This window comes from Cucumis sativus, chromosome 5, assembly GCF_000004075.3.
Source record: "Cucumis sativus cultivar 9930 chromosome 5, Cucumber_9930_V3, whole genome shotgun sequence".
Lineage (NCBI taxonomy): Eukaryota > Viridiplantae > Streptophyta > Magnoliopsida > Cucurbitales > Cucurbitaceae > Cucumis > Cucumis sativus.
In genome coordinates, this window is record NC_026659.2 from 25,838,231 (window position 1) to 26,114,451 (window position 276,221).

Below are 276,221 nucleotides of genomic sequence, written 5' to 3' on the forward strand. Positions count from 1 at the left end.
AGAAGTCGCAATAAGAAAACCGAAATTGTTGAATTTAATCACTTGAACTGGGCTTCTAACTTTGCCATTTCAGTAAGTTCCATAATACGAGGGCCTAAAATGCTACAAACCTACAACTATCCCAAATTTACATTACAATAAGAGTTGGACATAATTGAAAAAAAAATAAAAAGCAAGTCAATTGGATATATACGAGAAAATGACACCTACATTTTCTTAAGCTCAAATGAGACATGACCCAACCTTTTCCCTTCGTTCTGCACACAAGCTGCCACCTTCTTCATTTCTTTCTTCTTCTTTTGTCAGTTTCTTGTTTCGCAAAGCCAACCACGAGAGAAAAATTGATCATGATGGTTAACAACAAATGAGTAAGCAGAAGATCATTGGGTCAAATTTCCCCTTGTAAATGTTATATAAATACGTCGTCGTTTAATTACGGTAGAACTAGAAGTTGGTCGTTGTACGGGCAAGACTTGCGCCAGATTCGTCCACTCAGGATCGGCTGTGATCCAGTTAACCCACAACACCGGTAACGTTAACGAAAACTCCTCAAGCCAAAAAAAAAAAAAAAAAAAAAAGAAGAAAAAGGAAAAAAGGAAAAAGAAAAAGAAAATTATAAATTTCTTCAGTTAATTCCAATTTTTTTTTTGATATATATTTTCTTAATTTTGATGTTGTAAGTTTTGATCAGAACATCGAAGAGCAAGGCGCGTTCATCAGAAGTGGGGAAGGAGGAAGTTCGACACAAAGCTACAACAACATACCTTCAGATCCAAACTCTCTTTACTTCCCATCCCAGATCTCTCCATATACTCCTTCGGATCTCCTATTTCTTCTTCCACAACATTCAAATCGCTGCATATTCTTCCACACCTTTCTTGCTTCCTTGCTTAATTCCGATCTTCTTCACCTCTTTTCAAGCTTCCACCCTCACTCAATCATGAATCCCTTCTCCTCAGGCACGCGTCTCAGGTCTGCTTTCTACTTTTTCTATTTCTTCTTCTATTTGCACCATTTCCCGCTTTCTTCTTGTTTTCTTTCAGAATTGAATTCTCCTGTAATTACGCATTTCCTGAACATGGAGTTTGAGTTTGTAACCGATTTCTGTGTTTTGACTTGGAATTCTGCTGCTCAAGTTTCATTTTCTCTTGTTAGGAATTGGTAATGAGTGTTTAGGTTGTGTTTTCCAACAGCAGTGTTATGGTTCTTGGGTTCAATTTGTGGCCTCAGTTAATGGATTTAGGCGTGTGTACTGAGTCAGTTATTTGAATACGGAGGTAGTAATGCATAAGCAGTGAAGCGTGTTCTTTGAATCATCACTCTCACTGTGGTTATGTATCTAGCAGAATTTCGGTCTATTTGTTCTCGTCCTCCATCTATTAATGAATATATGTTACCCTCATAATGAAATGCCACGCTTTTGTAGCCTTTTTAAAGCTCTTTCTCCCAGTTTGCAATATCAGAGTATAAAATACATTCACAATTAGCAATGTCAGTTCTTTCATATAAAAGAGCAACGAGGTTTCCTTCTGATCAATGTCTCGGAAAGGGATGAAAAATTTTAAGTATTTGATCTGGCCTGATGTGCAGATTTCATGAGAAATTTTCTGGATTAGCAGTCCTTTAAGCTTTTTTGGGTCTTCATGTTGCACTCCAATGTTTTAACTGTGCACTTGCTATACACTATGCGAATACCACTACTTTGAGTTCTTAATTATAAACATGTTTTCTTTTATACTTTTAGTTTCTTTATGTTCTTATCATGCGCCACCTATTGGTCTGTAATTAGTTAATGATGTAAAGTTTGGTTTCTTATAAACACGAGAAAAAAGATAGTAAATTAAGTAAATGGTTGACATATCTGTTTCATTGTTATCTTTTATAAGCATCTTTAGCCAAAGGCTGACTTTATCGTATGATCATAACTCGATGTTTTAATACAGGGATATGATTCGGGCCATTCGCGCCTGTAAAACGGCAGCTGAGGAACGTGCGGTAATTCGAAAAGAGTGTGCTGCTATTCGAGCTGCCATTGATGAGAATGATCATGACTATAGGCATCGAAACCTTGCGAAGCTCATGTTCATTCATATGCTTGGTTATCCCACACATTTTGGTCAAATGGAATGCTTGAAGTTGATTGCATCTTCTGGCTTCCCAGAAAAGAGAATTGGGTATCTTGGTCTCATGTTACTTCTAGATGAAAGACAAGAAGTTCTGATGTTGGTCACAAACTCATTAAAACAGTATCCATTCTTCATCATTTTCACACTATTAACCCTAAATCTTGATCACTTTTCTAGGAAGTTCATTTTTCTGAGAACTTTTTGAGGTATATTATCTGCATACACATTTAAGAAGGAAGATTTTAAGCTTTTGCATTTACCTTAATTGCTCTTAGAGATCTCAACCACTCAAATCAGTATATCGTAGGACTTGCTCTTTGTGCTTTAGGAAATATTTGTTCAGCTGAAATGGCTCGTGATCTTGCGCCAGAAGTTGAAAGACTGTTGCAGTTTCGAGATCCGAACATTAGGAAGAAAGTGAGTGTTGCAAGTAGTCTGCGATGTTTTAACTAGAAACTCTCTGGTTATAAAATAGGATGAACGGCAATGTGTTCAGTCTTCACTTTCACTCTTTGAGGATAAAAGTGATTTTGTTTTAGCAATTCATGTTTGATGACCTTTTGCTTATTTATTGGAATACTTATTTTGGAAAAATGTGCCTTCCATATCGATGAAGTACAGTTGATTTGGTTGTAATTTTTTGAGCTTGTTTTCTTTTAGAGGTGCTTGCAAAAATAGCAAAAAAATTTATGATAATAAGGCTCATGTCACTACATTTTCTAAATTGCAAAAGTAACAAATTTAAAAGCCAATAACCCTCTAATAGCCGTCTGATACAACTAATTACTTGTCATATTTTTCATATCCACAATATGCAAAAAAGAGGTGCCATGAGCTGTTTTTTTAAAATGTTTTTGTCATCTGATGCAATTTCCCTTTCTTTTATTACTGCTACAGTCTGCGTTGTCATTAATGAAATAAAATAAGATTTTCTTTTTTTGGAATTTTCTCAAATACTAGAAATATTCTATTCTCGCTCTTTATTTATTCTGTTCTTGTAACTTGAGAGCTCCTGATTGTGAGTGCAGGCAGCATTGTGTTCAATTAGGATTATAAGGAAAGTACCAGATCTTGCAGAAAATTTTGTTAATCCTGCTGCCTCCTTACTGAAAGAAAAGCACCATGGGGTTATGATAACAGGAGTTCAACTGTGTACAGAGCTTTGCAAACACAGTCCAGAAGCCCTTGAATATTTTCGGAAGGTATTTTATTGTCCCTTTATTGGTTCACGTGTTTGTTGATGCATGAATTGTTTATCACGTCCTGATCATGGTGATTGACAATGCCAAGACTGCTGATATATTTTGTTCTTGCTGGATGACATGTACTATTATGTGTATTTCTCTGCAATTTTGGATGTGGTGTTGAATTGACATTGTTTTTTTATCATTTTCTTTTTCAATTGTAAGCAGTAGCTTATATAAAAGGTTTACTAATTTAGCATTTTGCCATTTCTTTAAGATGAGCTTTTTTTTTGTTATACTACAATGTTTCACATTACATTGAAATGATGGAGCTATATGGTCTTGGTTTTTGTTTCTAACGGAAGAATTGTATTTTACCTCCATACAGAAGTCAACAGAGGCCATAGTCAAGACACTAAAGGATTTGGTTAATAGTCCGTATGCCCCTGAGTATGATATTGCTGGAATAACGGACCCATTTCTTCACATCCGGATGCTTAAATTTTTGCGTGTCTTGGGCCAGGGAGATGCAGATGCTAGCGACTGCATGAATGATATACTTGCACAGGTAAATTTTCGCCAGCTGCAAATGCAACCTATATAATAGTATCATATTGTTTTCAAGCATTTTGTAGGCCATTTTACTGTAGTAAATAGCCATCTCAGATGTCTTCTTACTGACCTACACGTCTATTTTTATTTCTAATTCCAAGTGTCCCTTGTCTTGTGGGAGGAAACATCAGGTGAATTTTTTAGATTAATGCTCTTATTAGAGTTAGCCAGCATCTTATCCAATTTTGGTCCTACACAGATTGATTTTATTGCATTTCTTTTTCGTATCATGTGAGACAAACTCTGCTCTCTTACTTTATAGCTTAAGAATTTGATTTTGGCATAAATTTCAATGGCAAGTCAAATGCTGTTTCTTTGCTAAACCTTCACCCGGTTTTTGTTTATTTTATCCATATCATTGCTGGTTACTTTATCTTGATTCATACTGATATCTGCCAACCACTGGTTTGTTGTTACTTTTACTTGATAACCTTTCTCCTCTCCGTTTCCCGTTTTAATTTGATTTTTTTTTTCTTAGGTGGCAACAAAAACTGAATCAAACAAAAATGCAGGGAATGCTATTCTATATGAATGTGTTGAAACTATTATGAGTATAGAAGATAGTGGCGGCTTACGTGTTCTTGCTATCAATATCTTGGGAAGATTCTTGTCTAATCGCGATAACAATATCAGGTTCTTTTGATAAAACTTGAGTATTTTAATTTATTGCTTATTAAGTTATTTCACGAGAATTCTATTGCATATAGTGCATGGAATCAGAAAAATAATCATTTGGTTTCTTCTGCATACAATATGGTGTAAGAATCTTCTTTTGATTCAGTGAAAAGCTTATAAAAGTATGATATTTGGGAAGCTTATGAAAAAGCAATTTGAGTTAATAACAAACGAGTGAGGTATCAAAAAGAAATTGCAACGGAGCACTCAAGAGAAGCACTGAATCTAGATTTGTCCTTTATTTCCTCTCAATTTGATTTTTTTTTTGGATAAAAAACAATTTCAGTGATTGAATAAAACATTCAAAGACATCCACGAGGAGCCCAATCAATGGGTATACAAAAGGAGCCCAATCAGAGGGTGTACAAAAGGTGTTTCCAATTTGTAACAAGGATAGAAAAATTCTTATATACAGTCCACTAAAAAAGGCACTATGAATGAGTGTTGATTATGTCCTTTGTCGTCTTGTTCTTGTCCCGGAAGATTCCATCACTCCTTTCATCTCATATCTTCTACAGAACACACAAATAGTGCTAAGCCACAAATGTTCTTTGTCAGCTTTCAAGGGTGGCCAACTAAACAATAAGTGAAGCCAGCTCTGTGTATCATTATGGCAAGCAACAGTCGAGTTGAAGGTAGTAAAAGATACTGTCCAAATCTCTCTAGTTGTTGTGGGTCAATCAAAGAAGACTTGTTGGTATGACAAAGGCTGCACCAAGAGGGAGATATGTTGATCCACGGGCAACGTCTCTGTAACCTGTCCATTTTGTTGAGACAGAAATTTGAAATTTCGGAAATGAGAAATTTCACTCTTTTTGGACAGGGTCAACTCCAAAGTTTGTTGTACAAAACAGTCGGTGAAGTGTGCATGAGGAGAGGAAAGTATATAAAGACTTTGTATTGAAGCAATAGAATCAAGCTTCCATGTCCATTTGTTTCTTCAGTCAGTGATATTAAAATTAGAAATGAGATGGGTGAATTCAGTTCATTCCAATGTCTCATCATCTTTTAGGTTTCTTCTTAAAATGAAGGGACCAATTGCAATGTTCAGTGTTCCACACCTCCTCAATATGCATCTTTTGATCCTGCCAGCCAATAGAGTTCGGGAAGTTTCTGCTTAAAAGTGTAGTCTGCAAATCAAGAGTGATGCCCAAATGCTGTAGTTGATCCATTCTCGATGACACAATGAATATTCCCATTGTGTGTTTGGTATGATGCGGGTAAGGCATAGAGACCTTAGGGCTATGATTGAGGAGTTTTTTCTCTATCCGCTGTGGCTTGCTAGTGTTTGTGCGATTGTTCGGGTTTTATGGGGCGAAACAGAATAGTAGGGTGTTTGGGGGGGTTGACAGGGAACTCAGGGAGTTATGGTCCCTTGTTAAATTTCACGTTTTCTAGTGGGCTTTATTCTATTGGCACGATCTTTTATAGTTGGAGTCCCTTTGTGTAAAGGGAGCCTGCTTTTCAGTGGGTTTTGTTTTTTTGTATGCCTGTCTATTCTTTCATTTTTTTCTCAATGGAAATTGTTTTCATTAAAGTAAAAAATCCAAGACCTTTGTGTAGCACAACGTATTTCCATGGACTTTATAGGGTATTTTTGTTTCTTGTTACTGAAGTGTCTGTAATTTCTCTACTTCCAATCCTACACAACAGTGATTAAGCATGTTATCTCAAGGCATATATTTTTATATGCTTCCGTTTTTTGGGTTCCACGTCTAGAAGTTCCATAACCAGTTAGTTATCGTTTCATTTTCAAGGAAATAAAGGTTCCACAACCAGTATATGAAAAATCCACTGCGAGTTTACAAGCTCAAAATGCAATCTTTGGGCTAACAACTTAATCAAAGTGTCATTGTCTTTAACAGGAGGTTTTGGTATGTCACTATCGATATAACTGATTGAAATGAAGGTTATGAAATTAGGGCAGTCTACCTTCTAAGAAAGTTGCTAGTTCCGCTGCTCCGGGAGAGAATTCCACGATTCGATTGATTCTTGGGCGTCCGGGGAGAATGCCGCTGCTCAGGCTCAGAGATGAGATCCTGCCTAGATAAAGAAAGAGAAGAGAAATCTCTCAAAAAGAAGGAATGAAAAAGATAATATAATCAAGCGGCCATAATCCGCTCCTCCTTATGGATGTTCTTGTGCTTGTTGGACACAAAGGATGAAATCCAGCCACAAGTTTCCCTACGGCTACCTTGTTGGGACTTCTCCCCTCCCTTCTTCGGTCTCACTATTTCCTTTTAGTGGAATTCATGTGTTAAGCAAATGTCACTTTTCTGGCTAAAATCAAGGCTTTTTTCTTGCATTTTGATATGATATGATAGTCCCAGCAGAGGGAGTTTAATCCCTTGCCACGGAAGGATCAGTTCCGGCAGACAGACTCAGTCCAGACCTATGGAATCTAACTCTTCTTCCTCTTCCTCTTTCTATGGCTTTGCATTCTTTTTGCTTTGGGTTTTCCTTTCTTCTCGGCTTCATATTGCGGAAAAAGTCGATTTGAGAGCGTGTAAAAAATAATAGATGAAAATGTAGTCCTTTTATTTCATCCTATAATAAGGCTGATTTTATGAAAAAAATTTCAGCTAACATAGCCCAAAACAGTGGAGGAGAGTGATTCTGACTAGAAAAAGATAGTAGGAAAAAGAAGATTTGCATTTCTAATGTTTGGCTGGTAGCCTAACTGTTCATTGAAAAAGCTTTTCTAGAACTTAATTTGCAATTGTTTAACCACAAAATATTCACCTATATCAGCTTAGTATAAAGGTTCTCAAGTTCCTTAGGTACACTAATCAACATATTGCTCTTTGAATGTTTCTTAGATATGTAGCATTGAACATGCTTATGAAGGCAATCACAGTAGATGGTCAAGCAGTGCAGAGACATCGGACGACTATCTTGGAATGTGTAAAGGTACTTTGTATATCTTGTTAATTCATTGACTATCTTTATTTTTTAACTTTCCATGTTTGAAATGTTCCTTCTTTGTTGAATCAAATGAATAATGACCTCTAACTCTTCCTATCATTCTCTGATTGCACAGGCAATTTCTCGTTAATAATTACTTAACTAGCTACGATTGAAGTGATGGGAGTTTGGGATAAAGTCACAAATTCATACGTGTTTTATCCCCTATTTTTAAAATTTTATTTTTTCCGTTTTGAGTATTTACTTGAAAACCTTTTGAGAACTACAAATTATAGCAGCTCTTTGAATGAACTGTGCTGGTACTGGAAATAGACCAACGGTGAAGTTTCATACAGGTTATGGTTGGGGTAACATAGAAAATCTTGGATCAACGTGTAACTGATTATAGCCTTCTTGATTGATTCCTGTGCAAATTTGTGGAGAAACTGGTCGATTGGGCATGCTTCAAAACATTATTGTTTTGTGTTGTCTCAGGATTCAGATGCTTCAATCCGGAAAAGGGCTCTTGAACTTGTATATCTTCTTGTGAATGAGAGCAATGTGAAGCCTCTAACCAAAGAACTTATTGAATACCTGGAAGTTGCTGATCAAGAATTTAAGGGAGATCTTACTGCAAAAATTTGCTCAATTGTTGCAAAGTGAGCTATTCAGTTCATGTTCTTTTTGATTCTACGCTTTTTTCTCATCATGTTTGAGTAAAAATGAAAGGAACAAGTTTACATTCCTTTGTTTATTGCAACACACTCTCCTCTCTCCCTCACTCATTTTCTCAGTGTTGCTATTCTGGGAATTGTGTTTGGAAAGAAATAGGTGATCCTTTGCAATGTGGGAAATTAGATGTTGAAATTTGGGATACTTAAGTATTTCAAGCTTCTTTCAGTATTCTTGCCTATGTTATTTTTGTGATTACTCTCCTATATTTCATCAGATCCAAGATCTTGATTGTAACTTCATTGAGATTGGTGGGAGCTTTCATCTTCCGTTTCAATATTTCTTTCTTCATAAAATTGGAAGTCAGTGGTTTCTTATAATGTCTAAAACGAGTCAATATTTTCTGATATCACGTGGGAAGATTTGCATTTGCATTCTTAGAGGTCGAGGTGATAGCAAGTTAAGCCAAAAGGAAGTAACTTGGTTCTTAGTGGATTATGATTTCTAAGTTTTAAAACAAATTTGATGTTCAATCATAATTTATATCTCAAAATTTTATTTTTTTTAAGTTTTCAGTTTCTCACTGATAGAACCATAAAGTTCTGTCTTCTTTTTCCATTTGTCTTTTGACTTGGGATAACCGAGTGTGCGAGTATTTAGGACTAGTTGAAAGTTACTTTAACTTTTTCTCTTATATAGAAAAGAATAGAAAGCTCTCGAGGATGATGTTCTAATTAACACTTATCCTGATGTTGCAGGTACTCCCCAGAGAAAATATGGTACATTGATCAGATGCTAAAGGTTCTCTCTGAGGTATAGTTTGAATTCTCATCTGATTTTCTTTATAATCTCCTATCTTTTGGATTCTTTAAATCGTTTCTCTTAGCTATTCAAGGTCCTTAATTTTCTTTTCTAGTTTTCTGAATGAACACATCACAATTATTTCTACAAGCACAATTTCGCCCCCATAAAGAATGTGGTGTTCTATTTGCATATCACAAATTTAAAGTTACCATCGATTTGAGATGTTCTCGAATCTCGATGATGTTATATTTGTTGAGTGCCTTGTTTCTTATCATTCCATTTCAACTCCTATTTTGAGTGTTCTCTTCAGTCTTTCGTTTGTCATTACCTTTGTTTTCTTTTTCTGCGTGAATTCAATAATTTTTTATTGATCCAAAGAGCTAATCCTACAAACCTGCCATCAAGATTCATATTCCCTTTGGTAAAATCTCTGATGCTTATGCATTGCATAGTAGGCTGGAAATTTTGTAAAAGATGAAGTATGGCATGCTCTCATTGTCGTGATAAGCAATGCATCGGACCTCCATGGGTATACTGTAAGGGCCTTGTACAGAGCATTTCAGATATCCAGTGAGCAGGTATTATTGGTTCTTTTTTATTAGTAAACAGCAATTATCCGTTCCCCCACCCCACCACACACACCCATCCCTCACACAAAGTTTATAAGTGGGTGCCTTTATGCCAATGCTGACATGTTAAGCAGGAAAGCCTTGTTCGAGTGGCAGTTTGGTGCATTGGTGAATATGGTGACATGTTGGTTAATAATATTGGAATGCTTGATATAGAGGATCCCATAGTTGTAAGTACTCTTCCCATGCTCTTCTTTTATATTTTCTTTTTTATTTTTTTAAAACTTTATTACTATTATTATTCTTTTCTTTGATGGACATTTTACACAATTCTCTTAGTGATCCGCGTATTAAAAAAGTTTTCATTAAAGATGAAGGAATACAGAAGAGAGGACAAAAAATCATCAGAACTTGCCTAGGAGCTTCCTCAAAGCACGCCCATGTGCCTAATACCTAGAAGAGGATAGGAAAATTTGATACATCCTAGCATCGAGGGGACTTTTTTTCTAGGTTCTAACAAACTCCTAACCAAAAGGGTTTTTATTATTATTTAGATGATTTTAACCTAATAGTTAAGGAACTAAAGAAAAGGTACTGTTCCTTCAGTGACATCTGATAGGTTTTGTTGAATGTTTGTTTATAACCGTGCTGAGTTTTAACTATTTATTACAGGTAATATAAACTAGTACTCTTATCTAAAAAAATGTAATATAAACCAGTACATAATTTCTGATTTTACAATATTGCTAGAAAAATCTCAGGAAAAGTAATCAGTATGAAGTAGCCTGTTTATCTTAAAAAACTCTTAACTTTGAAGCTTTCACACATGCATTTGTAAAAAATAAATAAATAAAGTGTTGATTTTATGGAATAAATCTATATTTCATTTATTATTTAGTAGAGATACAAGCCTATATATAACCATAGAGAAATACACTTAAGGAAATAATATCAAATAATATCTCTAGAATTATATCTCCTAATAATAATCTAATTATATTAATACCCTCCCTCAAACTCAAGGTTGAAATCACAAACTTGAGTTTGCTAAGAACTAAGAAAAGAAACAATATATCTAGAATAGAATAAAAAACCCGAAGAACAAACACACAAAGAACTTCTAGGTTAGAACAAACCCACGAAAAACTTCTGGGATAGAAACATAGATCCTCGTATAGAGATCTATAACAGAACCTAGGAAGAACGAAACAAGAACTTCGAGGGGCAAAATGAAAGAGCAAAACTGAAGCAAAGTAGAATCAAAGCTGGACGAAAACAAGGTCGGAATTGGACAGAAGTGTTTTGTCGGATCAGATGGAACTGAACGAACTAAACTAGAGCAAGTCAGAATCAGATTAAACGGGAAATCTGGGGCGAACAGAACGGAAACTGAACTGAATGGAGCAGAGAGGCTTAGCGGATCTGAACAAAAACAGAATGGAGGCGTCGTTGGATCTGGGCTTCGATCTAAACTTCAAAGGCAGACATGAAGAATGGGTCTGAATGAAATCATACAGGTCTGGAACAAATTGGAGGCGGACGCGAGGATCTGAGGACATGGGGTTTCATGGGTTTTGTCGAGACAACATAAAAAGATGGAGCAACGACAACGAAACACAGCGGCGAGCGGAGCTTCTTGGACGATGGACAAAACCGAAACTCTTCGGCTGGGCGTTCGGCTTCAACTGGCAGAGGCGTTCGGCTTCAACTGGCAGAGGTTCAATCGGCTGCTTGGCTAACAGAAAAACAAGAGGTCGGACGAAGAACTATGAAGGAGATGGCCGCCGCGGACGCTAGTGAAAAACTAATGGGGTTTCTGGGGTTTGGATAGTGGCAGATTTGAACAGCAATGAGTGGCAAAGGGAAGGTGCAACGACAACGGCAGATTTGCAGATCTAAGGGGTGGCTTCGGCTAATGGGAGATGATTTTGCCTCCGTTGATGGCTAATGAGAGATGATTCTGCCTCCGTTGATGAATGATCAACGGAGGCAGAGATCAAACGGGATGTGGAGGCTAGAATTCAATAAGGCGAAAACCCTAGAGCTCTGATACCATGTTGATTTTATGGAATAAATCTATATTTCATTTATTATTTAGTAGAGATACAAGCCTATATATAACCATAGAGAAATACACTTAAGGAAATAATATCAAATAATATCTCTAGAATTATATCTCCTAATAATAATCTAATTATATTAATATAAAGAATATACAAGGGATACAAAAAACAAGTCCCAACAAGTTCATCCATACTTTTATTGTCGTTGCTTGCTAAATCAACTACTAATTTGAAAGATTTCCAGCAAAGATATGCTAATCATTATAACTTAAAAGTACAACAAGCGTCATTAGATTTATTATTTATTTTGTTTGTCTATCTTCCCTTATTGATATATAGTGGACCGGTGGTCATGAATGGCCTAACCTTTTTTCTGGATCTAAGCCAATCCATTAATTTGTCTCATATCACTCTTTGGTTTGCTACTTCTATCCTTATGTGGCTTGTTTTATATTGTGTAATTTCTTTTATGGAACCGTTGAATCAGTATCAAAATCTCTTTACAGGTAACGGAAGCTGATGCTGTGGACATTGTGGATACTGCTATAAAACGTCATGACTCAGATCTTACCACCAAAGCAATGGCCATGATTGCTTTGCTGAAGCTCTCTTCTCGTTTCCCATCATGTTCTGAGTATGTGATTGCCAGTGCTATTATCTTTTTGCTGATATGAAATTTCCTCGTAATTTTTGTTAATTGGTTTATTTCTTCACTTCTCACTGCCTGCTAGTTAAAAAACATTTAATTTCTTTGGATGAAAGGGATCTTTTGTAACTTGTACCTCATCCTCCGCTCCTTTCCTTGGCTAAGCACAATAGCCACTCGGTTTGAAGAGTATCGCTTCAAAACCTATTAATATTTATTGAGCCAGTTTTACAAATATTTAGCCATTTATTTTGTGATTTTGATTTAAATCTTTTAACCATTATTTGCAGGAGGATCAACCATTTAATTGCTCAATATAAAGGAAGCCTTGTGCTTGAACTGCAGCAAAGATCCATTGAATTCAATTCCATCATTGCAAGTCATCAGAATATGAAGTATGTATTAGCGTGGTGTTTATTCTTTCCCCTTATGAAATTCCAAAATTTCATTAAGGGGAAGAGTTTAACTTTATGCACCGATATTAGAGCTTCATTAAATATTACAGAGCTGATGGACGCACATCTTCAGGTCTGTGTTGGTTGAAAGAATGCCAGTTTTGGATGAGGCAACGTTCATTGGAAAAAGGGCTGGTAATATTCCAGCATCACTATCGACTTCCAATGGGGCTGCAATTAGCCTGCCAAATGGAGTTTCCAAATCTGCCGCTCCTCTCGTCGATTTGCTTGACCTAAGTTCGGAAGATGTGCCTGTGCCTAGCTCTTCTGGTAGTGATTTTATTCAGGATCTTCTTGGGCTTGATTTGGCCGCAGCTCCAGAGCAACCTGGTTAGTCTTGAAAGCATTTACGTATATCTACTGTACTTTGCATTAAGTGGCTGTTTCCATTTTTTTCAATTTAACCCTTTAGGATTTATAAAATCTATACTTTGTTTTGTTAATATCTGTGTGCATAAATTTGAGAATAGCCAGTTGATCCTTCTTTGATCGATTATTTTCTAGCGCAAATTACTGTTATTTGGTTAGATTTTGGGTGGACATTAACTACTTAAACTATGTACATGTTTTTTTTTTCAACTAGTAACACAACTGTTCATTTATTTGTCAAAAGAAAGACGTTTTTAAAGAGACTGATTTGAGATTTGGGACCTCTCAAGAAGATAAATTCAGTGGTGAATAGCAAGCAACAACTACTAGTTCTCAAGAGTCAAGCCCGTTTGTTTTTTTTTTTCTCTGTATGATTTGGGATTGGTTGCTTGTAATAGTTGGTCTCCATGTTATGAAAAGACTGTCAAGTCAGTTGTGAGGCCTTAATTTGAAGGGAAAATTGCAAAAACCACCCTTGGAAGTATGATGGAGTTGCAATTACACCCTTAAACTTTCAATTGTAAAAATTGGATTCCTGAACTTTTAAACTGTTAAAATTAAACCCTTAAGCCTACACCAACTGGAGAAATAGGACTCACAAATGATAAAATTCGAACCTCAAACTCACAAAATTATTACAATTTATACAATTATGTAAGTATGAGTGCAATTTTAACACTTACATTTGTTTGACTGCCTATATTTTAGAGGTGGTTTTTGCCATTTGTTCTAATTTTAAATTATCAACTAACTTTTCTATCACTGAAATGGTGTTGTATTTTTTTATTTGAAATACTGAACATGTTTTACTTCTATTGTCATATCATAAAAGAACTTTTGTTTGAATGTTATAAAATTTGTCAATTTTTTCTTCATGGATGATCAAATATTAACCTCTATTTGTTGTTTGGAACCTTCCAATATTTTCAGGAAGCAATTTTGCTCCAAAAAGTGGAACTGATGTTCTATTGGATCTTTTGTCTATTGGAACAACACCGCCTGTACAAAATACTGCATCTGCAACTGACATATTGTCCAATCAAGAAAAATCACCTACTTCTCAATTGGATGGACTCTCCTCTCTTTCTCCTCTTTCAGCTAGCAAATTTCCTGCTGCTGTATCTGCTCCTACAATTGATTTGTTGGGTGGATTGGCTCCTAACGTGGCAAGCGCAGGTGGTAAAATTGTCATTGGTAGTTGGAATTTCTTTGTTTGACAGTAATCTTGTGAAGATTTTAATAGGTTTCCATTTTTGTCCAGATGAGAATGGTTCAGTTCATCCATCTATAGTTGCATACGAGAGTGGTTCACTGAGAATAACTTTTGACTTCTCTAAGACAGCTGGGAGCCCACAGACAACGTTGATCCACGCCACATTTAAAAATTTATCTCCTAATATCTATTCAAATTTTATTTTCCAGGCAGCAGTTCCAAAGGTAAAAAGTGATATCAATGAGTAATCCAATTCACTTGCGGCTAGTTTTTTAGTTCATAATTATGGTATTTCATAAGTATTTTGTTTTTTTAAAGACGAAGTGTTTTAAACAGCCACATACTGTCTTTCTCTAATTTTAATAAAACAAAAACACCTTTTAAATGTTGGGTAACTTTCAAAATTTCAAGCAGAATTTCGAAATCTATATTTTCTGAACTTTTGAATTTGGCAAATAATTCACAATGTCGAAGCACAAGCCAAAAAATTGCTAACATGCCTACTTTTCAAAACAGAAAACATAAAACAAAATGGTGGCATGGAATGGGTGCAAGCCTTATTTCGCCTTTTAGTTATATATATATATATATTAAAATTCAAGTGCTTCTTCCTATCCTATTCTTCCTGCCTTATGACTTGGTAGTTTTTGAGGTTATGATTGTGAAGTTGCCTTATTTTATAGAATCTCGATCCAGGTCTCTTGAATTATATTTTATAGGTTTGGATGTTTTTGCTCTGGCTATGATATTTTGGCCCTCTTTGCGTGACTTATCGTATGCACATATTGAAATCAAATATTCAAATTAGTGTGTGTAGTCTATCATACCATAATAGGCGCTTATCTTATATCTTCTTTAATATTTCAATAACAAACAATTCTGACATTTGTGTGTGACTTTCAAACAGTTTCTTCAACTGCATTTAGATCCGGCTAGCGGTAGTACTTTGCCTGGAAGTGGTAATGGGTCTATCACACAAAAGTTGAGGGTGACTAATAACCAACATGGAAAGGTATCGTTCTTTTGCAACCTCCGGAATTCAGTTTTTGATATTTTTAGAATTGTAGTGCGCTCCATGTAGTCGAATGATTACCTATGGATCTGTTTATTTTGTATAAATAATCTTCGCAATAGTTTTTCATTTTTCTCTCATTCGTGGGGAGGCCGATCATTGTCGAAAGTTTAATTGAGTACTTATATATTAAGAATATGAAACCATAATGGGTTGGGGTAGTGGTAGATATGGGAGGACACACCCTTCATTAAAAGGTTAATAAGTCATGAGTTCAATCTATGCTTATATGATGGTTGTCTTGTGAGATTAGTCGAGGTGTCTATAAGTTAGTTTGGATACTCATGGTTATAAAAAGAAAATATGTCAAGGATATAAAAGAACTCTCGGACAGTTATCTGCGTTTCATTAGAATATCACTGCAGGATTTTTGTAGACAACATCCAATTTCTTACCCAAAAATTCGATACCAGTTCTCCCTTTCTCTCCTTGTTATATCTCTACGGGATAACTTAGAATATTCTTATTTTCAGAAACATCTTGTGATGCGCCTAAGAATAGCGTACAAGGTGGATGACAAAGATATTTTGGAGGAGGGACAAGTCAGTAATTTCCCTCGTAACTTGTGATGTTGAACAGGCCGAGAAAGTGTAAAAATGGTAATAAACTGCCCCCCTCCTCCCACACTCATTCTTCATTTTGTTTGTTGCTTTAATTTTCTAATCTTATTTTTTTCTATCCAATCAATCTGAAGGGTTTTGATTTGCAGCAGCGCCATTGATGGCTGATCTTGCTTGCCTGGGGTTTCTATACAAAATCCAATTAACATCACTATGGAGACCCCCATCTCTCATGTTTCTGAATCTCTTTTCAGAGTGGGTTGGTTTGTACATTATTTTCAAGTTATTGTAAGAGGATTTTGCTTATAAAAATTTTGTCTTTGGATGAAGAAATGGGGAAAAAGCTCAAGTGTGTGTTCCATTAAAGAGATTGGGAGGTACTTCTTACTTCTTGCCATGCCACTTGTTTTGTAGTTTTTACTGTCTAGCATTATCTTTTTCAACCACAGTCACTAAGGTAAACGAACATCATTGCCAAAACCTTTAAAAAGAAAAGAAAAGAAAGGAATTCCATTCGATTTGTTTATTATTATTATTACTACTACTACTACTACTACTACTACTACTATTCCTTTTCTTATCTAAAGATAAGCTTTATAATATTTTCATTTTCCTTTCCATGCTTTTGCCTTCTGTAAGTTTATAGGAAATGTGGATGGGAGACTATGAATGTAATGTTATTCTGGAGTTGAATTAGCTCTCTTATTTTGGACCCTCTCTCCCTAATAATACCATTTTTATGTTTCGAATTCTTAGTTAATTATACATAAATATTGTAATTAAATTCCCCACAGACCTCAAGTTTCTCATCTATCTGTGGATATATATATATATATATATCTATTAAGTAGTAGGTTTAATGTTGATGTTGAAGCTACCAACTACGATGCGATTGAATATATTACATTTTCTTTTCCTTGTTTGCATGGATGGATTCTTGTCCTTTTTTAAAAGTGCTTTTTTTTTCTCTAAAGAATGATAGAATTATGAGGTGAGTGCTGAGATTTTAGACGATGGTGAATTGTGTTTTTATAACTTTTCAACTTTTCAATTTTTATAATTAGGTGACACTTATCTTTGCTTCAAATGCACAATTTGTAACAGAATGGTTGCTTGCGTGAGGTTCTTTATTATTTTATGTTGTTTCATTAGAGTACGTTATAGAACAACTTTTGACACTCAACATTAGAAGTTTGATTCTCACATTTTCATGCTTTAATTACAATACTTTTGCAAATCAAAAGTTTACAATACCTTTGCAAATGTCTGAAAAGTTTATTTATGCACCTAAGATTAGAATTATTGATGTTGATGTTAATATCAAAGTTTTAATTTTATAGTTTTATAAAAGTACAGATAAAATATAGTTTTATAAAAGTACAGATAAAATGGAAATGTTAATGAGTACTCTTTTAAAAAAATTTAAACCAAAAGTAAATAAATAAAATCTTTTATGATTTTCTAACGAATTAACATTAGTGACATTATTCATTTTATTATTATTATTATTTATGTTTCTCGGTTTTTTCTATTATAAAATAAAAATACCAAATATTTTTTAACGTTGGATTCATAAAAATGTAATAATATTGATGAAACTGTGAGCATGTTGACAAAAATTAAATATCATGCCTATAACATAGCATATAACTTAGGTTAAAATTCGTCAAAATTTAATAGTATGCTAAGTGAAAAGAGATGAATGGATATTGAGATGCAATAATTTTGTAAAAAGAGATGAATGGATATTCAGATGCAATAATTTTGTAAGAACATTAACTATTTACCTTTAAAATAGAAACATGAAAGGAGCCGATATCACCGTCATTAAATGAACAATACGTATAAAGGGGAGACTTTGTTGCATCGATCCCTTCATTCTCATTCATTAAATGAAGGGAAGTTCATTAATTATATCACGAGCAAAAAGCATGTATTTCTTTAACAATCACTTTCCATCACTTTGTCCTTCATTTTTCACCTACCCTATCACTTTGTCCTTCATTTTTCACCTACCCTATTCATTTGTTCCGTACTTTCTACCAATGCCATTTGATGAGTTTTATTTGTAAAATGTAGTATTGGATGAGTTTTATTTGTAAAATGTAGTATGTAATTTCTATTAATGTCACTGATACAGATAAAAGTCTGTTTCGTAGTTTCTACCAATGCCATTGGATGAGTTTTATTTGTAAAATGTAGTTTCTATCAATGTCACTAATACAGATAGAAGTCTCAGTTATCTTACCCTATAATAAATTATATAGTTTTGTTATATTTATAAATATTTTTATCAAATATTTATAACAATTACCTCATTATAATAAGTTACATTTTTATGATTAATATTAGATGTACAATAATATTTTTCTTTTTAAATTTAAAAAGTAACCATAAGTATATTAATGATATGTATCAGTAGACTTTGAGAATTAAATTTAAATTTTACTATATTTATAAATTTCTTCACTAGAAATAGAAAATAGAAATACTTGCATATGCAATTGTCTTAATAGTTATCAAACATCATAGAGGAGGCAAAATTTTGAATTCACTGTCACATTCAATAATTCTCTCCATTATGAATTCCCATAAAAGAGTAGTTGGTAGATCAAGGGAAAAAAAAAAATCAAATCATTTGACCTTTTGCCTATAATGAAAAAGAATCGTATCTCTCAAGAAGTAATGACATGACTTTTTAGGCTTTATTACATATGAAAACAATCTTTGCGTCCAATCCTGTCCATACTTGATCATAAGTTAAGATTTAATTTTAATGTGACCTTACAATAATAAAGAAAAAGCAATTCCCATCATCTTCCTCTTCTATCATTCATGAACCATCTGATTTTGTCTTAGAGAAGAGAGCATTATGAAATGAACTGCCAAAGAAAAGCTCACCATTGCATTTTAAGGCAATTTTGACAGATAATAGAAAACAAAGCAAATGTGCTTGTAATTCTATAACCAAATGATAATCCTGACGTTAAAGATTTGTTTCATTACCTTTTTTCTAATAAATGAGGTCGTAATTCATGAAGAAAGTACAAAAATACAGTAAGAAGATCTCAACTTGATGTATCTGAAGATTAACTAGCTCGAACATGGCTGTCGAGACTTCTTGGACCATAACCAGATTTTTGAAACGGAGAAGCTTTCGTTTTTACTTCCAATGTTAATCTTCTTCCTTTCAGCATCATCATCATCACGATCAATTGGACAATTCCCAGTTTGTGAATCTCTTATTACTTTCACAAATCTCATACTTCCCCCACTGATTCGATTACTTGTATGCAACGCAACTTGCAACTCTGATTCAGCCACAATATACTGATAGGACCCCATTGAATAGCATCTTCTTGCACTCAAACTACTACTGCTAGTTTCTCCCTCCCCTTTCTCTAACCCTCTCAATCCACCATTATTCAAGTTCCTAAATTTGCCAAGTCTAATTGAAAACACTCTCTTTTCACCAATAATGTCACTTTCTGGAGCTTTTTGAGCTGTAAGAATACCAAATCTTCCATTCTCAGTAGACTCTTCAGTTTCTTCTGAATCTTCAAAACCATATACAGGGTTTTCTATCGCAAGCACAGGTGATTGAATGTGAAGGGTCCCTCTACAAAGAGGGCAAGTTGAATTAGAAAGCAACCATGTGTCTATACAATCTATGTGAAAAGCATGACTGCAAGTAGGGAGCAACCTTAGCTTGTCTAGTTCTGAAAATTCACAAAGACATACAGCACAATCAAATGGTTCTTTTAAACCCACTATCTCTTTGTAAAGGAAAACAGGGAGAGCATCTATGAAGGCTTGATCTAAACCTGAATCATGAAGATGGAAGAGCTGTTGTAACTGTCTTTGAAAAGCAGATGATGATTCAGACAAATCTGGGAATCTATTGCTATTTGATTCAGATATTGATGATGATGAGGAACGTTGCTTTACAAGTAATCTCACTAGCAAGTGAAGAAGACCGGATATGAAAAGGAAAAGAGCCAGAATAACTATAACTAAAAGAACTGCAGGGCTTATTTTACTGCTAGAGGAAGTGGATGGAGGAGTCGGTTCTAGTTTTTGGTAGTCAATGTCATAAGCTAATGAAGAAGAATGCAAGGGGGAAATTGAGGGACTAACAGGAAAATCTCTGGTTTGAGGATGACTAAGAGACATTTTAAAATACAAACATAATTACTTCCCAACCGCAATTTTTCCTTCCATCAAACACTGAGCGAATAACTTGAAATCCTTCTAATAACAGTTATCTTCTGCCTTGTTTTCCTCTAAGCCAAAGAACTTCTTGCATTGAAGCAAACAAGCAATTGACAAGCTATATATATATATATAAACATATATATTGGACTGACAAGAAAGACAATTTATATATGGGTAATGAAAATCAACAGTAAGAATGAGAATGCTAGACTAAAACAGAGAATTTTCACTACCCAAAACGTCTAAACTTCAGTTCAAGGTCAAATTGGAAGCGGAAAACTTGGTATTTCAAAATAAATGAAGAGGCCTTGCAATTTACCTACCTGAGGCAACGGGAAATCGACTAGAAATGAAGCTGGAAGTGCATGAGCGATATGATTCATGGAGTTTGGAGAGAATCCCGATTGCGGTGGCTCAAAGACATAGCATTGGAAGGAGAAAAAGAAGAAGAAGAAGAAGAAGAGGGAAATGGGTCATTGGGGAAATGGAATCAGATGGGTGAATGAAGGTCTTACAAGAGTATGAACTTCAATGGAATGGCCCAAAATTGGCACTGAAATCAAGTGGTTTGGTTGAGTGAGGAAGCCCCAGGTGTGAAACTGTTAGGACCTTCCAGAAGGAAAAACGATGGCCGATGAGTCGGTGTTTAGTAATCTGTTTGGGACATCGTTTTGAGTATCCACCGACGTGGTTTAAATTTACATTCCGTTCGCGTCTGGAATAGGAATTAGCCAACAATCAGAATGCAATTACAACCATTTCCAAACAACTTTTGTTTAGAACGTATTAGCAAATTTCATATGGTTAGATATAGATATCAATTTAATAAGATATTGATTATTATTAATAAAATCTAAAATTTTAGTGTGAATACTTTTAAAATCAAGTTATTTAGATAATTTTTTTGAAAAAATTTATAAAAAAATAGGTGGTAACAACTTAAAATCCAAACTAATAATTATATCAATTTAAATTTGAGTATTTTATAAATGTATCACTCAATTTTCATAAGTATATCAACTAAAAGCATAATAGAAAGTTTAAATCGATAGAATTATAAAGATTAATACGCTTAATAAAATTTAAAATTAAATTTAAAATAATTATTAATTTAGAACTTAAATTTATATAACCTTAAATTTCACAGACGTCAATGTTTTCTCTAAATAATTTCAAAATAGCAATTTAAGAATTTAGAGATAAAGTTATAAATTAGTAAAAATATTATTAGATACTATTTTTTAACGTTTATAAAAATTATAGAACTAAAGTTAAACTTATAATTTAACCTATAACCTTTTTATGTTATTATTAACAACTACATATATATTTGATGGATATACGAAAGTTTCTAAATTCTTTCTCTTTTAAAAAATTTAATTTATTTAACAATGCAATATGTTAAATTTATCAACCATATTTAACAATTACTAATGATAAAAGGACTAAACAAAAAAATATTAACATATAAGGGACTACATTTGAAATGTACTCTTACATAAAGAAACTAAATTACTAAACTTTTTAAACAATAACAATTAAATTAACACATACTTAACATGAAAAGACATTTCCCCTACTTTCATATCTTTCGTATATATCTTAATGGTTTAGTATAAGAAACAAAGAGACAATTATTATATATTAAGAATTAAATTGTAAGAAAATTAAATGTATAATGAATAAAATTATTATAAAGTTCAAATTTAGAAACCACAACCAGGTGTATTTGACCCTTAACTCGATGTTTGAGATACTAATTATTACAATTCAACTATTATAACCTCCAACTAATTACAAATGAAAACCTATTATAACCTATAGATTATAATAACCATTTTAAAACTTTAAATAGTCCTATTTATTTTTGTCAATTCCAAATTAGTTAACTTAAAGTATTTATATATACATATAGTAAATAATATAATAATTGGTGTCATATGAATTATATACTAATTATAGAAGGAAGTCCCTAGTAGTCAATTTCTAGGTCGTCTAGTAGATAAATTTTTGTACTAAAGATCTTATACTATTTTTATTTATTGGCAACCCTCCAACAAACTAAAATGGTAAGTATAGTTCCATAAAAACAATGAATCTCAAAATTGGATTCAACTTGTATTCTAGTTCATCCACCATATACACTAATTATAAATGCTTACTTAAGTATGACTACCTAAGCTTAAGTATGACTACTTAAGCTTAAGTCAATTCAACCTTAAATTATTAAGTTACATCCATCCATATCCATCCATTATTGCCTTTCAAAAAACCTTGATGGAAAATTGCACTAAATTTATGGACTTGGGAAATTAAATTGTGTAGAAAATGAGTACATAGAAATATGATATAAATATGGAAAAGAAAGAAAGTGGGAAAAGTCATATGCATTCTATATCCACTTAGAAGAAGGAATTTTTAGATACTTCAATCAACACCCCATTTTGTCTCTTAATTTTGAAACACCAATACCTTTTGTCCTCTCTCAATATTTTCTTCCACTATTTCCATTTACTTTTTTCACTTTCAGATATTTTAATTTCTTCATAAATTCTTTTTCAAAATGAATATATATATGTGTGTGTGTTATTATAATATATATATTGTGGCTAGCTACAACTCAACCAACCCCACTTCTAAACCTCCCTTATCTTTACACACTCACATGTCTCAATTTCCAATGCCTTAAATGCACAAATTAGATTCAAAATGTTTCTTCAATGTCCAACCGTAATAAGTGAACCATTAACCATAGTATATGTTATAATACCAAAGTCTTATTACAACAAAATTCACCATATACAATACCAAATTATATATAGATAAGTTACCCACACTTAGAATCCATACTTCAACCCACCAACAACTTGAATATAAAATATCCTAAAACCACACTGCAGCTTGATCCAAAATGTACTTAAGGTAATAGGTAAAGATAAATCTTATAAAATATCTAAAACACAATATAAAATTTAAATGAATAATGGTATACAAAGCTGAGAGAACCTTGAATTAATCTTAGTTAGCCAACTGAGGAAGAAATTGGTAGGTAGATATCATGTAATCATGTGATATCTACACATAAACAAACATACATACATCATCCCATAGTACACACACATATATATAATGTGTATGTATGTCATATAGAGGTGGCCAAAAAGGCCAATTAATTTTTTTCTTCTTCTTTTTAATTTTTCTGGATACAAGCTAGATTTGAAAAAAAGATTAAGAGAAAAAGGGAAAAAAGATAGAGATGAATTTATATCAGTAATTAGAAAGTGTAGGGTCATAAATCTTGGAAAGTGCTTGTAAAACATGAACTTGAGACCTCAATTGCATTATATAATCCGCCGTTTTCAAGAACAACCGGTCCGGTTTCAGCCTCCGCCCTCCAGGGATGAGGCGCTGCAGTTTTCTCATCTTCATATGGACGGAACCACCACCACCACCTCCGTGCCGTCCACCGCGCCTCCCTCTCCTCTGCCACCTCACTTTCCCAATTCCTTTGCTCTCACAAGTATCATAATATTGATCCATTTTCTTCAACTAAAATAAGGAGTGAAAATGATATAACAAAATTAGTTTACAAAAGAATAAAGGTAATTTAAAAGAAGCGTTGGGGGAAAATAGAGAGAGAGAGAGAGAGAGAGAGATACAAAATGGGAAATTTTTGGAAGTAGGAAAGAGAGGGGGGTTTGTGTTCAAGTGTCCCTCTTCCTTTTGAGTTGTATTTATATAGTGTGTGTGTGAGAGAGAGATTATTACAAAACCATGTGAGGTAGCATATAGGCCTTTTAATGAATTCATACAAATAAATACATACATATATATGGTGTATTTTAGCACTACACCCACATATTTGTGGACATAAAATCTTTGGATGGATTATTAAGTTTGTAGACTTTGAAAAACTTGCATGCTGGAATCAATTATTTTCTTCCTCCTATATGAGTTATGACTAAAAAAAAGGAATTAAAACTTGATTGTTTGCAATAATAAGTATTATATACAGAAATGAATGAATAGAGATTAGACTGAAAGATAAGATATAGATAGAAAGTGTTTGTTAATTAGGGTAAGTTTTGGTAAATGGAATAAGAAAGAGAGAAAGAAATGGAAAGAAAAGAAGAGAATTTGTCGTTATTGTAGTTAAGAAAGGGTGGGACCAAATGGAACGACCCACACACGTGTCTGACAGCTAGGTTGGGGTGCCCACGCGAAGGCCAGCCATTCAGTTATCCATCTGTCCTCGTAGTCCCCGAATCCCCTTCCTTCCCCACACGTGTTCGGATACGATCTCTCCTTCATCCCAACGCTCCCACCTGGGTCCCTTCAGGACTTCGCTACTAACCCTACCTCTTAACCAACAACTTATCTTCCACACACCCACCTTTCTCCCATCAAATCCCTTCCCTTTCCTGAAGAGCTTGTTGTTATAAATCATTACAATTACATTTTATGCCTTCAATGCTCGTCTAATTCTAATGTCTTTCAATATATTTAAATAATTCTTATAAATGAAATTATTTCTTCATTTCTTAGTTTGATGGAGAAGAAAGCAACAGTTAATTGGTAATTTGTATTTGTGGTTTAAAGAGGAGTGTATTAAACAGTTTTCTTTTTCATACCATAGTGTGATTTGAGTTTTATTTAATTGGATATAGAAAAATGATAGTGTGGTAGTGGGAAAGAATGTTGTTTGAATCTTGGGCAATCACAACGTCGTCCTTTTGATATGAGATCATCTAGTCTAATATGATCTAATAATTGTTATTTTTAGTATAGAGGATGGTCAAAAGGTGATGAAATAATGGAGAGGGGAACACAATTAGATGCTTCTTCTCTTTATTATTTTTCGAAGATTATATATTACATATTAATTGGAATATCCAAATATATATATATTGTATACTTTTTAATTATTTGTATATTATTATGAAAAAAAGATAAGAAGAGAAAAGAAAAAGAAGAGAAAATGTGTTGCATCAACCCATGTTCCCATGTCCCGATTTGGCAATCAAACATTCTAATGATTTAAATGTAAATTATGAATAACTCTAAAAGCCATTATTATATATTACTCATTATCCTTATATATATTTCATGATGATTCTCCTACACGTTTGCCAGATGTTTATGTGTATGAACACTTTTTTTCTTAGAGTCACATCGCCAACTTATCTTAATTATTTTCACTTAATATTATATATATATTTCAAATCAGTTCATTTATGGCATCAATGTGTGAGATTCAATTCATATACATTCTTCATCCCTTCCTCCATTTCTTTTCCTCCTCTTCAATGATTCAACCCATCCATCCATATGTATATTAATTATTTTTAACAAAAAAATAAATTAGAAATTTTGAGTTTCCTCAGCATAAATTATCGTAAATGACCAATTATTGAAAAAATTTATAAACTATACAAACTTTTATACGGTCTCTATCAATAGTATATTTAAAATTTTGATATAATATTGTAATTAGTTTGGTTAATTTTACTTAATTTTTAAAATTTTAATCAATTATTAATAAATTTATATATATAAATGTAATTACATTTAATAGTATTTAGAAATAATGATTTACATGGATGAGTGTATAATAATATTTTGGAAGAATTAAAAGTGTAACAAAATGTATTGATAACGGATTTTATTAATGATAGATGTACTTCTACCAATGATATAGTCTATCAATATTAGAATATAAATATAAATTTTCTTCTATATAGTTAGAATCTTTTGTTATATTGTATTTATAAATATTTTACGTTTGATTTTTATATTGATAGAAAATTAATAATACAAATTGACGTTAGTTGAACTATATACTTGAAACGAGAATTGATTTTGAACCGAATTTTAACGTGTGAGTTGTAATAATAGAGATGTTTTCATTAACACATAAATAGGTTTTTGTTTTTCATATATGGCATGACATTGATTAATTAGGTGTACAATTTATTGAGGCCTTACATTTAGATTTCGTTTTATCTTTATATTTGTACTTTTTTAAAAAGCAAAAATGTACTAAAACAAATATATAGATTTATGTTATACATTTTATAAGACAACGCATCATGATCATGATCATCATATGCATAACAATGAATTTCATATAATTGATGATGTGGCATTTTTATAATGATTTCTCCATCCACACATTAGAAGAGATTTTTTGTTTTTTAATTCCCAAATATCAACGTGAAGATATTATATAACCTAAATTTTTGATATCTCTACCAATCATTTGGGATTTGTTTCTTGACAAAATGTATATATAACTGGAACACACATTTTTTAATTTTGGAAGCAAACTTTCAATCAATCCATAAATTCACAACATATACTAAGAAAACAGCTACAATCTTTCATCTATATATGTGTATTTATTTATTCATTTTATTGAATATAATAATTTGAGTCGGAGAATTCAAACCTCTCATCCGAAGGTCATACCAATTACTGCTAAGCTAAGTTTGCATTAACATCAAGTAATATATTATTTTTATGAACTTGCATTCAAATATGTGAGTTTCGTTCGTTTATCTCACATTACCTCGTAGCAACGACCATTAATCAACTTTTATGAAAAAATGATGCATATTTTTCCTAAAAAAGTCATTAATCAATTTGTTAATTAAATGATGAAAAATGAAAGTTTGTGATGCATGAAACATATCCAAAAACAAAAAGGGGAAGAAAAGTGGGTTATGTGAATTGAGTAAGGTATTATGATTTCTTAGGATCTTTTCATCATAGAATTCTCGACATACTTCTTTAAATTGCAATTTTTTAGGTAAAATACACATTTAGGTTTGATGACCTCTAGCCGAACCGATACTAAATATGTATAAATATAGATTATATCAAAATTGGTTGATGAAGAAGTATTTTTGTAATTTTGATTTGAAATATATATGAGATAATGAAGTAATTTAAGGATAGAGGATAGGAAAAAAGGGAAAAGAATATTGAGGGGATATGATGAGAAGGACAAGGGGAAAACCAAGGCATGTGAGGAAGGATGATAAAGACCATTCAAGACAGATCCATTAAACAAAAAATCAGAAATAAAAACAAGACATTTCCACGTACATCCACATTATTCACGTCGTGAAGTCATTTCCATGATTATAATTATGCATGCACACACTGTGGAGCTATTGAACTCTCGAAAATGACATCTTTTATATTAACGTTACACTGAGTTTTTTACATATATCATATCTTCACGACTAAGAGATTCTATACCTCGAAAATAACCATATCCTAAACTTAAATAAGTATATTGGAAATATATGGTACTCTTAATTAGTGATTAACATTTAATGATCTAATAGAGTAATTAGTGTTTGATGTCTTTTATTTTTAGAGGTAAAATGCTTTATCATCCATTCCATAATTGTTGTACTAAAGAAAATGATAATACATATTTGTTTAAAGTTTTAAGTGTATATAATCTTCTCTTAAACAAATAAACTAAATGAAAAAAAGACCTTTAGTAGATAAATCCGAACATTTCAATTAGGGTTGACCTTATCACACCATCATCATACTTATACCAAAAAGCAACTAATTGCAGCATATATAGATGTATAAAGATTTGGTATACTACTAAAAAGGAGCGAAATTGACACTCATTCTAAATTTTGGAGTAAAATTTCTCAATATTAATCAACCCAAACACTGTATAGTTGCATCGACCAAATTGCACCAAAGAATCTTTGTTTTTGAGTTTTTTTTCTTATAGATGCACTACTAGATTATTGAAGAGAATTATCTAGAGTTAAGAAAGGTAAAAAAAAAAAAAAAAAAAGGAGAAACACCTTTGAGATGGGACCAAAACTTTAATAATTTGTTTGTGTTTTCCACAAATAACACACGAATTTAGATTAAGAATGCAACTGAGAAGCATTTGGTATATAATTTAAGAAGATTAGAAGTGTCTGACGATGGAGAATTAAGGCATATTTGCACTTAAAAGCCACGATTTAAAAGTATTCGTATAGTAAATCTAGTTTGAAGCTAAGGTTGAATGTGGTTGAAGTGATGTGTGGTTGGTAGATTGGGGTTTGGGGTCCTTAATGTGGTGGGAACCTAATGCACATGGTTGCACATGAACCCTCAAATTTACCACACAAAAGTCTATATAAGATGGGGCTCATGCCCTAAACTTGAGGTAAATGCAATGGTTTTTTTTGGTTGGATTGAGCTGTACCCTCCCATTTGATCTTCACTTCTACCCTCTTACAAAGGGCCTAATTCCACGTATTCCATACATTTTTTCTCTCACACAGTATTTGTGGTCTCTTGAAGAAAGCAAGGCATTTCAATTACCCATGCATAAGGGAAGACAGAGAACAAAACTTAACATTTCCCTACGGATGAGCAAACCAAACCAAAATGGAAAAAATCGAGCCAAATCGATCCAATCGATTTTGATTGGTTGTTGGCTTTGATGTTTAGGCTTGCATATATATTTGATTGAAGATAACTTTTGCAGATTATCTATCTCAAGATTAATTTCTCTTCTTTATCGATAAGAGTGTTTAGCATAGGCTCACAATTAATTTTTGTTCTTGCTGAAGATATTTTCTTTCCTTGAAGGCTAGGTGATCTTTACAAGGATGCTTCGATGAGTTACATATTGTGCCTTCTGTTTTGAAATGAGAAGAGAGTTTGTGTGGTACAAGTTTCGAGTTTAAATTGCCTAATTAATCTCAACTATATGCACTGTTATTGAATTTATAATCATAAAATTACGACTTTGACATGTTTAAAAGTTATTCTAAAATTATTAAAATAAAAAAAGAAGAAGCATATTTTAAATTATTTTAATGACACAACAATTACACTTAAAAGTGCGAACCTAAATATAAAACTATTCTTTTTAGTGATTAAAGACGACAAAAGAAAATATTTTGTTAGGTATTGGGTTAGCCCAACAAGAGCCCATTTAAAAGCTGATCAAATTGGGCTATTTTGGTGACAAAAGAAAAGGCCTTCGGCAATTGGGATGCCAAACCCACAAGACTCAAATTGAAAGGAAACGAGAGTTGCAATGGTTATCTAATCATGTAGGAGATGTTTACGTAAATGAGTTGATAACTCATGTCCCAACCAGAACTTATAGAAATTTATAAAAATAACTTCGATGGTTTGAGAGCTTCAATCTCCTATCCTCACAATTATTAATTTAGTTTGTTTATATTTATATATTTTTAGCAATGTAAATTATGGTGCCACATGGATTGCTTACAAAAACACAAATATAGTTTTTGAAACCCTGTGTATGGATGCAGAGAAAAATATTATTCATTGATGCTGTCACGATGTGCAATACCTCATGTTAATGGTATGCTGTCACGATGTGCAATACCTCATGTTAATGGTAACGTGTGAGTTTGAAACTTTAACATTCTATTATTAGCTGTCACATTGCACGTATAAATTTAAAGTCATTTTAAAGTTGAATGAAGTATCTCCTAAGATCAAATTTAGAAACAAAGAGAAATATATATCTTTTTATGTATGTTATCATATACATCAATAAAGCATTTTTTTATTTATAAATAAAAATCAATCTTACTCGTAAACACTAATAGAAGTATGACAATATCTATGTTGATAGAATTTAAAAGTTATATTTTATAAGTATTTTTATTTATTTTTCTACATTTTGTAAAAAAAAAATCTTAAAAAACGGTTTCATATGAGTTTAACTCAACGTTAATATTGTACATATTTAAGAGCTACTCCCATAAAATTGAGAAAAGTGAACAGTACTTTAGATTTACAATATTAAGCTAAACATATTTAGAATGCATCATTCTAATTGAGATCATATATGTATTGATTATTGAAAAAGAGATTGTTAGAAAATAAAAGAAAGAAAGAAAGAAAACCAAATGAATAACAGGTTCACAGCTTCACAATTAGTTAGATTATTAACACAGGTTCAATGCAAAATGCAAAATTGTTTCATTTTTAATTGGAATCAGAACGCATGATATGTCACACTCACCAAGAAAACTTGAAGTATCAAACAAATTAAAATTGACAAACAAGTGGTCTGTAAATGTAGGCAACTGATCACTAAAAGAAATTTAGTTTAATTTGTAACAAACATGTGTATAGGTAATTCAAAAACATTGAATAACAAACTAATATATAGAAAAGGATTTGTAGATCCATCCAAATATATATATATATATCTCAATTAGCTATTTACTTCGAAAGGTGAATTATGAGATGAAAGTTAGAGAAAATTTGCAGAACGTAATATATATTGATCTATATTACAACACAAACTAAATGAAAACAAAAAAGAGAAATTACAGATGAGAGATAATAATATTGGCAACAATATAAAATAGAAAGAAGAAGTAAAAAGTAAAAATATATAAAATAATAGCTTAAAGGAACTATCTTAGTTTGATCCTATTTCAGATAAAAGAGGCAAATGAGAATATCTTAATAAAAAATTAAAGAGAGATTAACTTCTTTTACTGTGGATGTGGATGTCGATTGATTTTGAGATAGAAAGTTGTATATTAGAGTAGTAAAATCCAAATGAATATTTGGTTTTGATGACTCAAGACATTATGTGAACTATAAAGAAAAATATCAGTCATTCTAAAGAAACATGCTAGTTAGAATTAAACACATATCTTAATATAATATATGAGTAAAAGTAAAGAATGGAAAAAGAAATTTGTAGGATGAGTTAGCTTCCTAATTAATGGTGATATCATTAATATCCTGAAAATGATATAAAGCAAATAATGTCACAAAAAAAGAAGCAGCAAAAAAGAAAAAAAAGGATCACTAAAATCCATGATTATTATGGGAAGAGGTGGTAGTTATATCACAATCATGATAACGATGGAGAAGTTGAGTATAAGCCACCTGATCATCCTCATCATCATTCATCTCTACTTTTGCTACTTTTTCCATTGCTAAAAGCTCTAAAGTCTTTTGAGCTGAACTCTCGGACTCATGTTGATGTTGATATTGATAATGTGGACGTATTATTCCTGCCTCTGCTCCAGTACTCACCGGTACAACCGATGGTAGCTTTGCTAAAAGCGCTTCCAGACTGCTCATTGATGGCGTTATTCTTAGTTGTTGGTTCAAATTGTTGTATACTAAACTCTCTACAGAACCTCCCAGACCGCTCCCTTCAAACCGCCCCATCTCAGGGTTCTCGTACGCCATTGTCGTCACGCCTACCCCGCCGTCCATGAATGACGAAGGAATTGATGAGTATAGAGGGTGAGGCAATAGTACCCCTGGGATGCTTTCAATGTAGCAAAATTTCTTCCGCAACTGTACTACCAAGTTTAAGTCTTCTGTCATCTATAACATAAAGAATCCTATTGTAAGAAAAATTGACATACAAAGATTTGCATGGTTGAATGAAAGTATAGAAGTAGAGGTTGTTCTTAGAGAGAAAATTGTATAACTAGAGGCCACGGGTAGAACTAAAAAGTTTATACATAGCACACCTCCATAAACCCTAAAAAATAAATCATAAACAAACATAAATACATATATACAACCTAACAAGATTACGTGATTGATCATTTGAAGCGTCAGATAACAGATTTAAGATATTTCAACATCTTTATATTTTGTATATCGTTTAATCCTAAAATTTTATAACAGTAAAAATGAATAATATATTTTGTTTTAGATAAGAAATTATATATACAGTTGATTTTCTTTTAAGAAAAAGAAATTAATTGAACATGAAGTGATGGGCATAGAGAGACACCTTCTGAACAGCTCCCAATTGGACGACGCCTTCTTTGACTGCGATCAAAGCTATGGTCTGAAAATTTTACACATAATAACTTAGTACATAAATATACATATAATATAGTTCTTGAACATGTAACGCTCATGTTTGTTGGGAAGAAGAAACATTTTAACCTATGATATGATATATATCTTTGTGATTTCCAGGTATATATTTGGCCTATTTTTGCATTGAATAAGGAAAATGTGAATTAGTTTTAGTATAATAATAATGATTTGGAAGTTTGGAACCTTTATGCCTGACTGAAACTGGGCTTCCCAAGTCCTAGGATGCTGCAAAACAAAATTAAACACACAACCATAATATATAATAATAATAATGTTTAATGTGTGCATGAATTTATGTAATAAATTGCTTGCTTACAGAGTCGGTGGAATTATGCCATGTGGGTAAAAATTTAATGTCTTGATTATCATTGGCTTCTTTATAAATCCACTTATGACTTCGATCTGCAGCCACTTTCCCAATCAATCTGCTTATAGTTAATTAAAACAAAATTAAATTCATGATCAAAGTTAGGATTTTTATATAAAAAGTATATAGTAATTACCCTTCTCCATAATTATAGATCTCATGTGACATCTTGAAGAAAAGCTCCGGCTGTAAACCTCGACATGGTTGTAATCCATACCCCGGAAAGTCCCCGCCGGAACCCTCCATCTCGTCGGAAGATGCTGACGCAGCAAAATTACAAAAACCATCTTCCCACACCAAAATCCTTACCCCAAAAAAGGAAAAAAAACTTTGATTATGTGCAATTCATTTTTAAAAATTATACGAAATTAAATAAAAAAAACTATACCAATTCCTCCAATTTCCTCTGGACCTATCAAAAGCACCTTGATTTTCCCATCTGATGAAAAGGAAAAAAAGAAAAAGAAAATTAATCGAAGGGGAAAGAAAAATGAGAAGGAAAATTTAAAAAGAAAAAAGAAGATGTATACTTAGGTGGTGGGTAATTGCGAGGGAGGATACGCCAAAAAACAGCATAAACCCAATGAGAATTATGATGAATACATAAACTTCTAAGAGTATGTTGAAGAAGATGAGTTGTGGCTAGCAAACTAAGACGTTGTTCCATTGACGATGATGATCTTAAAACTAGAAAAGAAAAAGAAAAAAGAATAATAATAATTTTCAGTAGAAAAAACTGGGGAGTGTTGAAAGAATATATAAAGGGGAAGGGGAAATATTAATTAAATAAATAAAAAGGGTCCTACGGTTTCAGTACTTGTTCCCCACTTAAAAACCCTTCAATCAATATATATATTGTTCTATATTTTTCTTAAATTGTGGTTTTTACTATATATCATTGTCAGGTTAGGCTTATTGCATATATATACATTTATATATTTTTCTCATTCTTTATTTTCTACAATTACATTACTCCATTATTATGGAGGAAGAATAATACTCAGTCCCTTATTCGTCAATAGATATCTTCTCCAATTCATCATTATGTTTCTCGAACGTAAATAGAAGTGGATCTATTAAGGGGTCAAGATCACGTGATTTTAAAATAATGATGTTATATGTGTACGTATTATGATTTTTCATTCAGTACTATAAAAAAAAATGTATCATTAATGTATCTAGTCAAGATAAAGTATATTTTTAATGGTGGTTATGTGAAGGAGAAGTTTGAGTATTCATTTATCTATTTATTTTTTAGCATAGTGTAATATGAAAGATTTTCTAATTACAAATTTATGTTGGTACATGGTTAATTAAACATCATGTTTGAGATAACACACAATTAGTTATTAGGTAAGTGTTGTTTGTTTTTTTTATATATTTTGGAAATCTAATCTTCATGTTATGAGAAACAAGAGTCATTACGCTCAGTGATTTGACTTACCTATACCTTGCATTAATTTTGTCACATTCAATAAAAGCGTTCGTGATTTTCATGAATTTTTGTGATTGTGTAAAGGACTGTATAGATATATAACTTACACGCACTTATTAGTATGTTTCAATAATGGGAATGAGTTCGTATAAAGAAAAGACCCCAAGGATCTTTTCCCTAGAGGCATAATGTATTAGCTAGAAGTAAAACGTGTAATTTTATACTTTGTCATTTTTAAAAAAAGAAAATTATACTATATCATTGATCTACTTGCATCTCTTTTGATCATAAAGAGAAAAGATATTATTTTTCTTTAAATTTAGTAGTGTGACAACTTATGATTGAATACTGGAGTATGCTATGTAGAAATATGAACATTCTAAACAAACCGAAATATTTTTGTATAAATAATATTAGATAGGTATCATTTATATGTATACATAGAGCTAAAAATAAATAAATAAAATAACTTTCCATGATTGCACTCACAGTCTGACACTAAAGGTCCAAAGAAAGTTTAATGGCAGTCTCTGTTATTGCTCTCTTTGACCAACTTTTTTTGTGTTCATTTTAACTCAGCTCTTCCTTCAATTACTATTACCGTAATTTCTTTTTCTCAGTCTAAAGTGAGGAGTGTTAGTGTTTGGAAGAGCGATCAAACGAAACATCATAGTTGGAACAATATATATATATATATATATATATATATATATATATATGAGCAACGATGACCTTTTAGGTGAGACGTCAAAAGTGTAAAAGCCTAGTAAATTTTATGTATAAACTATAGATAATATCATATAGTAACTATGAAACTATGTATATATGAAGGTTCATTGTCCCTTAACTGTTAAGTAGATTGATATAATATATTATTTTTTTAATTCAACACTAAACCCATAAAAACCCCAAGATACCAAGAACAAGAACAAAATACAACACCACATGGAATAACACAAAGGGTTGAAAAGAATAATCTCTCTCAAAACAAAGCGTTATTATTATTTATTATCTCCATTGGGGTTGTGATAATATTAATGGTATGAACGTACAAAGAGTTGAATTTGGAGACATAAATGTCAGTGAAGGAAGCAAAATGCAGATTTGATGAGGATGATGATCTATATATATATATATATATATATATATTAATTATAAGAGCAATTGTCACCTTCAAAGAAATTATATATAAGCTCTATATATACACCATCAAAGTAGGCCATAACTTCGATTTTAAATAGTTCCAATTAGAAACACCTTAAGACTAATGTGTTAAGTTAAATTCCCTTTCGTATTTTCCTTGTTTGAGAGTGGAGAAAAAGGTATCAATGGTTACTTTAACAGAATGGTGAGTGATTTGTGCGTGGGCTGTAGATTTTCTGTAAATTCTTACATTCTTTTAGTTTTATTGGTTAGCTTTCTCAATTGCTTTTTTTTTTCTTTTCGTATTTAGAAATGGGCAGTTCTTCCCAAACAGATAATTTTTTAAAAAGAATTGATTTAGTGGGTGGACACAAAACATTAATTTTGTTGTTGGGGTACATAGTTGAAACAAAAAACAGAGACATAAACTGAGAGGGTGGAATGGGAAAAGGAAGAATTTTTAGGTATGGGGGAAGAAAAAAGGGCCAATGGGTCAAAGATTTTATGTATATATAATATACACATTATTATCAAACTGATCATCAAAACTTTGAATATATCATCTCATATCCATTCTTATCTCTTACATTAAAAGTACTGAAAAATAAAAAAATAGAAATACAAAACACTGTTCCTATCCCATACTTCTGTCCCCATCTTTTGTTTTCTGGGTATAATTGTGAGGGTAGTTTTGGTAATTTTTACAAGATTAGGGTAAAAAAAAAAGCTTGTTTTTTAGCAAGACACAAACTGGCAAAAGAAGCAGGCTTTTTTTACAGTTAGGGTTGCTTACAACTTTTAAGAGTCGGTAAAAATTTGTTACTGCAGGTTGGAATTAAAGGAATTGAGATGTTGATATATTTTTTTGTTGGGGCATTAGATATTGGGATGAGCTTCCTGTATATATACACACTCTCTCTGCAGATAACCTTTTGTTCTTCTCAGTAAAAAACAACGCCAAACTTCATGTTTTTATTTGTTTTATATAATTAGGTTTTTCTCTTGTTTTTACTTACACTCTCTCTTCTTTTATTAGTTATTATAATCAAATTAGATTGTAAACATTATAGCAAATAACTTAGTTAATTATAATTGTAACACATGAATGGTTATTAAAATTATGGAGAGTTTTATATTATATTGTAATCAAATATTACAAGTTATATAATTGTTGAGAAGAAGGTGGATTGAGTTTTGTTGAAAAGGGAGAGTTGCAAAAGGTGAGTGCAAAAAGTTGGTAAGCAGTAAGCTCCCATTATTTAATTATTCGTAGAACAACAAACCCTTACTTCAATTTGTATCATATTACTTGAAAGGTGTAGTATTATTATTATTACTACTACCTGGTCTCAAACAAAACTTCACTCTAAAAAATACAATTCTTCAAATGGGTTCTTTTCCTTCAAGAAAATTATCACAAATAAGAATGTTTTGATGGAGTTTTTAAAATTTAGAATGTAATTGAAATAGGTTTTCAAATGTTTAATTAAAAACTAAATATTTATACAAAAATTTGAGTGTTTTTGATAACTACGTAAAATTATTATGGATTAAAACTACATCAACACCAAAACTAAGTCTTAGTTCTTGAATCTTTTAGAATGAATGTATTTACCCTTTGAATATATCCCTTTGAATTTTTAAAATATATTTTAGTTATTGAGTTATTAGGATTAGGTTTAAAAGGTCTATTCAAGTGTTTTTTTGTCCTTTAGATATCTCTTAAATAATTAGATGACATTTTAAAGTGGAAAATAAGTTTAAAAATGATCAAAGAAATAAATTTTCTAATTTAAAAATAATTAAAAGAAACTATATATTACAAATATTTTTAAAAATTCAGCCAGTAAAACGGTTATATTATTCTTAAAAATTTAAATACTAAAAAAAGATATATTTTGAAAACTTAAAAGATGAAGACACCTTATCTTCAAGATTGGAGCAGGAGAAGGGAATTTCTCCTATTTTTTTCTCATATATAACACAAAAACCTTTTATGGATTATTGAAGACATGGTAGCAACCAGGTAGTAAATAATAAATTGAAGGATATAATAGAGAGGGTAAATAATTAATGGGTAAAAAGAGAAGACAAAATGGGAAAATGGCTTTGATATTTGTGTCAAATAATGCTATATCTATACATTTATTTAATTTAATTTATTCTACTTTTACGTATGTTATTGTAACTTTTAAAGTACTATATATATAATATATATATATAAATTTTTTGGAAGGTGGAAATAATAGTGATAGTATATATGCATGTGCAAAGTTAAGAGCTGGACACCAATGAACCAAAAACTTAGGTAGCCCTCACTATTACCATGCAAAATTATCAGCCTTTCAAAAGAGAGATATTAAAAGAAAAGAAACAAATTAAAGTTCATATTGAAAGAAAAAAGTTGATTGTGATGGATTGGAGTTTTTGAATGTGGTAAAGAAAAGAAAAAAGAAAAGAAAAACAGAAAAATCAAATGCCTAAAAAGGGCTCTGTCATCATATTTTGAGTTGAAAAAGACTTCTCAATTTCTCCATTCTATTGTCCCTCTCTTTCCCACCCTCTTTCTTAACATTGAAAAAATAACCCTAATCAACATAACAAACAAACAAAGTAACTATAAAGGAGTTTGGTGTGTAGAGAAGATTTGTGTGTATACATAAAATACCCTCTCTATAAATATACATATATTTTGATTGATATTATTATTATATGGTTCTTGGATTTATAAAACTTTCCCATGGTTTCTTCACGTGACCAAATTGTTGACTCATCTTATCATACCCACCCTAAAATAAGCATATTTGAATCATCTAGCAACTAGCTAGCTTGTTCAAAGTATCGTTAGTCATAATTATTTTGACATATTTTGTTTTTACTCGTCTCTAAGTTTCAACTTGTGAGATGTTGATTAGATATGAATGGTTTAAAACAACATCAAATTATTAGTTTTATTTTAATTTATTTAATATTTTTCAGGTAATTTTATTGTCTTTTCATGACATAGTAAAGTGGAGGTATAGCTAGGTTTGTCACATTTTAATATATGATATCTAATTAGATGTGTCATTAGGGTTTTCATTAATTAGAGACTATTTAAAGCCTTCTCGTTATGTTTGTTTGATTGATGAATTGAATTTTGGTTTTTGAGCTCTTTCTTTCAAGTTTAATTAAAAAAGCTTCTTGAATTTAACCATTCATGTGTTTAATAATTAATTCATCCAAAAAAAACATTCAAAAGTTGATCATCTCATTTTGTAGGAGTGTTTGAATCTTCGGCCAAAAAAAATGTTCTTTTCATCTCAAGGGCTCTAATCAATTTAAACTTGGAATAATTGGCATATATATACACATGTATGTTTTAGATTTGATGTATGTGAGTGTAGAGAAAGTAGTTGGGGGATGTGGGAAAGGGATTTGTTGATGATGTTGGAAGCTTTAGTGAACAGTGGTTTGATAGTGACACCATTATTATTATTATAAATATATATTATTGAAGTTGTTAATATATTATAAGGTTGTAAGAGGGCATAGGGAGATGGAATTGGCATCTTCAGCGCCAGCTCTCTGTATAGCTTCAGGACAACTTGACTGTGTTTCGTGGGACACCATCCCTCTGAGTGTGTGATACTGAGATTGCTCTATGTGTTATTTTATTTTAACACTTCTATTATAGTTTACTCTATGTTTTAAAACTAAAACTAACGATAAAGTTTGAGTTACGGTGCTAATAGCGCTGTCTACAAAGAGAGATGTGCTTTGGAGTGAGTCTTTTTTACACTCTACTCTAAAGCTACAGCAACCTTTTGAAGAGATTTTGTTTAGTAGCTAAAATCTGATCTCATGAAGCTCTATTACTTTCAAATGCTTTCTTACTCTCTTGTACTTACTTTAATATTTATGCCAAAACCCCACATATATATTTTCTTTTTTCCTTTTTCTTTTCAAGTTGTATGATCAAATCCCCCAATTATATACATACATTCACTATCAGAACACTGTTTCTTAATTCTTTCTTTTTCTTCCCTACAATTTAAAGTGGGAATCTTTAACTTTTTCGATCTCATACCAAAATTCAACCCCATCGAACCGTATACACCCCTCTTATGAAAGTGCACTTTAATTATTATTCTCTCAATAAAATGAAATGGATAATAAAAGTGAATGTGACGATTATTTTGTTGGCAAAAAAAGTTATGATTTAACAACAGAAAAAAAAAAACTAAATGTAAAAAATTATTACAAAGACAGATCAAATCTCTTTCACCAATGACAATAGCTCTCGTATTATTAAAATACTTGCTCACTTGATCCACCAATACACCAAGCATAAAGTGATTCTTCAACTTTTTCAAATGTTAGACAATTACATTTTTAGTATTTTGTAAAAAAACCAACAAAGTGATAGTCATTTTTTTTCTCTGAGGAGGTGTGTTCAAATCATCATATGCTTTTATTTGTTGCACTGAAAAACATGTTAGAATCAATCCATATAATCTTATATTTTCTAGATAATCGATATGTACCGTTTTAAATTAGCTAAACATTTCTCACTTCGTGTATATATATAATTTTTCAACTAGTTCAAGTGAGAATGGTAGATTTTTTGAAGTTTTGTGTATAGTAGTTTTTAAGAAAAAGATTCACAAGATAAAAGAGATGGAGATACACCAAAATCTCACTCCAAAACCAAAAGTGATGGGGGCATTGATTAGAGAAAATTTGTGTATTGTTTAATGCTGATGTTCTCCCAAAATCTTCTCTCTTGCAGTAGTTGGGTTGGACCTAATGAAAATTTCAAGGCCCATTTTTCTTATTCCTTCATCTTATTATTTTCTACATTTGAAAGAAAAAAAAGTAGAAGAAGAACTGGTAAAGGAGGATGTGAATTATACTGAATGGTTTTTTGCTGTCTTCTCCACACAGAAGAAACATTAGAAATTGGAATCCAGTGTTAGGGCACTATCAAATGGAGAGCCCACCACATCAAACAGTATAAATTAATCATTTAACCAAAAAAAAAAAAAAAACCATAAGGCTTTCTACCCAGACCCCCCCTTACCCCCACATTCAATTTTTTCATTCTACTTTCCTTTCCTTTTTTTTCTGTGTCCAGAAAATTATTAAAGCTAATTACTATTACACTATTGTTCATACAAAATTTTGGAAGAGAGTGTAACATACTTAATTAGGAAAGTTTAATATTTAAATGGATATAATTAACCACAAATTGGTATTATCATTATGGGGTTTAGCTTTAATATTTTCTGTTTTTTAAACCCATGTGAAAGTTATTCAATTAAATTTTTTCTGTTTAAAGAGGTTAATTTTTTGAAAATATAATTAAGATTTTGGAACTTTAATATTGTTTCAACAATTTTAATTTTTGTTATCTGATTAATATCATCTCAATGACTCACCCTTTAATGAACAAGTTCATCAAATTTAGTTTGAAGCATAAATTCTCAAGCCTTTTAGAGCTATGCATGAAATAAAAGAATGACAAAAGCTTATTGGATAAAGTGAAAATTGGCCCAGATATACACACACACACACACCATAATATATCTAGAGGATCTGGGCTACTCATGTCTCCTAAGATGCCCCAACAAAACCAATATTCTCTATACCTTAAAGAAAAAAACCTAAACAAAATTTTGAGTTAAATATATATATATAATTCAACAAGAAACAGATGATGTATGCGATTTCTATGTTAACAAATGAAAGCTTAAAAATTATTGAACCGACAAACATACAATAATGTTTGACATGGTGATGTCAAAATATCAATTATACAACTTAATTGTAAAGAAGTGATCTTTTTCATTTTTTTTTCTTCAAATGATGTGAGTGGAGAATGATTATAATTACCCACTTTAGCAAAATTAAAATGAACATCATTGCTAAGACATGGCCTGCATATCCTTATTTTTTTCCCTTTTCTTCAAATTTGAAATTTTGAAATTTTGAAAATGTCTATCGTTTGACCTCTCTCTCTATATATAAATATATTTCATTGTTTTCTTCAAATACTTTTTTTTTAAAAAAAAATAAGTAAATAGAACGGATAGAAGAAGTTGGCTGAGGCATTATATGTATTAAGTAAAATGCTAAAATAGTAATGAACATTGACATTATATTATAATTATAAAGTATAGTTTGAAATTAAAAGGGTTGGCTTTTGCTCGATATACATTATCTATATATATAATATAATATGATTTGGTTTACATTATGTAATAAATAAATAAGCATATATGTTTATATATAAAGAAAAATGTAGATAAGGGTCAGAAATTAGGATGGAAGGCACGATGAAAGAGTCGGAGTTTATGATGTGGGGATTAATTCATGACGCCAAAGTGCACGGCCAACTCCATGGCGGGGCCGACGGCCGGCCACTTAGGGTCAACTTGTTGCTACCTTTCAACTTATATTTTCCACCCCACTTACTAATAATAATCCATTTCATTTCTATATAACAATCACATAAACGTGACGAAGTATTTGAAATATTGAAAACATTTTCATTACTTTTTTTTCTTTTTCTTAAAAGAATGTTTACTATTTAAATCTTCTATATGTACACACACACAAATGTGTTCATGCATGTATGTAAATAGTGTGTGTGTTTATTCATATATAGTTGATGGTAGAGATGTTTCTCTCTTCTTGTGTGTCCTTCAAGGCTGTTATTATTAGGAGTGTTACTAAAGTATAGCAATTAGGTTTAGAGTATTAACAAAATTTAGTGCAATGCATTGGATTAAATAAAAGAATAATAATAGTGAATTTTTAAGAGAGGAAAACCATTTCTAATATGAATTAAGTCTAAAACAAAAAACAATATCACTACAATGATAAGAGTTTTTTTTTTTTTTTTTTTCTTTCACAAGAAACCAAAGGTAGAGGGTTAGTATAGTAGGTGCACCACAAACACAATTTTATAAAACATAAAATGTAGGTGCATGGAACTAGAAGAAGCTCAAAAAGTTGTATGCAAAAAAGAATAGGTTAGAGAGGAAATATTTAAATATTTTTAATAAAAGTATGTTACAAATAGATTTTGTTTATATTAGCAATATAAATAATCTTTAACACTATTGTTATAACCTTAATTATTGTAATTACATTTTAAAAAGGGATACTCATTGTAATTATATTTTTATTATTTATTTTAATTTTCAGGGACATTCTTAGTTTATTTTAATTAGTGGAATTAGGTAAAAGTCTTTATCAATTATTTATTTGAAATTATAATTAATACAATTTTCAAAATTTAAGGATAAGTTATTAGTTATAAATTGATTTTTAAATTAGTTATAGAAAATAAGTGTGTTGAGAAGAGATATTCAAATCTACGTATGTTTATTTATTTATTTGCTATAAAAGATTGTGGTTCAAATTTTTCCATCATATCACACAATTGGAAAAAGTTAGAACCTAGTGTGGATATATTTCATACTAAAAAAAGTAATTTAATTTTGAAAAACAATTCAAACTTTTAAATTCAACACTTCAAGATTAATTATTTGAAGAAATTAGATAGATAAAATTAAAAAGGATATGTGCTTATAAGTATGCTTAATTTAATTATCTTGTGGGAGATTGTACGTATCACACCTAGGTTTTCCAATATTTGGAAAGAACTAATAAAAGGTGCTTAATTATGAAAGTGATTTTGCTTATTATAGATAATGATGATGACAATAAAAAAAGAAATATATGATATATATTATTTATGAAAGTCTTAGAGGATAATAGATGAAATTAAAGTTGATGTTGTCACAAGAGAGACATAAAAGCCACTGACCTTTTACGAGTTCAAGTTCTTCCAAAACTATTTTAATAAACCCTCTCTCTCTCTGTTTTTTAAATTACAAAAAATAGTTGTATGATCATTTAGGTTATCCTAATTAAATTAAACTTTTAATACTATTCTTCATCTTTTTTTTAAAGAAAATAATCTCTCTACTCTTCTTCCCATTTTAATTTATTTTAGTTTTTATATTTTCAATTTTATTTCATGGATAACATCTCATTCATACATATATATATATATATGTAATGTTTATAAATACATATTTTATATGAACACTTATTAAATTTAATAATTGTATTCGCTACCTAGAATTTCTATTTAAAAAATGACTTAAATTTACATAGCGTTCAAAAAGGGCTATTTTATGATTTAGAATTAATTTAATTTAGATTTAGATTTAATTATATCATATTTATTTTTAAAGTAATACAATTTATATTGTTCTATATGTTATTTTTCTCAACAAAATTACATATTATAATACTCTAAGAGTAGTATGAAATTAAATACCAAGTAAAATGAAATTTTGAATAGAACTTAGTGATACATATGATTATTGACCACATTTATTTTAATTATATATATAAAAAAAGGACAAAAACTTAAACTATAGATATTTCAACCTAATTTTTTAAAAAACTCATGTTTCAAGAAAGTTTAGGCATCCAAAATTTTTGAAGCATCTAAAAATATTTGCCAATCATTTAATACCATGATACCATAAAACAAGTAATATAGTGTATGAAAATTAAAAAAAGGTCATAGTAAGTTAATAAACTGATTTACTATGTGGATAAGCATTTCCCTGCCATCTTGTTTGTCAAAAGGTTAATTATATGGCTAAATATATATATATATATATATGACAAGGACTTTTGAAATTTATGAATGAATAGGAACAAAATCTGCTTTTGGAATCACAAAGTAACAGTGACAAAAATCAGGCTCATATATATGTATACATATCTATAGAACAATCTAGCTACTGAATAATCCTAATTACTTTCTTTTGGGCATCTAAATCTTAAAGCTTTTCACCAACAAATGATGCTCCTACCTCACCTAATGCTTTTCACATAACTCTGCATTACTATATCCTATTAATTTCTTTGAAAACAAAAACATTTAGAATTTAAAACCACCCTCTTGGAAGTAAAAAAAAATAATAAAAAATCAAAATGAACTAAATTGTCTTTTTGACGAAACTCTAATTTTTTTTATAATTTTAATACATTAAAAAATATTTAAAAAATTGCTTCAAAAGTGATTATGAATCTAATAAAGAATAATTTTTGTAATTTGTAAAAATTGACTAAAGCTTTTTGAAGTAAATTGCTATCAAATGAGTTTAGTAGCTTAGGTATATTAACATAATTTTACTTGATTGTACTAAAACAAAAATAATTTAGTAACATAAACTTTAGAAGCCAAAAGTTTTTTTTAAAAAAAAAAACTTCTTAATCATATTTAAAATCAGGCAAGGAAATAGTATTTAAAGGTGAAAAGAAAAGAGTGGGAATAAATTAAATTGAAAGTAAGGAAGAAGCTTAATATCAGGGGATAGTGACTTAATTCCAAGGACCAATGAAAAGATATTTATAAGTTTGAAGTGGGGCCAAATTCAAGGTCGGCCACGCAAATATTAGGCCGAATAATTTCCATCCTCTATGCAAAGCTGATTTGTCATCTTCTCTTTATTCTTTACATTTATTTATTTCATTTTAAACCTAATCAAAGGAAAAAAGAAATACAAAAACTTTATAATTAAATTTAATTATAATGACCCCTTGACGTCTGGTCTAATGTTTTACACAAAAACCAAAGCCCAAAATTTTATATATATTTTTTTAAAAAAAGACATATATATCTAGTCAGCTTTTTTGCCTCACGTCAGCCTTTAAAATAATTACTCAAAAATTCGAGCCGCTGCTTCTCTTTCTCAAGTAGCTGCACGATGGCTTGAAGGGTTACCCTTTCTTATTTCCCTTTTGATTTTTGTGGTGCATAAATATGACACACTTATTTTCTAATTTTCCCCACAAATTTTTATTGAACTTTTCTTTTTCTTGCAATAGGTAGAGGGAGAGGGAAAGAGAAAGAGAAACTAAAAATAAAAATTGAAGAAAAATGATAATGGAAGTAAAGGGAGGAGGAATATTGGAAATGGTGGTTCCATTTTTAGCTATGGTCACCATGGAGGGTTGCACAATTGCATTAACAATATTGGCTAAAACAGCCATTACTTATGGAATGTCTACTTTTGTTTTTGTTGTTTATACAAATGCTGTTGCTTCCATCATTCTTCTTCCTTATTCCTTCATCTTTCATTACAATCAAAGGTGATAAATTATTCCCTCTTCTTTCTCTCTCTCTCTCTCTAGTTTATAAATTTCACTCAAAGTTTAAAACTTTACCTTCTTTTTTAATTTAAACTTTTTGCAGATTGGAATTTCAACAATCTTTGTTTTCCTTTCCTCTTCTCCTTCGAGTTTTCCTCTTGGGTTTAACTGGGTTCGTCTTCTTACTCTACTCTTTCTCTCTATATCTTTACTCCAAGTAGCTTAAGGAAAGATAAATTATTTAAGAGATAGGTAGAGTAATGTCGTAATTCACGATGTTCTGTGATATCGTTGGATGTATGAGAGATGTATTCAGGGTTATTGCACCCATTTGTTTTGCAACTCAGCGTGATGGTTAATTGTTGGAGTATTTTGATTTTGTTATCTGGGTACTTGACAAAGAATTAAATCTTGTTGTTTGGCTTTAAGTTTAGAAACCTCGTTATATGTAGACCTTCTAATAAGTTATTCTCTCTGTGTTCATTGGTGTAGCAAACATATTGGCAGTGAATTGTGTAATTTTGTTTTTTACCAATTTCCTTTCTGTTTATGTTTTTCTTGTTGATTTTATAACAACGGTTCAACATCACTATTCATTCTTCTTATTTTTAAAATTTTTCATTTTTTTTTTCTAACTTTTGTCGTGTGGTTGGAGTTAGACTGAAAAAAAAAAACAATAAAAATAATAATAAACAAGTGGAATTTATGATCAACGTAAGTATTACTCATCAAAAAATAATAATCTTAATTAGTTTAGTTGGGCTTGATCCTTTTCCTGTTTGACATAGACAATGGCCCGGATCATTAAATTGTATTTGACTTTTAAGCTCAATACAAAATTTTACCTATTTTAATAATTTGGAGAGGTGAAATTTTGGTATAAATCAGTTTATATTACACACCAATGCATTGTAATATTTACTGATATGACATGAAGAGGTTAAAAAAAATGTATATTGAAATTGATCTTTTGGACTTTGTAGGATATGTATATCTCAAAACCTAGCATTTTTGGGCCTAAGTTACAGCTCTCCCATTGTTGTATGTGCAATGGGTCTTATGCTTCCGGCCATTTCCTTCCTACTCTCAATCCTTCTCGGGTAATTATCTATACGATCTTGAGCAAAGTTTCACTGACATAACATGGTACGATTGAAAAGAGAAAAAATAACAATTATTTGATTTTTCAGGAAGACAAAAATGGAGTGGAAAAATCCCAACTTCATAACAAAAGTGGTTGGGACAGTTATTTCAGTTGTAGGAGCAACATGCGAAGAAGTTTACCTAGGCCCAACTGTACGGCAACATCCATCTTCTTCGACACATTTACAGTTTAAACAGAAGCTTTTGGTGTTTACTTCAACCACAGATCGTTGGATTTTTGGTGGCCTTTTATTAGCAGCTGCTACATTATGTGTCTCTATATGGAACATTATTCAGGTTAACAACAACAATAATAATAATATTCTTTTTTATTATTTTTATACACAATAACCCATGTGTGTGTGTGTTTTTAACATATATATACTTTTTTTCTTTTTTGTTTGATTAGTTGGGAGTTGTAAAACAGTACTCGCAAGTGATGAAAGTTGGCTCATTTTATAGTATAGTGGGCACATTTATGTCAGCAATTGTGGCTTACTTTGTTGTCAATGATTCAAGTGCATGGACAGTCAAATCTAGCTTCGACCTCTATCTCATCATTGCAACTGTAAGAACTAAAAATAAGGAATTAATTGATGTTGATGATATTGATATGATAAATTTGTTGTTACGTAAAGTAGAAATTAAACCAGACCGTTGATTTTAGGTGAAAATTTTTGCAGGGAACTTTTAGCGGTTTGATTCGAAATCGAGTGCAAATATGGTGCATGCAAAAGAAAGGGCCGTATTATGTGCCCATGTTTAAGCCTTTTGGTATTCTGTTTGCTACCTTCTTTGGTGCCACCTTCTTTGGCGACACTTTTCACTACGGAAGGTACAGTTTTTGTTACTTTTAGGTTGAAAAATACTTGATTGCATCCTCTGTTACATGATTCTTTTTTCTCAACAATGAAAGGTACAACTATCATAATTACTTAGGTCGAAAAATACTTGAATATATCAAGGCTGCATCATTTTTCCTTTTTTTTTTTTGTACCGCAGTCCAGTCGTCCAATTATAGTTTTTTACATGTAATGCCAAAAGATAAATGTAACTTAGGATTCAAAGTAACTTTTTCTTGTTGTTGTGCTGATGGAAGTGAGATTGTTTTTCTCTTTTGTTTGGTATGATTGGGCAGTGTGATGGCAGCATTTATAGCTGGAATGGGGTATTTAACAGTAATGTGGGGGCAAATTAACGAAGATCGTGGAGTAGGAAAAGACAAAGATATTAACAAGAACAATGATGATTCATTGTCTTCAGCCAAAGTTCCACTTCTTGATGATGAAGAATCAAATGTGTAAAAACTTGAAATATATCCAAAAAATTATGATCAGAAAACAACTATTTTTGAATGAAATTCTGATCAAGTTTAAGAATCTTTCAATCTTTGGAGTTGAGAGAGCAACTGTGTATATTGTCATTTTCCTGCATGTGTTTTAGTTAAATGGGATCCTTCCTTTTGTTTTATGAATATGTAACGCTATGATCGTTTCATATAAATTGTGTCGTCCTTCATCCGATCCCATGCATTATTCTCAATTTCATTTACTTTTTGATAATGATGGTGATATAATAGCTCTCGTCATTTTTAGCTGATATAAAATATATATATATTGCAAGTGCTTTTAAGACAACTTGGATCAACCCCTAAGCTTAAACTAAAACCACCGATGATCAGTAGAAATATTATAACAAATAAATTTACTTATAAAGGAAAAGAGAGTAATATAAAGAAAATCCAGTAAGTTTCCACTTTTGTTGGAAGCCATATCTTTGGCTGCTGCTTTTTTGTATTCTAAAACTTTACCTTAAAAATGAGAGAGTTTTTTTTATGAAAGAGGATTAAAGCTGATAAAGAGTTATATAGTCAAAAGTATATTGTTTGACAATAGTACTTTGAATTAAAATTGAACATATATCAGTTATTATATATATGTTTCTGTTATTAAAAAATAATAAAAATAAAACTACTTTTATGGTATTGTTAAACAGATTAAGAAAGAATGGTTGAATATAGGGTTATTCATAGAAGTTGAAAACATACCTCATGGTGTGAAATAATTTACGATAAGATAGATATGTTGAAGGAATCATTTAATTAGTGTTAATTTAATTAAATAATGTGATCAACATGTCTTTAATTAGGATGTCATTCAAAATCTGTTGTACATATGTATATTCTCCATAACTGCAACATTAATTTCTCATTAGCCTTTAATTTTAAATTATTGATTCTTTGCCTCTACAGAAACGAAAACTATTAGTTATTGTCCAAAAAGAAAAAGAAAAAAAAGTATTAGGGCTTACACAAGCTTTACCAACTCTCGAGGGAATTCAATCCATATATTGGTGTTTGTATTAGGAACATATATTTCTTTTTAAGTATCATCTCTTGTCTTCTACTGCCTATTTTGTTGTTTTGTTTGATTATATACATATCATAATCAATGTCCAATTTTATTTATTTCTAATTACTAAATAGTGGACAACAACCATATTTTCATAATAAATTTGTAAATTAACAATATCAAATTTTTATAAAGAAAAACTTTGTCACAGAAACCATTTCATTTTTTATAAGTAAAGAAGAGCATTCCTTAGTTAAAATGTATATAACAGAAATATATATTTTTTCCAAAAGTTTTTTATATTTAAAATAATTTTTATTAAAAATTAATTTTTTCCTATTTATTATATTATATTCAATATAATTTAGATTATTCTCTTTCTCACCCTAAATTTTTTGTATTTAAATTGAATCTTGGCATATAATTTCTCACAAGTAAACTCAAAGTTGTTGGAATTATTATGGCTATCAAACTCATTGATATTATTCAACAATGGCTTCTAATGGAACGCTTAGCGTAGAGGTGAACTTGAAGTCCGTTGCAAACGAGTTTTGGAATTGCATAAAGGATTCAACAACCATCATCTTCCCCAAGGTCCTCTCCAAGTACTATAAAATTAAAGCATCGAAGTCCTCGAAGGCGACGAAAAGCAGTCGGTTCGATTAGCCATTCCTTTCACCTTATGGATATTCATGGATTAAGTTCTCGGATTAAAGAGAGGATCGATACAACGGAGTGTTCTGAAATACTACAAGAGTTTCAAGGGGCACATTGTTGTGAATCCTAAAGCAGATGGAAATGGGAGTTTAGTGAAATGGAGTTCTGAGTTTGAGAAGCCTAGTGAAGAGATTATGAGGATAATAGTATATCAATCAATTGATCAACCAAATTCAGTAATATAACCTGCTAGCTTAAAAGAATAGATAAACAAACCTAAGCTTTGAAACAACAAGATTATACGAAATAATCAATTTGTAACCCACTAGCTTAAAAGAATAGATAATAAACAAATATAAGCTTTCAAGCAATAAGAACGATGGTGATAAAATAAGTTTGAGAGAATTTAATGACACTCTCGGTTTATACTGGTTTTCATCCTACGTCTTTTCTGCTACTTGATGTATGGTTCCACCAAAACAGTCTACAAGAGTTTTCTCTCTCACGAATCACTCTTAGGAAGCTAACAAAACTCTCAAGGGAAATGGAAAGAAAATTACAGAAGAACAAAAACTCACAAATTTTCTTCTTCTTCACCAAGAAAAGCTCTCGGCAATCTCAAACCCAACCACACATATCTTTTTCTAATTTTGCCAATTTAAAGAAGCCTTTCACCGCCCAAATCCATTTTCTATAATAGACCACCTCCAATTTAGCAAATCACATGCATGTTGGCTTATTGGTTAAGCAAACTTTAAAGTTAAAGAAAATGGGCTCCATATTTCTTAACAAGAGATGCCTGATCCTCACGTCATTAAGGACTATGTGGTGAACCATTTTTCTGAACTTAATGACTATGTTTTGCAACTGCAGAGCATAGATTTAAGAATAACAATTGTATGTTGGTTCCTTTGTATGGTGTTTAATAATGCTCCGATCCCCTTGATATGATCATATGTATTGTATATGCTTCTTCTCCATTATCATATATCGATATAGATCAGTTTAATTTTGTCTCGTATATGCATTTTCAATTTTATTTGATGCCAATTTTTTCATCTTTTTCGTGCTGTATTTTATTTTTGTTTGATTATTATTACTTTTCTTTATTACAAGAGATCTTTGTGTTTCGGTTATATTAACCAGTCGAGTTTAAAAGCACTATAAACGGTTGCATCATTATTAAGTTCATTCATTCACTAAATATTCATTCTTCATGTCTAATAATTGATTTGAAATAATTATAATTAATCACGGTAAGAACTAATTTTTAAATGGAAATCAAAATACTAAGATCAAAATCAAAAGAAATAGTCCATAATGCAAGCTTAGATAGAACAAGATGAGGATTATTTAATTTATATTGCCAAGAAGAAGCAGATGAAGAGAATATTAAACACCAAAAACGCATACAAAGGAACCATATTATTCTCCATAGCCTTAATATGATTGGGTCTATGCTTGCTGATGACAGTAGTCGTCGAGTTCCATGAAATTCTTCACCACAAAATCCTTTATGGCATGAGGATCAGGAATCTCCTCACTCGCCTTCTCGAACTCGCAGCTCCATTTCACTGAACTCCCATTTTCCTCTTCTTTAGGAATCACAGCAATGTGCCCCTTGAAACTCTTGTAGTACTTGAGAAGATCCCCTTCTATCACGCTGTAAGAAACTGTCTTCTTTTCCTCGTCCACAGCCTCGATCCTCTCTTTCGACTCTTTAACTATTGGAGAACCTGATCCACAAATTCACAAACAAAATGAGTGAAATCTTATGTATGAGAAGAAGAAAAAATTACTAAAGTTGTTTACCCTCAGAGTATGTAATGAGGCGAATGGAACCAACTGCTTTCCCGTCGCCTTCAAGGACTTCAATGCTTTTGTAGTCATGGGGGAAGGCCTTAGGGAAGATGATTGTTGAGTCCCTCATGTTCTTCCAGAACTTGTCTGCGACGGACTTCACGTCCAACTCTACACTAAGCGTTCCATCAGAAGCCATTGTTGAAGATCAGTGAGTTGGAAAGAGTGAGGCACCCGTGAATATGTAGCAATGGTGAAGCAGGGAGCTTTAAATTGGGTAGGAGAAGTTCAACTGCCGCTTTAATGGCCGGTACCAAAGACAGAGGCTAACCACAAACTTCCCCTCCATATTTTGCAGCAGACTTAATTATTGATTGACCCACGAACAAAAAAGAATAGAGGTGTTGATGATGGAGGCGACTTGGCATGCCTTATCTTTATTAAATCGAATCTCACGAAAGCCACCGACCCTAATAGTTCTCAAGGTCCAAGGTACATGTGTTGACCCAAACAATAGTCAATGTAAACGATTATGTTTTTCATCCTTGAAAATTTCTCACTTTTGAGTCATGATATTGAGATGTTCATCCTCTCCAACCTTACTATTAGCAGGGGTAGTTTTCAGCTAATCAACTATACACTCTCCTACTACTGAGGATCTTAAAATGGTATGCAGTTAGTTTAGAATACAAACCTTCTCATTGTCATATGATTCCGTCGGATTGTGAGTTACACATATAACAAGTTCTTGCAATGTACAAACCCCATTTGGTGGACTACAGAAACAGAACTGCTTTATATTATTAACATATATCTCCTGTTCAAATTTAAAAGCTTGAGGATGAATAAGCCTAGTAACATGACCATAAATCTTATTAGAGATTGACTATGAAGAGAGAAGCATCTTAATAGTTCAACAGACGTGAAAAAGCACAACGTTCTAATGAATCAAGTATTTAAAGAAATGCCCATAACAGTACAAGAGAAACAGTATTGCATAGTAGCCAATGAGGACTTCTGTTGGCAGCAACAAACACAACCAGACAAGCAACTTGGGATTGAGGATTGACAATGGCAAGGTTTTTCCAAGGGGTATTTTGCCTTGGTACTTGATAGTTGTGTGAGATAATCAGCTATAATTCCTGAGGCATTTACCTGAAAAGGCCCCTGTATATTATTGTCCAACAATAACATAGATAGCAATCCACATGCTAAATCATGTGACTTACTACACTTTTTGCTATTACTCTGTATCTATTGAAGGTGTATTCATGCTCAGTCTATGCTATCAAATCGGGCAACTCTTTGAGTTGCTCGTCTCAAACTTCAGCAAACTTCAGGGATGTGAAGCTTCAGACTAAGGGAGCGAGCTTGCACCTCAAAAATGCTGAGAAGAATAATTGTTTACTTCTAGAATCATTCATTCCAATGCTTCTTCACAGCTACTTACTTTACACTATCTCATTAAATAATTTTTAACTTTGATCAGCAACTTTCCAATAACATAAAGAGCTTACCGAACATAGTTATTGAAAGGATTGAATTCCAACTTTCACAAGTATACTTTCTTGACAAAAGATTATCAAGAAAGAAGTTGATTGAAAAGGATCTCGAAGTTATAGTCTGTAATCTACAAATATGTACAGAGTAATTTTACAAGCAAAATTCTTAGCTTCAAAGAGGAAAAAGGGGGGAAATTAGTAGAAGTGGCAGGGTAATAATAAGCCCATAATGTTATCTACCTCAGTAGAAAGTGCAGCAAGTTTTCTATACCATTCACAACTTCATCCTTCAAGAGAAATTGGTACATCTGATTCAGAAGGACTGCTCCTGGTCATGGCAGGAAGCTTCTTGCGCATCAAGTGCTTGCGCCTCTGCAGCATCAACAAGATTATTATGGTATCAGTCTGCACAACGCTATAGCCAGCTTTTGTATACATGTTGAAAGGAGCATTGTCAATCATTCTACAATGCAGGTACACCTCCCTCGAGGTACTCATTTGTGAAATCAATTCCTCACCAGCCTTCAAAAGATGCCACCCAATACCCCTCCTGAAAATTCCACAACTTTAAACTCTTAGACTTTATCATGGACCTAAGTTCCACATTGACTAGGTAACAGAAATATTTATGGTATATAAGTAAAGACAAGAATCTTCAACAGTATGAGACCTTTTGGATGAAACCTTCCACAAAACTGGAGTTATCCCTAAAGTTGACAATATCATACCGCTAACCAATATAATCCCCACATTCAAACTTCCAACTTTTTAACTGAGAATATAATGGCTAAACCAGTAGAACTATTATAAGATTGATCATGCTATTCAAATTCTAAATTCCTGATCATAAAGCTTCCTTTTCTGCATGATACAATCTAAGAGGCAAGCCTAGAGTTCAGAATGCTGAGGGTTGTAGCAAGTAATACATTAACAACTGTAGCTAGTTAAACCTGAACAAATATTACAGAACCTAATTGGTGAAGTAAACAAACCTCCGAAGCTCCTTTTGAACTGTCATGTTGCATATGTAAGGCGAATCCTTAGGAGGTGTGGGAGTGGGGGGCGATGCATTAGCACCTCTCTTATCAAAGCAAACCTCCACTGTGCCAGCCAACTGTTCAGCCTCTTCTTCATCTGCATCTTTGCGTTTATAAAATCCAATAAGTGTGGCTGTGTGTGGCATCAGAGCCCTTCTTTCAATCAAATACTGTTTAACCAAAAACCTCAGCAAAGAAATATAGCTAGAAGGCCAGAACATTGACTCTGCAAATGATTCAGCGAGTAACCCAACAGTGGCATCAAGTTCATCATCTCTCATAACCCGAACCCAAATAAACCCAGATTCCAATTCCTTAAAATACCCAAAATCCCCAAGCAACTTGAGCTTCTCAAACTCATCGTTGGTCAGAAATCGACCAGTCCGAAGTGGGTCATCGAGAAGCGAAGAGTCCAATGTCGTGGGTGAGGAATGAAGGGGAGCTGATGAAGTTTTGAAGGATTGATTCTTGAGGAAAAGGGGAAATGGGTATGAAGAAATGGGAAGAGTTGGAAAAGTTCGATGTTGTGGAAGAAGGCGATGGCGGTGTAGATCCAGAGGAGGCGAGAAGGAGAAGGCTATGGCCATAGAATGGAAAGCTCGGTAATTGCAGCTCCAGGGGAATCGATAAGATCCGATTCTAGCGTCATCGATGATTATTAAACTTGGATTTGTCGATTAATACAATGAAGTCAAAACATTTTTAAACCATCGACCATTAAAACAAAATTAATACATGGTTTGGTGAATTTTCGGAAATTTCTATTGGGTTTCTCAACGTTAATTTTAATATTACGCAAGTATTTCAATTCTAGATGATAAAGGAGGAGAAGATTTCGTTGGCAAATGATGAACATTGAGGAATGGCATCGTTGCAACTTTTTCATAAACTGAGATGGAGTACGAAATTTGAGAATTGTCATATTCTTAATATTTAACTGTGGTTACTGAAATAAGCTTTTATTTGCATTTCACGATGAGAATGGTGATATCATATTGCCATGGAGGACCACCTCCTGTATTGTTGAGCTTGTTCAAGTCTTTACCATATTTAATATTATTCCAACAACTCCCCTCAGGTCCATATCTCTTCCTTCTAAATCCAGATTGGTTCCAATATCATTTGCAATCTCCTCGTGAAAATTGTAATCATTTTCGTCGATGCTCTTCGGAATATTCACTTGAGTGAGTCTACTCTTGACTTTCTATGGACAAATCATCAATGTAACTCTGCTCCTCGTGCTTGCAAATTTAGATTTTCTACTGTATGAGTTGAAGATCGTCACCAGTAGGTGATTCTGCTCTTTTCCTTTATCCTTAAGCTTTTGTCTTTTATAAATTGTACAAAAGAAAATGATTAATCACATCAATCCTTCCAAAAATAGCAAAATATATATATATATATATATATATATAATAGAACTCAATATCGAAAATATTTATGTCATTTTATACAATTTTCTTATTTATATCTCAATATTTTGTTAATTTGTGATTTCTTAATATGATCAAATTTTTTATTGTTTTCAAAATAAGCACAATTTAATTGGCATAAATAATGTAATATTAAACTCAAGGTCAAAATATGAATATATATATATATATATATATATAATTTTATTGTTTTTCACTTCTCATCAATTGGCTGTAGAAACTTGACTCAGTAACATTCAATGCTCTAACAATCACAGCTATGATTTCCAAATGTGCCATACAACCTTTAATTCAATAAACTTAATTTATATGTATTATATTTTTTACTTCCTTATAAAATACATATATTTTCATTTTTAGTTACTATTCAATTTGAAAGAAGGAGTGGTTTATGGAAGGATTAATCTTATAATAGTATACGTTTAGAGAAAATGATTGTGATAGGTAATGTTATGGTAGTACGTGTTTGGAGAGGAATTGAAGAAAGAGTGAGAATGATTGGGAAGGAAAAAAAAAAAAAAAAAGATAGAAATGAATGATTATGAAAAACATAATCTAGCTCCTCGTAGTGTTCTATTTATCCTCACAGTACGAAGAGAAGAGTAAATTATATATAACCAATACTACATTAATTATTAAATGTCAACAACTAAAAGAAGCGTATAGTTTGTTATGCATATGGGAAAAATGAGGTGGGAGATATTTGAGTTTAAAAAGTGAATTACTTCCAAACAGTTATTTCTACTAAATATATATTATTGTTAGTACAAACAAAGAGATTAACTCTAATAATACAAGAGTAATATTTATACTAAATAAAAGAGGTATTATTTGAGATTTCCTTCCTGAGAGATAATTTTCATTTAAACAAACAAATTCAATAACATAAACGTTACATTATTAACACAAATTAAAACGGAAAGCAATTACAAAAAAAAAAATGCAACATTTTGAAGAAACAGCCAAGAATTATAGAAACAATTCAAGGATATGAAAATTCATTAAATGGAAAAAAAAATTATCCAAAAGAAATTAAAAAACCATAAATATTTTCCTAATTAGTTAACAATTGTACATCTCAAATAGTACAAGATGAAGCTGTCTTGCATTGCAAAAGACCTCCCTGCCCCCCACACATGAAGAAGAATCTCCTTCATTAAATTCCCCACCACAACCCAAAAGCAAAATTTTCAAAACTCCACAAACTTAAAAAGAAAATTCCTCCAATTTTGTATGAACAAAGAAAAAAAAATTATCTCATAAGAAAGTAAATAAAGACCATACTCTTGTGAGAGAAATGTCTTGACCAATTAAATGATAGTGAATTTGAATTTATTTGTATTCAACAGTTTCTATAAGTTTAGAATTTTCTAATAGACTTTTAAGTTTTCTTTTTTAAATTTGTAATGGTATTAAGATTCAACTAGTTCAATTTGGTTGGGCTAGAGATGTTAGACCCAACGACTTTATGTTAAATGAAAATTTTCATCTTCACTGTTTTTTCTCTCTTGAACGTATATGGAATAACTATAACTATAACTAAACAACTTTAAAATAAACTTTCTAACTCCAAGATATAACTTCAAACTTCATGATACCACCTCAAACACCATCAAGAGATTCATTAGACACAAAATTGTAGGTATTACAAATAAACAAAAATCTCAAACTTGGGTAACTAAACTTGTAATTTAGGGGTTTTGTTTTTGTGACAAGTAGGGAGATTCAATTCAAATATCAAACCTTCCACCAACATCAAACAGGCCTAATTTGTATAGATGGGAAGGCAACAAATATAAGAGTAAGTAAGTATGAACTATGAATTTAGGATGAATGTAATGAAGTTTAAGAATGAATGTACCCTCATAATCCTCTGTTTCTACTTGATTGTCTCTCCCAATTGTTCATAATTTCCAAAAGAATCTCATTCCAAGTATCGACAGGGCCAGGCAAACACCAATGAACACAATCATTCTGAATACGATCTCCAACCCCATTGGCAAATGGAAATGGGTTCATGTAAGGACCAGGATGCCCATCGGGCCTCAACATCGATATCTTCGTCACATCCAAAGCTTCAATCCTCAGCCCCCCATTTTGTTTCGCTCTAGATTTTGCTTCTTCCACTTCCTCCATTTCAATCCCTCTTATTTCTGCATCCATACCCTCCAATTTCTTCTCAGTTTCCTCATAAGGCTTCGTTTTCGGGCACGCCCCGGCCTTGTCCCAGTCCCCGTCGAAGTGCGAGGGGGAAAATGTTGCCAGAAATATGTTCAGTTCATCGCTGTTCGCCGGGTTTCTTCTGTCGATTACCGTCTGAAATGTCGTCCTCAATGCCTTTCTCAAAGCATCATAGAATCCAATCTCGGTGTGGTTTAAACCAGGGCAGTAATGACACCCCATAACTAATTCATCCCCTTCGTAATATACTGCTGGATGTAAATACCAATGGCCGATTGAGAATACAATCAAATGGAAATCATCTAAATCCACAGCCCATTTCTCATTCACACGATGTAAAAAAAGTTTGTTGTGATTAGGACCGGCGTTTGATTTTTCAATTCCGTCGACGAGAAACGGTGACCAGTAAACAGAAAGAGTGAGATTATAAGATGGGAATTTCCATCGCCGGAATTTGTTGTCCTTACCGTCTCTGTAAACGAGATGGGGTTTGGAAACAGAGGATAAAATACAGAGGAGGGATTCCACTTGGTTTCTAGCCATTGAATCCCCGATGAAGGCTATGTGTTTGTTAGTCATTAAGTGAAAAAATTTATTGGGGTCAAACCTTGAGAGAGAGCATTTGTGGGGCTTCCATCGCCAGTAAAGATAGCCCAAGTCTGTTCGACCATGAGCGATGCAATTTTGGGCAGCTTTGATTGTACCGCAGGTTGAACCATTGTATAAAGGTCCCAACTTGTCGGGGACCCATTTGCCGTCGGTGTAATCACATGGAGTTTCAGTAATGGCATTTACTTCTTCTGTAGAAAGAAAACAAATTTGCAGATTCTTTGTTAGTAAATGAACAACAAAAGACCTGAAATAATAGATTCATAAAAGAAGTAGTCCTCCTGCTGCTGTACCTTCAAGAACAGGAGAAGATGAAAAAGGAGGAGTCGACAAAGACGAAGAAACGACGATTTGGGGTGTCTGATGAATGGAATTTAGTGGAAGATGAATAGGATGAAAGTATAATCGGAAGAAAGCTAATGGAAGAAGGGCATAAATGAACCAAGGTAAAAGCTTTCTGATGAACAGAGTATGCCGCTGTTCCTTCAAGAGATTTGTAATAAACCCCATTTTTACAAAAACCTTCCTTTCTTTTGATGTCTCCAACTTCAATGGCGGACAAAGACGAAAAAGCTCTCAGCTTTTCCTTTTCTTTTTTTGCTTCTCAAGTGTGGAGGACGATGGGGGTGATAGCTGAATTTGCAGACAAGGACCTGATTTACCAGTGGGTTTTTGCCTTTGGCCCAAAACTCGCTAAGACGTCACACGTGGTTCCTTCCCATTGGTAGATGAAATGCTTTTTCCTTTTCTCTTAATTACAACAAGAGGCTTGAGGTTTCTATTACTTTATTTCAATATGATTTGTCCACTCTTGTTTCCACCAGTGGAGTTGAGTTGAGTTAATCATATTTCTCTCCACGTTTTGAACCCCAATAAGGATTTCACGTTCTATTAGGGGCTTTCCTGTCTTTTAGCTTTACTCTTTATCATTGAATTTAATGACCAAATTCAACTTAGCTCTCTCTCTCTTTCTCTTTCTCTTTCTCTTTCTCAACACATTTTAAATTAATCAATACATTTCATTTCATTCACAATTGATTGATGCCAAATAATAATAACAACAACAACAGTGAACTATCCCATTTGTCTACTTTTGTTTTAGGTTTATAATAATCCAACCATCTACAACAACTTGGACTTTGAAGATCCATCCATAAACTTTGATGATTAACCTAACCCTTTTTAAAAAGATTGGGAATTTGCAATTATAGTTTAATTCCACACCTGCCTTACCCAACCCATGATAAATTTTGTTAATTGGTCAAAAGTCTAACATGTGTTTTCGTTTTCCTATGAATAAATAAAAGAAAATATCATTTACAATTTAAGTCTAATGAATATTCACTCATTATATTTCAACAACAGTAATCGATTTATGGGCTTAAATACCATTAATTAGTTACAGTTTTCATTTAATTAATATTGTCTGTTTCTCAAATAGTGTGCAATAATCATTTATTAATTTGATGACGAGACAACATTTATAAACCATTTTTCTTTTTATGTGCACATCACAGCTTTATTACTGTAATAAAAAACTCTTAACTTTTTTCTTTTAAAGTTTCACTTGCTTTCAAAAATTGCAGTAGGATCCTTAACCAATCCTAGCCAAACATAAAATTTGCATACCTCTCTATCAGGAGGTTATATAATTATCAGTAAAGTGATTTCGAAACTCCAACCGAACAATCTAGATTAATCAACTCTATAAAATACATAATTTATAGTTTTATATGAGGCAACTTGGATTATTAGACATCCTTTTACTCTCTAACTTAAGCTTAACATAAAGTTTGTGCAAAAGGATCACACCAACATGTTCAAGTTTTCTCTTTTGTAGGTTATGATTTTCATCGTTTTAAAAGTTAGTGTAAGAAGGAAAACATAATATTTGAGAATTAGAGAATTTAATGAACTAAATTAGGATTGATTTGGTGATGATAAAAATAGTGTGTAATTAGACTGTCTTAATTAGTTTTGTGTTGATGGTCTCACATGATTGAGTGAGGGATTTTGTATTTTGTTGAAATGGAAGTGTCAGAATTCACATGTGGCTGAAGACAACAAAGTTTAATTTTATAATTTAAACTTTATATTTGATTGAATAAATTAGATATGGGCATATAATATAAGATTTTATTTGGTTTGTTGTCATGTGGTCACTTGTAATTGCTTCTTTGATTAAAAACTCAAATAACATGTATGAATAACTATTGGTATGTACTTGTGACTTCTTATTTATTTAATTAAATGGATTATTGCTTGATTTGGCCCAAATATCAACTAATATTAGATCCAATAATTAACCAAACCCAAGCTAACGAAAATTTGGAGTTCTCCACCGTTTCAAAGATTTAGAAAAATTTAAGATTTCATAGCTCTTAGAGAGAACTATCCCAAATCACATATGATCACATTTAAATAGGATCATTTTTCAAAATTTAAAAAACATTCATGAATTATGCTTTCTTAAATTAAGTGTATGCATTCAATAAATAGAAATGAATACTTTTAACAAAGAGAAGGTTAGGTTAATATGAGTGTCAGTTACACACACCCTATCCAATTGATTTGATTTGCGACATAAGAAGTCCAATCCTTTGAGCTTTCATATCTTTGGGCTTAGGAAAATAGTCCAAACAATATAAAATTACTCATATATATTTTGTAGAGGGAGTTTTTCAATTCGCGTAATAAATAAAAATTAATTTGTGAGGTTAAATTATTTAATTAATTATCCAATTATAAAAGTAAAAAAAAAAAAGAGAGAGAGAGAGAGATATGTTAAAGAACAAATTTAATTATGAAAATAACACGAGTTGGAAAGATTGAATTAGGTTAGATAAAGAAAAAGAAAAATGGATTTGAAGCAATGTTATAATTAATAACAAAAGAAACGAGAATAGAAGAGATAGATTAGTAATATAGGGTTATTAATGTAAAGTTAATAAATATATGTATATATAATTAAATTAGAAGGTATTGTTGTTTGAAGAAAAGGGCAAAGCCCTAATTTATATGGGGATTAGATAGTTGAGTGGTTACCCAACTCCTTGAGTAGGAGGAAACAAATTTTATAGCGAGGAAGAAGGAAGGGGGAGAAAATGGCACTGGACGGTAGCGGCAATGGAGATGACTTCTCTGTAGGATCTTTCTTCTCCATTAAGACCACCTTAGGAGATGAATTTCAAGGACAAGTCATTACCTTTGACCGCCCCTCCAACATCCTCGTCCTTCATATCCTTTCTTCATTTCTAGTTTTTTTTTTTTTTTCTTCACTTTTCGTTATCTTGAATTCCTTGACTGTTTCTTCCTTCTGTTGTTATTTTTCTGCTTTCGATACAGGAGGGTTCAAAGCCAGGACCTCGCAGGAACATAAGGCTGTTGAAGGCCAATTATATTAAGGAATTTTCGTTTTTGGGACATGGTGAAGATCCTCTTGATCTCAAAAACTGTTACCTCGATCTCAATACTCTCCGTGCCCGAGAAGAACTTGCCATTAGGTTTTGGTTTTGTTTTTCGATAACCTATTGTTTCCTCTACATTTGGTTGTTGGGTTTAATTGATTTTTTCTAGGCAAGCTGAGGCTGAGGCGGAGAGGATAGGAGTGGGTGTCACTAGCGAGGCTCAAAGTATTTTTGATGCTCTATCTAAAACGTAAGTAATTCTTTTATGGTTTTGAATCCTTTAATGCCATAATGCCATATCAACCTTTGGATATTTCAATCTAGAAATTCAAGCACTTTTATCATGTTAAAGTGAAAATTGGATCCTAAAAGGAATGGAGGATTAGGTAATTGGAACATAATAGACCGCTATTAGATATTTTGAACGGGCTAACCTGACCAGAAGGCTAATTCACCATGTTTGTCTTCCGAAGCTGTTTTTTAACATTTATCTATTTATTTTTATCATTCTCCGTTTTTTTTTAAAAAAATGAATACATTAGTTTATAATTAAATTCAGTAGGTAAAAGTATTGTATTTGCATCTGTACGGTATGAAAATGGGATGTATCTGCTTTTTGTTATTAGAAATTACTGGGTTGCAAACCCAAGTATGTTCATTGGATTATCTCATTTCATGAGGTATGCTACCTGAATGAGACCCAAAGTGATAGAATTCCATCTTGAAGTTTGTAATATAATTTTTCTACCATACATTTTTGTTTTTACATTTTTACTAACATCATTAGGCTTCCTGTTCGTTGGGACAAGACTGTGATAGTTGTAATGAATGAAGTACGTGTGAGCAGTCCTTACCTACCTGAATCTGTTTCCGGAGGCACCCCTGCTGCCAATGAGCGCGTGAAGAAAGTGGTATGAATGTTCAATAAATATTGAAAAGCTTGTGAATGGATATATGTTTTTCATTTCTTTCTTTGTGATGCCTTACACAAACTGACCTTAAACTTGTCAATGTATAAATATTGATGTATTTTTTTCTAAAAGCTTGAATGGGAGAGGAAGCGATTGCAAGTTCGTGGGGGTGGTCAGTGATGCTCATTCATCCCTATCCTTTCTTTTCTGGGTGCGGTTAGCTGTACGGAGCCAAGGTATTATCTGATTTAGAGGCATCAGTGTCAGCAATCTCGGAGGAATTTGGTGTTTGAGTGGTAACCTAGTCGAATTTAGTGTAACCTGTTAGCCAAAGTTTTTTGCTTAGTGGTTTCTGGTCGTTGATTTTTTACTGTTTATGGACTGCATTGGACACGACAAAGCACTTTCTGTGTCCATATTTAAAGTTTCCCAAGATTTGCTCTGCAAGTATACAAGCAAATTCAAATGTAATAACTGTACTTATTGCATTTGGTCATAACGTGGAAAAAGAAAAGGTTTTGAAATAGATGACCGGCCTGTCTCATGGTCTAACATTGATATTGTTTGGGCATAAGATTGCCTCTATAGTTTATTTGCCATGTCTTTCAATGCTGTTCGTTGGAGTTTAAAAAGTTGTGTGAAATTACATTTGTAGATGTTGTGGGCATCTTCCTTCAAAAAAAGTAGTAGGCAAATGAAAAGCTTGGACAGCCTATGGCGCCAAAAGAACATTGATTTATTGATTGATTTATTTTCCATGCTCTTTCTTTTCCTCTTTGTTATGCTGACCTTTACTTTTCCTAATGGCCCCATTATTGACTGTTTCTTTATTCCACTTTTGAAATTGATAAGCTAATTCTTAAACCTTACGCTCTGACCTTGAAAAGGAATGTAATTGGCTGTTAGGAATAAAATGATAACCTTTTATCTGCCCTTTCTCTAAGGATGGCCAAATTTGAAGACATTCAAAGAGAATTCTTTTTTTAAGTACAGATAATCATGATATTTTTTCCCTTTTAAAGTAAGTATTTTGGAGATGAAAATGGTAAAATGGTTAGCTTTCAAAATAGCTCCAACTGATATATTTGATAATTTGTTATTGTTAAAACAAGAAAGAACAGGAAAAAAGCTCTTCAATGAGATTTTTCTAACCTTTGTTTATTAATGATGGATGGATGGCATTATCTATTGGAATCGTATTCTTCTAAGTTGAACTAGAGCTGCAAAAGTTGACATCAATCACCAAAAATAAGGAATTTGATACCGATCCTTTTGAGTCATTAGCAGAATTTTATTTCAAAATACTGTCTTAGTTTTGTTGATTATTCTGTACCCAAATCGAACAAATTACTTTAAAAACAATAATAGCCCCTTTATTTCACTTCTACAATTTAAGATTAACAAGAACCATCTCAGAAGATGAACTTCTTGGTGGATTTTCTAATTTACTTCCAATTTTTCTTGTGGTTTTGAATTTTTGTTATAATAATGTGAGTTGTTTCGAATGCAAACCAGAATCCTCGTTGGTATGCTGCGATCTCGTCACTGAAACAAGCTTCGTGTCAAGTGGGTTGACAAGGAGGGGAAAAAATCATAAAGGCCTCTGTTTTCATAATGCTATAACTTATTTTCTTTGAGAGTTGAAGCATAAGAGAACGAGTCTTGAGTTTGCTTTTTAAAACCAAGCGACGACCTTACTTGAACAAGATTGGTTCTATAGGTTACAACTCAAGAACTGAAGGGTCTGAACTCTGAACTTATTGTTCTAACTGGAGCATAAACGATTTCAATAGGCAGAAGAATGGAATAAGTTGTTTTTCTTTAGCAAGTAGTGGTAATTGGTTAAACTAATGGCAGAGATTCGCAGAGAAGATGGTGGGGGAAAGCTTTTGATACAAAACTTTTTCTTTACGTGATTGAATAAAAGTAAGAAGACTGACAATAAAATAACGAACTAGGAGATGCTTTTTTGGCTTTAGGTTACAGAGGAGGTGGTGATGGTTTCTTTCTTGTTCCAAGAGAGGTATCACTCTTTTTGCTTCTTTTCACATATCTCTAACTCACCTTTATGTTTCTATTTCCTACAAACTTAAGTGGGTCTTGAGCTGTAAAAACTCATTTTTTTCCCATTTTCACTCTCAAGTTTCTTCCTAGTTCTTTCACTCCAATGCTCGCCTTCTGAAACTTTGGCCCTTGTTTGATTTTGTTGTTCCATTTCTTGGTTTTCGTGTGGGATAAAGGCATAACTTTTGTCCAGGACTTTGACTTGTTGGTTTTTGCCTTGTATTGGTTCTTCTTGGGCTTTGATAATTCAAGAAATTGGAGTTTCTTTATAGCATTAGAAGACAATACTTGGGATAAGAGTTGTGAATTGTTTAGAAGAAAAGAAGGAAAAGAAAAAGAAGCATGGCAGGAGGTGGAACGTCTGCACCACCGCCAAAACAGGAGGAGCTGCAGCCACATCCAGTGAAAGATCAACTACCAAATGTTTCTTATTGCATTACCAGTCCTCCTCCATGGCGTAAGTTCCTTGATTTTTTGTTTTCTTGTTTGTCATTGTTAAATATATAGCTGCTCTTTAGCAGAACATTTTGCTTCTAACTGAGGTCTTAATCTTCAAACATCGGTGTGAACGTAAACTAAAATAAATGAGAAATGAACTTCATTTTTCGGTTGCTAAATGTAATTGTTTAAAATTTGAAATGCAGCCGAAGCAATTCTACTTGGTTTCCAACATTACTTGGTCATGTTGGGAACAACAGTGCTAATTCCCAGCTCTTTAGTTCCCCAGATGGGAGGAGGAAATGTAAGCTTACAATTGTTATGGATGTTTGAAGGTTTTTCTTGTTTCTTGATGAATATTGTATGTGGATCTCAATTCTTCTACAAAATTTTGTTCCAGGCAGAGAAAGCAAAGATGATCCAAACACTGTTGTTCGTCGCTGGTTTGAACACGTTGCTGCAAACATTTTTTGGTACTCGTTTACCTGCAGTAATTGGAGGATCTTATTCATATGTGCCAACAACAATTTCAATTATTTTGGCGGGTCGATATAGTGACATTGTAAATCCCCAAGAGGTAACATTCGTTTGTTGACACCGTATGCTTAAAATCTCTCTCATGTCCCCATTTAACTTGATTTGACTGACTTATCCAATCTCAGAAATTCGAGAGAATTATGCGTGGAATTCAGGGTGCTCTCATTGTTGCCTCAACTCTCCAGATTGTAGTCGGTTTCAGTGGTCTTTGGCGAAATGTTGCAAGGTTTGTTGTTAGCTTGTTATACTTCTATCAAGCTTTTCAGGGGGTGCAATTTGCAAAGCCTCAATTAGTTAGTTTCTGTGAAGACTTGGCTTTGAAAATCTTATACAATCTTAACTCTCTTTGACCCTTCTTATCCAAAAGTATACTCTTCTGTACTTATCCAGGTTCTTGAGTCCACTCTCTACTGTTCCTTTGGTAGCTCTCTCAGGATTTGGGTTATATGAATTGGGTTTTCCAGTGGTAAGTATTTTGTGGCAGTTCCATGGAGATTGGAAATGTATAATTTTTCTTTTCTCAATTCTCTCTTTAGAGTCTCTTTCTTCTTACATCAGGTTCTTGTTTCTTCTGTAGCTATCAAAGTGTGTAGAGATTGGCCTTCCACAGCTCATCCTACTTGTGGTATTCTCACAGGTATCGTCAAAATTTTCAAGCACCAATTAGGACTGAGGGATCTTGGAGCAATTCATTTTCGTTCAAGATAAAATTTGGTTCTCTTATTAAACATACAATCTAAATTGTTTTGCAGTATATACCTCACATGATAAAAGGTGACAGACACGTATTCGACCGTTTTGCTGTTATATTTTCAGTTGTGATTGTTTGGATATATGCTCACCTACTCACTGTGGGTGGTGCATATAAGAATGTGAGTGTAAAGACTCAACTAAGCTGTCGTACTGATCGTGCGGGAATTATAGGTGGTTCTCCATGGTAAGTCTAAAATCAACTCTCCTATTTAATGTTGCTTTCTATTTTTCATTTGAAAGTTCCTTACAGTGGGTTGAAAATGCATATTAAATGTCGGTGTCGTATGAATACATTGCTCGACTGATTCTCACATTGCTTATAGGATTAGTATCCCATATCCCTTTCAATGGGGAGCACCCACATTTGACGCTGGAGAAGCTTTTGCAATGATGGCTGCTTCATTTGTCGCACTCGTTGAGGTTTTTTCCATTACTTTCAAGAGCTTATGAGCCTCTATTTGTTGTTAACTTTGACATCACTGTTGACGTTTGGAATAATGTTTTTGGGGTGTGACAGTCCACTGGTGCCTTCTTTGCGGTTTCTAGATACGCTAGTGCAACTCCACTCCCACCATCTGTTCTTAGCCGTGGTGTCGGTTGGCAGGTATTTGAAGTTATTATACTCGAGAGAAATGAGCAGAACTATCGTATATTATTCATGTCTTTGATAAAGTTGCTTATTGTTGTTCTTTTTCCTCATGATCTTAGGGAGTGGGCATCTTGTTTTCTGGTATATTTGGCACAGGAAACGGATCCTCGGTATCTATGTAAGACCTCTAAAAAGCCTAAAACTAAGAGACTTGATTCATCAATCCCTCAGTCTTTCTTTTCCAACTTGATAAAGTCATTTTGTAATTTCTCCGTACAGTGAAAATGCTGGATTGTTAGCATTAACACGTGTTGGTAGCCGGAGAGTGGTCCAAATTTCTGCTAGTTTTATGATATTCTTTTCTATACTGGGTAAGAGAAGTCCATGTCCCATTCATCACTAGCATCAAGCAAATTCTACTAACATGTATTAACAGTATGGATACTGGTGCACATCAGGAAAGTTTGGAGCCATCTTTGCTTCAATTCCGGCCCCGATAATCGCAGCTCTATACTGCTTTTTCTTTGCCTATGTTGGTATGTTTCTTGAAGTTGAAAATTCTCTACCATATGTTTGTATTCACATCAGAATCTTTAACTGGATCTTGTTTAAATCAATGTTGCAAGAACAGGTTCAGCAGGTCTCAGCTTCCTTCAGTTTTGCAATCTCAACAGTTTTAGGATCAAGTTCATATTAGGCTTCTCTATCTTCATGGGGTTATCAATTCCTCAGTACTTCAATGAGTACACTGCTGTTAACGGCTATGGTCCTGTCCACACTAGAGCAAGATGGGTATGATTTAGTTCTACAACTTTTATAACAACCTCAAAACCATTTGATAATCAGTCATTTAGCATAAGAAAAAAAAAGGTTTCACAGTCAGTTTGAACTTCTTGTTTCAGTTCAATGACATGATCAACGTGCCTTTTGCATCCGAGCCGTTTGTTGCTGGATTTTTGGCTCTGTTCCTCGACGTCACACTACATAGCAAGGACAATGCAACAAAAAAGGACAGAGGAATGCACTGGTGGGATAAATTTCGCTCATTCAAAACCGATACAAGAAGCGAAGAATTCTATTCTCTTCCTTTCAACCTCAACAAGTTTTTCCCATCTGTTTGACTTCACTTCAGATTAAATGGTTTTGTAGTCATGACATCAAGTTGAAGGCTATGTGATAGTGTAATAGTATGCCTTGTAGTACCTGATGTTTTATTCTTTTTTCTTTTCTTGAGAAAAAGTATATTATATATGAAAATCCCCATTTGTGAGTCTTGCCAATACTTTTTAGCTAAATCCAATGTGTGTTCGCTTCAGATAACAGTGAAGTTTTCATGGGGTTATCCTTTAATTCAGGTCATGTTTTAGTATATTATTTTTAGAATATTGAAAAACTTACGCCTCTTTTTTCTTTTCGAATATGTTTTGATTGTCTTTCTTAAGTTCTAAAACACTTTTTAAATACTTAGAAAGTCAATCATGATGGGTTATTGCTCCTTCCCAGCTGCCACAGTATTGAGGAAGTGTTATGAGGAAGTGTTATGAGCTCGCACAGTATTGAGGAAGTGTTATGAGGAAGTGTTATGAGCTCGTGGATTGAGTTTGAGAATGGGTTAAAAGCTTGTGGATTGAGTTTGAGAATGGGTTTAAGTTAAAGAAGGATAGATCTACTTTTCCATATACAAATTTACTTATTACAAATCATTAATACTGTAAGATTAGATTTCTAATTCTGCATACTAAAAATCTTTAGTAGATCGCAAACTTCCATAATTTATCGTTCAACCCGATCTACATAAACAATACAAATCTTACCAAACTTCACCAAACTCACATGGGCCATAGGTCAATACTATGGGCAAAGCCCACAAATATGCACTCACAAACCAAGTTGTGAAATTTATGATGCATGCCTGAGCCATTTATACTAAATCAGATGACTTTGAGACATGTATTATATAATATGAGACGAGTGATACAAATTATTTTACACGTAAAAGGAATCACTTTGGTTATACTAAGCCTAAACCCAAAGAGGAACACATTGAACCATATCATTTTGGAACTGATGTGCATTAATATAACAGATGCATCCTTCTTTGACAGAAGCAATTAACAAAGGCTGCCAACAGCAAAAACACTTCCCTAATTATTTTACCATCCACAGATTCCTTTTAACATTCATGACTTAGATGATAAACAAAAAGACCGCCTCCAAATGATTTAGGACCTATTTGAAATGACATTTTTTAGGACTGTTGGAGAAGTTTGAAGGTAATAAGGATTATTGAAAATATGAGAGGTGTCGGAATGAGCGAGAAATCAAGGACAAAACAGAAATGATGAGATCATGAAATGTGAGAACAATGGAAAAGAGGGTTAAGTTGAAAGTTGTGAGAATGAAATGAATTTGGTATTACAAATCTAGTAAAAAGTACTCGATCTAAATATAGACTTTGATTACATTACATCTATTAGGGGCTTCCAAACACCCAAACAACTAAGTACCTGAAAAATCATTCCAGACGGGCTAATTATTTTTTGGCCAATTTGCTCCAACCAATATGAAGATGAAGGAAAGACAATGTCCAATTACTTTCGAGGGCCTGTATACAAAGTTAAGAATGTGGACGTTACATAAAACATAACATAGACTAATTGAGAGACCCCTTTTCCAATGTGCAAAGAACTCAAAAACAGACTAAGACTTGATATGGACACCATTTCAAAGCTGAGTAATGCATAAAAGTAGATTGGAGCTTTGTATTCTTTTGAAGAGAATTACCATGCAGAAATGATTGAATTTCTTAAATCTTTTATATAACATCACAAATGATTAAACATGTAGTCTTGTGAAAACTTGTTTCTTTGTTATTCCAACGGTAGAATTTAAGAAGGGTGCTGCATAAACTCTCAAATTCTACTAGCGTCTATAATATGATATTATCTTATTTGTAACAACAAACTACCTTTCTTCTATTTGTGGACGTAACAAAGATACTGTTTACCGTTTATGTTTGGATGGATTGGATTAGAAAGTTAATTAGAAGGAAGGTAGTAGGAAACATGGGCACAAAAGTGGGTCCATTTTTGAAGTGTTTGGAAGTATTGAAACCTCAGAAACCGAAGCCCTTGTGGGAGTGGCAGAGCATTGTCTTAGGGAGTTGGGTCCCAGAAGGGAGCTTGTTTTTTTCTACTAGAAAAGGGTTATTATTATTTTAAGAGAAAGGAAGGGCTAAAAAACAAAGAGATTACCACTAAATTAACCTCTCTAATCTGAAACCAAAAAGTGTGAATATTAAGGACACGTGATTAGGCTAACATGTTCCTTCCAAATGTTCCCAAAATCAGAGGCAAAAGCTTATGTGATGTGATCAAATCCATGGCTTAGTTGGGTGACAAGGTGACCATTTTCTAATTGTAATGTCACTCTCTTATTGCTTCTAATAATTCAATCTCTCATTTCACTATACAAGAAAGAAAGAAAGAAGAAAAAAAACTAATGTTAAAGCTAAGATTTTTACAATCAATTGATCTAATGAGAGAAAACAAAAGTGCTCAAAAAGACCAAAATTAGATGCATGAACTTTGGTGACTTATAACACTCAACTTAACCTTTGTCTTGTAAAGACAAGATGAGTGAAAAGCAAAATGACCAATTATGCCTCATAAAAGGGTATCAAAAAAATCAAAGTTTTAATCTAAAAGTGTTCACTTTCAAAAGAAATTCCAATCAAATGTTTGATTTGGAAAAGCCCCCTTGAGCAATTTTTCTGAAACATACATCTTTTATATTCTCTTTTCCTGTTTATGGGTTTCTTCCATGGATAAGATTTATGTAATATGTGTAATGGAGATGTGTTGTTGAATTATTATCACAACTTATTGAATTTTGATGGAATTTCTTCTTCTTTCTTCTTCTTCTTCTTTTGTGTGTAAAAGTGATAGATAGTGTTATATGGTAAGAATAATAATATATGAGTGGGATAATATATTCTAATATGATTAATTGGAATTTGAAACTACTAATTGAAGTTGACAATCTCAAACGATGCTCTCTCCTATAGTCTCCAATTGCCTTCATTTTAAAGAAGGTTATTGAAATGGAATCATTGGTCCATTCCAAATACAATTACTTTTCTAATCAAAACATAACAACAAAGTCAATACTTTTACTAAAATTTGAAAGAATAAAAAATATTATTTATCTCATCCACTAAAAATATTTAAAGATTCTCTCACATTCCAAAAACTTTACTTAAACCATATTTAACTTAAAATCTTGAAAAAAAATATTGGATGTAGTTTAAATTCATAATTTCAACAATTTCTTTTATCATAAATTAATTCATCGCTCTTATATTAAATACAAGGCGGTGTATTATTCAACATGATATGAAAAACATTTTATTTAATAGTATCGTTAGTATGCTAGTAAATAATTAATCAAAAGGTCGGACATTCAAATCTTCTTACCGATTCTAAAATACGTTAAAAAATCTATTAGCCTATAGATAATATTAGAAAAGATTTTGAACTATTTGACCTCTAATATCTTTCAACATCGTACAATTAATATCATAGTAGCTAGAGCGTTAGGTAAGGTAAATATATAATAATTTGAATAGATTATTGAAGTAAAGATATAGTTTATTTAAATTTAAATTTAGCAGCAAAAGATTAATTTAATTTTGGTGGCTAAGGGAATGATTACAAATGGCACTTTCTCGAGCATATAACATAAGGTTTTTGAGGCAATCATTCACTAACAAAGATGGATTTGGGGAAATCATACATTACATTAAGATTATATTTAAGATTACATAAATTAAAAAAGAGTTTAATAATGATTAAAGAGGTAGAGAGAGTAGAGAGAGTGGGTAAGAGAAAGGATTCTCTTTTTAAGGTTATGGTATTTTCTAAAGCAACAAAGATGGTGCATTATCTATTATCTTACAACCCCCAACTCTTTTTATTAAATTTTCATATTTATATGATTCCTCCATTATTTAAGCAAGAGAATAATTATAGTGATTATGATTATTCTGAAGTGAATTATCTGTTTCAAGTTTTAAAATGAATTTGAGAATTTGATTAGTAATAATGAAGAAAAAGAAAAAGAGGAAAAGGAGGGAAGAAAGGTACAAAAGGGAATGGACCCTGGAAGGACACGGATTTGTTTGGTGGCCAATGCCTTTAATTTCCCATTAGAATGTTTAAAAAAAGCTTTCAAGAAAAGAAAGACACAAATATCATCAATTTTTTGGCCACATCTTGACCCCTACAACTTACCTTTTCTATTATTATTAATATTAGTTTTGGATTTTCATTTCAATTAAACAAAACCATGGGATCAATAATTATGTATTAATTTATGAGTCAACATTGGGACAACAAATGGTCTATTCTTTATTAATATGAAGAAGGGGAAGGGATTTCCAACATACCACATGCCTTCACATTAATCACACACATCTTTTAACTTTCTCACACAAACAAATCAATCCCTCTTTTTCGTCCATTTTCTCACTCTCTAATTATAAGATTTTGTGTCAACAACAGTCCTCAAACTTGATCTTCTTCTTCCTCTCACTTTTTATTTCACTTCTTTTCTCTCATTTTTCAATACTAAAACCATGAGTCTCCCTTCAAATCCAAAGTATTTTTATTACTAGTAAAACTCTATAAGGAATCAAACTTATAATTACTAATAAACTTTGCAATGTCAATTATTATAATTTCAAAGTCCATAGTTGATTGATTTGTACCTCAACTTTTTTTTCTTTTTTTTTTTGTCTTTTGAATATAATGTGTTATGTGATGTAGGGCTTTGGTAGTATAAAAGTCAGATTTTACTTTTTCTTTCCTTTTTCTGTTTCAGTAAAAAAAAATGACAAGATAACTTTATACTTGGAAGCTATATATAGACATGTGAGGCACCCCAAAAATATGAAACTTGGGGTTATTTAATCAAAATAATGTTCAAGTACTAGCTCTAACAAATTTAGATTCTAAACCTAAACTATACTCTATACTCTACATTTAAATTGAGGAAAACTATATGATGATTTGGTCAAAGATCTTGCTTGTTTTATAAATATCATATCAGTATTAAATCCTTCCTCTACTTGAATTGAAAAAAAAAAGTAAAAAGAGGAAATTATTATTATTTAGTATTAAGTATTAATTTAAAAACACTTCATTATTTGAACCAAAAAATTGCACTAGTACTAGACATCAACTATATATATATATATTATGTATGTATATTTAAGAGAAGATAATAAAAAAGATGTATTATGCAATAGTTAGATTCTTTAATGTATTTATAGGGCAACACCTACCAATTATTTTACGCGTCTATCTTTCTAATTTGTAATCTTCCAATTCTTTTTCATTGTCTTTATTAAGCATCCTAATTCATTCACCTTTTCCTTTTTACCCACATTTAAATCTTAATTAATAATGTCACTAAATATTAGATTAGCTAAACCATATTGAAATTGACAACTCATTTTACAAATTTGAAACTAAAAAGAAAAAAATAATTGACATGTTAATTAATTAATTAGCAGTGGCTTTAGCAAAATTGTTTGATCAAAATGTAAATTAATGTTATTGAATAGTTTTAAAAAATGAATGGAAAAGAGAGTTATAGTGATCTGTTCCACATCCCTTTCCTCAATAAATACCATAAAGAAATGGAAAGCTTCGTGCATTCAAAACAAAAGATTTGCATTAATTGTTCATAAAAACGACACCCACATTATTATGATTATTATTTATTTTTACCTTTCTCGTTGTCAACAAAACCAATCTGCTTTATTTCTTCCAAACATTAATGTGCTTATTATGTTCGTAACTTAAAATAATCCCAAGTGGATTAGCTTTAATAATAAACTAATCCTTAAATTTCAAGAGAATCAATCACCAAATGAGAAACACAAAGTTAAAATTTTGATGAATTCCATCCATGGGTGTCGTCGAATCTGCCATACACAAGCACCACCTTCTTTTTTTGTTTCTGTGTTCATTTGATTTTGTTCTTCACTGTTTCAACAGCATTTTTCTCGTCATCAAAACACAAAAGTTTCTGAAAACATTATAAAGAGAAACAGTATAAAGAAAAAATTTTCCAGAATTAGGCAGGCGGATAAGATGGTGCTATGTCTTTGTCTAAGTTTTTCCTAAATAAATATTGTTGAGAATATTATGGAAGCCGCACGCTTTGCCGTCTTAAATACTTTATAATCTTAGTTTATTAAGAAACTAATTAATATTTTAATTAGCCTAAAAACATTGACCTCCGTCGACACCGCTGAGCAAGTCCGTCCAAAGATAACGATTTCTGGCATCTCTCCACGTGGAACTTCCATCCAGCCGGTTACGGGTTTGCCGACTTGTCGTTTAACTACAAAATATAGAACCCATAAACACCAAGTTTTAATTTTTATCAAAGTAAAGTAAAAATTTCAAATAAAAAATATAAAAAGTAATGAATTTTTATAATCTCCGTACGTTACATTGTCAATTTTCGATATAAATTTGACCCACGTTGTATTAAGTTAGTTGGGAAGTGTGAGATATATGAATGGATGGCCTGCACTTCTAAAAACTAAGTAGACCCATTTGGCGAACAAGGAAGCTGTATAGAAAGAGACTTTTTTTTTCCTTTCATTCTTCTCTTATCTAAATCATCATCATCTTCTTCTTCTTCTTCTTCAACTTTTCATCATCTTCTTTCAATCTATCAAAAACAGAATTTCAGATGGGTAATTGTCAAGCGGTTGATGCAGCGGCTTTGGTTATACAGCACCCAAGTGGCCGGATTGAGAGGTTGTATTGGCCGGTGGTTGCTAGTGAAGTTATGAGGACTAATCCGGGTCATTATGTTTCTCTTATAATTCCATTGCCTCAATCTGAGGATGACAATCGCGAGCCAAAAACGGTGCGGTTTACTCGTGTCAAGCTTCTTCGGCCAAATGACACTCTTGCTCTTGGCCATGCCTATCGACTTGTTACCACTCAAGGTATCTGTGCTGCCTCTTTTCCATTTTTGTTTTCTTTTTAAAGGTTTTTACACTTGTTCAGCCCTTTTGATGTTTTGTTTGGAACTTGCAGAGGTTATGAAGGTGTTGCGGGCTAAAAAGTATGCAAAATCTAAGAAGCCTTTGCCGGAATCGGAGGAGAAGCCGCAGACGGTGATGGAGGAGCGGTCTGCTGGTGATGAAGAAGAAGATACTGAAAAGAATCAGCAGGTAACTACTCAATTTGTTTACTTTTTGAACTGATCACTGCATCAGAAAGTGAGAAAAGTCACATATGATTGTGATTGAGGGGTCATTTCCAACTATAGATGAAGAAACCATACCAATGATCTCTTTGGAAAAAAAAAACATTGCAGGCAGTCAAACATGAAAGACATCGAATTAGAGCACCTGTAGCAAACACAACCGCGGCGAGATCAAGGGCTTGGAGACCATCATTGCAAAGCATCTCTGAAGCTGCCAGCTGATTTATGTTTCTCATACTTTTTTCTACATCATAACAAAGCAAGAGTGGTTCATACGACAGAATAGAGGAGTTTGATTTAAGATAGCTCATTGATGGCAGAGAAACATCTCAATTTATTGAAAGTTAGAAGATTCAGAGAGAGCTTGAAAATGAGCATCCAAGTTTCCAATTTCAGTGTAAAACCACAGCCCCAGAATGATTCATGTATTGCAATTGCAACTAATAAGCCATTTGTATAGCAACAACAAAGATATCAATGAAATTGACACTGTGTTGGAGTATCTTTGTGATGATACACACATTTTTTCCTCCATCATCTTCAACACAAGAGCAAAGATAACAGAATCTAGATAAAAATATACAAGGATCTCCACAAATGAAACAACAAAAAGCAAATCATTTGAACCCTCCTTTTGAGTTCCAAATGTTCCAATCGTTATCCAGGTGGTTTTGAGCCCATAGTAGTGAAGTTCTTGCAGCCAAAGGCGCTCCGGATAATTTCCTCTCGTTGAGAGCAATAAACATATTAGTGAAAGGCTCTACTATTAATGTCCCAGGACCTCCGTACTCCACATGCAAATATTCACCAAATATCTGCTCAAAACTTGCAAGTACATTCATGTTAAGTTAAGCTCACATAAATCCGGACAATTGAATTCAAATTGGAATATTCATTCAAGTTTTGATTTGAAAAATCAAAATGCAAGAAGCATATCAATAATGGCAGCACAGGTCAAACATTCAGAAAAATTCTGCGCAATTAATGGAAGCTGTCTTGTAAATAGTGATCGTTCTGTAGCTCTCTATAGTCAGGTCCGATGTTTCCTAAGCCACAATTATTGAACTGTTGGGAAATAAATCTCACGCCTTGAAGGCAAAAGCACAACTAAAATAAAACTAACTCTTTAAGCAAACAATCGCCTCGTTTGATTCACGCATTTCCACAAACAGATAGCTACTCAGACATATGCTTCAACCCAATACAAACAAATTCAAATTTCCAATTAACAAATAAAGAAATTACAATCTTTTCAATCTATAAAATCGTTACCTTCGAGCAAACATCCACAACCGAATCGAAGTCGTTCCCGAATGTCTCGCGATCCTTCGCTAGTTTTTTCGACAACTGCTCCTTAAATTTCTGGGTTTCCTGCAAAAACCCACCAAATATAATAATCAACGCGACCACATGACACAAAACCAAATCAATTCGAGTTGGAAAAAGAAGCCACGTCGGCAAAACATACAACTTCTGCAAATTCCGGTATTGGTTCTGGGTAAACGTAGCTGGCCGTGATCGGAGTGGCTCTGTAAATTACGGAAGAAGTCAAAGTACAATTAACCAAAGGCTTTACGAAAGAAGGGAAAAGGAAAAACGTCGGATAGTGAAGACCGTTGAAGCCTGCTATCTTGGCGGGAGAAACCTCAACGGCCGAGACCAGAGCGCCACCGTACCGCGCCATTGGATAGGATTGTCCCGAATTCGTGTAGCATCAATTTGTAAAAGCCCAAAGAAAATTCGCTGTTCACGATTGGGCCGAAGCCCAGCCATTTTGACCTCTACCCTAAAATTCTACAGCCCAGGTCCAATTTTAAGTTAAATAGGCCAAATTCAGCCCGACTGAGAAAACTTTTGGGCTCTTTTTCCCAAATATTAATTTTGCTATATTTTAAATATTTTTTAATAGTTTAGATTTTTGGAATTATTAAATAATATCTACAAATATAGGAAAGCATCACTAGATAAAAATAGTGGTATATCGTTATTATAATATTTTTGAAAAAAATCAACAAAAAAAAGGAATAAAAACGAAGGGAAAAAGAAGAGGAAGTAGATGAAGAGATGATGAAAGTAAGGAAGATAAATAAATAAAAAAAAAAAAAAGAATGATTAAAAGGAAGAACTTTGATATGTCCACTCTATGCATTGGAGAATGGAGGGTGAGGTCCATACACATGCTGACATTCATACATTTTTATATTTCACAAAATTCAAAAATTGAAAAAAACAAAAAAGGTAGAAATAAAAAAGAACAACTAAATGATACCCACAGACGCTCCCTCGAAAATTAAATCCCCCACTAATTTTTCTTTTTTCACTCTTCCTTTTCTATTTCTTTTTTTCCCCTTTTGGTGTCACCTTCATTGGCATCCAAAGTTTGTAAATCCTTTCTTCTTTTAAGGTTATCTCCCATGAGAGTTTTACCACTTTTTTAAGACAAAACATTTTAACTTCTAAATATAAAGATAACTTTTTTATACAACAAAATAAAAGTTTTCTTATGAATAAAATTGAAATTACATGGATAAATGATCGTGAGATGAGGGTTAGATTTAGGATGTGAGATTTGAATTTAATTTTAGAATGTTTAAAGTAAATATGAATGTGTGTGTTTTGTGATTAAATATAATTGATGAGAAGATGAGAGAGGTTGTTATATTATATTATTATTTTGAAGGGAAGAAAAGTAAAGAATGTGACATTCTCTTTTTGTAAGTGAACATGAAACAAACTTTTTTGCAAGAGTTGCTTTTGCTTTTGTTTCTTTCTTCTTTTTGCAATAGGGGAGTTTTGTTGTTAAATAGTGGAAGAAATGACCAAAGAGGTGTCCCCATGCCCTTGACATTAGTGCTGTCTTGCATTCAATTCAGCACATATATAAAAATCATAATTAATACATACAAAAGAAAATCTCATGACATATCTGAAGAATTTTCAGAATTTAGAATCATTTTGGCTTTTCAACCATTTTAGGGCCCTATAACCTTTTTCTTTGCTGCAAAGCCCACAATTAAAGGTATTTTGCACAAGGAAGGACTAAAACATTAGGGCACCCCCACTAAGAGAATATACACAAAAGCAATACCTTTCAATTGGATCAGAGGCCAAAAGAAATTTTGGCTTTCTTTTTCCTTTTTTAAACTATTATTATTGTTGCTGTTATTATTTGAATTAATTTTCTACATGTAAAAGAACACTTAGGATTCCTTACTTTAAAGTCCATTTTGTATTGAGAGAAAACACACATGCTATTACAAAAAAAAAAAAATCCACTTGCCCTGCCCAAAGCCATTTTACCATTTAACAAAAAGGAGAGCATAATAATACATAAGAAAAGGGATTTTGTTGATACCTTATTTGAAAGTTTAAAGTTTTAGGACTCCTCTTCATCTGTTTTTCTTCTCTAATTACTTCTTTTGTCTTTCTTACCATTCAAGATTCAAGTCAACTACTTTCTTTCTTTCTATTTCTACTCTTCCATTTGTACCGCACTAACTCATAACAAATATCAACTCAATATTTACTAAAAAAGTTAATCTATTAAACTTTTTTCAATTAATTAATTTGGAAATTTTGTGGTTTGCACTTATTTTCATCAAATTGATACAGTAGGTTTTCACACAAACTTCTAAGTTTAATGACATAAAATATTTCTTTCCATCTTTTTATCTTAACAACTATATTAAAGAAAAAGAAGTTTGAACCAATCTTTCCTCATCTTAAGTTCATAGTTGTTTGGAACGCTTTTTGTGTCCAAGTTGGATACACATGGGACATTCCAATTGGTTAGAGTTTTCAAGAACTATACTCATAGATATAAATAAATATATAATGGGCCAATCATAGCTCCAGCTGCCAACAAAAAAATGATCATAATATATAAATTCTAATATATATATATTGATTTAGCAAACATTGATCCTATACCATAATAATATTACTAGTTGAGATTAATGATGAGATATGATAGTGTGGGAAGCAATAAGGTAAGGCAGTGACATAAAATAAAATCCAAACTTTTTTATTAATCTTTTACCTATCAAGTCTCTATCAAAACCCCCACGATTGGCGCTTTCAAAATAAGCTTAAAATCGGCATTTCTTTTGCTCCTGTTTCTCATGTGACTCATTCAAGCATTTGATCAAACGCCTTGTGGCCATCTCTCTCTTTTATGTACAACCCCCTCCTCCCCCTCCATCTTATTGGAAACACTCGCTGGAGTTTCCCCACTTGGCCCAATCAAAACCAATTACAAAACCCCATCTCATTATTTCTATTTCTATTTCTTTTAGCTTTTGCTCATCCTACACCAATTTTATGCTATGATTTTTGTATCGTTTGTATATATAAATACGCGTGTGTTTTACAAAGACTCTAGAGTTGGGTCGGAAAGGGTAGATGTATAATGGTAATGTAGTTTATAATATAATTGACCATAGGTCCACATTTTAATTTAATGGCTACCTTTTTTTGTGTTTGTGGAGAAAGATGGTGGCGTGGCATAGCCTCTCTTATAGGTGTAGGGGATAGTCCAAATTCTAGTGGAACCCATCCTCTAATATTTTCTCATTTAATTGATTTTGTGAAGTCCTTCTCAATTTAATTGTAATTCAATACCATCCATTGGATTATATAAAAAGATTTGTGTATGGGGATCCACAATATATATTCATTTACTAAATTAAATGTATGAAGATTTTTTCTTCTTCTTCTACTTACTTAATGTGTATTGGATAGTGATGTGTTCTAAAGTTATGATATTAAATATGATCATGATTTTGAATTACTAGTGTGTACGTGTTTCTTTTTTTTAGAGTTTTAAATGTAATTTGATTATAAAAGCTTGAAAATATTATTTATGTGACATAAGTTTTTAACTATTAGATAAGATAGGAAAAAGTGAAAAACCAAAAGTTTTGTCCTCTTTTAATAGGAAAAATCAAAATCAAAAGTGTTTTATGTAATTTTCTTATGCTCTCTTTGTGACTGCTTTTTGAAAGATGTCATCCATATTTGGTGGAATAGAGGAATAATTAAATAAATCAATAGTGTGTGTGATTGGAGATTTGGAGTTATTATTATCTATAAATATGTTCAAATAGATACTAGATTCAACAGCTGTGATAAACTCAATCATTTTATATTTTCAAACCCATGTGTTATATTTTAAACATACTCTATTTTTCTTGAACTTACAAATGAAGCAAATAGGTAGAAGTTAGGACTATGAAACCATGCAACAAAAGTCTTTGAAATCAATCAAAATATCAACACCCACTAATAAATATTTATTTTGACAAATTAGGCGGAAGTAGTTGTACAAAGGGCCTAGTTTCTTCTGTCTTTGTGCAATATACATATATGAAGAAAAAAAAAGTAAGTATTTTCCTATTTATTTAAGGTTGATCAAATGAACTATTCATATTCGTAGCTTACATGATGGTCCTAGAATATGACCAATCAATAGAATATCTTGGAATCTAAAAGTATCCGTCCAACATAAATTTGTCCACTAATAATTGTTACTATAGGGTGTTTGGTCCACTGACTTTTTAAATTAGTATTAAAATGACTCAATTTCAATAGTTTCAAGTGTACAAAACAATTAGCATAAAATAAAAGGTATTTATAATGAGTAGCACTTTTAGGGTTTGTAAGTGTATAATAATATTTTATGATTGATAAACTTTTATTAGGAATATATATAAATAGTTTTGCATTGTTGTTTTATGTACTAATAACTTAAGGCTTTTATATTTGCAACTGTGATGCTAAATAAAAGGAGAGAGAGAGAGAGAGGGGCTGAAATTGGGTGGTGGATTTTAGCAAAGGGAAATATGAAGGGGGCCATAGTTATGGAAAATAATATAAGTTATGTCGGGTATCTAAGGCTAAATGACAATTTTCTTTCGTGTTTTTTGGCCTCCCCCACTCTGTTTTTTTGTACTACTATAACATCCTCCCAAAAGTTCTTAATTAAGATGAAAACAGCCACGGCCGAGGAGGTCATCACCGGAGTTTAGCTCATCGGAGGGGCCAGCCAGCTGGTTAAAGGAGATCCTAATAAACACTATGATACAGAAAAGAAAACCCAATTCACAAAGCTACAAAGTATTGATTGTCAATCACATGTGAATAGACAGAGTCACATAGAGTGAAACAGAGAGAGAGAGAGAGAGAGAGAGAGAAGGAGAGAGAAATTGAATGAAAATTAATCACATTGATTGAACAAAACCAATACAACAAAGCATTCAAAGGCCCCAAAGACCTTTCTGTATAATTGGGATTTTTTTTTCCCCTTCAGCTATAAAAATAAAACTTACACAAACTCAAGAACAAAAAAAAAAAAACAGAGGCACTTCCTCCAGCCGAAGGGGCGGGCAGTTCCACTCATACAATACACACACACAAGCAAGAGCATGCCATCCCCCATGCCATGCCATGCCATGCCACGCACCAAAAGGTGTAAAATTGGAGTCACCTTTATCAATTTTATCACCAAAATATCGTTGTTGAAGATTGAGAAACTTTTGATCCAAAATTCAAAATCACTTCAAACTTGGAACTTGAAACCATAATGCCACTGCTCCATTCATCATTTTCTCAATAACTCTCTCCTTCATAAGGTCCCACTCTCATTCCACTCCCACTCCCACTCCCACTGTTGAATTCAGAATTCAAAACTTTCTCTATTTTCACACTCCATATGGACTCCACTTATTCAACGCTCTGCCATTTCCCTTAAAAATCAAACAAACTTCTCTCTTTCCCTTTAGTTTCCCTTCCCATTGGGAATCTGCAAAGCCATTAAATGAATGGCTATTGCCCACCAACATGATCCATAAATAAATAAAATTATTTGAAATCTCTTAGCCCACCTCAAACTTTGAGATCTCATTACACTATATTATTACTATAATTAACACGCACCACCATTCTAGTTAAATGTTAACTTAACCATCTAAAAAAAAACCCTCCCAAAAAATATCGAGGATTCTACTTTATGTTTTGAAATCACCACCCCATCATTCTTCAGTGTTGTTACCCTTATCATCATGTACCCAGAGATGGGTCTGGTTTAATTTTCTCCTTTTGTTTGGTGATGATGAAGATGAGGAAGAAGAAGAAGAGTAGGAAGAAGATAAGTCGCTGGATCTCATTCTAGTGCGGACTGTCACTCTATACTGAGGTAAGATTTTGGGAGACTTTCTTCGGGTATTATCAAGCACAATCTCTTGCATTAACCGGTAGCAGCCCATGATATTTTCCTGCAAATAATAAACATTCTTTCGAAATTGGCATCCTGTGGATTGGATCATTTTATTATAAACACACACATCCTCGAGGTAATCACAATCTGGTGCTTACTTTCCTTAGACCATTGCACCATGATTCAGCATGTTCTGGATTGACAACAGACAAACTCTGGACTTCATTTGCAGCACAAAGCAAAGCAGCCGCCGCAATACAAGATGGCCAGTACTCCAGAAATATTACCTCTGTGGACCAATCATAACTTTGATTTTTCATTTTTTCAAATCCTATGTTTTAAAAAAAAACCACAGCACAGTTTTGTGTATATATATTCTTATTTACCTCGGATATGTGACAGTATAATCTCTGTTGCTCTTGAGATAAGAAACTCAATGAAATCCCCAGATGGGTCAAGCTTGTAGGCAAAGAATGCTATGAAATTGAACGGTGTTACCGAACGTAGCCGCCAATCTAATACCCTCAGGACCAATAATTCCATCCTGCATATTGTTCTGGGTTCAAATATATATTTAGCCCCTTCAACCTGAAAAATGAAAAACAACCCATTATAATACATCAAAAAAATAAGAGAGATCAGGAGCAAAATTTATAAGGAATTCCATTGAAACCTGAAGATCTAGTAATGCAGGAACAAGTGGTTCCTCCATTTTAGCAGCGAGTGAGAGACAAGCAACAGAGAGAAGTTGCAATGGCCATCCATTTGATTGCTGAAGAGCAACAGTGTGGCAAAATTAACCAAAATTAACATTAGGGGCTAATCATTTTCTATATCCTAATAATGGAATCAACATCACTATCAAGGGAACAATAAATGCCCATCGGTATTTTAGGTGAGAGTTTATTGGTGATTTTTGGTCATATCAAATTAGTTCATCCTATCCGTTACTTTGCCGGCACTGTGCCTACACATTGCATGTGCCGCGACAGGAGAAACAAAAGTTTGTGAAAGGCATAATGAACATAAAATCGTACTTTCAAGACCTTTAGCCTATCCTATATGCACCATCAATATTTTTACTCATAATTTACTACTTATTAATTATTTGATTAACTATTTCCCCAATTCCCAAAAGGTTAAACAAACCTTTTTAATAATACCTTTAGTAACTTATACAATTGTCCGATCAATAAAATACATAAAGGCTAAGGTATCTTCAGCTTTTTTCTACCAAACAAAAAAATCAAAGACCAATATCATAACATACACCCATCTTTTTGCATTCTACAATAGAACCTAGAAATATAGGTAAATATTGAGATGCAATGACGTAATTAAATGTATATAGATATATAGTTTAAAATATACAATAAGTTCTAATTTGTCACGTGAATGACTAGTTGAATATTTTATTTTATTTTAGCATTGAGATAATTTGATATTTTATATTTGAAAACAAGTTAAATGCAGTCTTAATCTTGATACAGGAAGTATATATATGTATATTATATATATTAAATATTACGTTATATACTCAGTATTGATATGATATAGTCTAGTGTAGTCATTTTCATGGTTTGGAAAAGTCAAACATAATTACTCCAATTAAATGTAACAAAAAAAAAAAGCAATGATCACTCGAATCGCTCGACGATTATCTTGAATCTTCAAAATAATTCACGCAGATGATATAATTTTTTTTCTCTCACCGGCAAACGGCGTGAACAAAGGAAGCGATCCAAATAGTTGACGGAGAGATACGCTGTTAACGGCTGAAAACCGTAATATGCTTGAACCTGCATATATAAATAACCGCCGTGTGCGACGGAGACGAAGATAAATAATCATAATATATCAAACGGATTAGTTGTCGTGAACTGGTACGGAGACTCCGATTCGATTGACTCGGATCTGACTCAGTACCAGTAATCGCCGACGGATTCTGGTGTGATAATACATACAACCGCAATAATCGTCACGTGAAGAGTGGCATTTCGGTAATAAAATAAAAAGTTCAGACCGATTGTGAAGAAAATCGAAGAAATACAGACGAAAACCGTACCTTAAGAATCCATGCAATAGAGTCTAGTCTAGCGGCGGCATCAAGCGACGGAGATTGGAAGCGCGAGAAACAGTCGTAATCGGGAACGAAGTGACGCTCATTCTTGATGAAGACGGAAATAGATTCCTCGACGCAGGCTGGAGACTCGAGGTCGGAAGAACACCCCGGGGACTCGCCGGAGAAGACGCCGGAAGAATCTTCCTGGCAGAGTAAATTAGAGAAGCAGTTGGAAATGGATACGGACATGATCGCCGCTTCTGGCTCCTCATTCTATTGCCATATTTTTTATGAAAGAGATTGGAGAAGAGATGGGAGAAGTGGACGGAATATTTAACGCCGGTGTGTGTGTGATGGTAAAGAAAAAAGTGGTTTTAGTTGAAGTTGGGGGTTGGAGGCTTCAATCGCTTTGTCTGCATATATATGATGTTAATTTAATTAAATTAAATTGTGATATTATTTATTGGTTAATTTTATTATTTATATTATATTAATATTTGATAAATTAAAAAAAGTGCGGGAAACATTTTACCCCGGAAAACGGGTTCCGTTTATTGACAAGAATGTTTGTGCAATGGAGGACAGTTTCAAATTCCAATTAAGCCCCCAATTAAATATAGCCATCTCATTATTTCTTCTTTCTTTTATTTTCATTTGTCTCTCCAATTCTTGGACTATATTATACCTTAATTAACCTCTTACCAAATGTGATTTTAATTCATTTCATTATGCTAATTTTATTATACTCTGCCTTCCTCCCCCATGGAATATTTCATTTTCACCCTGTTTGTTAGTTTTTTTCTTAATTATTATTATTATGATTATGATATTTAGTTGTTGACATGTACCATGTTGTTTTATCCAACCTCCACAAACGAGAGTTACCGAAAAGGAAATGAAGAAGACCGAGTCATATAGAATTGAGTGTTCATTTAATTTCTTTCTTATAGGTTTCACTACAAATCAAGCATTTATATATATGTTAAGTCCATTCTCATAACAACAACCATATCTTCAAGCAAAGCCTAAAGGCTACAATTGGCCCTAAGTAGCCATACCTAACCAAAAAAACAAAGGCATGTATAGAGGTCCACCCATCATAAAGGAAAAGTCAAATTATTGAATTTTAGGTTTGACCAGCCAAATTCATCGAGTTTTAATGAAAAGAATATAATCGAGTCTAAATTCTGCAATTTTGAGAGTCATAATCAATCTAACACTACCGGTATTACATGTATGACATAACCTCAAACTGTCGTCTAAGGAAAGTTTGTATAATATAGTTAACCCGATATCGATAACTCCAAGAAACTCTAACTCTCATTGTGCTCAGTGAAGCTAAATACTTTATGTAATAACTTAGACACTTGTCATTGCATATGTCAACTTAATTAAACAACACATCTAAATCAGAGAAGAGTGTTGTTGGAGGAATACGTACGTGCACGAGTTTTCATGTCAACAAACGTAATGTTAAAAGAAACATGGAGCACATTACTTTAATTGATTGACGTGATTAATTAAACATCACTAAAACCAAATCTTTTGATATAACTGGTAATAAATCTACGCTAGTACCTAGATCTATGAATATGGAGGTAGTATGACAATGTTGTCATATTAATACACGTAAATATCACCGAACAACAAGGGCATTTTAGAGAATAGGTAAATTTTGAAAATGAAGAAGTGTAGAGTATAGTGAATGGGGAAATTATTAGAAGTTGAAAGGAAAGCAGTAGGAGAAGTAGTGTGTGTGTGTGTGTGGAAATGGGGGGGGGGGGGGGGGGGGGGGAAAGGAGAAGGGTTAAAGGCGTTTGGGGGAGTGGAGACAAGGGGAAAATACAGGGGAGGGAAGTTGAAGGCAGCGCGGGGTGCAGGTGTCCGGATGTGCTTTTGGTCGCTCTATTCGTCCTTTTATTTTTGAATGAATAAGGACATTACATTAGTAGTAGCTTTTGGGTTGATGAATCAAATGGGCTGGCAATTTTTTTCTTTCTTTTTTTTTTTGCATCTCAAAAATTTTAAATTACCGTAAAACCAAAACCAAAACCAATTTGAATTAGTATTATTATTATTATTGAATCGTACACTTGTCTCAATCACTAGTCCTTTTATCACATCAAATTTTCTCAATACATAACCTCACCTTACAAATTGGGTCAAGGTGTTATGTGATCTTGTTTTTCAAAATATGGTTTCTAGTCTCATTCATTTTTATTAAAAAAATATATTTTTTCTTCTCGTTTTTTTCTTCTATTTCTCTTTTAACGTTGGTATATTGAATGTATTATTTCGCCTTCAATGACAACAACTAAACATAGTTGTTTCTTTCTTCATCCCAAAAATCACGTGGCCATTAGAGTTATTCTTTCAAACATTGAACAAACCAAGTGCGTAAGGCAAGAATCACAAGTGTGAGTGAAAACTTAACCGAAAAAGACTAAAGTGAGCTAGAATCAAGGGTAAGAAATGAAAAGGTTGATGCTATAATAATGGTGACAACAACACTTGCAACAAAATGTTGGAAAGATTTGTTTTTTAAAAAATCGATAAATCTTAATACCATTTGGTTTTTAAATGTTCTACTCGAAGTGGTTTGCTCTTGCGAGTAGGATGTTCAAATTAGGTCTCTCGTTGAGACATTAAACATGACTAAATTCATCATCTTATTAGTGCATGCAGACAACCAATTAAGATAATTGTACCGTGTTTGGTTTATATTAATTGTGTGTTAGACTTCTAATTGTTGTTTTATTGAATTCTAATATTATTATTTGAAAGAAGAATTGGAATTGCATTTTATTTTCCAAAAGAAATTGAAGTTAATTAGGTGAGTACAAAAATCCCAAGCAAAGAAGAAAGATGCCCTCAGAAACATGTCTCCCTTTGCTTCATATTGGTAATTTCTATCCCGTGAATCTCTTATAGCCCCTTCTTTTTTCCTTTTTTAAATATTTCATCCCTATACAAACTTGTACTACCTACCTTCTAGTTTCTTTCCTTTTCTAAAAAATAAATGGTTGTGTATGTATGTAGTATATATTGAATACCGAATGTGTATTATGGATTAAAAGGCGAGGATAAATTTAATACAATATGAAGCTTCTCAAATTATTATTACCATTATTTAAATAATTATAGAGATTCCAAATTAGAATAACAATTTTTTAAAATTAATAACTCTAACCACTTGCTCTCAAAAATTAGAAGCATAAATTTTTAAAAATTCAAAGTCTAAAAATATTATAATTTTCGTTTGAGTGAGATAAACTCTCTTCTCTCATTAGAAATTTTATGTACTCTACCAATTTATTTTAAATTTTAACGTCCATAAACGAAACTCTTTTACTATTGAACATATTGCAATATTGTGCATTATACAAAAAAAAAAAAAATTGATAATGCGCAAACAAGTGTAAACAAGATGATATTAAATTTGTTTGTTTTTAGGGCAAAGAAGAGTCAAGTAGACCATTTTTTTACGTAAAGACTAAAATAGATTAAAAAAATTAAAAACCAAAAGTATATCCTATGAAATTAAATATTGAAACAAACAAAATATATATCATACTAGCTACCATTAAGTTCATTGTTAAATCAACTCCAAATCCAACTTTTAAAAAGTTTAGGAATATGTATTTGTATTGTGTGTGTGCGCAATGCAATTATTGATGAAAAATATCCCCTAGCCATAGGATATGAAAAGGGGTAAATATATATGTAGCAAAAGAAAAAGAAAGAGAAATGAGAAGGGTTTAGCTCCTATTGGGATAGCATAATACATGACAACTTAGATATATATATAATATGTGAATGGACTCATTGGCTTAAATTAAAATTCCTAAAGTGGGAACATCACTATCATTCTCACTGTTTTCTTCTTATATATATATATATACACTCCTTCAAAACTTGTATTATTTGCTACCCACTCACTTTCCCTTCAAGATAAGATTGTTCATGTTGTGTGGGCCTATTTCCCATCTCCTCACACTATTTATTTTTTTCTTCCCTTCCATATTCTCTTAATAAAATTTGAACCATGTAATGTTTGATGGATGATATATTTCCTATGCTAATTGAGCTTTGTTTCATTCTTTTCTTTAATTATTCTTTACCTTCATTAACTCCATTTTCAATCTAAAAATTTAAAAATATTAGTAGATATAATACATTAGATATAGTTATTCTAGTTCTCAAACCTCATTAACAATAGATTATATTATTATTATAGGAGTATATCGAAGGATCACATCGATAGAATTTGCTATATTCACAATTATTTTTAAAAAATGTTGAAATGAACTTAATTATTAATTCTAAAATGCTACATGTTGTAAGTACTAAATTGTATATCGTGTAAGTTTAACTACGAATTACTATCGAATTTAAATAGTAAATCATCCAAATGAATATAATTAAGATACTGCTTTTATTGATTATCAATTTTGAAATTATATGTTTAATTATCCTTCCTCCTACTCATTATCAAAAAAAAGTTTAAATAGCTAGACTCTTTTGTTTATTGATATGTATCAACATATATCCTTTTCAGTGATCTATGTATGCTAATAAATAGTTTATGAATGCAAAGGATTTTCAGTGATCTATGTATGCTAATAAATAGTTTATGAATGCAAAGGAAGAAGATCAATGAGAATAAGAATGTGTGAGATCTCTAGAGGTTTCTATATATATATATATTATATTGAAGATAAGATTGAGAAAAATCCAACAAGTTAATAATATAGTATGTAATCTTACTATATGGTTAATATATAGACTATAATAATCTGATTTAGATTCAATTTGTAATTTTAGTGAAAATATAATATTTAAAATTTGATTTTGTTGGCTTTGAGGAAAAATGTTATAAAAAGTTTTTAGGAAGTAAATGTAAAATCCACGAGAGGTTGACGAGAACTACTACATGTGTGGTTGGTACAAATAAAAAAAGACAATAACTGTTATTTATTCTACAAATTATATATTAGTATCAAATTTAATATATATACAAATCTTTTAGAAATGGATGTATTCGTTAGGTATCTTAGAAATATTATGGAAGGAATTAATTAAGTGAAAACTTCATTAAGACTAATAATATAATGGTTCTGGGAGTTAAAAAATAATTTGATCATGTAATTAAATTATTAAATTTGAATCTATATGGGTTGATTTTAACAATAACAATAATAATAAATTTAAACTTAAACTTTTTAATTTTCAAAACCTTATTTGCTTTGTGAAAAACATAGGAATCATAATTTATAAATAGTGTGTTTATAAACTTAATTTTAATGTAAGTGGATAGCTTTTAAAAAGATCAAACAATAGGTTTTGCATAGAATTCTACAAGTGTGTGGAGCGTGCATGTAAAATAATATACATATAGTTAAAATCAACTTTGATGAAAAGATTCAATAGTATTGGACCCGATTTATGTTACTTTTTATGAATGGTCGGTGGGCTTGGATTGAGATGTTAGAAATTTATAAATTAGAAAACACAGTGTGTGTTGTTGAAACTTAGGGTTTATGTTAAATAAATTGATGTAATTGTTTAGTGCAAATCATGATGATGACTCTATAAAGTTAGGTGAAAGTCCGTCTGAATTGGTATAAATAAAGCTTCTATATTATTATAGCTACCCATAGGATGCATTCAAAGGAAAATAGGTTAAATTAATATCAAATTCCATATATTTATTATAGTCTCACCAATATAACTCCAACACTAATTGATATGTATGCAATTTATTGGAATTAATAAAGAGCTTTAAATTCATGTGTCTTTATTTGTTTTTTTTTTTTTTAATTATATGTTTAACAATAATTATCATTTAGTTTAATTTCAATAAATTTTAGAAAGATTTTGTCATAAACGCCCGAAATAAACCTCCAAACTTTTAAAAATATTTCCAACATATTAATTAGTAAGTTGATTTGAATGAAATAAAAGTGAAAAAGCAAAAAATAATAATGAAATGGAGATTGAAAAAAAAAAAGTTGATAATGAAGGCAATTAGTCGATGGGACGTAGGATTGGGAGGGTAGCATTAGTCAACAAACTTCACAATTATTGATATCTCATATCACTATTATTCTAATTCTTACTTCTAATACTGATTTTTCTTCTCTATTTATTTATGAAGTATATAACTTTAATCTCCAACCTTATAAATATAACTAAATAGTAATTGGTTAAATTGATATAATTAGTAGAGAGTACTAATTATAAAATCTTATATAATATTATATTGCAAAACATTATATTAGAAAAGTGAGTAATGTTATGTATAATTTTAAAAATAATAATAACAAGAAGCGATGGGCATCATTTTGTTTGGTTAGGGTTTTATTTTCTTTTATATTAAATCTATAAACAACCATTCAACCTCTAGATTTAATTTCTTCATGTGCGTTATCTATCTTTTACCACTATTTTTAGATCAATTTCAAGTTTTAAAATTTTTTATTTTAATTTTTCTTCTTATTACAACTAAAACTTAAATAATTTACATACTAATCTATCATCGTTATAATTCATAACTAAGTCAAATTTTAAATACCCTAAATAGTTATTAAACATAACCTTTAATTATTCATGTGATTTCTTTGAGGAGAAAAACAACAAGAAAGTATTGATTGTCATCCACCTATATTATAAATTTAATTTGGTGCATATTTTATTAAGAACTACTAATTCCACCTATACATTCAAATTCCTTTCAAAATTGAACATCTTACCTACTCTATATTGTTTTCAATATTTCGTTAAAGTGAACATATATGGATAATTATTATAAAAAAAAACGAAATAAAATGTTATGTTTTGTTAACTAATCAATGAAAAACATATCAAAATAACTAAAATAATATAGTTCATAAATGAATGATAAAATATTGAGAAGTTGTATATACGAATAGAATAAAACTAAATTTGAACTTGAGAAAACCTTCATATATTAAAAAAAAAAAAAAACATGATGATTATTATTATGAAAACAAAATCGTCCATGAAAGTCTTCCCAAAAACTTTAGAATACACAAAAGCAAAGTATTGTAATATTATGAAAATAGAATGAAAAAAACAAATAAAAAAGAAAGGGGAGAAGGCGGCTTTTGTCTATACTTTGGAGCTGTTTCTCCACCATTACAAAAATCACTTTTCACTAAAATATATTTAAACATTCATATATATATATATGGTGATCCTATTTTTGTTGCTAATGACAGCAATATATAATTAACTTTGGTTCTTTATTATCTTATTTATTATAATATTATTCTCTTACACCAAACCTTAAAAAGTTTGGAAGATAATGAAATATACCAAAGCCCAAGTTGCCATCGCTGACCCATTCAAACCCATCAAAATGGGGAAACCTTGTGTAGTTATATTATTCTAAGTTTTGATTTTTGGGTTTAGCTTTAGAATGAATTTTCAGGATTATTGTTACCATGTTTGTCTTTGTTTTAAATATGATCGAGATGGTCTAAAAACTCTCCTATCCAACCAACAATTGGTATTGATTTTATATATATATATATATATATATATTTCAAATATAGTGAAAAGCCAAAATGTTAAATGATATGATGTTTATTTGGATGAATGGATGATTTAACATAGTCAGAAAGAAATGCTACCTACTACTAAATACAAGTCTAAGTAGAGGAGAAATTTGTGGGTTTTCAATCATAATTTAATTTGACAAAATGGGTTGTCAAAGTCTCGGCTACATTTTCAACACTCCTAAATGTTTTTCTTCTTTTTTCTTTCTTGTTTAGTTAAGAAGATCCATTTAGTTGAATGGCATTCTATTGATGGCGAAATAATTAAATAGAAAAGTATTGTGGGTTTTTGTTTAATTGTACTTAATAATAAGACGCTCTCTTTGAAAACCTCATCTTACCTAATAATAGTCCGATTTTTAGTATTTATTGCGTGTGGGATGCTCTAATTGAGCTTAGGATGTGGATATTTTTGGGCTTCATAATAATACTTTGGCCCAATTTTTAACTCAAAAATGTTTCTTCGGCCTGATAGAAAAAAAAACCAACTTAAATTGGCGTCGCCCGGACTTGAACCGGAGACCTTCAGTGTGTTAGACTGACGTGATAACCAACTACACCACGACACCTGTTGAGATTATGTAAAAAGATTAGTGATAATAATCATAAATATTTTATTAAATATCTTGTTTTGTATATTAAAAAATGGAAGTGGATGATGGTGTCTCTCTTGGGAGGCACCACCAAAATAAAAAAATAAATTTTGGTGGGTCAATAAACTCCAAGAAGGTAGGCTTTTTCTCTAGCTGTCTGTTCATAACTACCAAGGGAAGTTTATGGGGCCTTAGTTCTTTGGGATGGCTTTGGCTTTGATAATGACAATGAAAATTAGTCTCTTTTTTTTCTCCCACCTATGGTGAGACAGATTCCCAAGTTCTTTTGTTATATGATTTGGATAAATAATAATATTGATTTATCCAAAATGAATATTCTAGCTTGATAAAGGCTATTTATGGATTAATAAAGTATTGTGATGAGGTTCTTGTGTTTATGTTGAAGATGAAGGAGTAGTGGTTAAGAATAGTGATCGTCCATTATATTACCAAATGGTATAAGCATATTTAATGATTTTGCTCTTCTTACTATTAAATAGGGTTGTTTCCAACTACATATTATATTATAGATCTTCTTCTTACCTAGTTGTGAGATTTTGTTTGCACTATAATAGCAAACTCTATTAACTCAATTTGTATTACCTTTTAGTCATTGAACAGTTTCAGGATGCATATTATAGCCCATAATTGATATATATATCATGAAATTCATATTCTTTTGGGGTATGTAGATTTTTGCTTATATCCCAACAAGCAAATGATTCATACTATTACCCTTGACTCTTGCATACGAACAACTTTTAGTTTGTGTTGATGACGACATACTTGACATTTGAAAAAAAATCTGAAAGAATACCGAATCATTATATAAGTTAAAAAGGTTGAATGGGATGGAATTTCAGTAACAACCAATATTTATAATCATATTATTAATGGTCCATTTCATTAACATCAAGCTGGAATAGCTCAGTTGGTTAGAGCGTGTGGCTGTTAACCACAAGGTCGAAGGTTCAACCCCTTCTTCTAGCGGTTTTCCAATTTTTTTAACAATTACGTTCTCGTGGGTCCTATTCTTCATCTAGGCCCATTGGGTTTATGGGCCTGGGCCTCTAGGCTGCTTGCGAGTGAAGGAAGAGGCATGTTCGGAATCGAACCCCCAATCGATTCCATTTTCGAAATTTTTAGAAACAGAGAAAACCGCCGGTGGCGGTGATGATCGATCCAAAATGGCGAGCAAGCTTCTGTCGAATCGGTTTCGGCAACTAGTGCTCACATCAACGGCGACAATCAGACCAACCTCATTTACTACTTCATTTTCTTTTTCTTCATTTCGACGCGTATTCTCTTCTAAATTTTCGTCACCTTTATCGTCTTCTTTCGGCATCGATTGCTCTACTGCTGCACCTGCGGATATTGCCGATGTTCCTGAAGAAGTTGTTAAGGACTATGTGGACGTTGTTTCTCCTGCCGTTGCTGTGAATTCTTTGGCTGCCGAGCCCGTGTTTCCTACTCTCCTCCAGCCTCGAGTTGTTATCTATGACGGTGTCTGCCATCTCTGCCACCGCGGTCCGACCTCTTTCCTCTACCTCTTTAAATCGCTCTGTTTACTGTTTCATTCTGGTTCCTTTGTTTCATGAGAATGTGTCGTTGCTACCACTGTTACATTCAAAGAACTCAAGGTTGTGCACAATCAGATTGTCACTCTCTTATATGTTTTATATTTAAAACAACTCCTACTCTTAGGTTTTTGCCTTAATCTTGTAACATTTTTTCCTTCTTTTCTTTTTCCTTTTTTTTTTCTTGGGTGATGCTTTGAATTTCCTTCCCTCGTCTTTACACACTATGAACTGTTCGACATTGGTACCGCTCAACTTTTGGAGGAGTTTGGTGACTGTAAGAACCTGTGAATCTTAAAAGAAACCCCGTCTCTAATTTCAGAGCCTCATCCTTTTTGGTGTGGTATGTATTGGATATTTGTTTGAGAAAGAAGGAAACAAGTCTTCCCACAGTATTAAGCTCTATTGAGCTCCAAGGTGACGATTGAAAGTTTTGTCCAAGTTGGATTACGTGTTCCAATGACATTTAATTCTCCGTCGTGTTTTTATGGCATCTCACTTCCAATATGTAAAAATTTCTAGAGGCTGCAATGGGACATTCTTTTCCACCCCTCCCATAGTTGTGTTCATATCTTGTTCTCTTCTTTGCTAAAATTTGCAGGTGTTAAGTGGGTTATAAAAGTTGACAAATATAAGAAGATCAAGTTTTGCTGCCTTCAGTCCAAAACTGCTGAACCATACTTGAGACTGAGTGGCCTGGACAGAGAGGATGTTTCCCATCGCTTCGTGTTCATCGAGGGCCATGGTTCTTACCACCAAGCTTCCACAGGTACTTAACCCTCCTTGTCCAAGAACAGTTACAATGTTACATTTATGACTTTGATCTTTCCCCTTATTTTCTAACTGTTTGTGGATGTAACACCCAAGATTCATTGTCAAAGTTGATCAAGCATTTTAGAAAGGAGGTTTCCTTTTTCTTTTTTGAGTAGATGGAATTATAACCATTACTGTAACAGAACTTTTGTCAAAAAGTATATTGTTCCCTTCTCCACTTCCTGGTTTTGTGAATATAATCAATACATGGTAATTTTGCAGCTGCTCTGAGGGTATTGTCCTATTTGCCTCTTCCTTACTCAGCCTTGAGCGCCTTCTTGATAATCCCAACTCCTCTTAGAGACAGTATCTACGACACTGTTGCCAGACATCGTTATGATATGTTTGTAAAGGCTGAAGGTTGCTTGGTTTTACAAGATGAAGAGCTCCTTGAGCGTTTCATTGACAGGGAGGAACTACTCAATCAACGCCATCAAGAGTAAGGAACCGTGTCGTGTCGTGTCCATTGCATTTTCTCTTGTGGACATGGAATTGTAAATGTTAGTCTTACGCTTACCCTCCCCTCTTTTGGACAAAAGAACCTGATATGATGAATGTAATTCGAAACACTTAAGCTGGAAGTGTACTAGTAGCCAGTAGGAAGGTGACGTACTGTAATGATCAGTTTTAAACAAGAAACGACAACATCCATAATTCAAAATTAACATATTGAAAGTACAGCTAAAACAATATAGATTGCTAATGCAGACAATACACTAAAGTTTATGGTTACAATGAAAGAGTTTCTGTTTGCTTTTTATCTAAGTTCTATCCTTATATCCCTATCATCCCTACATCTCGGTTAGTTCATTCAAGAACAAACTCACCCTTATTTGGACAAACGTTATGGTAAATCAGATGAACAAAATGAATTTCTAGTGCAGGTAGGGACTGCGTTAGGTGGCATCATCACCAGTCCACTGATTCCAGTCTTTATCAACATGATCTTGAGCCCATTTAACAGCAGCACGAGCAGCTTGAGGGCCTCCAGGTAATCCTCGTTCGTTGATAGCATCAGACATATCAATAAAAGGTAAAACTAACAAAGTTCCAGGTCCGCCATACTCGGTATGCATAAAGGTATTGAATATCTGTTGTTGAGAAAAACAACATAAGTAATAAAGAGTCAAGAGTAATATTATTAATGTCAAATTAAGATAGAAGGTGAGAGCATTCATGATATTTCATACATACCTCAGTGCATATTCCGACGACCTGTTGAAGTGAATCCCCGTAAATATCTCTCTTAGAGAGCTTTTGTAGGAGATGAGCCCTGAACTTCTCGGTCTCCTGAAGAGAGAAGAATTTGTAAGTGAAACTGAAGAGAAATGGAAATGATGGGAAGAGAGAGGAAAGGGAAACTTACGGCGACGGCGAATTCGGGAATTGGGTCGGGGAATTTGTATTCAGCGGCGGTGCAAATGTGGGTTGGGAAGGAGGAGGAGGGTAGTGTGAGGGTGGGGGAGAGGCGAAGAGGGGTTGAAGGGTTATTAGAGAAGAAGGATGGTGGAAGAGAGGGTTTATGGAAAGGGAAGAAAAGAGAAGGGAGGAGATTGAAAGAAGGAGATGTTGTAGTCCACGCCATGTTTATCTGCTGCTGCTGCTGCTCGGGTTTAGGAAGAACGTAGAAGAAGGGTTTATCGATGAATTTTCACTTTGCACCCCCACCCACGATTGAGTCTACGTGGATGCAACCTCAGAAATTACCTCATTATTCTTCGCATTTGACGTTTACAATTGCTTTCCAAACTTATGCGCTTTTTATTAATTCAATCACTGTTTTTAAATTTTAATTGAACATAAAGGTGAAAAATTTTGTACTCTTCTGTTTCAATAAAAGAATAGCCTTACATAAAATAATCTTAATCTTAGCAAAATACAAATTTAGGAGTTTGTGAGCCTACACTATTGAAGAATGAACAATATCTCCACATATTAGACAGAGTTTTCAAAGTACCACGGACACCAATATGACAAACAAAATTATCAATAATATCATATCTAATCTAAACCACCGATATGACAAACAAAATTAATAATATCAAAATTAGTGATAGAGGTATCTAAAAGTAATTTGTGATATCAGATACTTTAGGTATTATACCTAGAAGTAATGTAATGTGTGATATCATGATATCATCTACTTTATGTATCTAGAAGTAATGATAGGACTATAATCGTTCAAAAATTTGCTATTTTTTTTTTTTTTTGATATTTTATATTTAAAGTTCAGAATTGAGTCAAAAGTTGACTCAGCAGTAATTGTTCTAAAAACAAAAGGTTTAGTTCAGAAGATTTCGTTAAGAATTGAGTCAAAAGTTCAGTAATCGTACTAAAAACAAAAGGTTTAGGATTGAAGTGGATACAAATAAAAAAGGTTTAGGATTGAAGTGGATACAAATAAAAATAAATTATCACCCTAAATTTTAAGTTAAAAAATTGGTAACATGTATAACGTGAAATTAATTATTATTAATATTCAAGATGTAACATTAAGAACTAATATTTTAAGAGTGCCAACCAAAAAAGTTAGTAAGAGGACACTGATTTTAATTATTTTCTTACGTACATTCGAAAGAAGAAAAAAGGAAGAAGAAGAAGAAGAAAAAGTTCTATTTACAATCATCAATCATAGATTCCTTTCATGAGGTTCCAGCCATGGAAATCCAAGGAACTCAAAAACATCTTTTTCAGTATCAAACTTCAAAGTTGCTGTTCCTCTGGCACCCTGCAGCATAACCACCAACAAAGGAGTTAAGGACAGCCCTGTATTTGAAGGTCAAATTCCCCATTAACTAAGTTAAGTTTCCATTACCCTTTTACCACCAGAACCCTGAGTAGATGGATAAAGCCCAGTATCATCCAGCCTGAATCCTTTTGATTCTGCTAGTAATCTCAGTCTGTACACATAATCTCAATTCACAACCAAATCAAAATTGAAAACTATTTCAAATACACACGTATAGAATTAGCTACAGATGAACAAACCTCCTGTTTAGTACGTCGTTTCCAGTCCACGCTATCAACCCAAATGCATATATGTCTCTTGGATACACCTACAAGAATTTAATCCGTAACTTGTATATCATTAGAGGATAAGAGAAACTGATGTCCAAGAAATCACAATATCACGAAATATCCAAATCATCGCCGGTACTGTTTAGATGAAGAAACAACGAACATAACTAATGGACATATTTATTAGCAGGCATGAGTTTCTTTACCATCCACATCGGTTCTTAACTGATATGAATCTATCCTATTCTAAAATAAGAAGTGGTCAAAGAAAGATCAGATTAGAAATAAGAGGACTTATGCCTTAAGATCTATACGGTGGCGCAATTCTCTTCCAGGATATGTGCAAAGGCCAAAATACGTGTCAACGCCAGAATCGGTTCCCTGTTCGTGGTTCAACAGTGAAAATAAACAAAGGGATTGAGAAAAGCATATCGTGGCATCTTGGAACTGTTTAAACAGAAGGGAATGGTAATTTGACCTCCTCACTGTGGGTGCTGAATATCAGATCCTCCCTTAAGAACTTCATGTCCTTTAAATGCTTTACATATTTTGGTAGGAAACCTCTATGACTGAAATCACAAGAGAAGAAAACACTCTCAAGGGACTATAAAGAAATGGATCGAATCAATCAAATTGCAGGACAGTGGTTCAATCCAACAGTAGCATTATATTGATACAGCTTCATAGAGCTTTCAAGTGGAATGAAATTGAATGCAAACGAGACCTTCACAGTGCCATGACAAATAAACTATGTTTATACCATTTAGTTTTTAAATCCAAAATTGCTCCAGGATATATACTCATTTGACCTGCTTTACCTTCCCATTCATAATCAGAGCCCGGGCAATCAACTAAAACCAGTTTTAAGAGTACTATTTCTATCCTTTCTTCCTTTATGAATTCTGTTCAACGAATTGGAGCTTTGATGGACTTTTTCAGTATTACAAGGGCAATTTTGATTGGTGTGATAAAGATTTCAGCTGATTTGGAGCTCCACATTGAAAGATTTTTCATTTTGCTTTGTGTTTAGTTCCTCTTGTTTTGCTCGGGATCCAGAGGGTCTTGTCCAGCTCACCATAATTTTATTATGTTCTCTCTTTTTTCGGTTTATGTTGTAATCTGTTCATTTAGTCCTTTTTGCTCTTGGTATATTTCTCTTATTCTTTGAGCATTAGATTATTTTATTAATATTAATAAAGAGGCTCGTTTCCATTTTAAAAAAATAGAGTACTATTACATAAGGAAAAAATCAAGGGGAGATCTCTCTGAAACCTTTTCCCATCAGGATGTGTGATTACAATGTCCATATCTCCACAGGAAGACTTTCCTCGCCGAAATGATCCTCCACATAGAATATCAACCTAAAGCAACGGAGAAAGAAAAAGACAATATGAGCACTTTAATGTGATGCACCATCGAAGTTATGGATTATAACAGCATTTACACGTGAAAGTACAAGCACCAAGATGATATCAGCTAATAACAATATTCTTTAGATACAGATTGTCAGATGTTTCAGTTCTCACCCCAGGTAAAACATCTTCCCCAGCCTTCTTTAGAAGACTCTCCATGTCCTGAACCTATGATCAAACCAGATGGATTTCAAAAATTTGAGAACACATTTACTGAAAAGATCAGTCGCTGTTGCAAAATCCACAAGAGTAAAGCAGCTGACCTCATTACGCGGTATTCTTTGTTTAATATCATCAAAATATTTCAACCCCAATTTCTGTGCATGGGTTAACGATTCCTCCTTTTGCAAGTCGTCAAGTGTCCTATATCCTTTCTCATACAATCGCAAAGCTGTGGCTGGGCCAATGCCCCATACTTCCCCAAAAAGGGAGATTGTGCGAACCTACAATGGTTAAAAATACAGTATAAAATGTAAATAAGGAGAAAGAGACAAACATGCACCAATCATTGCAACCTAGAAGAACAAGCATGTATATGATAATCAGAAACATTTGTTGGAGTGGAAGGTTTGGGGTTTTATTAAAAACCTGCAAACACCTTTTCATCTGTCTCAAAGTGCTCCAATTTTGAAAGCTTTCCAGTAGTCACTATCTCTTGAATCTGCAAGCACACTAATCTTCTGTAATCAATCATTTCAGATAGAAGTTTTTAGTGTAAATAGTTGTTTGTAGCCACATTAATTCATATACAAATTCCAAAGCATTAAGAACCATATTATTCACCCAATGACATGTCTTATCCCCCTATGTCGGGATGAATTTCCTATATGTCCTGCAGACGTTGAAGTATCTAAGTTTCACAATTAACCTAGCAAAAATAGGCCAGAACTAACTCCCGAAAAGTGGCTCAGTCAAAAGGATATTATGAACAAGCAAATTGATTGCAGGTGACTTATGAGGCAATATACTAAACAATACAAGGACAACTGCATTCCACCGCAAAAAAGAGTGGCCGGAGTGAATAAAAGCAATATTCAACATAATACAATACCCCAAGGGAGAATAAAGAGCAAATTACAGTTGTTTCACTCACATGATCCTGCAATGACTTTCCTATGGCTGGCAGGTGTTTAACTTGATCGATGCTCTCAATTCTAAAAGGTAGCTTCTCAATTACTGGAATCGCCTTGTAATAGCTAAATGACCGTCGTTCATCACCCAATGCTTGAGATATAAGAAAAACAAGTCATCAGAAATTTAAGTGCAACAAAACAATCAAGTAGCTTGAAGGATGTCATTTTCACCTCTGTATATGTTGATAAGTTTTCCAAAAATCTCAGTTATATTCTTATTCATATCTGGTGGACTGTATGACAAAGCTATCTGCAAAACATTCGCCTTATTAGAACACACTGAATAATTTAGAAGTGAGCAGTCTAAAGAAAATTGGAAGTTAATTTTAAGAAATTCCACGGTCAAGCCACAATTCTATAAACTGAAATCTTCCTAATTTATGGAAGAACATGTTCATAACCAAACCTTTGAATTGGCGATCAAAGAAACTTACATTGTTACCAACAAAATCAGAAGTCCTTGGACTAGTTACTGTCTGACCAATACTCAATTTGGAGTCCTCGAGACCTGTAGCAGTCTTTGTTACCAAAGTTGAAGCATCTGAATCTCCACCACTTTCAAAACTTACTGCTTCTGAATTGTTGGGAGACAAATTTAATTTTTTGGGAGTAGACTGTTGTGGCTTATCTCTTCCATCTTCATCTAAACCCACTTTTACAGTGTACAAATCCTCTGAGGCCTTCTCCCCTGAACTTAAGCTGTCTTCCAGCCACTGATACGAGAGAACCTTCTAAAAATGTGTAGAAATCAGCCTAATTCAAAATTTTTAAATACCTCAGAGAGATTCAAATTTAAACTTCAATAATCATTCACAAACAATCACCCCAAAGTTCATAACTATGAGAACCCACATGCAAAATATGAATTTGTAATCAGAATCAACGAATGCTTCAATGAAAAAAAACAGGACTAACCCCTTTAAAGCGCGCCAAACGAGCACCGTCCACCTTCTCCAGAAGAGCATCCAAGCTCGAAGCAAATATATGACTGACCATTTTCGACAAACGCTCTTCAATACTAGCACCCATTTGGACCAGCTTCTGTTTCCAAATCTTCAGCCACAAAAAAACTAACACCCAAATTACGAATTTTAAATTCATTGACATACAAAGTTGCAGGGAAAGATAATGAAATGTAAAACCTGTAATCGGCGGGTTTGCACCCCCTTTTCCACTAAGAAGACAACCATCCCTGCAAACATTCCATGTGGATCCTCAGAAAGACTTTGGCTTTTCCTTCGTTTTGGCGCCATGAAAGCTTCTTCTGCACGAGATGAAACTGTGGGGTGTGGTCTTGTGTATTACGTACATAATAAAATTGAAATATGTATTTTGACTATGATTGACCTTTCAATAAGACACGTGTCCAAGAGTTTGATGGTGATTCGTCAATCAATTTGACACGTGTTCAGGATAGGGTCCACTTAGAATTCGAGTGGACCGCTTGATCAGATTGAGTTGGACCCTTTTGCTTAATATCATCGTTGTAGAAGGATTGCTTAAACCCTAAAACCCTTCATAAAAAATTCTCTCTTTTAGCATTTCACAGAGTAAAGAAGAAGATAGGGATAACAGTGACTCAATACAGACAGCAGAAAGTTAGCATTTTTCAAGACTCGATTCGATTACAGAGCCAATGCTTCTGTATCGCTCCGTTTCTGCGCTCCATCTAGAGAGACTAACGTTATCGTCTAAGTTGCTTTTCTCATTAAAAAATTCTAACTTGTTGGTCCCCAATTCATGTTCTATCCGAATTGGGTTGGTTTGTTTGAGACAAGCCTGCTCTAGGCAATCAAGGGCTGTTGGGACTGTTGCTGCTTCTGCTGCATCAACTGCTGCTGATGGAATTGGAAAGGATACTTTTTATGCGGCAGAAGGTGTTTCTTGGACATCACTTGGTGTCTCTGATACTGTTTCTCGAGCTCTCGGTAGTGTCGGAATGCAGAGGCCATCTTTGATTCAGGTACCTGTCAAGAAAATTAGAGTTTTATCAGAACTCTTCGCCTAATGAATTAATGTTTGCTTGTATAAGAATTTAGCTTGTGTCTGTAGGATTGAATCCATTCTCCCTCAACTTGGGGTTTTTTGGTTTTCTTGAAAACATAGAAAGAAGCATAGGAAATCAAGGAAATGTAGAAGAAATGACTTGGTATCTCAAGTAAATGTAAGGTGTAATATTTTGGATACATGTTCTGCTTTAGGTGATCTTGATAGTGTGTCAATTGAAGCTTTTGCAATCCCTTTTTAATCTTTCTTGGTCGATGCCTTTGTTGTTCTCTACCTTCTTTTTATCACTTCTGATGCATTCTTGTTTGCATTTAAGGCTGCTTGCGTTCCCTCTATAATGTCAGGAAACGATGTGGTCATTGCAGCCGAAACTGGTAGCGGTAAAACGCATGGTTATCTTGTGCCCCTAATTAATAAGATATGCTGTGAACATGGTGAGGACAAGTTGACTGATGGAGACCATGACTTGCCTTCATTGAATAAGCTTTCTCTCGTTCTTTGTCCAAATGTAATGCTGTGTGAACAAGTGGTTCAAATGGCTAATGCCCTTTGCGATGAACATGGAAAATCGATTCTCAGAGTTGCAGCTATTTGTGGAAGACAGGTAGAAAACGTTGTCCAAGATAACATATGATTGTAATTCTTGCTGAATTTAATTTATTTACATAATGAGATGTGCAGCATACTACTTTGACAGTGTTGATATGATTCTATATTTGACTAAGTACTCTAATTGCAGGGTTGGCCAGTTCACAAGCCGGATATTGTTGTATCAACTCCAGCAGCTCTTCTTAACTATATTGAACCAAACAGGAGTCGGCGTTCGGCTTTTCTTCGTGCTGTGAAGCACGTGGTATGTTTCTCTCACTCTCTGTCAAAATAATCTTACTTACATGATGTAATGTTTTATTTTAGCTGTTCAACGTGAAACTACTGCAGGTTTTTGATGAAGCAGATATGCTTCTTGTTGGCAGTTTTCAGAATAAGGTCATTCGTCTTATAAACTTGCTCCGGTTTGAAGAAAAGCTATTGTCGCGTTCAAAAGAATTTCCAGAGAAGCTCATGGGATTAGAAGCTGACCCATTATCCCAGCTTATTGTACAGGATGAGGATGACCTACAAACTGAAACCTCCTCTGAAGGGGAAGGGGAAGGGGAAGGGGAAGGGGAAGAGGAAGGGGAAGGTGAAGAAAGTTATAACGAAGTTGAGTCTAACAGTATACAGGATGACACTGAATGTGTGTCTGGGAAAGTTAACGACTGGAGAAGAATACGAAAAAGTTACAAACGTAGTAAACAATACATTTTTGTTGCTGCAACTCTTCCTGTGAATGGGAAAAAGACTGCTGGTGCTGTGCTGCGGAAAATGTTCCCAGATGCTAGTTGGGTTAGTGGGAAATACCTACACTGCCACAATCCCAGGTACTGCCCAAGTTGGTCGTAATCAAATGTGAAGTTCTTAGAAGATTCTTTTGAAGGGATATAACTTGTAACATTTGAAATTTCTTGTGCTCCAGCACATCCTTTTCTCAGATAATCAAACCACTTTTCCCAAAAAAAAATTTAAAATAGTCTAATTGACTAATGGCCACTAAAATTATTTTGCACTGTGAAGTTCTACAAATTTCTGTTTTCTATCTATAGCAATTGGCATTTCATGATTCAAGATTCTCTTGCTTTCTATGTTGGTAGATTAGAATTTTCCGTGTGTGTAATTGGTCGAGGTTTTTAGGACATTTGTTAGAGCTGGATGTATAGAACCATGGAAGGAGGCAAGATGAGCTAGTGGATAGAGTGAGTTTGAGAGAATGATTAGGAATAGGATTGATAAAGACCAAGGGTAATTCTATTTGAAGATAGAAGTATAAGCTTAGACATCTATAAGCTAATTAACTAAGAGGATGAGTTTTTTTTAATATATGTGAGTGTCTGTGTCAGCTTACACGCACTTCGATTAGTCTCACGGGACAACTTTTATCCCATGACCCTACAACAGTTTGTTATAAAGGAAACTCGTAGGAAATTAATTCCTAGATAGCTGAGTGGATGAGTTAGGTAGCTAAGGAAGAAAATCTTTAGTAGGGAGAGATCAAAGCTCTTGAACATTAGGGTAGCTTGTAATGCTTTGATATAGTGGGAGTTTGTTTTAGCCCCATCAGAAGTCTTGTCCTAGCTATACTGTATAAGTTCTTTTTGATAGACCCCTGGCCCCAATTGATAGACACCTGATCGCAAGAAAGGGTAGAATATGTATGTTGCTTAGTTACATTTTTATCTGAGTTTTTATTTGGATTTATTTTTCTTTTATCTGTGAACCCATGTTAAGTTGGTATGTGGCTTTACTACATAGGGTAAGATATAGTCTGCGAGGGATTATGTTGACCTTCTTCCTCTATGCTTTCTCAATGTGGTTATCTTATGATAACCATCTAGTGTGGATATGAAAATCTTAAATTACTTGAACTTGATACAAATTCAAGACACTTTTATAGTTTGTCTCATACATCAAAGGGTGCAAACCTACTAGCTACATTGTGATGACCCCTTAAGAAAGATTTCCCTCTGAGTGAGGTAAGGAGAGGCAAGGAGTCCCCAATCTCTCCTGGATTATACCATTCTTTTACATAAATAAACTGAATACTATCACCTTCTTTCATGAAAACAGAGAAAGACACAGAAATTAGTTCTTAAGGTTTCTGCAAATTTACACCTGTACTAGAAAATTGGTTATTAGTTACTACTTTGGTTTCTACTAACACCATTCTCTTTCATTTATGTTCACAAACATTAGTTATAACTTTGTTTCCTTAAATTTCATAATTTGTCGTTAGTAAAAGGATAATTGTTGGTGTCTTTTTAGTTTTTGCAAACTTTATTGAGTTGCCATTAAGAGTTTAGCTTAGCTCAACTAACATCTGTATGTACCTAAGGACCAAGAGGTCTTGGGTTCAAATCTCCATTCCTGTTTGTACTTAAAAAAAACTTTATTGAGTTTTCTTTTTGCCATTTTTGCGATTGGCTGCATATTAGAGTAAATAATTGTACTCTGTATTCTACTTTAGATTGGAGCAGAGGTGGGTCGAAGTGACCACTGATAACCAGGTGGATGAACTCATCAAGGCGGTGAATCAATCTAAATCTCAACTTAGGGTTCCTGATGACGGTGTTATCCGAACCATGGTGTTTGCAAACACAGTTGAAACTGTTGAAGCAGTGGCCAATATATTGTTGGGAGCAGGTAAAGAATGTTTTCGTTACCACAAAGATCGCAGTTTGGAGGAGCGGTCGAAAATCTTGGCTGATTTCAGAGTGGAAGGTGGCGTTTTTGTATGCACTGATGCTGCTGCCAGGGGAGTAGATATTCCGAATGTATCCCATGTTATTCAGGTGCTTCTCATTTCATAAATGTTTTCAGCAGATGGCTCTAGCATATCCAATATTTAGGATTCAATAGTGAATCAAAGAGTTCAAAAAGTATCAAAATTAGTGGGTCGTTCTTCTATAAAAAAGAAAAAGAATCAAAATGACTTGGTAGATCAGACTTGTTTGCATCATTCTTTAAATTATTTTGGGAACCATTACATACAAGATTTATTCACCTTTTATAATTCTATTAGCATTTGATTGTTCATACCAATGGCCTTGCTTTTAATATGGAATTGATTGATGAATATCTGTTTTTTTTCTCCTTTTCAGGCAGACTTTGCTACTTCTGCTGTGGATTTTTTACATAGAATTGGTAGAACAGGTAGGGCTGGTCAACATGGACTTGTTACTAGCCTGTACACTAAAGCTAACCGTGATCTCGTTTCAGCAGTTCGACGTGCAGAAAACTTATCCCAACCTGTGGTAATTGTAAAACTGACTACTGCTCACTCTTTGATAATCCCTCTTTCCTTCTCCAACTCTGAACACCTCGAATCAAGATATAATTTGACTTAACTTTGTCAATATAGCCAGCGCACTTAATATCTATCATGTAGTTTACCCGTCAATTTAGAATCACCTTCACTTGCTAACCACTCTTAACTGCAGCCATCACTTCCTTTATTGGATCAATTCCTTCAGTTATTGAGTTTTGACTTCTTTTACGCTTTCTTGGTGCAGGAGGCAGCATTTAGCAGGAAACGAAGCTTCCGAAACAAGCTCAAGAAACAAGGTAAGTTTGATTTGTAACTCAACAAAAGCCAAAAATTGTGATAGTTGAAAGAACAAGTGTGAAATCATTAAGACTGATATATGCATCATATTTTTGCAGGTTCTGCAAACTCAAAAGAGAGCGTTATGGCATGAATAGAAGATAAATTTTTTTTATGTATAGATGAAGAATGATGAACACTATTAACATTCACTATTTCTTCACACTTGATCAAGATCTTGAAACGCTTATCAAATCTTTTGTTCACCCCATCCCATGTATAATTGAAGAAAAAGAAACAAAGAAAAGGCTTTAGAATGCGTTCAAAAGTTAGGAATATCGTTATGACATCAATTCCTATTAATTGTTGGATGCGCAATGATAGTTACTATGTAACGCCATGGTTAAGCCTTAGCTGCATCCTTTTGGAGGAAAAGAGAAGATCTAAAAATTTGTTTAAGACCCATAATTTATTTATTTAGTTTTTTTCTTGGAATTTTGTAGTGCTTTTTCATGTTATGTTCAGTCAATATTGATATAACTAGATAAGTTTGTGAGAATAATAATCTATTAGTATTGGTTTGTTCCTTCATTTTGTATTTTATTGAGAAGAATCCATTTCAACTGTAGCTCTATTCAAAACTTGTGGATACCATTTTCTAAGATAGCTGGAAATATCTCTGAAGTTACTGAATTAGAGAGCTTAGAGAAACTTTTGCATTGCTTTTTCTTGGAATTAATGGATGAATTAATGAATATGGAATGATCATTGTTGCACTTATTTAAGTCTACAGTATTACTAAAGGTAAAATTAAATGTTTAGAGTTGAAATTGATGTAATTTGGTAAGTTCGTGACTAGTTTTAAATTATATTCTTCTTTATTCATGTTGTTTTTAATTATGAACAATCCATGTCTCAGATATTGGGGCTTTGTATAGCCGACGAAAGTTGTGGGCACCATTTCTCAAGGTAGTAAAGAATCTCAAAATAGTAAAGAAAAAGAAAGCACAACAACCAAAATTTAAAGAAGTCAATATCACGGAAATGTCAAATATTCAATTCATAAATACCTCCAAACACCAAGACAAGACAAAGTCGCAGAAGATATGCTAAACGGCTAGAGGTCATGAGCAGTGATTGATAAGTAAAAGTAAAAGAGTGGACATAAGAATTGAACTCAAAACAAATCACATTATGAATCAGGAGCGTCGGCAACAACGATCAAACCATAAAAAAACAAAAAAGAAATGGCTAAGCGACTCCACTGGGGATCGAACCCAGAATCTCTGGTTCCGTAGACCAGCGCCTTATCCATTGGGCCATGGAGTCCTATTTTGTTAATGAATTACATAGACATGTTTAGATAAACACAAAGGTAAGTGAAATGGTGTATTAATCTAAACATCAAAGGTTTTGTTAATCTAAACTCATCCAATTTTTAACAATATTATAAAAAATAACACACTTGTACACATGGATAATAAGCTGATATTCACATTGCTTAGTCTCTGGTTTATCCTTCTAGTTCTTGTTATGTTCATGTCAAGAAAAGAATTGAGATGTTATGTATTCTATGGTTCAATTTCATTTTTGTTGTCTTAGTGGTGTTGTTTCATCAGGCTTTGTTTGTTGGTTTTTCTTTTGATATGTATAGAACAATATTTCACAATCCAAATGACTTATTGAACAGAAGCAATTGAAGGCAAAACTCTCTTGTAATAAGTAGAAGAAATTTCCCTATTCAAGTTTGTAGAATATAGGGAAACAAAAAAACTGAGTTATAGGATGTACTGACAAATATTCAGTGGTCAAAGAAAGAATGAGATGTTGATGATGAATTCAAGAGATATGAATATGCCACTGCTGCATGAATTGCTGCGCCAAGTGGAAGCACATTTTCATCAATTTTATAGCGAGGGCTGTGTGGAGGATGTATAGCTCCGATTCTCTCGTTATATGTGCCAAGAAATAAGAAAGATCCTGGCACTTTGTCTGCAAAGAAAGCAAAATCTTCACTTCCCATGAGGCGTGGAGATACTTTTGTTTTTTCTTTTCCTACAATTTCCATAGAGACACGTCGAACATGTTCATATATTTTCTCGTCGTTTACCATCGGAGGAATTGTTGGGTGTTCCTTGCCTAGGAAATCAATCTCCGCCGTGCACCGATGCACCACAGCCTGCCCGTTAATGACCTGTCACAATAAATGAACAATAAAAGTTCAGTCAGAAATTACAGTGACAAGTCATCTGTTCTGTACAAGACCCTGTAGTCGGTGTTACCTCTTCTATCCTGTCTCTTAGGGCATTGAAGCTCTTCTTGCTGAAAGCTCTGAAGGTACCAGCAATAGTCGCGGACTCCGGGATGACATTGAGTGCAGTTCCTGCTTGAACCATGGCCACAGAAACCACCTGCAGCTTTCAACACTTATATGATCAGATCAGGCCATAGAGTTGCAAAAGGCTAAATTGAATGCATTTAAAACCTTTTCATTTATGTTCATGTGAAACAAAGTACCTGAGAATCTAAAGGGTCTATCTCTCTTGAAACTATGCTTTGCAAACTTATAATTGCTGCCGAAGCTGCTAAAATAGGATCAATTGAATCCTGTGGAATTGCTGCATGACCCCCTTTCCCCTTTATCTTTGCTTTGAAGCTTCCACACCCTGCAAGAAACTCGCCGGGGCGTGAAGCGACAACGCCCACTGGATATTCATGCACGACGTGCAGTCCAAATATAGCTTCTACACCATCAAGCGCACCTTCATTTATCATGTCTTTTGCTCCTCCTCCTTTCTCCTCCGCTGGCTGAAATACAAGAACAACAGTGCCCTGCATTGAAGGGAAATCTACATATTAACAAGAAAAGGATACAAGATTGAGTCATAATCATCTTAAAAAGTTAAACATAAAGTTGTTGGAAGTCGGGAGTACTTGCAATGTATTTTGAGAACCTGTAATTTATGTCGCAGTTGATTCAGAATTTTAGTAGCACCAAGGAGCATAGCAACATGAGCATCATGACTACAAGCATGCATTTTCCCCTCAACTTTGCTCTTATGTTCCCATTCCACCAATTCCTGTATCAAAATCAATTTAGAGTTCAAAACGAAACTCTTGAGTTTAGATTTTCACTCATTGTATGTATGAAAACCTCACAATTACTTTCTCTTGCTGCATTACACTGTACATCATTATATGGCCCAGTTCCACATTAAAATGAGAAAGACAAGCTTTTTTTTTAAAAAAATAATAATAATAATCTATAATCTCAATGGTTGGTCCTCGCTGATTGTAGACTCCAGTAGATCTGACACCGTCTTTGCCTAATTTAAAAAATGTCAAATCGCAAATTTGCTCAAAATGGTCTTGTGAAAAGTTGGAATTTATTCTCATTCGCTCTATAGTTTGATAAAACCGTAACCAGTTATGAGAACTTTATCAAATCATAGAGGTAATTTATGAGTTTTTGTCAAATTAGCAATTCTGTCATGTTGTAGACTTCTTTAGCTAGTTCTTTTCTAGATTTCGTATTTATCAAGAATGAAAGTCTTCCATGGGTGCAGTCATAATCCAGTATTATTGTCGGTCATATAAAATAAAAATGCGATTAATAAACTGATGAGAACAACCTGAAGATTACACCAAATTCAAGAAAGTAGATGGAGAATTACAATTCAAGTTCAATGGGTCATTTCATCGAACAGAAGCTAGCATTTAATGGATGAAGAATTAGAATGAGAAAGATAAAAGTATCCAAAATCTAACCTCAATAGGCAAAGCATCCATATCAGCTCTTAGAGCGACAAAGGGAGGAGAACCAGAGCCAACGAAAGCCACAACACCGGTACCAGCGACCGGCCATCGATAAGAAACACGAAGATTGTCAAGTTCCTGTCTAATAAGCCTACTGGTTTCAAATTCTTCAAAAGCAAGTTCTGGGTTCTCGTGAATTTTTCTCCTTATGGTCTTCATCCAATTAACAGCGGTGGGATGATTGGCGAGGTCGATAATTTGGTGTGTGAGTGAAGAAGTATGATTGGTAGGAAGGGAAATGGAAGTGGTTCCATGAAGATCAGGAGATTCAAGGTTGAGAGAAAAGGTTAGAGGGAGAAAAATGGAGATGAAAAATAATATGTACAAAAACTCCATTATGGGTAAGGAAGAAGAAGACGTTGTAGTAAACTGAAAAACAAATCTTCTATTTGTACTCCATTCATGAACAGTTTGCCCATTTGATTCTGGATCAACCATTTCATTCATTTAAAATTGATAGTTTTTGCCAATATGAACTTAGTTCAACTTCATAATTTTAAGTTAATTGTTTATATTCGTTAGGAGCACGTATAAACATTTAATGTGTTAAATTAAACGGTCATGGACCTTAGTTAATATTTATTAAAGAATAGTCGATTTAATTGAAGCATAAATTCAGTAATAGAAACTTTAAATGTCAACTCTTAAGTCTCATTCTCATTTTTGTATAACACTTTTCTTTAGGTCCATGGTTGAAAACCTTTATACATTACACATTTATTGTACTAAAACACAAACTTTAATAATATTTCTACTTCTTTCAGCTCAAACATTTTTGCAACTTCAAAACAAAACAAAATACTCAAATTCATATATTTTTGGTTAAATCGATTATGAAATGAAACTGTAAACTACAGGAGAGAGTCTATAGAGTCTATACTGATATAAATATTGTTTATTGGTTATATACTTGAAATCTTTCTATTTATTTTATTATTTATAGTAAATTTGAGTCTCTTTTGTATTTGGGATATTTTTCTTTTCTAACCAACGTGAATTTGAAAAGTAAATTAAGATATGTCCAAATCGATTAAAGAAGATAGAATTTGAAAAGAAAAGCTAGGCATGTGGCATCAAAAAAATTGTAGCTTTTTATGAACCAACTTAGACCTCACCTCACAACCACTTTTTAAAGAAATGCATGTTTTTCTTATCGTTCTATTCATTTTTCGCTTACTTTGAACCTTTATATTCTTTGTTGGTTAGCTAGCAATTAGCATCTCTAGATATTTTCTTGGTACGTAAACTAAATCTATGATTAAGAGAATTCAACATAATCTTTAATCGCAATCCTAATAATGTTAGACGAGTCCACCTCAATAAAAAAAAAAAAAAAATGTCAAAACCATTTTAAAGATACCAAAACTAAGACAAGACGTATAGATAATAATGAAGGCTTCAAGATCCTTAGTCATTCATTGTAGATTGACATGCACGCATCTCACAACAGTGAGAGATACCCCAACACAATCATGTATGACTCAACCAATACCATCGACATATGTACGATTCCACTAAAGATGTCTTTATCTAGTAGTATTTCACGTTTTGGAATGGTAGGAAAAGAGATGGTATTTGTGGAAGTAAAGAAATGCAATTGTCATGATGGTTAGTACATATTAGGGTGTGTAATAATAAATGTGACATAGGGGAGATTGTTGTAAATAGTGAAAAGGAATATTATTTGGTTGGGCCTACATTAGATATTGAGAGTGATATTTTGATACGAAAAATAAGAGAGTTTTGATAGGACGAGAAAAGAGAGAAGGAGTAGGAAATTAGGAATTTTGGATGATGGCATTCGCACGTGTAACTTGTGAATTTTGTGATGGACTTTAAAGTCATGAGGCCCACACTTTGCAGGCCCTGGTCCACTTTTCTAAAGCCCAATAGGCCTCTTCGACGTATTCAAACCACATGTTTTTTTTTTTTGACGCCTAGTAAATTAGCTCGAGAATTATTAATTTTTAGTCACGCTCGATTTCAAGTGCATCATTAATTATTGATGAAAATTTCCATTACTGTTTATTTTTTAAAATTAAAACATTTGTTTGAATAATTTGATTTTTAGTGAGTTATACAAATCACAAGTAGTAGAATAATGGAAATTGATGTTTTCAAATTAACCAAATATGTGTGTGTGTGTGTGTATATTTAAATAGTTGTTCCCACCCTACCAACATTTGAAAGGTGGTGAAGCCCTTTCCTTTTTCTTTTGAAAAGTAATGAAAATAATCAATCATGTGTTTGAAATTTCTTTCTTTCTTTTTCTTTTTCAAATAAATTAAAGGAGTTGGCTTTTAGAATTAATTAATCCATATATGATATACTGATTTATTACACAATACAATTAAATAAAACTTCGAAGAAGAAAAAACTCGAATTTTATCTAATTGTTTTCAATGTAACGAATTATGTCCATAGATGTTTGTTTGTTTCTTCTTTTTTTTTTAGTAAAAGATGCTTTTAAATTTGGGTATATGTGGCAATTTTTTTTGTCACATGTGTTCAATGAATTATATATATATATAGGGCCCTAGATTAGATTAACTTTTTAAAGAAAAGAGACATGACCTAAAGTTTTTTTCTTCTTTTTTTTTTTCAGCAGTGATATGTATTAGTAAATTGATTTTGTTGTACGTTATCCAATTTTGTATACTTAGGTTCATAGCAGGATTGAACTCAAAGAATTGTAGAACAACGGTGTTTTCACCGTTGGATAAAAACGAAAACTGATTTTTAAGAAATGGGTGCGTTTTCAGAATTCTTAAACAATTTTTAAATTGAAATTTAAAATATAAATATAAACACTTAAAAGTCAATTAGATAATTAACAGTCATTTTAAAATAAATTAAAAAAACTAAGTAGTTGTCATAAAAAAAATCTATTATTTGTTTTTTTGTTTTTGTTTTATGTTCTTGTTTTCTATTTTTCTAAAAACAGAAAACATTTGTTTTGGTTACTGTTTTTTTGTTTTTCAAAACAAAAAATCAATAACGAATTTTTGTTTCTAAAAACTAAAAGAAAGAATTGATGATTGATGATTGTGTTTTTGTTTTTGTTTTTTATTTCTAAATAACTTAAAATTGAAAAAGATAAAAATAAAAAATATATTTCTAAAATTGAAAAGTAAACAAATGAAAAACCAATTAATTATCAAATCACTAGTTGGTTTTTAAAAGTTATTCCCATAAACACTTGTGTCTATTGATTTTTTTTTTTTTTTTTTTTTTTTTTTTTTTTTTTTTTTTGATGTTGTCATCTATATCTAAAGAGTGCTTTTAAATTTAAGCAAAAATTTAAAATAAAAGAAAAGTAGTCTTTGAAATTTTTGTTTTTTCGTTTTAGCAATTTGATTAAAAATTTAAATGTTTAGTAATGAAATTACAAAAGAAAGACATATATGTGACTATGTGAGTTGGTGGGGAATGTGGTTGGCCGAAAGGTTTGTGTTGTATATTATTTTAGCTTTAATTTCTAATTTATATTCTAAAAATATCTTTCAAACTTTGCTTCAAAACAAAATATTTGTTTGTTCTTAAGACTTATTCACATTTTTAAAACTAACTAGTAATGACCATGTTGACATTTAAATTTAATGTTTTAGAACAGTGTGTATATATAATTTAAAAGAAAGAAAAAACTCAAATACAAATACGTGATATAGTATATACAAATACTTTCTTTCTCTACCATGCACATGCACACTTCAATTCTTAAAATATTAATTATACACGCATCCACTTGTAAGTAAAACACAATGAAACAACTGAATATACAATCATCTCTATCAAAATAATCGCAATCCATTGATATATTAGTTATGTCTATTACCGGTTGAATGCAAACAAACAAATACATTTAAATAATTCATGTCTCATCTTAAAGATTTATATATTATTAGATTAATCGAGCACCTATACTTGAATAGTTGTGTCTCATCTACAAAAAAAGAGTAAAATAGGATTAAAAAAATCTTTTATATTACTCATATTTATATACACATAATAATTCTTCTCTAAAAACTTATTTTTTATTTAGTACAATTTGAAAATACTATTCAAGAGTAAGAGTGTATATATCTATATATATTCCAAAGATGCAAATATAAATTTAAAATTCATGATCCAATAGGTTTTAAATACTTATGTTATTTCTCTCAACCTCTAGCATTCCAAGCCAAAATTGAGTAATAAAACTTTGTCAATTACTCAAAATCCAAGAGGGAAAGTTAGATACATCTATATATTATATATGCACTCATTTATTATATTGTTTTGTGAATGAAATAAAATAAGATAAGATAAAATTATATATAAGAAAAATTATGTGAACATTAGAATTAGTATATATATAATGCTTTCAGTAATAAATTTATCATGTTTATATAAACATGTGGAAGAGTAGATGAAGAATATTATAATATGTATTACATATAATTATATACTTTCTTAGTGCTCTCTTTTCTCTTAGTAGTATAAACAAATATATTTAATGAGCAGTCAAATGCCTTTTGTATATTTTAAGTGATATTAGTTGATATGGATTGACTAATTGTAAACATCAATTATTTAATTGTCATTATGGGAAAATCAAGGATGATCTAGTAAGAGATCGTGACTATTCTAAAATTAATGATTCACCTCAAGAATTAAATTAACTTTAATTAATTAAGCTTTACAATATCTATATTCTATTAATAATCTCTTTGGACCGCCATCCTTTCTCCATTAAACCTTATTAATTAATATCAACACGTCATCATATCTATGCTTTAAAATACAAATCAACGCAACCATATTTATTAATTACATATATATTTGTACTCTTTCTTACTCTAACCATCAATAAATATAACTTTAAATTTATAAATCAAGTACACAAATCTTAGACTTTTTATAAATTTGTCTTTTCTTTCTGTTTGAATATTTCTAAAATTTATTAATTTTAAACTTTCAAAATTCTATCTATAATTGAATTAGCATTGTTATACAATGTATTATCTCCTAGAGATATCACATTGATGGTTAATTATTCTAGACATAAACCTTAAATAATAAAGTTCTAACATAACCAATATCATCATTATATTAAACAATAATCTAAAATGTACCATAATACTTACCTACTAGCTGGATTGAATTGATTCTTTGCAGCAGCAAGTGATCATCTTCTTTACTACTCGGCGAATTCTTCTTATTTTTATTAAATATATTTTATTGTATTGATAATGAGAGTGAAATAAATCATTTGACACGTAAATTAATTTATGTTGTTAAATAATATTACAAGCAAATGCATAGAGGGTAGTATTTACTTGTAATTAATAGTAAAAAAAACAAATTTGTAAAAGTGATTTGTTGCAAAGAGATGTATACATCTCAAGATTGGAATCAAATTAAAATCTCTCTTCTGTATCTGTGACGTAGTTGAGATCACCGGCCAAGTAACAAGCAAGTATTGCTCTAAATACAAAACTCTAAACAAAATTATACATGGACATATATTTGTAACGAAGAGTGCTTAATTAGAATAATGTTTGGATTGGTACAAGAGATTGGGAGGGAAAAATATTAATGAAGAAAGGCAAAAATTAATTAAGACCAAGTTGAAGATCCAAAGATTTACAAGAAGCAGGGGAAGAAGAAGAAGAAGAAGAATGAAAAACGACAGGGTTGGTGGAGGGTCGTCGGGACGACATGTCGGGCGGTGTGAAAGTGAAAAACGGCTGTCGTTGTTGTTGAGGTAAAAAGGGAAGAGAAGAATCAAAATGGATTAATCCGGCGTCGTTTTGGTTGAAACTAATCTGTGAAGAGTTATAATAATAATCATCGGAGATGAAAAAAGAAGAATTGGGAGAAGAAGAATTAGGATCATAATCATAAAGAAAATGATTATTATTGTTAGAATTAGATTGAAGATAATAAGTAAGTGTAGCTTTTCTTGCTTGAAGTTGCATCTTCTTCTTCTTCAATCTCTCTTTCTTGTGAGCATTTTGATGGCCTCCCAAAGCTTGAGAATTTGTAAACTCTTTCAAACAATATTGACACTCAAATTTTGTTGCTTTTTTATTATTGTTATTATTGCTAATAACAACAATATCGGCAGCTTCTTCTTGATCATCTTCTTCTTGTTCTTGTTGGTTTGTTGATGATCTTTGATCGAAACAAACTGTTGTTGCTGTTGTTGTTGAAGAATTTACACTTTCATGATCACCTTGATCATGAAAGTTATTACAAAAATTGTTTGATGGGTTGAGCTCAATTCCAAAAAGTTTCACTTTTTTCTCCATGCAACAACCTCCTCCGAATAACCCACCTTCTTTTTCTGGATCAAAATTACAACAAAACGAGTCCTTTCCCATCATGGCAGAGAGGAATAAGAGAAAAAACAAAAGGGATTTCTTTTTTTAAAAGGAGTTTGAATTTGAGGGGGATTTGGAGAGATTTAGGGTTTGTTTTATAATGAGATTTGGAAAATGGCTTACAACAAAATCCAATATTGAAAACAGTAGTGTGTGTGTGTGTGTGTGTGTGATATGTCAAAAAGGAATAATAGTTTGTGATTAATTTTAATTTTTAATAATCATCATGAAACGGCAACGGCAAGCCAATTAAGAGGTCAATAAAATAAGGTTTTAAATGAATTTGGAAAAAGAAAAGTCAGAGCATAGAAGAAGTCTCTCTTCTCTTTTTCTTTCTCTCTCTCATGCAATGTTTTTGTGTTCAAATAACTTTTCAATATTATACATAAACTTTCCTCATCCAATGGAGATTTAGTTTTCCCTTTTTCTTATTTGCAAAATATATTTTAATTTATCAACTTCATTCCTAATAATTTGTTTTAACAAGCTTATAAATACACCAAAAGTAAATTACATTTATGCATTCAACTTCTACACATGCATGCAAAGTAAAAGTTCTCAAATCAATTGAAAATAGTTTTGATATTTTTTTTAATGGAAAATTCATGTAAGGAAGGAATGTAAATAGTTAATAGTTAGGAAGCAGCACTTAGAGGTATTTTTGTTAAAATAAAACAAAACAAATATTCGAATGCTTGAAAGAGAAGATTAAGTATGATTAATTAAATTAATGTTAGAAAAAGCAAAGATATAGTATTAGAGAAGAAAAGTCAAAGAAAGTGGGGGATTGTGATCACCTTCAGAGAAATAGAGAGAGAGAGAGCTGCAAATGGATAACTAAAACCCACCAATATTAATAGTTTCATTGGATTCTTTTTTCCTTTTTTTCTAAAAAGTTGATTAAAGTGCTTATTTGGTAGATTGTTTTCAAACCATTATTCTACCTTTCTTTTTCTTGCTTTAATTCATTTTTAAGAATTATGATAATAATGGCGAAATTTTGTTCTAACTTATGATTAAAATATTTTACTATAATCCTAAACTATTTACTATACCAATTTTCTTAAACTTTAACAATTACGCCTATTCATTTAACCTATAAATGTGAAGTATTTTGATTCAACCTAATAATTAGTTCGAGTAATATAAAAAAATACACCATTTATATATTTAATATAACATTTTTGTTTTAATCGATACACCAAACAAAAAGGGTACGAAAAAATGAAAGAGAAGGCACAAATGGAAGCCTATAATTCAATTAGTAAATTGTATTATAACATAACCCTAAAAGTTGAAAGGTACATGTACCATCATTTTGAAATGAAAAAAAAATTCTAAACCGAATTTAAAAGCAAATTCTATTTGTACGATAAAATAATAAAGTAAAAAATTTAAGAAAAAGTGGGTGAGAAGTCTCATCTTGTACAGTATTTTATGAAACCAACGTGAAAAATTAGTCCAAAAAAAAGGATGAACGTTTGTGTGTGTGAGAAACATGGTAATTAAAATCAAAAGTTAAAATATTATTTAATATCGAAGACTAATATTTCCAACCAAATAGAAATACTAATAACTATAAATTAATCTAACTACATATTGGTAAAATTGAAATATTGATATGGATGAATTATAAAACAAAATAAAAAGGAAAGGAATTGAGAATAGTAAGAGAGAGTAGTTGAGCAAAAGGTAACAAAGGAATATTAAGAAGTGGGGAATGATGTAAGCATATATACTTATAAAAGAAGAAGAAGAGAGAGAAAAAAAAAAGAAAAGAGGGAAAAAGGTGTAAAATGAGATCTTGGGCATATCTTCATAGAGCAGGCAAAGCCCTATATTTTAATATCTATTATTCAATATTCACCTCCTTTTTCTTTTTTCTTTCTAATGGGTCTTTCAATAAATATTATCTTATAAGAAATGAGTCACAAAGATTTTTCTTTGGTTGGACACATCTAAATATAAGGAGCCCACATTGTAGGGCTTGTTGGAAACTCTTTAGATTTTAGCAATTTGCTATACAAACATATATATTTGTGTATTATTAAGATCCTTCCCACTAATTGGAATTTATTTATAAAAGTAATTCCTACTTTAGGAGAAAAATGTTTCCAAGTAGGCATGCTGTCATGAAGCATTTCACTGTCATAAACATATAACATGTGGAATATTAATAAATATGGTGTGCCTTTGGACTATGGGTATGGCAAGATAATTTATGGGTTGGTGGGTTGGTTTGATTGAATTGAATTAATTTTTCTTCTTCTTTTTGGCTCATTTTTCATTTTATTTTCTTACATTATGGGTTTTTTATTAAAGCTACCCAATGCTTTGGCCACCCCACCTTCACCTTCACCTTCACCTTCACACCCTTATCTTCTTTATATATATATATTCTTCAAACTCATCTTTAAAAAGTTAGGTTTAAACTAACATCGTAACTTTTTTATTTTAAAGTTTTGTTTAATTTTAGTTTTTAAATTTTCAATCATCTTAAATTTCATCTCTTTAAATTATTTTTTGTTCAAATTAGCTAAGAGTTATCATGTAAGAAAATATATATAATGTAAATATGTTTTCCAAGTGAAAAAAAATTAAGAAACAACTTTTTGTTAATTTTGAAAAAAAAAATCAATAAGATTAAAGAATTGATATCTAAAATGTGCTTGTTAAAAATTGAATCCAAATTTTAGTAATTTATTTTTAGAAACGGATTGAGAATTCACATGTTTAGTTTAAAAAAATGTGAAAACTATGGTAACTAAAAAGTTGTAAAAAAGCAATATATCAACGTTTAATGATTAACTTAGTCTATCTTTAATAAAGGAAGTGATACTTTCTATCTCTTTAGTGAAAGAAGGTATGATAGCTAAATAAAATGATATTTAGTAATAGTTTGAGCAAATATTTATTTTAAAATCCAAAATTAAATGGCAATAACACATAAAAACATAGAAATAAAAGAAGTTAGGGAGAAGAAATGAATTAGAATAGTGAAGAAATTTGTGGGTTGTTGATGTGATGTGAGAAAAAGAAAAGTAATTGGAGTGAGGTGGAAAGACAGAGACAAATGAAACTCATTCGAACCCTCCTCTTGACTCTCTCGTCTCTTTTGGTCTACTCATTTCTTTTCTCTTTTAAACTCATTTTTAATTGCTCTCATCAACTTTATATATATACCTATATTTTGTGTCCTCTGGGTTTAAATTTCATCCTTAAATTTTAAATTTTTTTAATACAACTTCAAATTTTAAAATGAAATCTTTCATTTTCGAAAACATACCTAAACATATATATTGACAACAGTAGAAATTTATCAATGATAGAATCAACTAACCCTACAATTTCATACCATATTTTTCATCCATGTCAAGTACAATAATTGTATTAAGAAAACAAGAACAATATTTTAAAACATACTTTTTATAGTTTTTAAAATTAAGCTTTTTTTTAATCCTGTAAAGAAAAGATAATAAACAAAGGAAATTTAGAAGTGAAATTGGATCTTTATATTTTTATTGGCTTTATTATAAAATAATTTTCAAGAGTTTAAAATTTGGAGTTCTAAATTAAAATAGAACTCAAAAGTTTAGAGTGAAAGTAGGATTAAAATGAGAACTATATTTCAAATTTAGTTGTTGGATTTTCAATTTTTTCTTTCCATAAAAAAAAAAAGAAGAAGAAGAAGAAGAAGAAATTAGTAACCAAATTGGTATTATTATTATTGTTGAAATGATGAATCAGAATCCCACTTAGCTCTATAAATCATTCTCTATTTCCATGTAATTTCATGTCCCTAAGATTCCATTTCCCAAAACCCAATGTTTCATACTCTTTCTGAGTTGAACAAATCAAACCTCTCTCTATGGAGTTTTAATAATAATAATAAAATGATAATACTTTTAAATAACATAAGTGTTTAAAATATGTATCAATACAATAAAATATGATTGTTTACAAATATAAATAAATACGGATGATAGACTATCGTAAAAAATATCTATTGATAAATATATTTTGAATGAACAATGAATATTGGAAATGGGGGAATTGAGTGAATGTGATTGATCTTATTTTACCTAAAAAAGAATGAAGTGTTCTTTATTAAGATGCCATTGCCCTTTGATTGAAGCATAAAACCAATGATCTCTATTATTTATTTGTGGATTCATCTTTTTTTTTTTCCTTTTTCCACTTTTCATCTTTCCTAGATGAAGTTATCTTTAAGAATAATTGTAAATATAACAATTAAATTTAAAATATTTAATTATATAACAACATTTATAAAAAATTTAACAAAATCTCCCAAGTCTATCTACGTAGAATCTATGTTACAAATGTTGGTCTATTATTCATAAATCATAAAAATCTCTCGACAATATAAGTTTACAATTTTTTAAACATATCGTTATATTCTTATTACTAGAATTATTACCCGTTATAATTACTTTATCTTTGATATTGAATGACAAGATTTATAAGGAATAAGGACCCTTTTTTGAAATAATACACATTTTATTTACTCTTGATTAATTAATTAATTAATTATTTACCTTGCTTCTAGAATGCTCACCCAATAAGTAAATAATAATAAATAAAAGAAACACATGTTTTAAAATTCTTTGCATAAAAAGTTAATATTAATTTAATTTTATCATGGTATATCTAATAATTATGTTAAATTAGAAGAGTATTAGTTTAGAATCTAAACTTTGAAAAGTAGGTGTTAAATAAATCCATAAACTTTCAATATTATGTTTAATAGACTTTCAAGGTTTAAAATTTTTGTAATGATTTTTTTTTTTAATTTTTAATTTTATATCTAGTAAGCTTTTTAAACATCTCCAATTTTTTTGGACCAAACATACACCAACATTGTGAACTAAACTTCAAAACGATTAAACTAATCAAATAGATCAATCTTGAAATTGAGAGATTTACTTTTTCAGGTATAAGATTGATAGATCAATTAGCAAAATCATCATAAGCTAAGGTACTAAAGGTGATAAGTATTTGTACGATAAAAATGTGACCATTCTTCCACACAAAATCACGTGGAAAACTCAAGATCGAGAACCATCCCTCATATATGGTTATAATATTCAATATTAGAAAAAGTAAATGTAAAAATTAATTTAATGGGAAGCATCCACAGATTGCTAAAACTGTACTACCAACTCCAAAAACAGACAAAATCATGTGCAGTTAGGGATAAAGGATGGCTTTTAATAAAAAAAAAGTGGAAATTTAGCAAAAAGATTTTGATTTGAATAAGAAACCAAAGTTGTTTAGTTGATACATTTGTTCAAACTTGTTGCCTATCTCAGGTTTGTGATCAAATCCCAATTAAACTATAAGTTAAAATGGTCACAATCTAAGAAAAATAAAGTTAAAAAATCAAAGTAATGCGTCTTAAAGATTGAAGGTTTCTTCAACGAAGGTATCAAAAGGAACCTTCCTTTGGATATTAAAAAATCATCAACAATGCTGCAGAGAAGTCAAACTAATTTTCAACCTTCCTCCACTTGTCTACAAATTTCAATGTTTGAAAGAGTAAAACAAGCTCATTTGAGTAGATGAATAGGAAATTAGGCATTAATTAATGAGGTTATGTAATGTAAATCATAAATGAATCAACACCAGTCTTTCAAATACCATAACATTGACATTTCTTCTAAAATTATGTACACATACAGAATATCTCCAGTGGAAAAGTAGCTTCAGATAAAAAAGATATTTTGTTGCATCTCGACATGCGATCTCGGACTTAGTGGTCATGGTTACATGGTTTATACAGTCATTGTAGAGATTTGAAAATATTTTCTTTGACAACATGTAGATTAAAGAAGGTTTAACATTGAGTGGGCCGATCGTAGGTTGGTGGTAGGGAGGGGCAGTTTTCATTCATATTGGCATAAGGTTCTAAGGTATTGAATTGAGGCAGCTCCATTTTGTACTCACCTAGAATCTGGCAGAAAGGAAGCTTATCACTTTCATTGTTGCACCAAGTTGGCAGGCGTGTATGGTTGTCCTCAAAAATCTTGAGCATATATGCATCCCGAATCTGTAAGACAATCAAATTCAATGTTGGAAAAGAAGCCTATGGAAAAGGAATGATTATTAGTTGACACATGTTCGAAATATTGAGACATACAGTGAACTCTGTTACTTGAATGGAGCTGGATACAGGACCAAATATTCCAGCCTCCTTGTACATTGCGAGGATAAAGGCAACACATGTTGTCGATTTCCCATCACTGTACACCCAGTCATCTTGTTCCGGAATTGTAAGCAGTTCATCAAAAGGAATTCCTCGCTTTTCAGTCTCAACTAGAATGTCGTGCAAGTCCAAATCCTAAAAGGAACCAAAGTCAATAATTTAACTTCTAAGTTTAGAAACTTCCATAAAGAGGTTTAGAAGACAACAAATGTTCTGTACAATTGAGAAGCGTAAAAATAAAAATGGGTCAATTTGGATGATTATTTTATAGAAATTCTACTGATAAATGATGAACTAGAATAGTGCTATTGAAATGTGAGCCTAACACAGGTTGTTGCTGATGAATTTTTCGATGAACCTTTGTGATATCCATCAACATGTGTATGTATTTCTAAAGAGAACCTAGGAAAACAATATTGCGCCAGTACTTGAGGAATTTTTGGAACATTTGTCTTTCAACTGTTAACTAAAGAAGCTTGTCAAGGTAACTCTACGATCCTATTATAATTTTCTAAAAATAACAATTTACAGGAGATTAAATCTTAAGCAGGTCCACCAAGCTTAAACTTATCTTCTTTAACCACTTTTAGTGTTTACATTATTCCTTATTTAACACTAAAAGTGTGTTTGGTAGTGGTTTTGGCATATTTCACCGGCCAAAATCACTTTTGCACATAAATATGGTGTTTGGCAACATAAAGAAAGTGATTTTAGAAAAATAAGAAATCGCTCAAAATTTATTTTTCAAGCATCACCTCTAGTGAATGTGGAAAAGTGATCAACAGGGAATCAACACTTTATTTTATATAGTTTTTAAAATACCCAAAACACCCTTTTTTTTAGTAATTTGATAGTTTTAAAATCACTTTTGGTATCAAAATTAATGATTGAAAATCAAACTTAAGAGTTTGTTACCAAACATAAATTTGATCATTTAAAAATCAATTGTATCTAAATCTTTTTTCCTAAAATCACTACTCAAATTATCACTCCCAAACACACCCTAAGTCAATCCATGCGGCCTCAAGTGCTCGTAATGGGTTATGAACAAGAATTAAATTCTATGAGATCCCTTTTTCCTTATTCCCAATAGCCAATGGGAGGGCAATCAACTATTAACTTCCTTGTCAAGAGAGTTGATTGATCTTTACTTCAGTGGTGAGATTTTGTGGGTAAAAAGGTTCCCCTTCAATCCAATCATGATGTCCACATCAAAATTAGTTTTGCTGACAACATTCTGTCATTCATCTGTGTACATAAAAAATGAGTGAAGATTGCTGACATACCTCAGTTCCAAGCCGCTTGTTCAGAGCCTCATTCCACATGTTTGCAGCATATGCTGGCTGCAACCTAGTCCACATAGACATGACAGAAATAACCTGCAAAAGTGAACTTGTCAGCAAGAAAATTCATAGAAAAGGAGGTTTTTTTCTACAAGCATCGTCCTTAGATATGTATGTCCATATTTATGCACATGTGTAACCAAAACCTCATCCATGTTCACCAAAACATGAATGGGTGCATTCCAAACATCTATGGAATATAAAGAATATAATCGTGAAAAATATGAGTAAAGGCAGGTAACCATTGGTGGTACAATCAGATGAAAGATTCACTACATCAAAATACATTACAGGGGAAAAGAAAACCAAAACCCACCAAGTGAGCATCAAGAGGAGGAGGAAAGTTGTCAGTTACGGTATCGATCCAGCTAAAAATCATGTTATGATAACCATATGGCTTCCCAGACATGCTTCGAGCATATTCCCATGCTGCAGAAGAGTTGAACTTTGCACGCATCTGTGGATGCAAAGGAAGCAAGGCTACTTGTGGATTTGAGTTGTCCTTGAGTGCCAACTCCCACCATTCATCCCATGGAATAACCACGATGATTTCTTCACCCTATGAAACACGTGAGAAATTCCCCTCAAATTAAAAATCAAACTCCAATACTGGCCATTTATTTGCGACTCATAGTCACATGATTTTGAATAATAAGCTGTCAAATGATATTTGCATACCTTCTCATTCTCATGTCCTGATTCACCAACCCAAAGATTACCCTGTTCATCCTTCAAGCAAACTGCTGTATGACCAGCAAAAGACCCCGTTACCCATTTTTCTAATGTCTCAAAGCCTCCCCACCGTCCACGTATTTTGGACACGGCTAAGAAATCACCAGAATGAACGTCATCTGGGTTGATAGTTGCTTTCCATGGCTGGGATCGCTTTTCAAATGTGGCACCCATATGCTTCTTAAGGAAAGCTAAATTGGCATTTTCGCCCCAAACGGTGTTGGAAAACAGGGGCAACACATCTACTAAAGAGAGCAGAGTTCCCAACATCCCAGACGGCATAAGAAAAACTGAAATCCCATGCTGCTTAACCTGCTCAAGTTTCAGCATCATGGTTAGCAATATGCAACTATATTTTAGAGCATTCAATAACGAAAAAGGAAGAGTAAAAACATACATATTCCAACTCGGCAGGTTCTTCCCATGAATCAAACATCAATGTGTGCTCCCGTGCAGAGAAATAGTAATCCCATGTAATCCTGTACGGTGTTGCAAAAACATATAGATCCATACAGGTCCAACTGTGTGCTGCAGATGTCTAAAAGTGGAAGGAAGTAATCAATACAGAGATTTGCGTAACAATGTAGGTTCGCACATCTATATATAACATCTATAAGCCTAAAATCTAAGGCAGATGATCGGTTTTTAAAGAATCCTTTAATTTACAAAAGACTAATTCGAACAACACAAGACCCGGGATTTCCCCGTGGAAGTAGAATTCCATCAAAATGCAACTAAGAACGTCGCCAAAGCATCAAAACCATAACAATATTTGGTTTACATACTAATCCAAGTCGCTTGGAAATTAAATATCAAGGGCTGACGGCTAAGGCGTAGAGTTCAATGCTTCTTGATTGAAATGGATAGATTATACAGATAAATTGCATTCAACTATTTGAAGCTCAACCCAAATTCATGGTAATAACATGTAAATGCACATAAGAGAAAAGTAAAAGAACAAAAAAAGTCAAACCTTGAGACGGAGAACGCCACCTCCCAAGCCTCTATCGCCTTCAGTAAGATTAATCTGAGCTTCGTTAGTGAAGAAGCAAGCTCCTTTCCACTCAATCGTTCCATTACTGGGAGTCACTGACCCAACATAAGACGGCAACAAATCCACGGCAGTATGAAGATTATTAAGCACCGGCCACGATATCTGTCGTGGGAGAACCGGAAGAACATCGTTAGCCCTGAAGGGTAACTTCAGAGCCCGACCCAAATTCGCACCGAAAGCAAGCGCAAAACAGCAAAGAACCAATACCCATATCGTTGATCGTGAAGAAGAAGACATGGGTAAGGTATCTTCGTGAATATGTACCAAATTCGAAGCGAAATTTGGGATAAAAGTTGCAGAGAAGGGAATCAAACCCTAGGGATAATTGGGCATTTAGGAATAGTCTTTGACTAGAATTGATTGGGAAAATCCATATGAAATGAGTTTGGGGAAGGGGAATGTTGGACTAATTGATTATTCATGGAGGGTTCCGATTGAGTTTGGCGATGGGGTTGATAAACGAAGAAAAACGTGGCGTACCCGATAAACTCTCAGGCACCTTTATGGATATTTTCAAAGTCATCGTTTTTATGTCTTTATTTATTATTGGTTTTGTTTAAATTTGAGCTGTACTTAAAGAAAAAAATGGAAAATTATCATGAGTGTAAAAAACTTTTCAAAATATTTATAGCAAAATCTTACATTGCTATCCATATCTCTTAGTAATACTGGATTAAAACACAAATTAAAAAGTATATATAAAAAAATACCTTTTCACTTTTTTTGTACAATTGGTTTTTTATTTTAAAAGTAAACAGAGTTTAGAGATGTTGTAGATTAGAATTTAAAGCGTTTGTTTTTATTTAGAATTTTAACAACATGAAACTTAATTAGAAACATAATTGAAAGGGGAAAGCTATCGATTGATGGGTAAGTTACTTTCGCCTCTTATTAACATATTCTTTTAGATTGAATCACTCATATTAATAGAGTAAATAATAGGGATGGTTTCTGTGATAATGGTACCAAAGAAGTTATTCATGAATATTTAGTTCCTCTTTTTTTGTAGAACAGGATTTCCTTGACTAAATGAAATAAAATCTCTATAATTGCTCAACAAAACTCAGTTGACTTTCAATTTCCCGAAACCACTCAAAAATTAGTTTCAATTTGACTTGGTCAATTATTAAAGAAGAGCCCTGGAATAATAATAATGATATTATATACTACTATGTTATCAATATATATATAAGTGAATGTAATGATACAAAACTCTAGAGACATACTTATCAAGTCAAAGTTAAGTTAGAAGTTCAATTCTTGTACTAAAAAAAAATAAATGGACCAAGTCTGTAAGCAACTACCTTCAATCATAGAGCACGTGGTTGCTCATATGCCTAAGGCGGCAAAATCTTAAGATATAAGATCAATGAAGGCAAACTTAATATATCCTCTTCTCTTAATAAAAAAAAAGCAACCACTTGACTAAACCCTAATCAATCCTCTACCGTAAGAAGCATGAAACTGAGTTTAAACAAGTTTTAGAATCCATAGAGGAAGCAATTTGAATAACAAGGAAGAAACAGGGCAGTGTCTTCCATGGCTATTGGTTGCCGGAATGGGTTTAATTGAATCTGCAAGCCAAAACAAAGAGGTAAGTTGACAGTGTGCTCTTGGTGTCAAAAGGGGAGGGCACAAGAATGGAGGAAACATACCGGGAAAGTAATGGGGCGGCCTATCACACTGCTCAAACAAGAAGCTCCGAGATGGCAAGCTTCTTCACAGAAATCAGAAAAGATTGCGGGGACTTTTATTTCCTTAATGAATTCCTGATACATTCATCCAAACAATTATACTGTTGGAAATGATTAAGAGGTAAGACGATGGATATAAGAAATAAGAAAGTGCTCGATTTATACACAAATTCTACTTCTAGGTCTAATTTTCGACATGTATATAAGGTAGTTGGCAAAGAGTATCGACATACAATGGTAGGAAGCCAACTGGAATAAGCAGCGATCCCAGCATTTGGAGCAATGATTAAGTGAGGATAACAATCCTATCCGGATAAGACGAGTCGTGAAAAACAGCCAAGAGATTTATGTAAGATGAAAAACAAGCGTGGAAGAATTAAATAATACAATAGAAGTTTGTTTTCTTCAAGGAAGAGAGTCAGAGAATGAAACTAACTTTGGTAATGTCTTTGTAACAATCATGGTAAAACCCTGTTCTAAGCTTCAACGCTAACCGTGGATATTTATTAGAACATACATTCCTGTCAACATCTTTGCATGAAGATTTGCAAACACAATCCATCTGAAGGCACTTAGCAAAACTGCAAAGGTGAATGGTCTTACCATTCCTAGCAATCCCAAAGCACAGAGGCGAACATTAAGTACATGTTTTAAAATACTGTGGACACTGAAAAGTGTTACATGACTCATAGGCTATAGCTAATAAATAGTCAAAAACAAAGCAAAGATGTAGGGAGGGGACAAGCTTCCAGTCCTCCTGAATTGCGATGCACTTTACTAGTGTTAAAAAAAAAAAAACTTATTCGAATTCATCCTGTCTACACAACTCACATTTCTTCGGGGATACTAGGCCCAACAAACTCTATTTGTAATGCCACCCCAGGGAAAAGTGCAAGTAGCTCAGCAAAAACAGAGAGCTGTAGAAGCTCCTTCTCAGGCCCTGAAGAGCACAAGAAAACTAACGCTAATCAATTCCTAAAAAACTAGCATCTTCAATTTGCAGTATGTTTTATGGTTTGAAAGTTCTTGCGGCAGAGTCACGTCTTCTTTACTTTAGAACCCTATAACAAGGTTGTGCCCAATAAACGGTTCCATTGATCTAAGTAACCAGTATGAAAATTATTGATATGAGAAACATATCTAACCAAAGTCACCGGTTACAGTCAGTATCTTCACATGAAAGAAGCATCCAATTGGATAATAGATGCTTCTATAAGTTATATTCTATGGTTAGTATCTTTAAATGAAAGAAGCATTTAAATATAAGCAGTATGTCTAAAAGAAGCTTGGAGTTGGAGGTAAATCATACCTAGATAATGTATGCATAACGTGTTGCCAAATTCAGGAGTCAAGGGCTCCAAACCAGTAACTTGGACAGCATAACTTATAGTAAGTGGCTAAATAAGAGAAAAAGGACACATAAATGTTCGTTCTATGATGAATATTCTTAAAAAGAATTCAGCATTTCTTCAGGAAACCTAGTTCAAACCCATGCCAATATTCTGGTTCAATAATCTGGATACAAAAGGAAATTTTTTGCTTAGAATCTAAACTAAAGGGGTTCTAGACAATTAAACAAAAAACTAAACAAGATCATGTAAGGCTGACTATGGAACTAAATAGCTTAATTAGACTCCAACCTTATCTAATTGAAACATACCCAATGAAGAAGCAAAGCAGCAGGAGAGTGAAGGGGGATGCATCTCCAATCATAATAGTCCTTCCAACTGTGTAAGCGTTTTGTTATTGGAGAAAGCGGTTCTGCAAATTTATTTGATTATTTGTTATTGGAGGCATTAAGTTAACAGTAAAGAACTAGGAAACGGATGATACCACTACATGGACAATGGAATCTAGGTAGAACCCAGCCATCATTTAATCTGCAAGTGAAATAGAAATGGCAGAAATATTTAATATGAATATAAAAGGTCCCTCAATAATGGAATTTCAAGATAGGAGACCTTGAGAAATTATAAGATGTAGCAGCTTCCCCACAAGGACACTCGTAAAACCACATTCCAATTTTGTGGATTGCCCTTTTGCTCAAGAATGAGCATCTACTCTCCTGTTTTTGACACAACTTCACAAAAACAAAAGAAGAGGCAGTTCAATCGATTATGTTCAAAGTATCCTTTAAAATCAGTTTTATGGCCCCAGGTAAGGGTAAGGAATGCAACATCCTAAGAACGTACTCAATACCTGAACAGTAGCCTCCTCAGAAAATGTGAAAGGGAACTCATTCAAGGCATCAATTCTCTCCATTTGTAGTTCAAACCTTTTGCATTCATCTTTATGATCATTCCAATGTTTAACCTATGGCCAATTTTCAAACAGGATGATAGCTTGAAACAAGGAATAGCTTCGACCAAGCTGTAAGATTACACTAAATTAAACTAATGACCATCAGTACAACAAAAAAAAATAATAATAATAACGATAACCTTGAACTTTGACATTTGTTTCAAAAACACCATTATTCTTCAACTTGTTGTAGCTCACCCCCACACAGTTTCACGTTTCAATTTTCATCAAAACTCAAAATAGTATAGCCTTGCGACGATTTTTTTTTTTTTCTCAGATTCCTAAATTAAAATTCATTCAAAGCCCAATACCAATTATCACCTATTTTAAGCTAAAACATAGAGAAAATCACTCTAATTTAAGTTAAGAAACCGATGGCAAAATTCAGGAAGCCTTGTGAACAATAAACGAACCTGGTGATCGACTGAACAGTAAGCAACAACTCCGCAGCGACCACACCGTCGGGTGGCCGAACCGGTGCAACGAGTTCCACGTCCCTTGCCGGCGCACTCCATTTTTCCGATTGATGAGTTAACGCGGTACGAATCATAAGATATCACTGGAATATGGGCCTACTTGGGCCTAACTTGTCCTTCCATTCCTCTCGGTGGTCTCAACTCGAATCTGCCCAATTGGCCCATCGAATTTTTCGTACAACACTTTCTACCACCAAAATCAGCCTCCAAAACTTTTATTGAAAAAAATGTTCTTGAATTTGGCAATTTTAAACATAACTAAAATCATAATGGATTAAAATACATCTCTTCAATCAATTGATAGAAAACAATTCTTGTGGGTGCCAAAGAATTTAGGTAATATTTAGTTTCTCCTATTTTATTTTCCTACCATTCTTACCACGTTTTCATTTCTTTTAAAAAACTACTTCTAAACTTTGGATTGAATAAGAATATTATATATAGGTTCAACTAATACATGATACATGGTTAGGCTACATCTAATACTTAATTATGATTATTACTACTACTATGATTTAATTTTCAAGTGGTAGAGAATATAATTGAAGAGTTGATAAATAATAAAGTAGAGAGGGACATAATGTTAGGGGATGAAAGGCAAGCATGGAGCAAATTGCATAGCTTTTTAAGCATGTGGGATTTTTGGTAATTCAAAGGGTTTTAGATTATTTTGCGGGGCACGGTTTATTCAATTTTAATAAATAACATTTTCTTTTTCCCTTTAAACAAAAATAATTTGATTTTGACTCAATCATCATGTTTATTCTTAATAATTCTCTTATTAACCTTCTAACCATTTCATAATTCTAATTCGGGATAACCCATTATCTTAATTAATATTTAATCATGGTATATATTTAAGCTTTTGAAAATTATTTATTTTTCGTGTAATGAATTATCCTGTTTTGTTAATATTTTCTTGAGTAGTGTATTGTTAATTTATTAAGTTATTGTTTTCTAAGATGAGTACATTGTTCAATAATCATATCGTTTCGACTATAAAAACTAATCTCACACAAGTTAAATAGTTGTTTTCATATAACAATTTAACCTTCATTTGCAAGCACATGAGTATAACTCGACTTGTATGATTTATAACTCAATATAATCCAGTAGTCTTCACTTCTTTTTATGTGATTCCATTTTTTCTAAGACAATTCTTTCATTTCTCTTTACTGTCTCTCATCCTTGAGAGGAATTGACGTTTGATTATTGTATTGTTCTTTTTAGGGGCGTTCATAAAGTATTTAAAAATCGAATCGAACTGAATTAAAATCGAACTAAAACTGATTGCATATGGTTCGGTGCGGTGTGTTATGTTGAAACTACATTTTATACGGTTCGATTCGGTTTAATGTTTAGCTTCATTTAAAAAAATTTAAAATAAAAATAAATAAATGTCCATAAAAGTTTTGTTTTTAAAACTCGATTAAATATGGACCCGAAATCTAAAATAGAAAGGAAAATTTTATAGAACTTAGTGGTTTTGTGGCCCAAAATTTTTTAGAATTAAAACAAAAACGCAAATTTTATTGAACTCAATGCTTCTGTGGCCTAAGATTTTCTAGGATTTAAATTGAACTGCATATACGGTTCAGTTTCGAATGAGATTTTATTTGATTCGGTTTTAGCTTGAAATCGAACCGTGAATATTGGAGAAGTAGAGAGTCCAACATTGAACAAACCAAGGGGACTCATACTCTATATAAAACAGGGTGGATTACTTCTCTAATGACGTCACTAATGACGTCAGATGTAAAAATAATTCTTAAATATTTTAAAATAACAAATTGGATTTTTAGATTTAAAAGAAAAGATTGCATGTCCCTACTATTGGTGAAAAAAAAAACTAAAAACTTTTAGAGAAAAAAGAAAGGAGATTGTGCAACAACAAATAACATCTTTGGATCTCCAAACATCTTGAAAAAAGCACAAAAATATAGAAAAAGGAAAAAAGAAAAAAGATTCGCATAGATAAACATACAAAAAAAAATATATTCGTATCCCCACCAAATCAACGTAATTTAAAAGTAAAATTAGATTGAGCCCAAAAGAATGAATAAATTACCCAATTCAATATGGGAAATGAAAGTTAGAAAATATGAAAATGAAATTAGAGAGATTTGGAAGAAGGGAGCCGTCCACCCAATTAAAACGAATCAACACATATACATATATATATGTTTATGATATTAAATTGAATTGAATGAATGGTAATGTTATGTTAGAAAGAAAAAGATAGAGAATTGGATTGGTGAGTTGTCGTAATCCCAGAGATTATGAAGGATAATACAAAAGAAAAATGAATGATTTATTTCAAGTAATTGTTTCTTTCTTTTTTTTTTATTTTTTTGTATGTCCCAATTCCCAAGTCTATGGGAAGAGATTATATTATTGAGTTGGCAAAGTGTTTATTAAATTTTGTGTTGAAAGATGCTTTGTTTCATTAAAACATCATATCTCATTTATCCATTCCTTTGTTTTCTTTTCTTCTTTTCTTCGAATCTCTCTCTTTTTCTCTCTCACTCAAAAGATATACCAAATCTTCTTAAAATTAACAATCAATTTACCCCTCTCTTCTCTCCCTTTTTCCCTTTCTCACAAAGTTTACCATTTAAAAAAAAAAAAAAAATACACTTACTGAGTACAAAAAAAAATGTAGAAATTCCATGGATACCATTACTTTTTATTTGTTTGTTGGGAAGATGGAAGAAAGGATGGAAAGAGAAGGATAGTAAGTGTTTGGGATGTAAATAAAAAGAAGGGAGGGTGATGTTGTTGTTGCATTATAACTATTATAATCTAATAAGGATTAAGGATCACTTTGGGATCCTAAAACATGCCTTCTACTACATCTCAAAACAATCTTCACTTTTCTCTATATACATATATATTTAAAGGATTAGAACTAATAATAAAGATTACATTAATTTAATAAGAAATTATTTGTTTTGGTAGAGAAAGACCGTACAGAAGGGGAAAATCATGAAAGGGGATATTATGCGAAAAGAAGAGGGGACATTATTGCCTTAATTTAATGATTAATGAAGTACATTAGAGAAATTAATTATCAAATAAAAAAAACGTGGCATATGGTGACCCCAACTGGCCCCATTTTTTCATAAACTTAGATCAAGATTCCATTTTGACTAAACCCATTCATCTTTCACCTTTTTTTTTTTTCTTTTTACTTTATGTATATATATATATATTTGTTGGGAATTGTAATTATTATAATCATCGTGTCATGTCCTCCAAACTCCAAAGTTTTAATCAATTTAAAATGCCGGTTTTTCGACTTCAAAAAGTTATATACCTCTCTTTTGTAATATTTTTGGACTTTGCTACTCATTATTCCATTTTTATTTATATACATATATAACTTTTCAAAATTAAGTTTATATATTTCTTTCTTTTCTTTTCTTTTCTTGCGTATCTCTCAAAATTGTTTTTCTACTCAACTCTTTTAACAATATTTTTAAAAATCAAAGCAAACAGTTTTTAAGACTAAATTTCATTATAAATAGTAAATCCATCCAAATATTTATAAAATATAATCAAAATTTATAAATAGTATTAAAAATATTTTTCTTTGCTTTCCTATAATTAGAAATTATAGTTTTAAAAATGTTTGTATTGCTTTTTAAATTGATCTGATAGTTTAAGTTAGTGGTAAAATGAATATTTATATACTTAACTCTACACAATGAAAATAAAAGGTTTACTATAGGTTTTTGTTTTTAATAAGATTATAATATATACATCTTTAATGCATTTGTGCGTAAATATATTTACATACTTATTGAAAAAAAATACTATATATATATATATTGAATTGACATAAAGTTCTAAGACTTGGTTTTTTATAAATGTAAATTATTATTAAGAAAACACATAATATCCAAGATACAACCTTATGAATGTTGATTGTTTTTTTTCTTTTTTAATTTGGTATCAAAATGTGTATTATATATATATATATATATATATATATATATTAAAACAATAAAAGTTTAAAAGATTTTCTTATTTTGATTTCCATAAAAATATCAAAATATATTATTGGCGTAAAATATATATAGATTTGAGTTTGGTGTTTAAATTGATAGTTAGTATTAAATTTATAAGATACGGTTTAATGAGTATGTTTGATTCGTTTCAAATTTATATTGGTTGATAGTTTTGTTTTAAAAGAAGAGGGTTTGTTTTTTGTGGCGTTGGAAAGCTCCATAAAAAACAAATTTAATTAACAAACTAACATTTTTTCTTTGGAAACACATTCAATTGTCGTCTATATTTTTGTCTTTTCGAAAAATTTAAAGTTTACGTGTTTATTTTTCTTTTAAAAAAGTTAAATTTGTATTTATTTCAACGACAATAAATTTAAAACATTAATTTTTAATATTGATATATGTCTACTTTTTAACACAAAATTTAAAGTTTAGGAATATGTCGTTCAAAGGTCAAATATAACAATTGATTTTTTTAATTATTATTATTATAATAGCTATCAAAAAATTAACTTGGTAATAAAGTTGAGTTTTGTCTTTAAGTAGATACGTAGGCTATCTAAATGAATAATTACTATATGTGTGTGAATAACAATTTTAAAAGTTTATGAACAAGCATGAATTTAATACACCAAATACATATACAACTGTATTCACACAATAGTGTAGTTAACTTACAGTTTGTTACAGTATAGTTGAAGTTTTCCAATTCTCTTTCTCATCTTCAAATTAATAAGTATAAACGATATGTAAAAATGACAATGAGAAAAGTAGGAGAGATTGTTGTTTTTTTTCTTGTAAGAACAACCTCTATTTCTTCAAAATTATTATAAAGTTGAGATGTTAGCTACGTAGCCAAATTACTATAATTTATGTGTCAACCACTTCTCTTTTCCCCTTTTATCTCCATTCTTTATAGTTATTTTATAACTTTCTTTTTCTCTTTTAGTCAAAACTAGTGGGATTCCAGCTAGAGGGCCTATTGCATATAGGTATATGAGATACTAACCATGACTCAATTTTAAGATTAGATAATAACTCGTCTAGCTTTACCTACTTTTACTCTAGTATTTTTAATTATTCCATAATAATATTGTTAACATTTATAATGCAATAGATGCTTATCAATTATGTTTTCAATGATAACCATTCAAATTCTAAAATATGTTTATAATGAACTTTTATGTGAAAAAAATTAAAAATTCAAACAAATATTACAATTCGTTTGTTGTATTGAAAGAGAGAGAAAAAAAAGGATTGAATAGAGTGTAAATTGAACTTAAAAATGTGTTAATTTAATGAGAATTTTGTTATTAGTTGAGTAGAGTGGTAGATGATTCCTCGTGGGTGTTAAGATCATATGAATGAAGAGTATTAAATATCCGACAAGTTTTTATAAGAGACTGTTCTAAATGATTTCTTTTTTGTTATTATGATTGAGAATGGAATAGGAAAAATTGAGTTAATTGGGAAAAGGAGGGACTAAGGCAATGGAATTATTCCAACTTTTAAAGAAGGGTGGTTGGATCTAAATTTCACGTACGGTCCAACGTGTGAAGTAATAGCCTAACATAAAGAAATGCCAGAGGCATCCATTTTAACATATTTATAGACTTCCAACATTATTGTGTTCTTATTCTTTTAATATCTTTTTATAAACATAAAATCTCTAATACCACTAAGTAATTAATCATCATCAAAGAATTACGGTGTTTACGACCTCTTATTTTATAGGATTCTCGATCCAATTAAAAGTGATTTAGGGTTGACAATTCGAACATACCATGTGGCCATAAGATGGTCCCCTCGCGAAGGGAGGAGAGTGGCCCTAGCCTCGACCTCTAAGGGAAAGTCGAGCATATTGGACCGTTCGACTCAATTGTTTTTTTTTTATTCTTGTTGTCACTTCTTTCTCGTTTTTTTTTACTTTTTTTATACTTATCTATGTCTTACTTGACTATTGTTATTCTCATTTTACTCTTAATGACATGTTCTTTTGAGTTTGCGACTCTTGATTTAAGATGATGATTCGTATGAACAATATACTCTAATATACTATCTCTTCTAATATACTGTAGAAATCATAAGATAAACACTTGTTTACAGTTAAAAAAAGAAAAAAGAGAGGGAAAGAGAGAGAGAGAGTAAGATTTAGGAGAAAGATGGTAATTTGATGAAATTAGATTTGTGATTGATTGATTAAGGAAATAGAGATTATATTGCATTCAACATTTGCGTAGAAGAATTAAAAAATAAGAATGGTAATAATAAGAATAGTAGCAGTAGAAGGTGATAAAGGCAATAATAAATATGAGATTGGGAGGAACAGTTAAGAATGGATGTTCTTCCACATTGTTTTGACGACAAGATTCACTGTTACAATACTATTATTAGTTTATTATTTAAGAGATGATTATTTTATTATGGTTGAAAATAGTCAAATAGAAATAAATAAATAAAGGTGGGTGTGGTGAACTGTGAACTGACTACGAGAAACCCTAAAGTGAAAATATCGATATTGGGAAGACAACTAGTAAAGTCTGCGTTTTTCTAGATATCCTTAGATTTGGTTTACAGCATATGTTGCTCTACTTTTTTTTACTTTTCTTTATCACTAATGTTTGATTTATTTTTATATATTAAATTCTACCTCAACAATTAGATGAGATAAAAACAAACTTTATTCTTGAGATCCGTATCCACTCGAAATAAGAACCCAAGAAACATAAACGGTTAGTGTTACTTACTTTGTTTTCCTCTTTAAGAATCTTATGACGGTAAAAACTTATTCACAACTTCGTACTTTTGGATTTGTCTAACTCACTAGCTCTTTGTAAATAAGGTTAAAAATAAATATATTAAATTAATTTTCATTTATTTAGTGAAATGGAGGTGAATCTTAAACACTTAGTTTACGAGAAGGAATGTTTATTGAAGAAATTATTAATATTTATATATTGTTATTATTTTGAATTAGAATTGTTTTATTTATGACAACAATAAAAGGAAGTGATAAAGAAGGAAAAATTGTTAATGTAAGAATTTAGGAGTGAGGTGGGGGGGTTAAAGAAAAAAGAAATAGAAGAGAAGAAAAAGTCCAAGAATGAAGCAAAAAGTTGTTCTTGACAATATAAGATGTTGTGGGTCCCATCCTAGATTTCATTGGGACTCCCCCATATCTCCAAATTCTCTCTCTTTTGTCTTCTTTACCCCTCTAATTTCCCTTCTCTTGACTTGTATATATATAATACCCTAAAAGTAAATTTCAAAAAGAGAAAAGCACGAGACCAGCACGTGTATGACAAACACAGTCCAGAGGCACACCCTCGGTTTCCCAAATTCCACCGTTCCTTTCTTTAATTACTTCACCTTTGGATTAAAATCCTGTCTCTCTCTTTTACGGAAATGCGCGGTAATTTCTCGACTTAGAGATTTGACGGCGTCGTATCCTCCTTCGTTGACCTCGGTCAACTCACTCCTTTTTCCCCTTTCTTGATTCCAACGCGGGTGCACGTAGTCCAATATGTTGACCAATAAAACCCTTCCCTCTTCTCGCTCTCCAAATCTCGTATCCGATAACGACGCCTGCAAACGAGATATCGCCAAGATTGCGTTTATTTCGAGATCTGACCCAAGTGGATTTGAGAATCCCATCCTCTGTTTCTTAAACCTTTGTTTAAATTAATAAGATAGTGAAACAAAATATTAAAAACACCCGATTTGGGATTTCTCTCTGACCCAGAGATTTGATTTCCGATTGAGACTTCTTAAGTTAACACACACTTTCCCTCTGTTTCTCCCTTCTTTACACTTATATTACATACCAACTCTTTTCCTTAACCTCCTCCACACACACAATTTCCTCATACAACTCTTCAATTCCTTTCTCTCCCTCTCCTACCGCCATGGCCAGAAACCACATCTTCTCCCGTCGCCGGAGGTCCGATCAGCTTGATGGTTTAGATCGTTTTCCCACCTCTGATTCTGAAGTACATGTTCTCGCCGTCGATGACAGCCTTGTCGACCGTACAGTAATTGAACGCCTCCTTCGTCTTACTGCCTGTCGAGGTCTGCCTTTCTTTCTTCTTCCTCTCTTTTATTTTCCTTTATTTTTCTTTCTCTGGAAATTCATTTTGTCTTCTGTTTTGGGGTTTACAGTCACTGCAGTTGATAGTGGAATTAGAGCTTTACAATATCTTGGATTGCAAGATGAGACTAATTCCCAAGTTGGGTTTGATGTGAGTACACTCGAAATTTCTTGTTGTTTTTTTTTTTTTTCTTTTTCCTGTAGGTTATCATTTCGGATATTTTCTTAACTGTTGTTTGTTTTGGGTAAATAGGGGTTGAAGGTTGATATGATCATAACAGATTACTGTATGCCCGGAATGACAGGATACGAATTGCTTAAGAAAATTAAGGTAAGATTTTGAGGATTTGGGTATTTGGATTTGAAATTATTAATTTAGAGAAAATGGAATTGAAATTGGGTGAAAAATGATATAGGAATCATCAACTTTGAGAGAGATTCCGGTGGTAATTATGTCGTCGGAGAACGTGGTGGCGAGGATAGACAGATGTTTGGAGGAAGGAGCAGAAGATTTCATAGTGAAGCCGGTGAAACTATCTGATGTGAAACGGCTCAGAGAATATATGGTGGGGGATGAAAAGACTGGAAATGAAAGAAGTGGGATCAATAAAAGGAAGCTACGAGAGCCGTGTGATCAACCTTCATCATCACCGTCCATTTCATCACCAGCATCATCGGATTCCTCTCCATCATCTCCATCACCTTCATCATCACCGTCGGATTCGCTTCAGTCCACCCCATCATCATCAGAACCGTCATCTCCAATGTCCACTCCGCAATCGAACGCCTCTAAATGACCACCAATAAATCAGGATCACCGTGTGAGCATAGCAGCCTATCAATCCCCCCCTCTCTTGTTATTATTTCTTTTTCTTTTTAAAAAAAATTAAATATCTTCCTTTTTTTTTCCTCCTTCTTTAATCTTTTCCTTGTCCTGTTAGTTTTAACGGTTATTTGTATGAAATCCCAGTTTTGTCCGCTAAGTTTTAGCCTTTAGATCAGGGACTTGGGGTACCGCCGTTAATTACTAAAACGCAACGCATTGGAGTAGTCCAATCTTTTCCAGGGCAAGACGTGATGTATAATTTTAGAGAATTCAATCATATATTTTTTTAATATAAAAAAAAAATCCGAATATTTTGTTAAATTGGGATTAATTTTCGTTGAATTATGAAATTAGTCAATTGATAATGAGATTAGAGGTGATATAATTGAGATGTGGAAGAGACATGGCAAGATCTTGTCTCCCTAAACCACAAATAATATTGATTTTGGATTAAATAGTGTTCTTTACTCTTTATTGTTTATGATGAAAAAAAAAAAAGAAAGAAGAAAAGTTCAAATCAGATTATTGTTTCTAATGAAAGCAAAAAAAAAACTATATTTATTTTTGTTTTTTGTAAATTTCGTTCACATGTACGAACAAGGAAGGAAAGAGGGGAAGTTAAATTCCGAGCAATTTCTCACTTTTTTAAAGAAATTATTTTATTTTATGTGGAAAATTTTTGTATTAAAATCCAACAAAATAGAATAATCTTGACTATTTGCAAAGGAAATGAAAGATGTAATTGAATAGGTAGGGGAGAGATGAATCAAAATGAACACCAACCAATTTGTCAATTGGAAAAATAAAAATATACATTCTGTAGCTATCAAATTTCGATGAAAGACAATGTCCAACATCATCCATTTTCCAAGTTCAATTTTAAATTAAAATTATGGTATTCATTTAAGTATTTTTCTTTCCAATTAGATTCACTTTTATGTTATTTTATCCAAAAACAGATGGAAGCAAAAAATGGTACGAATTTTGAGTTAACCACTTATCTAAAAACTCCAAATAGTATAGAGAACAAAATCAATCCAAAATATTAGTAATAATAATAAATTATAAACTTAAATTGAGTCGATTCGGTTAGTTTGAACTTTGAAGTGTTATTGATTAATTCAATGTTCCTAAATATATAAACCTAAAAAGCAATCAATTTGATTTAGCTTTATTTTGTCCGAATTCAGTTGGCATAATCTCTTAGTTGATTCCATTATCAGTTTCAGTTGATTTGGTAGGAACCATTTCCATAAAGTTAGTTTCAAGTCTTAAATATATTTCTCTCCCCAAATATCCAAAGTTAATGCATATGGTTTTCGTAACGAATTATTTAAATTTGACTAACTTGTTATGTAATACAATTATGTAAGTGTGTTTGATAATTTGAATGGAATCTGAGGTAAAATTCATATAAGTTGAGGTATAGTCCAGAATGAAAATTGACAAGAAAAAGAGAAAAAAAGAAAGAAGAGAAGATGTTTGTCTGGTAAAGAGAGAACTTTGGAGCAAAAATGAACTGGCAAGGTTTGATTGTTTGATTGTGTAATGTTTTTGCATTCACCCAATTTTAATTTATGGGAAATGGAAGTTGTCTGTGGGAGCTACCCTCCCCTCCCCTCCCCTACTTGCATTTGCATATGTCTTGTTTGTGAAAATGCCTCAAACCAAATCTCCCCTATCTCACATCCACAACAACAACTCCTAACATTGGGACCCTTTCTCTTTTATTAACATTGTCTCTTTCCAGAACCACCTTTTAAACTTTCTTCATTTCTATTTTTTCAAAAAACTATTGACTTTCTCTCCCTCTTCTCTTCTTATTCCCTTCATTCATTCATTCTATTGGGTTTACCGTCAAATTAAACTATCATCAACACACATACAATAGCAATATCACTCCTAACTTTCCATAAATTCTGATATGATTTGATTTGGATTTGATTTAGGGTGTTTTATTTATTAATCAAGTGGAGATGATATGGCCAAATCTTTAAAAATAGATAGAAAGAGATTGATGGGTTTGCAACTGGGTGATTCTCTCTCTCTCTCTCTTCCTTCTTTGGTGGGTAAGACTTTAAAAAGAAAAAAAAAATCACCACAATTGAAGAACCGAAGTGTTGTTTTTCATTTTATGGGTTTCTTTTAATGATAATAAAGTTTAAAAGGTTGTGTTGTAGTAATGTGTTTGTGGTCCTGTTGTGATGGATGGGCCAACTGGGCCATCCAAGTGACCCATGGCTTTGCTTTACACATAAAAAAGGGCTTCTTTCCAGGCCCAATTCTGCTATGATGAGGAATTAATGATAATGTTTCATCTTGGGCTTTGCATTTAAGTTTGGTCCTCCCAAGTTGACGTGCCCCAAGGGGATGTGTGTCGGGAAAATTTTTAGTCCTATCCTTACAACACTACATGTGATGTATATATATATATTAGTATACACAATTAGTACAACAATGGTATATGTGATGTATATTAAACCATATTTGAAAGGGTAGTGTTTGTATTGATTCATAATTGGCATGGCTTTTGTTTGTTGGGTATTAAAATTTGAATTTACTAATTCTATGGTTTCACATTGTGATATGAAACTTTATGGAGATGAGTCAAAGTCAAATAAGGGAACCAAATGCAGCCATCAATGTCATCAACAACAACAACTCGTTCCAACCCATTTCCCTCATTTCTATTTCTCATCCTTTTACTTTTAATATTTTCCAATTTTTGGCTGCATCAAAAATATCTCCAAACCTTATCTTAAATCAAGGCTAATAATACTTATGGATGTTATTATTAATTTATTTTTATCCAAATAATTTATCTCAGGGTTAAGAAAAATGAACCAAACTTTTCAACCAAATTGACATAAGTGGAGTTATGTATTATTTAGGTTTGGTTTTTGATTATATATAATAGTGTGTATAGACCCTACATAAGTGAGGGGTAGTTTCAAACGTAAACAAAATTCAAATAAACTATCACCAAAACATTAGGTATAATTAAAAATAAAAGAAGTGTATATATTATATAGAAAGAAGAAAAAGAATATGGAAGGCTATATTTGAAAAAATAATGAAAAGGAATGAATGTGGATGTGTATTGTAGACTATAATACAAAATTGGGATATGGACCCTATAGCCCCCCTTTGAATCCGCCATTGATGGCTGTTTTTCAAGTCATTGACAAATCTTATTGCCTATCCTCTCTTTGCTTCTAATCCTCAATTTTAATTACCTTATATCTTTCTAAACATATTAATCAATTCATTTATCATCATTTACCAAACTAATCATAGTTTTAAATATATTTCACTACAAATTTTATTAGCTGAACAAAATTGTCTAATTCTTCCCTCCTCAAAATTATATTTAAAAAGTTTGTATATAGTCAAAATGATGAGGAATCAATGTCACAAAGTGTTGAAATGAGTGACCACAAACTTTTAATTTTTCTCCTCTTGTTCACTATATTGGATTTCTTTTTTTCTCAGACATATAGTCCACAAAATAAAATGGACCATATATATTGTATTTGTTTATTAATCCAGCTTAAGTAAACAAAAAATTCAAAAATGGAAAGAATATACAATGGAAGAAATAAGCAACAAAGAAGAATAAAATTGAAACAAAAAATCAAATTGTGGACAGACACATTTAATACATAAAATCAACGAATTGAAAATTTTATTTCATCACAGACCATTTAGGGGAAAAAAAACAATTTGTTATTAAGTGTATGTAATTATATTTCTGTGGCCTCACATTTGATTAATTGGTGAAAATGAATTGGCCAAAAAGAAAAAAAGTCCATTTGTAGACTCACATATAATACCTAAAAACTATAATCAATCAAAATGCCCCCAAATTTTTTTGTACAAAATAAGAAAAATACATTTTAGAATATGAGGGCATTTGAGTAAGAATGAAAGTTTAATGAATTTATAAAATTGTATCCATAATAAAAATTGTATATCTTATACGTATTAATATATGGTAATGTCACTATATATATATATATACATTTAAGATGAAGCTTTTGATATCGAACTATGGTCTCAATATTATTACAAATATAATTCAAACTCTATATAGTCTTTTTAGGTAACAAAAGCTTATGAAAATTGAAATAAAGAAAAAAAAATAATTATATAGGCCAAATATAAGCATGTAATCAGATTTTTTATATAGGCCAAAGGAAGAGAAACTTTTTCATAATTGATTTTTTTAGAATAAATTGGTTTAGTATATGTGATTTTTTAAAAAGTACATTTTAAAATATTAATTAACATACGTAATTAATTAGTAGGTTTGAAAGATTCTTAAATAATTATTTATCAATCTCCATCAATATATGGATTCAATTGGTTTGGCAATATTAAAATAATTATATTAAGATTAATCATTATCATTATCTTGTAATTAGTGAATAAACTTGTTTTCAAAATCCTACACACTAATTAATCACCTTTCAAATTGTACTAAGTTATTAGTATACTATACGTTTAGAGTGTAACTATGGGTTAATTAAGAGGTAAAAAGTAAATTACACACTAAATCATTTATCCAAAAACAATAATGAGAGTAATTAGACTAAGACTACACGGAAATTAGGGAAATCCAAGTTGATATGATAATTATAAATGAATGAGAAAATGACCAAATAAACGAATGAAAGTTGGTGACCTAATTCCTACCCTCTTCTATCTTCCCTCACTTTTTATTTAATTTTTTTTTTGAATCATGTCCTAATTTATTATTATTATTAATATAACTTTATACTTAAATGTAATATTGTTTGGATATTATGTAAATTAAGTGTAACATCAAACAAACTATAGTTTAATATATATGTATATAAAAAGGGATGTGATTGTCAATTTAGGTTTATGATGATTTAATAAACCAATACTTTTCTTTACATGTGGATCTTAATTTGTCAAACGTAGATTTTGTTTTTCTCTTTTCAATTTTGGAAATTAAAATGGGAACTTTGGGTTTACAAATTGGGTCAAATTCTTCTACACGAAAATAAATAAGGTCGGTTGAGAAATTAAATATTTTTGAATAAATATGATGAATTATGTATTTCAATAAATAAAATGAAATTATGAAATTTTTTATAATGAATCATAATATATGAATTAAAAGTGGGCACACACACACACACATATACACAACGACTTTTATTAAATAGGGTCAACTTCAATTGATGATGGTTTTTATTGGGGTTCTGGATTCATTATATAATATATGACTTTGACGAAATCATCATTCCCTTTTCATATCCCAAACCCTAATTTCCTCCCTCTTTCTTCTTCCTTCATTCTTCAATTCAATTCCCTTTTTCACTTTTACTCTTTCCAGTAATGCCTTTTTAACTAAAATTAATAACATTTCGTTAAACGCGTAACCCGATTTTGAAGAATCCAATTGCAAAAGGGTAATGGGACATAAAATTAATAAAGTGATTTTAAGTTGGAAAGAAAGTGAAAATATCCCTGGAGAATAAAAATTAAAAGATGATAAAAAAAAAAATAAAGGAGGAAAATAGTTTGTGTGAATTTTGCATTTGTTTTGTTATGTATTAGACATATGGTTTAGTTTAGTTAATTGTTAAGTAGGGTTTAGTTCTGTTGTTTATAAGATGGATTGATTTTGTTTGGTGGTTGATTATCTTGGAAACCAACAAAATCTAAGATTGTTAATATAAACATAAAGAAGAGAGAAATTGTTTAAATTTTAACTTAAAAATAAAAATAAAAATAAAATAAAATGTTGGTTAAAGATTGAAAATTGAAATTAACAGCTGTGTAATTAGAAGCATTGTTTAAGATATAATAAATAAATGGATGAATATAGAATATAGAATTTAGAATTTAGAAAGGTAAAGGGAAAGGGAAAGGGAAAGGGAAGGATTGAAGAGAAACAACAACAACTAACTGCTCACTTTGAAACTGTCAGCCACCAAACTCCAAAACATTAACACATAAACTGATGTTTTCTTTACAATCATTCTCTTCCAAACTTTCCATTTCTTCATTTCTCTCCGTTTCCCATCTCCTAATCCTCCCATGGATTCTCTATCGCACCTTATTCTCTTCCTCTTCTTCCTTTCTCTTTCCCCTCTTTCCTACTCCCAACTCAGCCCCCCTCAAAATATCGAAACTTACTACCCTTTCCCTCAACCGCCCTCGCCCTCCTCTTCTTCAGTTGACCATCCGCCATCGTCCACGTCCACCAAGACCATCGCCACCGCGGTGGCCGTCACTGCTGTCGGTGTTGCTCTGATTTCCACCTTCTTCTTCTTTTTAATACAGAGATATGTTATCGGAAGAAAGAGGAAAACAGAGGTCGTAAATTCAGGGACGGGTTCGGGTTCGGGTTCGGCAGTGCCACCGGCGGTTGCGCAGAGTGATTTTTCGCGGGTTGATGGGAATCTTAAAGGCTTTATTGTGGATGAAAATGGGTTGGATGTGATTTATTGGAAGAAACTTGAACAAAGGAAATCCAAAAATAGCTTTGATCGGGATGTTGAAGGTAATGTTAAGGAAAACCGAACAAAAAAGTCTGAGCCTGTTCAAGAAATTCCTCTGCTTCGAGGAAAATCTTCAACTTCGCATGTTAAAATTGCACCCGAAGATGAAGACGATAGTCGGATTACATCGCCACCGCCTCCTCCGCCGCCCCAGGTTAACCAACCTCCGCAATTTACTGCGATTTCGGTTCAGGCTGTTGGAAAATCACCAAGTAGTTCAAATCTTTCATCAACAGCACCAACGCAATCGACGGGAAATCAGGTACCTCCGAAACAATCTCCAATGGCCGTTCCGCCACCGCCCCCACCTATTCCAGCCAAGACCAATTCAAGACTGCCGCCGCCGCCACCTCCCATTCCCAAGACCAATTCAAGACCGCCGCCACCGCCGCCTCCTATTCAACCCAAGACCAACTCCGCAGGACCACCTCCTCCTCCTATACCGGCCAAGGCAAATCCGTCAGCACCACCGCCACCACCGCCCAAGGCCGGCGGTTCAAAATTACCCTTAAGGCCTGCACCTCCAAAAGAGAGTAACAAATCTTCTGCAGAGGCTTCTTCATCAGCTGACAATGGTCAGGTTAAAATGAAGCCCCTGCATTGGGATAAAGTGAACACTGCCAATGCCGATCATTCCATGGTTTGGGACAAAATGACCGCCGGTTCTTTCAAGTAATTATCTTTTCAAACACTCTTTCTTGTTTCTTGAATAATCTCTTTTGGGTACTGATTAGTTTTTCGCTTTGAGTACAGATTCGATGGGGATCTTATGGAAGCTCTCTTTGGATATGTCGCAACCAACCGGAAATCCCCCCGGAGTGAAGCTAGTTCTTCAGCAACCGCCGTTGGTCGGAACTCGGGGCCGTCGCAAACTTTCATTCTTGAACCGAAAAAATCTCAGAACATCGCCATTGTAATCAAGTCCTTAACAGTTCCTCGCAACGACATCCTCGATGCACTCAACGAAGGTCAAGGCCTGGAAACAGAAGTTCTTGAAAAACTCACAAGAATTGCTCTGACTCAAGAAGAAATTTCCCAAATTCTTGCTTACAAAGGAGATCACCAGAAGCTAGCTGATGCTGAATCTTTCCTTTACCATCTTCTCAAATCGGTTCCATCGGCCTTTACGCGCTTCAACGCCATGCTTTTCCGATTGAATTTTACATCAGATATTCTCCATCACAAGGAATCTCTACAAACTCTGGAATCCGCTTGCAAGGAGCTTAGGACACGAGGATTGTTTATGAAACTTCTTGAAGCAATTCTCAAAGCTGGGAACCGGTTGAATGCAGGAACTGCAAGAGGAAATGCCAGAGCTTTCAATCTTACAGCTCTTCGAAAGCTCTCTGATGTTCGAAGCACTGATGGGAAAACCACTTTGCTTCATTTTGTAGTCCAGGAAGTGATCAGGGCAGAAGGGAAAAGGTGTGTTTTAAACAGGAACAAGAGCTTGAGCCGTAATAGCAGCCGTAGCAGCGACAACAGCTTTAGCAGCTTAGAAAACTCGGCTGCGAAGGAGGACAGAGTGAAGGAATACATGATGTTGGGATTGCCAGTGGTGGGAGGTCTAAGCTCCGAATTCTCTCATGTAAAGAAAGCGTCGGCGATCGACTACGAGAGCTTCGTCAAGGCAGGGACGTCCCTGACTAGTCGAACCGAAGAAATCCGGAAGCTCCTGACTCAAATGGGGAACAATGAAGGTGGGTTTGCGAAGGAAATGAGAGAATTTCTTGATGCAGCAGAGAATGAGCTGAAGATGGTAAGAGAAGCACAAACGAAGGTGATGGATTTAGTGATGAAGACAACAGAGTATTATCAGGCAGGAAGTTCTAAAGATAAAGAAACAAATCGGCTTCAATTGTTTATTATAATTAAAGATTTTCTAGAAATGGTAGATCGAGTTTGTGTTGAAATTACTCGAGATCTCCAGAGGAAGAGATCGTCAGCAGTAAATGCAGGCACAGGTTCGGGTTCGTTGCCGGGGAGATCAAAAGCCATTTTCCATAACTTGCCGGAAAATTTTATGTCAGACAAGTCTAGAGGGAGTTCTAGTGATACAGATGATGAATTCTGAGCAGAACTTATTCTTAAATGTATTCTAAGTTTTGGATTTTTTTGGTATAAACGAATGTACATAAGATTCTTAATCAAATCAGGAACATAAGATAAGAAGTAACAATAGGGCATTTTTTCATGTATTTAAATTGTTTGATAAAATTTCGTCATAGCATTAAGTCTATGATGTGCAAATCTAAGCATCATCCAAATGAATTACAAAAGCTTTGATTTTACAATGAGTGAACATTATTCGATCGGAAAAAAAAAAAGGAGATAACATGATGTCTATTCCAAAGTTCTCCATCTACACTAAAACTGTAGTATCATCAAACATTATGTAGCAAATGGGGACTACGAAGTATACATTATATATATACCATTTGCAACTAAATGAAGTAAAGTAAAGGCAAATTCTAAGACAATACAGCATACACACAGATGCCCTTTTCTAGTTATATATATAAATGGGGGCTGTTTCGGGATCCCCCCGAGCTTTCTGTATATTACTAATGAACCTCGTAGAAACGACACCATATACTTCATTATCCCTCTCCAATCTACAAACTCTGGATCAACAAAGACGGCTACAATGAATTTATGCAAAGCCTTTCGGGGAGAATGGTGAAGAAATTTCCAACGTCGTCCAACCGGATTTAGTTCTAGTCGTTGATACATCTCCGGGTACCTGATGGCTTATTTCCAATCTACAAAACTTAAGAGCGAAGCCCGTTTCTTGAAGCATCCTGTATGAGCAAATAGTATGTGTGTTAACTTCCGAAGCCTAGGAAAGAGAAACAAAGAGGAAGCAATTTCGCTACTTATCTTAGCTTCAAAAGATGGGAAAAGGAAAAAAGAACAAGAACAAGAAGCGCATTCTTTAACATATCGAGGATAAATGGCCGCAAGATATTAAAAGTTGTTGATTCTTTGGATATATGAAATGGGAAATTAGGAAAACCTACCATCATTAACCAGTTTTGAACGCATATTAATTGCAGGAGCAGACAGATAACACAACAATAATGTGAACTAAAAGATACTACACTCCAACCAACCTTTGATTTTGATAGAAGATTTGTTCTTCCTCCCTCCCTGGCATTAAATTTCTCCTCCATTTTCTGAGATGGGGCAACCTTAGATTTTGATTGGAGGTTTGTTCTCCCAATCACTTTTGCATTGACTTTCCCTTCCAACTTTTGAGATGGAGCAACCCTGGCAGTTTTGTTGTCTGCACCTCTTATTGTACCACTTAATTTGTGCATCCTATCACATAATAAGAAAGTTGGCAGAATGTGTTTGTTAAAAAGAAGATAAACATAAAATATTTTGCTCATCCAAGAAGAGAACTAAAAATTAGGCCTAGATCGTGCAACTACTTAGCAAAAGCTTAAATAATTAGCAGAAAGTAGCCTAATAATGAGTTGGAATTGCTGAATTAAAAAAGAATGAACAAAATTTATTAAATTTTCTAATAATATAATCCAGATAAAGATGGACTATACGTATCATACAAGCAAAGCAGCTAGAAATTCAGTTGTTATCTAATATAAAAAGAGTACCCTCCATTCTCCTTTTTAGCAGCCACGGGAGTGGAGATTTTTGTTGTTTCTCTCTCTTTCGCAGGAACCTGTCCATGGCATTGAGAAGTAAGGACACTTTCAATCGATCGATAATAGATAAAACAATCACGTTGCTCAATCAATACAAATTAGATAGGCAGTTCTAGATTTATTTGCATCGGGAATGGTAAGAAGATCTAACCTTCTTTGGAGCAGAAGACTTCTCCTCCTGAGGAGACGATTTCATTTGGTTCAAACTGTTCTGAAATGTCTTAAATGCCCGTTTTACAATGTCCTTGTCGCCCATTTTCTCCATGATGAAAGATCTTCTAATTCCGTTAACAGAAGATGGATCAGAGTTGGGAGTTCCCAGACTAAGAGACATATGCAGAGACTTGGGTGCTACTTTCTTGCTTTCAATAGAAGATGGATTCCGGCTCCTTAATAGAGACGAATTACTTCCCTTGTTTACAGAGGACCGCAACACAGAAGACCGCGCTGCAGGTGTGGTGGGTCCTGGTGTTGTCTTGGAGAGTTTGGGGGTCAAAATCTGGGGTGCTTTGGCTGTGGACGATATCGGTTTCTTCTTGACACTTGCACTGTTTCGTTCCTTAACTATTGGAGTGATCTGCACAAACAAAAGGAGAAAGATTGAAGCCAGTGAATCTAAACTTAGTAACTCCAAACAATAGTACATAATAGGTTACATCACCTTCTTAGATTCTTTTGGTCGATTTGGTTTCAGAATCTGCTGTTTGACTTTAGATACTGCTGATACTTTATTTACCAATTTTTGTGGAGGTTCCTTCGTGGTTTGAGATGATTCAACCGGAGGAGTAGGAGTAGGAGTAGGAGTTTCTACTTCTTTCACTACAACCTCTTCTTGTTTGCTTATTTCGGAGTCGGAACCAACACAATCAAATTTTCCATCAGGCTCTTCCTTTTCACCATCTGGTAAGCTTTCACATTCTACATTACTTTCAACATCATTCTTCACCACTTCATGATAAACACTACTGAGTTCGCCAGTCAACATCGTGGTTTGGTCAACTTCTTCAACGGAAACATGGTGGTTGGACGTCTCGGATTCAGAATCAGCCCTTTCACTATGATCCATCATCAGATCTCCTCCACCATTCGATACAGTAGTATTAAATTCCATTTCCCTCTCTTCCTCCAGTAACTTAGTCTTCCTATCCGCTATCTTCTTGTAATGAGCTTCAAAGTAAGCCCTCTTCTGAGCAACAGATCCGGGAGTTGCGTACTTCTCAACTTCTTCCAAATACTTATTAGGAGAAAAAGTCGACCATTTCTCCCAAGACAATAAATCATTCTCAAATCTACCAAAAGAAACCGAAACCTCAAGAAGTGGTTTGGTCGAAGCATTCTCTTCCACCTGTCAACACGAAAGCCATAACCAAATCTAACTACAGATTCAATCAAGTAACGGTACAACAACAACTCCAAAACAGCAAAAACATCACAATAATTCCTCAATTATAAACAAAAACTGAATCACTAAATCCAGAAACAAACAAGTAAAAAAAAAATAGAAAAATATTATTAAAAACTTAGGGCAGACAAACTGTGTACCGTATGTTCGTCGTTTAGAACATCGACCACAAACGATTCCTCCATAGATTGGAAATGTCAGAATTGAAGAAAGGCCAAAGCAGTTGAGCTAGGGCAGTAGGATTTTTCAGTGGAAACAAGAAATGGAGATCAGTAGACGACCACTGGATCAGGATAAAAGAAAAGGAAGAATTAAGAGAAATAAAGACAAAAAAAAAAAAAGAAAAAAAACAGAAGAGTAGAATATATTAGAAAGAAGAAATTGGGGATTTTACCTTTTACTAGCTTCATCTTTATCACTGTTGATCGGCATTATGAGGTAATGAATTAAAGTTTTCCAAAAGAGAGATTGCCAAAAAAGAAACAGTTTGTATAGGGAAACTGCAAAAGTAAAAAAACAGTTCAATGATTGTAAGATAAAACAAGAAAGAAAGGAAGGTGTATGGAGAGCCCCCACAGAGATCCACACATTACATGGAAGTGAAGAAAGAGTTGTTTATGGATTGAAACAAAAAAAAAAAGTAGTAATGATTTGGAAAAGGTAAAGTGAAAAAGGAAGATTTATAAAAAAAAATAAGCGCAAACAAAAAAAGAGATGGCAAATTCTTTTTGTTAAATCTCTCTTTTGGAGATTATAATTGATTTGGATTTCTTCATAGTCTCTCTCTCTCTCTCTCTCACACACACACACACTGAATATGCAACTGGAGAGAAGTTGGATCAGATCAGCCACAATAATAATTAATAAATAAAATGAAGAAATAATAATAATAGAAGAAGATGAGTATTGAATATCGAGTATCGAGTATTGAGTATTGAGTATTGAGCATTGAGTATTGAGTAAGGCCCACTTTTGAGGGAGGAAGGAGTGTATTAGAAAGGAAGTCTTGTCTATGACAGCGCAATGCTCTCTTCATTTATTGCTAATAATACTCAATCCCTCTTACGCTGTCGTTTTATTACATCTCCACTCCCTCCCTTTTCGGCCCACTTAAGAAATGGGCTCTAAGAGCAGCCCATTTCTTTCACTTTCGGGTCCGTGAGAAGACAAAATTATTCACTATTCTTTCTTATAATCAAAATAAAATCTTCAATTACACCAAAGCTCAAATAAAGCATTTTATTTTAATTTTTAGAAATTAAGACTATAACCATTACTTAGTTAGTGTCGTTAAAATCAAAGATTAAAAAAATGGCATTAAACAACAAAATTATGAGAAAACAAGCCTGCCTATCTAGATTATTTAAAAACAAATAAAATTGGTCATGGTTTTATAAATGAAGAATATTTTTAGAATCTGCATTTTGAGTTTATAAGAAATGGAATAATAACCCTATCGTCTCTGCCAAAACGTTTCATCCACTGACACCCTATACTCATCTCTCTCGTTTTTCTTTATTTAAAACCTACTTTATCACTTTATATTATACATTTTAAACTTCCTTTTGGCCCCATCTCATTTCGAGAACAAATTTGAATTATTGAGCATGTGATCCTAACCATTACCATTACTATGCTATGCTATCCCCTCCTCACATTATCTCACCAATTCCACATAACAACACACTTCTCTTTTCCAATTTCAATCATTCTTCTCTCTTTATATTTTCACCATTATCACAATATTAATATTCTTTTATATTAAGACTTTAACGGGTCTAAACAAATTTGTTGACGAAAAGCTTTATCACTTAGTAAAATAATAATAATACAAGTAGTAGGACATGATACCATGGATTTAAAGGAGATTGAATGTCAGTTTTACTGTTGAACTAGTTACTAGTAGTGGTATTACTTTAGTTACATATATAAAGAGCATAAATTTGAATTAGAGGACTTGAGCTTAGGGGTGTACATAAGTTGGGTTGGAGGAAAATTATGAATCAACGTAAAGTATCTAAGTTGACAAACAATGAACCCTATTGGTTCAATATGAAAGGGTCAACTCAATCCAAACCCAAAAAATTTGGATTTGCAAGTTGAAGAAAGAAGTGAAATTCCGAGGCTAATCTCGGTGTTTTCGAGCCAAGATGAAGGACAAAAAGCTTTAGAGAGATTGAGTTTTCGAGCTAATCGGTGCTTGTCTGACCAAGATGGAAGGCTGAGAAGTTAAGAAACCTAAAACTCGGGCCATCTTGGGGTCAAGTTCGACCGATATTAAAAACAAAGAAGAGAATTTGATATAGGTTGATTCAGGTCAACTTGGCCCCTTTACTTGTACAACATGGCTACCCCAACTCAACTTTTTTTTTTCCTCCTATTTTCTAACTCAACCCAACCTAACCCTTATTGTTTGAGTTGAGTAAAATTTGACTTGATTGGATTATCGGTCTTTTTGAACACTCCTACTTGAATCACCTAGATGTAGACTAAGTTCAACAAATTATATTGTACGAGATTGTGTGTTATTTATTTAAGTTTGATATATCATCTACTTTTACACGAATTGAACTATGAATTAGAGTAGACGTAACTATATATTATTTAGGTTGGGAGTGTATTTAAAACAATACATGATTACCTAACATAAAAATGATGAGTGATATATATATAGGTACCAACTAATTTGAAATAATATAATGCAAAATAATAATGATGTTTAATTTACGTAGAAGACGTGTATAAAATGTGGTTGGTAATAGACATAGAATATAATTTGAAAAATGTGAAAATGATTGTTAAACTAATGCTTCCAAGTCTTTAAATTTTGTTTATAGGTTATAATGAAATCAAAAACTATAAGGCCATCATTTTAGAGCATTGACTCCACATTTCTCTTCTGACATTTTCTTAGTACTATTTTCATACTATTATTATCATTTTTCTAATCTTAGTATTGTTTTATCGTTTTAAATGTTGAATTTATATCAAGTTAGCAGTCGAGGAAGAAACAAGTCTTGAAGTTATAGGTTTAACTTATCAAGAGAATAAAAATATACAAAACGAATGAATATGAAAGGAGTCAAAATCAATAAAAGAATATGAAGCTTAACCAAGTTGCACACATTTATGGTAAAGTAAGTCTAGCTCAATATTTTTCAACTAATCTTTTTACATATTTGAATAAAGTTGTGTAAATTATATACACACAATTCTCTTCTTTATTCTTACGAGCAAATTGCAAAATCCGTCTTTATTGCTATTATATCTCTAAACTATCAAACTTATTCAAATTTTAAAATAAAAGATTGATAATTCAATTAAGGATCCAATTGTAGTCTTGGAAAGCCTTTGTTCTTTTTATTTTTTAATTCAAATTGTGGTTTATATTTTATTTTCTTCTTTTGTAATTTGCACATAATAAAATTTAAATATTATGCAATGATTTGAGTTAAACCAAAAGGGTGGCTTTTACACTTTTGCAATAATGATAGGATAATAGTTTGTTGTGTGTGGGATTGTCTATGGTTTTTATTAAGTTTGATTTATCATCAACTTTTTAGTTTCGGTTCAAAGAATATGAAAAGCTTAGGAAAACAACAATTAGTGAGGACGTTTTCCTTTTTCTTCTTTGCTTTCTCAACGTATTTTACACCATACATGATTACCTAACATATAAATATACTTTTGTTGGGTAGATGTATGTACCCCAACCAACCAATTAATTTCAAATAATTAGTATGCATTTAACTACGAAATTAAAAGCATTATATTCTTGAATTAGAGTACATACGTTCGATCAAAATATTGGAGGTTTCGCATTCCTCTCATCTTCGACGTGTTAGGACAAGTAATTATAAACAATGTAGAGCCTTTAATGTTGAAAATCCTACACGGACATTGAAAAATTAAGCTAAGGATTCTCATTCTTCTCATAAGATAGTAAGTTACTCTTATTATTTATCTAATATGATATTAAAGTCTATTAAAGTTCAAATAGGGGCATTTTATGTAATTAAAACAGTTTCAATTTTCTTTTAGAATCAACCTACAATAATAAATTTAATCTTTCGTTTCTTAAAATCGATAGTTGAAGATGCGCCTCCTTTGAGAATTAAAGTATCGATGATTTAAAAAAGAAAAAAAAGTTATGAGTGATTTAAATGGATTGATTCGATAAAATCTAAAAATTTAATTGAATGAAAGATACACTCTAAATCATATAATTAATATAATAATTAAATTCTAAAGATATAATTGAAAGGCTGAAGTTATTATCAATATTTCTGTTTATATACTCTTCATAAAATGGAATTAGACAAAAATACACTATTTGACTCCCTCAAAATTATGCATTTTCACTTATTGCTTGAAATAACAATATTATTAAATTACACCAATACCAAAAGGAAAAAAGAAAAAAAAAGTATATTTAGGAAATCAATGGAATAATTGAAGGTTGGAGTTGAAAATTATTTTAGTTTTATATAAAGAAAGAAAATTAGAATAATAACAAGTTGATGGATGATGTCTCGTAAGCCTAAAAAAATGGCGTTTTCGTCGCCACGTGGGTAAATGGTATAATTTACAAAGTCAAGGACGGCTTTATTAACCCTAATTTCATACCATTTTGAATTTATTAAATAAAAAAATTATCCCATTTACCTTTTCAACTTTAAGCCACCATAAATCAAATGTTATTTATTTATTTATTTATTATATTGTTGTTATTTGGAATCACATGACAATTTTTAAAAAAAAGAAAGAAAAAGAATTGAATGTATGGAAAAAAGAAGAAAGTTGAATTTTTATTTCTACCCCAAACCAAATAAAATTTTGCCTTTTTAAGAAATGTTTTTAACAAATTGATGTTTAGGTTTTAAGGCCTTTTAAATTTTAGAGTCGTTAGATTGTGTTATCTGCTTTTTATGTATAGGGTTAAATTTGTCATTTTGCAGAATCTAAAAGTTTTCTTTGGATATTAACAGTATTTTAATCTTTTCAAGGTCTATAATGTATTAGATCATTTTTGGATCATATTAGTGTCTTCTCTTTTTTTTCTTTTTATCCAAAAACTTCGTGGTTACTAGCATGCTTCAAATACCCAGTTAAGTTAAGCTATGCTATGATGATTATAATAGTGTCTTATCTACTAAATTATGTTTGTATTGTTGTTTTAATTAGGGTAAGTATGATTAACTGAAAAATCAAGCGACAGACTAAATGGAAGTAGTCGATTGGAGAAGGAGAGGTTGATATGTGTAAAATTCTAAATCTGACAAATTTCAAAAATATTTTTAAAGAGTTGAATCGACTTACAAATCGACTTTTACACCTTGATGGTTGATACATGTTTAAACATTTACTAAACCGACCATAGTTGATTTCATGAGTGGTTTAGTCGAATAATCAACTTTGATCGACCGACCGATGTACACTCCTAGTTCACCAAATAATTAATCCATCTTTGATTGTTTTGATTTTATAACAAAAAAGAAATTACTAAAGGAAAGCAAAGGATATTTGTAAGTAAATACGAAAATTCACAAAATCTCTATGAATGGAAAATAGGAATGGCTTTATCCTTCCTTTTAACTATAATTAAATTTGGAAACATTGTTACAAAATTATGGGTACCTTATTTATATAATTGAGTTTGAGCATTTATGTGACATAATTGCTTTTTTTTTTTTTTTGGTAATTTTATTTGATTTTTGTATATTTCAAGAGAGCCAAAGAGCCTAAAAACATGAACACATAGACAGATGGTTGGAGGGGAGGAATAATAAGGCATCCCAGCCTGTGTTATTCATTTCCTTTCACATTTCATAACACTCAAAATCTCTCAATAGTCAACAAATTCCATTCTCTCCCGCTACATACAAAAAGAATCCATCCCCACAAATACACACGCCACAATTTTGTCCCCCAATTATCCAATTACATCAATTAATTCAATCATCTTGTATAAAAATAATTTAATTAGGATCGATCTAACAAGATCCATCCATCAACCCCTCTTCCAAATCTGTTCTGTACACACCGCTAATCAATCAAAGAATCGGTGACTCTGTACCAAAGAATCAATCTCCATTATCTAATAACTTAAATAACTAATCAATGTTGATGAATACGAAGACGGTGCCGGCGACGTCGAATCTGTTGCTCTGTAAAGATCATACGGCTTCCATAGATGATCAAGAAGGCAAGGTTTGTTATCATCCAATCTTACCCATGGCTTCCCCTTTCCACTCCAATGGAGTAAACTTACTGGACCCGGATGCAGTGTTCTACAGCTATCTTTCACATTGTCACCGCCGAGTCCGTGCTGGTTCCACCGGTGGTCGATTGGCTCCACATTTCCGGCAAAGACAAGGAGGAACGGTGGGAGGGAACCCAGATCGTAAATCCGTGTGCGTTTTTGTAATTCCATCCAGCTTTCTATCTTCTTCTTGTAGTTCCCTAGTCTCCATCTGGATAAATCCATGACCATAACTCCGGTGTTGAAGTAACAGGGTTTTCTGGAAGAGAAGACCCGGGAAAGAACCGGGTCGGACCAGAATTTCTCGGTGAAGTAGTTGGTGAAATTGGCATGGCAATACTCGGGTGCTCCGATGACCCGAGAATCAGTGAGTTTGATGTTCCAGAGCTTGTGAATGTCGTCGACGACCACCACGTCGGAGTCAAGGTAAATGACACGGTCAACGCACGAATCAAGAATGTCACCCAAGTAATTTCTAGCGTAGTTCAAAGGATTCTCTAAAGCTAAACGAATGGAAGAGGAAATCAAATTGATTACAGTGTCTTCTCTAAAGATATAAACCTTAAAATTAAGAGAAGGGAAAGTGGATCGGACGAGTTTAGTGAGTTCTCGTGGAGTAGCTTGGTCGAACTCAGCGGCAATAAAATGGAAGAAGACGTTTTCTGGGCAGGAGGCGTGTTTGAGAACAGAGTGAATGGCAGCAACGGAACCTCGAACGTACTCAGAATCCAAGGTCATTACGATGTGGACTAAAGATGGGTCACAGGAAGAGGCCGTGTCAGCGGCGGAGGAAGAAGAAGGGCAATCGGCGCCGTTCCTGTACTCGGGGGCCTCGGAGAAACGGGAGAAATCAGCGAATCCGGCAGGTGGGTAACGGAAAGTACGAATGGCGGAGGAGAAAGGGAGGAGAAGGAGAAGGAGAAGAGAGAAGGCGAAAAAGGGTAATCGGAGGGGGGAATGAAGAACCTGAGATGCCATTTTTGGAGGAATGGATTGAAATGGGAATTAAATTTGATGGGTTGGGTATGGGGAATGAAGAAGAAGGGCTAACTTTACTTTACCAAAACGCGGTTTGATTGTGCGCGTTTCTTCTTCGTCTTCTCTCTCTCTAAGGAGAGAAATGAGAGTGAAAGAGAGAAATGAGAAAGAGGAAATTATATAATTGAAATTTGTTGGCTCTCGAGTCCCTGTCTGCTTCAGCAAGTAAAGAATACTTTGTCTTTCTCTTTTTTTTTTTTTCTTTTTATATTATTATTATTATTTTACTTTCTGAATATAAATACAGGAGTATTTCATTAGTTAGTAAAGAACATTTATCAAATTATATAAATTATTCAATTATTCATCAACTTAAACAAATATATGCGTGTTAAATGGATTTAGATATATGGCTAAAAATATTAGATATTTATTTGAAAAGTCTTTCAGTATTTATTAAACACTTTTTAACATTACAAACCTAATGAACCCAAGTTCCATAAAAATCAAATAGAGTGGATTTTTCTTTTAATTATTTTTTTCTATAAATAATAAATAATTTGTTCTAGAAAAACCCATTAAAAATATATTAGACATTTTTTAAAATACAAAATAAAAAGTTTAAAACATAATGATATTATAATTATTGGACTTGTAATTTAACCAAAAAACACATAAACCAATGGAAATTTGAGTATAGCATTGTCTAAAATGTTGAATTGGGTTTGTTGTTTAGACGAACAATACAAAAATGATCTTCTTTATTCTTTTTTAAATCTCTATTAGAGTTTTTTTTTTTTTTTTTTTTTGAAGTGTTGTTATCAGTTAATCCCATGTGCATTTCTTATTTTTTGCAAAATATTCCTACCTTGTTTTATAGGTAATTTGGGAAATATTAATTCGTGTGTTCTTTTAGTCGGTGATTTACATAATTTAATTTGGTCACTTATGATATATATATTTTTTTAATTAAAAGATTGGTGTTGTATATTATCATTACTTTTATCTACTACTTTCTCTCCAATTTTTAAAACTTTTAATTTTAATTATTATGCTTTCTATCTACTACTTTATTTCTTTATAAAAAAAATTGAGGTTAGTTTTTACACTTTTTATCTACTCTTTATTCTGGTCTATTAGGACTTATTGGACACTTTTTCATAATTATGTTTGGTTAATTTTGTTACTAATTTCGTAATTTTGAATTAAAACAATAAATGCTTTATGTGAAAATTATCATTATTATTATTATTTTTGCTATGTTATATTTTCTATTATAACAAGCTAAAAGTAGGAATAAGTTACCTAGGATGATGTTTATGGCCTCCTATTTTAAACAGAGGGATGGACCTAAGATTCTTAATCCCATGGAAATATATTGGACAATAATGATTTGTGCAGACTATAGGACCACAGGGAGTAGGCCATTGTAAGGGGGAAAAAAGATAAGTCGAGACGCATATAAGGTTTTTTCGACCTCGACCTTTGAGGGCAAGTAGGGCTCCTTCGGCCGCTTGTCCCGGTTTTTCACACTTTGAATCGTTGTTCTTGGTTTTTTTCATTAGGTTTTGAAGTTGTTAAGTTTGTGAATTTTGGTCCGAAAATGGACGAACACCGTTATAAATAATTTTGTTTTTTTATAAATAAATACTGTTAGTTGTTATTTTGGGATTTAAATAAAAATGATGGTGACATATGAAGGGAGTATATCAATGGGGAATTTATAATCAGAAAAAAAGAAAAAAGTGGTGAGTTGCAAGAGATTAATAACAAAATTGAAATTGAAATGGTAGTTAGTATGTTATGCATTCTTAGATTATATCAATAGATTAAGAATTGAAATGATAAAAAGGGAATTAGGGTTTGAAGAGAAGCCTGAAAAGGCATTGCTTTTGCCACCAACAAATAAGCAACATAAGAGAACAAACAGGCAACAACCAAATTCCACACCTCCTTGTTCTTTCCTTTATTTACTAATATTTTTCTAATTATTAATTCCAAAAAAGTGGAGAATTCAAAGTGGGTGGTGACGGACAGCTGTCAGTTTATTTTGCAAAGCACTGCAACGTGGACTCTTTCTTTTATATTCACTATTCAGACATCGGCCAGAGAGGTCTAGAGAATAAAACAGACCAATTCCAACAAGGATTCTACATCCCCGCCACATCAACCCTAATTATTATTCTCCAATTAATTACCATTTTAATTCTTCAATAATAATAATAATAACAAGCTCTTTTTTATTTACTCATTTTCTTAATTAGTTAATAAAATGAAGGTGCCTTTTCTCCTTTTCTTCCTTCTTTTCAAGAAAAAGAAGTATCCAGAGCAGAAAGTATAGAAAATAAAAAGGAAATGCAAGGAAAGAATAAGAGCCAACGTGGATGACGTAATAATTAATTTAATGGGTTGAATTCGAAAATAATAAACGAAAAAATGAAAAGGAAAATTGAGTTGAGTCCAGTTGTGAAAAAATGAAGGCCAGCTCAGCAGTCAGCAAAAGTGCGGATTGATTTGAACTCAACTCACCATGCTATGTGTTTCTGTTTTAGTATCCACACTGCCACGTCCTCCTCCGCTACCCATACATTTTTTTTTATTTTATAATGTTTAGAAAGAAAATACGTCTTTTCAAATTCATTAATTATATGTCAATTTGGAAAATAGTATTGAAATATTAAATCAGAAGTATTTAAAATTTTGGTTATGGAATTTTAATATTTTCTTAGAAGAATAATTAAAAGAGTAAAAATGTAGAGAACATAATTAAATCTAAAATTGAGAAAGAAAAAAGAAAAAGGGAAAGAATAGATTGTAAATGGTAAAATGAAAAAAATAGGAATGGGATTTGAGAAAGTCGTCCACTAAATTGTCTGACATGCCCCTCTGTCACACCCATTTGTTTTTTCATCCATTAATATTACATGAAAACATTTTTGTATTTGAAATTTTGAAATTTTGGAACGTAAACATCCCCCTTAGAAAAAATCATTAAATATTTCTTCATCATAATTAAATTTTACATAAATTATAACATATAGTTTAAATTAAACAACTGGCACACATCCACCAAGGAACTTGCACCCACGTGCCCTGCTTATGACTTCTAAACCCTCTATCTACTTTTGTTCTTCTTCTTCTTTTTTTTTTAAACTAATTAATTCAAATACCAAACTTAATCCCATACATTGTTTTGGATTTTCTTGTTAAAATAATTTGTACATATTTGTTTTTAAATGTTAAAATTGTGGGAGAAATTAGGAGAAATTTGGTGTCCAATACGGATGCACACGTGCGAGGGAAAACTGGGCGGTAAACCATTTTTATCTTTCTCGCCTACTTTTTAATGACACTTTTATAATGTTAAAGAAAAAATCAAATATCATTTTAGTTTTGATGGAATACTTTATTCTGTTTATTTACTTTTACTATATGTGCTTCTAAATTTATGAAATGAATTACACGGTCCGTTACAAAACAACTAAAATTCAATTTATCTTTAAACTAATGGGAACAACGTAAAGCAAAATTCTCGAAAGCTAAAGTTCAATTTATTGTTAAACTTATACTAATCAAAACAGTAACTTGTTTCAAAATGATTTTATATTGGTTCTTTGTTCTTGATGGAGGTTTTGTATATGCTTGTTCTTAAATGAATTTATTTTTGTAAAAAACACATCTTAGGAAAAGAATTTAATAACTTTTCAATGAAGATCCCAATGTCACGCCATGTTCATATTAAAATGGCAAAAATATATTCACTTAATGTCTCATGAATAGAATAAAATAACAAATAACAAATAACAAATATAATAGATCAATTATTGAGTACAAATATAATTAACGACTCCATGTATAAGTTTAATTGCAATTTATGGTTAAATTGTGTTGAATTAATCAATTGCAGTTTGTAATATGCATGTGTTCTATGTCTTCTTCTAGTCTTCAAGTGAAGATAATTTCAAATCCTTAGCTTTTCATTTTAAATACTTGGATAATATATAGTGTTTATTCTTTTTCTTGCACTTCAACTTTATAAAAAAAAAATTAAACAATGTTCATTTTGACTTTTTTTTTTTGGTAAAGATAAAATAAGGGTAAAAAAGGGGATATAAAAACTTATTCATAAAGTAATTATCGAAAACGAGATCAAAATTATGCATCTTTAATCTTAAAATTCACCGAGTCAAAGCCTAAAACTTAAATTTTTTTGTTAAAATGTGTTTTTTTTTAAAAAAAATCTAAACCTCGCTATTTTTTAGAAAAAAAGAACTTTATACTTTAAAAACTTTTATAAATCTTTAGAAAATGGTCTAAAAATTGAGATATGATAATGATAATGAGAATGGATGTGATGGTAGAGATGTTTGAAAATGAAAGTATTTGAAAAAGATGTAGATAGTAATTGATGTAAGATAATAGTAGTTGACCTCATTAATTAATTTAATTGTTGATTAATTAGTTGAGTAAAAAGATAGGAAAAAAAAGAGAAGAGAATATGTATGTATTAATTAGAAAATGGAGAAAAAGATGATATGGATATAAAGTAAAGAGTAAAAAGGGAAGTGCATAGGATACCATGATGAAAAATGAGAGGGGGGAGAAGAGAAAAAGGGGAATGAAAGTGATAGGGGAATTGGGGAATTGGGGAGGGAGCACGTTGAAAAATAAATAGAAAAGTTCAAATTTGAAAGGGAAATTTAATTTTTATGGGTTTAGAGTCACAAACACTCACAAGCCCGGGGGGTTTTATGTGAAGTTGATAGAGCGGATAATGGCCTCGTGAACCCACCGCCCCCCCAACCATTCTATCCCTTTCTTTCCCCCTACTTTTCTTCGTAATTTATATACGAAAAAAACACTTTTTATTCTTACAACCTAATTTAATTTTTCAATCAAATAGTCATTGGATCTACTATGATTAACTTAGTAAATGTTCAAACCAAGAGTATAGACCGACAGTTGATTGATCGACCTTATCTCTAATCAATAGGTTCGACTTTTCGTATCATATATCTCTATCTTAGATTTTATGTCTAGTTTCTATTTAGTTTCTAGATTTCAAAATGTACCTCTCGTTTTAAATTTTGTTTTTAATTTCAAAATGTTTTCGTTTAAGTCTGGTATCTAAGTTTTTAACCTTAATATTTCATTAATTCTGAACATTGATGTCAATTTTTTTTAATTAATTTAAATTCTCAAATTTTCATTTTTCATTAAGAATTATTTTTGGCAGTGATAATTATAGTGGAATTTAAATTTAATTTATAATGAAGGCAGATTATTGAGAGAGAGAAGAGATGTACAATCTATAATCTCTAAGAGTACAGCTTACCCATAATTAAGTGGGTAGATTTAATTAATAACATCAGATATAATTGCCAAGTGAGATACATTTAATTACATAAAGTAATACTTATTAAGATTGATTTGACATTTAATTCATTATTAGAGTCATTAAGAGCAGGTAGACATCTAAGTGTTAAATGCCATTATGCATGAAAATACCAATTCAATGCCATATTTTTCTGAAGAAAAAAAATCATCACATACATTTTAACCCAAGTTAAAATTTCTTGTTATTAAGTGAAAAATTCACTATAATATTTAACCAATTCTTCTATGATCAAAAGGAAAGTTTAGAAATTAAATTAAAATCCATTGTAATGCATAATAAAATAATTGGGCAATTCTCCCCATGAAGAACTTTATTTTGATTATGTACAAGTATTGTAACTTAAGGAATAAGTGATTCAAGGTATTAATACAGGAGGGTTTTTTTTTCTTCCTTTTACTAGCTATTCAGAAACCTTAAAAGAGCAAACTTATATTTCAACCACAGAGTGGTTTCCATGAACATGAAAAAGAGAGCTGTTTCTATCAAATTCAGAAAAAAGGAAATCATGTTTGTTATTTTGGATTTTTTCACCATAAGGATTTGGTTTCGTTGGTATACTGCATTCGTGTGAAAAGGTCGTCTATACAATGCCAACTCTTTGTCTTACTTATGGAAGAACACCCCTGACTTCTTTTCGGTCTGCTCCGAACACCTGTAAAGACGCACGAAAAAACCGTCTGGGTATTTAGATTACATTCTAATGACTTTGGTTTCCTTTTCATTATCTCTGTTGATGGGAGATGTAATACATTACCTCAGCTTCAAATCCTTTCACGTACACGTTTGAGAAAAGTTCTGACAAATCTGGCATTGGACTTGCCTGGAAACACAAACGAGATAGCAATGAAGAAAGCAGGATTACTACGGGTTAAGGTTGTTAACCATATAGTTGTTCGAAAATCATAAGTTTGCTAGATGATAATTGCACGTCTTACCTTGGCTTGAGCAATGGCTTCATCTACTTCTTTTCTCATTTCCTTCTCAATATCCTGATGATCAAAAGACACAAAAACAATTTTTTTCCCTCTTTGGAACTAAATTTAAAACATAAACGCATCATTGAGAAGTTAAAAGATACCTTCAGATCCTTTTCGGTGGCTAAATCATGAGATAATAACAGTTTTCTAATCCTTTCAATTGGATCACGTTCCTGATTGATCAATCAGAAAATTTATTTAGAAATCAGAGCGAAGAAGTTATGAAGCTGGGATGAGTTCATTAAGGAAGCTGATCAGACCTGTCTCACACCGCTAATCTCATCACGTGTACGGTAGGTACTTCCAGGATCAGACATAGAATGACCATGGTACCTGTAAGTGTCCATCTCGAGAATCTGAAATTGAAAGTCAAGAGAGATAAACTAAATTCCAAGTGGAAGGAAAACAAAGGAAAGCATTGCTCAACAGACTAAGCTTTATACATCATCACCGCAGAAATCCAATAGAGTTTACTCGAAAATAAAGTGAGGTTTTTATACAGGGAGAAACTGCTTCTAAAATAAAGTGCAACAAAGCCACAGAAACAATTGGCTCGGGGCAGAAGTATGGCATGTTCAGGAGTTCAGAAAGTTATTAGGCAGTGACGTGTTTTTAGGGCTAAAACTCTAGAAATTAGAAATTCCCAGAAAATTAATATCATATTCGTAAAGTAGAAGCACAAACGTACTCCTATAAATGTGGAAAAGATACCAAATTGGTTGATTCAAATTGAAAAAAACAACAAATTCCTAAACAGGAATACGCTTGAAACAAATGCAATACACGTGTTTTTTTCAGCGCAATTAAGCTCGTAATGTATTTAGTTGAATAATATTTATCTAAGAAAGATAAACTTACAATGGGTCCATTCTTTAAGGCATGCTCCTTAGCAAACTTACAAGCTTGCTTGACAGCAAGGGCATCCATGCCATCCACCTATAACAAAAAACAAGAAATAGTTGCCTGTTTAAGGAAACAATATAAACATCAAACTAGCTAAGTTTTAACAACAGTACAAGACGGATTCAAGAACAATAATGAATCGACTAATTCAATTAATGTTGAATAATTCAATAAGGGGAAAAGAAAGGAAAGATCATAAGCATAGTAGAAAATCTGTAACATTAGGAACTATAACTCCCACTTCTCATCTAATTAAAATGAAAATGATACCTTCAGTCCAGGAACATAGTCACCACGCTTATAATAGGCTGCACTCTTGGCTGCTCTCCACTCTGCAGTTCCCATACCATCTGCATCAACAAAAGACAATCAATATTAGCTCACTAATCAATGTGTTTGTTCATTCTGTTACGGAATTAACAGAGGAAGAAATCAGAAAACATAAAGCAATAGAAAATTAACAGAGAGATTTAAGAGGTTCACTAATGTGTTAGCTACTTCCATATGTAAGAATAGTTTATTATAAGATCAGAATTACAGAGTAATATATAACACACTTCAATAGAACCTATGGTAAAAATCGTAAATAGCATAAACATGCTTGTACTGGATCCTTTGAAACACTAAATACTCAAGAGATTACACACATTCTATAGATATAAACTAACCTAATTTCATGTTTCATATTGCATATCGCGATGCTAAGAAGTATTTATACATTATCAATTGTTATAGCAGATTATAGAAGCACAAATACTGATTAAACTGACAAGAACTAACAATTACTTACAATGATTATTCTCACAGACCAAAATTACCGGCAAGTCCCAAAGAGCAGATATGTTGAGCGCCTCGAACAACTGGCCCTGATTTGCCGCACCGTCACCGTAAAGAGCAAAGGTCACGGTACCCTCCTTCGAGTACTTCTGAGCAAAAGCCAAACCACATCCCAAAGGCACTTGAGCCCCCACTATTCCATGGCCGCCATAGAATCCAGCGTCCTTCTTATAAAAATGCATCGAACCCCCTTTTCCTTTAGAGCACCCAGCTTGACGGCCCATGAGTTCGGCGAATGACTGAAGAAGCGTTCCCCCACGGCCGAGGAAGATGCAGTGATCCCGATAAGCGGTGATGATGGCGTCCTTCTTGGTGATTGCAGCCTCCATTCCAACAGCCACGGCTTCCTGACCGTCGTAGAGATGGCAAAATCCTCGAATCAATTTGGCTTTATAAAGCGAGTCGGCGGCGATTTCCATGCGTCGCATAAGTGCCATTTCGCGAAAGAAAGCAAGTAACTCGTTGGGACTGGTGTCCACGGAACGCGATGGTGGCTCGCATTTGTGAGCAGTGAAGGGGACAGAAGTTTGGATTGTGAGGTGGGAGGCAGACGAAAGGAAACGGAAAGAAGAAGAGAGAGGTTTGAGAATGGAGGAAGAAGAAATGCGAGAATGAGACATGAGGAGGGCGGTAGAGTGAGCGTAGGGAAATGGCGGTGACCGGCGGGAGGCGGGAATATTAAAAAGAAGTGAAGGATAAAGAAAAAAAGGAAAGATAGGGAAAGAAAAATGGAAGTTGGCTGTTCAAGAAGTGATGAGTCGTTGAATGTCTCTCTCTCTCTCTCTCTCTACAACTTCTTTTTATTCTATTTGATAAAGGAAATATACACATATTCTTTTAACTTCGCAATTTTAGAATCTACAACACAAATCCAATAGTTTGGAAAGATATAGAAGTATGTAGTTGTTGTTAGAAGCTCGACGTTGGCACTTTTTGTTCTATCTTCATCTTGTCATAACATTGTACCTTTCCTATCTTTTTATGCTGCTGATTTTGTATAATGGATGTAATTATTGAAACTTAAATTTATAAACACTTTCCATTTTATAACTTTGTTTCAATTTTAACTCCAAAATAAACCCATATCATAATTATTTTAAATAACCAATGAAAGTTTACACACCAAAAGTGAAATAAAGATGTAAACATTTGTCCATAAATCAATCTTTTTTAGTACATGTCCAATTAAGTTAGACAAGAATATTGCAATTAACATTTTTACTATTCAAATTGTATTGATTTGTCATTACTTGAAACAACAAACAGAAGGAAATGCAATCAACATATGAAATTTTCTGGCATTTTTTCTTTTCCATTTTTAGATTTAAAGAAAAAAGGAAGCATAGTTTTAGTAAATGCATCTTTATCCTCAAACTTATTTCATTTATTATTATCCTTTTGCTAACATTTACGATTGTATTCAACAAGTCTACCATTTCTTCTTTCATTTATATTCGTGAATCTGGCAGCTCACGATGGAACAACGGAATAACTTGTCTGACTCTACTATGTGCAACAAAGTCCACCAATTCAGAGATTATTACAAACATTCAACACAACAAATTTGAATTTTGAGGTATAGATTTCATGGATGAAAATTAAAACTTGCAGGTTACTTAAGGAGAAACTCAAATGGAGAGGAAGAAGAAGACAACGTGGTATATGGGTTTATTTTGGTAACTCTTATAATTGAAAAAGAAGTACAAAAACTACAATGACTATAATAAATAAAAGAAAGAATTAAGAGAACTCAGGGATTTGATGAAACTTTTGGAGTTGTTTTTTCTTTTTTCCTATTTGAGAAGAGCAGGAAAAATAAAGAGAGATCGTGTACCCAAGAAGTACAATCTTTACATCATAAAAATTTACCCTATTTACAGAAATGTGGCTCAGTGTGAGCCACTAAACTCAAGTAAATGCAATAACCATGGACCCCTATATCTCCTCCCAATGCCTTATTTTCATGGTGAGGCTCAGATATAAATAAGAATACACTAATAGAGTAAAGGTAATGCAAAATACCCGCTTCACTATTGCCCCAACCTTTGCATTTTTCAGGTTCCCAGCAGTGCCTCCGTTAAAAGTTACTGTACAAAACAAACACATACATTATCTGGATACTTCCTTTTCATATTAGACTATACACAACTTGCCAAATTGTGATGCTATTAGTTAAATTCTGATTTTTCGAATAAAATGCTGATACAGGTAATTATCACATAGTTAAAAACCATGGTTGCTAAAGATTTAGGCTTACCATATTTACTTCAAAACTCAACTTTTCTTGATGGTTTGGTGTATCATGAGTTCTCAAGTAGCTTGTGGAACTTCTGTACTCTCCTACTTGAATCGCCACTAGAAGACCTTGACTGGTTGTGGCATGAGTTATTTCCATGCAAACGTTTCCTTTTGCTATTTCTACGAAATAAAAAGTCTTCTGTATCTAAAACGTACGAAACCTATACCAACAAAAGCAAATTGATCAGCAAAAGTTGGCATCGTGTTACATAGGCAAAGTTGTTTAAAAATATATTGTTTTTATAAATAATGCATGCAAGTATATGGTCAAAAAATACAGTTAGGAAGAAACTTCAAAGTAACAATTACCTTTGATGAATTGCATGCAATTTTACACTCCAGACCATTAACAATTTTAAGCCCTTCCATAGCATGGCATGCAGCAGAATTCTCATCGCCACAGGCATATTTACGTTTGTTTCTGTAAGAACCATGGGATTTGATGACAAGGCAAACTAACTGAGGAAAATTGAATTGCTATGCTTCAACAATCTTAATACCTCTTCAAGAAGATCCCTGATTTCACTTTTTTCTCAGGGAGAACTGAGAAGAAGTCGTTATGCAGATAAGACGAAAAAATGGGGTCCATGGAAACAGCCGTTACTTCAGGCTTATCGTAGCCATAGTCCATAAGCTGAATCGAAAGATGAGTAGGAGTGGATGACTGCATTAACAATCAGTTTCAACAATTAAATACCCAGTTCAAGTTTGGCCACCATGATAATGAAAGTAATAAGACAAATGCACTAAAGCATACTCGTTCTATGCGATAGATATTATCATCATGAAGAAGTACGCGAGCATTTTCATGATAAACTGCATCAACAAATCTTCCCATTTTTCTTGACTTTTCATACGCATATAGTTGGAGAAGTTTGTTGTCCATCTCATCTGAGGCAACTGTTTGAAGCTGGCACATTGCACACATGGATTGATCAGTTTGTCCAACAAGAAAGCGTCAAGGTATTTTTATACAAAAGTATAGCATATACAAAAGTGTCAAGATATGTTACCTGTTTGACAATTTTATAAATTAGTTTGTCTAATGTGAACAGAACATATGACTGGGTTCCAATAGTGGCTCGGCAATCATCTTCAAACTTTGTGTTATCAGAGGAACCGTCCAGTAGACTATAAAGTGCATTCATGAACCTAGCCCACAAAAAAGAGCATCTTAATATTGCATTGACCATTATATTATAGCTACTGGAGAAAAGGCCAAGGACCTAGAAAGTGCGATACCTGGCATAAAGATCTGTGGGGGTTGTATCATTTGAGGCCCTCCATTTCCTCTCTGAGGATGAAGAGTTGATCTTCGCAGATTGTATTCTCTCATACAGCGTCTGAGAAAGTGGAACGAAGAAAATATTAGTTCAGAAAAAAAAGAACATAGAAAACTCTTTCATGGAACTATCTTCATACTGTACTCCTATAATGAACCTTACTTGGTGAAGCCTAAAAAGCACATAAAAAGAGTCATTTCCATAAAATACATGAGACTCCTTTCCTTCTTCGTGCAACAGAGGAGGAACATGCTTGGCAAGAGGCTTTACAGTCAATAGAAAGCGCTCAGAGAATGGTATAGATGTTCCATCTCCTTCTACATCATGGGCATCGGCCATCCCTTCTGCCTCACCTTCACTCTCAGCCTTGTTATCATCATGTTCTCCATCCTCATGATCTTCACGAGAACAATCCTCTCCATCACCGGAATCACTTGCAGAAACGTCACCGTTCTCCGAGGCATTTTCACTATCCTCTGATGACCTTTGTGCACTTTCCTCCCCTTCGTCATCAGCATCAGCATCATTTTCTCCACCAGCCTCTCTGCAACATAATTCTTCCTCGCCTCGGTTGCTTGGATACTGCCTGCCAGCAACACCTTCCTTCACTTTCGGCAGAGCTTTCAGCTCCCCATCGTAATTGGCAAAGTTATCTTCTTCAAAATCCCCATTTGGAGATAATTCACCCTCTTCCCTTTCTATCTTCAAATGTCTGGCAGGCTCTTCAGCATATCTATGGCCTTTTGTGCCATCTGTGACTGCACCATTTGCAGTTAGAATTTGTCTTGTAGGGCCACCAACCTATGAAAAGTTCAGATCCATCATGAAACAATATCATCATTATTCAATTCATTTTTTTTTAATCAATTCAAACTCATAATGCAGAAACTACAAACAGTAATACAACCTAAATTCATGCAATGAACAGACATCGATCTAAAAATGGGTGGAACAATTACTACCATTGCTTATTTATTGATCTCTAGAAAATCAATATCAGCTTCCCTAATAAATGGCAAAATGTAAAAGGTGCCAAACACCTAACCAAAAACCACTTCCACATCTCTGTTCAATCAAAATCATGTCAATCACAATTTCACAATTTGCATACCCATGCAGACTGTAAAACTTAAGATCAACAAAAAAGGCGTAATTAAATTTCATCCAATGCCATAAATTGTTTGTTAAGAGGATATGTGTATATTCTCGACAATGAACAGACTCCTCCAATGGGAAACGTTCATACCTCTGAGGTAGGTAACTCAATTCCACTCTCAACAGCACCACCATTTCCAAGACGTGAAGGAGTAGTGCTCAATCCTTGAACAAAACAACAAAAGTGCCTGTCAGAATGCAAAATCTTGCAGGAAAGAAAGATCAAATAGTAGAAAAGAGGAAATGGAAAATACAATAGTGAAAAAAAGTTTAGCAACCTGATGTGTTTTCTATGTTAGGCTTCCCATTACTTTGCTCGGCTGCAGTTGCAAGGGATACATTTGAATTGACAAAGCATTCGGTAGAATTGTCTTGTTTACTTACTCCAGACAATTCATCATTCACAGGCACATTATCCTGAATTTTAGTGTGTTGGGAAATACTGCAGAAAGGATCTCCCTTCCGTACTGTACGATCTGCATCATGGAAACTATCTTCTTTGACTCCATTGTCCCCATTCAGGGGCCAAGTCCTGCAAGAACTTGATTGTTCAGGTGGAATGCTTTCATCACCATTTCTAGAAGAATTCAATTGTTTTGGGTGCATCATAGTAGCACCCCCACCAGGACTTCCATCACTCTCTACCACAGTGGCACTCTTGGTAGGATGAATCTTTGCCTTAATAACATCTTCAGTGTCCTCGGCACCATGTGGTCGGGAAGGAACACCAAGCATGGGCTCCAAAAAGGTTGTCCATACCTTCATAACCTTATCTAATTGTTCTGTTGAGCAAATTTCTCCACAGGAATATTTGATTAGCTGATATAAGTCTTCATGAAGCTCGGGATCAGGATACTCAAATTCCAAATTGGGAATTATGGGTCGTCTATTTCCAGCAGCAATAGCAAGCAACACATCATCTTCCTTCCGCTTCTTCTCACTGATCTCTTTGATCTCTGCCAACAGGGCTGTAAAACAGGGAAAAAAAAAAAAGAAAACAAATGAGAAAGCACCATAAAATTCGGACATCTCCAAAGTGCTGTTATGGTCAGAACGCAATTAACATAAGGAGTTTCGAGTGCTATCTACTCGCCTTGACTTTATCTCCAAATAATAGAGAGCAATAATTTAAGTAAAAGTAAAACAAGGGATAGCTTATTTTAACTAAGACAGTACCCAATAAAAAAAAAGAGATGAATCTGGCCTATATAAGTACCGTAAGGTGACCCATTGCATTAGAGGACAGAAAAAGCAAAAGCCAAAAAAAATGTTAAGACGTGCCCTAAACAATCAACAACGTTGTGTCATCTAAATATCTGAAAATCTGAAATCTGAATAAAATATAAAAGGGAATACAATTGCACATTTATGATCCCAAAAGCGAACGTGTAACATCAGAGAATAATTAGATGCATAAAGGGGACAAATGATGCAATATCAACAAGTCACCTTTAGTGCTCAAACTTTTTGTGTCTTGTTGCTTGAAGTAGAAGCTCCGATGATCAAGTGACTTATGATAGTTTTTGGCATATATTTCAGCCCAAACTTTATTGAAGTCATAACGACACCGCGCCCATTCTTCCTGTTTCTGCTTCAATCGGGTCAAAATAACTGGAAGAGCAAGAGGTGCGTTCTTCCTCAACACATCCATAACATCAAGCCCATGGTCACCATATAACCGCTCAATGCACCTCAGATTTAGAGCTACATGTGAGAAGAAGGAGAAAAATGAGATAAAGAACCTTCAAAAAGTACTGCTAGATAAAAACTACGCAGTTAGTGACCACTCACCAGTAAGGTGATCCTCAATTGTGATTGGACAATCTGCTTTGATCACATTGTTGTTGATCTTTTCAAGGAGTTCCTCAACACGCTTAGTAGTCACATTCACAGACTCCAGCAACATATCGAGTTCAAACCTGCAAGCATTAGTACGAAACACAAGGATATAAACTATAAACCTGAAAATTGCAATGACATTTTCAGCTATACATGGCTAGGTAATGTAGAAAGAACACTTAATAGGACTGTTAAAAACATAAAAACCATCAGGCTCAAAAGTATGAACTAGATTTGAGTGCCACCTTAAAAATTGAATAACAAAAGTATGTGACACAGGTGATCTCTGACCTGTCGTCTTCGCATCGGAAAAGGCTCTCTTCGTACTGGTTTTTGCGCATATGTTTAAAGGAGTAATCCTCACTTCCAGAAGTGACAGATACCCAATGATCATTCAACACTTGATCACCAAGATCTGTTCTTTGGCTCGCTGAAGGTATCGGATACTGACAGAACAAGGACTCTCGACATCAGTTAAAAAAAAAAAAGTCAACAATATCCTACAAGACGCTCATTAAAACTATATGAGAAGTTATTACATTTTTGGGCAGAAGGCGGTAGCTGGGCGTGCAACGTTCGCAGTTCGATAGATCAAGTTCATTTATTGGCTTTGCCAAATACTTGTCTTTGCTAGAAAATACAGACATCCTGTGACCTACAATATCTTTACTTCCAAATGTAGTATTCTTTTCAAGTCTATCTCTTTCTCGATTTTCACGATCTCTATCTTTAGAAATATCCTCTTTCTCACGGTCACGATCTCTATCTCTGTCCCTATCCTCCACTTGCACTGTTCTAGGCAAACTTCCTTCATTCCACAATGACTCTGTAATGAATTTTAACAAAATTAGTAAACAAATTTACAATCATGATCATTAAGAAGTGCTATTAAGTTATAGGAAAGGAGGAAAGAAAAGGCATGCTTACTCCTACTCGTGACACCAGCAAGAAATCCATCTGCAAAACAATATTTGATCAGCTATATGTTGAACAGTACAAACATAAAACCATCATAATAAGATCAAACTCTAAATAGTTACCATTCCTCTCGCATCGTGACAAAAATTCATTGAAACCATCCATAAGATCAGAATACCTTCCAAGTAAATCACCCATCTGACAAGTAAAAGAAAGACAATGTGACAAAATTTAAAGCCCTTGCTCAGGAAAAACAGTATTAGGACAAAGCATAGTTGGGGAATCTATTTATATGCTTTAGCACAGTTACAACCCATCTTGAGCTGAGGAGCTACATTCTATGTGAAATTCTCTCTTTCACAGACATCCCCCCTCCCATATACATAAAAATTACTTTCCTCCTACAATTATGAAATCTAAGAAATGATCGGCCTTATGGCAATAACCATGAAAATACACCGAGCACTTGAATTCCTAACATATGAAACTTTCCAAGGCTCAAGATGGAAAATGCCAAAAGAAAAAAAACAACTCACCTAATCACGTCAAAATGTCTTCAACTACAATTGTTGAATTAGAAAGTTAATTACAGTTAAGCTTACCAAGGAATTATAGAAACCCAAGACTCCAAAAAAGTTTTTTTTTTTTTTGTTACTATTAACTCGTAAAGGAATGAAAAACAAGAGAAGTGACCCAAAGAATATTTCCTTGATTTGTCCTTTGTTTCAATATTGGCTTATTCTGTACAACCAAAACAGGGAAGACCAGGATCACGCTTTTTTCAACTGCAAGTTTGGCTCCTCATGATGTTTGCAAGCATCGTGACTTAGGGATAGCATGTGTCCAGAATAACAGTGTCAAGGAAGATGTAACACATTATAACTTTTTGGATAGTTGCACTTTCAAGAAGCAGCCAAAAGGGCACCCGAATGAGTGCACAAGAAAATCTCAATTATAACAGTGAAGAGAGAATATTAAGTTCTTTTAGGAGCTATCAAGAGACTGGGAGAACATATGGTCTCTCACTTAATCTGTTGCTTCTAAATAGCGTGCTCTAGTCAAGCAAATTTCAAATTTGGTATTATTCATCAAGCAATTTTATATCTTCTGCATGGTGATCCGCAATTGCAAAACCATACAACATTATACAGGGAGAGAGGGATGTAAAACAAGGTATACATACCAAACTTTGAAGTTCTGCTCTGGTAATTATCTCCTTGCTATAGATATGGAGACATTTCAAAAATTCCTGGTAATCTTCAGAATTCCGCAACTTTTCTTTAACTCTTTCACAGAAAGCATACTCCTGACTGTATAAACCTGCCAGAGTAGAATAAATTAACAAACAAACAAGAAAGTAGTTGGAATGAGGGATAATAACGGAAAGGAACAGAAGGAAATTATTCCATTGTCACTAAATTATTCAGAAAGAATATCCAACATATTGAACTACCATAACTGAAATAAGAGTCAGATTTTATTGAGAATGGAAATTTAATCATTGGTGAAGTTATGATTACAGTAACCAACGTAATTACAATACTCACTCTTTGCAGAATTTTTTTCATCATAAGAAGAGATGGGATGTACGCCAAAATTTTCATCACCTTCTCCACCTGGATGCAATTGCTCTGCAGATGAGTCATCAATCCTACGTGCAGATTTCCTCTTGTGGGGAAACCGATGCATGTTACAGTCCCTCCTTCCATCATGCTCGTAATCACGGTCAACCCTTTCCCGATCATGTTCTCTCCTCTCTCTATCGTCTCTTCTTTCCTTTTCCTTATCGCCACGCCTACGTTGATCTTTGTCCAGTTTCATTAGGGCCCGATCATGGTCTGGTTCTGGACGGTCAACACTAAGGTCACGTTCAGCATGGGACGCAATAGTACGGTCTTTCTGGAGATATAACATGCAAATTTATGTTACTACAACAGTTGCCCAAATTTTAATTTAGAGAGCATGTATTTAATATTGTAAAGAGGGAGAAGTTTCAAACCCGGTCAACTTGCATTTGCCGCATACTGGGCATGGCCGAATGCCTATCACGAAGCATTAAACCCCTTCCAGAGCTGTAGTGAACAGATCCTGTGGCTGAAGAATCTGGAAGAAAATGAGTGAATTCAACAAGCAAGTCTGGGTGTTCTTGGAAAAGTGCAGCAACCTGAGAAAAGTCACCAACAAAAACCATTAACAACCAATCCACAACTTTGATTTACAAAAGTTCCCAAGAAAGATTCACAAAACAACCAGCATTGCCACAACCAATGAAGAAAACAACACACGGACCTCCTGGTAAACTTCAGTGATGGACTTGTTTTCCTTTCTGTACATATTTAAAATGTCTAAAAATGATTTATAAACATGATCATCGCCTTGAAAACGTGTCTGCATGCATCAAGAGAAACAAAATTAGTTGTAATTCATAAAAAGAAAACATATTACATGGTTGTGCAAAATTTTCAACCTTTATCTTGTTCACAAAATTGATAGCTTCTTCAAACTCAACAGGTTTCTTTTGTGTAGGTTGATCATCCTCCAGGGGGAGAGTGATCTCATATCCTTTGGGCAAGAATGTATTGAAACCCAAAATGAGATCTCGATGGCCTTTAAACAAATCTTTTACTCTTCCAATGACTCCCGCAGTATCAATTCTACAATCAAATAAAAAGTAAAAATCAACAAATTGTTCCCACTCACAAATGCCCTTCCCCCAAGGAGAAACTGTGCTCCTTGTAACGAAGCAAAAAACAAGAGGGTAGGAAAGGGCTAATGAGGCATAGACTATAAGAAACCTTTGGGCCTTGAAATCTTTCATAACTTCAAGGAAGTCTTCATACTGTTGTCTCTTGTCTTGAAATATGTCCTTCACTCTCTTGAGATATACTAGGGCGTCATTAGTGGTTAATTTCTGAGTACTTCCTGCTCCCGCCATTTGGGGTTGTGTAGATCTTCATTGTACAAGACAAATTACACAAATAAGTGCTTCTATAATGAAGTCACACAAAATCAAAGGCTCTACAGCACTGATTATCAGTGCATCATGCAAAAATTTGAGTGTCCGAATAGACATGCCGAAGCTGGATTCAGACACTCTCATTCGTATTCACAAAAAGCATCGAACTTTACAATTAACTACAAAGCCAACAAAAGTAATTACATAACACGCGCAGAGAAAAGATCTTTCTCTTCGCGAGCTGAACAAAGAAAGAAATTCTTTCAAAGTCCTCGAAAACCCTCAATACTCATTCTAATTTCGAAAACAAAGAAAAACGTGAAATCTTCTCTTCACAAAAAAAAAAAAAAAAAAAAAAAGACTATATTTCATCAGAATTCATGAGTAAAATTTCAAAACGTAGCAAAATTAGCAAACGGAAAGGTGATTCAGAAGTTTGATCTCCATATTCAAAACAGAAACTTGAGTAATTAAGAACGAGAAGGTAGCAAGCGTAGTTAACTAAAATCAAACAAAAAAAAAAATAACAATAACAATAATAAGGGAAAATACAGAAGGACGATGAGGTTTACGCTTCTGCACGAGTAGAAATCGCAGGACGCTTAAGTTGAGAACCCATATAAACGTCGTCTCTAGACCTCTTCATCTCCAACAAAAAAAGAACTCCACCGTCTTCAACAGAAAATCATGCTTCAAACTCAGATTAGAATCCAAATTCCTACACAAGAAGTCGCTCATTCAACAAGAGTAACAATATAAAAGCAGATCTAAAATACTAAAAATTTAGTAAAAGTAGAAAAAATGAAAAACAAAAAACAAAAATTTCCATCCAAACCTCTGCAGATCACCTCCCAATATCCAAAATCCTGAGAAAAACACACCCACAGACACACACACACAAACAAAACAAGCGAGTGTTAGAAAGATGATTCAGAAAAGAAAAACAAAACAACAACAAACATTAAAAAGGGAAAGAAGAGAAATTACACATTAAAGGGTGTGAGGTAAAAGATCGTGAAGTGAAAAAATTAGCAGAAAGTTTGAAGCTTAAACAAGTCGAAGGAAGAAGAAGAAGAAGAAGAAAGGAAAGGGATAAAATGAAGATGAATAAGGAGGAAAGTATAGAAGGAATATGTGATTCTCTTCTCTTCTCTTCTCAAACACGACCTTCCTCACAAAGAATACCCAAATGAAAAAACCAAAATTCAACTTCTTCTTATGTTCTTCTCCCTATTTTAGGTTTTTCTCTCCTTTTTCCCCCTTTCTTTTCTTTTCTTTTTTTTTTTTTTTTCTTTTCTCTCCCTTTTCTCTCCGGAAACCGAACAGCCCAAAACGCCACACAGAAAGATGAAATTTGCTTTGAGAGAATTTGAGAATGCAAAATTTAAAAACTAAAAACAATAAAAAAAAAATTAAAACTTTGAAAGAAAATAAGAGTTTTTAAGAATGTGATATGATATATACAAAATGCAAAGACATTTCCTGAAAGGAAAAGGAAAAGTTGGGTTATGGGGCACTATAATTTGTTTTAACCGGTCACACTCCATGGGTTTACCGGCTATACACCGTTGATTACCCATCCTCAAATATTAGGGCACTATTTAACATTTTTTTATTACTTACTACCATACTACTAAATTAAAAATAAACCAAAGGGTCTTTTCGGTATTTTCCTCTTTCTACGTGGGTAATTCCGTCTCTTACTCATTCAAATTCCTAAAAATCAATTTCTTCTTCTGGGAAAATTAGGGTTAAGTTGAGTTAGGGCAAAAAAACGGTGGGCTCTACCTTTGAGAGATTTCCATCAACGGCTGTAGTTTGGGGGATTTACATCATTTTTTATTTCTTTTTTTAAAAAAAAAAAAAAAAAAAAAACTTTTTAGAATTTCAGTTGGGGATAGGGAAATTTTATCTTTTTACCTATAGGAAATGGGAAATGTTTACCCATTATTTTAAATTTTAAATTTTAAATTTATTGATTTTACGTAAAAATGTGGCTCTCATTTGTTCTCTTTTTTAATGGGCTAAGATGGAAAGGTAAAAAAAAATAAGGGGTAGCTCCTAAACAGGAAAATTCCGGAATTGGTATGGTTTTTGGGTCCTTCCTTTTAAATTAATGGGCTTCTTTCTTATTGGACGTCTCACTTAGACTTCTGTATTGGGCTTTATTGGACTTTATTTATTGGGCTTCAAGCTTTTCTTATTGGGCTGCTATTGGAAACTTTTTCAATTTTCTCACCTGATTATGATTATTTTAATTATTAGATATATAAAGTATATACTTATATTTTTTAATGGGATATTTGATTTGGTGTGCTTTATTTTCACGCTTTATTAATTGACCTTTAATATTTATTAAATCTGATTCAATGATTAAAATAGTATCTTAGTATTTATGGTATCTTTTACTTACGTCTCCAACAAAAAAGAAAACTAAATTAACATTTGTTTATTGTAAGTATGGAGGAGAGAAATTCAAATCACATGCATGTGTTAAAGTGAAGCATATTCCTCTTTGTGGTAAATACATATGATAAGTTTGTTTCTTAATTAAAGTGGTTGGAATAGTGTTAGCTACCTATCATACTCCTTCTTTTATAGTTGGGTTTGCATTTATTAATAATAAGAGAATTTGTATCAGATGATAAAAAAATATTTAGAAAAAACAACTTGCGGCATCTTTTTTTTTGCGTATTGCAAATATGACAAGTAATTAGTGAAATCAAACGGCAAAGGGTCATCGGCTTTTTAATTTACTATTTTTCAATTTATAAAAATATAGTGGCATAGTCGCTATTATCATAATTTTTTTTGTTATTTTTGGAAGCACTCCTAATAATAATTGACGGCTTTATATACATTGAACGTTTTTGTTGTGTTTGATCAATAAAAGAATAGCATTGTGTTTTTTTTTTTTTTAACGGGTAATTATAATGGATAGCATTTTTATAATAATTATTAAGTATGTAACAAATTAACTTTTGACGGACAACTCCATCAACGAGCGAACTCAATACTTGAGTGGTTTTATCTCTGGCACTTACAATGCTTTCCAAACTTGAAAACTGGGTTTTAAAGGCCGGCTCCAAATAACTGTTGTCATGGCCCTTTGATACTCCAATTCGGCCCAATATATCGGACTAACATGGGCCTTTGGGGGGGTTTGTGGACAATTTTGTAGATATATACCACAAATTCATATATATATATATATGGTGATTCAAACCAATAAGATGAATAGCACGTGTTGTATCGATTAGTGTTTGTTGGTCTTAGAAATTGTAATTGAAATTCTCCAAGTTGAAAGCAATTTAAAGGTTATCGATACAAAATCTGAGCTGTTTAATTTGTCCAGATTATCATCATGTAAACCAAAGCTAATTCAATTGTGTGAAGACGACAAGTTGATTAAGCCTAAAGAATATACCCAATTTTTCTTTATTAAATTTCAAATTAACATAATTGATATCTATTATAAAATTTAAAAAACAAATTAGAAGCTTTTGCAATTCCCTAATTCTCTATCACAATCAAACCAAACTCTCTTCTTTTATTTATTCTATCTATTTTTTAAGAATTAATGTTATTATCTCTACCTCGAGTTGAAAATCCACCCAAAATGACTAGTAATGAGTATGTGCTATGTTTAACGTTTAAGTTTTAATTTTAAATTTAAACATGGTATTTAATTTGTTTATATATAAAAAGTTAATTTTTGGGTAAATATTTTCTCGATTTTACCATTTTTTATCATTTTCCAAAAATAAAAATTATACACACATATATAATAAATCAATAAGTTTTTTTTTTTCTATCATTGTAGACTTCCAAAATAGTAAAATAGCTTCCAAATTAAAGTTTATCACATATATATATATATATATATATATTATAAATAACATTTTCCTTAAATACTTTGGTAATATTTTAAAAGTCGTAGTTATGGAAACTATTTTAAAGAATATAACAAAAAGATGATTTGTTATGTAATACGAGTACAAAAATTCGGTATTTCCCAATAAAATGCATTATTGAATGAAAGTGAAGTGAGACATTAAAAGTAAAAAGATTGAGAAAAATAACTTGTGAAAATTAATGCATTGATCAATCCCCTCATGTGATTTAATCTGCATTTTCCTTACCTATAGAATTTTGATAGTTTTTTCAAATTTTCATATCTTTTTCAAAATTTTAATTGGAATAATAATGTGTGGTACGCGTTGACATGCATACGATCGCACCTAATTCGATGTGTAAGTATCTTCCCTTCGAATAACACGTTCTATCATCAATAATATCTACCGGAATTAAAAGAAAAGTATATGTTTCTATCGAAAAAGGGCAATGTAACTTAAAAGAATATTATTATTCAAATATTCACCTTTCATGTAAAGGAAAAAATAAATATTTACAAATAAAGTAAAATAAATAAATAAGATTATTTTCTAGTAGTCTCTCATTCTCATGTAGTTTTGAAATGACATAATATTTATAATCCAATAGTCTATAAAGTCTAGACGAGTATTATGTATTAATAAAAATTGTTTAGTCATTATTTTTTTAATCTTACACATGTTGCTACTTTTATTGTTGATGATTATGGGATGACAAGATATTTATTAATTATTCCTTTTTTTTTCCCTTGATTTTTGATCCTCTTACTCACACAAATTTGGCAAATTTTTCCTTATTTATTTTGACTTTTTTGTTGGAAAAGTAAAATCTCGATGGAGAAAAAATATTATGAACTTAAAAGTGAATATAGAAGAAAAGTTTAGGTTGAAAAGAAATTGAGATTAAGCAATGTAATTATCTAGACTTTGGTTTTGTTTTCCAATTGCCTAGTGATTGGGACAGCCTAACCCACTAATATATATTGGATTTGAATTCTAAATAATGATAAAAAGTTTAAGATTTTATTGTATATTTTTAGTTCATACATCTCAATATCTAATTGTTGACTATTTCAATTAACCAGAAGATATATATTTTGAGTGTAGAGAGAAAGTGATGTATGTTTCCATTTAGTCCATATTTAGAGCTAAGATAACATGTTTATAAACGAAAATTTAATTAAGTTGGTGTTGATGTGATATATAATAGAAGATTAGATAACGATTTAGTCTACTCTATGCTTAATACATCAACATTCATTTGATTTGTCTAGTCTAAATATTTGGCTACACATACTTTCAATCACAATCTATATTACTATTAATGAATTGATACTAACTCAATCAATTTGTCATTAAACCAAACATGTCTTCAAGTAGTATTTTTTAGTGTGAATAGTAGTAATGGTATAGATCAAATATGAAGATACTTCAAGACTAAAATATTTGTTCTTTAAGATTGGAGATAGTGTGACGTAAGGGAGTTGTAAGGTTGTTCATTGTTTAACTCCCTTATAGATTTTCTAAGTAAATTACAATGCAATTGTTTTGAATGGTGATATAGGTGTTGAGGTTACTATTGCAATGTAAATAACAATGACTTACCATCTTCCTTTGTTGGGATCTATCGGACACTTTTGAAGCTGACATTATCTGTTTGAGCTGAGACAAATCTTCTAATTTTTCTGAAAGCTGTTAATTAGGAAAGCTAAACATGGAAACAAAGTTAAAGTTTTTGTTGACACCTAATTTTCATTATGATGGTGCAATGGTTCTATCTTAGGCATCATTTGATTAATAAAAAATAACAATCCACTCACAATTTAGCTCACCACACTTATAGATTCTCCAAAATCGAGGACCATTTTTATTTAACGAATTCAACTATACTTATCTTCTTGTTAATATTTTCGTTCTTTCATGGATTGTACTAAAAAAATAATTTCAAGAACTAAATTCACAATTCAACTAAAACTTAAAAGCCTCACTCTCACACTCTCACACTCTCTCCCTTGCATGCCGTAATTAAAGTGAGCAATAATTAATTGTATTGTTCGGCATACTTTTTATTTTTTCACCACATAAACATAAAATTAAAAGTTTTTTTTATTTTTATTTTTATTTTTTGTAGAGGAGCGATGGAAAAAGACTCAATGACACTACAAAAATGGACAAGAAAAATTCCAATTAAAAGAGTATTCTTTCACTTAATTACCAATAAGTAAACAAGATATATGGGCACGTTATAAAAAAACAATATATAGATAATTAAAAACAACAATAATTGAAAGACTTTGAATTCGAGAATTATTATTAATTGTTTTAGGGAATAAAAAATTTCATAGTAAATGGTCGGCATGTGAAAATAATATCAACACATAAACCTTGGACATTAGTTTTAGAATAGAATTCTTAAATAATATGAACACAATACAAGCGGTGACTCCGTCACCCAATTCTCCTCTTCCACGTGCACTTTCCTTCCCATTTAATGCATTAATGACGTACACTTAGGCAGATGGCTCGATAATATTCAATTAAAATTCCTAAAAACGGTTAATTACAATACATAGTTTTAAACAAAAACTAAACACCAGTTGAGTAATTTATTCAATAAAAAATCAACACCAACCACAGCAGCATTTGATTTGATTTGTTTATATCATTCGAAGGTTCCAAGAAATGGGTGTATAATTAAATAAACAAACTGGGGGGTTTTAATCAAAACATAAAATCTCAAGGGATTTGTATGCAATTTATGAGAATCAGAGTAGTTGAAGACATAATTAAGGAGTTAAACCTCATTAAGAAACGGGAACTGAGTATCGGGTAAGAGGCTAAAGGTCTATTTTCCAGCTAATCATTTACTCTTCTGAACAAAAACACGGCTTGTTTGACAAAAGGGTTTACAAGAGTGGAAAGAAAAAGCATAAAAGCCGGCATGTGGTGTGGTGGTGATGGTATGGGCCAAATTGAGAATTAAAATAGTAAAAGTGGTATTTTTCAGTTTTCAAAAAATTATAATATTTCTTTCGAAAAAGAAAAAGAGGAAATTCGATGGTCTGGTCTGGTCTGGCAACAAGAGCAAGACAAGAGGAAGGGAGAGAGAAGAGAGAGTGATGTTCACGCTACCTCTTTGTGAATAAAGTACCATCTCCCAGCAGTAAGCAATCAAGTAGCTTCTATCTTTTTAGTTTTAGCTAATAAACTCCGTTTTCCAGTAATTACAGCCACCTCCTCAGACAAACAGACAAGATACAGGTTATCGGAAGAGCTTCATCGACGAACTCAGATTCTGCTTCATCTGACCGGATCTACACCGAAGTTAAGCCTTTTTCTGATTTGGGTTTGGAGGGAATTTTGGATTCTGGTTGGGATTAATGGATTGGGAACAGCAGCGGCGGAAAAGGAAGCGTTTTGGGAGGTCGAGTTCGCATGTACAGTTCTTTACTCGGAGATCTCTGTTTCTTTGTCTCTCTTTTTTTGCTTTTCTCTTGTTTCTTTCATCGAGTAGGTGGTTCTCCATTGCGGCGGCGTCGTTCCGGCCAGTTCTCGATGCTTCTTCTACCACTCTTTCCCGGTTGTCCACCTCTGCTAGCAAGTCCACACTTGACAATTCTTTGAGCAGTAAGTATTCGCCTTTGAAAATTGAAAGTCGTGTCCTGTTCCCAGACCATTTGCTTTTGATGGTCTCCGGCGAATTCGGTCGAGATGAGAAATTGGATTGTTTGTACCACAAATCTGTCGCTAGAGGTTCGGACCGTGAGACTCTCAAACAGTCTGTTCTATCCACGGATAAGTACGATGAGTTCCGATCGATTGCCAGATGTCCATTACCTCCACTGAATTACTCAGCCTCCGCCGTGGACTTGAGGAGGGGCGGCGTGGAAGCTGATGACCATTGGTTGGTCAGAAATAGGCACCCAGTTGCCTCGTGGGAGAGGGTAGTTTATGAGGCAGCTATTGATGGTAATACGGTTGTGGTATTTGCCAAGGGACTAAATCTCCGACCACACAGGGAATCAAATCCGGCTGAATTCAGCTGCCACTTTAGACTGGGGAATTCCAACAATAACGGAGAATACGTGCATACCACAAAAGCAGTAGCTGCAGCTCAAGAAATTATCCGATGCTCCTTGCCAGCCAGTGTACCGAGCAGTTTAGACAAGGAAAAGGGAATTCGTGTTACAGTGAGCCGCGGCAGTATCCATAGTAAAACCCATCTACAGGTGACTCTGCCATCAGTGGCCAGACTCTTCGACTCCAAACTAAGTGACCTGCAAAGAAATCAGGAAAAACATGAGCTTTGTGTGTGCACAATGGTGTGGAATCAAGCAGCAGCACTTCGTGAGTGGATTATGTACCATGCCTGGCTTGGAGTGGGGCGCTGGTTCATCTACGACAACAATAGTGATGATAACATCGAAAAAATCGTTAGAGAGCTCAACCTGGAAGATTACAATATCAGTAGGCTTACCTGGCCATGGCTTAAAACTCAAGAAGCTGGTTTCTCACACTGTGCTTTGAGAGCTAGAGATGAATGCAAGTGGGTTGGTTTCTTTGATGTTGATGAGTTTTTCTACTTCCCTTCAAAGTATCGCCATCAGCGAGAGTATCATACTGCTGGTCGTAATGCACTTCATTCTCTCATTGCCGAGTCATCTGCTTCAAGTTCTAATTCAACAACCATTGCTGAAATTAGAACGGCCTGCCATAGTTTTGGACCATCGGGTTTAACATCACATCCGCCACAGGGAGTAACAATGGGGTACACTTGCCGGCTCCAGAGTCCTGAGAGACACAAGTCGTTTGTCCGGCCAGACTTGCTAGACATAACACTTCTCAATATCGTTCACCACTTTAGGTTGAAACGAGGATTTGGGTTCTTTGATGTACCAAAAAGCAATGCTGTCATAAACCATTACAAGTATCAAGTGTGGGAAACTTTTCGAGCTAAATTTTTCAGAAGAGTAGCTACCTATGTTGTTGATTGGCAGGAGGCACAGAATGAAGGGTCGAAGGATAGAGCCCCAGGGCTTGGAACAGAGGCAATTGAACCACCTAATTGGCGGTTACAGTTCTGTGAAGTTTGGGATACTGGACTAAGAGATTTTGTCCAGACTTTGTTCTCTGATCCTTTGACAGGGTATCTACCGTGGGAGAAAGCTTCTGGTTAACAAGTCTTGGCAACCTGCAGCTTAGTGACCTGTACACAGTAATCATACAGCAAGCAACTGAATTTTTTGCTACAAAAGAAATGTTTTACTGATTAATTTTTTTACTCCATGCACATGATATTGTTTAGTTACAGGTTTTTAACTCACAGTTTTCAGATGTTGGAATGAAATTCTTTATGATTCATACTTCAAATTTGAATAAATCATCCATCTGCTATGTTACATATCTTTAAAAAAAATGCAATCACCATTACCACAGACAGAAAGTGCATTAAAGAGGAAAACGAAAAGCAGCAGTCATTAGTTATCACCTCCAATTAGTGAATACATCAAGAGATAATAATTGAAAAAGGAGAACCTTTTGCATTTATTATGTATCGAATATACATATACATCTAACATCAACTACTTAGTGGAGCTACTTCGCCTGCCTTTCACATCAATATTATTTCTTTTCCAACCCTAGGGTTCAACAAACATTGAAAACCAATAAAATGTCCAAACTAATAACCATATTGCGTTGGTTTCAGTTCCCCTTTGAGCTCAATTTTGCCGCCGGTTGAAAATTATTTGAATACTTCGACAGAGTAGCATCCAGCTTCTCTCCAACGAATGAAATCCATGCCTGTGTAACATTTCAATTTTCAAGCAGGAAACTACAATCGTGCCACAGAAAGAAAGGAGATGCATAGACAGTACATGCAATAGATGACTGGAGGGTTAAAGAAGTTGAAATTAGGGATTTTGGCAAACAGAAAGGTAGTTGTATTTATTCAAACTGATTAACAGATATTGACTAGAGTCTCAGTAAAAAAGAGCCAATAGGCTTAAGAAAGTGTACCTGATCAGAAGTTGTGAAACCCCTAATAGTGTTGCCGCCAATTATAGCAATTCCCTTCTCCCCAAGTGGTTGCAAGATTACAGCCTAGAGTAACAGGTTTGCGTTAGAAAGCAGTGGTTTCAATTTAATACTAATGTGCGTGTATACGAGTATGATGAACTGTGCACAAAAATGCGGCAACAAGTTCATGTTCTTCAGTATTCCTCATTTGTATGTATATTATATAAAGTATCCCCCAAAGATGCAATGATGTAAAGTATGCTGATGAAGCTGAAGGCGAAGACGGAGCTCATTGGAATTCTTACAACAGAAAAGACCATCTAAGGATATGAGAGAGATTGTGGAGGTATAGAAGTTAAACCTAATACATTTTTGCCTTCCTTTTCAAAAGGAAAAGGTAGTAAAATACACTTCACAACTGTTGTTCATAAAGCTATTTTTCCACACTTTATTTTCATGGTTATAATTATTAATTAATCTTTTTCACTTCTAAAGAAAATAATTCCACCTTCACAAACACAGAGTAAGCAAGGAAGCTCAAGTTCAATGATAAGATTAGTTTTTTAGACACAGATCAACAGCAAGCAACGGTCTCTTAGGACTGACAAAATTCCAAGTTTTCAGGTATTGAATTGGCCACCGCCTTCCAAATAAGGAAGCCCATAACTAACCAAGTGAGGAAATAAATATATTTAACTGATAGAACCTCAAAAGATACAAATTGAAAAGAAATTTTATCTCATTCCTCCCTACTTTACCGAGTAGCAGAGCCTAGTTCCAACGAACAAGAAGAGACTCACTTTAGTAAGTAGGCATAGAAAAGAATTCTGAACTCCCAATGTTTCTGAAAGAGATTATATGGAAACACAATAGCCCGTCGCTGATTTCATGTATTAACAACCAAATTATTATTTAAGTGCACCAACTGATGCTTCAAACTCGAGCTTTCATTTGCACTTTAACCATGATAATTCATGCATAGAGTAACGAAGACAGGTTATGTCTACTAGCGATATTAATTATATAAGAGTGATAAATGCCAAACAATGAAGCACTGCAAACCTGTGTACCAGTTGATTATTCTGGAAAGATAAGAAAATGGAAAAACGGAACTGGATAGTATTAAGCAAAATACCTGAGTATTTGAGGGAAGAAATGGCAGCTCCGACTTCCCTGGATAAAGAGAGAGATTGGCCAAGTAGCTCTCTGCAGAAATAGGAAGAATAGTTTCTCAAAACGAATAGTTACAGATATTTACAACTGCACGGCAATCAAGTAGTACACTCTGTGATGGTCTCTGTGCACAGGTCATATACTACTCACGAGCTTGAGATTTGAGGACTCCCTTATAGAGCGATCCCTGCATCAGTTTACCAGCTTCAACATGTTCGGCCTCACCATTACCCTCGGCTGATTCAGCAGCAAAACCAACTTGAAATATACACGTGCCATCATAAACAACAACCAGAGACCGGCAGCACGTTACTTCTGACAGAGACTTCCATACCCTACGTAATGGCAGCAAAAAGTAACCATTAACCACCGAGTCCAGGATTTCCCTTTTTATGAGATACATGGCATATGAAGTTAGCTTTCTCCATCATTAAACATTTGCACGATCATGTGACAATGAGGGGGGACAGAATGACATATGGATTACACAATTCCAAAAGATACAAGCGTAATTAATAGATAAAATGTCAACCCTCAAGCACGCCATCATGTTTCACTCATCAATCTCCATTAACCAAGCCAACCAAACATCCCAAGTATCAAAAAGTGATTTTCAGTGATCTTAGCGACTACAGTTTTAAAATATCATAGAAGAAAAATTATAGAGTATTTACCATAACAACTCAGATGTTACACGATCAGGGAGACTGGAGCAAATCCTCTCATTTTCCACTCCTAGTGGATTTACCTGATACGGAAAATGAAAGTAGGGGAAACAAATAAGAAAATGAGTAGAAACAGGCTACTCCTGAGCTGATTGTTGCAGTGAGAGAGGAGAGGTTAAGTATGAAAATCTTATCGTAAACCCCTCACCGGTGTTATAGATTTCGGCCTGATCGACAGCCACACCAAACCAGCCAAGACATTCGTAACAGCAAGTCCTAGGGTTAACAGATCAGCTCTTGACTGTGAACTGCCGGAATGAAAAAAGTTCATCATAATAAATAGAACAACCAATTACGTAAAGAACAAGCTCAAAGCAAATGTTAGTTGCAGAACAATCCCGCCAAAATAGGAAAACACCATTATCGACGATTAGAATTTGCATTCTTGCCTCAACCAATTATTGATTTCTTCTCTCAAATTAAAACTAATTCAAGCGATGCATTTCTACTATTCCAGGATAAGCAAATACAAAACTGACTAGAGGAAGTAAACAGCATTCGATAATAGATAAACTGATTCAACTTGAACGAACCTGCTGGCATCGGCGACGGGAGCAATGCCGGAAACGGCGCGATTAAAGAGGACAATCAAGAGAGAAATTCCACCGACGTAAATGGGCAAACTCCGAACGGTATCGTCGTTGTTGGAAACCCAGTCGGCCACCAAATTAGTTGAAGGCTTCGGGCCTCTGTAACTTCGCTGTGAAGTGGAAGAAGAAGCCCTTACGATGAGCGGGAAAGAAGGGCGAAGGGAAGAGTGAGTGCGCTTGAAATTGAAAGTCCATGGAATTGAAGTGAGGGGGAAGAAAATTCCCGCTTCCATTGCAACGAAGTAAAACGATAATTAACTAATTTGCCGGGATCTGGACTCAAGCCCAAGGGGAGACAACCCGGCGCCCCTGCTCGACCACTTGGTTCAACATCAACTTCGAGCTACAGTGCAATTTGCTTAATTATGGCTAAAATGTTCTAAACTAAATATTGTTTTTTTAATATAAAATATTTGTAATAAACAAAATATGGCTGTTTAGATGTAATAGATGACGATAGATTGAAATATATTATGAGTATTATAATACGTATTTATAAGTAAATATTAGAAACAATTTTAAGTTATGCTTGATTTGTTTATTATTATAATATGTTTAACCATACTACGAATTATATAATTGATTTGATTAAATTTAATCGTTGGGTGTAAGAAAATGTCATCCATGTGAAATAAACAATAGGAAAATTAACAAAGTATTGATTATGGATTTTGTTTTTTTAATGATATTTTTCAAGGAATGTTAAATACTTTTGAAAAAAAATCTTAATAATATCTATGTTTTTTCCTTAAGAAAAGTATTGTACCTGTTTTATGAAATTGGCTTTTAATAATGAAATATTAGGCACACTTTTATAGTTTCTTTTGTTTTCCATTTTTACTCAAATTTGAAATTTTAATGTATAATTCCTCATTTTTTTTCTCTCAATTTATTAATTTGTTATATACTTTTATCTATGTTTTGAAAAACTAGACAAAAATTATTATTTTTCTTAGGAATTTGAAATACTTAACAAACATGAAAAACGATGTAAAAACCAAAGAGAAAACAGACCTCATTTCAAGAAAAAAAAAAAAAAAAACCAAATGATATTAATTAAAATGGGTTAAAATGAGTTGAGTGAGGGAGATTTCGTTGGACTAATGGAAATTCATATAACTCTCTTCACTCCAACTCAATTCTTAAAATTCAAGTTGGGTTGGATTATCGAGCTATTTATTTATTTTTATTTTTCAATTGTATTTTTTATAAACTTGAAATACTTAGATTTGTCTACAATATATATCAATAACTAAAATTTCATAAAACTCGAATGTTAAGTATCAAAATCCAACCTATCCATTACAAACTCTATAACATTAGGTATTAATGTTATGAAGTATAATATTTATAAGCTATAATGTATATTTTAAAAAATGTAAATCAAATTCAACTCAATCAAAAGAACATGAAAGGTTCAATTCAACCAATCCAACTCAACTTTTGCTATTTGAGTTGAATAGTCCATATTGTTCGAATTGTTGAGTTATTGAACTTCTACAACTCATTTCTTGAAAGGAATCTTATTTTATATCAGCTTGTAAAGAAATACTAAAACAAAACAGAAGGATAAATCTAATTTGTGAGAGAGTTGAATTATTTCACCACAAAATTAAAGTGATAAACTTGTGGCAAATAGAATAGAAAAGTTGGGGAAAATTGCATTTTAAGCAATGATATATAAGCATGGTTATCACGCAAACTAATTCAATTAAATGTGTTTGGAGATTCGAGATTAGACCTTAATATTTCAATAATCCACGAAGCAAATAGGAGATTTCCCACATTTTTACGTAAAGCCAACAACATAACCATCCCAATAATTAAAGAAAAAAAAAACCCTCAATCATCATTACTTTCGAATCAACAAAATTTTGAAAAATTAAAGTGACATGTGTTTATTTGTTGGTTAGTTGTTAAGAATTCAACATCTATACAAAATTTTCTATATTTATTGGTGAATATTATTGTGTTATAATTGTTGAATCGTGTTGGAAAAAACACACTTCAATTGCAAATAATAATTAAATATATTTTTATATAAAAAAATAACAAAATAATAGTTGATTTTGTATAATATTATCGGATCATTAACTTTGAAGAAACACAATAGTTCACCACAAGGCTTAAATCAACTATGTGAAGAGATTGCTACATTTACGAATAATTATTCTCTCGTAGACTATTGTAATTACAAAAATACTTTTTGAAAGTTTTTGTACCATTTACACTTTTTTTTCTTTCTCAAAATAGAGAATGTAATTAAAGTTAGCAGACCCAAACTTAAAAGTATTTTTGCCACAAAGAAATCAACAACGACATTTTTAACATCTTGAGCTCAGAGCAGTATAAGCCAATTTTATAGTGGTTGGAGCTATCGTTTTCTTTTGAGTTTAATTATTTTTCTATTTTTCATAAATCGTAGAGAAAGGAAAAATATATAATTTACATTAGGGTGGTGCTAAGTCACATTTGTTAGGACGTTTACTTACATCAATTAATATCAGTTTAGCAAAATTATTTTTTGTATTCCTTAGTAAATAATGACATACTTCTCTATTTAAAAAATGCTATGTAATGTGTTCTTAATGTAATGGAGCTGAGATTCAAACCATAAACTTCTTAATCATTAATATATATACTTAATGTTGACTGAGCTGACCATTTATTAATATTGCTTTCATATTAATTCATCAAACTTTTATAGTTATAACCAATACCATATTCCTCCGTGGCATAAAAATCTATTGTTTGTTTTTGGCATTGGTTAATAAACTAGCTAACAAACAAAAACCAATATAATGCATTCAAGTAGAATGAAGTTTAAATTGTGATTTTCATTTAGTTTATGTATAAACTCAAGTATAGTTCAACTCTTCAACAACAATTCACATGCACTTCATTTAAGTTAAAAAATCCACTCATATTTGTCGATCAAAATGTTTACTTTTAAACCATAAAGTAAAAGAACTCCAATAGCCATTTTTTCTTTATCACTACGATCAAATAGTGACAAATTCATAAATTTTGTTGACAGACAACAATTTTACCTGGACTAGTCACAAACACAAATATTATTGCAATTTATGTTCGTTATATAAAGAACATAGAGTTGAGGGAGAGCTCAAGTTCCTTTGGCATATATTAAATTTGTCAGTGTAGTAAAACATTTCTAATATATTGAAAGATTATTTTCGTTATTTAGTTCAGCCATGATAAGAGTAAGATATGGAACGAAATTATGAAAAGAAAAAAAAAAAAAGATGATTTTTGGAAAAAAAAAACTAATTTATTTATCATTTAACAAAAAAAACAAAAGAAGCTTAAATTATTAATATTCCAAATAAACTAATTTGAAAATGGTAGCATCAGTCATCACTCCAATTAGGGTTGGGGAGGCTAGACGACAACATGGTAAATGATTTGCGATTGCCAAAGCCGTGTGGGTATAAGAAGGCAACGGCATTTCCGACACGTCGGCTGCGGATTGCTACACTGCAGCATTTATTTAACCTTGTGGCGGGGTAGACGGTAAGAGCTTAAGTTGGAATATATATATATAAAATATGCAATAAAGTTGACTACATGACGTGTCTCTTCCATTACCTAGAAGAGAAGTAAAGTAAAAGGCTCCAAATCCAGCACGTGCTTGACGGGAACTTCTCAAACTCCAACAACTTGCATAAAAATTGGGGCACAGATGACTCGGTCAAATAATCCAATAGGAATTCGACAAATTTCCTAAGTAACAAACTTCAACTTGCCTCCTCTTACATGGCAATGCCACCTCACCACCCCAACCCACATGTAAACTAATTACTTCCCCAAACTCTATATTTACCATCAACACAAAATTATTTTTTGTTAAATAATTTTTAAAACATTCAAAAGGAGTAAAGTAAGTAAGTTTTATTTATTATAGAGAAAAAACATTCGGAAAGCCACCACATTCAGCGAATTAAAGGAGGAGAGAGAAGGCGTTTCAACCGTTGAATTTAATATATATATATATTACAATTTGAAGTAAATAAACTGCAAACAAAAAAGTGGATTAAATAAAAGTTCAGTATGTTAAATTTAAAATGTATTTAATACTTTATTTTTGTTTGAAATAATGTTATTTTAATATTATTGACGAACTCATAGAGAATGGACGAAAGTAAAGCAGTGAAATAGTGGATTTAATCTGTAACCTTGGCTTAACATTTGATCAAATTTATGTACACTTACATAGTTAGTATGTAGGTTATGATTGGATTAAGCAAAATCACATGCCATTACACGACTTTAGTCCATAGTTTAGATTTCAAACCTAATTATGTTTATTTTTCTTTAGCATATCCTAATTTTGTAACTAATTTGATAAACCAACATTATTGTTGAACTTTTTTTTCTGTATTTAATATAGCAGAAAATATTCAATTTTTTATATTTAAAATAAATAAACCTCTATTTTGAATCTATGATTTCCACCTATTTTCTCGCCAATATCTTTTAAAAACCAAACCATAACTTATTTTTAAAAAAAGTTTTTGAATTTTTTTTCTCAATAATTTGGTTAGGAATATAATTAGTATGTTTAATTATGGTCCAAATCTTTCTAGCAAATGAAGAAGAATTATACTTGAGTTAAAAAAAAAAATCAAATATAACATTGTTTTTAACTCTATCTAAATAGTTCTTACAAATCCTAAACGTTTACAGATTTTTAAATAAATATTTGATTAAAGATTAACAATATATGTTGGATAGAAAATTAGATTTTGTACAATATATATGTGAGACTATAATTGTTTGTTTTCTTTGCATATAAAAAAACCGATTCCATAATTGTTGTACTATGTATATATATAAAAAGAAAAGAATGGGGGGATGAAAGTAAAATTAACCATCCACGAAAAGGCATTACACAATCCACAATCCACCATAGGGGCATTGCATTAGCCACAAAGAAAGGCGGAGGTTAATTAGAAAGAAATATTGGTATGTGAATAAAATAAATAAACTACATGTTGATGTTGGGTGATGAGTGGGGTCTATCCTTCACCCAATTCACTTTTTATTAGCCAATCTCCCAAAATTCAATTCAATGGATCAAAAACGTGTGTGTGTGTGTGTCTTCCAAACATGAGATAGAATATGCTAATTCAACGGTGCTCCACCTTTCTTCCTTCTCCACCATTCTCTTCTTATTCTTTTTGTTTTTCTCTTTTCCCTTCCAATCATCTTCTAAACATCCTACGCCTTCATCCTCATCGACCATCATACTCTATGCACCTCCACACCACTCCAATATTCTCCCCCCCACAAAATACTCCTCTTTTCTTTTTAATAAAAAAACTTATGTGAAATTTAAATACTACTATAGTAATATTTTTAAAAAATATATTTGCTTCCATTTTGAATTTAATTTCAATTTAATTTTGCTTAGTCTTTTTTAATTGAATTCTTATGTTTTAAAATAATTTGTTTCATATGTTGTATTAAATGGTAATGTGTATTTATTAATTTAAAGTAATTATAAAGTAAAATTTTTAATTGAATCTTGATAACCATAGAAAATAGTAAAACTTTATTGACTGTAATTGTGTTAAATTAAATAATAAAGATAAATTATTTTAAGTGAGATAACTTCTGAAAATATTTTTTTTTTAAATTAATAAAATTCGCAATATTTTGAAAATTAAAAAGTACTTAAAATGTAATATTTATATGGAATTAAAAACGGTGTTTTAATAATAATTAAAAAGGAAAAAGAAAAAGAAAAAGAAAGAGAGCAGAGAAGTACTGGTGGGTATGGGTAAGTCGGCTTGTATATGAAGATGAACCAAAGAAGGCTTCATTTTTGCTTTTTCCGATCCCCTTTTTAGCTTTTTGCTTTTCTCCCACTTCCAAATTCTCGTGCTTTTATCTTTGTCAGACTTACACACACCCTTTTTATGCTTTTCTTCCTCTTCCTCCACCCTTAATTTAATTCAGTACACTCGCCAAATGAACGTCTCTCGCACGTGCTCCCTCTGCGGGAACAACGGCCACAACTCCCGCACCTGCCCGGAAGCCGACGGCACCACCGGATTCATGCTGTTCGGAGTTAGACTAACCACGACGTCAGATGGAAGTAACTCCTTTAGGAAGAGCTTTAGTATGAATAATCTCTCACAATACGCAGACCATCCTCCAAGTCAAGACTCCAACCACGCTGATGCCGGATATGCTTCCGACGACGTCGTTCACCCGTCGGACCGTTCCGGCGGCCGGAAGAGAGGTAAATTTTTATTATTATTTAACTTTGTGAAGAAAAAAAAAAAAGGGGATGGTGTTGGATTTTGATTGGTGGTTGTTGGGTTTAGGGATTCCGTGGACGGAGGAAGAGCATAGGCTGTTTTTGTTGGGATTACAGAAAGTTGGGAAGGGAGATTGGAGAGGGATTTCGAGGAATTTTGTGAAGACACGTACGCCGACTCAGGTTGCAAGTCATGCTCAGAAATATTTTCTCCGACGGAATAATTTTAATCGGCGACGCCGTAGATCCAGTCTTTTCGATATCACTACTCACACCGTAAGTCCCCTTACCTAAATACTATACACATTAAATTTATCTTTTATTAATATAAAGTTTAGTTACATGACCCCTTGTCTTAAAAGCTCCAAAGTTCGACTATCAGCACTAAGAAAAAATTAAACTTTGAATAATGAATGATTTAACTGTTATACATTTTCTTGTTTACAATTATAAAAATACCTATTCAAAATATAAATTTGTTCAAAGTTACGAGCAATCTAGAATAAAATAGCAAAGTTTTGGATCTAGTTTTCGTCTTTTTTCTTCATCAGGTTCTTAAGCTTCATCTTTTATTTTAAAATTTTTATTTGGTAACATTGTAACTTTAAAAGATAATAGGTGGTTCTAAAGAAAATTTTATCTTAATTTTTTATATTATTTTAGACGACAAATTTGTAGAATTGATGGAGGATCAAAATATGTGTGTGGAAAGGCTGATTATTAATTTCTTTTTTCATTTTCACAAAATTCTTTCGACTTTATTAATAATTAAGTGCGATTATGAAGATGACTTTAATTAATTTTGTCACGACAGTATGTTTAATCATTAGTTCAATGTTAATGCTAAGAAAATTGCCTTTTTGAGTGGTTAAAAATGTTTTCTGAAAGTGATTTTAATTATTTTAAAAATTCAATTAAAAAATGAGATTGAATCATAAGAATTTTTCATATATACTTATTATTAGAAGAAAGTTATGATCTGGAGTTTGATAATATTCTCTTCTCTTAAACAGTATATAACACTAACTTCTAATTTTTTCAAAACAATAAGGATAGGATTTAATTTGATCGAGATCAAACACTATCAGGGGTACATTTCTTTTAACATATATATAAACAAGTCTAAATCTTTTATAACTGTATTTGATTTTTTTCCCCTGTTTAATTCGACATATATGAAGTTCACGAGCTCATCCAAGGAAGACGATTTGATATTTTCCGGTCACGAGGCAACGCAGCCACCGCTGCCACCATCAACACCCCAAAAAGACAACACTCCAGGGAATTTCTCGGTGAAAATTCATCAAGCGAAACCACCTCCAGCCGCGGTGGCCAGCGGCGTCGTTGATAGCAAAGCCGTCGAGAGTACATTAACACTAAATTCATCAAATTATCCGGCAAAGCCATGCAATTCCAAAATCATTCGTCCAATTCCAATGCTTCCTCTATCACCATACCCCAAATTTGCGGAATTAAATATTAACGAGAGAATCCCAGAAGACCCTTTGCCTCTAACTTTAAAGCTCTCAACTTCACAGTCGGAGGGACAGTCACCGGCGGCTGCTTCACAGTCGTCCGGCAGTTTCCAGACAATGTCCGGCGGCGGAGACAGTATAGACATTGTCAGTGTTGCTTGAAGATTATTGTTGGGGGCATCATAGATTTAATAAAGAATAATAATTGCTTGGATTCAATTGGACAGTGGATAAAAATTAAAAAGGGATTCTACTTTTCTTTTTTTGTACAGATGAAATTTAATTGGTCCATAAGAAAAAGAAAGGTTCATAAGTTTAGATGTGGGGGACTGTGGGGGACTGTGGTTTGACTTATTTAGTTCCTCTCATGACAGCCTCCTTCACCTATATCTTTCATAATGTTGGTTGTATTTCTATATATTTTTTTTAGAATTATTATGTTAATGTTCCTGTAATTCTTCCTAATCTAATGCTTTGTAGCTTGGAAAGAAATAATTGTTTGTTTAAATCCAATTTTGATTTTTGAAAGTGTTTTTCTTCTCCTCTCTTTCATCTAACCTTTCCTTCCAGACTAGAAACAAATAAGATCAAGTTGGATTTGACCATGATTTGAAAGTTCTAACTACTCTATACCATCAATACATAATTTGGAAGCTATAGGGAGCAAAAAGGGAAATTTTGGTTCATTTTAATTTATGTCTATTTCAAAATTTAAAAAATTTGTCATTTTGATTTCTATTTGTAAAATTACTTCTAACACTAATTCATACATAAGTTCAGAAATTTAATAAATTAAGTATTTTGTAGTTTGGAAGGTGAGAGGACATATAGAGCATATGGTTCCTTAAGTTGGTACACGACAAGAATACTATTATCAGTGTGGGCACCAAGTTTAATGCTTTTTTGACTTGTCGTTTTGCTACCATCGGCTCTTGGAGGAGTTTCAGCCACTTCAGCTAACAATGCCCAAGTGATTCTTGCGTGATTGGTAACTCGAACGGTTGATGTTTCATCTTTTCCATTGTTGTTGTTGATGCTAAATTTTGATCAAATAAGATAATCTCTGTATTTTAGAAGAAGAAAATTCGTTCTTAGACACAATTGAAGTATATATGCCACAATCACTCTTATGCTTAAATAAGAAGGTTGGAAGGAGAAGAGATTACTTAGTAATAGTCTTATTTATAGGTTTCGTTTCATTCCTATTCCTTATCCAACTATTGTTTTTGATTGGGTTGAATGTATGCAAAATTCTTCGAGGTCGAGGTTGAACAACCTAATATCCTTACTAGGCGTTTATAGGGTTCAATCCCTTCTTAACCCAGTCTAGTTTCTTAGGTATTGGAAGTCCGTTGATCTCTGAAGTTCTTGTGATCTACAAAAATGTATTTGAATTTTCAATATTTTGAGCATATTCTATTTTTTAAATTTTCTCTAAAATTGGTGGAAAACCAAATCTGAAGCTAAATTTATCAAATGAACGTCGTAATTAACTTAACAAGATTTAACCAAATCAAACTTAAAAAAAAGAGTATTTCGTATAAAGTGAACATATAATAATATTCTCCATTTCAAAATCACTATTTATATTTTTTAAGAGGCAAATATGCAATTAAAGAAAGTACGAGGGAAGAGGGGAGAATATAGAAACTTTACAGGCTTGGGTTTGCGAATTCAATTCCCAGATTTGATTTTGGTGAGAAATAACAAGAAAGAGAGAGACGCTAACGTCGGGAAGCAAAAATGTATTCGAAATTTTCATTTCTTCCTTTTCTTCTCCTTCTCTTCACCTTCTCTGCTTCACTTCACGCCCAATCGCAGAATACGTGAGCTTTAATTTTATTAATTATGTTTTCTTATTCATAATTGTGTTATTATATCGAATTCTTTATTGATCTGATCTAATTTCATTTGTTGGAATTCCATGGCGAACTGTTGAATTTGTTCTGATTGTCAGAGACAGAGTTGGTGGGGATGAAGAAATCGAGATAGGGTTTGGGCGCAGAGCTCTGTTGAGTTTCAAAGAGACTCCACAGGGAAGTAACGTTACCTTTGAATGCTCTCGTTCTGGCCCCTGCGTTGCCTGCCTTTACTCAGAAAAGGTTTCTATTTCACTAGAATGTTTATTCGAGATAATCTAATATCAGTGCTGTTTTTCCCGTTTCGTTGCCATGAGATTTTTATTAGGATAAATTGTGTAGAAATCATGACCTGGCTTAGTGGAGATAGAACAGTGATGTTCTTTCAATTGCTGTAATTTGGTGATGTTTTAGTGAGCTGATGGGATGAGGCATTACGATGAGATTTTTCATTTAGTAGTTGTGCAAAAACATCCTATTAGGATTGGGTAATGATAGGCCCCCTTGTATTGTGTTCTTGTATTAGAATACCACCCAACAAGGAAACATTCAAGAACACACAGAAAACTCAAAGGACTCAAGAACCCTGAATATCATAAGAAAGTAACAAGATAACCTAGACTTTCGAGAGGGCTAGTCTCTCCAAAATTTTTCAAAGGAAATCTCACAAAATTCTTTACACCCTCATCCCAACCTTACTTTCTCTTTCTAACTAACGCTCTAACGAACTTAGTAGCTATTTACTTATCTGCCCCTTTTAATAACCATACTAATAATATTCCATTAATAATTCTATTATATCTCTAACTAGGGCTTTCACATCTTGCTTTCTTTTGAAACCAAAATTTCATGCTTCTACCTTCTCTAAAAATATGTTCTGGCTTGGTATGCCTTATTTACTTTGTAATGAATCCATTTCTCTTAGCCTGCTGATGAAAAGGAAAAAGGAGGAAAGAAAAAAAAGAACATTTCATTTTAACAAAAGATCCCAAGTTCCCCAGCTTTGGGGGTCCTCTATCCCGATCTTGATGTTCTTTTTGGTTAGCCGTAGGTGAGAACTGAGAAGGGATTTGAACTTGGACCATGAATTATAGGCTATAGCCCCATGGGACAGGCAATGTGGACTTCGTAGTTAATATCTGTATAATGCCAATGCAAATTCTTCATCACGAAGTTATAGGCTTTAAGTTCTTGATATGTTAAAATTGGCTAATGATAGTACCTTGCATATTCGCTATTTTGAAATCCGCTTGCTTGTGTATAGTGGCTTTTGTTTTGTTCTTTAGTATAAAGTTTAATGCAGAGATAAGTTTTCATTTTCTTTTATTTTTTGTCTCATAGAATGATGAAAAATATCGCTGCAGTGAGACTGGTTACCGTATTCCCCTGAAATGTGTGGAAATCAAAGACACTTCAAAAGTTTCCAATGGGAAAAAATCACACAATGGTCGCTCAATGCTCGACATATCTTATGAGCACAAGGTTGTCCCTGATGATGCCAGTGGAAATGCTTCATCCATTGCACACAGAAATCTAAGAGATGGTTCTGTCTCATCGACTGATGGTTCTCAGTCTTACATCACTTACAGAAGCTGTATACCATCAGTTAATGAAGAAAAGTTGTCTGTGCTTGGTTTTGAGGTATGTCATTATCCTAACTACTCAGTTTGAACAGTTTTACTTAATTGAAATGAATGGTTTTTGGTTATTTTTCTATATGCTCTATTTTTCTGTGTACATGCTACCTGATTTCTTCTCACATTTCTGTTAAATGGCTTTATTTTACATGATTGATTGATACCAAATGTGTTCAACTAAATAGCAATGCAGTCATTCTATTAGGGATCTACTGTTTTTATTATTGTAATTGTGGTCTGGCTTTTTCATATGGTTCTTACTGCCATGAGAACCCTATTTATTTTAGGAGAGAGTAGAGGCATTTTTGAGAAATGTTCATCTTTTACTGAACTAAATTTTGAGGGCTAATCACTGTAATCTAGTGGGTTTTCTCAAGCAGTTTTGTTGTTTAGGTTGATAGCTAAAATTATGTCTATTGAGATTTGTGGTACTAAAGGGATTCATTCTGTTACTACTTTGTTGTTAGTAAATCTCAGCTACTTCCTGCTAGCTAAAGAATTTGTTGGGGCATATTTTCAAAATCAGAACTATTTTTTAAACATCTTTTACTTTGTAAAGCTATATGAAAAAAGTAGTTATTTCTCTTTGTAGTGCACTATTTTTAAAACCATTATGTTGTTAATTAAGTCATAATAGTATAAATGAGAGGAACAGTTTGGAATGAAACTTTGCTTGGAAGATAATATTTTAAAAAAAAAGATTCAAAGAATGATTTGATACTGACTTTCTTTGGAGAGAGATGAGTGCATGTTTAAAATGACGATTGTGCTATTGCTGTTTAGATCGTTGAAGTCTTGCACAGCATGTGAAGAGTAAGTATGTAGGATATGAAACTCTTGTTTATCTTGGTACAGCTACAGCATAGCATGCCAATTATTATTCTATATTTACTTTTATCTACCTCAAAGGGAATACTTTGAGTCCTATAGTTTGTGCTGTTAATTATCATGATGAACTTGTACGTATCTTACTTTCCTAAAAATTAAATTTCTAAAAGAAAAACCAATTATTTAGGTCTGTTTTCATTTGCTGTAATATTCTGGACAGGGCATTGTGCTATGTTTGCTGCTCATAAGTGGTTCGGTTGTCTACTTCAGAAGAAAACGAAGCGTTTCAACGGCTGGTTTTGCTTCTGGCAGGGTGCAATCAAATTCCAGGTTTTAGTTCACTCCGGAGTCTTTTTTGTTACAATTGTTCACGTGGCGTAAATGTATTATCGATGAATACTACACATTGAAGTTATAGATGAATCAACAGCTAGGCATCGGATGGTTGCATATACTTATCTCCCAGTCTCCCTGTTCCATTGATTTCATTTATTTCGAAACAAATGTTACTCACATAGAATTTGACTGGTTGTAAGTTCATTGCTTTCTTTTGGTTATTGAAATGGGGAAGCTACTCACATAGAATAGTATTGGTTCATTGGCAAAATCAGCTTTTCACTTCAAAGAATATATATTTATAACACAAACACAATAATATCAAGCTATTGCTTCTTTAAGATTTACAAGGAAATGGGCACCATGCCACTTTACTACTTGAGTTTCTTCTACACATCAAAGAAGCAACAAAACACAACTAAAACTACAACCAAAAGAATGACATTTAACATAATCTGGTTCTCACCCATGACAATATAAGGCTTTTTCAGAGTAAACATCTACAATGACGAACTTACAATGTCACAACCCATATAGTAATCACAAAAAATAATCAGGAGTCTTCCGTGTGGTATCAGGTTCAATTTGCCGAGGAGCTGGGTCAAATTGTAGAAAATTTTGATCCATATTCTCCCCAATTTCCAGAATTGCAGCCATATTTCCACATCGATAACAATAATTTGGTGCACTAAAGACAGTCACCACATTCTTATCCTACAAAAATGAGTCAGATTGAAAAACATAAGAACATGCAATACATGTAAAAACAACAAGTGGGGTAGAACATTTGCAATCAGCTAAACAATTTAACCTGACACCAGTTGTATCCTTCCATGACAAGTTGATGAGCTCTGGATATAAGAGAGAGCCCATTTGTATGATTGAACTGAGCAGCTATATCCTGACCAAATGTATACCCAGCCCCACGTGGAGATATTCCCCATCCACACCGGTCGTCTGGATCAGACCATAAGAGATCACACATCGGCCCCTCATGGGGGACCTGATTTGACATATAAAGAAACAACAGCTATGAGAAATGCGGTACACTGAATAAACCGAAAATGGAAAATCTTTGTAGCAATAATTAGTGGAGTGGTCAATCAACAAACCAAATAAAAACTTACAAACCTCTTGTATACGGTCCAATGAGCGAATGTTATCCAAGGTATCCAAAGATGGAGAAAGTCCTCCATGTAAACAGAAAACCTACACATAGTAACAGTTGCATATTAGATAGATTAAGCTATATGGTATCAAATTACAATGCACAGTTTATGCTGTGTAGAACTGAACCTGACTCTCAACTAGAGCTGTAAGAGGGAGGTAATCGAAAAGATCGGTGAAGTGTTTCCAGACATTGGCGTTTCCATATTTTCTCAGGCATTCATCATAAAATCCATACCTGAATGAGAAAAATGGTCTATGAATCAAAACCCTTTACACATACAAAAGAAAGCGTTTTGATTAGAAACAAAGGAAGTCATCACATCTTACACTTGGGTTATTTGTCGGCTCTCGTGATTACCCCTCAAGATGGTAATTCTGTCTCTGTAACGAACTTTTAGAGCCACTAGAAGAGTAACTGTCTCCACCGAGTAGTACCCACGATCTGCATTAGTTCACAATGTGAGAAAATGCCAGAATAATAGACTCAAAACTCCATAGCTTATAACAACGATGAAGGAATCAAGGATGAAGGATGAAGGATGAAGGATGAAGGAATCAATTAACCAAACCATTTTTGCACCGGGTTTATTTCCTTCCCTTCCCCCTCTCCTCCTAGCAGCTACCAGAGGGCAAAATCAAGGAGTAAATGACTTCTGGAGGGACAATGCTCGTTGCACTATCTCTATGCAAAAATGGAGTATCGATCCATGTTTCCTTCTCTCATGTAATTCAGTTGAAGAACTATTTCCTTTCCTTTGTCTATTTATTAAAAGCTATACAAAAACTACTTGTCACCTTCTGTAAGGGTCATGAGCAAACAACTACAAATTTCTTCAATCCTATAAATTTCTATCATGATAAGTAGCTACTTTAATCTATTTCCTCTCTGAGGATATAAATCCTAAAAGCCTCCTACTTCATAATTTACAGCTAAGTTCAAAAGCAACCCATCTATATAACTCCCAGTTTTTTTATGAACTATAACTTTAACGCAATACAATGACGAAATGAGAAGACTCCCTAAGAATCAACCAAGCATCAATATTTACCAACCCAACGTACTGTTTTCAGCTTTCAACTTAAGCAGTTTTTTGCAATACCCGAGTCATCTGGTGATTCTAAATGATCTATCTAATAGATAAATTGCTCTAAAAATGCAACGAAGTACAGCTAAGGCCTACTAGAAATAATACTCAGATTAATCCAGAAAAATTGTACTACAAATTACAATACATCAGCCCCTTGAAGTATGCGGCTATACGGGTTGAAAACAATCCGAATAATGAATCACTTTTAGAAGTTGAGAATTTTCAAAAAAACACAACAAAAGAACAGAGAACAGTGGCGTTAAACGAAGGAATCAAATTATTCTCAAATATATGTGTGTGTGCAGGATAAAACAGAAACAAAGAAGAAAAAAAAGCTAAAAACTCACCAACGTAATCGCCCATGAAAAGGTAATTAGTATCGGGAGTACGGCCTCCTATCCGAAACAGTTCAATGAGATCGTAAAATTGGCCATGAATATCACCACAAACCGTCACCGGACACTTAACCGGTTGCACGTTCCACTCCTCGACCAGAATCGCTCTCGCCTGATCGCAAAGTATTTTCACCTCCGCTTCCGGCAACGGCTTGCACTCCATCAGATGCTCGATCTGATAGTCCAGATCCGCGTGAGACGGCATGATTTCAAATCCTTCTCAGATCCACAAGCAAAGATTAGAGATCGTCTAGGAAGAATCACATTCACGAACTCAACGATCTCCCCATTTATCAGATAACGAACGAATTTGAGCTCATTTATGCATCAAATTGACTGATAAATATCAAAATTAATCCCCAAAATTCCAAATTTCTCAATCCCCATAACATAAAACAAAGAACTACACATAAAATTTGAACCCGTTATTCATTCTAGCTCTCTCTATCTCTCTCCCCCTCCCCTCCCCCTCTCTCCGTTCTTCGCCAAAATTTGGAAATAAGTTACCAAAATTGTATTTATGTGAATAAGAGGATGACGAGGGAATTGAGGGGAACGGATTGATTGGTCTCAAATTAATCAAAATGCAAATGAAATGCCATTTCATTTCATCTCACCCATTCTCATTTCTTTCTCTCTTCAAATTTTAATCAAAACACTAACCATTATTTATTTTAGATATTCAGTTATATGATATCAACGAGAAAGTTAATCATTGTTTGAAAAAACAAATATTCCCCACTTTTTTTTTTGACTATGCAATTACTCCATAAATTAAACATGCAATTCCTTTTATACTTTATACTTCTTCATTTATATTTATATATATATATATATTTCTTTCAACGTGCAATGATTTGGGCAATGGGCATGGGCATGGTAGGTAAGTAACTAAACTAGCCACCATATATATTTTTTTTTAAAAAAATGGTCTGATTAAATTAATAAAGTCAAAGGACACCGCCTATCTTACAAAGATTGATTGATTCAATTTTTGAGGTTTGAAATGGTATACCTTAGGTTAGAATCAATTCATTTGGATTAGGTCAAATAAATAAGAAATTTATTTCATTGACGAATGATTAGGTTTTTCCTTGGAAAGTCAATTACGTCATTATCAAAGTTTAATATGTATGATATCGATGTTGTGAGAATCTCAACTTTACGAAAAATGGATATATGAGAAAATATCAATGCTTATTTTGGAAAGAAAAAAAACTATATATGAAAAATATTAGAAGGAACTTAAATAATTATGAAATTTTAATCTTTTCTAAACAAATTAAAATGTTTAGTATTCTGCTTATAACTATATTTTATAGATTCTTTTTACTCAAAAGCTTAATCGTTTCGAGTAGTAAACCAATTAGAAGTTATCTATTATATATATATATATGAAAAGGATTCTTGAAAGTATTTCCATTCTCCAATGAAAATTGAAATAAAGTGGAAAACTCAAGACTGAATGGTACTGAAATCGAATGAATTGTACGTTCGGGACCTACAACCGAATTGGTTGGTTATTGAGTCCAATAAGATATCTAATTGGGCCGATCTCGGGATTTGGGCCATTAGAATTCGGACTAACATAGCTCTAGACACAAGCCCATTTGTTTATCTCGAAACTATTACTTTTCTTTTCTTTTTTCTTTTTGGAAAATCACGTATATAGCACAATTAAAAAAAAAAACAAAAAATATAACACAAAAAAAAGTTATTTGTAAAAATAGTAAATTTAGTAGCTATCATTGATAGAAGTTATGACTGATTGCAACTATAAATGATGACAATGACAACACATTTTTCAAATTGAAAACTTTCACTATAGCATCTATTTATCGGTGATGGAAACTTATAGCAGCTATCAACCTACCATTAATAGTTTTTAATTTGAAAAAACAAAAAAGAACTACTCGTAACGACGACTAATAGAAAGTTATCATTAATAGCAGTTATTAGTGACAATTTTCAACAAGAAAAAATAGAAAAGAAAAGTCTACGAAATAAAGATCAAACATAACCTTTTTAATCTTTAACTAATTTTTTTTCTTTTTATTTATTTATGTAATTATTTTTTTATTCTTGTGCTATATATTATAGAAGGAACGGAAGACAAAATTAGGAAGAATAGGTGTTGGATGTAAAAAGCTACAAAGTTGAGTGTGAATCAATTCTATACAATCCAGATTTATTAAGAGCTTTTATACATTCTTTTTTCTTATTGAAATTACCCAAAAAAGAAGAAGAAAAGAAATGTTCATAATAATCCTTAATATTTAAAAGTGGAGGAAGGAATCTATGCCTTCGTGAGTACAAAAAAGCCTAAGCTCCTCTTGGAGGCCCTCCTTTCACCCCAATTCTCCTGCCAATTCAAGTACACACACACACATATATATACATATTCAACAGCAACATAAATCACTCCTAAAATAAACATTTCTTTTATAATAACACAAAAAAATATCAATACAAACTCTTTATTGATTTTGTTAACAACCAACCAATATTTTTTTTCAAATAGTAATTATGACACTTTTTATCTTCTAAAACACTATGCTCTAGATTGTGACCTTTCAGTACAAAATTCCAAACGTAACATGGATGAATTTATTTATTTTTTACCCACCAAGCTAGTAGTCAATGAAAAATTGAAATTTCAAAAGTAAAATTATGATATTTTGAAATTTAAGATTAAATTGAACAAAACTTATAATTTAAATAAATTAAAATGTTTTTTTTTTCTCGCATGGTTTTAAAATAATAATACCTGATAAGTTTAATAATCTTAAATGCAAAGTGTGTTCAAATAATATATACCTGTTATGGATGGGGTCTGGTCCTTTAGGAACTCTAACTTTGCTCATAAAGTTAGGATCCAACAGCTTTGGATGGTTGTTAATGGCCAATTGATCCTCAGCTTCCTTCATGGCATGCCTTCCCTCGACCTGATGAACAGACTCAGCCGCCGCCTGCCAGCTTTTCGTTCTCCCTGGTGGTGGCGGGGATGACCCAACAACCAAAAGCCATACAAACAGCCCCACAACCACAGCACCAAGCAAGACCTTCAAGTAAGAAAAATAGCAACAGCTATCTACACTTTTCATAAATATATATAGCTAGATTTAATTGTGTATGTATGATCTACTTCAGACGTATATGTCGAGAGTGAGTCGTGGTTAATTAGTTTTATGATTGGATGAAAACGGGATGGATATGAAAGCAATGAAGAGAAGAAGTAGTATGGGGATTGGAAGGGAAAGAAAGAAGGAGATGTTATTACTATTTTGTTAGTTTGTTTGGTAGGGGATGCATGTTTAATTAGGGCGAGCTTTCTTTTTTTCTTTATAGGGTTTTGGTGGATTCTGTTGCACTTTTCTCAAACCTTGATTTGCCATGTTTTTTTGTTTTTGTTTTGTTCTCTATTTTAGTTTATTATATATGTGTATTTAGATTAATAATTTACATGGTGTGTGTGTGTATGTATTAGATTAAATAATGATTTGATGCTTGTGTGAGAAGAAAAAGAGAGAAAAGAAAAGTATTAATTTGGTAATAAGATAGTGAATGATTTGGTCTTGAAAATTACAAGTCAAATGAAACTTTGTAAAGGTTTAAAGTTATTGTGAAGTATTAGAAGAACAAGTACTACAATTATTGAAAGAAAAAAAAAAAAGTAGATTATTCTTAGATTTTGGATTGGTCAAAAAAAATTTAAAAATAAAACTCTAGAATTTAGGCTTAAAATTCTCTTGCTTTTGTCTCTCCAATTTTATTTTAAAAAAGAAAAGAGTATATACATATGCACTTATACACATATATAAATATCTATTCAAAAATCTAATAAGCATTTTCTCTTATAATTAAACGTGCTAACAACATAATTAGCACTAAAATACACAAATTATAGCCTTATCATCATAGTTAAATTTTAATTTAGTCATCTCAACAATAAAATAAATGATAACAAAGATTTCATAATATATTTATGTCTCTCATTGATAGATTATAGCATTGATATATTTATTTTCGATATTAGTGATTGAGATTAACGAAGGGAATGGAGAATCATTAGACGTAATAATTAAAAATAAAAATAAAAAGAGAATGGGGAAGAAGAAGAAGAAGAAGGGGGAGACAGCTGATATTAGCACCTCCAAAAAAAAAAGAGAGAAAGCATATGGCATAATGTTTATGATCCATTCCCTATGGATCTCACTCTTATTTACTCAAAAAGCTTCAAAAGAATCAAATGCCTTACCACTTAACTCTCACATACCTAAATAGCTTCTCTTTCAAGTCTACCTATATATCATTTCTCATCCATCATCATCATTATTATTGCCTTTAATTGATGTATTATACTTTTAAAATATTTATTTTGATTCTTATACACTTTTAAACTTTCAAATTTTTTTATTTTAAAGCAAAAAAAAAAAAGAAATACAAAGATACTAAAATTGTCACTTTTTTTAAAGCTAAGTACAAGAGTATACAAGAGCACAAAAATGAACCAAAATTTAGAGTAGGATAGAGAATGAAGTTACAAAATTATATATTATTTTTTGGTTAAGGAGAAATATGATTAAAATACTATGATCTAAGTAACAATGTTTTATTCTTTTTTGGGTATGTATCTTAGCTTTTCCTTATTAAGGTATTACATGATCCAATACTATGTATATATGTACATAAAAATAAATAAACCCAAGTCAAAGGGTATATCTCTTTATTTGGTTAAATATATATATATATATATATATATTAGTTCAATCATAATCAAATCAAAGGGTTGGTAAGACAAATAGTTGTCATAAAAAAAAACTTATTTAAAAGAAAACAAGAGAAAAATCTTTTGCACTATACACTACCTAAACGAATATTGATGTTAATTATACGTATTAAATTGTGAGTGTAAAAGAAGCTTCGTTAATTAGCAACTATTGATTTGTACTCTTTTTTATGATATTAGAGGTTGGATATCTCATTCTTATTATAAAAATTAAAGTAAGTTAAAACACTGTGGATGAATCTATTGAAATGAAGTTATGTACCCTTCAAGTAATGACTATATACATATAATTTCAATATTAATGTCGAATGAACATGTTGACGACGTATACTCGATAAACCTCTAAACTTCAAATTTAATAATTCTGTACATGGTGTAATATTTTTATATGTTTACCTCTATAAACTATCTGTTAATTTATAGGACTTAATGATACTTAACATACATATATATTATATTAAAGAATGAAATAATTAAAAAATGGAAGAGTGATATAACATTGGGAATAGAATAATGGAGTGTGAGAGCTGATGGGTTGTGAAGTAAATTAGTATCGTATAAAAGAAATAAATAATTGGGTAAAGGATTGAGCTGGAATGCATTTGGAAGAATACACAAAATTACATAGAAAAAGTTACAATATTTATTTATGTAATGTTCTTTCTAAGTTTTGTTAATTTTTTGGGTTTTTTCAAAAGCATCTTCAAATTTTTGCTTTTTCCATATATCTTTCTTCACCCTCAAGCCCTCACTCACACACACACACACACCTCCATGGTTGGAGATTCAAATCCTCCTCAATTTTGTTCTCTAACTATAACATATATATACAAAATTGACTGTGATCATTATCATTAGTTGGTCTAATGGTAAATTAGTCTTTTAGTCCTCAATAAATCTAAGTTTAATGTTCAATTTTTACACTTCTTTTCAAATTATTTTTACTGAAGTATAAAGCTAAGTCTCATTGACAAAATTTCTACTACTACCACTAATATTAATTGTACATAGAATAGATACATGATATGCATATACTCAAATGTCAATACTGAAGTTTTCTTCCCGTATGGGTTAAATTACCAAAAAAAAGGAGAAAAAAAGGTCAACCTTTTTCTTCACTCAACAAAAGTTCCAATATTAACCATCTAACTTTTTTCTGAACTTGCTATATTTGTCCTACTTAGAGACTTGATTATGTATTTGAAAAGTTTAAACTATGATAATGTGAACTTTTGAACTTAAGAGAAGGTATATACATATCAATTGCCGTTTAATAAACATCTAAAATCAATCAACTTAGTCGCTAAATTTGTTATATTTATTTATCAAATCACTTGAAGTTGAACAGGGTACTTAAAAGATAAGAGTTAAAAACAACCAAGTTTGATTTTTTTTAATCTAAAATAATTATGAATTTTCTTGTTTCTAATGATTTTGTAGTGGAAATGACATAAAGGTTAATTGGTAAATTAGTTCAGATATTAAAAATTGAAGATTAAAAGTAACATCGTTGTTTAAAAGGACTAAGGGAAGTGGAAGCAACGGGGATTCTTTCTGCTTCATGGTGGAGCTTAAAGAAGGTTAAACCTACAAAAAATATACATATCTATAACTATTATTAATTACGGCTAATGAAAGATTTTAATATTGAAATATATATATATAAACTTTGGAAAGACTGTTACAAATCTCATTCTCATGGATTCGTACAAGACAACTTTGTAATATGTTCCCACTAATTTTGATATGATTATGATCACTGCTGGAACAATATTTCATTTAATGTTTATACAAATCCTCAAAGCAATGATTCTAATGCCCAAATGCCATTTTAATTTTAAGTTGTCCATGTGTCGTCTTGTATAAAACCCTAAATAAAAAAGAAAAGAAAAGAAATTTATACTGAAATTAAATAGTTTTAGTTGGTCATGGAATTTAAAACTCTTCCATTTAAGTAAATAAAGATGTGATAGATAAAATGATTCTTGGTTTATGTTGTCTCAAAAATAGACAGCATATATATGATGCACCACATAATTAAGTTCTTAATTGACATCTACACAAATTATTGACTATTCAAAAGGTTATAGTCTCAAATTCTTTCACATTTTGAATAGTTTTTCCACTCAAACAACCAAGCAATAGATTTTTAAAACTAAAAGACAATATAAGTTGTGTTTTTCTAGCTTTAAAAAAAAAAAAAAAAAACTGTAAAAGCATTTTCTAATTGGCAAGAAGTGAAAATTGGATTGTGGCTATTTCGAGAAGTCAAAATCTTTGAGGAATTTGAATCTAATTAGGCCGCAACCAACCTTACAAATTCTTCGAATTGAATATTTATTTTCAAATTTTGGTCAGAGTTTTTGGCTCAGAAAATATTTGACCACAATATCACATCAAAGATGCTATATTTTGAATTTTGTGTATTAAGCAACCATCTTGAAATAGAGAATCCAAGAAGCCATAAGCTGATAAATTTTCCAGACGATGGAGGAAGTAAAAGCAAAAGCACTTGAGTTGAAAATTTAGCTAACTAGAGGCTGAGAAAGGTTAATGGTTAGCTAGAACCCAACCACCAGTCAAAAAATTACTTCAATTGGTATTAAAATTACATCGACATATCAATATATATACCCAATACCCATTACATTCCTAATAACCACTAGTCTCTCAGAAGGCAAAAAAAGACAACTAATGGGAGAGAGAGGAACCAAATGGTATGATGATGCTGCAAAATCAAATGCTAAAATATGGCACAGCAAAAAGCTAACACTAATGATTTTTCTGAGGTTCATCTTTTGATATGAAAAATTTTGTACAATAATCCTTAAATCTCTACCTTACTTCTTTTCCCTAATCTTTGGTCTTGACTTCACACTGGCTCTCCTAGCAACATCCCATGCCTTCTGTGGGGCATAAATACCAAGCTGTGCCGCAAAAAATGACTCGTAGCCAGGTGAGTCGAAAGCAAAGCCAGTGTGCTTTGATAATTCTCGGGGGAGTTGAGACATGGCGTAGCTTCTTGCCTCTTCCGGTGTAAGATGGTTTTGAATTTCAAGCAATCCTGCAGTTCCTCTACCTTCGGGTTCATGTCTATGTATTTCTTGTACTATCTGATAATCGTAGGGGAAAAACCATCTCTGAAGGCTGTATCAACATATAAAAAAAATCAAAGTGGAAAATATATTAGCAATAGAACAAAAATTGTAGATGAAATAAGATAAAACAGACCAAGGTTGGCCAATCATCCATCTAGAATCCGATGTATTTCCTATGTGATGTATAGTTCAAAGAATGCATACCCTTGGTAAGCGAAATCACAAAGAAGTGCAACAACGGGAACGAGGATAACAGCTACGTAAAAATATAATGTACTCATTAAGACATATATGACGAAATATACATTTTCCTGCAGCAAAAGGGACAATAATAAAGTGAGTGTTAAAAGAAAATTAATAGATTAAAATTGAACTTTCTGAGGGGTAAAAAAGGCAACAAAACTGACCTGCCTATCATGTGGTGTCATAATACCGGAATATAAGAAAATAAATAAGAACCATGCTAAAATGCTTCCCCCAACCGTAATGTAGTGCCACCGAGTAATTGAATTACAGATCATAAGCAGCCGCAAATTCACAGTCACTACAATGCATGTGAAAGTCATCGTGCTGATATCCCACAGACCAAACACCTTGCCTGATGACGATTGACTACTGGAACTAGAAGCGGTTACAAAATAGTAAAAGACTAAAGATTGGTAAACGGAAAAGAAAGCCCAAGTTGTCACAACTCTCCACTTGAAAAACACATTTCTTATTCCCTCTCTGTAGAGCTCAGGGTACTTTTTGGAAAGGGCAGCACTGACATCCTAGCAAAATATATATATTGTGAATATTAATTGGTAGGAGAGAGAAAGGATAGATTTCATCTGAAAAAAACAAAAGAAAATCTACAAGAACTATAGCCATCTCTTCAATAGCAGACCGTTACGTGCATTGAGCAGCGTAGTAAGAAAGAATGCAATACCTTGTCAAATAGTCCAACAATTATTACAGGTAGTGCGGTGAATATGACATTATAAAGTGACTGGAACCAATCGTCGTAGAATCTTTGACCAGAAAACCCAGTTTGGAAGGTAAACCAAAACTGAGTTAAAGTGAACGTAAGATTCTTGTAAAAGAAGTATGTGACAACCTGCCAAAGCACAAGTGTGTTCATTATGGAAAAGTCTTGTGAAATAAGGATGTATTTGAAAGTGGCTTAAAAAATAACAAACGTAATTTTAACCATTGCGAAAACACTCTCAAACATGCCCTAAATGTCATAACCAACTAATTAATGAGACAATGTGCAAGAATTCAGAGTGAGATAATAAGACGCAAAAAATAAGTTGGAACCTTGCATATTCGAAGATATGACCATCGTCCATGCACAAGAAGTAAATCTGTGAGAAAGCGAAACTGGGCAATAGCAAAATCACTAGCCATCACTGCTTGCATTCCCTCCTGCCCACTTATTCCAATGCCCACATGAGCTGCTTGAATCATGCTAACATCATTTGCACCATCACCAATACTAAGTGTTATTTTCTGTGCACCTTTCTTCACCAAACTTGTCACCTGCAAGAGATGATTACACAGTGACTGACTATTGAGCCAACTCACAATGATTAAGTTACTCAAAAGCTATCATATCATTTAATATAAAAGCAAGGTTTTCAATTACTAGATCAACCACATCAGTCCACCAGTATGGCACACAGAAGGTGACTCTCTGAAACATACATTCATATATTCTAATAAAAAAAATGTCTCTAAATAAAAGCAATAGACCTCTGTAGGCAAGTAGCATGATAATATTAAAAAATAACAGTAGCACATGCCGTGGATAATTAGTTGCTTTCTAAGGGAGGCTAACCTGCGCTTTCTGCAAAGGAGAAACTCGGCAGCAAACAACCGAACTACAATTCAAGCTCAATTTTAGTAAAGTAACTCGCAGACTTGGATCTAGTGCATACATCAAACATTTTCCATCTATAACGAGAGCCAATTTTGGTGGAGGGATAGAATGTAAACACAGCTGTGCTTCCTCAAGGCATCTCTTCAGTTCCTTTTTTACTTCTTCTCTAATAAAACGTGCAAGTTCTACTTGGTCACCCTGATAAAAATGCTAAATATTAGTAGAGTAGTAATATAGCTGAAAACCATATTAAGCAACATATAAGATCATCACTAGGCTAATATGCTGGAACCTTACCCTGTTCTCAACTTCTCTGATTTCATCCGTTTCTGAACTGATAATAAATTGTTTCATCTCATTGTTTATCAAATTGCAAGCTGAAAAAGATAAGAACTCCAGATAAATCAAATAGTTAGAAAAATAAATAGATAATTATCAAATTATTTAATTTGGCTATTGCTTTACTTTAGTTTAGCTACTGCCAAAATGTCAACCTACCATAAGCTATATTAATAGCAGTTTCCATCTTGTCTCCTGTTAGCACCCAAATCTTGATACCAGCTCTAGAAAGTGTCTGTATACAGTTTGGTACTCCTTCTTGAAGCTTATCTTCTATAGCAGTACAGCCAATCAAAATAAGGTCTTTCTCTATAAGTTCTGCAACCTGCATATTTTTCATTCGTACATGAGAATACCATATAATGTTTATTCAGTGGTCTAAAGATATGAGGTTCCAAATTAATTCCATCGACTCTTTAAATCAATGGAAGTACAGTTTAAAATACCATTCTCTTTCTCAGTCCATTCATGAAAATTTTAAAGGATGTCAAACACCATGATGGTAGAAATCATACACATGAGCCAAGAAACTTCCGTTCCATAAAACAAAACAGAGTAATGCTCACATGTTGACTGAAAAATATTACATGATTCTGATTCAATACACATTCAAGAATGGAGATGACATATTCTTTCTTTCTTTTTTCCCATATAATGGAAACAGAAAGCATTTCATTGATTGATGAAAGAGATGTAAAAAAATCCTACTTTTGAATAACTACAAGAAACTCCTCCCGTTTGTCATGAAGCAATAAGCTAAAATTACAAAAGAGTGGAGAATGACAATCTTTTGTAACTGTAGGCTTTTTATTATTATTAACCATGGGAAGGTTTCCTTTCTTCTCTTAATTTTTCTGTAGCTCTTTTAAGCAGGGTTTCTACCCACGGTTAGGTTGTTCCTTTTACTTTCCTCTTTCGAGCATATACCAAACCGGACTACATGTCCTGAGATGACGAATGGCTTCAATGACCATTATCGCAATCACCCTTCACCAGGAGGGCAGGGGTAGAAAAAAACGGTGTACTTTTCTACGGGGAAAGAAAATATCACAATTGCTTAACCCACCTCATCCAATTTCTTTTCACGATCTCTTAGTGAAGATTTAGCTTGAATGAATTTCTCGTTCCAGCTTTCATACACATCAGGATGCAAATCTCTGTAAGCAAGGCACAGGGTTCTCAGACCGGAAGATCCAAACTTCTCCAAGTGCTCCCTAGTTATATTCTTCAGATCATCATTTCCACCAGCCAATCTCTCATATACAACGGTATCAGCACCCTGGTCAGAGCAATTAACCACATGTCAATATATCTGACAAACAGAAAGCTAATTCGCAAAACATTAAAAGATTACCTTGCAATACAAGATAAGCCTGCCATCAGAATAACGACACACCACAGACTGACGCTTTCTTACACTGTTAACAAGAGCAAATACAATGGACAAATTTATATGGTTACTAGTAAAATCATATCGAGTTGAAGTATATTGAAGGAATACACTATACCAACCTATTGAACTCAAGTACATTGAGAATTTCATAAGAAACATCTTGGATTTTACCCATCTTCTCAACATGAGATTCACGAACATATATTGTAGTAGGGGTACGCCTGAGATAGTAGAAAGTGGGACAGATATTACTAGAAATACAATCCGAAACATTCTTCTATAATTAGTCCCAAAATCAGAATGAACAATAAACATTCCATAATTGAAGTTGAGCATTACATACTATGCCAAATGCCAAGGGTACATTTTTATGGCCATAATCAACATGGAATTTTTTTACAAGAAAAATACTCTTCCAATGAGTAATAGAAAAGGAAATATTTCAACCCTTTGCCAAAGCCACATGATGGAAAAGCCTCGTTGGACTGGGAGTAGACAAAAGTATCAAATGCATGGGTTTCTACCACCACACTATAAGACTAACATAATGCCCAAGTGAAGAGGAAACACAGTTCACTGGAATCTGTCGTGTAAACCTTGAACTCATGGAACATATTTATATGGGATGTGCAAACCTGTAAAAGAAGAAGCCAAAGTTTTTAGCAGCAGCCACCAAGGCAGCCTCATCAGGTGATGCGGCCTGATATGTGATCTTTTCTGGGGATTCATCACCCTCAGGAAGTACAGTATGACAAATAGCAAGGCATCTGAAAAATTCCTAAAAAAGGCAACATAACTATTAGTTATTGTATGTATCAATGATTCAAATACAAAAACCACTCCATCAACACAAAGAAAATTGTCAAAAGTTTATCCTATAAGATCTTTCCCACTTTGTTTAGGTATATTAATCATTATGATAAAACAAAAATTCTATGGGGAACTTGAGGATCACAGCAACGGTAGAAGCATAACAAGATATTACACTGAGGCAGCCATTAAGCTGAGCCATGAACAATCACAAGTTCAACCGTTAATCATAGAAATTCACTTTTTTTTTCCAAAATAAGATCATTTTAATGATAATTAACTGTGCAGGGGAACAAAAGACCCCAATCCAAAGAGTTGCAAAAAACTTCTCCATCCAATTGGTCAAAAGTTAAGTAAAACTATAAGAAAGAAAAGGAAAATTCAATTTACATCATGAACGAGTGAGGTAAAGAACATCTTCAAAAAAGACCAAGCAGACATTTTCCTTGGAACCAAAGATTCGATGATTTCTTTCGAGGCAACCAACCAAAAAATAATAACAATAAATAAAAAGATGAACTAAAAAAAATTCTTCCGAAAGATTCCCTTCTTGTACTTAAAAGGGATGGCAAGCATAATAGTTCAAAGAACACAAATACAACATGGGGGGGGAGGAGGAGGATATAATGAAAAAACCACAAAATCAAGAACTCACACCTAATTAAAGCTTCAGACGCTAGATGGTGTCCAAAATGTTAAGTTGAAGGTTCAGAGTCTATAACACACTCCTAACTGACCGTGTACACTAATTTAATTTGGTTAAAAATAGTTAACACACCTTACAAAGGTCAGAGTTGGGCTCATTTCTCCATGCTCCCCTCATAAGCCTAGGATCATCAAAGTTAAATCCCTTTTCTTGAACAGCATTGGCTGATTTGTGTGCCTGCAAAACAAAACTCTATAAGGGCCGATAACCTCATTCATCACTGAATATAGGGTACAGAACACAAACCTCTTCCACTTTCAAGCCATTCTGCTCAGCAATCCCCCTCTCTATTTCAGTGATACCAGTGCCATAAACCTCTCCACCAATTGAACACTTAAAGAACTCCATTAGATTCCTGGTAAGAGTACCAGTTTTATCTGAAAAGATGTACTCTACCTGATCAAAAGCCACAATTTAAAACCACCGAAATACAACCTTTGAGAAAATGTTACAATTTCCATATTGCTTCAAAAATATTTTATCAAGTAAATATGTACCTGTCCAAGTTCTTCGTTCAGATTGGAAGTTCTGGCCAATGCAGGGGTATTGCTATCAGCATGGAACATATTTAGATCCTTATTGATATATTGTGTCGATTGAATAAATTTGATCATCTGAAAATTGCATTAAGAGTAAAAATGAACCCCCAAATAGTGAATGTGTGCATTACTAAACTAATGCAGAACCAATTAAATGATGGATCACATTACCCACCTCAATGGAAACATAAAGAGAAATAGGAATGATTGTTGAGTATAGAGTAATCAAGGTAAACATGGTCAGAATGATAACCTGTGGAAATCACTATCCAGATCAACAGCATGAAAAAATGATGGTGGTGGTGATAAATAAGAAGAGAGAAAAAGATTAACCAATTACAAAAAATTACCAGGAATCGGTTGCGAGGGTTGAATTGGTTTTCGCCTCCCTTATCAAGAGCTAAGTAGTAGTACTCTTCGTTTACAAACACGCCACTAAAAATTCAACAACAAAAATTGAAAAACCACGAGTAGAAAAATTATCAAAAAAACTAATCAAGTATATCATACCTGCCAATGGCTCCAATCAAACACATCACAAATAGAGTAGCAAACAGCGTAAGTATAAGCTTGTCAAGTTTCTTTTCCAGAGTACTTCTTTTGGAGGGAACATTCATAGCATTCATCATAACCTGCATATTTATTCAATCCAAAAAGAGTTCACAAAAACTTGCATCATCGTTAAAACTTAAAATGTTGCAATTTCCATATTGCTTCAGAAAAAACATTACATTATTATTTACTAACAAGAATTTTTTTTTCTCCCTAACACCCTCACTCATTCCCCACCTAAATGGGGAATCCCTGCTCCGTTAGGAGTTGCAAAAGCCCTCTCTGATAAAGAGCTCAAAACGCCTTTTCATTTACATGCACATTCCAAATCCTCGTACGTTTCCTCAAGAACTCCATTGTTTATGCCCTTCTAGACATCCCATGAGATAAAAATGATTGGTTCCAGTTTTAGCTGAATCCTTAAATTTTGAAACTCGCAAAATAATCTGAAACTCGCAAAATAATCCATGATTTCTATATAATAACCTTGGGCACCTAAACCATAATAGTATTGTTATACAATCTAGTATGTCCACTAATTGAAGCAGGATAACAGTTAACAGACCTTCGTTTCATGGCCAGTAAAAATAACAGCCCCAACAATATACTCCGTATTCCTGAGACTGCATCCCTGTAAACCATCATAATGAGAAAGCATAAAAGTTAGGGTATTATTGAGAGGTAATGTTTCCTTTTAAAGCAAATATAGGAACTCTTTTAGAGCCATAAAAGTACAACAAATAGCAAGAAACCAAGTTGCAGCATTGAAAGGTAAAAAGAAAAGATCATACTCGCAGTAAAAGTTGGTTTGGGCTGAGAGGTAATGTTTGCTTCTGAATAATAACATTGCCTGTGAAAGTGTAGAGTGAATTGTTTGGTTGCTCACATTGTACTTCACCTGCATTTTGAAGGGGTAAAGAATAACCAATACTTTTCATGTATAATAATAAAAAAATGAACACACACACACACAGAGAAAACTAAAGAAACGAAATCATACATGGATGGAACCATAGATTATTTTCATGATCAATGACATTCATTCTAAGGGAGTATAACAAAGCAAAGACTCAAAATGACCAAGCAATTTGAACTAAAATTTGCATAGTCAATGTTTTCAAGAGATCATTTCATACCTTGAGATAGCATTGAACATACGAGGAGATATTTTTCACTTCCATAATGATGTATATTTTGTCATCATAAGTCCTTACAAATTGCTATTCACATCATAAAACATTTATTAAGTTAAAATACAGATGTTCAGCCTTCAGCTACCACATCCTTGATGCCAACGTCTACAAACAGGTGTTACCATGCATTGCATTTATTATGTCATAATGTTCACATTTAATCAACTTCTGAGTCATAAAGTAATCAAGAAATGCTTAATCATTCCATGACATAAATAGCTGCAAAACCCACAAGATGATAAAAATAAATAGAGAATATGAACCTTTAAATTCAGATGCCTTCTCTGGAGTCAGGTAATCCCAGGTCTTTTCCAGAGCTTTCCTAATCTTCAAATTTGTCTCGCCATCAAGGTTAGCGGTCTATGAGCCAAAAAAAAAATCAAATAATTGAACTTCCTGGAGGGCTGAATTCATCACCGTTCTAAGACCATCACTTATTCAGAACTAAATTGCAATTGAGATGGAAAAGAGAACCTCAATGTAGCAGACACCATCTGGATTTGTACTAGCAAGGAAAAGAAGATCAGCAGGAAAAAATCCATCTTGTCGAACCTGCATCCACGCCAAGGGAAGTTAAAGGTCACACAATAGAAAGACCTAATATATAGAGAGCTCAAATATATTATCTACCTTTCTCAACCACTGGACTCTAGGTTTTTCCTATGTAGAACCTCCTTTTGTAGTGAATTTCAATAATTTTTTTCTTAAGGATCTTTTCCTAGATTGGTTTTCCCTTCATGAAGGGTGAAAATCGAGTTTTATTGAGATTGAAAAATAAATAGATAAAAGAATGCAAAAGGATATATAAAATGATATCCCAACAAAAGAAGCCAAATAGACCTAAACTAACTATACAAAAATGAGATTCCATTCTAATAGAATAAAGCCTAACGAATGATTCTAAGAAATCCTTTTGTAGTGATCTTTCTATTCAATCGTTCATCAAAGTTTTTTTTTAAATAAGGTTTCATCAAAATCTGTAGGGTGCAAAAATGCTATTGCCCCTCATTCACTCAACCTAGCATAAGTCCTGACTATACCCGTGATCCACCTTAACCTTATATCTGCTTCATTCAATGACAACCCAACTCTCAGCATAGCCCTACCCATCCCATCAAACCGAAGGAGCAATACAACATTCGAAGGGGAGCAAGTGTTTTCTAATAAAGAAACAACCAACAAAGTGATAAAATCCATATGCCACCAAAAACAAACCAGCCACAAAGTCAAAAGAAGCCCCTCTACATAAATGAAAGGGAACAAGTGAACGTGGATGTTCTTTTTTCTTTTTTTGAAAGGATACAACACTTTTCATTGATATAATGAAAAAGCAAAAGCTCAATTCACAATATCACATAAAACAAAAAGGGGGGGGAAAGAAAAGGAAGCAGAAGAAGAAGCATAAGATAGAAAATTTTGCAAATAGATTGGATGGAGAACACCAAGAAGCAAATGTGGAAGGTAACAGAGATTAAAGAAGAGATCACCACTTGAAATATTCTAATTTGAGAAAACACTTTGTTTTAAAACCTATTCATGATATATTATTTAATTATTGATAATAAGATTAATCATAACCCTTAGATTGTTGGGTTCAGTGCCGTTTTGTGGAAATTATGGGTGAGAAAAATGCACGGTTTTTCCAAGGCAAAGATAGACCCTCCAAGGAAATCTTAGATCTATCAATCTTCCATGCTATATTTGGGTGTAAAATGCACATCCCTTTAACAATTTTAGTATAGATTTCCTTGTGGCAAATTGGAGACAACTTTTCTAACACTCTGGATTATTTCAATCAATCGATAAAATTGTTTCTAACCTAAAAAACCATTGGGTTTAGCGGTACTTTCACATAGAATGGTCATGTGATTGAATTATGTAATGTCCATTACCTCCTAATTAACCACTTAATTTTCAAGAACACAAATGAAGGGGAGTGTTACTGTATCGATATAATATTAAATGTATCATAATACAAAACTTAATTTTTAGATTCAGTAATGATTAAAAACAAAGAAAGCACATAAATATAAATCAATGCATCATTGTCAATCATAAGGAGGGGAAACAAACTCCTATCAGAGGCCAACCTTGTTCTTCAAATAATAGGATTCTTTTTCAGATATTCAAAATCATAATAGAGAAAATAACATTTGAAAGGTCATGTTAGCCATAAAATAAAACAGCACTTACCCTAACAATGTCTCCAACCTGCAACCTTTTCCACGGAACACTCTCCCACTTTTGATCTTGCAGCACATCTACAAGATTATTATTAATTGCCATATCATTCTGGAATCGTTTCTGCATGGCATGATTAAAATGTCATAACATAAACAAAGCAGCTATGCATTCAAAGGACCTTATATTTTTTTTTTTACATAGAGATTCTTTGCTTAAAAAAATTCAACGTTGGGGTTGAAACAATTGAAAGGCAAACATATAGTGAGGGCACTCACCCAGTCCTCAAATGCTTCTTTAATGAGTGAGACGAGTAGAACCAAACTTAAAGGGACCACATTTGTAATGGGATGCACGGGACTGCATAGTGAAAAATAATTAAAAAGGTAATCGCTAAAACAATATTTAACAGCCTGTACCATGCTCTAAAACCATAAAACTCAAACAAAATAAATCAATTGATTAAAAGCGATAGAATAATATAGAATTTTAAAGCAACACTCAATTAATTTTTCATAATTATAACAAGCTATACATAATATATAAATAAGAAAAGAAAAGAAGCTTGAGAAGAGTACAGAATATAAGCAAGATCAGCTAATTCATTTCTTCTTCTTTTATCCTTGTTTTGCTTGTACATGTAACAAACTCCATCGGGAAAAAATAACAATGAACAAGGCTAGACGACCATAGAAACCAATGGAGTTAAAGAAATAGAAAGAAAAAAAGTATATATAATAACAATAATTATTATTTTAAAAATTAGAATTAAAATTTCAAAGAATTCCTTTCTTTTTCCTTTCTTTTCTTTTAAAAAAACGAAGACCACAGAGACATCTTCAAGAGGAAGAAACAAGAACAGAGAGCTCCCAAAGAAAGTTACAATTGCTTTTCACCAATAGGAAAGTTAGCCTGTTCCTCTCAGGCCACATTTCCCATAAAATGGATCTATAGGTGTTTAACTAGAAGATCCTTGCTTTCGTCTTTAGAGGATGGCTGCAAGCATTATGTTTAAGAAATTTTTTATTGTTCAAAGGAAAAACCATTGTCTACCTTAAAACAATCAGCTAACAGAACCGCTCTTTTCTCTCAACCAAATTGACGATCAGCTAATATGTTAAATTGTACAATAAAAAAATCTGAATTCCATTTGAAATATCTGTAGTTTTCTAATGAATTTAACCACATGCTCTCTAATATACTAAATCGCCTGATCAGGATCTCATGAATTCCCATGGTATACCACTTAGCAATTAAAAATTTAACTACAATGAACTTATTACATGTTAACTCCAGAAAGATATTAAGAACAATACAGTAAGAATAAGCCAAAACAACGTGACATCTTCTACATATCCAACAATTGTTAAGAAACGATGAAAGGTGCAATTGGGGAATGCTACCCAGTGTGACTACGCTTCCATCTATTAACTAACCTGATGGGTGTGGTGGATAAGATTGAGATGGTAAGAAAGTATAGGTTAGCCACACGCCTGAACTGTCAGTTAAAAAAGGTACAGAACTCTAATCAGTGATGTTTCAAAAAAGTTATGATGGTAGCAGGGTTAAAAGAAGTTACACAAAGCAGCACCAATAAAAATGAAAATAAATAAATAAATAAAATAATATTTTTCAATAATGGCAATCGGAGAGCTTCTTTTTTTTTGGTAGTTCCTTTGGCCTCAATTTAGAGGATACTTATCTTCACTTCCTTTTCTTGAGTGTATTGCAGTTTACTTTTTCATTTTTTTGGACTATTTTCAAACATAGCAAAATGAACCAAAATATTTAGAAAATAGCATAGTCTATTTACGATGGACCATGATAGACCAAGATAGACCTACTAGTAGTCTATCTTTTCTTTTTAGTAAATAAATTCTTTTATACAAAATAAAAGTGAAAATTACAATAACGGAAGATACAACGTTTAGAATAGATTTAGTAAGATGAAGCTGGGGTAGTACCCACATCATTTGATCAGACAAAAATACCATTGGCTATCGTCTTCCAAAAATACTCTAATAATTCCTAAAGATAATTACACGATAAATCAAGTAAAGAACATGTTCTAGCCATTCACTTAAAAAACTGGAAGTTCCTAATAACATCAAAAAAATAAACTTGTCGTTTCCAATGTTCCTTGTTCTTGGACCAATAGTAGGATAGAAACTGCCCCTCCAGTTTTGAACAGTAAATTACTTGGTCATTATATAAATCATCAATGAAACAGCCATAACGTCTCTTGCATAAACGTTCTCAAAGTTCAATTACTCCCACCCTCCTAATCAAAAGAAAAGGCCCACCGAAGTAACAAAATGAACAAACAATACATAGACTTGGGACGCTTAAAATTAGTTACCTGTTCAAACAGCCCTTTCGGAAAGAAAGTGAAGAAGTTGTACTTAGTCGTAGAAACTGAATTCCCCTGCATACAACGTCAAATTAACAGCCATACAAATGCATAAAACGAAGATAAAAACAAAACAATTTTTGCTAAAGATAAGCCAACAAACACATATGTCCAAATACAAATCAAGCAACAGCTCCTCGATACTCCTTCCTCAAGAAACGTTTTACGAACCATAACCAATGTCCGGGAGTTATAACGAAACAAATAAAAGCCCGCATTACATCTATATCATGACCAAGAAACACCACCCAAAAAAATAAAAATAAACAAACAAACAAATCAATGCAATACTTGGAAATCATCAAACCTTGAATTTGACAAGAAGATTAGCGTCGCGATCATTGCAGAAGATGGTGCGATGTCCAGGTGCCTGTGGCTGGACTCGACCGAGTCGAACCGTTGTAGTAGAGGCGGTCCTCTCGTTCATTGCAGAATAATTACCACGCCCAAATCTCGAACTCGATGGTCTAACCCTATCCCATCCACTCATTTCCTCCCTCAAATTGCACCAAAGTCTCCCGATCCGGCGTCACCGAGTCGGTTTTTACGAAGGTAATCTAAAACAGCAAGAAGAAGAATAAGCAATCAATTCTCCGGTGGGTTCAATCAACGGTGAAACACGGAGAAACAGCGCCCCTTTCTTTTAGAAATGGAACTTTCTTCTTTAGGCCTCTTCTCTTTGTTTACGGGTATTATTTTTGCAATATTGAAATTTGACCCTGCGTTTTCATATTTTTCTCCTTTGCCCAGTCACGACCGCCACGTCACCCATCGTGTGATGTACCGAACTCGGAAAGCGCGTGGTGGTGCATACGGAAGTTGGCGGCTTTTCAACGGTTTTCGTTTTTCTATAAACGAAACATATCACGTCCCGTTTAACAGTCTTCGCGACGGCGAGCGTGATGCTCAATCCCGCGAAGAAGTTTCTCTGTCATGTACATAAACGGGAGCAGTTGGCGCTCTAATTAACTCTTTAATTCATGATTAAGGACGTTACTTGCCTTCACGTGGTAACCCCTCCATAATGACACGTGTACTTAATTAACTTCTTTGAAAACCGAATTATTTTCTTTTCTTTCGTATATCTAATAACATTCTATAAGTTTGTTATCGTTCTTAACTTCCTTTGTATTCGTGTTAAATTTTTCTGAAGTAAGGGATAGTTTGTTCTGTATAGCCTACACATCTCACTTATCAACTTCGCTTCTTAGTAACGTATATATCACTATTTGGACATTTTTCAATATCTCGAACATGTCTAGAGTCTTGAATGTCCTTTTGAACCATTAAAGCATAGTTTCTTGGATTTTCGTGTTGAAAATACCAACCTAACATGTTGTTCATACAAACATACATTTTATTGCTTATTTTAATTTATAATTTAAGTAGATATTATCAATTATGCATTTTGTTTCATATTATATACGGTCAAATTTAAATTTAAATCTGTATATGTTTTATAAGAAAAAAATAAAATAATATATAGTGTTTCATTCAAAAAAACTAATGTATAAAATAATAAAGTTGTGAAAATTTAAATGGTAAATTCAAATTAACAAAAACAAGTATGTTATGTAAGTTCACACTAATTGTAACTCGGTTCGCAAATTTGTGTAAAGTTAAGACATTTTTTTATATGAACCCACAAAACAAATACATTTGTCAAAATATTCATAGATATGTTTTAAAACATTTGTACAAAAACAAATATTGTTATATAAAAACACGTGAAATCTATAAATTCATACATTTAGATATTGGTAGGAATATTTATTCAAGAGAGAGATATTATATGAATATGTAGAAGCTTGTCCAATAAAATAAGTTGTTAAAAACATAACATCAAATATTCAATAAGTCATACAAAGAAAAAAAAAATGTACACATTTGAAGAAAAATAGTTTTAGGGAGAATAACTTAAATTATCACAATTGAAGTCTCATGTCACTTAGAGCAAAGAATAATTTTAGACTGCACACCCTAACTACTAACTAGTATTAATCACGTTAAATCCAAAACTTTATTTATAACGAGTTAGATTACTCTACACTGTTCTGCTATGTGAATTTGTATTTTTTAATGTGTCATTGTGATTCATTCATGAGTTAATTAAGGTTAGAAAAATGTAATTAAATTTATAATATCAATTTATGTATGCATTTTAAAATACTTAGATAATTGACATAACATTACAATTAACATGGACGGAAGTTTGATCTCTTTCTATAATTATTGTTATAAAGATAATTTCTCATGTAGATGACAATAGTTTGATAGGGTGTTAGTATAATAGTTTATGTTGTTTCCTACAAATACATATATTAAAACGATATCAACTTACACTCTTAGTTTTCGATGTTGTAAAATTAAATCACAAACTTTCACTAATTGCATAAATTCACAACTTTCTTTCAAGTTTGTTTGAACAGTTTCACGTAAGATTTATACTAGCTTCAATTGAACTACGAAGCTTTCATAAATTAATCAATTTACACCCTTTATTTTTTAACATAATTTTTTTAAAAAATATAACATTTGACAACATATCTACACCTCATAGAAAAATCAAATTTAATAAATATTGTCTTTGTGGTTTTGTTACGTGGAGTGCGAATAGTTTGTCAGATTTTTATATTTTGAAAATTTTCCAAATATTGAAATTATTTTGAAAAACGTAAGTATCAAGTGGTATGAATGTAGGCTTATTCAAATGTTAAATTATTGAATAAAACTATATCTCGTTATAGGTGGACGATGTCTATTGTCTCCACTTAATCTTTTGGACTAAGCATCATGTGGTACGAGAGGGGACGTAACAATAAGCCTGAGATATTTGTTAAATTTATGTATGGATATAGGTCAAAATTCATCTATTGATTTCATATGAAAGACATTTTCAAATATAGTTTAATGATTTAAAATGTTTAAAAAATACAACAAAGTTTAAAATTTAATCGACGTCAATCATTGACAAAATTTGAAATTTTATTACGTTTTGTAAATATTTTCCCAAGTTGTACACTAATTTAGTGGATAACTTAGATATAAATTAACCGTTACAAAAAAAATATTATAGAAAATTATTGTAGATGACAAAATTGCTATTTTTTTTTATAAAATATAATAAAATTTTAAATTTTATTAGCATATATGGTTGATATAGTATAAAAATTGGTTATATTTTAGAAATATTTTAGTACATTTTTCTATATTTGAAAATATCAAATATTAATTTTCATTATCTACCAACCCTTTGATTTCAACAAATTTTTAATGTGCTATACAATGATTTTTTTTCTTTTTGTACTAATAACACGGTGGCGAAGAACGTGCAGCTAAAGTTGGTGACATTAGGAAAAAACGACTGTGCAATGAAATGCTACACATAATAAACAATACATACTAGTTGTCATGGCTATTAGACCGATTTGCCAATTGTCTTCATCCATCTGTTCAGCTCGTTTGATTAATCAAATCCCATCAAACTATATGCATAAATTACTAAATAAAATAGCATTTATACATAAATAATTAAGTTGTATTATTTCCACAAATCTGGTTGTATTTCTAGATATTTTTAATAACAATCGAATGGAGTCGCCCTAATTTACGTCGTCTCACATGAATGATGCAAATTGCAAAAAGGTTCGAAATACAAAACTGCCCGCGCTATCCTCCAAAGCGCGCTACTCTTTTCGAAAAGAAGCTAAAGGACATAGTTGGAGGGAACGATCAGCAAAGAGTTCGGTTGAGTTCAGTTCAGAATAGTCTAGAGATTCATATATTCTTACACGAGGTTTGTATTCACTAGTCGCTCCATTTCCATTCCTACAGTTTGTTTCACTTTCAACTCCCAATTTATTCCATGGGAAAGTTCTGCCCAGATTTCTGGTTTGGAAAGTTATGTTTCGTAGTCCCATTTATTGGAAATCATGATGCATATCCTTATTCCATACACATTGCGATTTGTGCAAAGGCTGTTGCTAATTTAATTAGAATTAAGCATACTCACACCGCGTGTTTCAGAATCAGGTAAGCGAAGTGTAGAATGATTATCTATATTTTGATGGGTATCGTGGAGGAATTTGAAAATACATAGCTTAAATCAAATGTGTCTAGTCAATGTGCACGGATCAAAACTCTAGTTAGTCTTCTTTCAGCAGAAACATCACAAACTTAATGCGAAACATCACGAACTTATCCAGATGATTTTCCCTTAGGAATGATTGATAGGTCTGACTTCTCAACCAAGAAGTGGGGGGTTGATTCCACCTCCTCAAAACATAGCAAACTTATCCAAATCAAATGTCACTTAAATTTTGTGGAAGTTACAATCATAGCATATAGAGGGAACAAATATTAGATAACATGAAGTTTCATCTCAAAACCAATGAATAATAAGAATAGTAAGTCATGCTTATGCTTGTTTTTTTCACCGGATCCTTATTTATAAGTAATAGTTTTGTTATTTGTGCTTGAACTCAGGAGTCACTGCTTGTTGGAAATTAAACGGAGTTTGTTTGTTGTCTTAGTTGAGAATCACTAACTCGATCTCACGTAGAATGGTTTGAACCACTTGAAAAAGAGGCATTGCTTGCAAAGCAAATGGTGGAATGCAACACACTTTGAGCAAAAAGAGGGAACAGGCAAGTTGTTACTACTCTAATTCATTTTAGATGGATGAAATCTTTTAGATTTACTTACATAGTTATATATTACAAGAGATGTGGTTTAAAGTTTTTTTTTTACTCGTCTGGCATGTTGTTGGTGGATTATTGAGTAGAATGGATAAGGCCTATGCATATTAAATGGTACTTTTGGGTGTGTAGATAAAATCGAGCATTTGAAAATCTTAAACTATGTTTATCAATGTAATCATGGTTGATGGAACAGGCCAAAAATGGTTGTTTATTTATTTGGTGAAGTGTTTTTTTAAATTTTTTTATGTGGATCCATTTTCTTAGCAAGGAATTCCCAACTTGTGCTTCAATAGCCTGTTAATTATAGATCTGGTTAAACTGAAAGCCCTTTTTCTTTTGGCCGTTCAGTCCAGAAAATTATCGCTAGGCTACAGCTACTGTTGCAAATGGGCCAGTGACCATGGGAAATTAATTGACCTTATAATCCCCTTGACAGTGATCTACATGTCAAAAAAGAAAAAAAAAAATTAACTGTGTCTTCACGTTCATGGCTTTTCTCCCTTCCACTTGTCATGTTGCAAATGGATGGACTATGTATCGGTTCTTAATTTTTCCCCCTCAGCAATACTGTACACCAAACACGTACATTTTTATTTTCTAAAATCACAAATTTTTTTACCCTTGTCATGAATAAAGATTCTGCTGACAATGATAGAGGACGATATGTTGAGAGACCCTTAATATATTGATTTTGGGTTTAGAATCCTTATTTGATAAACTAACATAGAACTATGATTTAGATAGAAAAAGACTTCTATTCGATTTTAATCCTGACCTTGTAAACAAACTCCAAGATTGGTGCATGTTTCGAGCTCGGAAGTATAGAGCACACTGCTATGAGACTATACTTCACTGCTAAATTGAACTTTGATGACAGCATGTAAGTTCATCATTCTTGGTGAGTGGTACATGTGCAAATGTGCAATTTACATCATTTTAACTTTGGGGTGCTTAGTTTAATGTTGGAATGCAATGACATAGTTCAACTAATCAAAACATTATACATCTTATGATCCAATGATTCCAATCCCTACCTTTGAATTGTTGAACTAAAAAAACTTTTAAAAGCTTCTAATGAATTAAAGCCAAATTCAAATGTCTCAATGGTTGGCTGCATTAAAAAATATATTTTAAAATTTTAAAAGCATTTAAATCCACTTTTAAATCTTTTTAGGAAACCGTTAATACTTTTTTTCCTAAATGTATTCGTTGGAAAATTTTGTCATCTAAAGATGTTATTCGGTAAGCTGTCCAAACATTTTTTTGAAGGATAGATGTGATAAGAGAGCTAAAAACAGATAAGGTTCTCAGCTCAAATAAAACACAGAATACCCTGTTGGATAAAACCCCATAAAAAAAAGTTCTTTTGACCCCTACTTGGGGAAGAGACACTACAAAAAAAGACTTGCAGGGAAGCTAGGCCTCCGTCAACATAGGGTATGTTCAAACTTATTGCAAAACCTATCATAAAAAAAAAAATCTCAGAATGGTGACCAAATTGCTTTATTAGTAGTAGCTTCAAAGTTTTATATGCAATGATTTACATATAAAGCTTGACGTTACTAATAAAGCAAACCTAAACAACTGTGAATTTACTATTCGAAATTTTACATATAAATCAGGTGAACGAATTCCCACAGTGAAGAATTAATGGAAAAGTAAGCTTAGAAAAGTTAGTCCTTGCTACTTAGTAGTTGCATTTTGAGATTTGATGCTTAAAAGACAATTATTTTATGCCTTTTCTTTTCTCTTGTTAAATTCAATCATTGGCTTATTTGGGCTCTAAATCCTACCCTCAGAATAGAAGTTTGTTTGATAGCTTTTGTATGTTATAGATCTTGTTGTCACTGTCTAGATGTAATCCACTGGAAGCCAATTTCACGCGACTGGCAATTTGGGGTCCATTTGTGAACAACTACAACAGCCCATTCTTCAAATCAATTCTTTAGGGCTGGCCATCACCAACTCATCAATAATATATTGGCCCTTAGATGTGTTGAAGTGAAAATTTCAATATTTTGGGCACAAGCTTTAGCCGGTAGGGACAAAAGACTCAAAACTCAAACTCCACATCCTTTTTAATTTTAATTTCTTTTTTGTCTTTAGCTGGCAACTTTTCTATATACTAAGCAGTTGATTTAGAAGTTAGGAGAGGGAGACAAAGTTGATTTAGAATTTTAGGGGTAGCTCATCCGTCTGGCTGTCATCCAACGAACAAGTAAAAGCAACCGAGTCTATGAAAGGGGTGGGGGTTGGTTGCAGACACGGATTCCTTTCTTGGCTTTCATATTATTATTTACATTTCTTTTTCTTATAGACTTCATTGAATTATTGCTGGATGTTGACAGAGAAACTAACACCATTGAAAATACTGTTCATATTTCTAGCTTTGTACTATTACGTTTCCTTTTTCTTGCTCTGACACCCTTCAATTTTACACTTTCAGTGTTAAAAGAAAGACATGGCCGGCAGTGTTATATCTCCTTCTATACTATATTATATAGCTTGTTGTTTGTTGTACTTGTGCCCAACTTTTGCTTGAACCACACGTGAGATCTTTTTTCCCCAACCTACAGCCTGCATTTATTAGTAGTCCTCCTAACCCTTTTCTAGGGACCCGGCTTACATCTGGTTGCATAAATTATTTCTAAACATCAAATTTTTCTACCTTGTGTTTTCTAGTTTCAACTGTATCTATTCTCGTGTAAATCTTACATTAAATTCGTTTGAATTTTGGTGGGGAGTATTTTACTTCCAGTCCAAAGTTTTTTTTTGGTCCATTTATTTTCCCTATGCTCTAGTTTGATTTTGTGTTGTGTTCAAAACAATACTACGTGACACACTAGAGTTGCATTAAAGTAGTATGCGCTGGGTTGTATATCAAATTTTGAGATGAATGACCCTTTTTGGTTGTAAATATGATTTTAAAATTTTGTTAAAAATACACTTTTGTCTTTGAGTTTTGGGTGTGATAACATTTTGGTCTCTGATTTTTCAAACTCAATCTTATCTCTTGAGTTTTGATAGTTTAATTTTGTTTGGAAACTTATGGACTAAATACTTCAATATCTTAGAGAGACTAAATGTTTTTTCTTTTTTAAAATTTTTATACGAATTTGAGCTTTTAATGGAATGTTTGGGCTCTTTGTCCTGAGTTTGAGTAGTTTATTATAGCTCACTAGTTGTTTGAGTATTTTGTTGTAATAGTTGAAATTCCAAATGATTATAACTCATAGTTAGTCATTATAAAACTACTTGAAAACTTCCAACATCTATTTTGCTTATTATTTTGTAACTATTATCTCTCATCATTTATAACTCAAATTCAAGTAGCATCAAATAGCATGCTCCTTAACCACATACTATTTTAACTTCAAACTATAATAGCTAACTTAATGTCCAAAAAAAACTTTAAAGTCCAAAATCTACCCTACCAATTGTTGAAAAAGAAGGTTAGAAATAAAAGCTACAAGAGCAAAAGTCACCCAAGGGTGATAAGATTAAAATATTTTCTTTTACCTTGTAGATGCAGCAATAATTTGTAGGTAGGAAAAAAGAGATAATCTCGGTCAACATAAATAATAATAGAGAAAAGACTATAGTGAAAAAATATATATATTTGTAGAAAACCCATGGCCAAAAGCTAATGTTCATTGAGTTCCACAATTTTGCTTCTCTCTTTGGACTTTGAACAAAAATCATCAACCATGTGTGTTGGCAGTTCCAATCACCAACCATTAGTAAAAAGTTTCGAAACTCCAAAATACATAAATATCACAAAATATTGGAAGTTGACCTCCATTCAATGATATTTTTGGCTTGAAATCTTGACACTTTGGTGGAGTAGGTAATCAACATCCTTAATTTTGTTTGAAGATTTTGTTAATCCCCATAAGCCCAAAAATCATGGGTGTTATTGTCCTTTTCTAAGCTTAAAGACAGAGGAAGCAAAAGGAAGTAAATCATTAAGGCATTGTTTCATTAGGACAGTAGGCCCATCTCTACACAAGTGGCAAGGCAACTACCTCCATCAATTTCCTTCTACTGACCTTTTCATGCCATTAAAGTTCATTTAAAGCTCCCAACCATGTTAATTATAATTAAATAAAAGTGTTTAATATTGAAAGGTCATTCACTTGAAAGGTATTTTAGACAAATAAATTATTTTCTTTGCTTTTCATTTTCTTTTAGCGTAGAAAATAAAATACAGTATATCGCTCCAATTATTGAGAGGGAAAATAAAAACGTGGCTACCTTTAAAGGCAAAGGAATTTGCCCCACGGATGGATGGATGGGTATCCTACTCCTTTCATTGTATTTCCCCTGTTAGCTGTTAGCCTACGTGCAGATCCATCAAATTTCCTCCATAAATGAATCCCATGCCCAATGAATATGAATAGTCCATCATGAATTAAATACAAACAACAAAATATTCATTTTTTTATTTTCTTTTTCATAATTTAATGTCAACTTTATGGTATGTATTTGTTAGGTGATTGTGTCTAATATGTATTTCTCTGCTTGTGCCTTTTAGGTCGCTGGGTTTGAGCATCTTTTAAGGAGGTTATTTTGTGAGTCCCTAATATATATAAATTTTGTATCTTGATCTCCAAGATAAACTCCATGTTTTTGAAAGCGATGAGTATAAATGTGTAGGTACATTAAAAACTATCATGGTAGAATGGGTAGGTCACACAAATGGGAGAATATCACAACCTAAGCTACCTACCATATGATTGACTTGGTTGTCTAGGAGTTTTTCTAATCATATTTTTTCCTCAATAAATATCATGTATTTGAAGATAGTTTGGTATTAGAAGATATATCAGATTATGTTAATGTTTAATTTGAAATTATTTTCAATTAAAATATAGTGACCACATTTTATTTCATTCTAATAATTAATGGACTTGCATATTTGTCGTTTAAGAGATAATCAATTAAGTTATTTTAGAATGTTATTCGACTGTTTTTTTTCTTATTTGTTGTGGGGTGGTTTACTGTTTTTTTCAGTCGTTGTCTGTTGTAGTCAAAGATGAACATGATTTTGAACTTAGTGTGATGTTTAACTATATCCCCGAAACTATTTTTCTCCTATGTACGGTTTGAATTAATATATATAATATATATTTTTCAAATATATAGTTACGAAAGGTGGCGATATACCCAAAAACCATTTATCCTTGTTTACTTTCTCTGGCAGTCACACTCCTATTCTACTAGAAGCAAACTATATAAAGATATAGTATAGCCCAATTTAAAAATGGCAATTGAAAACACCAAAGTTGTTGTTGATTCACGGATCCCTATTCCTAAACTTGCACTAATATCAGATTTAGTAAGTAAACTAGCTTTTATAATATTTATCCATCTTTTATGCATGTAGATTTGGGTTTAGATTGACAAGCAAGTTTTGGCCATTTATTACAAAGTTAAGCTGTAGTACAGAGTTTAGCTGTCATGTTTGAAATTTGAGGCTCTTTCTCATTGAGCCTTTAATGAGGGCTCAAATCATAGTAATAAGTTTTGGTTTCACGTGTGTCATCATGTATATATGAGATGTTCAATATGCAGCCATTTTACTTTATTAACTTGTCGTATAGAAATAATAAATGTATATATAGGAGGTGATAATTATTTCATCTATATATTCTTATTTATATTTTGGTTTGTCAAAGGCATTTTCATAAGTTTTTTTTCAATGTGTAGAAATGACTGTATAGAGGATAAGATTATTATCATTTACTTTTTGTAGTCTAATTTTGTAAGTGAGAAATCAATTAGGAACTTTCTCGTGGTCGTGTACCTTTATTATTTCATCCCTCTCTGGTCAAAGAAACTATTTTGAGATTTTAAATGCTCGTACGTAAAGTTATTGCTATAAAGATTTCTCTTTTGCAGGGCCATTATATTTCTTGTTTTTATTTTATTTTGTTCTAAAGAAATTTGCATTTTCATGCACCCTATCAATACAAATGATAAATGGTTAGAAGTTGTTTGGAGTTAGGAAAGAGGATGATGATCACAACTTCATGAATGAAGACAATTATCTATATTGGTATTAGGAGTGAGTATGATAGACCAAAAATAATTGATCGAATTAAAGTTGGTTGGAGAAGGAGAGAGATCAGTTATTGATATCAATTTGGAATAAATTATAAATTGGAAAATTTCACAAAATCAAAGAATAAAACTAACCAAACCGACCAATCGACGCATGAACATTTGCTAAACTAACACTAATCAATTCAGTAGTGGTTTGATCGAAAAGTTGACTTTAATCAATTGATGCTCACCTTTAATTATTTCACAATCTCATGGATATTTCTAAAAGCAAAGCCATTGGAGTTTATATTTATTGTGGACAATATCATATCATTGTTACTAGCGGAGACTATGATACCTTCTCTCACAAGTTATTGTTGTTTATGTCAAGTAGTAGATCGGGAGTGTTTATAATTATTACTCACTTCAGATTTTGGAAAGGTATTTTGATTTTAAAATGGCAGTATAAAAAAAATTGAAAATCATGATGCATTAAACAAAGAGAATTGATGAAAATGAGAGAGTAATAAAATAATAATGATTAAAATAAAAGATTATTATTATTAGTGAGGTTAATGCCCCCACTTTCTTTCCCCTCTCTTTCAGTGACAAATAATTCATTCAACTGTCCCTTTCCTCACTTCCAATCTTTCACACCAAAACCCAAAAAAATCAACATAACCACTTTTTTTTTCTTTATCCATCCATTTTAATTTCTTTCCATCAATGATAATAACCATTCAATTATTATTTATTTAATGTCTTACATTTTGTCTTCAATAGCCTACAATTTTAGAAGATATTTAATACCACATTTTTTAAAATGGTAATAACAAAATGTTACTCCTATTTTGCTATATTTATAAATAAATTCAACAACATTATTATTGAAAATAATTATTGTATAGATTCAAAGAAATTAAGTATTAAAAATGATAATTAAATAGGAAATTAATAGTATAAAGAGAAACATACATTAAACATTTAATAGACACTTTGAATTTAAGATATTATTAGAAATCACTCTGTAAATATTGAAATTGTAATTTAATTTAGTAATTAAAATAAAAAAGGACAGAATATATATATATACATATATATTTCTACCCCTACACTGACTAAGTTGTATTAATTTTGCCTTAAATTTTTAATATTGAGACCAAATTTGATCTAAATTTACATCATTCACTTTGTCTATATATATATATTTATTGTCAATTTTGTTTCTAAAATTACTTATTTTGAAAAGAAAAAAAAAACTATAATCTTCCACTTTTTAACTAAAAACACATATTAAATGTTTAAATTTGAAGACATTCTAAAAGTTTAAAGTTAATATTATAATCAATTTTATTATACGTAAATAAGTTGTCTATTTAGGTTCGTTTGAAAACATTTTATTTAAGTATTGTATTTGTATCGTTTTTATATTTCAAAGAGTATCTCATATTCAAAGACATTGACTATCAAATGGGGATGAAATGTCAAAAACGGCATCATTTTGTTCGTCATCGATTTTGGGACTTTTCCTTTAGAATAATCATTAAGGAAAATAGGGAAAAACAAAAGTAGAGAAAAAGGTTAAATCTTTCAAGATCTCAATCTTTGCTGACCCTATTGGAGTTAACGACATTGAAATTTGTTTTTTTTTTTTTATTTAGAAAGAATTATAAACAATTTTTTAACATTAATATACACTTTTTATTTTGTTTTGTTTTATTTATTGAGTTTAAAATTTAAAGGATTCTGATTTGACGTATAATTTTAATATTGTAATAAACTTATAAAATTTATAATCATTATGTACTATTTTCTTGGTTTGAAAAGCAAAAGTAATATATACTTATATTTAATTAAAGAAAATCAACAAAAAGAAGAAGTAGAAAATGATTAGATGGTGAATTACTAAATTTGGTGAAATGGTTCGAATTTGTTTTTAATTCTGTTTTCATAGCTTAGAATTTGTAATTTTGATTAATATTGTCTTAAGTTTGTTTTAATTCTATATATAAACAAATCGATCTATCCCATGACTTTAAAAGTAAAATTGATTTGTGTAATTAATTCTTATCCAAATCAATAGGTTGTTATCAAGCATGAATTTTATATTTTATATTTTTCAGTAATAAATATCATTTGTATCAAAATTATAATTAGGGTATGGTTAATCTTGAGTAAACAATACTTAAATACTTAAATTGGAGGTATTTTTTTCTTTAATTTTTTTAAATATACATAAATGAATAGAAATATTTATAAAATATCACAGACTATCTACAATAAACTTATAATACAAATAGATATAAATAGTAATTTATCTTGGTTTTTTGCACTTCATTACGACATTCCTAATAAAGTTAGTAAATCACGAATGTATCTTTAGGAACAAGTCTTGGATTAATAGCGAGGTCGTATATTGAAGGCAAAGATAAAATGAAAAAAAGAAGTAAAAGAATGGTATTATAAATGTGTGTGAAAGGGAAGAAATGAAAGATTATATTATAAATAAATAGATATAATTAGGAGGCGAATTTAGGGATGGAAGGTTGCACACTCCACACGTTTGCATAAATCAAAACATGCCACGTGTAATAAACCTCATGGGTCCCTTCATACACACACAAGAAAGAAAAGGAACTTCGCTTCCATTAGATAGAAATGAATAATAGATGCATTCTTACGCTGTCATCTTCCTTCCTTTGCCAATTCCTATTTCTCTCCAATTTCCTATTCCACATTCCTTATATACATATATATATACACACACACTCTTAAAATAATAATAAAGATCCATTTTTTATTCATAATTAACAATAAAAAAGACAGTGTAGAGAGAGAGAGAGGGAAGGGGGACTTGGGATTTTTAACAAACAAACGGTAGCTTTAACTTTTTCCCTCTCTGTATTCTTCAACGAAGAAAAAAATTGGAGTGTTGTTTATTGGTGTTTTCTCTGTTAACAGAGGAGCTGCCCTGTCCTGCCTCTCTCCTTCTCTGTTTTCTTTTTTTTTTTTCTTTTTGTTAATTCTTTTCTCCTATGCTGTTTTCTGGTACGTGATTTCTCCTCGTTCTTCCGACATGGGTGCTTGCGTTTCCACGCCGCAGGGCTGCGTCGGAGGTAAATTTAAGAAATCTTCTAAGAGGAAGAACCGTCGAAGACGGAGGAAAGGTTCCAAAACCATCGCCTTTTCTGCTCTTTCTGAGGGATCGCACCGCTCTGACCCGATTGACCACTGCTCATTTTCCAATCCCACTTTTCAAGGTTTTTCTTTCTTTTTCTGAAATGGGGTTTGCTTTTAAATATGAAAAATGTTTGCTTGTTGATGTGAAATGTACGTCTTCTGTGATGGAAGCAACTTATTCCTTCCATTCTCTGTTTTCTTTTTTCCTACTTTAATTTTGAGCTTTTTGGGATGGTTTTACGATTGGAGAAATTGGGTTTTCTTGGTTTTAAATTGTCTTTGATGAACTAGAAAGGATGGTTTGAATATTTGGAAGCCGCAGCGAAGTCATTGGCAGATTCTCAGATCTTAATTCTTCCAGAACGAGCATAGAAGAATCCCCATTTTTGTCTTTTTTTTTTTTAAATAAGAAAATTTTAAAGCAGAATGGAGTTGACTTTTCTCATGAGTTTTCTATGTCCATTTTGCACATCATTTTTTAAAACTAAACTTATACGTATACTTTAGAATCTCAAGTCCTCTGTTTAAGAAATAAGCCAGCTCAACAAGTTGGGACGTCTTAAGTTTTCATCCTTTTAAAGATTACGGTGCCTATTCTGTGAGCTTTGTTTTATGATTTTAATTTTTCGTAGGATCTTGTTTATTGGAAGAATGGGATAATGTACTTGTCTTCAAATGCTGTTAACTACAAGCACCGTATAATTCATTTCCTGGATTTTTATCTAAATATGTATCATCCGTGGCATCTCTGCAGGAAGTTACGATGAGGCATGGTTTGATACAGTTGGCAAATTCGAATCGGATTGCGATGAAGATTACCAAAGTCTTCCCGATGGTGTGTTTTCTTTGAATATGTTGTCTGATGGGAAATTTCCTTATTCTCCATCTATTGTTTAATCAGTCTGCCATTGTCTACCTTATGAGTTCTTGCAGACAATCAGTCAATTAATAGCTTGGAGGCTGCGTCAACGTCGAGCATTTCATCTTCTGGCGATGCTAATCATGGAGATCATAATGTGAATCGACATAGCGCAACGTCAGATCAGATTCATAGACCAGGAAATTCGGCAAGAGTACATTCTGTGAGCAGTTCTGAGAGTCAAGTTGCAAGGGATTCACATTTGCAGGCCATCAATCCAGATGATGCAGAACCACAACTTAAGGGATGTGGACACTCGAGCGAGGCAAATGAACCAGTATTCATTGACGAGATCTCCTCTACTGCTGGTGAAAGTTCTGCCAAAGGCGATGGAATATTGGATAATTGTGGGATTTTACCAAGCAATTGTTTACCCTGTCTTGCATCAACAATAAACTCTGTTGAAAAGAGAAAATCACTAAGTTCTAGTCCTCCAAGTGGACTTAAGAAGGCAGCCTTGAAACTTTCATTCAAATGGAAAGAAGGAAATCCCAATGCTGCTTTATGTGAGTGTTCAAGAAGTATACTTAGCGTTGTATATAAGCTTTATGGTTTCTTCTTCTAATTTTGATTGATTTAGTTTTACTTCAACTGTGTTTCTTTCAGTCTCATCAAAAGCGCTTCTACAAAGACCTATAGCAGGTTCTCAAGTACCCTTTTGCCCAGCTGAAAAGAAAATGCTAGATTGTTGGTCACATATTGAGCCAGATAGTTTCAAAGTTAGGGGAGTGAACTATGCAAAGTAAGTAACAAAAAGTCTCACTAGTTTTTCTAGTTGCCTTGCTTTATTCTCACAAAACTAAATTCAAGCAATGATCTCACTTTTCATTCTAAGTTTTCTAACTCTGACAAAATAATCCTACAAATTTGCAGGGACAAAAAGAAAGAATTTGCTCCCAATCATACTGCCTACTATCCCTTTGGAGTTGATGTGTTCTTGTCTCACCGAAAAGTAGATCACATTGCTCGATTTGTCGAAATGCCTGCGGCTACTTCTTCTGGAACACTTCCGCCTATCCTTGTTGTTAATGTTCAGGTAAATCCATCTCTTGCTTGTGTTGTGATAAATGTATATGGCCGGTAACTCCCTTTGTTGTTAAATATATTTGAATTCCTTTTGAGTGCTTTTCTTTCTTATAATGCCTTAGATTCTTGCAACTTTAATTTTGTTATTGTGATTCCTCAGATTCCATTGTATTCGGCGGCGATTTTTCAAGGAGAAACCGATGGAGAAGGAATGAGTATCGTCTTGTACTTTAAGCTTTCTGATGCATATGCAGAGAAACTTACATCTCATTTTCAAGAAAACATCAAGGTAAGATTCAGGAATTGCAAGTTCTCATTCAATCTTTCTACATCTCCAATAACTTGCTTGATGAAATATCAAATTATGTTGTTATGTCCAATTGTTTTCTAAACTCTGTTTACTGACTCCAAAAACAGAAGCTGATTGACGATGAAGTTGAAAGGGTGAAGGGTTTTCCAGTAGACAATGTAGTACCATTTAGGGAACGATTGAAAATTTTGGGGCGCGTTGCAAATGTAGAGGATCTTCCGATGAGCGCTGCAGAGAGAAAACTTATGCAGGCTTACAATGAAAAGCCCGTCCTTTCTCGTCCTCAACACGAATTTTACTTGGTAAGTTTAGTTTTTACATTGCATTACAGACAGATTTCTAAAGATTACATTTTCCAGAATGATTCAAATGAAAGAACCGATGAATTACAGGGAGAAAACTACTTGGAAATCGACTTAGATATGCACAGATTTAGTTACATTTCAAGGAAAGGTTTTGAAGCATTTCTTGATAGACTCAAGTGCTGCATTTTGGATGTTGGCCTGACAATTCAGGCAAGTTTCTTGTAACTTAACCATGTTTTTATTTCTTTAATTCTGAGCTTTTTGTCCTGTTTTTCTTACTCTGTTTTGGGTTTTGAAACAGGGGAACAGACCTGAAGAATTGCCAGAGGAGATCTTATGTTGCATTAGATTAAATGGAATTGATTACGTAAATTATCAGCAATTGGGGATGGGTCTAGAGATTCTGTAAATTACGATGCCATTGTATTCATACAAAAAAATTCACTAAAAAGCAAATTTTAATGATAATTATTTTTTTGCTTCCATTTCTACTTGCAAATATGACGTTTGGTTAAATCTATTTGATCGAAAGATGAATAATTTAACACTGTTTAACGCTAAAATATTTCGTTTAATCTTCTTCTTCTTCAAAGCTTACATGGGTTTAAAGGCTTTCCGCACAAACCTTTGTTACCCATATAAGCGCTTCGTGGAAAATCACTCAGCGGCTTTCCTGCTGGAATTTCTCCCACTAACAAGTTATTCGACAGATCCAATTCCTTTAACTTACGCAAATTCAGAAACCCTTTTGGTATTCTTCCTGTAAAATGGTTTCTTTGCAGCTTCAGCGTCTCTAATTGCTTTGCATTCACTATGGTCTCTGGCAAGTCGAAACCCAAATTGTTATGGCTCAAGTCCAGGGTTTGTATTGATTTTAATGCTCCGATTGAAGTGGGTAATCTTCCTTTCAGATTGTTGTTCGACAAATTCAGAAACTGGATCCCAGATTGTTGCCCGATGTCTGTTTGATAGAAGTCCCCAGAGAACCTATTGTCTGAAAGATCAATGTATGTCAAAGAACCGACTGGAAATCTGTGGCTTATATTGAAGATCTGCTGTATGTTGCCTGTTAACTTGTTTGAATGAAGATCGAGCACACCCAAGTCCTGTAAATTTGTAATGGAGTTGGGGATCTGGGAGGTCAGTGAGTTTTCTGATAGTTTTAGGGAATAGAGCTGAGTGAGGCGTCCAATCCATTCTGGAATTTTCTCAGTTAGATGGTTGTGGGAAAGATCTAGTTCTTGTATTGGACTTGGAGTTGTTCTCAAGAACTCCGGAATTTGGCCATGGATACCACACCCAGCAAGATAGATTTTTGAAAGAGATGGCAGTTTTAAAAGCCATTGGGGAATGGAGGATAGGTTCAGAAGGTTATAAGAAAGATCAATGGTTTGAATATTTTTAAGAGATGACATCTCAGGTAATGGCCCTTTAATGAAGTTGTGAGAGAGATTCAGGAGAATGAGCTGAGACAGGCGTCCAAGTGATTTTGGTATTTTGCCGGAGAATCTGTTGCGGTCGAGATACAACTCTGATAAAGATGATAAGCTCCCTAAAGAAGAAGGAATTGTTCCCTCAAGTTTGTTGTTTGAAAGAGAAGCTCTTTGGAGACTGACAAGTTCTCCAAAACTTTGAGGAATAGGACCACTTAAACGGTTGTCATTCAATCTAAGAAAAGCAAGAGAAGAAGGGATTTGACCAGAAACGGATGCAAATGGAATTGGTCCCTCAAGTTTGTTATTATCCAAATACAAAACCGAAAGACCTGGCAAATTGTTCAAGGAAAGGGGAATTTTCCCGCTCAAGAAGTTGTTTGAAAGATCAAGCTCTTTCAACATCTGCAACTGACCAATTCTATCAGGTATTTGACCGACCAATGAGTTGCTGTGTAAATCCATCTCAACTAAGTTAGTAAGATCTGCAAACGAATTCGGTATTGCACCCGAAAACCGATTCCCATATAGAAGAAGCCTATTGAGAGTCTTGAGACTACCCAAACCTGCTGGGAGTGAACCAGATAGCCTATTATCATGCACGGCAAGTTCTTCAAGCTTCAGAAGCTTACCTACACTTTCTGGAAGTGGACCTCTCAGCTTGTTGCCATAAAGATAGAGCTTCCGCAGGTTGTGAAGACGCAAACCAATAGACGAAGGGATTTTTCCACCGAGGCCAAGCAGTCCTCCAAGATCAATAATCTCAACAGCATCAAGCAGTGTTATTGAAGGTGAAATAAAACCTCTCATCTCAGATTGAAAGGGGACATCGCCAGTGGATATGAAGCCAGGCAAATTGATTTCTTTGACTCTACCTGTAATGTTGTGACAATAAACTCCTTCCCATTCACAACAGTTTTGTCCCACCCATTTATCCAGCCTACCAGAAGTGTCAAGGGAAATTCCAGACTTGAAACTGGTTAGGCCTTTCCAATCTCCAGGGTGGCAAGCTTCGGAAAGGGTGATAATGGAGATCAAAACAGCAACCCATTGCAGGTGAAAACTATCCATTTTTGCTGGTGACTGAGAATTTTGGGATTGACAGTTTTAGCTGTATGTGATTATTATTTGCCGAGAAGGGTGTCAAACAAAAATGGTCAATGGAGTTCTTTTTAAACCATTTTGCTTTACCTTTTTTTCTCTCTCGAAACTCCTTTGTCATTTATCCCTTTTACAGTTACCTTTTCTTCTCTCTCTCGAAACTCCTTTGTCATTTATCCCCTTAACAGTTACCTTTTTTTTCCATCTCTCGAAACTCCTTTGTCATTTATCCCCTTTACAGTTATATCACAATATATTAACAGACAGATTTCTCCTAAATCATCATGTCTTGTCCTTGATAACGATTAAAGTAATTATTCTCTGATTTGAAAATTCCAATGTCTTTTGGCTTCAAATACTTAAATCCAATTCACAGCTTTCTCAAATAAATTGAAGAAATTGGCAAGTTCTGAAACTCCTAGGAAGAACCTCTGTCTGTCTTATAAGTGCTCAAATAACAAGTTTATGACAGCCATTGTTGTCTTGTTTAACTGAACTGATTCTTCTTTTTAGTCTTTCAAGAAGTAACACTTTAAAGTTTAAAGTATAAGGTTTGCATGAAATATGCAGAGAAAATAACAAAAAGCAGATATAAATTCCAAATGGGAAAAGAGCTGTGAAGTTTGTGTTCTTTTGCAGCAAGTTTTTATTGAATAACGTGTAGGCTGCTAATGACATGATTTTGATTTGCTGCACTTGAACCCACCAACCTGGAAAAAGCTGTTTCTCTTCAGTCAACATAAAATAAACAAAACAAAAACCAAGTTTTGAGATTCTGAATGTTACAGAAATCTTCTTCTTCTTCTTTTTTGTTTTTAAATCGTGTATGGAATATTTTATGAGTGAGACATTGTATATTTATATGTTTCATCTTGTTTTCTGAGTTTCATTGGATTAAATACTCAACCTCATCTGTCAGAACCTTAAAATAACTTCAACAGAGTCAAAGCCTTTATCTGTTTGCAGATTTATTTTTAAAAAACGATTGGTTCAATGGTTAATGGGTATACCATCTTTGATCGAGATCCAAATTTATATTTTTTTAGGATGAATCTCACAATTTCAAATGATATCAAATAATTCATATGCCTTTCATTTGACTTATGTAAGAAAATTTCTCATCGATATGGTATCGATTCCTACTATACTTCGATGGCTAGTTAGTATAACAAATGTTTAAACAAAACCCGAGATTTACAAACATTGTTTTGCGAAACTGCTTAATCTTTACCTTTAATGTTACCCATAATGTCTTCCCTCTAACAATCCCATGTGGTTATGCAAGTGTAAATCTTGTGATATCAAGATTATTTCAACGATTGAGTTATTTTCGTATATGTTTACTAACTCACTTGGTTAATTCAAACTTCGAGACTCAATCTCTTTTTTCCTTTCGGTAACATGTGTTCTCCTATGCCCTATTCCTGTACTTTTGTGTCTTGTTTTGAATAGTCCTCCACAAATTAAATTTAAAGTGAAATAAAAATTAACTAATGTGTTAGTCTTTCAAGTGTATCAAAATTCACATTCATGTTTATTTTTTTAAGTTTACCAAAATGTTATGTTCCAATTTTTAGATTAACCGGCAAAAATCATCCATAAAATGTACGGTAGTTGCAATTATACTTACAAACTTGAGTTATAGAATTTAAGCCTTCAAATATAGTAAAATTACCACAATTATCTTACATATATGTGTAGACTTCTACCAATGCCAAATTAATAAATTTTACAACTACAACTTTCAAATAAATTTGGATTGAAAAGTTAAATTGTTTCGCTTATCCAAATAAACTACATTTATGGTTTAAATTATACATTTCAAAAATTCGTAAATAGATCTTTCTTCTATTTTTTATTGGTTAAATATATGAGAGTAAAATGTAATGGAGTTCATATTATTGTTTCTTTTTGTGACAAATAATGAAAGTGAAATACATTTGTGTAAATTTGAAAAATAAATCTTTTAATAGGAAGCCCCTCTTTTGTAAATATCTATATCTAAAGAGGGAAAAATAAAAAGAAAAACTTTGAGCACTTGGGCCATTGGGCTCTGATTCAGTCCATTTTTTTCCCAAACTTAGTGGGCTGACTCAAACTTGGATTCATTGGGTTAAACCCAACCCATACATATAATATTTAGTTATCACCAAAGTATATTTGTTATTAACCAAAGTTTTTTTTAAAAAGTATACATAAACTAATAGTAACCATCGTACTCAATACGTATTATACAATTAAAGTTCCGTTTGATAACTCTTTGAATTTTCAATATTTTAATTATTATTTTAACCGTTGATAAGCAAATAATAAATTCTAAAAACAATAACAACTTTTCCAAACTATTGCAAACGTAATGTTTATACTCAAAACTTATTTTCTAACCATTTCTTACTTTTTATATTTTATAAGCAAGCGTTTTAATAGTAAATAAATTTCTAAAAACAAAACAAAATTTTAAATTTAATTTTGGTTTTAATTTTAAAAACACTTTTATAATGTTATGGAATAAAACATACTTTAACCAAATAATATTTAAAGAAAATATCAATTTACATTCGAGATTTCGAGGTTATATCAAATTAACTTAATCTCTCATACTTATCTCAATATGTTTTGGTAGTTGAACACTATTATAAAAGTTTGTGATTTAAATTGATACGTCTAACAAAATTCAAGCGGTAAATTGATATAAAATGTTAAAATATAAATTATCCAACTATTTATAAAATTAAATTAATTACTTCTAGAAAATAAATATTAATTTTACTATTAGTAACGAATGATCAACTAAAATTTGAAAGGCAATAAATGTGTAATTACTATGATTAGTACCCAACAAATATAATAAGTTATATAACAGTATCTTATTGGTAGTCCACTAATTGCAAATTAATAAATGTTGCTTTAATTACTAAATATTAATTAATGAAGGAAGACTACACCGCTTAAGTTGGAAATTAATACAACTATATTATAATTTTTATGGGATACGTAATTTCCAATCACTTTAATCATTAAAGCTGTTCATCATTTATGTTAATGCCAACCCATTTTGGTAAGACTCATATCCACCTCAATTTCTATTTAAATTTTGATATTTATTTTTTACTCAATACTCTTTTATAACAATTTTGAAAACGAAAAAAAGCTCATATGCTCATTAGGTAAAAAACAACTAAAATTACTCTTTCAACACGTGATAAATTGGTCACACGTGCATACACAGTGGTGTACATTTTGATACATGATTTTTGACATACCATGTCTCGGGATGAAAGAACATGATGTTGTAGATGCTTTCGGTCGGAATAGGTCCAAGATAGCCTTGATATTCTTCAAAATTTATTTTTACCTTCAATCTTGGTCGGACTCGATTTCAAGATTAGTCCTAAGATCCTTCAAATTTCATTTTTTACCTTCAATCTCAACTGGACTTGAGCTCGAGATTGCCCAAGAATCCTTAAATATTCTTTTATGTTCTCAGTCTTTACTCAATAGCTTTTTCGAGTTCCATCTCAAAAACCACTTTGTCCTTCAACTCAGCCAATAAAATGATGAGATATGCCCTGGAATGAAAGACGTATGCATTTAGTTATTTACTATCAAGTCTTAATTGCATTGAGATGACTTGAGACTAATAAATCGCTAAGAATATATAAATCGTAAGTGAATATATGAAATTTATGAAAAGATGATCGCGCGTAATGAAATTTTCTTAATTATTTATATGGTCGTTAAATATTATTGGGTTTTGTTAGGTTAACTTAAATTGCTCAATTTAATTTAGTTGACCTAATTAAATTAATTAATTGATTTACATGGAATTGAAAATTGACCAAGAAAAAAAAAAAACAAAAAGGAATCATCTGTTTAATAGTTTTCAAAATCAATAAAATAGCCTTTTCGATTTGATTACATGATTGAATTAAATATTTGCTTAATTATGTATTAGAGTTAGGAAAGGCAGATTGTATTTTGTTATATTTATCATTTTAGGGTTTAGGGTTTGAAAATGTTTGATATTTTAGGATTTAGGATTTTAAATTATTTTAATGACTAAATTCGAAATTTCCCTAAATAAGTTAATAAAAATTAAGTTCAAGGAATATGCGATTAATAGTTAAAATGGCTACGAAATTATAGAAAGTTTAATATTAATTTAGATATAAAAATGGAAGCTGTAAAGCTAATAAATGATATAAAATTAAAAGTTATTTTCCTTTTTTAAAAAACAAAAAGGTTGTTATGGAAATTTAAGTAAAATGGTTATAGGCAATTAAATTTATATTTAAAGAAAGAGTTAGAAAAAGAAAATATTTTAAGGGTGGAAATACAAACCATATAATTCACAATATTACATATATTGAATTTTGGTATTTGATATTTTATATTTTTTCCTTGAAAACGTTTACTTTCATATTTGACGTAAATAAAATTATTATAGATGATAAAACCGCCGAAAATGTTTGCAAAATTTATAATCTATGAATAATACATCGATAAATATTGATACATTTATATTGATATATGTTAGTGATATATCTAAATTTTTTACTAAATTTTGGTTCATTATGCTACATTTTTAAATATTCATTCTATCAACATAACTTACAATTATACTGTATTAATTAATTTTAGAGGTACTAAAATCTAACAAATGAACCCAAACATTTATAAAACAGACGGATCGCGATAGACCAAATATCTGTGTCTATCTATATCACGATGTACATAATAATATATTTTGGTCTATGTTGTAAAATAAATATTGTTCGTTTTTAATAGCAATTCAAATAATTTTTTTAAATAAACAAAACTTAACAAATTATTTACGTTTTATAACAAAACTACTAAAAGACAAAGCAATTTGATTGTTAAAGCCTAAATTGTTTAAAAACAATTACACTTTATTTTCAGCTTAATCTTATAGTTAATCAAACTACAAATTAAACACAAAAATGAATGAATGATAATAACAATAAAATAGAAAACCGAAATGTATGTAATGTAATATATTTTCATAGATCTAAAATAAGGGAGAATGTATGTATGTATGTATGAGTATGATGACGATTGGATCACTTGAGTTTTGACCAAATCCATATTTCTTCTTGAGGTTCACATGGACAGGAGGCACCCAGAAGCCACAATTTATGCAACCGATAAAGCCTTTTGAATTTCTTTCAAAATTATGCATGCATTGTGGACACGTGTCATCCATCAAAGCCCTTCCTTTTAAATCCTATCTTCCTTTATGTAAACCTGTCAGATTTCTGACGTCTTCAAATGTCTTTCAATTCTTACACCTATCCCCTAAATCCCTCTCCTCACCACCCTCCCCAACTTTAAATTCTTAACCACCAAGCTTTCTCTTAAAATCACTTTTCAAAAATACTATCACCAAATTAATCAGATTATTAAATCCATAATCAAATATGCTACTTTTGTTTCTGTTTCTTACATTACAGAAACATTTTTTAACACTACAGTTCATTAAGTTATAAAGAAAAATATCGCCTCAATTTCATAATTGTGTTTTAACTTAAACCATTTTCTTTTTAAAATACCGTTTTGAGGTAAGCTTGTTTAATTTTTAATTTGTACATTAATTTATATAAGATGTTATTTAATATGATTTAAAATTTGAAACGTCTCTATTTAAAAAAGCATAAAAAATGTTTTGAAAATTATACTCTCCTTAAATTTTCATGAAACCGATAATTTAATCTTATTTGACTTTAGTTTGTAACAATGTATGTAGTAATTAAATTTTGTTAGGTAACGTTTAATTCATTGTAATTTTAAACTTGTAACACTATAATTTCTAACATAACTTTTGTTTTATAAAAAATTGATGTAATTTTTATTAACGTATGAAATAGAGTGTAGTATAATTTATATCTAATTTATCTATCGATCTATCCATATAGAAAACGAACTTAACAGTTTAAAAATAGAAAAAGGGGTCAAACAACTTATAAATTATATATATATATATATTTACATTTCTTATAATTTGGATAGAAGTTTATAAACGTGTATCATCTTGATGCTGATATAAAGAAGTGTATGATGGATAAAATTGATATTCTTATGTTTTTTGTATATAATTGAAACTAAACCTTTAGAAAATTGACGAATTGAAAAGAATATAATAATATGTGTTTTTGAAAAGGGGCACACAGGAAGCACGTCCAAAGAGGCGCACCATGGAACAGTGGTGGGATGAGGTGTGCTTCCCCACCACCACTTGCCTTTTTCCCTTTAATTAGAATGAACTTTATGTATATATGTAAAAGGAATATAAATGAATTAATTGATAGGATGATAATTAATTAGAAGAGGTAATAACAATGAAATTTGATTAACAACATGTGTTTGTGACAGTGATAATGCAAAGCGTGCGAAAATGATGCCATGTGAAACTGTATAGCACAACACGCTGTCGTTTTCATCTTTCAATTCTTTCTCAATCCCATTTTTTTCTGTTTCTAATAATGTAATATATATTTAATTATTGTTGTTGTTCTAATCACAGGAATAATATTACGGGAAAGGGAATTTTTCCAACGGGGTGGTGGTGTTGTTTTCGAGCTCAGCTTTCCAGAGCTTGAATTCATTTCCATTTTACTTGGGGATGGAATTAGGGTTAGGGTTGAAAGGAAATCTTGGATTTGTTGAAAGTGGTGGGAGTTAAAGTTTGAGGGAAAAGAGTAAAAACAGAAGTCTGTTTGCTTAAAAAATCCCCCACATTTTCTTGTTCTTTACAACTCATTTCTTACTTCTTTTTTTGTTTCCTTTTCTTTTCTTTTGGGGGAGGAGGTGAAGGATGAAACGGGGGAAATTTGATGTAATGGTATCGATAAATCGAATCAGGTTGCTGCAAATTTTGATGGGTTTGGTGTTTTTGTATCTACTTTTCATGAGTTTTGAAATCCCGTTGGTGTATCGAACCGGATATGGGTCGGTGTCTGGTGATGGAACGTTTGGTTTCACAAGCGATGCTTTACCGAGGCCGTTTTTGCTTGAAAGTGAAGAAGAAATGACGGATAAAGGTGCCCCTCGTAGGCCTTCTGATGATCCCTTTCGGATTTCTCATGGCTCGCCGCATCGGACACCGGAGAGACGAATGCGTGAGTTCAGGAAAGTTTCGGGTTTAGTGTTTGATGAAAGCACGTTTGATCGTAATGCTACTAAGGGAGAGTTCTCCGAGCTTCAAAAAGCGGCTAAACATGCTTGGGTAGTGGGGAAGAAGCTATGGGAGGAGTTGGAGTCAGGGAAGATTGAGCTTAAACCTAAAGCGAAGATGGAGAATCAGTCCGAGTCGTGTCCACATTCGATTACGCTTTCTGGATCCGAATTTCAGGCACAGGGTCGGATTATGGAGCTTCCCTGTGGCTTGACGCTTTGGTCGCATATTACTGTGGTGGGGACTCCTCATTGGGCTCACTCGGAAGAGGATCCCAAGATTTCAATCTTGAAGGAAGGGGATGATTCAGTATTGGTATCACAGTTTATGATGGAGTTGCAAGGCCTGAAGACTGTGGATGGTGAAGACCCACCGAGAATACTTCATTTCAATCCAAGGTTGAAGGGAGATTGGAGTGGTAAGCCTGTAATTGAACAGAACACTTGTTATAGGATGCAATGGGGCACTGCTCTGAGATGTGAGGGATGGAAATCCAGGGCAGATGAAGAAACGGGTAAGTTGTGTTTCATGGTGTTTGAAAATGCTTTATTTTCTTTGTACTTTGATAAGAATTCTGTTTTGAAATGCACAGCAAGATGGTTGATATGATGCACTGAATCCTTTACTAGCAAATTTTCCCTTTTCTTATTTCGATTTTGGGTAATGTGATATGAAAACTTGTTATACTAATTTATTGTTATCAAGAATTTGAACCTCATATTTCAAGGATGTAGATTTTTCTGTGCATTTCATTCTTTCTTAAAGATTTCTCCAAGTGAGTCGTTACTTAACTTACTGTTGGGATGTTATGAAGTTGACGGGCAGGTAAAATGTGAGAAGTGGATTCGTGATGATGATAGCCGTTCTGAAGAATCGAAGGTAATATGGTGGTTAAATAGGTTAATAGGACGAACCAAGAAGGTGATGATCGATTGGCCATATCCTTTTGTTGAGGGCAGACTATTTGTTCTAACTGTGAGTGCTGGGCTGGAAGGTTACCATATCAATGTTGATGGAAGGCATGTCACTTCTTTTCCATATCGCACTGTAAGTACACTATATACATATTTCAAATTTGGTTGGTACTCTGCGGAGGTGTTTTACAGTATTGTGATGATGGCAGGGGTTTGTTCTAGAGGATGCCACTGGGTTATCTGTAAATGGCGATATTGACGTGCACTCTTTATTTGCTGCTTCCTTACCCACTGCACATCCTAGCTTTGCACCACAGAAGCATATGGAGATGTTGACACAGTGGAAAGCCCCTCCAATTCCCAAATCAAATGTGGAGCTTTTCATTGGCATCCTTTCTGCTGGCAATCATTTTGCAGAACGAATGGCAGTTAGGAAGTCTTGGATGCAGCATAGGTTAATCAGATCTTCACTAGCTGTAGCTCGATTTTTTGTGGCAATGGTAAGGGATGGTGTGTTTCTCAGATACATTCCATAATTTATATCATGGTACTGATGATAACTTATATGTTATTTTCTGATAGCACGGAAGAAAGGAAGTAAATACTGAGTTAAAGAAAGAAGCAGAGTATTTTGGGGATATCGTCATTGTTCCATACATGGATAACTATGACCTTGTTGTACTGAAGACAATTGCAATCTGTGAATATGGGGTGAGTTGTGAGAAAAAAAAATCACAAACCCTGTGAGTTGGACACTTTGTTGTTGGGAATATCATTCCATGTTGATCTTGCAGGCTCGCACGGTGGCTGCTAAATATATTATGAAGTGCGATGACGATACATTTGTCAGAGTGGATGCAGTGCTCAGTGAAGCTCACAAGGTTCAAGCCGGCAGGAGCCTTTATGTTGGAAATATGAACTATCACCACAAACCTCTTCGTCACGGAAAATGGGCAGTGACATATGAGGTATGACTGTAAGAATACCTATCTGGTGACATCATTTTTCCGCCCACTTCCTTACTAACATGATGATTCAAATATGATAATCGTTGTCACGTGGTTGAGTTTCATATAGATTAAGAAACTTAATCCTCCTCAGCGGACCATAGTATGTCTTGTGGCTTTGAATGTTGATGATATCCTTTTTTTGTGTTTCATTATGTGTTCCAGTGTGCATTTGTTTTAGATACATGGTATTCCAGGGACTTCCTATCCTTAACAACAAATATAATTCCTGCAGAATGGATCTTTAGCTTGTTAGCTGTGCAATTGCCTCGCTTTCCCATCATTCTACAAACAGATGCTTCTCTTTTAGGGGGGAGCATTATACATATGGTGTTTGTTTTGATTTTGGAGCATTATATTGGTTCATTGACATTTACTTACTGGGTTCAATCTATTCCAGGAATGGCCAGAAGAAGATTACCCAGCTTACGCAAATGGACCAGGTTACATTCTATCATCTGACATTGCAGAGTATATTGTATCTGAATTTGAAAAGCACAAATTAAGGGTACGTTCGAAACTGTTCCCTTTCTCCTTTCTTTTCCCCATCCCCAAGTAAAGATGATGTTTTGATGAGATGAGCTAATAATAGTGTCATTAAATGCAGTTATTCAAGATGGAAGATGTGAGCATGGGAATGTGGGTGGAGCAGTTCAACAGTTCAAAGCCAGTTAAATTTCTTCATAGTCTAAGGTTTTGCCAGTTTGGATGCATTGAAGATTATTTAACTGCACATTACCAATCTCCTAGACAGATGATGTGTTTGTGGGATAAGTTGATGCAGCAAAAAAAGCCTCAGTGCTGCAACATGAGATGATATTTACCCAATTCAGATTTGCTAGTTTGGAGACTTCAGAACAAAGGATGAAGAAGGAAACCAAGTTTTGCAGGCTTAGTCCAATTCTGTAAATATTATATTATAACTTATAAGTGGGTTAAATTTAATCAGGAAGTTTCTTTTACTTTATAAATTCATTCATTTTTTTCCCTTTCTTTTTTACTTCCAGTTTATGTTATCCCATTTACCCCCCTATTTATTCTATAAATGGGTTTATCAGGTAAGATTATCTCAATGCTGTAGCTCAACTTTCAAGTTCTGTCTGCGTCAGAAATCTCTTATCAAACGATTTGAAGATTAATTACACACATTATCACGGAGCACCAAGATTTTATTGAGTTCATGCTGGCAATTTCTTTTTTCTTTCATAGGGTAGGGGCGATCATGTATCGGTGGGTTCTCATCCACAGTTTTGTCAAAAGATGCATAACCACAGATTTGGATAGTGGTCGATCTCCTTTTCGTTATAAACCTTCAACAAGATTTACTTTATTTCTGCTTAAATGTTGAGCTTAACAACTTCAACTGCTAACACATTATGACTTCACCATAGGAAACTCTTGAAAAAACAAATGATCAACAAGCTTACTTTGCTGCTATTTCTGAATTTTCAAAACTTGTTTACGGAAATTTTAAGATCGAAGTGATTATCTTATTATTAAATTCAAAGCATGTAACATAAGAAGCACCAGTGGTCTAGTGGTAGAATAGTACCCTGCCACGGTACAGACCCGGGTTCGATTCCCGGCTGGTGCAATCTCTTTTTTTGTTTCTTCAGAAAGCAAAGGGATTACTAGAAAATGAAATTTTATGGAAAGTAGGTAAAGTTAAGTTCTCAAAAGCTACAAACCTTTTTTGTTCTTGTTGTTTTGTGTTCAAATTTTGCAACTTGCTTTCCTTCCAATTATATCCTATTTTTTTAATGTCATTTCTTTCACTTTCTGTTTTGTTTTGTTGGTTCTTTGTTCCTCTAACAATATTCCTTTGTCCTTTTCTTTCTTACATTCGTTTATTTTGATTTTGGTTCATTTCCTTACATATACTGTCAAAATGTCTATTTTTTACTTTGGTAATTTCTAAATTTTTAAGAGTTCTATAAAGTTATTGATTTAACCTGTAAACCTTGTTTGGTGGACTGATGAACGTGAATCTCGTTTCTTCTTCTCAACTCTCGACTTTTCTTCCTGCTTTTTCTGTTTTTTCTTCATTGAATATGCTACTTTTTTCTCCTCTTGATTCCTCTCATTTCTCTCTCTATCTCACTTCACTTCACATTCTATTTTCTAGAGAGAGGATTGCAAAGTAGACAACAAAGAAAAATTGAAGGCGACAACAACTTGCGTGCACAGCGAAGATGAAAAAAAATCTAAGTGGAGAAGGAAGCTTTAAAATTTGCAAATTTGGTGATATCATTTGAGTGTAGAGCATGAGTACCATTTTCTAACTTTTGAAATGTTCATTTCAACTCTTGCTTCTAATAAATGATTATTTTGCTTCATTCCAATTTTCATCCATCCATTTATTTTGCTTTTAACCAACCAAATTTATCAATTTGTTAATATTTTAAAACGAAACAAAATTGAAATTACAAAATCTATCAACATTTTAGCTTAAGTTTATAACAATTTAGTTCATAAAGTAAACATTCAATTCATGCAGTTCTTAACAGGGCAACAATTTAAATTTTGATATATTACTTTTACCAAAGTCTAGAGAAGTTTTTTCTTCAAGCATCTATAGACTAAAAACAGTTTTGAAGAAACAGTTATCGCATAATTGTGTTTGTTTAGAAAAAAAATGCGTGGAGAAGAGGATTCCGTCGCCGCCGTAGATGTGGCTTCCACAAATTCGAAGTGGCTGTCCCTCAGAAATCAGTTAAGCAAGCAATTAACAAGTTCTACTTTATGGAATGTAATTCCTCAAAACCACAATCCTCGTCAGCGTCGCACATTTTTTTTTCCTTCGTTTAACGCAATATATTATAGATATGTTATCTGGACCGACATGGGCTTCTTTCACTTTCATCGTTTTGGCTACAATCGATCGGACCCACGTCGTAAGTAACAATGGTTAACGTATTAAACAAGAATCTGCTTCTATCCGCTTCTTCTGACAATTTCTGTCGTTTTTCCTATAAACTTCAGGGAACTTGGGATTTAACCTTCTGCACCGAGAACCATGGAAGATGGAGTGAAATTAACCAAATGGGGTTATGGAATCAGAACATCATCCGATGATTGCATCTCCGCCATTAATGCATTCTATGACCAGGTTCTTCTTGTTTTTCGATTTTTCCCTATTGGGGTTCTTTAATTTTCGATTATCTGAAATGGGGTTTTGGGGTTTTTGTTATTGGTGTTCTGTGATTGAGTGAAGGTGCTTAGTTATGGGAGGAAGAGGTCTGTGATTCTGGAGGCTACTGTTCATGACAAAGACTGTGTGCTTGCAAATGTATTGGGTGCTCATTTTCTTTCATCCTCAGATCCTTCACGAGCTCATTATCATCTCCAAACAGCCAAGGCTGGTTTGGTTAGTTTTTTGTTTCTATTTTTATTTGAAAATGTTCGTTTTGGAGACTTTTTGTTTACGAATTGCTTGTATTGTTTTGATAAGGATCGTGCAACCCCATATGAGAAAGCCGTTTTCGATGCTATCAGTTGTTTGATGTCCAACGACAGAGATGACAATGTTGCTGTTGAGCTGCACACTGAGGTATTTGAAGACTGATCATTTGAATTTTCTAGAAGCTGTGTTTGCTCGTCTCTTTTTCTGTTTGAGAACTTGTATATGGAAAATGACTTGAAATTAGGCTTTCCTTTTAAAACAAGAATGAGGTTAACATCTTGCATATCATATAAATAGCAAATCCATGTTAAAGATTCGGATAATTTGAAGTGACAGTGATGATACAGTTCACATGGAAATTCATTTGCTGACTTTCTTTTATGGGCTATCCTCAGAGTATTTCTTGATTGTTTTCCTTTTTTTCTATTTGATTCTGCAGCTGCTTAAAAATTTTCCAAAGGATCTATCTTCGTTGAAAAGGGCTCAAGTGCTGTGCTTTTACTTGGGAAGTGCTGATCTATCTTTGGCTTTGGTTCAACAGGTGCCTTTTCTACCTAAGAATGTAGCTTTTCTACTTACCAAACATATGCGTACTTTTTTTCCCCCTTTTTCCAAAGGAAAAAAAAACCTGCTTGAGATAAAATGAAGAAATAAGAACACAAAAGGACATAAAAAGCTTCACTACAAACCAAAATGATAGTTTATAAAGTGATGAATGAACGAATCTGAATGATAGTTTCTTACAAACATTCACTGATTGAATAGATTAAGAACGGATAAAATTCTAGGCTTTAAAAAACTTCCCTCCTTACTCACTCCTTATATATTGTGGCTTAGCATCAGTCAAGAGTTGAATTTTACAGGTTTTACCCCAAAATCAAGAAGAAGGTTTCATTTATGGCATGCTTGCTTTTCCTTTGTTGGAACTTGGCTGCATGGAAGAAGCTGAAAAGGCGGCAAGAAGGGGACTTGATATCAACAAGAAAGATGGTTGGGCACAGCATGCGGTGAGTGTCATTCGAAAGCCACTTAATCTTATGCATTTGACTATAAAATGTAAGTAAACAACATTGGTTAACAATGTTTCTATCCTGGTTATTGTTTTAACATTTGGATCTTTGCAGTTATGTCATGTTCTTCAGTATAGGTGTCATTTTAAAGAAGCAGTTGAGTTTATGGAGACATGCTCGCCTTCATGGCATGACTGTGTATCATTCATGTATGTACATTAAGCTTTGCAGATTAGAGTTTTCATCAAATGGATTTGTCTGTTTTTTATGCTGCGTTTGGAAATTATCAATTTTCAGGGTGACACATAATTGGTGGCATGTAGCTCTCTGTTACCTGGAAGCCAATTCTCCCCTGAGTAAAATCCTTGAAATATATGACAACTATATATGGAAGGAGTTGGAAAAACCTGATGCTATCGGGCCAGAAGTACTTTTAGTTTTAATATTACTCTCTTTATGCAGCCAATATTCTATAGTTTTGGGTCTTAAATTCATCATTTCAGGTATACTTGAATGCCCTTGGTTTGATGTTGCGGTTGTTTGTGCGTGGTGAATACGATCCATGTGAAGGTCGTCTGAAGATCTTGGCCAATGTTTTAACTGATAAAGTGAGTTGAGATCCTTCCCTTCCCCACAATCAATCAAGGAACTAATAATAATGATGAAGGGTGAAAAAATGACACGGGAATTCTCTGACTGTTGGTCTGAAAACTATCTGCTTTTTTCCTACTCTTTCACTTTTAGCAGATGATATTATTTTATACATCTGGAGTTCTGCTTGCATACTTCCCCTGCCAAACAACATAGGTTTTTTTTTTTTTTTTTCTAATTATTATTGTAGGGAACAAAAATTTCATTGATGAGATAAATTACATAAGGCTTGGTTTTCCAAGCTATACTTTTATAAAACCTGTTTACGGCTCTTTCCAATATACTCTACTAAAAAGCCTGTCTATGTTGTCAAGTTTAGAGCAAGCATGGTTGATTGTAGAAGCGCAAGGCCTATATTCAATCACCTAGCTGGTTCATTCTCATTCATTTCCTGATTATCATATTAGTTATCTTAAGTGTATTAGGTATTCTTAAATAACCAAGAGTAACCACTATTGCCAGGCTAATTGGCACCTAGAGTGGCACTTTGACATATTGACATTATGGGCTTTGGCTAAGGCTGGAGAGATTTTTGCAGCAGACGAGTTACTTGGGAGCTTGAAGTCCAGGTTCATAAAACTTTCTCTCGTTGCACTTCTATTTATTTATATGTATGTCTTTGTGGCTCTTTGTTCACTGTTATCAATTGGTTTTTCATAGATTGTCGAAAATGACGGCAAAGAAACGAGAAAAGATGCAAAGAAGAGTGCTGGTTTGTTTCCTTTTTCTAGTCTCCTGTACCCTTTAAGCGGTCTTTTTATAACACCTGTTGTGTTCTTTGTTTGTAACGTATGATTGTGACACCTTTTTTTCCTTTCTATTATTGTAACTACTTTATATAGAGGTTACCATCCTTCAGTTAGGGGTTCATGTTTGCTAGCTCAACTCGTTATTCAAATCTAGTAGGGATTTAACCTTCAGAAGTTCAAACATGTTTTCTTCTTCTAAACTATCATCAGAAAAGAACACGCTCTTCTTTTAGGAGAAACTTCCGACCAGATATACCATTTTGATAGGATCGTTTTCAATTTTCAACTATTTTTTGCTGGCACTGTAGCACAAATCTATAGAATGAAGTGTCAACTGCTTTAGTGAACAGAACCGCAAGACAAGTTCATTAGTCCTTTTCAATTTTGTGGCCTTATTTGTGTATCCCAGCTTGCAGAAGCACTCTACAAGTACGGGAGAGGAGATTACGAACGTGCATTAGACTTACTTGGTTTGGATTTTGATGCAAATGACTATAAGGTATAATATCAACACCGCTATATAATTCTATCCTTCTGCTTTCATTGTCATTCTGCTCACGACCATGATACAATCATCTTATTATGTTCTAGATGATTGGTGCATCAAACGAACAACTCGATGTATTTAATGAAGTATGGTATGATATTTTGATGAACACAGGACACGCAGCAAAGGGTAAGAAAGTTCCACTTTTCATTTTTCTTAATCATAGCTTTCATAAAAGCATGACTTCTACCGTTGCTTAATATAGCTATTGAAGTTATCGAGAAACAGATCAAGAAAAGGGAAGAAGTCCCATATTTGTGGCACCTTCTGGTACAAATGCTTCTCTCATGTTCCGCTATTATCCATCACAGTTACATGTTTTTCAATGTAAATATGGTTCGTTTCAACTCCTGCAGGAGAGAGGATACAACAAAATTGGAAGGCCAGACGAATCTGCCATTGCCGGAGACAAAGCCAGGAGCTTGGAGAAAGCGCATTTCAAGTAATTACCTACCATGAAGTTCCCAAGTCTTTATGATCTTGTATCATAGATGTGTGTATTTTTGTACAAACATCGTAGCCCACGTAGTTACAGAATACAGATTACTGCCTCTGTAATCTGCTATGTAAGAACTTTCCTTGTCAAACCACCAGTGGTTTTGAAGAATAATAAATAGGAAAAAGAATGGGATTGGATATGTAATTTCTCTAATGTAATAATTTAGTGCTGAACTTTAGTTGATAATGATACAACAATTTGGCGTTTATAATTTTCTTTTTTTAAGTTGGTTCCATTTTAGCCTTTATAATTCGATTTTAGTCCATTTACATACAATAGCTTCTGTTTTTAATATTTTAGAATTTCGAACCATACTTGTATGAATACTATTATTATTCTATAATCAAGTTGAATAAAAATAAACCTTTTATGGATTGAATTCAAAGAAAAATGGTATTTTTAACCCTTTTATTAAAAATAACTTAAAAAATTTTCGAAAACTGCTACAAATGAAAAAGTTATAGATACACCAATGTGTTTTAAACGTATAAAATTTCCTCTAAACATCATCATTATCATTATTGTATGGACTCAAAATGGATAGGTGTGGGGATCAAGAGATGTTTAACCCAAAAAGAGGAAGACGTAAAATTGAGTAAATAGAAGAAGAAAACAAAAAAGATTTTACATTTTACAGTCACCTCTAGTGCCCTCAGCTGATTCAGCAAAGCTGAGTCCACGTGGATATTTGACATTTACAAGCAAAGCATCAAAAAATATGTCCCGTCGCTGTTCTGTGGACTAGTCAAACCCCCCACGTACGCAAACTGGGCGCCAAACAAATCGCCTCATCCTCCAATCAACTTCTACCCACGTCAGCACTTACATTTGAAATCGACGACCGGACCCCTCCACGTGTGCAGTTCCGTATTCGCCGGAGCTCCTCCACAATCTCCTTCGCGTCAGGGCGGTCGTCTTTATCAGCCGCAACGCATCGGAAAGCCAACTCCGCCATGGCCTCAACGCCGTCGATTACTTCACCGTCGACGCCCAAAACAGAGTCCACCACCTGATGAAGCTGACCCATTTGGATCTTCGACACTACCAGATCAGCTAACGCCATTTCTCTTCTCTCTCGACTCTGATCCACCGCTTTCAAACCAGAAATCAGCTCCAATAACACAACTCCGAAGCTGTACACATCACTTTTCTCCGTCAACCGGAACGAGCGGTGGTAATCTGGATCCAAGTAGCCTGGTGTCCCCTGAGGACCGGTACAGACATACCCAGATGAAGATGACGTCGTATCAGAGAAAACCAACAACCTTGAAAGCCCAAAATCCCCAACTTTGATTCTCATATCTTTCTCCACAAAAATATTAGAAGACGTGATGTCTCTGTGAACAATCGGTGGTACAACAGAGAAATGCAAATACTCCATAGCCATGGCGATTTGCAGAGCAATGTCAATCCTTACTTGCCAAGAGAGAGATCCTTTCCGGTACGAGCATTTAGGCCCATGGAGATGATCGGCGAGAGTCCCATTTGGAACATAATCATAAACTAGAATAAGCCCTCTTGGATCACTACAATACCCATGTAACCTAACGAGATTTGGGTGATTAATCGAAGAAAGAATCAAGATTTCGTTACAGAACGATTTGGTGAAGAAAGCCTTGCCGGAGGAGGCAGTGGCGGCGGCGTGATGCTTGTGGAGATACTTAACGGCCACTAATCGACCATCGTTGAGCTGACCCAAATAAACAGACCCAAATCCACCGTCGCCCAGTTTCCTCTTTGGGTCGAATCGATTAGTTGAGGATTCAAGTTCTTCGTAAGGAAAAACAGGTGGGAGAAGATTAGGTGAACGATGACGGCTAAGGAACTGAGCTGTTGGGTCAACTTCAATGGCGAAGGATCTCAACCATCTGGACCTGAAAAAAGCCAACATCACCGCAATAACCAATAACAAGCACATCAATGCAAAAACAGAGGACAGAATCGCGATTCTATTAGGGTATGAGTATCGAGTTCGAGTATAATAGCAAATGAATTTCCTATCTGGGTCTGAAGAATTGAACCCACAAACACCTTTGTTAGCTTCACAATCATTACACTTAATAAAGTAAGGGTCCTGATCTTTGTCCCACTCAACTTCAAACCCCAATCTAAGAATTCTATCCAAATACTCCAAAACCTCCTCTTGACAACCTTGCTCCGACACAGACTGCCGCTCAACACCGCATCCATGGAGCAAATTAACCGGTTTCTTGATAAGATTACACTCCCAAGGGCAATGACTGCAATTGGGTAGATGAGGAGGCGAACAAGGGCGAAGAAGGGAGAGTCTAGAACAATACCCATCTGAGATTCGAAAAGGGGAGCCAGAGAAATCAATGGAACGGGTGGGAATAGAAGAAGAACGAAGAGAAAAACAGGAATGATTGGATTGTTTGGGAGTGGGAGTGAGATTAAGTGGAAGAGGAGAAAGGAGGAGAGTGGTGGAGGAGATATTGAAACTTAGAAGAGAAAAGGAAAGGCCATTAATGGAAATAAGAGAGTGAGGAGAAGAGCAATGGACCTGAAAAGAAGGATGGCCATGACCGGAAACAGAGGAAAAGGGGAAACGAGGTTGGGAAGAGAAAGGTGGACAAAAAGAGTGAACGTGGAAGAGAAGGGAGAAGAGAAGAATGGCGGAAATGGTAAAAAGGGGAGATGGAGAAGGCATGGAAGAGAAGAAGAGAGATCCAAATCTGAGGAACAAAAGAAAAGAATGGAGATTCGATTAGGAATTGTGTGTTTGAAATTAGAAAGAGAGAGTGAAAATGGGGTCAGTGTTGAGAGTGAAGAATGACAAAGAAGAAAGGGTCACGTGAAGGGCAAAAGCTCAAATTTTGGAGTGTGAAGACAAAAACAAAACAATAGAAAGGAAAAAAAAAGGGTTAAAAAGTTGGTCTCTGCTCTGAACACTGCGCCTCCAAAGTCCAAAGTTTCTTTCTTTTCTTTATCAATTTTGCTTTTGCTTTTTGGTGTCTCTCTCTCTCTCCAATTTCTCAAATTCCCTCAAATTGACCCAAACTCTTTCATTTTTTATTCAAAAATTATATATATCAATTTAAACTCCAAACACCTTTGATGCAGAGTCATTATCATACTAAAAGTGTTACCAAATAGTAAATGCTGTGAGCAGATGAATCATTTTGAAATACTCTTCATTGTAGCTAATTGAAAAGTTAATATTCAAGAAGGCTGATTACTTCTAACATAAACTGAAATCAGTGTTCTTTTCTTAAAAAATGTGGGAGAGCTTTTTGAATTTTTATATGCATTTGTGTGGAAGTTTTCTTTTCTTCTTTTGACTTTTTATGTTTAAATTTGAAATGGAAGTTTAACCTCTTCCACTCTCTCAATCTCAAACCTGAATATTATTGGTTATATTTTGCAAATTTTCAATTCAAGTTTGTTGTTAGGTTAGCTTCACCATTTGGGCACTTCCAACTTTGGGATGGAAAAAAAAAAAGTCACAGTCTTGAAAGAAACAAAAAAGAAAAAAAAAAGTGTCTAAAAAAAATCATTGTGTAAATTGAAAATTTGAAATGATGGGAAGGTTAATTATAATTATTTCTAGAAAAGGGTGAAATATTCATATGAGGTCATTTAATTTGATAATCTCTTTCTTCACAAAATAGAAGACCTCATTTTTGGTCCCTTTTGTTTTGCCTTTATTATTGTTTTAGCTATACCATAAAACTAATTATTACTACTTCACTTTCCCTATTATTGGCTACTTTTTTAGAGAGCTTTGCTATGTTTGAGTTATATTTAAATTTACTATGTAATCTCAGGGAAAAAGTTGATAATACATGTACAAAAATATGAAACATTATATACTAAAATATGTTTAAACGAATGATCACGTAGGTTAGCCTTTAAAAAATTTAAAATTCTTATTTTGTGAATCTAAACTAAACAAAAACAATAAATATATTAAAAGAACAATTCCACCTATTGTAGGGTTCATATAGATTTATAACTTAGAAATTAAGAACATTAAATTTGTATTAACGTGGATAGGAAAAAGTATGAATGGATATCCACAAAAGTTTGGTCAATGTTGGTTAACTTATTGGTGTATGTATATTATTAATGATGCGACAATGCCAACCTTTCATGAAAATGTGATTGATAGCATGGAAGGTATGAAATTCTAGGAATATAAATTAATTCAACCTAATAATACAAATCAAATTTTCACATCTCCCATCCAACTAGTATCTTCACTACTTTAACACATGGAGAAGTTAGTCGGGAGTTTGTATACTTCGATACTTGTTGGTGATTTGGTCCAATCTCTTTTAGTTTGGAGGTTCTTTCATTGTATGGGTTCGTATTGACAGACGTGTCATGATGTCCCCTAGTGTTTGTGTTATTTAATTTGTAATAGTAGTTTGAATCTTGAGGCCGATGAATATTATTTGATTGTCTTTTTAGTCTAGTTATACTTGACGATTTGCTCTCATAGGAGTTTGTTGGAACATTGAGTTTAAATGGAGTTGTCGTAAGAGTGCACATAATTGATAATTTGATTGAAAGAGTAAGATTTGAAGAGTAGCATGCCTAATGGCTACTATTTATCTTAAGTTACTCTTCTTTCATATTTGGAAAGATTGTAATCTTTGTGTTCATAGAACTACCTTACAACCATCTCAAGTGGCTAGTCAGATTGTGCACTTGATATGTTTCTTTAGTTCTAAGTAGTTTAGAGCTTCTATTTAGTAGATTTAGTCCCCTACGTTATTTTTCTATTTAAACGTTGCTTTCCTTGTTCTTTCTAGTTTTTTTTTTTTTTTTTTTGTAATTTAACCCCGAGTCGTGAAGTTTCTTACTTTTTATTGCAATTGTACACCTTTAAGAAAAACATGAAAATAATAAATATGCAACTCTTTTGAATGATACGAAAAATTGTACCTCTAAAAGAAGTAGTATAATTAAAATGTCGTTTTAGTATGGTATGAAAGTAAAAAGAGAAAAAAACATGAAGATCTCAACCTTTGATCTCACGTACGAGTACATGTGTCAATTATCAATTGGCTACGAAGAAATTAGACAAATCATATTCTTTAAATGGATGTACTTTATAAAGAAAAAAAAAAAGAGTGTTAGAACATTTAATAAGGAAGTCTACATTGAACTATATACAGCTTATATGATATATAAACAAACCCTACATTAAATTGGAGATTGTACATTTGGGGGACTATTTAATGTGTAAGCCCCATGATATTAAATAATCAAAATTTTGTCACACCCAATATAATTGTACCTCTAGGCTAAAACGATATGGTGTGTTTGGTGATTTGGGTTTGATATGAAAAGGATTATTTAAAAGGAACGATAAAAAAATGTACTTCTAAATAGCTTTTTATATACATAATAAATATTGTCGTAGAACATAAGTACTAATTTGGAGAAGTAGTGTTGATGCATTGGTCTCATCAAAGAGTCGAAACCTAAAGGCTTGATCAAAATTTAGCCTAAAGTCAACGTTCGACATGCCTAATCGAATCCAACTCATCTTATTAATTGGATTGGATAAGAATTACTATTTTTATGATTGGATTGGCCCATGGGTCGACCTTCTTGTGCCATATTTGGGTTGGTCTGTGGAGCCATTCCAATAAACTTACCATTGCATCATCTATGTTTGTATGTATTTTTCTTCGTATATTATATTAAACATATTTAGTACAATCAATAACTAAATGCCTTAGGCTCAATAACAAAGGTGAGCTAACTTATGCATAATGTTTTGGAGGATCGATAGTGATCGATACTTTCTTTTTATTATCTAAAAAGGTTTACTTTAATTATGTTTGGTAAAATCTTGGTGTACGTATTTTAGAAACACGATAAAAAAATTGATGGATAGATGTGTTATTTTTAGAGAATGGAAACTACAAATTAAAAACAATTATTTTTAGTTAAATTCGTATTAGAAAAAGAAAAAGGAAAATGAGAGATAGAAAATAAGAATAATAAAATGATTTGTGTTTAATTAGAGAGTAATAAAAGGAAGGAATTTTGGACATTTTGTATAGTGAAATGGTGAGTTAGCATTTGCATTTATCACAAACTTGACTTTACTATTAATAATTTTGCCCCAATTCACATTTTATTTTCTATGATATTCATATGGTCAATCATGTAGGACACCAATAAACCTACCCACTCAAACCATAATGTCTTCTTACTTTTCTCTCTATTCAAATCTTACAATCATCAAATATTATATTGGTTGCTACCATGAAAAAAAAAACCCTTTTAAATATATACAGAATTTAAAACCAAAAAAAATCCCAAGTTTGTTCAAATTATAATTGTTTTTATATAATTTAACTACATTTATTACATGTTACAATCTTTTAAAGTCTTTTAATAGTTTTGTGCACATTATGTTATACAACAAACAACACAAACTAATAAGTAGGAGTGATTCTTATAAACTTAATTTTTTAGAACTTTTAATGGTTATCAAATGAGTTCTTAGTAATTTTATTTAACATAAATTTTAAAAGGTAGGTTATGTTTGGTAAATATTTTATGATTGCTTTTAAAAATTAACTATTTTCCCTCGATTTCATAAAATAAATTGCATCTATACGTCAGTAAAGAGAGTCACCTTATTAGTCAAATTTCAAAGTACTCATTATTTATTTATCTATTTTTGACAATGGAGTCTATAAACATTACTTCTAATCTCTAAATTTCTTATTTAATTCACTTTCTAATAAAAACCAAACCAAATTTTGATTCTTTTTCGAATTCGAATAAAAATTGAACTATCGTACTTACAAAAAATATAAATCAATGAAAGAAAATGTATTTCGTTTTGAGAATACCAAAAAAAGAACCTGGAACCCGAATGATACTTTTTTTTAAGTCACTTTTAAAACCATCATAGAAAAGCAAGAAAGTTTGAAGTGAATAAAATGTTTGCATTTGTTGGATTTTAATTAAAATTGTTTTAGTTATACTTTATAAATATTTTCATTTCTTTAAAAATCAATACTAAGAACCAATTCAAAAGAAGTAAAATGGAGAAACCAAACTTGTAAAAGTCCCTTAGAACAAATGAAAAAAGAAAACAAAAAATTGCACATAACATGAGTGTTTCGGCCATTGGAGAGTTGACCGTGTAAAAGTGATACTCTCTTTTAAGTCCTTCACTATCACTATATCACTCTCTTCCCACTCTAACAACCTTCCATTTCCGCCATTCCCTCTGTTTCCTCAAATCCCCAATCCCCAATCCCCCAATTTCTCTATTCCCCAATCAATCCATGGAGTTCTTCACCTTCTTCAAATCCGTCAAACTCCGAAGCCACCTCCGCAAATACTTATCCGCCGCCGACGACCACCAAACCGTCCGCCAAACCTCCCACACCTCCGCCACCGGAACCATTTGGGCTATCGAATTCGTCGAAGGAAAAACCGATTCCATCCGCCTCCGGAGCCGCCATGGAAACTACCTCTCCGCCACTGACCTCACCTTTCTTCTCGGCGCCACCGGGAGGAAGGTAATTTGCCAAACTAAGCACGCCGCGGCCTGGAGTTCTCTGGAGTGGGAGCCTGTACGCGACGGCGATCAGGTGAAATTGATGAGTTGGTGCGGCAGTTATTTGAGAGGCAACGGCGTTATGCCCCCATGGAGGAACTCTGTTACTCATGATGAACCGCGATTCTCTTCCACTAAGGGATGGATTCTGTGGGACGTTGAACCTGTTGTTGAAATTCCTAAGTATTGTCTGTTCATGAGTCGAAGGTCTATTTCTGCCCTTTCTTGTTCTTCTAAGGATTCCGTCTCCGGGAAATGCTCTCCGTCCACCCCCAAATCGGTACGCCGATCCTCTACGTTACAGGTGTGCATTAACTTTAAATTTCGGTCGCATATATGGATGCTTTCATAATATATCCTTCAGTTACATGTAAATTACGTACCATATAAAAATGATTCTTATTTACCAAACGCTTATACTTATCTTCATGCATTCCTTCTCATCACCGTTCATCACTCATACTTACATCATGATGCATCATATAAAAACTAAAAAGAATAGAAGTGTTCTTCCACACTTACATGATATATCATAAAAGAATTAAGAACAGTTTGCTATATAATAATAAAATCATAAACCCAAATATTTTTCTTATAAAAAATAAGCCGCTAAAAAAGAGTTATAACAAAATTAACTCAAATATAATAAAATTTTATAATCTCAAGAAAATAATTTTCTTAATTTAGTTATCTTTTTATTTGAATTTTTAATTTTATCTCTTTGGGAACAACATATAGATTAGGAATTGATCTTTTGGTCGAAAGGTATTGTTTTTTTAATTAGTTTAGCCATTGACAAGTTTTTAAAACTTTAAAATATAGAATTATATAAAAAGTTAAGTTTAAATACTATTTTTAGATTCAAGGTTGATTTAAATTCTGGTCTATAAACATTTTATCTTATTCTATTAGGATTCTTTAATTATAAAAAAAAAAAGTGTGTTTTAGCCACAGAATCTTATTCTATTAGGATTCTTTTAATTTTTTTTTAAAAAGTATGTTTTAGCCACTGAACGAGGAGGTGAGTTGAGTTCTATATTTGAATAAATTGATTGCTATTAATAATCAATCACTTTCATTTTTAATTAAAAGTTAGATAGTATATTGATGTTTTATCGAAAAACTGATAAAGTCAATTATAGTACTCTATGTTTGAGATATTTGTGATTTATTGGAAAGTTTTTTTGCTTCTTCCCAATTGTTTCATTTTTTGGTTTTGTGATTTGTTATGAAAATATTTATCTGCAAAGTTATGTTAGTTCTATTTTATTTTCTTAATCTACTCAGTGTTGTTACTATGATTTGATTCAATATTCCAATTTGAAAAGAGAAATATACAAGAGATTTATAGAATAAATTAACTAGATTTTTTTATCATTTATCTGTTTAATTAATATGATGAATATAGATGTCTAGTAATTCAAATATAGAAGTCACATGTTTGGATAAATAATTAAAGAAATTTTTGGTAGAGATTCTAATAGCTTGGACCAAAGTGAACTTTTTTTCAAAAATTTGAATACCTCCATACTGTTTTAAAAGTTTAGCATACACCTTTAAAAGTTTAGGAACCAAATAGAACAAGGTATAAAGTTTAGGACCAAAATATAATTTTAACCTTTTAAAGTTTTATGTTTGTTATATATACATATATGTTTACAACAATCAATGAAAGTTTAAACTTTTGACCTTTAATAATCATATCAATACTATTAAGTCTTTCTCGTTTAGAATTTTCGTCACGTTTATTTGAGTTTCTACATGAAAATCTCAATAAAAATTTCAAATATTTATGGATAAATTTGTTTTGTTAATAAAATATCATTATAAATAGAAATGATTGAAATAGTTTTTAAAAAATCTTGGGGCCAAAATGATTGGGTTTCAAATTTAATTTTTCCTTGATTATAAAGTGGCTTGATTTCAACTTATATCAATACCTGACTTCCCTTTCCTACCCATTATTTTTCAAAAAGAGAAGGTCCCAACATCAAATTAATTGCCCCTTCTTTTTGTTAGGACAAAAGTTCAAACAAATTTGAAGATTTCCTCCGCTTATTATACAGATCAAATCTTTCTCCGATAACAACCTGCGATCTAACTCAGATTTCTTCCACAACGTCAAGACTGTCCGCCTCCGCAGCCATCACAACAAGTACCTTGTTGCTGATGACGATCAGGACTCAGTCAACCAAGAACGTAGCGGGTCTTCCAAAAGTGCTCATTGGTCCGTTGAGTTTCCATTCAGCAAAAGGTCTAACTTTACCATCCGTCTCAAAAGCTGCTATGGCAAGTACCTGACTGCCAGCAATCAACCTTTCTTGCTTGGAATGACCGGCCGAAAAGTGCTTCAGACCCTTCCTCGACGGCTAGATTCATCCATTGAGTGGGAACCCGTTAGAGAAGGGGCGCAGGTCAAGTTCAAGACCTGTAATGGTAACTTCTTAAGAGCAAATGGGGGTCTACCGTCGTGGCGTGATTCGGTCACTCATGATAATCCGAGTCAAACCGCCATCCAAGATTGGATCCTCTGGGACATTGATGTTGTTGAGATTCAGGTTCAGTTCTTGAGTCATAGAGCTCCCACAATTGAGAATGTGGATTCTCTAGATTTCAATCCCAGCTCACCCCCTTCTGCCTCTGGAAAATGGGCCCATTACTCCAGACTTGAGGTTTGAGATCTCTATAAAACTTATTTTCTAGATGAATTTGATCTATTCTACTCCGTGGCCTTCAAATTCTAATCACCATTTTTTGTTGCTTGTAGTATACTAATTCGACCGTTAGTTTACCTCCCAAATCTGAAGGAAGGACCATTTACTATCATGTGGCTGATGAAAGTGGAGATGTAGATAAAGATATAATGGAGGGTTCTTCTTTTACATTCAAAGGAAATGGGGTGGAGGAGCTGACTCGCAAATTGAAGGAAGAAATAGGATTTGAAGGTATCATTGTGTGTACTCGCAATCCATTGAATGGGAATCTTTATCCTCTTCGCCTGCAACTTCCTCCCAACAACGCAATCATGCATGTGGTTGCCGTTCTTGAATCATCCAAATGTGAGATTTTCAACCCCTTTTTTGTTGAACTGACATTGTTGTTTGTTTTGATCTTCTTTTCCTTAACATCCGTCTTCGCATCTTTTGTTTTTCAGTGGGAAAGGACCTTGCAAAACAATGTTTATCATAAAATCCCTAGCGAATAATACCGATACATTGTTATCAAAAGATTGTGGCAATTATATTCTCAAACAAGTCTGAGATTGGTGCCCGGATGATCCTACTCCTCGTCATTCGGATTCTTCATTTATTTAGCCACACACAAATAATTACAACAAAAGGAAGCTTGAAGTCATATGTGGAAGAGCATATAAGTCGATTTCTGCTTCTGAAATGTTCAACTCTTTTGCATCTTCTAACTACTTGTTAATTAGGGATTCACAGAAGACGTGAATTGATGTAGTTTTCCATATCAGTAGTTGCAACCAAATTTAGGAAGCTTTTTGTATCATTAAATTTCCATTTTATGAGATAGGGCTCTTGCAACCTCGACTTTCTAACGGAGTCTAGGGTTTAGGTAGCATTGTCGATATGGATTTTGGAAAGGTTCCACCTTCCATATGCTGAACTTCAAAGAAATCACCAGAAGTCCATGCAGGAACACATTCCATGCTTAAAATGATGAAACCTATTACGATCTCGCATGATAATCTCCACGTTGAAGATTTCAGAAATCAACTTGGTGACTTGGTGGCAGTCGTTGCATACTCTAAGATTCTTAAATATACGCACTGGCGTACCTGGTTTCAAGTTTAGTAACCCAAAAGCAATGGCAAGTCTCTCACTATGCAACTTAAGCGATTGTTGTTTGATGTTATCGGGTTCATCTACCATGGTTGCCTGTGAACAGTCAGGTGAGTAACCACGTCTCTCCAGTTTTTCCTCAATCAAATCAATAACACCGTAGATCTCTTTTATCCTGGGGTGTGATGTGTCTCCTGCAAAAAACTCATGGCTAATACCATCAATTTCAATCGAACTGCAGCCCGGCTCTTTTGTCACACCCATATCGGTCATCACCTTCCTTATGATTCCGACATCGTTCCACTGGCGTGCTGAAGCATAGACTCTTGACAACATCACATAAACACCACTAGAAATTGTTTTTTCAGATTGAAGAATTTTGAATGCCACTTCTTCGCTCAACTCAACACCAGCATTCTGCTTGTAGCAAGCATCAAGAAGACTCCTCCAAATCACTGCATCTGGCTTTATATGCATATTTGCCACTAACTCCAAAGCTTCATCAATAAAACCAGAGCGAGATAGAAGATCGACAAGGCATCCATAGTGCTCTAACCGGGGTTCAATCTTGTAGTCATTAACCATCATATCAAAATATTTCCGGCCGTCAGCAACCATGCCTCCGTGGTTACATGCACTAAGAACACCAACAAACGTGACAGAATTAGGCAAAAACTTCTCCATTTCAACCAGCCGAGAAAAACATTGCAAGGCAGCCTGCCCCCGTCCATGCATGGCGAGCGCTAGAATCATAGAATTCCATGAATTTAGGTCATGCTTGGGCATTGTCTCAAAGACCTGCTGAGCCATTCTTAAAGAACCACACTTGCTGTACATATCCACTAGTGAGGAGTTGATCAAAACATCACCCGCCATAGCGCCACTGGCCTTTCTCAACACATAAGCATGAGCCCACATCCCCAGAGATAAAGCTCCAATACCAGCACAAGCACTAACTATACTCTGCATTGTATACCCATCAGGCTCAAAGCTGTTTTGCATTTCAACAAATAGCTTGAGAGCATTCTCGAAAAGCCCACTTTGAACATACGCATCAATCATCACATTCCACGACACCAAACTTCTAAGAGGCATTTTCTCAAACACCTTCAACGCCATACTCAAACATCCACAAGAAGCATATAAATGAATCAAGCTATTCCCAACATAAACATCCAAATCTAACCCAAGTTTAAAAATTTGAGCATGGGCCTGCCTCCCTTCAGATAAAGCAAATACATAAGCACAAGCTTTAAGAAGAAAAGGAAAAGTATGTTTATCTGGTTCAACTGAACCTTCTTCTAACATTCTGTAAAAGATTTCAATCGCCTGCTCTTTCCGGTCCAAGCTCCGTGCACAGGCTCCGATCAGAGTGTTCCACATGAACGAATTGGGGTTATCAATTTGATTAAAAACACGGCAGGCATAATCAAAATCAATTAAAGACGAAACGTGGAGAATTCGGCTGTAGAGAAAGAGAGAGGAATTGTGGGTCGAGAAGTTACGAATTGCCTGAGCATGTATTTGTTTGAGCTTTGACAAATCTGTACAGTCAGTCAGCAAGTGAAGAAACCGACTTTGATGGGTCTTGGAATTCTCGCCCTTGATTTCAATTGGAAGAGATTGTGAATTTGTTGGGATTGCTAAAAGCATTTTGCACCCACAAGCATAAAAATTAGAAACTGTTTTTGAGAACTATGGATGGATATGAAACTTTACCGAGAGGATAAAGAGCTGGTGGAAGCGCTAGACATGGAGAAATCCAAAGCCCAATATGTCTCCCATTTCATACTAAAAACAAAATGAAGCTTTCTATTTTTGCACTCTCATATCATTATTTTTGTGTATAGGGTGACATAGAGGGTTCACATCTATATTTGTAATCCAGTAACACAATATGATTTAATGAATTAAAAATGTACAATCTAATTGCTTCATTAACATAACTCATATCATTATCGTTACTACAAAAAAAATTTACCAATTTTGATATCTATACTATTATCGTTATTGTCTTGATCCTCGTAGATAAAGGTAAGAATAATAGTAAATTTAACCCCAAAAAAAATTAATTACATTTGTGAATGAAGTTCATTACAATTGATCCATCAATGAAAATATTTAATTAAATTACACATATTTTCATTACGATTTGGTAAACAAAACGTTAGAATTGATAGCATATTTACATATTATATAGTATAAAACTTAGTTCAAGAGTAATTAGTATGGTATTCTACTTTAGAGATGACGGGTTCATTTCCTATCTCACAAATGCCGTACAAAAATCAAAATAAATTATATTTAAAATTAACGGGTACATTTCACTTCATTGCCCATTTCTATTTTCTTTCTATGTTTTCTAAAGCTGTGAACATTAAATACAAAACCTAAGCAATGCCGCATTAAGTTGGACATGTACAATTGTGGCCTAGTTAATGCAAAACCCCACCAATGAGTATGTAGTCCTTGCAACTTAGGGTTAGAATTTTTGTCAGTCACCAATATATATAATAATTAAATTATACTAAAGCATGTATTAAAATATTGTTTTGGACAAGAAAATAAAATGAAAAATGACATTTGAAGATTAAAAAAAGAAAATGAAAAGAAGGCACCATCTCTAATATAATGTTTAAAGTTTAAAGTTTCAAGAGAAGAGTTTACCTACCCGGGGGGTGGGGTTGCTTCTAAATTTGTTCATACTAAACATTATATTATAAACTAATAAAATCTATACATACACCCTAAAATATATGGGGTAAATTAGAAAATTTCATTTTAGGGAAGCAAGTACGGAATGAATTTAAACTCAACCAATTCTTCTATTCCGACCGACCGGCTCATGGATGTAAAAGGACCGACCGAAGATGATTCCGAAATGGCGGTCAGCCAATGAGATGGTTGCCGGATATTTTAATTTAAAAACCGCGTGAGTTAACTTTGTATCACCAGCTGCAGCTGACTTTCTTTTACCACTTTTGAAACATTCATTTCCTTCCTATCCTTCCACCAAATTTCAACCAGGAATCTAATCACACCATTGGGAAATATTCATCTCTTAAAAAGAAGATGACCCAACATCCTATTTGATACAGGTTTTCATTGCCCATTCTTTGTTAGGACAATTATCCAAACAAAATTTGAAGCTTTCTTTACTTATTCTACTGCTCAAATCTTTCTCCGGTAACAGTCTCCGATCCCACATGGATTTCTTCCGCAACGCCAAGACCGTCCGCCTCCGCAGCCATCACGACAAGTACCTTGTTGCTGATGACGATCAGGACACCGTCAACCAGGACCGTAACGGATCTTCCAAAACTGCTCGTTGGTCTGTCGAGTTTGTGTCCGGGGCCAACTCTGAGTCTTTCATCCGTCTCAAAAGCTGCTACGGCAAGTACCTGACAGCCAGCAATCAACCCTTCTTGCTCGGAATGACCGGCAGGAAAGTTCTTCAGACCCTTCCTCGACGACTAGATTCGTCCGTCGAGTGGGAACCTGTTAGAGAAGGGTCGCAAGTCAAGTTCAAGACCCGATATGGGAACTTCTTGAGAGCTAATGGGGGTCTACCGCCTTGGCGAAATTCGGTCACCCATGATATTCCGAATCGAACCGCCACACAAGATTGGATCCTGTGGGATATTGATGTTGTTGAGATTCAAGTGTCTATGAATCATAGAGCTCCCACAATTGATCATCAGGATTCTCTAGATTTCAATCCCAGCTCGCCCCCTTCTACCTCTGGCAAACCGACCCACTACTCTAGACTTGAGGTTTGAGATCTCTATAAAACTTCTTTTCAAGATGAATTTAAATGAATTTACTCCATGTCCTTCAGATTTTGATCATGATTTTTGTTGTTTGCTCGTAGTCTACTGATTCAACTGTTAGTGTACCTCCCAAATCTGAAGGAAGGACCATTTACTATCATGTAGCTGACGAAAGTGGAGATGTAGATGAAGATACAGTGGAGGGTTCTTCTTTTACATTCAAAGGAAATGGGGTGGAGGAACTGACTCGTAAATTGAAGGAAGAAACAGGAATTGAAGGTATCATTGTGTGTACTCGAAATCCATTGAATGGGAATCTTTATCCCCTTCGCTTGCAACTTCCTCCCAACAATGCAATCATGCATGTAGTTGCTGTTCCTGAGACATCCAAATGTGAGATCTTCAAACCTTTGTTGTTGAACTGACATTATTGCTTGTTTTGATCTTCTTTCCTTGACATCCATCTTCGAATCTTTTATTTTTCAGTGGGAAAGGACCTTGGCAAACAACGTTTATTATGAAATCCATAAGGGAGAATACTGATACATCGTGATTAAGGTACCCTAGTTCTCAGGCGTTCAGATTCTTCATTGGTTTTTCATTTGAGCACACGAAAATGTTTGCAACAAAAGAAAGCTTGAAGCTATCTGTGGAAGATCATATAAGGTGATTTCTGTTTCTGCAGTATTAAACACTTTTTGCAGAAGATGTGAATTGATGTAGTTCTCAATATCAGTAACTGCAGCCAGATTTAGGAAGTTTTTTGTATCGTGATATTCATAGATAAATTTGTAAGTTCTTGAATTGCCACATGATGGGATAAAGCTCTTGCAGCCTCGATTTTTTTACAGAGTTCCGGGTTTAGGTAGTATTATGGCTATGAATTTTGGAAAGGTTCTCCTTGGCATATTAATGGATTATACTTCCATTTATTTTTTATACAACCGTATAACTTTATTAACTGATCTACAACAAAGAAATCACCAAAAGTCCATGGAAGAACACATTCCATTCTTAATATGATGAAACCTATTACGATCACCCATGATAGTTTGAGAGCATTCTCGAAAAGCCCACACTGAAAATATGCATCACTCATCACATTCCACAATACCAAACTTGTAAGAGGCATTCTCTCGTACACATTCAATGCTATACTCACACACCCACAAGAAGAATCTAAATGAATCCCAACATAAAAAATCTAAATCTAACCCAAGTTTAACGATATGAGCATACTCCTGTCTCCCTTCAGATAAAGCGAATATATAAGCACAATCTTTAAGAAGAAAATGAAATAGTGTATTTATCTGGTTAAACTGAGCCTTCTTCTAACATTCTGTAAAAGAGTTCAATACCCTGCTCTTTCTAGTCCAAGCTCCGTGCACCGGCTCCGATCAGAGTGTTCTGCATGAACGAATTGGGGTTACCGATTTGATAAAGAAAAACACTGCACGAATGATCAAAATCAGTTGAGATGAAACGTGAAGAATTCAGTTGTAGAGAAAGATAAAAGGATTTCTGAGTTGACAAGTTACGAATTTGATATGTATGGGAAGTCTCGCGCTTGATTTCAATGAGAATTTGAAATTGTTTCAAAAGTATGGACAGACGTGAACTTTACTGAGAGGATAGAGAGCTGATTGCATTTATGTTGCTCAAAACAGTTCATTTGTGCACAAACTTCTTCTCTCATAACTTTCATTTCTATTTTATCAAATGAAATCAAGTATATTTCAACCGATTTAGACATACACCATCGACCATAAAATTGAATATTCAATTTCTTTTCTCTACTGCAATGCAGTAATGATGAGTTGCAAGCATACGTTAGGCTCCATATGCGATCAAGTGTATTGGACATGAGTTTGACAAACTGACAATTATCTAATTATTTTTAGAAAAAATTGGAACGGAATAACATATACTAAATAATTCTGGAGTGTTTAATGATCGACCTCTCCCTAAATTTGTATAATCAAATAGTATATAACCACTTTGATATTTTTCTTTTCTAAAAGAAAATTAAATTCTCATCCTAAAAGA

General features: G+C 32.9%; 41 protein-coding genes, 1 long non-coding RNA gene and 4 other non-coding genes across 63 annotated transcripts; 20 read left to right on the forward strand and 26 right to left on the reverse strand.

Moving 5' to 3' along the window:
• Positions 1-509: 509 nt before the first annotated feature.
• Positions 510-16,462, forward strand: LOC101212445 (AP-1 complex subunit gamma-2). Of its 4 annotated transcripts, none has more exons than XM_031885438.1 (20): positions 510-529; positions 692-972; positions 1,944-2,246; positions 2,402-2,543; positions 3,155-3,328; positions 3,699-3,878; positions 4,401-4,555; positions 7,417-7,507; positions 7,997-8,160; positions 8,932-8,986; positions 9,433-9,555; positions 9,678-9,776; positions 12,116-12,243; positions 12,546-12,650; positions 12,784-13,040; positions 14,010-14,255; positions 14,341-14,516; positions 15,200-15,304; positions 15,838-15,963; positions 16,077-16,462. In XM_031885438.1, the coding sequence occupies exons 2-19, from the start codon at positions 941-943 to the stop codon at positions 15,931-15,933; spliced, it is 2,631 nt and encodes an 876-aa protein (XP_031741298.1). In that variant the 5' UTR covers positions 510-529; positions 692-940; the 3' UTR covers positions 15,934-15,963; positions 16,077-16,462. The 4 variants fall into 4 exon arrangements, with proteins under 4 accessions (XP_031741298.1, XP_011655639.1, XP_011655640.1 ...); XM_011657337.2 differs by having other exon boundaries at positions 511-529; positions 16,059-16,462; XM_011657338.2 differs by having other exon boundaries at positions 511-529; positions 16,074-16,462.
• A 2,135-nt stretch (positions 16,463-18,597) lies between these two features.
• LOC101210409 (RING-H2 finger protein ATL46) lies at positions 18,598-20,793 on the reverse strand. The gene has a single exon (XM_004135429.3). The coding sequence runs from the start codon at positions 20,095-20,097 to the stop codon at positions 19,018-19,020; it is 1,080 nt and encodes a 359-aa protein (XP_004135477.1). The 5' UTR covers positions 20,098-20,793; the 3' UTR covers positions 18,598-19,017.
• A 2,296-nt stretch (positions 20,794-23,089) lies between these two features.
• LOC105435564 lies at positions 23,090-23,941 on the reverse strand. The gene has a single exon (XM_011657339.2). The coding sequence runs from the start codon at positions 23,677-23,679 to the stop codon at positions 23,407-23,409; it is 273 nt and encodes a 90-aa protein (XP_011655641.1). The 5' UTR covers positions 23,680-23,941; the 3' UTR covers positions 23,090-23,406.
• Positions 23,942-30,864: 6,923 nt separating this feature from the next.
• LOC101212200 (protein RICE SALT SENSITIVE 3) lies at positions 30,865-33,132 on the reverse strand. Its single transcript, XM_004135184.3, has 7 exons — positions 32,917-33,132; positions 32,775-32,825; positions 32,523-32,690; positions 32,336-32,444; positions 32,203-32,244; positions 31,928-31,984; positions 30,865-31,509 (listed from the first exon to the last, which is right to left on the reverse strand). The coding sequence occupies exons 1-7, from the start codon at positions 33,051-33,053 to the stop codon at positions 30,979-30,981; spliced, it is 1,095 nt and encodes a 364-aa protein (XP_004135232.1). The 5' UTR covers positions 33,054-33,132; the 3' UTR covers positions 30,865-30,978.
• An 11,676-nt stretch (positions 33,133-44,808) lies between these two features.
• LOC101210157 (WAT1-related protein At1g70260) lies at positions 44,809-47,799 on the forward strand. The gene is made up of 7 exons (XM_004135428.3): positions 44,809-45,128; positions 45,232-45,300; positions 46,112-46,228; positions 46,319-46,568; positions 46,681-46,839; positions 46,955-47,106; positions 47,410-47,799. The coding sequence occupies exons 1-7, from the start codon at positions 44,917-44,919 to the stop codon at positions 47,573-47,575; spliced, it is 1,125 nt and encodes a 374-aa protein (XP_004135476.1). The 5' UTR covers positions 44,809-44,916; the 3' UTR covers positions 47,576-47,799.
• Positions 47,800-50,576: 2,777 nt separating this feature from the next.
• On the reverse strand, positions 50,577-51,488 carry LOC101211231 (MLP-like protein 423). The gene is made up of 2 exons (XM_004135180.3): positions 51,092-51,488; positions 50,577-51,015 (listed from the first exon to the last, which is right to left on the reverse strand). The coding sequence occupies exons 1-2, from the start codon at positions 51,276-51,278 to the stop codon at positions 50,735-50,737; spliced, it is 468 nt and encodes a 155-aa protein (XP_004135228.1). The 5' UTR covers positions 51,279-51,488; the 3' UTR covers positions 50,577-50,734.
• A 496-nt stretch (positions 51,489-51,984) lies between these two features.
• Positions 51,985-54,511, reverse strand: LOC101210740. Its single transcript, XM_004135178.3, has 2 exons — positions 53,574-54,511; positions 51,985-53,131 (listed from the first exon to the last, which is right to left on the reverse strand). The coding sequence occupies exons 1-2, from the start codon at positions 54,203-54,205 to the stop codon at positions 52,864-52,866; spliced, it is 900 nt and encodes a 299-aa protein (XP_004135226.1). The 5' UTR covers positions 54,206-54,511; the 3' UTR covers positions 51,985-52,863.
• A 2,117-nt stretch (positions 54,512-56,628) lies between these two features.
• Positions 56,629-58,658, reverse strand: LOC101210982 (protein ALTERED XYLOGLUCAN 4). The gene is made up of 2 exons (XM_004135179.3): positions 58,135-58,658; positions 56,629-58,032 (listed from the first exon to the last, which is right to left on the reverse strand). Exons 1-2 carry the CDS (start codon positions 58,349-58,351, stop codon positions 56,915-56,917), a joined length of 1,335 nt encoding a protein of 444 aa, XP_004135227.1. The 5' UTR covers positions 58,352-58,658; the 3' UTR covers positions 56,629-56,914.
• Positions 58,659-60,798: 2,140 nt separating this feature from the next.
• Positions 60,799-62,904, forward strand: LOC101211481 (protein LSM12 homolog A). Its single transcript, XM_004135181.3, has 5 exons — positions 60,799-61,078; positions 61,185-61,344; positions 61,418-61,498; positions 62,036-62,159; positions 62,292-62,904. The coding sequence occupies exons 1-5, from the start codon at positions 60,946-60,948 to the stop codon at positions 62,337-62,339; spliced, it is 546 nt and encodes a 181-aa protein (XP_004135229.1). The 5' UTR covers positions 60,799-60,945; the 3' UTR covers positions 62,340-62,904.
• Positions 62,905-63,219: 315 nt separating this feature from the next.
• Positions 63,220-67,954, forward strand: LOC101210496 (nucleobase-ascorbate transporter 7). Of its 3 annotated transcripts, none has more exons than XM_031885686.1 (15): positions 63,220-64,182; positions 64,417-64,680; positions 64,868-64,965; positions 65,062-65,238; positions 65,324-65,424; positions 65,589-65,664; positions 65,776-65,835; positions 65,951-66,135; positions 66,275-66,371; positions 66,469-66,555; positions 66,660-66,718; positions 66,820-66,911; positions 66,999-67,076; positions 67,172-67,332; positions 67,443-67,661. In XM_031885686.1, exons 2-15 carry the CDS (start codon positions 64,566-64,568, stop codon positions 67,659-67,661), a joined length of 1,605 nt encoding a protein of 534 aa, XP_031741546.1. In that variant the 5' UTR covers positions 63,220-64,182; positions 64,417-64,565. The 3 variants fall into 3 exon arrangements, with proteins under 3 accessions (XP_031741546.1, XP_004135225.1, XP_011655642.1); XM_004135177.3 differs by having other exon boundaries at positions 64,476-64,680; XM_011657340.2 differs by having other exon boundaries at positions 63,233-64,680; positions 67,443-67,954.
• A 5,385-nt stretch (positions 67,955-73,339) lies between these two features.
• LOC101211725 (protein PLASTID REDOX INSENSITIVE 2, chloroplastic) lies at positions 73,340-76,869 on the reverse strand. 2 transcript variants are annotated; one of them, XM_011657342.2, is made up of 3 exons: positions 76,301-76,869; positions 76,105-76,203; positions 73,340-73,950 (listed from the first exon to the last, which is right to left on the reverse strand). In XM_011657342.2, the coding sequence occupies exons 1-3, from the start codon at positions 76,514-76,516 to the stop codon at positions 73,924-73,926; spliced, it is 342 nt and encodes a 113-aa protein (XP_011655644.1). In that variant the 5' UTR covers positions 76,517-76,869; the 3' UTR covers positions 73,340-73,923. The 2 variants fall into 2 exon arrangements, with proteins under 2 accessions (XP_011655644.1, XP_004135230.1); XM_004135182.3 differs by lacking the exon at positions 73,340-73,950 and adding an exon at positions 75,223-75,647 and having other exon boundaries at positions 76,301-76,835.
• LOC101209663 lies at positions 74,171-75,348 on the forward strand. The gene is made up of 3 exons (XM_004135427.3): positions 74,171-74,569; positions 74,661-74,797; positions 74,944-75,348. The coding sequence occupies exons 1-3, from the start codon at positions 74,308-74,310 to the stop codon at positions 75,052-75,054; spliced, it is 510 nt and encodes a 169-aa protein (XP_004135475.2). The 5' UTR covers positions 74,171-74,307; the 3' UTR covers positions 75,055-75,348.
• A 4,163-nt stretch (positions 76,870-81,032) lies between the features above and the next one.
• Positions 81,033-84,515, reverse strand: LOC101209417 (cyclin-D1-1). 2 transcript variants are annotated; one of them, XM_004135426.3, is made up of 6 exons: positions 84,111-84,514; positions 83,758-83,844; positions 82,719-82,817; positions 82,432-82,633; positions 82,204-82,334; positions 81,033-82,103 (listed from the first exon to the last, which is right to left on the reverse strand). In XM_004135426.3, exons 1-6 carry the CDS (start codon positions 84,354-84,356, stop codon positions 81,861-81,863), a joined length of 1,008 nt encoding a protein of 335 aa, XP_004135474.1. In that variant the 5' UTR covers positions 84,357-84,514; the 3' UTR covers positions 81,033-81,860. The 2 variants fall into 2 exon arrangements, with proteins under 2 accessions (XP_004135474.1, XP_031741886.1); XM_031886026.1 differs by lacking the exon at positions 82,719-82,817 and having other exon boundaries at positions 84,111-84,515.
• A 7,667-nt stretch (positions 84,516-92,182) lies between these two features.
• On the reverse strand, positions 92,183-92,256 carry TRNAV-AAC. Its single transcript has one exon. It is a non-coding gene; the product is annotated as a tRNA-Val (tRNA).
• A 940-nt stretch (positions 92,257-93,196) lies between these two features.
• TRNAN-GUU lies at positions 93,197-93,270 on the forward strand. Its single transcript has one exon. It is a non-coding gene; the product is annotated as a tRNA-Asn (tRNA).
• A 120-nt stretch (positions 93,271-93,390) lies between these two features.
• On the forward strand, positions 93,391-95,348 carry LOC101209995 (uncharacterized protein YuxK). Its single transcript, XM_004135175.3, has 3 exons — positions 93,391-93,807; positions 94,459-94,626; positions 94,893-95,348. The coding sequence occupies exons 1-3, from the start codon at positions 93,468-93,470 to the stop codon at positions 95,111-95,113; spliced, it is 729 nt and encodes a 242-aa protein (XP_004135223.1). The 5' UTR covers positions 93,391-93,467; the 3' UTR covers positions 95,114-95,348.
• LOC101210245 (protein PLASTID REDOX INSENSITIVE 2, chloroplastic) lies at positions 95,318-96,387 on the reverse strand. Its single transcript, XM_004135176.3, has 3 exons — positions 96,037-96,387; positions 95,865-95,960; positions 95,318-95,761 (listed from the first exon to the last, which is right to left on the reverse strand). Exons 1-3 carry the CDS (start codon positions 96,253-96,255, stop codon positions 95,567-95,569), a joined length of 510 nt encoding a protein of 169 aa, XP_004135224.1. The 5' UTR covers positions 96,256-96,387; the 3' UTR covers positions 95,318-95,566.
• Positions 96,388-97,113: 726 nt separating this feature from the next.
• On the reverse strand, positions 97,114-101,619 carry LOC101209170 (DNA polymerase lambda). 3 transcript variants are annotated; one of them, XM_011657344.2, is made up of 14 exons: positions 101,376-101,619; positions 101,149-101,286; positions 100,668-100,961; positions 100,405-100,483; positions 100,194-100,324; positions 99,699-99,761; positions 99,364-99,543; positions 99,215-99,268; positions 98,961-99,049; positions 98,167-98,257; positions 97,989-98,069; positions 97,659-97,726; positions 97,486-97,570; positions 97,114-97,398 (listed from the first exon to the last, which is right to left on the reverse strand). In XM_011657344.2, the coding sequence occupies exons 1-14, from the start codon at positions 101,484-101,486 to the stop codon at positions 97,300-97,302; spliced, it is 1,563 nt and encodes a 520-aa protein (XP_011655646.1). In that variant the 5' UTR covers positions 101,487-101,619; the 3' UTR covers positions 97,114-97,299. The 3 variants fall into 3 exon arrangements, with proteins under 3 accessions (XP_011655646.1, XP_004135473.1, XP_031741347.1); XM_004135425.3 differs by having other exon boundaries at positions 100,668-100,964; XM_031885487.1 differs by having other exon boundaries at positions 100,668-100,964; positions 101,149-101,303; positions 101,376-101,526.
• Positions 101,620-101,728: 109 nt separating this feature from the next.
• Positions 101,729-106,876, forward strand: LOC101208926 (DEAD-box ATP-dependent RNA helicase 22). Its single transcript, XM_031885486.1, has 8 exons — positions 101,729-102,196; positions 102,557-102,844; positions 102,980-103,093; positions 103,180-103,661; positions 105,302-105,626; positions 105,936-106,088; positions 106,347-106,398; positions 106,498-106,876. Exons 1-8 carry the CDS (start codon positions 101,870-101,872, stop codon positions 106,530-106,532), a joined length of 1,776 nt encoding a protein of 591 aa, XP_031741346.1. The 5' UTR covers positions 101,729-101,869; the 3' UTR covers positions 106,533-106,876.
• Positions 106,877-107,634: 758 nt separating this feature from the next.
• Positions 107,635-107,707, reverse strand: TRNAR-ACG. The gene has a single exon. It is a non-coding gene; the product is annotated as a tRNA-Arg (tRNA).
• A 367-nt stretch (positions 107,708-108,074) lies between these two features.
• On the reverse strand, positions 108,075-110,647 carry LOC101208682 (IAA-amino acid hydrolase ILR1-like 4). Of its 2 annotated transcripts, none has more exons than XM_004135423.3 (5): positions 110,147-110,647; positions 109,333-109,458; positions 108,896-109,210; positions 108,661-108,789; positions 108,075-108,572 (listed from the first exon to the last, which is right to left on the reverse strand). In XM_004135423.3, exons 1-5 carry the CDS (start codon positions 110,639-110,641, stop codon positions 108,180-108,182), a joined length of 1,458 nt encoding a protein of 485 aa, XP_004135471.3. In that variant the 5' UTR covers positions 110,642-110,647; the 3' UTR covers positions 108,075-108,179. The 2 variants fall into 2 exon arrangements, with proteins under 2 accessions (XP_004135471.3, XP_031741348.1); XM_031885488.1 differs by having other exon boundaries at positions 108,661-108,795.
• An 11,510-nt stretch (positions 110,648-122,157) lies between these two features.
• On the reverse strand, positions 122,158-126,403 carry LOC101209749. The gene is made up of 7 exons (XM_004135174.3): positions 125,831-126,403; positions 125,255-125,395; positions 124,804-125,169; positions 124,442-124,684; positions 124,069-124,161; positions 122,717-122,917; positions 122,158-122,626 (listed from the first exon to the last, which is right to left on the reverse strand). The coding sequence occupies exons 1-7, from the start codon at positions 126,146-126,148 to the stop codon at positions 122,414-122,416; spliced, it is 1,575 nt and encodes a 524-aa protein (XP_004135222.1). The 5' UTR covers positions 126,149-126,403; the 3' UTR covers positions 122,158-122,413.
• A 667-nt stretch (positions 126,404-127,070) lies between these two features.
• Positions 127,071-130,455, reverse strand: LOC101208441 (zinc finger MYND domain-containing protein 15). Of its 3 annotated transcripts, none has more exons than XR_004216768.1 (11): positions 130,320-130,455; positions 129,805-129,918; positions 129,567-129,685; positions 129,439-129,485; positions 129,266-129,366; positions 128,915-129,002; positions 128,437-128,545; positions 128,042-128,213; positions 127,839-127,910; positions 127,567-127,706; positions 127,071-127,485 (listed from the first exon to the last, which is right to left on the reverse strand). XR_004216768.1 is itself a non-coding variant. In XM_004135422.3 (11 exons), the coding sequence occupies exons 1-11, from the start codon at positions 130,419-130,421 to the stop codon at positions 127,393-127,395; spliced, it is 1,131 nt and encodes a 376-aa protein (XP_004135470.1). In that variant the 5' UTR covers positions 130,422-130,455; the 3' UTR covers positions 127,071-127,392. The 3 variants fall into 3 exon arrangements, 2 of the variants coding, with proteins under 2 accessions (XP_004135470.1, XP_031741494.1); XM_004135422.3 differs by having other exon boundaries at positions 127,567-127,680; XM_031885634.1 differs by having other exon boundaries at positions 127,567-127,680; positions 129,805-129,975; positions 130,320-130,427.
• Positions 130,456-138,067: 7,612 nt separating this feature from the next.
• Positions 138,068-139,626, forward strand: LOC101209506 (two-component response regulator ARR5). The gene is made up of 4 exons (XM_004135173.3): positions 138,068-138,460; positions 138,551-138,630; positions 138,733-138,810; positions 138,896-139,626. Exons 1-4 carry the CDS (start codon positions 138,298-138,300, stop codon positions 139,274-139,276), a joined length of 702 nt encoding a protein of 233 aa, XP_004135221.1. The 5' UTR covers positions 138,068-138,297; the 3' UTR covers positions 139,277-139,626.
• A 5,597-nt stretch (positions 139,627-145,223) lies between these two features.
• Positions 145,224-148,039, forward strand: LOC101208197 (formin-like protein 4). Its single transcript, XM_004135421.3, has 2 exons — positions 145,224-146,513; positions 146,595-148,039. Exons 1-2 carry the CDS (start codon positions 145,378-145,380, stop codon positions 147,913-147,915), a joined length of 2,457 nt encoding a protein of 818 aa, XP_004135469.1. The 5' UTR covers positions 145,224-145,377; the 3' UTR covers positions 147,916-148,039.
• A 37-nt stretch (positions 148,040-148,076) lies between these two features.
• LOC101209261 (protein WVD2-like 7) lies at positions 148,077-151,880 on the reverse strand. The gene is made up of 7 exons (XM_004135172.3): positions 151,306-151,880; positions 151,052-151,194; positions 150,171-150,854; positions 149,661-150,086; positions 149,459-149,526; positions 148,955-149,162; positions 148,077-148,642 (listed from the first exon to the last, which is right to left on the reverse strand). Exons 2-7 carry the CDS (start codon positions 151,094-151,096, stop codon positions 148,613-148,615), a joined length of 1,461 nt encoding a protein of 486 aa, XP_004135220.1. The 5' UTR covers positions 151,097-151,194; positions 151,306-151,880; the 3' UTR covers positions 148,077-148,612.
• A 4,800-nt stretch (positions 151,881-156,680) lies between these two features.
• LOC101209017 (probable galacturonosyltransferase-like 9) lies at positions 156,681-158,312 on the reverse strand. Its single transcript, XM_004135171.3, has one exon. It carries the CDS (start codon positions 158,149-158,151, stop codon positions 157,009-157,011), a length of 1,143 nt encoding a protein of 380 aa, XP_004135219.1. The 5' UTR covers positions 158,152-158,312; the 3' UTR covers positions 156,681-157,008.
• A 5,486-nt stretch (positions 158,313-163,798) lies between these two features.
• Positions 163,799-167,105, reverse strand: LOC101208773 (pyruvate dehydrogenase E1 component subunit alpha, mitochondrial). Its single transcript, XM_004135170.3, has 8 exons — positions 166,220-167,105; positions 165,700-165,779; positions 165,385-165,462; positions 164,787-164,882; positions 164,628-164,699; positions 164,485-164,538; positions 164,304-164,369; positions 163,799-164,201 (listed from the first exon to the last, which is right to left on the reverse strand). Exons 1-8 carry the CDS (start codon positions 166,884-166,886, stop codon positions 164,157-164,159), a joined length of 1,158 nt encoding a protein of 385 aa, XP_004135218.1. The 5' UTR covers positions 166,887-167,105; the 3' UTR covers positions 163,799-164,156.
• An 822-nt stretch (positions 167,106-167,927) lies between these two features.
• LOC101208532 (paired amphipathic helix protein Sin3-like 4) lies at positions 167,928-178,132 on the reverse strand. 3 transcript variants are annotated; one of them, XM_031886242.1, is made up of 25 exons: positions 177,703-178,132; positions 177,551-177,581; positions 177,288-177,433; positions 176,555-176,710; positions 176,227-176,413; positions 176,049-176,147; positions 175,759-175,923; positions 175,367-175,658; positions 174,943-175,079; positions 173,882-173,957; positions 173,769-173,798; positions 173,381-173,667; positions 173,133-173,287; positions 172,794-172,921; positions 172,452-172,706; positions 171,281-171,970; positions 171,094-171,167; positions 170,010-170,648; positions 169,807-169,907; positions 169,578-169,716; positions 169,322-169,474; positions 169,065-169,228; positions 168,874-168,985; positions 168,524-168,725; positions 167,928-168,353 (listed from the first exon to the last, which is right to left on the reverse strand). In XM_031886242.1, the coding sequence occupies exons 3-24, from the start codon at positions 177,359-177,361 to the stop codon at positions 168,567-168,569; spliced, it is 4,272 nt and encodes a 1,423-aa protein (XP_031742102.1). In that variant the 5' UTR covers positions 177,362-177,433; positions 177,551-177,581; positions 177,703-178,132; the 3' UTR covers positions 167,928-168,353; positions 168,524-168,566. The 3 variants fall into 3 exon arrangements, with proteins under 3 accessions (XP_031742102.1, XP_011655653.1, XP_011655654.1); XM_011657351.2 differs by having other exon boundaries at positions 175,307-175,658; positions 177,703-178,131; XM_011657352.2 differs by lacking the exons at positions 177,551-177,581; positions 177,703-178,132 and having other exon boundaries at positions 175,307-175,658; positions 177,268-177,407.
• A 5,304-nt stretch (positions 178,133-183,436) lies between these two features.
• Positions 183,437-185,978, forward strand: LOC101208293 (glycosyltransferase family 92 protein RCOM_0530710). The gene has a single exon (XM_004135168.3). The coding sequence runs from the start codon at positions 183,989-183,991 to the stop codon at positions 185,783-185,785; it is 1,797 nt and encodes a 598-aa protein (XP_004135216.1). The 5' UTR covers positions 183,437-183,988; the 3' UTR covers positions 185,786-185,978.
• Positions 185,979-186,125: 147 nt separating this feature from the next.
• On the reverse strand, positions 186,126-189,494 carry LOC101208049 (protein COFACTOR ASSEMBLY OF COMPLEX C SUBUNIT B CCB4, chloroplastic). The gene is made up of 7 exons (XM_004135167.3): positions 189,058-189,494; positions 188,673-188,772; positions 188,474-188,547; positions 187,950-188,134; positions 187,762-187,832; positions 186,627-186,710; positions 186,126-186,410 (listed from the first exon to the last, which is right to left on the reverse strand). Exons 1-7 carry the CDS (start codon positions 189,345-189,347, stop codon positions 186,312-186,314), a joined length of 903 nt encoding a protein of 300 aa, XP_004135215.1. The 5' UTR covers positions 189,348-189,494; the 3' UTR covers positions 186,126-186,311.
• Positions 189,495-194,885: 5,391 nt separating this feature from the next.
• On the forward strand, positions 194,886-197,400 carry LOC101207806 (transcription factor MYB1R1). Its single transcript, XM_004135166.3, has 3 exons — positions 194,886-195,379; positions 195,465-195,673; positions 196,579-197,400. The coding sequence occupies exons 1-3, from the start codon at positions 195,106-195,108 to the stop codon at positions 197,032-197,034; spliced, it is 939 nt and encodes a 312-aa protein (XP_004135214.1). The 5' UTR covers positions 194,886-195,105; the 3' UTR covers positions 197,035-197,400.
• A 1,087-nt stretch (positions 197,401-198,487) lies between these two features.
• LOC101207563 (hypothetical protein) lies at positions 198,488-201,803 on the forward strand. Of its 2 annotated transcripts, none has more exons than XM_031885360.1 (4): positions 198,488-198,698; positions 198,836-198,974; positions 200,073-200,372; positions 201,417-201,803. In XM_031885360.1, exons 1-4 carry the CDS (start codon positions 198,616-198,618, stop codon positions 201,531-201,533), a joined length of 639 nt encoding a protein of 212 aa, XP_031741220.1. In that variant the 5' UTR covers positions 198,488-198,615; the 3' UTR covers positions 201,534-201,803. The 2 variants fall into 2 exon arrangements, with proteins under 2 accessions (XP_031741220.1, XP_004135213.1); XM_004135165.3 differs by having other exon boundaries at positions 198,489-198,698; positions 198,830-198,974.
• A 5-nt stretch (positions 201,804-201,808) lies between these two features.
• Positions 201,809-204,663, reverse strand: LOC101207312 (serine/threonine-protein phosphatase PP2A catalytic subunit). Its single transcript, XM_004135164.3, has 6 exons — positions 204,138-204,663; positions 203,030-203,144; positions 202,829-202,937; positions 202,664-202,741; positions 202,344-202,535; positions 201,809-202,246 (listed from the first exon to the last, which is right to left on the reverse strand). The coding sequence occupies exons 1-6, from the start codon at positions 204,388-204,390 to the stop codon at positions 202,073-202,075; spliced, it is 921 nt and encodes a 306-aa protein (XP_004135212.1). The 5' UTR covers positions 204,391-204,663; the 3' UTR covers positions 201,809-202,072.
• A 1,640-nt stretch (positions 204,664-206,303) lies between these two features.
• Positions 206,304-207,650, reverse strand: LOC105435565. Its single transcript, XM_011657353.2, has 2 exons — positions 207,003-207,650; positions 206,304-206,547 (listed from the first exon to the last, which is right to left on the reverse strand). Exons 1-2 carry the CDS (start codon positions 207,287-207,289, stop codon positions 206,508-206,510), a joined length of 327 nt encoding a protein of 108 aa, XP_011655655.1. The 5' UTR covers positions 207,290-207,650; the 3' UTR covers positions 206,304-206,507.
• A 3,836-nt stretch (positions 207,651-211,486) lies between these two features.
• On the reverse strand, positions 211,487-224,754 carry LOC101207069 (phospholipid-transporting ATPase 3). 2 transcript variants are annotated; one of them, XM_004135163.3, is made up of 27 exons: positions 224,364-224,754; positions 224,006-224,071; positions 223,083-223,144; positions 221,925-222,006; positions 221,659-221,769; positions 219,940-220,017; positions 219,729-219,825; positions 219,064-219,170; positions 218,838-218,903; positions 218,231-218,352; positions 218,071-218,155; positions 217,896-217,973; positions 217,679-217,795; positions 217,428-217,577; positions 217,254-217,358; positions 216,301-216,443; positions 215,785-215,886; positions 215,627-215,690; positions 215,339-215,551; positions 214,432-214,597; positions 214,231-214,310; positions 213,892-214,131; positions 213,372-213,593; positions 213,001-213,168; positions 212,480-212,842; positions 212,277-212,383; positions 211,487-212,121 (listed from the first exon to the last, which is right to left on the reverse strand). In XM_004135163.3, the coding sequence occupies exons 1-27, from the start codon at positions 224,544-224,546 to the stop codon at positions 211,815-211,817; spliced, it is 3,684 nt and encodes a 1,227-aa protein (XP_004135211.1). In that variant the 5' UTR covers positions 224,547-224,754; the 3' UTR covers positions 211,487-211,814. The 2 variants fall into 2 exon arrangements, with proteins under 2 accessions (XP_004135211.1, XP_031741649.1); XM_031885789.1 differs by lacking the exon at positions 223,083-223,144 and having other exon boundaries at positions 224,364-224,543.
• A 2,874-nt stretch (positions 224,755-227,628) lies between these two features.
• LOC116403774 lies at positions 227,629-231,536 on the forward strand. The gene is made up of 2 exons (XR_004216602.1): positions 227,629-227,852; positions 228,542-231,536. It is a non-coding gene; the product is annotated as an uncharacterized LOC116403774 (long non-coding RNA).
• A 5,964-nt stretch (positions 231,537-237,500) lies between these two features.
• LOC101206832 lies at positions 237,501-241,026 on the forward strand. Its single transcript, XM_004135162.3, has 9 exons — positions 237,501-238,061; positions 238,736-238,816; positions 238,915-239,406; positions 239,507-239,642; positions 239,774-239,936; positions 240,087-240,215; positions 240,344-240,538; positions 240,629-240,751; positions 240,843-241,026. Exons 1-9 carry the CDS (start codon positions 237,878-237,880, stop codon positions 240,948-240,950), a joined length of 1,611 nt encoding a protein of 536 aa, XP_004135210.1. The 5' UTR covers positions 237,501-237,877; the 3' UTR covers positions 240,951-241,026.
• On the reverse strand, positions 240,987-243,360 carry LOC101207954 (LRR receptor-like serine/threonine-protein kinase FLS2). Its single transcript, XM_004135420.3, has one exon. The coding sequence runs from the start codon at positions 243,043-243,045 to the stop codon at positions 241,129-241,131; it is 1,917 nt and encodes a 638-aa protein (XP_004135468.1). The 5' UTR covers positions 243,046-243,360; the 3' UTR covers positions 240,987-241,128.
• A 6,246-nt stretch (positions 243,361-249,606) lies between these two features.
• On the forward strand, positions 249,607-253,261 carry LOC101206587 (hydroxyproline O-galactosyltransferase GALT6). The gene is made up of 7 exons (XM_004135161.3): positions 249,607-250,781; positions 251,082-251,314; positions 251,391-251,681; positions 251,764-251,892; positions 251,976-252,149; positions 252,589-252,696; positions 252,796-253,261. Exons 1-7 carry the CDS (start codon positions 249,908-249,910, stop codon positions 253,003-253,005), a joined length of 2,019 nt encoding a protein of 672 aa, XP_004135209.1. The 5' UTR covers positions 249,607-249,907; the 3' UTR covers positions 253,006-253,261.
• A 450-nt stretch (positions 253,262-253,711) lies between these two features.
• Positions 253,712-253,782, forward strand: TRNAG-GCC. The gene has a single exon. It is a non-coding gene; the product is annotated as a tRNA-Gly (tRNA).
• A 941-nt stretch (positions 253,783-254,723) lies between these two features.
• On the forward strand, positions 254,724-259,272 carry LOC101206348 (tetratricopeptide repeat protein 38). The gene is made up of 16 exons (XM_004135160.3): positions 254,724-254,937; positions 255,012-255,082; positions 255,171-255,297; positions 255,403-255,555; positions 255,640-255,738; positions 256,031-256,132; positions 256,455-256,598; positions 256,716-256,810; positions 256,899-257,028; positions 257,105-257,209; positions 257,715-257,821; positions 257,913-257,964; positions 258,411-258,500; positions 258,593-258,677; positions 258,754-258,818; positions 258,905-259,272. The coding sequence occupies exons 3-16, from the start codon at positions 255,205-255,207 to the stop codon at positions 258,992-258,994; spliced, it is 1,410 nt and encodes a 469-aa protein (XP_004135208.1). The 5' UTR covers positions 254,724-254,937; positions 255,012-255,082; positions 255,171-255,204; the 3' UTR covers positions 258,995-259,272.
• A 252-nt stretch (positions 259,273-259,524) lies between these two features.
• On the reverse strand, positions 259,525-261,901 carry LOC101206111 (LEAF RUST 10 DISEASE-RESISTANCE LOCUS RECEPTOR-LIKE PROTEIN KINASE-like 1.5). The gene has a single exon (XM_004135159.3). The coding sequence runs from the start codon at positions 261,713-261,715 to the stop codon at positions 259,847-259,849; it is 1,869 nt and encodes a 622-aa protein (XP_004135207.1). The 5' UTR covers positions 261,716-261,901; the 3' UTR covers positions 259,525-259,846.
• A 4,320-nt stretch (positions 261,902-266,221) lies between these two features.
• Positions 266,222-270,130, forward strand: LOC101205876. Of its 2 annotated transcripts, XM_011657358.2 has the most exons (4): positions 266,222-266,906; positions 268,669-269,274; positions 269,370-269,661; positions 269,757-270,130. In XM_011657358.2, the coding sequence occupies exons 1-4, from the start codon at positions 266,328-266,330 to the stop codon at positions 269,789-269,791; spliced, it is 1,512 nt and encodes a 503-aa protein (XP_011655660.1). In that variant the 5' UTR covers positions 266,222-266,327; the 3' UTR covers positions 269,792-270,130. The 2 variants fall into 2 exon arrangements, with proteins under 2 accessions (XP_011655660.1, XP_011655659.1); XM_011657357.2 differs by having other exon boundaries at positions 266,223-266,906; positions 269,370-270,130.
• Positions 269,435-272,334, reverse strand: LOC101207466 (pentatricopeptide repeat-containing protein At1g59720, chloroplastic/mitochondrial). Its single transcript, XM_004135418.3, has one exon. The coding sequence runs from the start codon at positions 272,056-272,058 to the stop codon at positions 270,241-270,243; it is 1,818 nt and encodes a 605-aa protein (XP_004135466.1). The 5' UTR covers positions 272,059-272,334; the 3' UTR covers positions 269,435-270,240.
• A 1,001-nt stretch (positions 272,335-273,335) lies between these two features.
• LOC105434385 lies at positions 273,336-275,114 on the forward strand. The gene is made up of 3 exons (XM_004135158.3): positions 273,336-274,178; positions 274,277-274,568; positions 274,662-275,114. The coding sequence occupies exons 1-3, from the start codon at positions 273,612-273,614 to the stop codon at positions 274,694-274,696; spliced, it is 894 nt and encodes a 297-aa protein (XP_004135206.1). The 5' UTR covers positions 273,336-273,611; the 3' UTR covers positions 274,697-275,114.
• Positions 275,115-276,221: the final 1,107 nt, after the last annotated feature.

Excerpts from the sequence above, each read along its gene's own strand:
- LOC101212445 (XM_031885438.1), top strand. The coding sequence starts at position 941 with ATGAATCCCTTCTCCTCAGGCACGCGTCTCAG. Across the intron at positions 2,247-2,401 it reads GTCACAAACTCATTAAAACA|AGATCTCAACCACTCAAATC; the intron begins GTATCCATTCTT and ends AATTGCTCTTAG. Across the intron at positions 4,556-7,416 it reads AATCGCGATAACAATATCAG|ATATGTAGCATTGAACATGC; the intron begins GTTCTTTTGATA and ends AATGTTTCTTAG.
- LOC101210409 (XM_004135429.3), bottom strand. The coding sequence starts at position 20,097 with ATGTCTCTTAGTCATCCTCAAACCAGAGATTTTCCTGTTAGTCCCTCA.
- LOC105435564 (XM_011657339.2), bottom strand. The coding sequence starts at position 23,679 with ATGGATCAATATTATGATACTTGTGAGAGCAAAGGAATTGGGAAAGTG.
- LOC101212200 (XM_004135184.3), bottom strand. The coding sequence starts at position 33,053 with ATGGAACAACGTCTTAGTTTGCTAGCCACAACTCATCTTCTTCAACAT. Across the intron at positions 32,691-32,774 it reads AGAGGAAATTGGAGGAATTG|GATTTTGGTGTGGGAAGATG; the intron begins GTATAGTTTTTT and ends TTTTGGGGTAAG. Across the intron at positions 32,245-32,335 it reads GGCATAATTCCACCGACTCT|CATCCTAGGACTTGGGAAGC; the intron begins GTAAGCAAGCAA and ends TTTGTTTTGCAG.
- LOC101210157 (XM_004135428.3), top strand. The coding sequence starts at position 44,917 with ATGATAATGGAAGTAAAGGGAGGAGGAATATTGGAAATGGTGGTTCCA. Across the intron at positions 46,229-46,318 it reads CTACTCTCAATCCTTCTCGG|GAAGACAAAAATGGAGTGGA; the intron begins GTAATTATCTAT and ends TTGATTTTTCAG. Across the intron at positions 47,107-47,409 it reads GACACTTTTCACTACGGAAG|TGTGATGGCAGCATTTATAG; the intron begins GTACAGTTTTTG and ends ATGATTGGGCAG.
- LOC101211231 (XM_004135180.3), bottom strand. The coding sequence starts at position 51,278 with ATGGCTTCTGATGGAACGCTTAGTGTAGAGTTGGACGTGAAGTCCGTC. Across the intron at positions 51,016-51,091 it reads CCTCATTACATACTCTGAGG|GTTCTCCAATAGTTAAAGAG; the intron begins GTAAACAACTTT and ends TTTGTGGATCAG.
- LOC101210740 (XM_004135178.3), bottom strand. The coding sequence starts at position 54,205 with ATGGCCATAGCCTTCTCCTTCTCGCCTCCTCTGGATCTACACCGCCAT. Across the intron at positions 53,132-53,573 it reads GTTCAAAAGGAGCTTCGGAG|GAGGGGTATTGGGTGGCATC; the intron begins GTTTGTTTACTT and ends TGGAATTTTCAG.
- LOC101210982 (XM_004135179.3), bottom strand. The coding sequence starts at position 58,351 with ATGGGGTTTATTACAAATCTCTTGAAGGAACAGCGGCATACTCTGTTC. Across the intron at positions 58,033-58,134 it reads ATCTTCTCCTGTTCTTGAAG|AAGAAGTAAATGCCATTACT; the intron begins GTACAGCAGCAG and ends TTCTTTCTACAG.
- LOC101211481 (XM_004135181.3), top strand. The coding sequence starts at position 60,946 with ATGGCACTGGACGGTAGCGGCAATGGAGATGACTTCTCTGTAGGATCT. Across the intron at positions 61,345-61,417 it reads CGAGAAGAACTTGCCATTAG|GCAAGCTGAGGCTGAGGCGG; the intron begins GTTTTGGTTTTG and ends GATTTTTTCTAG. Across the intron at positions 61,499-62,035 it reads TTTGATGCTCTATCTAAAAC|GCTTCCTGTTCGTTGGGACA; the intron begins GTAAGTAATTCT and ends TAACATCATTAG.
- LOC101210496 (XM_031885686.1), top strand. The coding sequence starts at position 64,566 with ATGGCAGGAGGTGGAACGTCTGCACCACCGCCAAAACAGGAGGAGCTG. Across the intron at positions 64,966-65,061 it reads CCCAGATGGGAGGAGGAAAT|GCAGAGAAAGCAAAGATGAT; the intron begins GTAAGCTTACAA and ends ATTTTGTTCCAG. Across the intron at positions 66,136-66,274 it reads ATTATAGGTGGTTCTCCATG|GATTAGTATCCCATATCCCT; the intron begins GTAAGTCTAAAA and ends CATTGCTTATAG.
- LOC101209663 (XM_004135427.3), top strand. The coding sequence starts at position 74,308 with ATGGGTAATTGTCAAGCGGTTGATGCAGCGGCTTTGGTTATACAGCAC. Across the intron at positions 74,570-74,660 it reads TCGACTTGTTACCACTCAAG|AGGTTATGAAGGTGTTGCGG; the intron begins GTATCTGTGCTG and ends TGGAACTTGCAG. Across the intron at positions 74,798-74,943 it reads ATACTGAAAAGAATCAGCAG|GCAGTCAAACATGAAAGACA; the intron begins GTAACTACTCAA and ends AAAACATTGCAG.
- LOC101211725 (XM_004135182.3), bottom strand. The coding sequence starts at position 76,516 with ATGGCGCGGTACGGTGGCGCTCTGGTCTCGGCCGTTGAGGTTTCTCCC. Across the intron at positions 76,204-76,300 it reads TACCGGAATTTGCAGAAGTT|GAAACCCAGAAATTTAAGGA; the intron begins GTATGTTTTGCC and ends GGGTTTTTGCAG. Across the intron at positions 75,648-76,104 it reads TTGTGGATGTTTGCTCGAAG|ATATTTGGTGAATATTTGCA; the intron begins GTAACGATTTTA and ends AGTTTTGAGCAG.
- LOC101209417 (XM_004135426.3), bottom strand. The coding sequence starts at position 84,356 with ATGTCCGTATCCATTTCCAACTGCTTCTCTAATTTACTCTGCCAGGAA. Across the intron at positions 83,845-84,110 it reads CTATTGCATGGATTCTTAAG|GTTCAAGCATATTACGGTTT; the intron begins GTACGGTTTTCG and ends TTATATATGCAG. Across the intron at positions 82,634-82,718 it reads CTGCATTACTAGATCTTCAG|GTTGAAGGGGCTAAATATAT; the intron begins GTTTCAATGGAA and ends TTCATTTTTCAG.
- LOC101209995 (XM_004135175.3), top strand. The coding sequence starts at position 93,468 with ATGGCGAGCAAGCTTCTGTCGAATCGGTTTCGGCAACTAGTGCTCACA. Across the intron at positions 93,808-94,458 it reads CTGCCATCTCTGCCACCGCG|GTGTTAAGTGGGTTATAAAA; the intron begins GTCCGACCTCTT and ends TAAAATTTGCAG. Across the intron at positions 94,627-94,892 it reads TTACCACCAAGCTTCCACAG|CTGCTCTGAGGGTATTGTCC; the intron begins GTACTTAACCCT and ends GTAATTTTGCAG.
- LOC101210245 (XM_004135176.3), bottom strand. The coding sequence starts at position 96,255 with ATGGCGTGGACTACAACATCTCCTTCTTTCAATCTCCTCCCTTCTCTT. Across the intron at positions 95,961-96,036 it reads TTCCCGAATTCGCCGTCGCC|GAGACCGAGAAGTTCAGGGC; the intron begins GTAAGTTTCCCT and ends TTCTCTCTTCAG. Across the intron at positions 95,762-95,864 it reads TCGTCGGAATATGCACTGAG|ATATTCAATACCTTTATGCA; the intron begins GTATGTATGAAA and ends TCTCAACAACAG.
- LOC101209170 (XM_004135425.3), bottom strand. The coding sequence starts at position 101,486 with ATGGCGCCAAAACGAAGGAAAAGCCAAAGTCTTTCTGAGGATCCACAT. Across the intron at positions 100,965-101,148 it reads GTTTGGCGCGCTTTAAAGGG|AAGGTTCTCTCGTATCAGTG; the intron begins GTTAGTCCTGTT and ends ACACATTTTTAG. Across the intron at positions 99,762-100,193 it reads GAAAGTCATTGCAGGATCAT|ATTCAAGAGATAGTGACTAC; the intron begins GTGAGTGAAACA and ends GTGTGCTTGCAG.
- LOC101208926 (XM_031885486.1), top strand. The coding sequence starts at position 101,870 with ATGCTTCTGTATCGCTCCGTTTCTGCGCTCCATCTAGAGAGACTAACG. Across the intron at positions 102,845-102,979 it reads CAGCTATTTGTGGAAGACAG|GGTTGGCCAGTTCACAAGCC; the intron begins GTAGAAAACGTT and ends CTCTAATTGCAG. Across the intron at positions 103,662-105,301 it reads CTACACTGCCACAATCCCAG|ATTGGAGCAGAGGTGGGTCG; the intron begins GTACTGCCCAAG and ends ATTCTACTTTAG.
- LOC101208682 (XM_031885488.1), bottom strand. The coding sequence starts at position 110,641 with ATGAATGAAATGGTTGATCCAGAATCAAATGGGCAAACTGTTCATGAA. Across the intron at positions 109,211-109,332 it reads AACTGCGACATAAATTACAG|GGCACTGTTGTTCTTGTATT; the intron begins GTTCTCAAAATA and ends CCTTCAATGCAG. Across the intron at positions 108,573-108,660 it reads TAAGAGACAGGATAGAAGAG|GTCATTAACGGGCAGGCTGT; the intron begins GTAACACCGACT and ends TTATTGTGACAG.
- LOC101209749 (XM_004135174.3), bottom strand. The coding sequence starts at position 126,148 with ATGTCTTCTTCTTCACGATCAACGATATGGGTATTGGTTCTTTGCTGT. Across the intron at positions 124,162-124,441 it reads CTCCTCTTGATGCTCACTTG|GTTATTTCTGTCATGTCTAT; the intron begins GTGGGTTTTGGT and ends TCACTTTTGCAG. Across the intron at positions 122,627-122,716 it reads TTCAAGTAACAGAGTTCACT|ATTCGGGATGCATATATGCT; the intron begins GTATGTCTCAAT and ends ATTGTCTTACAG.
- LOC101208441 (XM_004135422.3), bottom strand. The coding sequence starts at position 130,421 with ATGGAGTGCGCCGGCAAGGGACGTGGAACTCGTTGCACCGGTTCGGCC. Across the intron at positions 129,919-130,319 it reads ACTGTTCAGTCGATCACCAG|GTTAAACATTGGAATGATCA; the intron begins GTTCGTTTATTG and ends AATTGGCCATAG. Across the intron at positions 128,214-128,436 it reads CCTAGTATCCCCGAAGAAAT|GAATGGTAAGACCATTCACC; the intron begins GTGAGTTGTGTA and ends TGGGATTGCTAG.
- LOC101209506 (XM_004135173.3), top strand. The coding sequence starts at position 138,298 with ATGGCCAGAAACCACATCTTCTCCCGTCGCCGGAGGTCCGATCAGCTT. Across the intron at positions 138,461-138,550 it reads TCGTCTTACTGCCTGTCGAG|TCACTGCAGTTGATAGTGGA; the intron begins GTCTGCCTTTCT and ends TGGGGTTTACAG. Across the intron at positions 138,811-138,895 it reads AATTGCTTAAGAAAATTAAG|GAATCATCAACTTTGAGAGA; the intron begins GTAAGATTTTGA and ends AAAATGATATAG.
- LOC101208197 (XM_004135421.3), top strand. The coding sequence starts at position 145,378 with ATGGATTCTCTATCGCACCTTATTCTCTTCCTCTTCTTCCTTTCTCTT. Across the intron at positions 146,514-146,594 it reads ATGACCGCCGGTTCTTTCAA|ATTCGATGGGGATCTTATGG; the intron begins GTAATTATCTTT and ends CTTTGAGTACAG.
- LOC101209261 (XM_004135172.3), bottom strand. The coding sequence starts at position 151,096 with ATGGAGGAATCGTTTGTGGTCGATGTTCTAAACGACGAACATACG. Across the intron at positions 150,087-150,170 it reads GACCAAAAGAATCTAAGAAG|ATCACTCCAATAGTTAAGGA; the intron begins GTGATGTAACCT and ends TTGTTTGTGCAG. Across the intron at positions 149,163-149,458 it reads GCTAAAAAGGAGAATGGAGG|GATGCACAAATTAAGTGGTA; the intron begins GTACTCTTTTTA and ends ATTATGTGATAG.
- LOC101209017 (XM_004135171.3), bottom strand. The coding sequence starts at position 158,151 with ATGGCATCTCAGGTTCTTCATTCCCCCCTCCGATTACCCTTTTTCGCC.
- LOC101208773 (XM_004135170.3), bottom strand. The coding sequence starts at position 166,886 with ATGTCTCATTCTCGCATTTCTTCTTCCTCCATTCTCAAACCTCTCTCT. Across the intron at positions 164,883-165,384 it reads CCTTAAAGAATGGACCCATT|ATTCTCGAGATGGACACTTA; the intron begins GTAAGTTTATCT and ends TTTCAATTTCAG. Across the intron at positions 164,539-164,627 it reads CCACCGAAAAGGATCTGAAG|GATATTGAGAAGGAAATGAG; the intron begins GTATCTTTTAAC and ends TTTGATCATCAG.
- LOC101208532 (XM_011657351.2), bottom strand. The coding sequence starts at position 177,361 with ATGAAGAGGTCTAGAGACGACGTTTATATGGGTTCTCAACTTAAGCGT. Across the intron at positions 175,080-175,306 it reads TGAAAAAAATTCTGCAAAGA|GTTTATACAGTCAGGAGTAT; the intron begins GTGAGTATTGTA and ends CTACTCTGGCAG. Across the intron at positions 168,726-168,873 it reads TTGCATGCAATTCATCAAAG|GTTTCGTACGTTTTAGATAC; the intron begins GTAATTGTTACT and ends TTGTTGGTATAG.
- LOC101208293 (XM_004135168.3), top strand. The coding sequence starts at position 183,989 with ATGGATTGGGAACAGCAGCGGCGGAAAAGGAAGCGTTTTGGGAGGTCG.
- LOC101208049 (XM_004135167.3), bottom strand. The coding sequence starts at position 189,347 with ATGGAAGCGGGAATTTTCTTCCCCCTCACTTCAATTCCATGGACTTTC. Across the intron at positions 188,135-188,473 it reads GTAACATCTGAGTTGTTATG|GGTATGGAAGTCTCTGTCAG; the intron begins GTAAATACTCTA and ends GCCATTACGTAG. Across the intron at positions 186,711-187,761 it reads TTCTTCCCTCAAATACTCAG|GCTGTAATCTTGCAACCACT; the intron begins GTATTTTGCTTA and ends CTGTTACTCTAG.
- LOC101207806 (XM_004135166.3), top strand. The coding sequence starts at position 195,106 with ATGAACGTCTCTCGCACGTGCTCCCTCTGCGGGAACAACGGCCACAAC. Across the intron at positions 195,380-195,464 it reads TTCCGGCGGCCGGAAGAGAG|GGATTCCGTGGACGGAGGAA; the intron begins GTAAATTTTTAT and ends TGTTGGGTTTAG. Across the intron at positions 195,674-196,578 it reads TCGATATCACTACTCACACC|TTCACGAGCTCATCCAAGGA; the intron begins GTAAGTCCCCTT and ends ACATATATGAAG.
- LOC101207563 (XM_004135165.3), top strand. The coding sequence starts at position 198,616 with ATGTATTCGAAATTTTCATTTCTTCCTTTTCTTCTCCTTCTCTTCACC. Across the intron at positions 198,975-200,072 it reads CCTGCCTTTACTCAGAAAAG|AATGATGAAAAATATCGCTG; the intron begins GTTTCTATTTCA and ends TTTGTCTCATAG. Across the intron at positions 200,373-201,416 it reads TGTCTGTGCTTGGTTTTGAG|GGCATTGTGCTATGTTTGCT; the intron begins GTATGTCATTAT and ends TATTCTGGACAG.
- LOC101207312 (XM_004135164.3), bottom strand. The coding sequence starts at position 204,390 with ATGCCGTCTCACGCGGATCTGGACTATCAGATCGAGCATCTGATGGAG. Across the intron at positions 203,145-204,137 it reads TTTCATGGGCGATTACGTTG|ATCGTGGGTACTACTCGGTG; the intron begins GTGAGTTTTTAG and ends GAACTAATGCAG. Across the intron at positions 202,536-202,663 it reads CATTGGACCGTATACAAGAG|GTCCCCCATGAGGGGCCGAT; the intron begins GTTTGTAAGTTT and ends ATGTCAAATCAG.
- LOC105435565 (XM_011657353.2), bottom strand. The coding sequence starts at position 207,289 with ATGAAAAGTGTAGATAGCTGTTGCTATTTTTCTTACTTGAAGGTCTTG. Across the intron at positions 206,548-207,002 it reads CCAGACCCCATCCATAACAG|GAGAATTGGGGTGAAAGGAG; the intron begins GTATATATTATT and ends TTGAATTGGCAG.
- LOC101207069 (XM_004135163.3), bottom strand. The coding sequence starts at position 224,546 with ATGAGTGGATGGGATAGGGTTAGACCATCGAGTTCGAGATTTGGGCGT. Across the intron at positions 218,353-218,837 it reads TTACTGGCCATGAAACGAAG|GTTATGATGAATGCTATGAA; the intron begins GTCTGTTAACTG and ends ATAAATATGCAG. Across the intron at positions 212,384-212,479 it reads TGACACCACATGATAGGCAG|GAAAATGTATATTTCGTCAT; the intron begins GTCAGTTTTGTT and ends CTTTTGCTGCAG.
- LOC101206832 (XM_004135162.3), top strand. The coding sequence starts at position 237,878 with ATGGGTGCTTGCGTTTCCACGCCGCAGGGCTGCGTCGGAGGTAAATTT. Across the intron at positions 239,407-239,506 it reads AAATCCCAATGCTGCTTTAT|TCTCATCAAAAGCGCTTCTA; the intron begins GTGAGTGTTCAA and ends TGTTTCTTTCAG. Across the intron at positions 240,752-240,842 it reads ATGTTGGCCTGACAATTCAG|GGGAACAGACCTGAAGAATT; the intron begins GCAAGTTTCTTG and ends GTTTTGAAACAG.
- LOC101207954 (XM_004135420.3), bottom strand. The coding sequence starts at position 243,045 with ATGGATAGTTTTCACCTGCAATGGGTTGCTGTTTTGATCTCCATTATC.
- LOC101206587 (XM_004135161.3), top strand. The coding sequence starts at position 249,908 with ATGAAACGGGGGAAATTTGATGTAATGGTATCGATAAATCGAATCAGG. Across the intron at positions 252,150-252,588 it reads AATGGGCAGTGACATATGAG|GAATGGCCAGAAGAAGATTA; the intron begins GTATGACTGTAA and ends AATCTATTCCAG. Across the intron at positions 252,697-252,795 it reads TTGAAAAGCACAAATTAAGG|TTATTCAAGATGGAAGATGT; the intron begins GTACGTTCGAAA and ends CATTAAATGCAG.
- LOC101206348 (XM_004135160.3), top strand. The coding sequence starts at position 255,205 with ATGGAAGATGGAGTGAAATTAACCAAATGGGGTTATGGAATCAGAACA. Across the intron at positions 258,678-258,753 it reads CACAGGACACGCAGCAAAGG|CTATTGAAGTTATCGAGAAA; the intron begins GTAAGAAAGTTC and ends TGCTTAATATAG. Across the intron at positions 258,819-258,904 it reads CATATTTGTGGCACCTTCTG|GAGAGAGGATACAACAAAAT; the intron begins GTACAAATGCTT and ends CAACTCCTGCAG.
- LOC101206111 (XM_004135159.3), bottom strand. The coding sequence starts at position 261,715 with ATGCCTTCTCCATCTCCCCTTTTTACCATTTCCGCCATTCTTCTCTTC.
- LOC101205876 (XM_011657357.2), top strand. The coding sequence starts at position 266,328 with ATGGAGTTCTTCACCTTCTTCAAATCCGTCAAACTCCGAAGCCACCTC. Across the intron at positions 266,907-268,668 it reads GCCGATCCTCTACGTTACAG|ATCAAATCTTTCTCCGATAA; the intron begins GTGTGCATTAAC and ends CTTATTATACAG. Across the intron at positions 269,275-269,369 it reads CCCATTACTCCAGACTTGAG|TATACTAATTCGACCGTTAG; the intron begins GTTTGAGATCTC and ends TGTTGCTTGTAG.
- LOC101207466 (XM_004135418.3), bottom strand. The coding sequence starts at position 272,058 with ATGCTTTTAGCAATCCCAACAAATTCACAATCTCTTCCAATTGAAATC.
- LOC105434385 (XM_004135158.3), top strand. The coding sequence starts at position 273,612 with ATGGATTTCTTCCGCAACGCCAAGACCGTCCGCCTCCGCAGCCATCAC. Across the intron at positions 274,179-274,276 it reads CCCACTACTCTAGACTTGAG|TCTACTGATTCAACTGTTAG; the intron begins GTTTGAGATCTC and ends GTTTGCTCGTAG. Across the intron at positions 274,569-274,661 it reads TGTTCCTGAGACATCCAAAT|TGGGAAAGGACCTTGGCAAA; the intron begins GTGAGATCTTCA and ends TTTATTTTTCAG.